Source organism: Callospermophilus lateralis, chromosome 11 (genome assembly GCF_048772815.1).
Source record: "Callospermophilus lateralis isolate mCalLat2 chromosome 11, mCalLat2.hap1, whole genome shotgun sequence".
NCBI classification, from domain to species: Eukaryota; Metazoa; Chordata; class Mammalia; order Rodentia; family Sciuridae; genus Callospermophilus; species Callospermophilus lateralis.
In genome coordinates, this window is record NC_135315.1 from 2,300,255 (window position 1) to 2,576,234 (window position 275,980).

The window sequence follows — 275,980 nt, forward strand, 5'->3', positions numbered from 1 at the left end:
ATATTAACTATGTTCATCATAAGTCCCTATGTGAGGTAAAAGACGATTTATAGAAAAGAGGGAATGTATCTTTATTCGCCTTAACTTTCCTAAGTGCATAACATGACTTTCCCTTAATCAAATAAAACTACATATGGTGCGTTTGTGCACTAAGCATGATGATCAGGCTTTCTAAGGGGAGGGGCTATGGCTTGGGTTCTAGTTGATATAATCAGTGTGGTGCCTAAAGTTCTCATGACCTTTCGGAGAACGATTGTTGTCCATTACCAGTTTGTCCTCAGTGGGCTGAGATAGTAGAGCAGCCTCCCATTTTGTCCCCGATATGCTGAGAGGTAGTAGATCATCCTTCCAGGCATGAGCTACCTGTTGCCTTCTAGCCATCTGAAACCTCACATGCTTCCTGTCAGGAACTTGAGCAGGAAAATGAAAAGTCCCAATTCCATAACAAAAGGTCTCAGGGTTTCCTTTCCCTCCAGCACGGCTTTGCCGGCACTTACCTCACCGTGACAGTGGGAGGGGGAGCGCCTTCCCCAGCCTTTCCCTTTGCCTGCCCCAATTTTAAATCATCCTGTAGGCTGTGACCCGAGCTCCTCCAACCAGAGGGAAGGGCGGCTGCGCTAGGTTAGAGGTGGAAGCAGGTGGACCACCTCCCAGGCGCTGAACACAGCCTCTTGGGGAGTAGGGGCTGGCCGTGCCCACCCATTCTGGAGAACTCCTGCATCCAGGTATTCCCGACATCCCCAGGATGGTCCCACTCCCCCTTCCCGTCCTCTCTGATAGACTCAGGCCTGTGACTCTGAGCACCAGGTCTGGAATCTCCCTGACCGATCCAGGAGCCCAGGCAGTTTCTCGCCTCCCTAGCGCGGTCCCCTACCCAGGGACACGGGGGTTGCTTGTTTGTGGTTCTGGGGATGGAACCCAGGTCTCCCACGTTAGGCAAGCTCCCGCGGGGGGGGGACCTGCCCCAGCAAGGATCCGGGGGTCCTGAAGGATGAGTGCGTTAGCGCAGGAGACGGACAACAGCCTGCAAAATGACCTGCGGCCCCCGCCCGGAGGAGCCTTTACTGTCATACCTTTTTGCAGGTGTTTTTTGAGGTGGTTAGTGGATAGTCTCAAAGCCCGAAGCTTCTTTGACTTACAGAATTTTCAAGAGTTACCATCTTTTCTGACATATATCGATCACCTAAGACATTGAGTACCTTGTTTAAAACACTTTCCTGTAACCTTGGCCAGTCACGATCAACCTTTTCCATTTGACCTCAGTCACTAGGTCAGACTACCCACTCGACTGTCTCCTGACCTATTATTCACTTTTAACTTTAAAGATACCTATGATCAAGCTTTCTTACTTCTAATCCAGACTCCCAGTAAACACACTTAAAATAGGGAAAGCCTACTACTCTGAAGTGCCTCTGAAATAGATCTGTGTTAACTTCACATTATTCTGTTTTCAGTCTCCAAGGTGATTCCCTTTCTTCATTTGGCCTATTTAACTGCTTTCTTCAAGAGTTTCATGATCCTTGGTCAAAGCACACCAAACCTCAGGACTTTTGAACTTTAACTAAAGGGCAGGATCTGCACCTCAACCATTTGCCATTAGTATTAATATGTGTTTTCCATTCTCATCATGAACTCCTGTGGGAGGCAAAGGAGGGTCTGTAGGTGGGGGAATGTATTCTTATTAGCCTCTCGTCCTCAACGGGGATACGGTGATCCTCCTTTAAGAAAGTAAACTACCCACGGTGGTCCGTGTCCTGTTGGCCCAGCACTTGTTTTTCTGTGACTAGGCTGTTGCACAGGTTGTGGCTTTAGAACGGGGGCTTAGTGTAAATCGTTAACCGTGGGATAAACATTTTTTGTTGCTTAGGCTTTTCTCAGGAACCTTGATTTGCAATCTTTTCCACGTGAATTTCTCGAGGAATAACACTACTGTTTGTATCCTGGGAGATATTGAAACACACCTCGGGGCATGTCTTAAATGTACCCTTAGTCTCATTCTGGGAATTTTCCCGCAATCTCAGGCAACACTTCCTTTAATTTCGATGGACATATGCCCTGTTATCCATAGCGTGAGTGGGTATCATACACAAAACCCTTAACATTCCCCGCGATATGGGTTCCCAGATGGCGGGGCCTGCTGCAGCATCCCCCAGGCAGTGACCCTGTCAGGCAGCGGGTGCAGGCCTTCACCACACTTCACTGCTGAGCCGCATCCTGGTCCTTCCTATTTCGACACAGCCCCACCAAGCTGCCCAGGTATCTTGAGCTTGTGACCCTCCCACCTCAGCCCCCAGAGTGGCTGGCATTACAGGTGTGGCCACTGTGCACAGGACGAGTTATATTCTTAGTGCGGGCTGCAACCCCTAACGGGACTGCATGGTCAGCCAGTGGGTCTCTGCCCTCCCTCACAGGGGTCTTATGATGGCAATTCATTCATTTCCTAAATTTGGACTGTACAGACATCAGAGAAAATCAAGTAGGGACTGCTGAGAACGCTCTCCCCCACAAAACCAATGAGAAAACTTGCAAAAAAAAAAAAAAAAAAAAAAAAAAAAAGCCCCAATTGGCTCTTTAAGAATTCTGGAAATTAACCAGAAGGTCACAGCGACCTGGGAGCATTTAATTAAGAAAAATGGTGGGTCCTTGTAAGGACAGTGACTTCTGCAGCATTTTGACTTGGCTAACCCCCCTACGCCCCCCCCCCCAATTCTGCAGGAGCCTTGAAAACAGCAGGGCTGGGACTCCTGGCTGGGTCCCGGGGAGGTCAGCCTGCTTTGTCAGGCTGCACTGCTTCCTCATCCCTGAAAAAGGAGGACAATTGAGCACCATGTCCTCTAAGTCCCCCTCTCTCTTCACAAGAACCTGGCCCCACCAAGGCACTAAGGAGAGCACATCTGGGCCAGATGGCCACCTGGACCCTGGTGTTCTCCCTGCATGCTGGGAATCAGGGCAATTAGTGTGTCTGGGAAAGCTGCTCTCTCGGGTGCGGGTCACACCGTGGGGCGAAGCCAGCTGAGCTGCTCGGCTTCTGTAACCCACTCTACCCCTCCCGGGGGGACTGGTGCTGCCCACAGCACCCTGGGGAGGGACATGTGCTGGGGAATGAGCTCTCTTCCCTGGAGAAGCCCAGGGCACCTCTCCAGCCACCTCCACGGGACCTTCTGCAGCCCTCCTCAGGAAACCTGTCTCACCTGGCTCCAGGTGTCTTCAGGGGCTCTGGGCCATCTGTCCCACCGCCCTGGCCAGCTGGGACTGCTGAGAATGAACCCTGATTTGGTTCATTCAAGACTCAAAAGCATTTCCCCTTCTGGGTCATTTGCTGAAAATGATGAGGTGGCACCCGTTTACCCTCAGGGCTGCCGGAGGGCAGAGAACAGGGTGAGGGCGGGGCTGCAGCTCCCCCAGAGCGCCTGGGCTGTGCACGTGCTAGGACTCTGGGTGCCTGGGGAGGCAGGGATCTGAGGTAGCTGTTTAATGGTGATAGGGCTCTATTTTGGGGTGATGAAAATGGCTTGGAGCTTGACCAGGGGACAGCTGGGCAAAATTATGAGCTGAAGTTCCCCGGATTGTTACTTGAAAGAGTTAATTTGTTTGGATGGGGGGGCTGTACCGGGGATTGAGCCCAGGGGCACTGACCACTGAGCCCCATGCCAGCCCTATTTTATTTAGAGACGGGGTCTCACTGAGTTGCTTAATGCCTTGCTTTTGCTGAGGCCCAAACTGATTACAGGTGTGCGCCACCTCATCCAGCTAAAAGGGTTGATTTTAGGCCATGCACAACGGTGAACCCTTGTGATCCCTGCTCCTAAGAAGGCTGGAAAGCTCAGGAGTACAGCCCTTGCCTGCCAGGCACAATGTCCTGGTTCAATCCCCAGCACCACAGAAAAGGGGAAGGCAATTTTATAAAATGTGATTTCACCTCAATCAAAATTCTACAGCTACTGAATCAGACAGTGGTGTGTGCTTGTGGACTCTGCTACTTGGGAGGCTGAGGCAGGAGGACAGTTTGAGCCTAGGAATTTGAGCCAGCTGGGACCATAACGAGAGACCATCCATTAAAAGAGAAGCCAGGCGGCCTAGTGCGGTGGCTCATGCCTATAATCTCAGCAGCTTGGGAGGCAGATGCAAGAGGATTGTGAGTTCAAAGCCAGCCTCAGCAACAGCAAGGCACTAAGCAACTTAGTGAGACTCTGTCTCTAAATTGCCGCAGTCTCTGGCTGGGCACAAATTACGAGCCACCACAGCTTGTAGATTCAAACAGCAATTCTTTATTCCCGAACTCACACCGGCCTTCTACAAACACGCTCTGGGGAAATCCACGTTCTCTGCCCAAAATCACCCTCCTGGGCTTCTGTCTCCCAAATATATTGTCTGACCCTAAGAACTCAAGAGGAACTCAGGCAGCAGGATACGCCCTATTCTAAAGGGGGAACACCCTAATCTCCTATTATGCTAAACCCGGGACACCCTAAACAGGGATCCGCCCTGGTCCTTGAGCAAGGTCACCTTTCAGGAGTCCTTCCACTAGACAGCATGGGAGTAGCTGGCAAGGAAATTGTCATACCTACTTGGCTGATGGCTCCCAGCACTAAATAAAATACAAAACAGGACTGGGAAGGTGGCTCAGGGGCTAAGTGCCCCTGAGTTCAATCCCTGGTACTCACCACGTCCCCACCGCAAAAAAATGAGAAGCCAGATGTGGTGGTGCACGCCTGTAATCCCAGTGGCTTGGGAGGCTGAGTGGGAGGATCTCAAGTTCAAAGCCAGCCTCGGCAATACAGCAAGATGCACCCCAGTACCAAAAATAATCATTATTATTTAAGAGATAGTCATACACACCTGCACTCGAGCACACACACAAGGTGTTGGGACACCCGCCCCTGCACGTGACCCTGACCCTCCCACTCCAGCAGCCAGACTCCACCCCAACCCCCTGCCCTCCCCACACTGGTCACCGACATTCAAGCAGGGCAGAGCCCTGGACGTTTGAGCCGTGTCCCAGGTGTGCTGCTGTGTCCACTGTCCCTGGGTGTCCACCTTGTGTGTTTGGGCTTCTCTGTCCCTTCTCATAGGGACACCACTTGTGTGAGGTTCAGGGACTATCCTGGCCCGCTACGACACACTCAGGATTAAACCAATTCATCTGCAAAAGACCCCATTTCCAAGTCAGGCCAGTTCACAGCCCCGTGGATTAGGAGCCCCCCTCCCCTGCGGACGGGCTGGATTCAGCCCAGGACAGGCAGCAGCCCTGAGCCTTGGTGGGAGTGCTCTGGAAGCCCCGGGGCCCTGCGCAGGTGCACAGGACTGGGATAGCTTCATCTCCAGGAGGGGCAGGCGCTCCGCCAGGATGACTGGCTGAGTCTATAAAGGGCACAGCCACAGAAAACACATTTTATAACAAGGATTTTTTTTCCCCAAAAAAAATCATGCTTCAGTCAGAAACGGGTGTTCTCCTCATTCCCATCAGCCCCGAGGTTCCACTCTGGTGGCCTTCACTTCTCCATTATTAAAAATATATTTTTTTGGTCCTGGGGCTGGTACCCTAGGGCACTGCTCCACTCGGCTACATCCCGGCTCGTTTATGTTTTCTTTGATTCAGGGTCTGGCTAAGCTGCCCAGGCTGGCCTGGAACTTGTGATCCTTTGGTGATCCTCCACCTCAGCCTCCAGGCACTGGAACGACAGTGCACCACTGAGCCCGGCCTGGACTTTGTTTTCAAGGAGGATGGAGTCAGGGTGACTCCGTGGACGTGGAGCCCAGGACGTGGAGGGTGCAGGTGCGAATCCCGGGGAACAGAGAGGAAGGAGGTCAGGTCTCCAGCTCGGCCACACAGCACACCCGCCTCAACCCTCAGCTCAACCCAAGTTACAGCCCTTGGGAGGATCCTCTAGGTGTGGAGGTTAAGGGTCAGAGTTCACACCACAGCGGATAAGCTGGGACCCCTGGCCTCAAGCACAGCCCTGGGCAGGCCCTCCCCCTCCACCCCAGAGGCTGACTTTCTTGCAGCCCAAGGTGTGAATGAAGATGTGCAGAAGAACCTGCTCGGAGCAGCACCTGGATCCTGGTTGGGAGCACCACTGTGCTGTCCCTGGCCTCAGCCATGATGTCCCCCCACTCTGGGGGTGGCTGGTCCAGACTGAGATGCTCTGGGCTTATAAAATTCACTCTGGGTCTGTCATCCAGTGACTCGGGAGGCTCAAGCAGGAGGATCCGAGGTCAAGGCCAGCCTCAGCACCTTAGCCAGACCCTGTCTCAAAATTTCAAAAAAAATCAATACAAAAGGCTGGGTGTGGTCAGTGGCTCAACACCCTGGATTCAATCCCCAGTATCGCCAAAAAAATCCCACCCTCAAAATAAAAGAAAAACAAACTAAGGATTTTAAGCAAAACATTTCAGTCCAAAATCCAGGTACAGCACTCCTCGCCCACCAGGTGCAAAACCCTGTTCCTTCTCTGTCACTTGGTCTGTCATTCTGGAGGGCTTTTGCCAAGCCACTCTTCCAAAAGGTCCATTCCCCAGGACAGGCAGGAGGGTTCTCCAGTTGTCCCAGAGAACACGGGAGTCCCACCTGGGGATTGAAAACATTTATTCTGACACCATTCATCACCACAGTACGTAATTCACAGCAAACGACATGAGAATGTGGGCCACAGAGCACCATGACGGGAGCACGGGAGCCGGGAGCCCGCCCCGGTGCTGACCGATGCGTGTGTTCTAGGGAGCAGGAAGTTCTGGGTGATCACCAGAGTGGACCTGGGGGGTTCCTGCATTTTTACAACAGGCATTTATGATTCACAAAACACCAAAGCTATCACTTCGATTTACAGAACAGGATCACTTCAAGCAGACTTGAAGTCCTTGCGCACCTTGGTGTCCGCGGGGCCACAGACGGGTGCCGCATCAAGATCTGCCGCCCAGACACGGCCTCCAGCTCCTCCGGGGAGCTCCTGCGGGAACCGGGGCAGGTGCTGGGACAGCACTCCTCGCCCACCAGGCGCAAACCCTGTTCCTTCGCTGTCACTTGGTCTGTCGCTCGGGAGGGCTCTTGCCAAGCCACTCTCCTACAAAGGTCTGTGCCCCGGGACAGGCAGGTTTCTCCAGGTGTCCCAAAGAACGCGGGAGTCCCACCTGGGGCCCACGGGCTGCCTCTTCCTCTGGGGTCACCTCAGCCCTTCTCATCCCCAACAGGCCAGCGTGACTATCAGACGGCATCCGGTATCCAATCACAGGGACAGGGACCTGCTGGGGTGACCTCCCACACCAGATGCCCCCTCCTGGGGCTGGTCACGCCTTCAGCAGGGCGACCTTGTGCTCGGGGACAGGGTCTCCACCGCTGTTGTAGGGCTGGGTCCCTGCGTCCTGCTGCAGGTGATTCTCTGCAAAAGACACAAGACATTCAGGCTCTCAAAGAGCAGAGCTGAGGTGGCTCAGTCGTGCAATGGCATTAAAGGTGCCCCAGGACTCGGCGCCAGGAGGGGTCCACCCAGGGAGCCGGCATCCCCAGCCCGAGGCTCTGAGCAGGCCACCCTCCTGCGTGGGCCATCTCCCTGCTGGGAGACACTGGCTTCCCGTAGCTGTGCCAGCCTCCCTCACCTGCTGGGCCTCAGCGTTTGAGCTGCTTCTAGTAACAGCCCAGAGGACTCTGGCAGGATGTGAGAACTCAGGAAGCCAGCCAGGCACAAAAACACTGGGGCTGGAACCTAGGGCGCTGAGCACGCTGGATAAAGCTCCACCCTGAGCCACGTCCCAGCCCTTTTTCACATTTACAGGATCTAAGTTGCTGCGGCTGGCCTTGACCCTGCAGTCCTCCTGTCCCAGCCTCCTGAGTTGCTGATTATAGGTGTGGGCCACCAGGCCAGCTAGGAAAGTGGTCCACTCTGTAGGTGAGGGCATGAGGACAGGAGGAAACTTTCCAGAATGACTGAAATCTCATTTTTTGATTGGTGGATGCACAGAGGGAAGTTTAAGCTATTTCTTTGTTTTCAAACATGCACACTTGCGCGCGCGCGCACACACACACACACACACACACATACACATCCCTTCAGAGGAGGAGGACCCAGGGTTCCACCTATGCCCCTCGGGCTCTCCCCTTTCCCAGTTTCTGGCTCCCTGGGTCCTGTCCTGCCTATCTTGATACCTACGGGTATGGACATGCTGGACTGCTCAGCCCCCTGGAGAGTGTCCCCTGCGCCCACCTGCCTCCTCCAGAGTGGAGAAGTACTGGAACCCCTTCAGGTCAGCAGCCAGCAGAGTCCGGAGCACTGGCACCTGTGGACAGACGCGCTCCAGTCCAGGCCACAGCGCTCCCGACCGACATGCAGGGTGGGCAGCCTGGCTGGACAAGCCTGAAGTGTTTTAGGGTTGGGGGAAGGCAGCCTGCCCAGGGGCTGCTGTCAGGGGAGGGGACTCTACACGAACGGTCTCCAGAGACCACCAGGAGGAGTGCTCTGCAAACGTGACGGCCAGGCGCAGCGATGGAGCCAGACGTCCCCAGCAGAGTACAGCCCGGCTGCAGAGGCAGACCAGGCAGCAGGGAGTGGCCCCTGAAGACAGGGGACGGTCAGGCAGAGGACGACCAGGTCAGAGGCGGGTCAGACCACGCCTACCTGCAGGCCCACGAACACCAGGGCGGCCCCCTGCCTGCGGAAGTCCTCCAGGAGGTCGCCGAGGCCCAGCACCACCGTGTAGTCGATGCTGCAGACGTGGGTGCACTCCAGGACCGCGCAGCGCCGTGGGGACCCTGGGGGCAGGCCACTCGGTCACGCCCAGCAAGGGCATCAGGGAGGCAGGTCCCACATGCCCGGGGCAGGCACTGTGCTTCTGGCTAAAGCGGAGAGCAGGTGGTCTGGGGCCTGGGGCCCATGGGGGAAAGTGGGAGCAGGCGAGCGTCCCCCCCGATGGCTGGGCTGGGTCTCAGGTCCTGACAGCCAGGACCAGGTAACAGAGGGTGGCAGGGGCTCCCAGTGACCTCGGCCCAGCCACGTACCTTCCAAGGCCTGGTTCAGTATCGCCTCCCGAAGGGCCTCGATGGCAGGGAAGTGCAGGCCGCTGGCCGGCTGCAGGACAAGAACTGGCCCCTCTGACACCTGGAAAGGGAGAGGGAAGAGAGTCCGAAAGGCAGGCTGGACACAGCCTCTGCCTGGCCTTGCGGGTCCCTAGCAGGAAGCCCCAGGGGAACACAGCAGCGGGAGGACAGCAGGGGGCACTGGCAGGAGGCCAGGACTGTGGAGGCCGCCTCAGCCCAGCGGTGACTGCAGCTGAGGGGGAGGACTCAAGACACCAGGACAGCTAGCCAAAGACGCCCACCTCGTGTGCCCACCCTGCCCCTGCCCGCACCTGGGTCTTGGGCCTGGCCACGGCGTGCAGGAGGATAAGCAAGGACACCAGGGTCCCGGCCAGGATGCCGTACTGGACCTCCCAGAAGCACAGCAGGAACGTGATGCTGAGCGGCAGCAGGTCCAGCCCTGGGAGAGGAGTCCACTGAGGGGTGCCCTCCCCCGGGCCCTCCCTACCCAAGCCCATGCAGCCAGCAGGGCGGCCCCTGGTCCTCAGGCTGCAGCCAGGGTGGTCACGGAACCAAAGCAGACCCAGGGCCTTCAGGGCAGCATCTAGCACCCGGGCCTCGGTCAGAGGAAGACAACCTCCCTGTGGCTGAGGTGCGGGCAGGACCTCGGAGGGAGGGGAGCAGGGGGCTCATCAAGGGGCCATCAAGGGACCCAGGAGAGGCAGGGTACAGGGACCACAAACCCCAGACTTGCAGATCTCCTTCCCGAGGAGGCATCCCGAGGGCAAAGTGCAGCCCCAGAGTCCCCCCGACACACGTGACTCGGACACGTTCCACCCCCTGAGCCTCGGTTTCCCTTAGGGAGCTCTTAAATTGCACGCAGGTGTGTCAGCGTGTGCCAAGGTACCCTAAGATGAAACGTGACGTGACGGGAAGCCCTGGGACACAAGAAAACCCAAACTCCTTTCAGTGGGTGACTCACTGGGGCCCCGGGAAGGACACACACAAACTGCCTAAGTTCTCACTTCTTAGGCAAGATAACAGAGTGGGCTGGTGGGGGTGAGTGGCCGAGGCGGCCCTGGGGTTCGAGACACAGAGCTGCGGTGCTCTCTGCTTTTGGACCAGCACGTGATGTTTCTTGTTATTTTTGCAGCGCTGGGGACTGCACCCAGGGCCTCCGCAGCTGGGCAGGTTCTCCTGCTGACCGCACCCCCGCCCCTTCCCTCTTGACAGAGGATCTTGCTGAATTTGCCCAGCTATTCTCCAGCTTGCCCTCCTCCTGCCTGAGCCTCCCGAGTGGCTGGGATGACAGGTGTGGCCACCGATGCTGGCCCACATACATACTCTTAACGCGCCAGAGTGTCCCGAAGATCTTGGTGTCAAACAGTGGGGCCACTGCCATGATGATGACGGCAGCCAGGGCGGCCTTGGGGATGTAGTAGAAGAGGGAGGTCAGGTAGTCCAGGGACAGCAGCACCAGCGCACCTGGAGGGGGCAGCACTCAGGGGCCAGGTCCAGCCCCCCGAGGGTGGGGAGCCAGTACTGACCGCCTGCACCACGGGCCCCAGGGGCCACTGTCACGTGATGCTGACCCAGCGGCCAGCCAAGCAGGGACCCCTTCAACTGTGGACTGCCACCCTCCTCCCCAACACAGGGGCTCACCAGTCACCAGGCCCCCTGCAGGGGTGCATACCCCCGACTGGGCGTTCACAGCTGTCCTGTAAGTCAACAGAGACCCATCAGTGAGGAAGGGACCTGGGCTGGGCAGGCGCCTTCCCCTACCCAGAACAGTGAGAAGTCGCGCTCTCCGGGGGCCTCTGCTTTGACTCCCACCCACCCAGGCTCTGCTGGGCAACGCCTCCCACACCTGACCACGACTCAAGGACAGCCTGCGGGGTCTGGGCGTGGCCCCAAGGCCAATTCCAGGGCAGAGCCTCAGTCCTCCACCTCCACTGTCGGGACGGGGCACCTGCACGTGCGGGAACTTCCAGTGATAAGCCCAGAGCGGGGAGCCCAGATGCCGCCTGAGGGGCAGGCATGAGCCCCACCCCACCACGCTGCAGACGTGCTCACAGCTGAGTGGGAAGTCATGAAGCCAGGCGGGCTGTGGCAGGAGAAAGGAGTCCCACACGGCAAAGTGCCCAGCTAGGGGAGAGGGGTCCTAGGGCTGGGTTCTCCCTCAAGGAGCAGAGAGGGAAGGACACGGTCACTCACCTCCCAAAGCTGCCAGTGACGGGGTAGGAGGAGACGAGGGAGCCCAGCACGTTGGTGAGGCCTGGGGAGAAAAGGAAGAGGGGAGATGGAGGACAAGAGCAAGGCCAGGGGACCTGGGAGTGACCGGGGCCTGCGCCTGACCTCCTGCCGTGAGGGCAAAACGCAAGCCACAGTCCCCCTCCAGTGGGCCCAGGCTGACCCCAGCCTTTCACAGGGAGAGGACCTAGGGAGGGAACCCAGGGCCGCATGCGGACCAGGTGAGCACCCTGCCCGGGAGCCAGCCCCTGCCCCAGGTCTAGCCTTATCCAGCCACTCTGGCCCCACTCCACTGCGATGGGACTCCATCACCTCTGGAAGGGCTGTGGCCACGGGAGGCAGTGCGTGGAGGACACAGCGGGCACCACCCTCAGAGCTCTACTAGGGTCCTCTCAACCCCTCTGCTGCTCTGCTGCTCTGGCCCACCAAAGTGAGGGACGTGCTGTCCCCGCCAGGTGGCACCAACTGACCACATGGGAGAGCCCAGGCCCACAGCCTCACTGGTGTCAGCCCAGGCCAACCCCAAGCCCCCACAAGAATCCCCCACACCCCGTTCACGACCACCACGGTCTCCCCCACTCTGCAAAGCCCACGATGGCAGGGGGCAGGTTGGAGGCCTGCCCTCAGGTGGCTCAGGCCTGCCTGCTCTGCACCAGGGCCTCCAGGTCACATGGCCCAGGGCATGTCCCGAGAGCGAGGGGCCCAGGTATCAGTGGCCGTGGCAGAGGCCGTGCCCTGACCGCAGCTTGCCCAGGACTGCCCTCACTCCTGGTGGTTTCCGGTCCAGAATGGAACTCTGCTGCCCCTGACGGGAGAGTCCCCCAGCTCGGGCCTCCTGTGGGACCAGGTCAGCCTCTCGCTGTGCACCAGATGGAAACTGCGGCCCATTTCGGATCAGGAGGCGTACATCCCCTCAGCAGCCTGGCCTCCCGTGGCCAGCGCTGTCTGGCCTGCAGCGGGGAATTCTGGTCCCGTGGAAGGTTCCGGGCCAGCAGTTCTTTGCTGCTGCTGCTGCTGCTGCAGGGGGCTGGACGTGCTGTTGGGAGTGATGGGTGTGGGCAGCTCCGAGGAGCCCGTGGGGAGGTCTAGTGCTGGGGGGGTCTGTGGGTTTCCTCTGCTCACGTGCAATTCCTGGGAAACTGAAAGTCCACCAGCCGCCGGGGCACTACCCCATCAGTGGAGCTTGGACAGCATCCCAACGTCCCCTTGAGACCCTCAGAAGAGCCCAGACCTGGCCAGGGAGCTGTGTGTTGCTGGCAGTCACCCCTGGCAAGGACCATGGGCTGCCCAGGCCGGACTGGCACATCTCCCAGGGTAAGGGATGGCAGCAGGCCGGGCCCACAACACATTAAAACAGCACAGATAAGCCGGGTGCAGTGGCACGCACTTGTGATCCCAGCAGCTTGGGAGGCTGAGGCAGGAGGATAGCGAGTTCAAAGCCAGCCTCAGCAACAGCAAGGCACTAAGCAACTGAGTGAGACCCTGTCTCTAAATACAACACAACATAGAGCTAGGGACGTGGTTCAGTGGTCGAGTGCCCCTGAGTTCAATCCCTGGTACCCTCCCCACCAGAAAACCCAGCACAGATTAACTAAATTTAAGATTCATGCCTACGGTCTCAAATGTACCCCTGGAGAAGTCAGTTCACACAAAAGAAGCACAGGAAAAGGGAGCTGTAACCTGGACTTGGAGCGCCGCCTCCCACTGACCCACCCCGCCTGCCTGTGGGGGGGGCACTCGGGAGCAGCTGTCTGGCCACACCCTTCCCCAGCCCTGGCCTGGGGTGCCCCTGAGTGGGCATTGCAGGAGCTCCTCAGGTGTGGTACACAGCAGGCACTGAAGGGGGGGAATCGAGCACGTGTCCACCCTATTCCCGGGGATTAGACAGAGCCCCTGGATACCTGAGAATGGACCCAAGTTAGTGTTTCAGAAGGCCCCCCTAGCTCATCACGCGCACCACCACCTCGAAGCACTCGGCAACATGAGATGACAGGCACTGGGCTGCGGGGCACTCACCGATGGCCAGTAGCTCCTGGTTGGCATCGATGCGGTAATTATTTTGAGAAGCTAAAGAAAACAAACACAAACACTGTCACCAGATACCAAAACTACAAGGAAAACTCTCATGAGGTGACCACAGGCACTGCACCTCCACGTACGACACCCAGCCTTGTAAACGTGTGTGTTTAAACCCACACGTAAGACTTGGCCTGCGCACGTGGAATAGAGAGATCCAACCCCACTGTGTTCCAAAGTCCAGAACTTTTCAAGGGCTCCAACAATATCCTAAAACTTTCGGACAGGGCATCGTGGCCTTCAGATTTTTGAATGAAGGATATTCAACCAGTGAAGCCTACGTAAACATTCGGAAATCTGAAAATCTCGGAAATCTGAAACGTGGCTGGTGCCAGGTGTTGTGCGTGTGGGCCCTGCACACAGTGTGCACACAGGTGCTGCGTGTGACACAACAGTGCCATCTTTTTTTTTTTTTTTTGTACTGGGGATTGAACTCAGGGGCACTCGACCACTGAGCCACACCCAGCCCTATTCTGTATTTTATTTAAAGACAGGGACTCGCTGAGTTGCTTAGCGCCTCACTTTTGCTGAGGCTGACTTTGAACTCAGGATCCTCCTGCCTCAGCCTCCTGAGCTGCTGGGATTACAGGTGTGCGCCACCGCATCCAGCAGAACAGCATAATCTTAACAGTCAACCAGGCTAGGAGGGACAAAAGGTATTTGTCTCCCCTTTCTTTTCTACAACAAACTCACATTGCTTCTGTAAGACCCGAATATATTAAGCTAAAACGTCTGATTTCAAGTCAGATGGCTAGAAAGAGTCTGGGAGAAGTCACAGGGCACCGATCTAAGGACAAACTGCTGGGAGAGGACCAGCGCGTCCACATTCCACACTCTGCAAGTGTGAGTCTCCCCACCCGCTCTGCTGTGGGGCAGGCAAAGGGGCAGAGGAGGCGGGCGGAGATCCAGGACGGCCCCTGAGCACGCTGAAATCAAGCTCCTGGGTTTTCCACGAAGCACAAAATATTATTATTATGTTCTGATTTTCCAACCATTTACGAACATAAAAATCATTTCGAGGTGAGTCACCAGAGGTGGGGGTGCAGGGACCACGGCCCGACTGCAGAGCACACGACCTTGCAGGTTAGGCAGGTGGTGCAGGGGCTTAGAAGAAAGGGGATGAGGCCCGAGTGACAGATGAGAAGGGGAAAACCCCAAACGCAGATCCAGGAAGGACGCTCTGTGCTGCAGCTCGTGACAGAAGAGAAACAGAACCCAGCAAAGAAGTCGGGAGCTGCGGGTGGAAAGCACTGCAATGTGGTGTGGTTCTGAACAGCCGCGGAGGTTTGGGAGACCCTTCTGAATGGACGAGTCTCTTCTGAATGGAGAGAGCACAGCGCTGGGGGAAGAACGGACCCCGGCACACCAGGCTGGGCAGGCAACAGCCCCGAAGGGTCAATCGCGCTGTGTGTGTGTGTGTGTGTGTGTGTGTGTATTTATTTATTTTTTTAGTGCAGTTGCTCATGCTGGGCCAGGCTCTGCCACTGAGCTGCTGACTGGGCTCCAACCTTCAGAATCAGCCTAGGCCCCCACACAGGGGCCATGACGGGAACAAGAGCACCATCCACATGAATGATTTGGAAGCCGCTGTGTGGCGGGACCAGCCAAGTACCCAACAGCCTCAACGTGCAGGAGGGAAGCGGAGGTGCTGGAGCAGACGCAGGTGCTGAGGCAGGGAGGGGACGGCCGGCTGTGGGAGCCAGCAGGAGGCAGAGTGCTGTCAATCCTGCAGGCTTCTCTGGGCCAGTAAACAGAGCTGTCCGCCACACGACAGGCTCTGCTTCTGACACGACCTCCCCTTCCCACCAAGGCTCCTTACGTCTACAGGGAGTGACCACAGTACCTGGGGGAGGCAGAGGGTGGCTAGCGCATACCTCTGCCCAACTCCGTGCCCAGGCTGCACACTCAGTGGTGTCCCCGGGGACAGCCAAGGTGGGAGCATTTACCCTGGAAGTTGGCACTGGCCGCACAGCAGCACCTTTCACGTCCACCCTGAGCAGGCTGCTGGCATGTGCACCAGCACCTGGACGGCTGCTCAGCAGCGCAGGTGAGTGTCCCTTACCCAAAACCCGGGGAACCAGGAGCGCATCAGGTCTTGGAACAGAGGCACAGACTTCCCGATGGGGCACCCCCCAGGCCTCGCCAGCTGAGCTGACTCACGGCGAGTCGGCACACGCCACGGTTCACACTTCTGAGCGTTTCAGATCTCGGATTTCTGTGTGCGTACGTGCGCGTGCACACACACACACACTTTAACACCTGACCACGGGTTACTTAGATAAAAATTCTAATTTTAAAAGTTAGAGCAGATAAAAGCAAGCAAGAAGGCGGCAGGCCAAGAAGGCGGCAGGCCAAGAAGGCGGCAGGCCTCGGGTGAGGCTTCGGGACCAGGGGAGCATCTTACCGAAGGCTTTGGCCACAGCGATACTCTCCAGGAGGCCCACCAGGGGCACCACGGCCAGCCCCGTGCCCATGTCCTGAGAGAGAGAAGGGGACAGTGAGCGCCCAGGAGTGCTCTCCCTGACTTCAGGAGGGAGGGGCGGGTCTGGCCAGGGAGGGACCTGCCACACAGGAGCAGTTCTCCCAGTGACGGGCACCCGTGCACCCACCGCAGGACCTGAGCCCACCCAGGAGAGGGGTGTCTCCTCCTGATGGAAGGAGCAGGCCATTGCGGGCGCCAGGCAAATGCAGCCCCACCAGTGTCCAGGGCGGGAGAGACACCAGGCTCCAGGCAGGAGGACCTGGCGGCCCAGGGGCTGCTCCAACCTGGGACTCTCCGTTCCCCAGAGCGAGACCCACCCCGCGGCCCACCCCACTCTGCTCACCTGCACCATCTCGGCGAAGGAGGTGGTCCCGTTGGCTGTGGTCAATGAGAAGGGAGGGGTCTGCACTGGGGGGAGTCCCTCGGCCGTCTCCCCAGTTAGAATGAAAGGCTGGTATCCGGTCACCTCAAAGGAGTACGCCACCAGGGCCGCAAAGGAGACCACCAGGGCGTTGCGAGCTGGGACGGGAGACGCGAGACCCGGTCACGGCTGGCACGGGGAAGTCCCTGGCCTCCACCCAGTCGCACCCTGTGGCTGCAGCGTGGGAAACTCGGCCCAGATACACACGGCCACGAGGAAGCAAGTCCACGTGGGAGCACACGGGACACTGGGACGGCGGAGCACACGGGGCAGTGGGACGGTGACAAAGAGAGTATCTTAAAATCAGTGGAGAGAAAGGTCACACACAGAACGGCAAAGCTAGGACAAGAGCATACCTGGGTCTAACAGTGCTGGCCAAGGACAGCAGGTGGCATCTGTACGGTGCTGCACACAGTCAATCTACACGATCCTTTCACTTTTTTATGCAGAGTTGGGTTTTGAACCCAGAGCTTTCGGCAAGTGTTCTACCACTGGGCCATACCCTCAGTCCTAAAAACCTAGACTTGTACATTCAGCTAAACAATCTTTGAAAAACAGAGACAAAATATTTTTTTTCCTCAGGCATACAAAAGCACAAAGAGCTGGGTACAGTGGAGCAGACCTGTAATCCCAGTGACTTAGAGGCTGAGACAGGAGGATCACAAGGTTGAGGCTAGCCTCAGCAACTTGGTGAGACCCTGTCTCAAAACAAAAAATAAAAAGGATTCAATCCCTGGTACCAAAAAGAAAAAAAAAAAAAGAAAAGAAAACCAGCAAAAACACAGTGACCTAAAATTATCAACTCAACTGACATTGACAGAACACTAGTAACACTTGAATACATATTTTCAATTGCACCAAGAACAATCACTAAGACAAGGTTCTGGGCCATACACGAATCTCAATAAATGTAAATAGATCTACTCATACCAAGTGTATTTTCTGATCACAACCAAATTAAATTAGAAATAAACAGCAAAACTCTAAGTGGAAAATCTCCAACCATTTGAAAACTAAATTCCCACAGTTCAAACGAGAAACCAAATAATCCATTTTTAATTAGTCAAAGGAGTAGTTAAAATGGAAATTAGAAAGTACTTAGAACTGAACAGAAATGAAAACGGAACATATCACAATTGTGGAATGCAGCTAAAGCAGTGCTGAGAGGGCGATTTATAGCAATCCAGCATCCACACCGGAAAAAAACAGATGTTGAATCAGAGACCTCAGCTTTGACCTTAGGAATGTGGGGGAAAAAGATTAACTCAAAGAAAGTAGAAAAAAAGGAAATAGTAAAGATCAGAACAGGAATCAAGGAGGTCTAAACAAGAGCAATAATCAATGAAACTGGTTCTGCGGAAAGATGGATAAAAAACAGCAGGCCCTAGACAAACGACAAACCAGTCAGCAACAAGGCGGAACGCGGGGAGGGGGCCAGTCCTCCTTCTGCCTCCCCCAGTATGGGTCCAAGGGTTGTTTAGTTCTTACCTCCCAGAGCCTCAATTTCCTCGTGGGAAAAATCCTCAAGAATCACAAGCAGAAATGTACACTTTTATTAGTTTAAAGCTACCAATTCTACATGCTCTGGGGAGAAAGCCGTCTGTAGAGTGTGATTTGTTTGTTTGTTTGTTTTTCGTACCAAGAATTCAGCCCAGGGGTGCTTAACCACTGAGCCACATCCACAGCCCTTTTTATTTTTTAATTTGAGACAGGGTCTCACTAAGTTGCTGAGGTTGGCTTTGAACTTGCCATCCTCCTGCCTCAGCCTCGGAGCCACAGAGATTATAGGGATGTGCCACCATGCCCCGCAGCATGATGTTCTGACATTTTGAAAAACCCTTCTACGTGGGGGGAGACGGCAGCCCCCAGGGCTCCACAATTCTTAATAACGAAGGGCAAAAGCCAGAGGCGTCTGTGACATGCAGACTTGGCCAGTGCCTGCAGCAGGCAACATCCTCCGCCTCAGTCATCCCCAGGCCAGCCGCTGGGCAACTGGGGACCACCCCAAGCCGAAGCTGGCTGAAACCTCTCAGGCTGGCTGCTCCACCGCTGGCCCCGCCCAGCCTCACCTTCATCCCAAAAGCCACCCTAAAGGCCTGCCCTCCCCCCTGCCTTCTTCCTCCTGGTGGGAAAGACTGTCTTTCCCACTTGGTTGAGTGGCCTGCTGCGCCCCCTGCTTCAGGACCTGGGACCCTGACCAGCCTCTCCTGCCTCCTCCCCTGGCCCCACCTGACCAAGCCTCTCACAAGAGAATACAAAACAAGTCCCTGAGAAGCTCAGGGCAGCACTCCCCACACGCGGTATGCCTGGGAGTCTCGGGGATCCCCAGCAGATGCAGAGGTTAATTCTGCCCCCTGGGGTGGGGCCTGAGGGTGCCAGGCTGCTGGTCGGGGCCACATCGATGCAGCATCCAGTGTCAGACAACAGCATTTCCACAAGGGCTACTGTCACAGAGTCAAAGACGACCAAACTGCAGCTCCGAGACTGGTGACAGTCCCCACAAGATCAAGCACAGGGCTACACTGGGATGGGAAGCCAGATGTTTCCACCCTTAACACAGAGGTCTTGCCCCCACCAAGCTCTTGCCTTTGCCCACAGCCTCAGGTCTGCGGACAGGACCTGGTAAGTGACCACAGCAAATGGGAAACAGCCTGAACAGCGGGAGGTGACCCAAGGGCAACCTCCCCCTCCCTCTCCCTCTCCCTCTCCCTCTCGGGGCCGTTGGATTTCTTGGTACCCCAAAGCAACCCCCAGCTCGGGCCATTCAGAGACAGAAACGCTGGGCGCCACTGACCAGTACTCGGCCACAGGACCTCTATGCCCATCCTGGCATCCAGAGCACAGAATGCACAGGGAGAGGGTTCCTCCTGCATAGAAATGGCCTTTCAGCAGCCAACGGCCGTCCCTCCACCCCCACCCCGTCACTCTGGCTTCCCCAGTAGGCCTTTCATTGACTGTGACTCGCCTGCACACTCCATGCCTGAAGCCCCTTTCACTCCTGGCCAGCGCAGCTGGAACAGCCACTAGCCTCGGTGGAATCCGGTCCCCCAGGGACCCTGCAGACCAGGTGTGAAATCCCACAGTGCTGGTGCTGCTGCTGCGTGACTGCTGCAGGTGGCTGTGTACCTGTCACTCAGGGATCCCTGGCCTCTGCCGGCTGGATGCCAGCAACAACCTCCCCAGTACTGCCAACCAGAGAGGTCCCCAGACATTTCTCAATGTCCCCTGGGGGCCAAATCGCCTCTGGCTGTAGCTCAGGACCACCCGGGGCTTTCTAACATCCAATGCTCACAGCAAGTCCAGACCCTACATTCTCCAGAGGGTGGGTGCAGGGCTCCCTGGGTGGCCCCAGCATGAGGCCCAGGGTGCACACAACCTCGGTGGAAGCCGTTCCTCACAGAAGGGCCCTACCTGTGGTGGCAGTCCACACCAGCCCATGGCTGAGCCGCACGCCAGGTGGCATCTCAGGATGCACGGGAGGCACGTGATCCCGCATCAGCTTCAGCACCAGCAGCAGCACCATGCAGACCAGCCCCAGGACGGCATCACCCACCCTGCAGACGGAGGACTGGTCACCACCCAACCCAGCAGCCCCTGGTCCCACTCTCTTCCTGGCTTTTGCTGGAAGGCTCTCTCTCAATTGCTCTTCCTGTGTTCTCCCAACCGCTCTGCGTCCCCCTTCTACTTCAGAACTCCATTCAGATCTCAGTGAGCACACAGCCCTGCACAGGATGGGGTCAAGGGTCTGTCTCGGTGATAGCAGGGCTACCAGCCTGGTGTTCAGTCACATGGCTCCCTGGACTGCAGCTGCTCAGTGAGCAGGGGGATTGGGACTGTGCAGTCGGAGGCCCCTTCCAGTCTGAGACCGACGTGCTGGGACTATCAGTCTTCACCTCCACTGCCCACCGGGGGCTGACCCCTCCTGGACAGGCGGGAAGCCAGTCAGCAGCAGAGGGGGGAGGAAGCCATCCAGATCTCCCCCACTCCCTCCACTGCTCCCCCGAATCATTTCCTCCTCTGATCCCCCGGCAGGAGAGTTGGAGAGGAATCCTGGTCTCCAGCTGGGACCTGCAAGTCTACCTCCGCGTGTCATACTGGCTCCCAGTTCGGGTTTGAGGACCTCTGAGAGCTGCAAGGCCAGAAGGCTGACAAGTGCCACCTGGGGTGAAGACAAGGGACTGGGAGGGGCTGGAAGGATGAGCTTTCTCAACTGGGGAAGAGATAAAAGCCAACAGGGTCGGGGAGGGCTGGGACACAGCTCAGCTGGCAGAGTGCTTGCCTTGCATGCACAGGGCCCTGGGTCCATCCCCAGCACCGCACACACAGAGAAGAGCCCACAGGGTACCTGGTCTCTCCGATATTCAGGAAGGTGTGATACACCTGCAGGAAAAACTGCCTGGGGATGTTCTGCAGTCCCAGCAGATTCTGCAAACAGAGATCCGGTCCAATCAGAGGCCCTGCCCAGGGCCCCTCCCACGCACCCCACTCCCCGCCCCCGGTTCCAAGCAGCCTGCGAAGGGACCCCAGGCCCCTTCCAGGAGCTCCGGGAGGACCCCCTGCCCGGCCCCATGGCAGGAGGTGATGGTTATTTCCGGGGAGGGGACCTCACAATGTTTGGGTCAGTGGCACCTTTCTAGGTCACCCCAAAGTGGTCTACTGTGGCACCGGCAGGCGTCCTGCGACAAGGCCCTCCCACCCCGCTGCCATTGGCCTGAGGCCCCATCCCTCAGCCACAGGCCCGCCCCACCCCGCGGCCATTGGCCCGAGGCCACGCCGGTCACTCCCAACACCAGCCCTGCCGGAAGGAAAAATCACGCCGCGCAGAGCACAGGATGGAGCTGCCGCGGGCCGGGGTCGCTGGGGGTCCGGCCAACGGCTTCCCCCCGACCTTCCCCCCGACCGCAGCCCTGGGGTCCTGGGGAGAAGGGGCTCCCCTCCCTGCTCTAGCTTGAGACTGTGGGGCCTGCTGGAGGGAAAGTCGAGGCTCAGACTGCCGGGGGGATCCTCCCTGACGACCCAAACCTACCCGCAAACACAGAGGTGGGAAAAAACGGCCCACACTGACCGATTCTGGGGGCGACTGTCCAGTGCAGGTCAGGTGGCTGCATGTCACCACCTAATCAAGGTTTTAGAAACTTCGTGGGGGCGGGGTAGGGTTGCTACTAGGAAGGCAGGGAGAAGATACCCTCCACTCCAGCCCACAGAAGCTTTCCCCAATTCCCAGCACCAAACCACACCAAGCAGTTACCGACAGTTAAAAGAGTTTCCCATATAAAGGCAGACCCTCCCCCCCACCTGTGCTAAGATAGCTGGATATATGTGCATGTGACATACATGCTAACTTGTTCCCTCCACCCTAAGGCCAGCATGGCAGCCTACCTCCTAAGGAGCGGTAGGAGACAGTTAAAGGCACCCCAAGTGTAACCCCGTGCTTAGCACAAACACGGCGGCCACCTTCGGTACACATTCTCCTCTCCCTGGCTGCTCCCTCGGCCTTTATCAGAGGAGAGAGGGCCAGGGCCAGGGCCAGGTGGAGCAGCCCCAATCCTGGGAGGTGGTTTTGTGGAGGTGCTAGTCACAAGGTGGGGGTGTGGCCCTCAGCCCTGAGTATACCCTTGGGGGCTGCAGGGCCCCACCTGCAGGACACAGTTCATGTCCACTCCACACAGACTCCATTGGGTGCTCACCTACTCTACACCACGAACAGTGCTGGGACCAAGGAAGGTAAGACCCAGTAAGGGGAGTAAGTTCCTTTCTGGATAACGGAGGGTCATGGGGTCCAGTGTCTCTTATAGACATTTAAACAAAAGTGTAAACCATGGTATTTAAAATAATAGAAACTGGGAAAAAACACAACAACCACGCTGTCCAACTAGGGTCAGGAAACGACCTGCTGGGGGAAGCCTGGCCCCAGACTTGTGACCCACCGAGGAACGGGTCAAACAGAACCAGCCTGTAAGGCCCACCAAGCACCCTGGCACGGGAGCTGACCACCACTCCACATCTCCCCAGGTGCGTCATGTACCAGTGGGTGGGCCCCACAGGGGTACTGTGTGCTTCTCGTCCACAGATAGGTCATCCCAAACAGCGAGACATTCACCTCCATCCACACACAGGTCACCCCAAACAGCGAGACGTGTACTAACTGTAAACAACAGGATGGGCTTTGGCCCTGCTCCTAGGTACCCTGTGCTGACCAGCAGTTGTCAGAGGGCAGAGTCCTGGTAGGCACCATGCCTACCTTGATCTGTCCAAAGCCAATAGTGACAGTAGCAGCGGAGGTGAATCCCTTAATGACAGGGCAGGAGATGAAGTCCAGCAGGAAACCTGGCAGCCAAGAGGGACACTGAGCTGGCCCCAGTTCCACCAGATTCCAGAGAATAGGGATGTTCTAGGCTGGGGCAATGATGGGGTGGGTCTGGGGAGCAGACACTACAGCTATGGACTGATGGATGGCACACCCCGTGTGGGGCGCACTAAGGGGACCCTGGGCCCTGGTACTCCTCCCAGAACACAGGAGGGCTGGGAGCTGAGGGCACCCCCTTCACACATCCACCTAAGGTTGGCTCTTGGAATGCAAAGGAGAAAATGCCAACCCAAGGGGCCTCGGTACCCTAGGAAAAGCAGAATTGGAGCCCCCCCCCACCCCCCAGCAAGGGGGCAGTCTCACCCAAACGCAGGAAGCCCATGGCCAGCTGGATACAGCCCGACAGGAAGGCCAGCAGCACAGCATACGCAGGCTCGTGGAAGGTATAGAAGGACACCAGGAGGGACATGATGGCCGTGGGGCCCAAAGTCACATCCCGGGATGTGCCCAGGAAGAAATACACAAAGCATCCCATGAAGGCAGAGTAGAGGCCGTACTGTAGGGGAGACAGCAGTGAGCACCCAGGAGGCCCAGGCCTTTAACACATGTACCTGTTGTCCAGGTGCAAGTGGACCTGTGGTGCCCGCTGTGTACTGGGCACCCAGGCAGGGTGTACCTCCTACCCTCTACCAGCCACACTGCAGACCTGAAGTAAAAATGGGGCGTTTTTTCTATCTGCACCACCTTGGGCTCAAGTTGTTGATGACCAGATGAAGTGGGGGCGGGAGGCTAGTGCTGCTGAGAGTTCAAGGGCTGCCTGTGTCTGGAGAAGTGTTCTTAAGGCCACCATGAGTCACCCCTCTGGCCCCAGCTGGACCCTGAACTGGCTGGGTGCCCAAGGCAGTCACATGTTACAGACCAGGGGTTGCTTGGGGGCCTAGGGTAGGGCAGGTGCTGGTGCCTGGACTCAGTTTTGCTCTGCTTCAGGGTAGGCCCCGAGGCCGGGAAAGGTGTCAGGCTGTGGAGAGGGGACATGGTTGGCAAGGGGGCCAGACACCTCACCTGGGGTGGGAGTCCAGCCACTTCTGCATAGGCCAGAGCTTGGGGGATGACTGTGAGCCCAACCGAGAGGCCAGCGATGAAGTCCATCTTCAGCCACTGCAGGGAGTAGTCAGGCAGCCACGCCAGGATAGGCAGCCTCCGCTGCATGGCCGCAGGGGAGCAGCAGCAGCTGTCTGGGGCCATGGTGGAGCGCGAGGACCTGGCCTGACCCAGAGCCTTCACTGAGAAGGGCATCCCTAGGGGGGCAGGCAACAGAAAGCAACAGTCAGGGACCCCGAGAGAGGGACCTTGGGAGATCCCAGCAACACCAGCAGGGGTCCAGGGGCATCAGGAGCAGGCACTGTCTTTCTTGAGGTGGGGGGGCGGTGGGGGAAGTCCCAGCCAGAGGGGTCAAGTTCCCCAGAGCCCGTAAGACAAAGCCAACCACAGAGGGGCCTGGACCAAAGGCGCAGGTCCACCCTGCACCCTCACCTCTAACTGTTCCTGAATCCTACTTGCCTAAATCTGGGGTGCCCCTCCCTGCCCATCAACGACTCTTACAGACAGCAACCTAACAAAAGGTTGACAAATGGCTTCTTCCTGGAAGCCTGAAGATGAATTTCTCATTTTTGTTTTCCCTCCCCAGGGAACTTAACCAGACTAGTGCAGACAGAAGCAGGGTCCTGGGCGGGCGCCTCCAGAGGCTGGCAGGATGCGTGGGTGGGGGCCTGTAGGCCCTGATGGGGGGGCTCTGAGATTTCCAAGTGCGCAGCGTGGTGAGCTCCACCCACTACTGCGGACTGCAGCGCAGATGGGGGGCGTCTCTGGCACTGAGGCCACTTCTTAGCCAGCCACCACCTGTAGCATTCGTGGCCCTAGAGAGGCCCCAGGGATTCTAGTTGGTTCTGGAGAATGACACAGGCTCCTCAATTAATTCAGGGTGCGCAGCATCCTCTAGGGTCCTGGCGCCCCCTACGCGCAGAGCTGGCCCCAGACCCCCACCCCGTCTGGACTGCGCCTCTCTAGGCAAAATCCACTCCTCCCCACCCACCACGATGCCACTAGTCCCGATCCTGGGATCCAAATCGCGGAGCCCGCGCTGGCTGACTGTCCGCAGCAAACGGACCCCGAGTACGGCTGAGGGCCCGAGGACCTGGGAGGGGACGCTGGGGGAAGGGTCCCGGTGGGAAGGGCGCTTCCTCGGATCCCCGGGTCGGCCGTCCCCGCTCCGTGACCTCGTCCCCGCTCCTGCCTCGGACCCACTCGCCGCCCAACAGTGGCGCGAACTCACCCACCGTGCGCCGCAACTCGGGGTCGCCCGGCGTCTCCGCAGCCAGGTCCGCAGGAATCGCTCGGGGTTGGGGTGGAGTGGGCGGAGCCGAGGCGGGACCTGTAGTGCACGTGATCGCGGGGCGGGGCGGAGCCGGAGCCCGTGACCCGGCAGAGCGCGCGGACCGCGGTCGCCATGCACAGCCCCGGGCCCGCCTGCTGCGCGCTGCTGCTGGTCTTGGGACTCTGCCGGGCGCGCCCCCGGAACGTGCTGCTGATCCTAGGTGAGTGCAGCCACCTGGGCACTACTATTCCCACGGCCACCTGTGGCTGCCCCACAAAGCGGCTACTTGCCCTCTCCACAGCAGTGCTCGGTGCTGACCCCAGCGTGCCCGGCTGTACAGAGTCACTGCCGTTCCCAGCCCATCGCTCCTCACTGCTGCCCACAAACTCTTTGTGGTTGTCTCAGTGGAGAATGGAATGGGGTCTGGACTTCTGTCCCTATTCCCGTCTGGCCTTGCAAATCCCCTAGCAGTATCCAGAGCAGCCAAGGCTGCCCTATATGGTGCCAGCAGAACCAGCTGGGCAACTGTGCAGGACTCAGGGGTCAACAGAGCCCAGAGGGCGACTGGAGACCTCTCAGGTGCCCCTCCTCACCGGGTGAGCTTAACCTTCCCCTTTCAGGCTCCAAAGCTGTGGCTCAGCTTTCCAGGCCCCCACAACCACACAGTCCCTCTCAGAAACCCCAAGTTCCTGCAGGCCCTGCTGCTCATGAGACTTCCTGTTTGGGTGACCAGGACTGGCATGTGACACCTCAAACCCTTTTGAGGTCTGGCTTCCTGCCAGGCCCACTCTCTGATTAACTCTGTGGTCTGGGGCAGGCCTTCAGCTAATTGTAAGGTAAACAGCTCTCTTGTCAGCCCCCCTCCCAGGGGCAGGGGAGAAGAGTCTGCCCAGGGATCCATCCTGTCCAGACTGGGATTAGTGCTGGAGCCTTCCAGAGCCCAGACAATGGGGCCCCCAGGGTTGGGCCTGCCTGAGGTTGGGCTACAGTAACAAGGGGCCCCAGACCAGCTGTCTTACAATCAGACAGTTATTTCTCATGATTCTAAGGCCCCTGTGCCAGCAGGGTCAGGTTCTGGGGAGGGCTCTCCTCCTGGCTTGCAGATGGCCACCTTCTTGCTGTTTTCTCACATGGCAGGGGAAGGCCTCAGTCCTTAGATTTGGCCCCACCCTTAGGACCTCATTTAACCCTTATTAAAGACCCTGTCAACAGCAGTCACATTGGGGAGTTTGTCAGTCAATTGCTGGGCCATAGCCAAGGGTAAGACTTCTGAGTGGGCTTGGACCAGGGCCGTATTTCCTCCTCGGCTGTGGCAGGATGCATACCCAACGGCAGGACCTCAGCAACCTGATCCACCCTCCCGGCTGCTTGGCTGCCATCACTCATGCCTAGTACGTCCAGCAGGATGGAGGATGGTGGCCCAGCTGGACCTTGGCCATTCACCTCTGTTCAAGGAGTGGGCAGCCTCTGAGGCAGGTGTAGAGGGGGTTGCCCTGGGGCTCCCAGAGCAGAGGGAAGAAGCTTGGTGTGGCTGTAGGAGCTGGGAGGCCTGTCCCCACTCCCCACTGCCCCTCTGTGTGGACATGGGCTCTGCACCTCACCTCTGGGCTTCAGTTGCTTCGTGGTCTCTAGGCTTTGGGGAAGGGGGCTGTGTATCAGTGAGAGGCGGGGATGGAAGCACAGAGGAAGATTCTCAGAGGTGCCCTGGGCCAGCTCTCCTGGCCACTGCCTTGTACAGCTATAGAGCTTGGGATGCCAACAAGCTTGGGTTGTGTCCAGCAACCCCCTGTGACGTGCCGGGTTGCACTGTGCTGGACTATCACGCACCCATGACGTCAAGATGTGGGGTTGTCCTGCCTCACATGTAGCACGTCGGCCCCTTCATAACATACCCACTGGGTGCCATGCTTGCTGGATACCAGCCCGCCTGGGTCTTATCCCTGCCTGCTAACACCCCCCCCTCTGGGCATCCTGCCTGCTAGGTATGCCACCTGGCTGTCATGCCTGCCTGGGTACACGTGTGTGGGGTGTCATGCCTGCCCAGTTTCACGTGTGAAGTGTCACGCCTGCCTGGGTGTCACATGCCCTTGATATTATGCCTTCTTTGTACCAACCACTCAGATGTCCTGCCCGCTGGGTGTCTTGTCCTCCCTGGCATCTGTGCCCCAAGCCTCCGCAGCAGGACCCATCTCCCCGCTCCCTCACACTGTCCCTCTGACCCAGCCCCATGTCCTGTCTCCTGCCTCCCCCAGCGGACGATGGAGGTTTTGAGAGTGGAGTGTACAACAACAGTGCCATCGCCACCCCTCACCTGGACGCCCTGGCCCGCCGCAGCCTCGTCTTCCGCAACGCCTTCACCTCCGTCAGCAGCTGCTCGCCCAGCCGTGCCAGCCTCCTCACAGGCCTGCCCCAGGTGAGGGCCGCTAGGGACCCAGGGCCCAGCCTCGGGACCCCCGCCTCCCTAGGGTGCTGCCACTTCCCTCCCATCCCCAAGGCAGGCACAGTGGCCAGTGTCAAGGGCAGACCGCGGCTCTGACTCCCCACCCACCAGCAGTGCAGGCTCCATGGCTCCTCCCTCTCTCTGCCTCAGTCTCCTCACCCGTAAAGTGGAGGCCCAGCAAGACCTGGCTCACAGGACCCGAGGGGTTGGCCGAACACGGCTCTGTGGGCAGAGTACACAGCACCCTGCACACTCAGCCCAGCTGCTGCCCTGCAGTGTGGGGCACCCCCCGTGGCAGGACCTGCGCCGTTAAGGCGCTTGCTCTTTTACTGTTTTAAGAAGGACGTGACTTTGACATCCTAACATTTATTTACTAGTTTGCAGTACTAGGAATGGCACCCAGGGCCTCACGCATGCTGGGCAAGTGTTCTGCCACTGGGCCGCACCCCAGCCTTCTTCCAGTTTTATTTTGAGGCAGGGTCTTGCTCAGCTGCCCAGGCTGGCCTTGAACTTGCAGTGCCCTGCCTCAGCCTCCTGCGTAGCTGGAAGGTCACGCAGGCCACGCGCCCGGCCGCGTGTCCCATGTATCCCGTGGCACTAGTGCGTGCCTTCACTTCGCTCAGCCCTATCTGTTCATCTTCAGAACTTGCTCCTTTTCCCAAACGGAGACCCTGTCCCTGTTGAACACTGACCCCCAGGGCTCCTCCCCAGCCCAGCACCCCCCTTCTGCTTTCTGTCTGAATTCAACAACTAGGGACTCCCGTGGGTGGGACCATACAGCATTTGTCCTTCTGTGACCAGCTTGTTTCACCTAGCATGTCCCTGAGGTTTGTCCCCATTATAGCATGGGTCAGAATTTTCCTCTTTTTTGGGCTGAATAACATTCCCTGGTACAAGTGGTCCCTTGGTGCCGGTCGGCTCTGTGGGTGCACGCGGTGGCTCCCACCTCTGGCTGTTTTGAGGAGAGCTGTGTGATCGTGGGCGTCTGGGCTCTTGTCCTGGGTGTGCGTCTTGTGATAGTCCCTTGCTGTAAGCAAGTGTGCGCGCTCCACGCCTACCCCGGGGAGGCCATGTTGAGCAGAAGGTGGTCATGGTCACCATGTGTCTCCTGAGGGGCCCCTGGCTTCTGGGCGGTGGGGTGGGGAGGCAGGGCTCTTCCTTTCTTCCTCACTGTCCCTCTTCCTAGACCAGCTGAAGCTGGTTTCTTTGACAGCATAAACCGCCTAGGTGATCAAGGCAATAGCAACAAGTGTTCCCTCATAATCTGCAAGGTGTGATCGTAGCGGAAAGGTGGAAGGTGCAGGGGCTCACAAAGAGGGAAGCGAAAGCCACCTGTCCCGGGCACCTCCAGGTTCTCTTCCTCTTGCCCTGGCCCTGCTGCCATGGAGGGGCCTGTTGGCAAGAAGCAGGACGGGGAGGAAGTCTCCCTGGGTGCTGGCCATCTGAGAGGGGCGTGGGTGAGCCGCGAGAGCAGGAGCTGGGGCCCAGCCTTACGGGGTCCTTCCCGCAGCACCAGAATGGCATGTACGGGCTGCACCAGGACGTGCACCACTTCAACTCCTTTGACAAGGTGCGGAGCCTGCCGCTGCTGCTCAGCCAGGCCGGCGTGCGCACAGGTGAGGCGCCATCCCCCTCTGTCCTGTAGAGAGAAGTCACAGCCTGGGAAGTCCACCCCTGAGCTACCCTTAGTTCTGCCCTGGGCCCTTGTCCCAAGGACCTGGGCTGTAGCCTCCTGGCTGGGCTGGGGCTGCACAAGAACCAACCAAGGGTCTGGGCTGCCTGCCTGCTGCTGTAGCACACTGGGCTAAGGGTGTGAGGGGGACAGAGAGGACCCTGGACCAGCCTCTGCCCACCCCCAGGCATCATCGGGAAGAAGCACGTGGGGCCGGAGACCGTGTACCCGTTTGACTTTGCGCACACAGAGGAGAACGACTCCGTGCTCCAGGTGGGGCGGAACATCACCAGGATTAAGCTGCTGGTCCGGAAGTTCCTGCAGACTCAGGATGACAGGTCCGGGGAGGCCCCCTGCATTGCTCTCCCTGGTTAACCCGGACATCCCAGAGTCTCCAGCGGGGATTCCTGGAGCCCCCAGCTGCTGGGGTGGTTTGGGAGAGAAGGTCCCGGACACTCAGGGCAGAGGAAGAAGGAACGTGGGGAAATCGAGGCAGTGAGGGTGATGGAGGAGAAGGCGAGGCCGAGAGGCATCCTGGCTAAATATTGTACAGGGCCCTCAGGGTGGTGGCCAGCTGGGTGGTGGCCCCAGCTGGCCGACCTTGACCTGGACACCGAGCCCCCCCCCCCACATTCAGGCCTTTCTTCCTGTACGTTGCCTTCCATGACCCCCACCGCTGTGGGCACTCGCAGCCCCAGTATGGAGCCTTCTGTGAGAAGTTTGGCAACGGGGACAGCGGCATGGGGCGCATCCCAGACTGGACACCCCAGGTCTACGACCCTCAGGATGTGCTGGTAGGAGGGGTCCCTGCCGAGACCACCTGAACCCAGGACCCTACCCTGCTCGCGCCCCTGGCCCCAGATGATGAGATACTAGCCCAGAGGAGGATACCTCTGCCTAAGTGGGGTTCAGACCCCCTCCATGGGGCCACAGGGCACCCTGGAGACGGGAGGTGACCCTCCAGAGCAAAGCTGTTCCACTGATCCATCCGCGGGAGGAAGATGGCGGCTGGCACCTGTGTCTCCTGCCCCAGTTCAGTGGTGGGTCCCCCAGTCTGAGCCTGACTTCCCACCCTCCTACCTCCCCAGGTGCCTTACTTTGTCCCCGACACCCCAGCAGCCCGAGCTGACCTGGCTGCTCAGTACACCACCATCGGCCGGATGGACCAAGGTGGGTTCTAGGAGTGCAGGCTTCGAACCCTGCCCTGGGTTGGGTGCCCCTCAGCTGGGTTAGGTGGCAGAGGAGGGTCCTACCCACAACAGAGTGTGAGCAAGGGTCGGTGTGGAGGCCCTGTGCCAGGCTGGGCAGGCGCAGGTGGCCCTGTCTCCAGGGGCACCTCAGCCTTCTCCGAGGTCACCTGCTACAGAATTCTCCCTGGCCAGGCCCTCAGGTGCCCCTAGGCTAAGTGAAGACTCCAAACACTCTCTCAGCAATGGGGTCCGAGTCAGGTTTGGGGTGGAGCTGCCTGGGTTGTGCTGAGGCGGGACCCGGGAGGAGTGCTGGTTTTCTGTGGCTGCGATGACCAAGTACCACAAACGGGGGTGCTTAAAGCAGCAGAATTCTGTGCTCTTCCTGGAGGCCAGAAGTCCAAGGTAAAGGTCTGACTGGCCGCACCCCCTCCAAAGGCTCAGGGGGTGTCCAGCCTGTCCAGCTTCTGGGGCGGGGAGCGCTTGGGGTCCCTCAGCTGTGGGAGCGCTGCTGAGCTTCAGCCTCCACCTCGTGTCCCTTTGCTGGGTCTTGTCTGTGACTCCTGTTCTTACAAGCACCCTTGTCATTGGGTTAGGGCCCACCTGGGGACTTCAGGATGGTCTTGTCCCAGAATCCTTAACTTACAACTGCAAAGTCCTTTTCCAAATAAGGTCATCTTCTCAGGTTGGGGGGGGACATATCTTTAGGGGGTACACCTTCAACCTGCTGTAGAAGGTGGGGGCTTTTATCGTGTCTCTGCTGGTGCCTTTAGGGGTCCCGGTGACGGTGGGTGAAGGGGAAGTCTGTCTTCAGGCTGTCCCTCTTGACTCACTGGATAGATATGAAATTCCAGAAAATACAGAAACCAGTGAGGGGCAGGAGCAGCCGCCTGGGCATGCTGGTGGTGACAAGGGATGACCAGGTCCCTGGAGGCCCCTGAGCAAGAGGCCTGGGTTGGCAGGAAGGATCACAGGGGGCTCTGGGGAGGTAGCATGCTGCAGCCCAGGGCTTAATCCCCAGGGTGTGGGTGGGGGGCACCAGGGGTGTTGTAAGTCCAGAAAGTGACAGAGCCCAGTGGCCAGGCAACGAGGTGCAGGGTGAGCCCAAGTCCCTCTTCACGCCTGCAGCTGAGCCTGTGCCCCTGCACCCCAACAGGGATCGGGCTTGTGCTTGAGGAGCTGCGTGGAGCCGGGGTCCTGAACAACACCCTGGTCATCTTCACATCCGACAATGGGATCCCCTTCCCCAGCGGCAGGACCAACCTGTACCGGCCCGGTACCGCTGAGCCCTTGCTGGTGTCCTCTCCGGAGCACCGGCAGCGCTGGGGCCAGGTCAGCGAGGCCTTCGTGAGCCTCCTAGGTATGGCTGTGTCTGCCTCGTGCAGGGGAGGGTTGGAAGTGGACCTCTGATGGGACTGCTACGGGCCAGGCCCGGCTCTGCAGTGTGACCCAGCCATGACCCAGGCAGGGAAGGGACAGCGGCCCGTTTACATGCATGAGTACCAGAATCACCTGGCACGCAAGTTAATGTCCAAATCACACCCCAGAGTGCCTGACAGGTTCCCAGGGGTGCCAGCACCGTGGGGCCTGGGGCCCCACTTTGAGAAGCACTTACCCCTGGTGCCCCAAGGCGGCCCTGGGTTGTCGAGTCCGGCAGAAGCACAGGTGCAGGAGACTGAGAGGCTGAGGAGAGCCTGGCCCCGGCAGGAACTGGCCGTGCTCTGCCCTCTGCTCACGGGAGCTGTGCCCCTGGGTTCCCTCCAGCTCAGGCCCATGTCTCCCTTAGCCCCAAACCCTGAGCCAGGGACACTGTGACGGCACGCTGCGTGAAGGGGCCCGCTGCCTGGGGTGTGCACTTCCTGGGGTTTTAGAAGGACTCCAGCTATCACCAGGCTGGGCCTCTGGTTATACTAGTAGAGGCCAAGGGATGACCGGACCCTGAGGGTGTCCTCCCAAAGCAGCACCCCTGCTGGTGGTTGCTTCAAGGCTTTAGACGCAGCTCTTGCCCAGGCTCTGTGCCCTCAGGGACCCTCCTGAAGCGCCCTCTCCTTTGCTTCTAGATCTCACCCCCACCATCTTGGACTGGTTCTCCCTCTCCTATCCCAGCTATACCATCTTTGGCTCCAAAACCATCCAGCTCACGGGCCGGTCCCTCCTGCCAGCACTGGAGGCAGAGCCCCTTTGGGCCACCGTCTTTGGCAGCCAGAGCCACCACGAGGTCACCATGTCCTACCCCATGCGCTCTGTGTCCCACCAGAACTTCCGCCTGGTGCACAACCTGGGCTTCAAGATGCCCTTCCCCGTGGACCAGGACCTCTACGTCTCGCCCACCTTTCAGGACCTCCTGAACCGCACTGTGGCCGGCCAGCCCACGGGCTGGTACAAGGACCTGCACCACTACTACTACCGGGACCGCTGGGAGCTCTACGATGAGCACCGCGACCCCCGCGAGACCCAGAACCTGGCTGCCGACCCACGCTTCGCCCAGGTCCTGGAGGCGCTGAAGACCCGCCTGGCCAAGTGGCAGTGGGAGACCCACGACCCCTGGGTGTGTGCCCCCGAGGGCGTGCTGGAGGAGAAGCTGTCTCCACAGTGCCGGCCACTCCACAACAAGCTGTGACGCCCCGGGGCGCACCCAGCCAGCACCGCCGCTCCTCTGGGACGTGGGGCGTCACACGGCCTCTCCTCTCCTGAAGGGGAGACCCCACATGCCCTATCTCCCCCCTTGTGGGGGATGCCGCCATAGCAGGGGACACTGTTGTCCTCGAGTCTGAGCCGTGCCCTGGCACAAGAACTGTCGGGGGTAGCCTGGGACAGGGTGGGACCCCCAGCCCATGCTTTCAGGGTGCGTTTGGGGATCCCAAGACAAAAGGGCAGGGACCTTGATCAGTGTTAGGCACCAGGGACATTTCTGACCCCTCCACTGGAGGCAGCCGGACATGGCCTCTGGCTTTGACCAGCCCTGGTTGGCTCCACTGCCTTCCTTTGCCCACAGCCCCAGCCCCCCCAGGAGGTTCTCACTGGTCCTCACTGGTGGCAGGTTTAGTCCTGGGACCTTGCTGGGCAGAGCTGGTCCTTCCTTGTGAGCTGCTGGGGATGAGGTCTGAAAGGGCACCTGCCACAGTCCGGCTGCAGCAGAATAACCGGGGGGCGACGGATGACTTGTGTACGTTGATGCAGCAGGAATGGAAGCCGTTTATTGTGGGACAACAGAGGTATTTATACATTTTGCACAGCTTATCTTAATTAGCATAAACTAGATACAGCAGTTAACCAATCAGGAATCTCCACACTTAATGGCTCGCTTTTGTTACTTCACAAACCACTCCCTCTGGCATTTTGCCAGGCGCCATCCAGACTTGTTTACAGACTTTAACAGGCACCCCCTGGCTTGGGTGGCTTCTTGTGTGACACCAGGGTCTGGCTCCATCCCTGCCTGCCTCTGCCTGCCCAGAAACTCAGCCTTGAAAAACTGGACAGTGGGTCCTCTCCCTCTAGGGGGGTCCCCTGCACTCCACTCCATATGGGCCTGGGGTGGGAGGAAACCACAGCCAGAGCCCTGTAAAAGCCTTTCATTTCATAAAACACATGGAATCCACTTTCTGAACTCATCTATGATAGTGGCAACCTGAATTCTAGGACAATGTCCGGTCCAGGGACACTTTTTGAAAATGACATTCAGTCTACAACAGCCCCAGGAAGTGAGTCAGGTCCAGGCAGGGGCCCTTGCCTAGTAGTCCAGGGCCGAGCATGGAGGCCACCAGGCACAGACCCCCTGAGAATACTGTTTAGGAACCTTATTCACAGGTGAGCATGCAGGTGTCTGTGACCCAGAGGGACTGACACAGCTCCCAGCCATCGGGAGCTGGAAAAGTCAGCCAGGGCCACGTTGCACGGGGTCTGTGCCTCTGCCCTGGGCAGGGGTGGCAGTAACCTTGGGGACACTGAGGCTCCCAGCTGGCTGCTCCAGGGGCTTTGGGAGGTTCCCTTTGACATCTTGACATGTGAAAGGAAGGGCAGTCGGTGATCAGATTGGGAGTTTATCCACTTGTCCCAAGAGGCTGGGGCCCCTGGCTCTGGAGAGCCCACGCACACACTACAGAAATGTTCCCAGGGCCTCTGGTTCAGCCCATGCCACGTCCTGGTGAAGGGCGGAGGGGTCACAGTGGGTATGGGTGACCACTCTGTGCCGCACACGTGGTGAGGGTGCAAAGTGAGACCCCAGCCAGAGGGGGAGCTGGGCCTGCATGCTGAGCTGTCCCAGCTGTGCCCCAGGCTCTGGCAAAGGACAGGATGGCAGTGACATGGGGTCCTCACAGCCCAGGGAGGGATGCCTCAGCGTCAGTAGGGGCTCTCCTCCGTCCACACCACCTTCTTCTGCTCATCTGCAATGGCCAGGCGGACACAGCCCAGCAGGACGTCCACGTCACTCCAGGCATCAGGGGCCAGGCTGCTGTACAGGCAGGGCACTTTGTCCAGGTCGGCCTCCTCCTGCCTGGCCGCCTCCAGGAGCTGCTCCTCTGAGGTGCCCAGCCGCTGCAGGCCTTTCCTGGGTGGCAGACACCGTGGGGCTTCAGGGCAGAGCAGGGTCACCTGGCTTCCCAGGACAGAGCCAGAGGCACAGCACCTGCCCAGACACCCCTGGATGCAGACGGTGGCCCACCTTGAGGGGACCTCATAAAGAAGCTAGGACTGAGCTGGACTGAGCCGGGCACAGTGGCACACGTCCGTTTTCCCAGTGCCTTGGGAGGCTGAGGCGGGAGGATCGCCAGTTCAAGGCCAGCCTCAGCGACTCGGAGGCCCTAAACAACTTAGATTCTGTCTCTAAATGAAATATTAAAAGATCTGGGGCTTTTAATATTTGTGTGGCTCAGCGGTGAAGGGCCCCTGAGTTCAATCCCTGGTACCCCCACCAAAAAAAGCTAGGACTAGGCCCCAAAGTGATTTCCACCAGTGGGGGCAGTCGAACTAGGCCAGGTGTCAGGTTCTCACCTGGAGAGGGCAGGTAGACCTTCGTCCTGAAGTTGGGGGGTATGGTGTTTCCAGGGCCAGAGCAGTGTGAGCTCTGGGAGTCCCTCAGAGGGCCCTGAAGCTGGACACCTGTGCGTTCTGAAGCTCGGTGCCCGTCCAACCCCACTGTCAGCCCCCAGTGGGCACCTACTTGAGTTTCTTTGCATTCTTCTCATTGATGGAGACATGGACGATGATGGGGAAGATGTCCATCTGATGCAGGCTACGGACGCTGTCCAGCCGGACATCAAGGAGGGCGTGAGTGTTCTTAGCGGGAGAGAGAAGGAGGAAATGAGTCAATGGGTCTCGGGCCTTGGAGGAGCTATGAGGTGCAGAGCCTCGTACTCATAGCTCCTCCCAGGGGATCATCTTCCTCGCTTGAGCCTCAAGCACCGGAGCATTGTTGGTGTCTCCATTGTATTCATGCATTTGCTAAATGTCTCCTGAGTCAAGAGAGCTGAGGATCAAGGAGTCAGCTTGCCAAGGCCCTATGGATCTGGGTCCCTCCTACAGAGCATCCAGCTGGGGTGTCCAGGGCCCCAGAAGTTGTCCCCAAATCCTCCCAGCCCAGGTGGGAGCTGCGGTCCCTGGAGCAGCCCCAGGCCCACCCCTACCTCTTCCATGAGGGACTCTACAGCTTGGCGTGTCACCCAGCAATGGCCATGAGATTCCTGTCCCTCCTGGATGATGTCCCCTCTCTGGCTCCAGGTGTCATATTCCTCCTGGCTCAAGTACTCTAGAGATGACATCGGGCAGGGCCGTCACACCTGGCTGCACAGGGATCCTCAGGGGACCCACGTGAATACCCATCCCCACGGGTCCCACTAGCCAGCCCGAGAAGCTCTAGGGTGGTCACTTCCCACCAGGAGGAGTCTGTGCTGGACACTCCCACCCTGAGAGACCTGGACACTGCAGGGGCACCACCAGGGTAGGGACGTGGATGGGAGAAGAGAAAGATGATGGGTGGATGGGATGGGCGAGCGGATGGATGTCCAACTTCTTACGGCTGGACGTTCCCTCAGCTCCTTAGATCACTGTTGTTCATCCAGGGGCACTTTACCCTCAGGGGACATTTTCAGCGGCTATAGCTAGAACAGGGCTCTGCTGTGACATCCAGTAGGATGAGGCTGGGGTGCTGCCCAACACCCTCTAACGTCCTCACAGTGGACATGACCTGGCCACGATAGTCCTGGTGTGCAGCTGAGACCCCGCTGGGAGCAAACCTGGAGCCCTCCGGGCCCTGCTCCTGAGTGGCTGTCCTTGTCTGCCAGGCCCCAGCTCAGAACTGCACCCCCCCCTCCTGACCACCCCACCACCTCGGCACCCCTGATCTGGGGCTGCCAGGTGCCCTTCCTTCCTGCTGAAGCTTTGCCAGCACCTCCACTGGCCCAGCGGCCCCGAAGACCCTCTCTGGGCTCTGCTCTAGCCACCTCCCATTCTGTTTTCGAGACGGGCATCAAAGGTCAAGCCCCCCAGGTCTTTTCACTGACTCTCCGGGCCTCACCCGTGCTGCGTGCAGTGGCTCAGGCCTTGTGCCTTTCCACATCTGCCCACTGCCTGGGGATTGGCGGCTCCCCCCTAGAGCTGCCCCTCCTGGCTGGCCTCTGGCCCCTCCCACACAATCCACCACTACCCTTTGGGCCACCTACTGGGGCTCTGCCCCTCCCACGGGCCTGCCCCATGTGTGCCCAGGCAGCTGGTTCTGAAGGAGTGGTGGGACTCGGCATCTCCAGCTGTCCCTTGGAGCCTGGCCACGGTCAGTGCTCATGAAGGAACCTCCTAGACCGCGCCTGCTTCCTTTCCTCTTGGAAAGCCAGAGGTGGCAGACTCCTGGGTGTAACCCAGCACCTGCCAACAGCCTCTCTGCTGCCCCGGGATTGGCGGCTCCCCTGTGAAACCGCCTTGAGTGGCTCGGGGACAGGTGGCCCTCCAGCTGTGCTGCCCCAGTGGGTAGAAGCCTGCTTGCCAACAGTGACTGTCGGGGTGGAACAGTGCCCCCCATTCATGTCCCCACAGAACCTCAGATGGAACCTTAACTTGGAAATAGGGTCTTCAGAGCAGGCCAGGTGAGGTCTTGCTGGATTGGGGGGTCCTAAATCTGGTAACTAGTGTCCTTACACTAGTTGCAGGCCATCTGGAGACCCAGGGACACAGTGAGGTGGGAGCCGTGCAGACACGGGCCAGGGAATGCCAGAGGTCCCCAGAGCTGGAGGACGGAAGGGAGGAGCTGACCTGGAGCCCTGAGAGGCCATGGCCCGCGGAGGAAACCTACACCGTGACCTCCACCTGCGGCCTCAGGAGCAGACAGAGCCTTTCTGGCAGGGCCAGGTGAGAGCGCACCTGCTGGGCACTTCCTAAACCCCTGGAGGAGGCAGAGCTTCCTGCTCAGGAGCTTCCCGACCACCCTGGGCAGCAGGAGCACGGGCCGGGGCCGGGCGGGCCTGTGGGGGTGCACCAGGCTGTACGGCGCCAGGGTAAAGCAGCTCTCGGCCCAGAAGCACGTGCTGGAGCAGTCTGTGGAGGAGAAGGCTGGTGAGCAGGGGCGCCAGGCCACGGCCGCCCCCTGGAGCCCCGCTGCTGCCCCAGCACCTACAATAACAGGGACTCAGTCCTGCACCACTGATCACACCTTCCACCCCACCCCCGGCCTCCCAGCATTTCCCTGACTCAGTAGTAAACAGCGGGGGCTCTCCAGGCTCAGCAACTGGGCTGATGACCCTGACATCCTGTTTGACCCCCAGAGGTCACAGAGGAAGCAGATTTTCTCCTTCCAGAGGAGGAGCTGGGAGAGCCCAGCCCCTTCCCCAGTCCTGCCCCCAGGGCTCCAGGTCCCCAGCCTGGCCCTTCCTGGGCCCTTCCCTCTACTCCTGAGATACTTGTGCTGCTCTTGGTCCTCAACAGCCACCTTGTACTGGGCCTGAAAGAAAACTTCAGGGGGAAAATAAACCAAAATGATTCTTCTTGTTCTAACTTGGCTTCTGATGGTCTTCAATGAGCAGTCTTACCTGCCTCGGGGTCTGTGCCAGTCTGGCCTCTACCATGACCTCGTGCACACACTGATGGCCAAGTGACCATCCCAGGGTCCACTGGCTTGCATGATGTTGGTGGTTTTCGAGTTTTGACTACTCCAGAAAGATGGCCATGGATAGGGTTGTGCCAGTGGCATCTGCACTATTTCCCTGGGGCAGGTCACGGAAGTCACGGAGGAGGGAGTGACAGTTTGGAGGACATTACAGATATGCAGCTTAGTGGCATCCAGAAGGGCATGGAGACATCAAATACAGTGTTTAAAAAACAGACCCTGGCCTGGGCAGGAGGCCTCAGGCTGAACAAGCTGGCCCCCCAGGCCAGCAGTGCAGCTCCCCGGGCCTCACCTTCTGCCCTGCTGGGGTCCTGGGCCTCACCAAAGGATGAGCACAGAGGGCCATCCTTGGCTCTGTCCATGCTGACGATGCGCACCAGCTTCTGAGCGCCCCCGGAAGACTGCCACGGGAGGGACGGGAAGGGAAGAGGGGTGAGGAGGAGCTGCTGACATCACCACACAGGGCCTGAGGCCCAGCCTCCCAACCCTGCCCCCAAGCAGATCCAGTGTGGTCTCTAACCATCAGGCTGTGCCCAGCGGACAGGGGCAGGAGGCAGGGGAGGGTCCCCAGGCAGTCAGCCTAAAGCAGAGGGAAGTGCAGCGTCCCCACACCTAAGCACTGCCGGCTCTGGGACAGAACCATCCTAGCTGCTGCTTGGTGACAGATGGGTACTCAGCAACCCGCCCCGTGCTGTGTGCAGAGGAAGGAAGGGAAACGGGAAGACAAGCAGGTAGACGGGGCCAGGCAGGTGAGGCACGGAACAGCTACGTGTGAGAGCAGGACCCACCGGGTTTGCACAGAGTGTTCCAGGGCCTGCGCGCAGGGAGAGGCATGCAGACCCCTGCAAAGGTCTGGAGGGCCCATGGGGACAGGCGCTGCCCAGGTCAGACCAGCTCACACCTGCCCACGGGACCCCGGGCCCACACCCACACCCTCACAGCCCACCCAGGGCCTCACTCTGCAGGCAACCGTCCGCTGTTGGGTCACGTCCTGGATAAGGGTGATGAGCTGCTGCTGAGCCCTGAAGGGACAAGGAGAGGCCCCTGCCCAGCTGCCAGGAGCACCAGGCAGGAGAGGTGTCCCTGCCCGCTGGGCTTCTAGCAGGAGTGCTCAACCCTGGCAACGTTCACAGTCCCCAGGGCTTAAAAAAGACTCCAGGGCCCAGCCCCCACCCCAGATGCTCACTCAGGTGTTCTGGGGGAGAACCCGTGTACTCTAACGAGTGGCCAGGCCAAGGACCTGCTTGGGAACCTTGCCACTGGCACCGCGGGCAGCCCCTGTCACTGAGAGCTCGAGTCAGACATGCCAACGGGCAGCCTCTGCCAGGGCCTGCTGGGGCACTCACAGTGGACGGCGAGAGGTGCTGGACTGGAACACCTCTGTGCACCTGAGCCGCCCAGGTCCCCACAGGTCACTCTAGGACGTGCTCACAGGGGAGGGTGAGCAGCTCTTTGCCCAGTTTTCCCAGGACTGAGGGGCGGCCCTGGATGTAGGGCTTTGGGTCTTGGGCAAACCAGGGGACATTTGGCAAGGTGTGGGGACATTTTTGACTCTCACAACTGGGGGTGAGGCGCCCCTAGTGTGAAGGCCCCACCAGGGTGACCAGCCCCAGTGTGATAGTGCCAGGGCTGGAGCTAGAGCTCTAGAAGGCCCGAGGTCCCTCCTTGTCCAGGGCAGAGCCCCTATCAGCAGGAGACCCCAGCAGTGATCTGGGCCACAGCCCCTTCTGTGGAGTGTCCATCCCTTCCCCCGACTCCTGAGGAGGGGCTCTGCAGCAGGAGCCGAGGACAAGATCCCACGGGCCTCTCCGAGATGAGTGGGGCTTGACGGCTCCTCACCGTGGGTAGTTGGGGATGGCCCCGTGCTCTGCGTCCCTCATGGTGTAGGGGTTCACACGGTGGGCGCACCAGCAGCCGTGGCCCTGGAACACGGTGTCTGTGACGTGCAGGACCTCATTGCAGTGCACCTGCAGCTCCCCCGGCCCCTTCGCCTGCATGGCCAGGTTGACCCGGATGTAGAAGGAATCTCCTGAGGTCACCACTTTGGCCTCCAGGTCCTGGACCAGCTTCTTATAACCTGATAAAAGGGGACATGAGGGACTGATAAGCTCACAAGGAAGGTTCTAGAATGTGAAAGTAGGACAGAAAGAAGGGCCCTCTCCCTGTATCTTGGAAGATAATTGGTAAAGTCAGCGGGTCGGGGGCTTCCAGCTTAGGGGCTGGGGACTCAGGGCACAGCTGACTGAGCAGCTCTGGGGAGTCTGGATGCCGAGCTGTGGCCCAGCTGCGGGCCGAGGATGGGGACGGGGCTGGGTGGCTCAGCAGGAGTGAGGGGCGGCACCCCTACCCTCAGTGTTGACCTTCACAGACAGGCAGCAGAAGCCGTCCACCCTCCGGAGGAGCCCCAAGGCCTGCTCCAGGGTTGTGTTCTCCAGGGTGGCCTTGAACGAGGGCTCTGTGGCCTCGTGATCCACCTGAGGGGCAGTGCCAGGGTCAGCATCTTGGACCAGGACTCTGTAGTCACAGTCTGAGTTCAGAGAAGTTGGGCAGGGGCTTGGGGCCTGCAGAGGGACGCTCTAGCCTCCTCAGCTGTCCAGGCACCTTGCCCAGACACGGCCACAGCATTGGAGCCTCGTGGCAGGCTGTGCAGCAGGACAGGGAGGTGGGCCTAGAAGTTGTGTGGACTGCACCAAGCACATTCCTGGGCCCTGGGGGCCATCCACCAACCCAGCCCCGGCCCCTCACCCCTAAAGACCACATATCTTTGTGATATGCAGTTTCCTCTCTTGAAAGTAGACTTCTGTTCTAGAACATTCCGGAGTGTTCCAGACCTGGTCTTGTCAGGCTTGAGACTCCTCACTAGGGGAGGGGCTGGCCCACTCTCTCGTGGGGGCTGTGGGTGTGGAGCAGCATCCTGGTGCTGACCTCTCAGTGGGAAGGCACCCCCCGCCTTCCCCACCTGTGAATACCCCCAACAGGGCCTCCACTTTGCTCTTGGGTTGAGTTTAGGAGAATGTGCATTTTTGCTATGAGATAAAAATTAAGCCATGTCTTAGGCCATTAGGACTGAGCTGGCCCAAAGGACACCAGGACTGTCTCCGGTACCACAGAGGGACTCTGCTACTTTACCACCCAGCTGGTGGCTGGGACTCCTGGGACTGCAGAGATGTCACGGGGCCTTCTGCCAGGGGTGGAGTGAGGGATGCCTAATGGCATCCTGCTAGGAGACAGGTGTCTGTCCAAGCTAAGGACAGCTTCACTGTGGGCGGCCTGTGGCAAGAGGCTCAAAAGACACTCCTGCCAGGGCACCGGCCCACCCTGCCTGGCCCTTCTCTGGGCCCTCACCAGCCCCTGTCTCCTCCTAGCCCACGGTGAGCCTTGGGCAAGGGGGAAGCCTGCTTTGCATGTTTCTTGGTATTTTTTTAATACTTGAAGTTTTATAATTCTGGTTTTGAGGTCACGTCACAGTCACCCTCCCTGCCCTATGTGCTCTATCAGTCCATTTATGTTCTCTTCTGGTTTGCACATTTTACAATAAAAAAAAATTAGAAAAATGCATTTTGGAAAAATGCAGTTTGCACGAGGATCACAAGCCTCAGCAACTTAGTGAGGTCTTGTCTCTAAATAAAATATAAAAGAGGGTTGGGATGTGGCTCAGTGGTTAAGCACCAGGGGTTCAATCCCAGTACCCCCCACCCCCACCAAAAAAAAAGTCCTTGGTCAGGGCTGGGTCACAGCTCAGAGGTGAAGGGCTTGCCAGAGCACAAGGCCCTGGGTTCAATGCCCAGCACTGAAGGGGGAAATTAAAGACCCCTGTTCAGAACCCCCCAGTAGCCTCCTGGCAAAGTCCCAGCTTCCGAGCTCCAGTTTCCCAGAGGCCAGGCTCGGAGAAGCTTGGCCTCCGTCCTCCCCAACCTCCCCTGGAGATGAGGGCTCACCTCACGCCAGCCTGGTGGGGTTGCGAATCCACCCTCATCGCACCCACCCAGCTGTGACTGCAAGGAGGCTGGCGGGCGCGGGGCCTCGCCCGCTCTCACCATCACGATCTGGGTGCCCGGGCGCAAGGCCATCCCATCTGCTGCTGAGCCTGGAGTGACCCGGTGAATGAAGATGCCCGTGAGGTTTCCGCCAATGACACTGATCTGCTCCAGCAGTGCACGTCCCTGGAAGGCCAGCACCGTCACCTGGCTCAGGATCTTGCGGGCTGGCCTCCGCCGCACAGGGGCGCTGCTGGAGTGGGCAGAAGTCGAGCTCAGGTGCTGCCCAGGACAGGGCAGGCAAGGCTGTTTCCGCATTGCACCCCCACGCCCCGCCCCGGTATTTGGAATTCTCCTCCTCCACCCTCAGTGAGCTTGGGAAAGGGTGAAGCCTGTCTCCTTGGAGAGGCTGTGCTCTCCCCGTGGTGAGAGGACGTGGTGGTCATGCTGTGCTCTCTCAACCCCCAGCTTTGGTTCCCCAGGCACAGCTCACCTTTCAGGGCTGTCCAGACTCCTGGAGGACAGCTGCGGGCTGCCCTCAGGCTGGGGGAGGTCTGGGAGGAAAGTGGGAGCTTAGCGGTCACAATTCAGGGTCCCCCGCTGCTGACCCCCCTGACCCTGTGCAGCCACAGCACCCCACCCCCACCCTGACCCCCACAGGTTCGGCACCCCCTCCTCGTCCCTCCCTTTGCTGACACTGGAAGGTCTTTTCCTCCTCCTCTTCCTCTGTGCTTAGCACCTGATCTCACCTTTCCTAAAACCAGAGGGAGCACTGACAGCAGCGTGTCTCGGGAGACCTGCATGAGTGGCCGACATCTCTGGACATGGGGATGTTTCTCCCAGAACCTGGATTTCTGATTTCACTTAGAAACCCAATCCAGCACGACTTTGGCTGGGCCTGCCTCTCCACGGGGGCATTTCTGCACGGCTGCATCTCGGGCTGGCCAGTGGCCAGCAGACCATGACAGGTCAAGGACTAGATGCTCCCCTGGCTCCCAGGCTCTAGCCTTGTCTTTGCAGCCCGTGAGCAGGAGGCAGGTGCCCTGGAGCTTTAAGCCTGTGCTTCTCACCCTGCAAATGGACGGCGAGAACCAGTGGAATCGTAACGGCTGTCTGCTATAGGAACCTGTGCTCAGCTCAAGGCAAACATCCATTTGTGATTGTGCTTAAAATCCCAATTAAATCAATATATGTACTCTGGATGTATTGGGGGTCAATGCCACTACAGTTTTTAAAACTGAGGCATCAGGCAGAATCCTGCCCAACAGAAGCAAAGAGGACCAAGCACTTCCAGGTCATGATCTGACAGCCAGCTGCTTGCCTTGGGTGGGCCGTCTAAGTTTGCCACTGGTACAAATAAAAACATGTTTGAGCCTGCAAGGTTAAGGTTTCTGGTCATTGGCACCCACAGACCCACAAGGCCACCTGTGCAGAACAGTGCGGGGCACTTGCGCCCCCTGGTGGCTACAGGGTGATTTGCAGATGGGAGCTAAGCACCTGCTGTGCCGGGAACCAGTATTCTCAAGAGGCTCAGGCACCTGGGAGGGAGAAGGGAGCAGTCCAATCACAGACCTGAGGAATAAGCCCCAGGAGAATCAGAGACCAACACCCAAGAGGGGGATGCTCCTAGCAGGTGGACCACAGCCTGTGGTGTGCCCTGCCAGGAGCAGCTGGGCACCTAAGCCTGTTAGTCGCCTCCTGACAGCCTGGGAGGCCCAGTCGTCCAGAGTAGAGCAGTGGGGGACACACACGCTAAGCTGGACATGGCTATGAATAACTCCCCCGGACTCTATGTGAGGCACAGAGACAGAGACCCCACTGAGCAGACAGCAGCTGGGCTTTGGCCTGAGTGGCCAGGTGGTCAGTCTGGACAAGGGGTGAACTGAGGTCAAGCTCACCCCTACCTGCCAGTCCTCAGGTGGTCTCATGTGTGGCCCTGCAGCTTGGCCAGCAGCCCGGGAGGGGTGGACACTGCAGAGGTCTGGGGGTGATCACACTCACCTGCCCTGTCCAGAATCTCGTAGTCCAGGTCTGCGTCGTCCCCCTTGGCCCCCGGAGGGGCTCCTAGGTCTGCCTCCAGGATTCCCGGGAAGCTTCTGTGAAGCACAAGGAGCTGTTCAGGTCATGTTGCCTGCTACCGCAGGGGCCTGGCGGCTCCAGTCCCTTCCCAAGCAGCTGTGAACATGCCCAGATGGTCCAGGGGCTAGCTCAGTGTCCCCCGTGAGCTGGACCTCATGGTTGCATCCCACTCTACCTTAAAGACTCGGGGTCTTCCCGGAAGTCCTCTGTCACCCGCTTATACAGGGACTGCTGGCTGGGAGGCACAGGGCTGCTGGAGCGGAAGCTGTCCATGGGTTCCCGGGTGGACGTGGTGCTCAGGTCCCACCAGAGCTGGGACTGGAGAGGGCGGTGGAGGGTGGCATCACCGAGGGGGGGCGTGGGAGGGAAGGGAGAGCACATCAAGGTCCCGGCCATGGAACCAGGATCTCTGCAGCTGTTTTGTGTTTAGTATTGCTGGGCTCTCAGGATCCTGCTGGGTGGGCATCCTGTTCCATCTGGTGCAGAAAGCAACCAAGGCCCGGAGAGGCGTAGTTACTGCTGGTGACGGAGGAGCTGGGCTCCTGGAGGGAGGCTGCTTTCAGAGCAGGGTCTGACGAGGACCCCAGGAGTACAGAGTTGCTCTGAATTTACTTTCTGAGAATTCCCTGAGCACCTACTGTGTGCCGAGCCCTGTGCTAGTGTCAACGTACCCCTGAGGACAGGTGTTCTTCCTGGGGTAGGGGATCCATGGGCAAATGCACACCAGGGAGTGGGGTGTGCCACAGCAGGGTGTGGGCAACATGGGTGGGGAAGCCCTGGCGCCTTCCTAGAGGAAGTGACAGAGGAGCCAGGTGGGCAGGCATGGGGCTGTGGCACATTGCAGCTAAGGCCCTGGAGAGGCCCAGAGGAAGCCACGAGTGGGTCCCTGGGACATCACAGGTGCAGGAGGGAGGGAGCCAGTTCGGAGCTGCTGAGGCCCCTTTGCTTCCCAGTCCCTACCACGGCGGCCAGGAGGAATGTGCTACACCTGGGGCAGTGAGGACACAGGGCGGAAGCCGCTCCTGCCCAGCCTGGGGTCTGGATGGCTCTGGCCGGGGAGTGCTGGTGGAATGCGGAGTTGCCCCTGCTCTGTGTGTCAGGGTTCTGGGGAGGACGCCTGGCTCTCCACAGCTGTCCAAGAGGTTGGCCAGCAGGTGGGCCTGAGCAGGCTGCCCTGTGGTCGCAGGACAGTGTGGGGAGGCTGTCCTGCAGGAAGGGGACACCAAGGCCGGCTGGGGCAGTGGCCCAGTGCGCTAGCCTGCCTCCGGTCCTCTCTCCCAGCTCACGGTAGCCCTTAGCAGGGGTGCCTCTGCCTCACCCTGAGCATGCTGGACCCACATGCCCTCTGTGGTGAGACCCCCTCTTGGCTTTGCCAGAGGATGTGAGCAGGTGCTGGGGACTCAAGGTTCCAGAGACTGGAGTGGGTCAGACCACCCGGGAGCCCTCTGTGCCCAACAGAGCTGCACCCCCGAGTTCACGTCCACTGGTGACCTGAGATGTGCTTTTGGGACTAGGATCTTTGTGTGAAATGGAGCCCGATGGAGTCAGAATGGACCAGAGGGGCCCTGACTCCCTCAGCCTGGGCCTCCCTGCCTGGGCCTCCCTGCCTGGAGTGTGCCCCGGGCCTGGCCCAGCCCCGGGTCTGCTGGAGAGGGTGGAACCTCCAGGAAGTGGGGCCTGAGGGAGGAAGTTAGGTTGTTGGGGGCGGCCCTCAGAGGGGGTGCTGGGACCCGCCCTCTCTCCCTCTCTGCTTCTGGGCCACCGTGAGGTAAAGGCTTTGCTTAACGCCCCCTGCTGCCTCACCACAGCTCACACAACAGAGCCAAGCAGCCACGGCCCAAACCTCTGGAACCGAGTCAAAAGGCTGTTGCGAAGGTTTAACTTCCATTAAGTGGATGACCTCAGTCATTTTGTATCCGCATTAGAAAGCTGACTAACACATGTTCTCAAAGGAGGAAACTTGGGCCCAGAGGCACCACAGGGCACATCGCAGGAAGATGAAGGCAGAACCGAAAGCTGACTAACACATGTTCTCAAAGGAGGAAACTTGGGCCCAGAGGCACCACAGGGCACATCGCAGGAAGATGAAGGCAGAACCTGGAGTGGTGTGGTCACCAGCTGAGGAGGCCAGGAGCCACCCGGAGCTTGGAGAGCTATCAGAGTGTGGCCCTGCTGACACCCTTTGATTCTAGATTTCTGGCCTCAAGAGCTGCCAGGGAATTGGTTCTCACTGAATGGACTCTCCCAGGGGTATTGACCTCTCCCCACCGGGACAAGGGGGTGGAGATGCCCATGGTCCAGATGGAGGGTGCCGGGACTGTGCATGGCAAAGGAGCTGGGCGGCAGGAGAGCTGCTTACCTCGGTGGAGCTGAGGAGGCTGCAGCTGCTGTCCACCCCTGGGCACACCGCATGCATCCGCACCAGCCGCTGCTTCCCCCGCGGGCAGGGCTCCCTGGCCTCCCTGGCCTCCCGGGCCTCCGCTTCCTGCTTGGGGCCAGAGGGGTCCTTAATTCAGGAAAGCTACCTGGGGTGCCCGGGGCTTTCCAGTGGGTCACTGCCCCGCAGTGTCTTTTCACAGGCTTCCAGGAAGAACAACCCTGTCCTCGGAGCAGGGGACCCCAGCACGCAGGAGCCAGCCACCAAGGAGACGGGCAGCACTGGAGAAGTGGCGTCTTAGAGAAGGCGTGGGTAAAGACGCGCCATATAGACACTTAACACAATTGTCTTCTACCTAGAAAACAGGGCGCCTGGGGGACAGCTCAGTGACAGAGCACGCCGCCTAGCGAGCCCGGGGCCCTGGGTTCTGTCCCCAACTCCACGAAAAACAAGAGCAGAGGAGAAAAAGACAGAAGAGAGCCCTGAAGGGACCGAGCTCCACACCCACAAGGAGCATGGTTTGCCTCTTGGTGGCTGTCCCTTTATGTGTCTGTGTGTCTAATGCCCTTGGGGTGAGGAGGAAGAGCCACTGCCCCCCCCACTCACCTCTGCTGAGTCCCCAGCCCCAGGGTGCCTGGGCAGCGCTGCCTGTGGTCCAGGACCAGAGGGCTCTGATCTCTGGGACCAGAGCTCCCTTTGCTACTCGCTCTTGGACACGAAAGTGTCATCTATGCATGGCTGCCCATGGAGCCGCTCTCCACCAGGCCCCGGACCTCTGCAAACCCTCCCCGTCTGTAACAGGCTGGTATTTTCAGAAAAGGGTGTGCCCATGTGCTTCGTCAAGACGTCAAAGCTCCACCTGCGTGTGGGAACCGGCAGGCAGGCAGAGGGACAGCTGGACAGCCTGCCTGCCAGGGCTGCTGTGGGCTCAGCTCCTCCTCTCCAGCCCCCTTCCTGCCGCCTCCTTGAAACAGCCCTGAGCCTGGTCCTGGCCACAGAGCACTCACCCCTGCTGTGGGCTCTGCCCGTAGCTTGCAGAGCTGGGTGCGCAGCTCACAGACCTCAGCGGTCAGCTCAAACACTCTCCTGCGGAGGGAGTCCTTCTCCGTCAGGCTCTGAGAAATCGCCAGCTGGGCTCTGTCCCTTGCAGAGTACGCCTGTGGGCCAGGCAGGACAGGACAGTCGGGAGGCTGGGCCATCAAGACAGGGGTCCTCAGCCAGAGAAAGCACCACTGCTGGTGGGCATTTCCCGGGGACTCTCCCAGCGAGGAGACTTGCACACCGTTCGCTTCACTCCGTGTATGCACATGTGGTTTTAATAAAAGCCACCGTCTGGGGTGGACTTTCTTAGTGTCTTGTGCCGGGAACGAAGGCAGGGTGTGTAGTGGAGGTGGAGGAGTTAAGGAACCTCTGTAGACCAAGGGAAGGGACCTTCAAGTCTGGAACCAGCCTCCATGGAGGACAGGCAGAGTGTCCCCCAACCAGCAGCCCTCAGCCTCCCCAGACACAAGTGTGAGGCAGCAGAGGTGGCACGGGCTCCCGAGCTGGACCAGCGAGGAGTGAAGGTGGCACGTGTGTCCTCCTGGCCCTGGCCCGGCTCCCGGGTACCTGGTCACGCTCCTTCTGCAGCTCGGCCACCTGGTCCTGCAGCGTGTTCATCTTCTCCCGGTACAGTTCACAGTCCATCTGTGTCTTCCGGAACTGGAGCAGGGTCTGCTCTTTCTCCTCCCAGTACTGGACAGAGGGGACAGGGCCCTAGAGGTCAGTGGCTCTGAGGGCCCGGGTGGGGGAGGGGCGGGGAGCAAGGGGGCAGGTGGTTCCAGAGGGAGGAGAGTGGACTCCTGCTGGTTTCTGCAGGGCGGGGCGTGACAGGAGCGGCCTGAGCTCAGGCTAGGCAAGCACGGCAGGTGGTGTTTAGCTTGATGTTGCGATTTCCCCCACCCTGTCTCATCCCCTCCCACGGCTCCTTTCTCCCTGTTCTCCCCTCCATTAAATCCCTGGCTGTCACTCTGGCCTCCCCAAACCCTAGAAATCACCCTGGACTTCAGTGACACTGCCTGGCCATAGTCTGGGCTTGACCTGGCTCTGACCAAGCATCGGATAGAATGTGCCAGCAAACTGGATAAGCAAACCCCACGGCCCAGCAAGGACCAGGAGCCCGTCTTCCCACGGATGCAGCCTGCAGACATGGCCTCGCCGGCCGGTCCCAGGGGGACTGCTGCTGCTCACCTGCTTCCGCTGCCTCTCTGCGGCCACCGCCCGCTCCCGCAGCGAGTGGATGCGGTCCACCAGCTCCTGCTTGCTCTCCAGGGCCTCGTCCAGGTTCTGCTCCAGAATGTCCTTCTCTGCCTGGTGGACAGAGAGGCCTGAGCTCCCCAGGGGCCCCCGGCTGGGGAAAAGGCCCCCCGGCGCAGGAGCCCTCAAGGCCAGGGTTGTGGGGGGGGTCACCCCACTACTGACCACCAGGCAGGAAGAAGCCGCGAAGGCCCCAGTCACATTTGGGAAAAGACATTTCAGTTCTAATGCTGCGTGGTCAAGGAGTCAGAGGGTCAAGGAAGCTGGGGACGTCTGAAGGACAACTTCTTTAAGTCCTTGACCTTCTCCTTCACACACTGAGCTTGAAGGAGGACGAGCCAAAGGGTGGGCTCAGCACCTTCCAGAAGGAGCCCAGAACCATGGCACATGCCAGGCTGCATGGTGGTGTGCCAGGTGGCCAGTGGTGTTTATAGAGGGCATTTCTCAATGCTTTTTTTAATACCAGGGATTGAACGTAGGGCACTCGACCACGGAGCCACATCCCCAGCCCTTTTTTGAATTTTATTTAGAGTCAGGGTCTCAGTGGGTTGTGTAGGATCTTGCTAAGTTGCTGAGGCTGGCTTTGAACCTGTGATCCTCCTGCCTGCCTCCTGAGCTGCCGTGATTTCAGGGGTGTGCCACTGAGCCTGGTTCCTTTCCCTGAGACTCAGAGTTAACCCCCTCTTTTGTGGGAAGAGGACGGAAGTGGAGAGAAGGTGGCGGAGGGCTGTGTGGCCGGGGCACAGCCCTTGTCCAGTGTGTGCCAGGCCTGGGTCCACCCCCAGCACGCACACACATGTGGACACCCCCAGCTAGTGCCCAGGGGAGCAGCTGACCCTGTGGAGGGAGCGGAGCCTACCAGGCTGAACGTCAGCGAGCGCAGTTTCTCATTCTCCTCCCTCAGGCGGGCCAGCTCCTCACTGCCCTCCTCCAGCTCATCGGCCATCTTCAGGGACCTCTCTCGAAATTCCCGCTCACAGGATGACACCATCTGCACCCGCTGCAGCTCCTGCTTCGCCAGGTACAGCTGTCCAGGGAGGAGGGCGAGGACACCAGGTGAGCAGCTTCCAGCCAGGACGGGGGCCTGGGGGCTTCTCCAGCTGTTCACACACAGGGGTCCCCGCCAGAAAGGCAGCCGGAGCTCGGAAAGTGAAGGGCCATCCCAGGGCATGGAGCAGGGCGCCCCCCAGCCAAGACCACTGGGAAGAAGGACCCAGTCTGCGCCAACAGCGAGTGCACGAGTTGGGGGAGGGGAGGCACCTCCCGTCAGGAGCCAAGGCCAGCAGTTGCCCAGGCCACCACCACGGCCAAGGCTGGGACAGGCTGGCAAGTATGGGACACTTGCTGGTCCCCAAGAGCCTTCCCAGAAGGCCTGTTAGTTGCAGGGGTGAGGAAGAAATGGTGATTCTGTCATGCAGGAAGCGGGCGGCACCTGACCAGATGGTCAACAGCAGCAGCCCCTGATGGGTGACCAGCAGCATGCCTCCAGGTGGTACCCAGTGGACCCAGCAAAGGTACAGAACCTCGGACCCTCTCTCGGAAACAGGAGACAGACCCCAACTCTGCCATGAAAGTATCAGTAATCTTCAAAATCATGCGTCCCCCCAGGCCCAGTGCGGCAGGACAAGCAGAGCACCGCCTGCCCCTGGCTGGAGAGAAGTGCCACAGGGGACTCCATGTGGGTGAGGGCGTCAGGCCACAGGGGATGAAAGACCACATCGGTGCAAATTAACAGAAAAGAATGTTTGGGAATAGAGGGCCACGGGTATGGGCTGGGGATGTAGCTCAGTGGTAGAGCGCTTGCCTCACATGCATGAGGCCCTGGGTTCGGTCCCCAGCACCACGTAAAAATAAACAAAGATATTTGGCCCATCTACAACTAAATATATATATACATATTATAACTCTGAAGCTGGGGTGTGTGTACAGAGGGCCCTTATGAACATAAGGGCATGAGGTGTTCTCTATACTATTTTAATTGTGGATTTTTTTAAGAATAAAGTTGGGGCTGGGGATGTGGCTCAAGCGGTAGTGCGCTCGTCTGGCATGTGTGCGGCCCGGGTTCGATCCTCAGCACCACATACAAACAAAGAAGTTGTGTCCGCTGAGAACTAAAGAATAAATATTAAAATTCTCTCTCTCTAAAAAAAAAAGAATAAAGTTGAAGTTATTTCTAAATAAAAAGTTAAAACTCAAAACTTAGAACAAACACCTGGGGGCTTGGTGTAGCTCCCTGGAAGAGCACATGCTTCACAAGCTTAGGTCCGAATTCTAGCACCAACACAAAATAAAGCAAAAATGAAGGCCAAGATCACAGGATGATCCTCAATATTGAAAGAGCACGTATGAATCAATAAGAGGACAGTCTCCCAAGAGAAAATGAGCTGAAGGCACTGCCCTAACCCAGAGCCAGCGGAGGACAAAGGCAGGTGACAGAGATGTCACCGCACTCCTAGGGCAGTGGTCAAGGTGGGTCTTCTAATCTGGAGCCCAGCATAGCCAGACCCGCCTCCAGATGCTGTGGTGGGCAGCTCACACCAGGCCATCCAGGCCACGGGAATTACAGGGCAGGGCAGGCTCATTGCCGTGCGGGCTCAGCACAGCACCTCAGGAGGCCCCTGGGAGAGCTGGGATCCACTTCCCAGAGGGCCTCAGTCCGGGGTCTGGGCAGGGAGTGTGCACAAGGAAGAGGTCTCCAGGCAGGCAGACTGACTGTAAAGGCCCCAGGGTGGGCTGCAGCAGAGTCAGGCTGGGCCCACCACCCGCAGCGGAGGCTGTCCCTGCTACCTCCTCCTGCAGGCTGCGGCCCCGCGAGGTGGCCAGCTCCTTCTCCTGCAGCGCGTTGCTGTAGTGTAGCGAGAGGCTCAGCATCTCGTCCTTCAGCTTCAGCACCTCGTGGAAGTGGGAGCTGAGCTCCCGCTTCATGCGGCTGTGGTCGGCCTCCAGTTGGCACAGGCCCTCGGCACGGGCCTCGGCCAGGCCCAGGCGCTCCTGCAGCCTCTGGCACTGCCGCAGCACAGCCTCCCTCTGGGCCTTCTCCTGGGCCAGCTCCTCCTGCAGGCTGCCGATGGCCCCGGCCAGACACTCGGTCAGCTTGGACGTCTCCATGAGGCCTGCGGGGTGGAGGGCAGGGGTGAGGCGCTGCCACCTCACCCGCCCCTCGTCTCCAGCCTCCAGTCTTTGCATCCCGACCCCCATGCAGGCCCCGGCCCTAACCTGTGTGTGGTAAAATCTTCCAGGCCTCCGTGCACTTGGTATTGTGGTTAAATAAACAGCAGGGTGCGTTAAATAAGAGCAGGCCCCACCTTTACCTAGACAGGTGTGCCAGGGTGCCACAGGTTCTGCTCCCTCTGGGACCCCGGAAGGTGCTGTCTCATTGGCCTCCAAGAGAGGCCGGTCTGTGCCTCTCCCCTCTGGGATGCAGGTTCTCCCAGGGCTCTTACAGTGCTGGGTGAGTGAAGATGGACCTCGTAGGGCCCAGGGTCCAGGGTCCTTTTCCTGCCCATCCAGTGCATGGAGTCGGTGCAGGGACACAGACCATGGCCTCCATTAAGAGGAAATTGGGGGAAGTCCTGTAACAGCAGTGTGGGGGGTGCCCACCATCCAGACACAGGCCCTGCTCTCACCGCTGAAGTTGCTGGCGTCCACGTCGGGCTGCAGCCCCGTGACCAGGGTGTAGACATCAGGGTTGTGGAACTTCAAGCTCTCCAGGAAGGCGATGGCGCCATTCTTTCCTCGGGTCTTCAGCAAGTCCAGCAGGTGCCCTTGGGGAGAGACCATCACTTAGCTACCAAGGCTCAGGGCGGGAGGACTGGCTTCCTGCAAGGGAGGGCTGAGCGGGAGTGTCCTTGACTGTGAGGACAGTGAGGGGCAGTGAGGAGGTCCTGGGAGAGGAGCCCTCTCTGCTGGAGGCTCATGGAGGAGGACCTTGTGATGACTTGACCCCGCTCGGCTTAACAAGGCAAAGCCCACTTTTATAAACTCGCTGCTGCCGCGACTCCAGAGCTCTGCCCAGGGTTAGGCATGCAGGGTGAGGTCACGCACAGACACATCTGGGGTTGTGCCCATAAATACCAAGGGGAGCCCCAGAGAGCCTTGGGGGCCCCCAAGCCCAGGCCCAAATCTCATATTTCTCAACTCAGTTAATAGCTTGGATTCATCTACAAACCAAGAGGCACACACACACCATAGTCTTAATAGCTACCGCTTATTGCCTGATTTTATGGCTAGGCTTGGCAAAGAGTGTCTCCTCAATGGTAACTCGTTAGTCCTCCTAACGATCTTCTATGGTAAAGCCATTAGCATGTCCAGTGGGACAAGTGAACACAGCCTGTCGGACCACTGGAGTGGGTTCCAAAGACATCTGTAGTGGGCTCCCCGATATGTCCACCGAGTTCCTTTGGGCACATGGTCTGCAAATGTAACTAAGTTAGAGATCTTGGGGTAAGACCATTCCACGAGAGCAGGTAAGCCCAAAATCCAGGGACAGGTTTCTCATAAGAGACCCAAGGAGACAAGACACAGAGGAAAGACCCCTGTGCAGGGGGAGGCAGAGCCTGGAGTGATGGGGCCACAAGCCAAGGGACACCTGGAGTCACAGAAGATGGAAGAGGCGGGCAGGGTCCTTCCCTGGAGCCTCCAGGGGGAGCGCGACCTGCGGCACTGATGTCGGACTTCTGGCCCATGAGCAGACACCTCATCCAGTGTGCGTCTGTGGTGCTGCTGGTGCTGGGGTCGGACCTAGGGACTCACTCACCTCAGGCACGTGCTCGGCCACTGAGCTACCCTCCACCCCGTTGCTGTTAGTGTCGTTGTTGTTGTTTTGTTTTGGTGCTGGGGATGGCTCTGAGCTACACCCCAAGTCCTTGGTACTGGGGATGGCTCTGAGCTACACCCCAAGTCTTTGGTACTGGGGATGGCTCTGAACTACACCCCAAGTCCTTTTCATGATTTATTTTGAGCCTGGATCTCACCAAGTTGTCCAGGCTGGCCTTGAACTCGGGATCCTCCTGCCTCAGCCTCCAGGGTCGCTGGGATTATGGGTGTGCACCACTGCACCCAGCCCCATTGCTGCTGCTTTAAATCATCATGTTCAGGGTCGGGTGGCCCTAGGGGACTACCAGTGTTCCCAAAGTCTGCAACTCCCGTCCCCCTGGTGTTGTGCAGCCTGTGCTCCCGGCCCTGCTGGAGGGCTTTACGGCTAGGGGCCAGGTGTGTGGCTCTGGCTGGGCAGGAAGAGCCCAGCCGGAGTCCAGGGGCTGGGGGTGCTGGGGCCCAGTTGGCGGCGCGCCCTCGGGGCTCACCCACTCTCATGGCGCTGTTGGTGAAGCGGGAGCTGTGCAGGACCTCCTCCTCGTCCAGCTGGCCCAGCACCTTGGCCTGGCGCAGGTAGGGGGTGAGGCGGCTGGGGCAGATGCTGCGCACGATCTTGTAGCGGTGGCTCTCCATCAGCTCCCACAGCGTCTCCTCGTCCAGGGACGTCAGCGTGGAGTCTGTGCGGCACAGCTCTGCCATGCCTGGCTGCTGCCACAACCTGGAAGGGGCACAGGAGGGCTGGAACCCAAGAACTGGCTTCAGGGATCCAGGAGGACGCTGCCCACATCGTGGGAGAGGACAGCTCAGAGAGGAGGGCAGGTTCCAGGCCAACCAAGGGAGACCCTGTCTCAAAATAAAAACTTAAAAGGGCCAGGGGTACAGCTGAGTGGTAGAGCACCCCTGGTTCAATCCTCACCACCAAAAAATAAAAAATAAAAAGGCCAAGTGACTACGGAGACAGAGAGGGCTCAAGCCAGGACTGCGCAAGGGCAGGAGGGCTCTTCCACTTTGACCTGAGGTTTTGACCTCCAGGACTGTCAGAGAATAAAAGTCTGTTGTTTCATGCAGCCCAGCGAGGGGCCCTGTTGTAGCAGCTCCAGATGCGAGGGCGGGGTACAGATTGCAGGAGAGCACCACAGAAACAGACTGAGAAAGCAGCCCCGAGGCCCTGGCCTTGTAGCTGGCAGGGGCACGGGCTTCAAAAGGCAAAGAAGCAGAGCAAGTGGCAGGAGAGACAGGTTCCTGGAGGGATCCCAGTCGGCTCCACCACTGGCCTCACAAGCCCCAGCTCTGTTTGCACAAAGTGCTTCCAACCAGTCCCTGCTCAAGCCCCTGAAGACTGGCTGTCCATGTGGCCCACAGACCTTCCTGTAAAACCTCAACCTATGGCCCAGAGGTCACCTGCACCCTTCCCCCCAAGGAACACGCCCTGGGCACCCTGGCTTTGTGGGTGAGCTGGGTTCACAGCTGTGTTCCTGCCGGGGTCTCTGCCTGCCCAGCTGCACTGGCTGAGGTCAGCCCATTAATCCACCTAAATAACATAAGGACGTTTCTAAACTGAGAATGGCTCAAGCATATAAAACAGGTCCTGCCTGTGATGTGACTAATGCCCACGAACCCACGGTGCAGATTCCACACCAACATTTGGCAATCAGACTTCTGCTTAAGGAAATGTAACAGGGACTTGGAATCTGCCTTTGCTAAAGACAGACTCCTCACGGGGGTCTGCAAAGGTAGGGAACTCGGCACCTCCGGCCCAGTTTGCCTCTGGCTCCTTTGCCCTGCCTTGCCTTGGATTCCAGGAACAACTTGCGTAATAGTATCAGACATATGGACTGGTACGTTCCACCTGTTCTTTTTTTTAAAAAAAAAAGGAGAGGTGAGAGAGAGAGACAGAATTTTTAATATTTATTTTTTAGTTTTTGGTGGACACAACATCTTTGTTTGTATGTGGTGCTGAGGATCGAGCCCGGGCCGCACGCATGCCAGGCGAGCGCGCTACCGCTTGAGCCACATCCCCAGCCCCGTTCCACCTGTTTTTGAGGTTTATCTTCTTGGCCTATGAGCGTGGCACTAGGGGTGTCCCCAGGGCCTCTCGCGTGCCAGGCTGCACCCAGTCTGGAGGCGTGTGGTGCTGACAACTGCAGCTCCATATGATGGAGGCCCATTTGACTCTGACTGCCTCTCTGGCTTGGTCTTTTCCCTTCTGAGTTCTCTTAAGCCACCCTCTTCTGCAGTCACTTTGGATTCAGGAACAAGTCTCACAGAATATCTTCTGACAAGAGGCAAAGCTATTTCCAGGCAACAGCAACTTTCTTTTTTGTGGGGGTAGGGGGGCCAGGAATTGACCCCATGGGTGACCTGCCTCTGAGCCACATCCCCACCTCTTTTATTTCTAGACGGGGTCTCACTAAGTTGCTGAGGCTGGCTTTGATCTTGTGATCCTCCTGCCTCTGCTTCCCGAGCAGCTGGGATGATAGTAAGTTTCTTATCACAACGAAGCCCTGCACGACTGATCCTGAAATAATGATCCAACAGTCCTGACCAAGGTCACCCCATCTGCCAGCTCTGCAACCCCCACCTGTGCAGACCCAACCCTGGCCTTCATGTCCTATAAAACCTCAACGTCCTTGAGCACCTTGGAGCCAGGGCCGAGGCCTCCTGGTGAGCCTGCCCTGACTTAAGCTCTTTCCCTGCCTCTGCCACCCTCATGTCTTGGATTGGCGTCTTGGAGTGGGTAGCCTGGTTCAGTCCACTGGGACCCCCAGAGCCGGGCCTCTGCCCTGGAACTCTGGAAATGTGTTCACTCTGTTCCTGTTGAAGCTGAGCCTGGATTTAATATGCCAGGGGACCACAGCTGGCTTAGCGCTGCTCCTGTGGCTGGACTGCGTCAGCTGTCCTCCAGCACAGTGCTGTGCTGACCATCCTGGTGCATCTCTGGGCCCAGCAGAGAGTATTTCTCAGGTCCATGATTCCCACTGTTTGCTTCTCTTGTTTGGAACAACAGGCTGGACCAGCTGAAGCCAAGTGCTCACTGAGAGGCATGCACCCTGAGCACACCTGGAAATCAGGCCACCAGCCCTTACAGACTGAAAATGGGCAAGGATGTTGGAGTCCTGCCTCTGTGAAGAGCCAGCAGTCCATCCCAGAAGCCTGGACTGCAGCGGGTACTCACCAAGGGGCTGGGGTCTGCTTCTGCACGCACTCCAGGTGGTGGGATGGGGTCTGTCCCTGCAGCCACGGTCCCCAAGCCCTGGGCCAGATGTGCTGCCGCTGGCTGCCGAGGGGATAGGGCTGGGCAGGAAGAGCCTGAAACCAAACAGTGCCAGATGACACTGTGACAGCTCTGTTGAACCACGTGACCTGCTCCAAAAGTCAAAGTTCAGGTACCAAAGACTAACACAGTGGGGAGAGAAAAAGAAAGTGCCAGGTGCCACCAAGTCACGGAACTCTCCCCCAGTGGGCACCAGCCCCGGGTCCATCCCCAGAGCCCCCCACTCACACACACAGGGTAAACTCTGCTCCAGGAACTCACAGGGGCATCCTGCCATGGCCTCCTCAGCCACTGGGTAGGCGGAAGCAGACTTCCAGACTGAGTCTGAGCTTTGAACTCTGGAACTAAGGAGGATGGAAGGCCACAGCCCTGACCAGTGTCAAAAGGCCTGCCTGGGGCCAGTTCCCACTAACACCTCCCTCAAGCCTTCCTGTGCAGAGGGGAGAAGTGCTGGAGGGGAGACCATGGGCCCGGGCCCAGGAAGAGGCCAAGGATGAGGCAGTGGGAAGGGGGGCAGAGTAGAAAAGAACAGGAAGGTGGCAGGAACAGAGATAAAAGGAAGTCAGGAGGTATAGCTGAACCTGAAAGCTGTGCTGTGGCTCCTCCACCTCAGTCCCCAAGCCAGTTGTCCCTCAGGCCGTCACGCCCAGGTTTATGGGAAATCTATAAATCTTCACTCCCAACCTCAGTTACTGTAAGTTCACTTATGTAAGAAAATGACCTTGTGCCATGTTAATTAGCCGACTTAATAAATCAGGTTAAGCAAGAGAGAGACACTATTTAAGAAAACCATAATCCAGGGTACCTTCTGATGTTGTTTGCTGGCCAGACCATGCAGGCACCATCACCCTGAGGATCCTCAACCAACCATCTGTGAGCACCAGACTCATGTCATTGTCACATGCCTTCCCATGCCCACCTCGCCAAGTTTCCTTTAAGAGAAGAGCCTGAGAACCCGGAGTGTCCCTTACTGGGTAGATGGCCCACATTCTCTCTCCAAGGTGTCTCTGCTTTCCCAACACATCTCTGCTGTGCCTCCAGCTGATGTGTCCTTAAATTCATTTCTGTGACATCTGTCAAGACCCCCCCACTCATTCTGGGTTGAGGTCCCCTCTCCACCAGGCCTCCCCCAGTCACAGGCCAAGCTGGAGAGCAGCTCAGTCCTGGCTTCCCCTGGGGAACAGCTGATGCACGTTTGTGAACCAGGCTGGGTGGTGTCCCCCAGTGGATGTGTGAAAGTCCCAACCACCAGTAGCTGTGAGCATGGCCTGGCTTGGGAATAGGTCTTTGCAGATGAAACCGAGTTGAGGTCAACCTTAATCCAAAGACCAGTGTCCTTCCAAGAAGAGGAGGAGAGACACAGACCCAGGAAGAGGTGACTGTGGAGCTCAGAGGTCGGAGGGGTGCTTGCCCACGCCAGGGGCCACCAGTGTCTTCTGCCACATGGAACCTGTGAGAGCCTTCTTGGGAAGCACGACCTGCCGGCCTCCAGGATTATGGCCAGTCAATTCCTGCAGTTGGAAGCCACCCAATGTGCACTGATTTGTTCCAGCAGCACAGGAAATGTAAGCAGTGCCAAGGGGATTTGGCGATGGGCCCAAGCCCTGCAGTGCCCCTTGCCTACTGCAAGGAGCCCCAGCAAGCTCCCGGGATCTCCACTGTCAGTCTGCACGACTGGATTTCCATCCTCCAAATCAAAATGGCCTGCTCCACATCAGGACCAGAGCCCAGTGAAGCGTGGGAATATGCTGCACTTGTCTACAAAAAACATTCAGGTTTTCTAGAGCGCCACAGCTGAGCAACAAGCCTGGTGCAGACTCTGGGCTCTGGGCAGGCCCCCCGGAGGCCGGCCCTGTTGTGATTGGTGGGTGGTCTCCAGGTGGTAGCTAGAGGGTGTGGGATGGTTTTCCTTAGTGTAATGAAAATGTCCTCAAAGGCCGCATTGGCACCGTCTGCGTGCGTTGGGAGCACTGGGCTGTGCACCCTGACCAGGGAAGCACAAGGTGTGTTAACTAGAGTCCATAAAATGTTTAAATAGATCCCGGGGCTGCTGGTGGCCCTGCCTACCCCCTGGCCAGGATACTGAAGGGGGCATCAGGTGGTCCCTGGGGTGACCTGGCCTGCCCTGCCTCCCCAGGGCCAGCCCTGGCCCCGTGTGCAGCAGGTGAGACACCCACCTCTTCTTGTGCTTCCCTTCCCTTTCCAGGCCTGGGCCCATCACAGCCACACCTGGCTGTCCAGCGTCCAGGCCAGCCGGTCCCCTCTCTTCCTGCTCCCGTCCTCAGGACCTGGTGCCGCCTGTCACCTCCCTCCACAGCCTTGCTTCCTCATTCCAGAATCCGGGAGCTCCCAGGAACGCCTCTTGGCTCCTGTGGAGCGGGGATTCCCCTGGCTGTGCACTTGTTAGGTGACAGTAGAGGCAGAGTGAGTGCAGCCACCTCCCTGGGTCAAGCTCAGGTTGGGTCCAGTGCTACACCAAAGATCAGTTGCAGAAACACTCTCCCCAGTTCCCAGCAAAACACACCAAAAATTGCTTCTAAAAAATATTTAAAAAGACAGAGAGAGGGAGAGAGAGAGAGAGAGAGAGAGAGAGAGAGAGAGAGAGAGAGAGAAACAGCCTCCTGCCCAATGCTTTGGTGAACAGCAGGAAGCAGTCAGCACAGTGCAGGTGGCACCAGGGAGGGGCAGGGCCAGGGCCAGAGCCTCCAGCGCCTGCCCACCTGCAGGGTGGCACACCTGGGCTTCTGGGGAGCTCAGAGCAAGCCCTCTTACCCGGGTACCTCCGACCTCTGCAGGGAGTCCTCAACAGAGGGCAGGGCTGGAACCTTGTCAGGTGACCTGCTAGGGTCCAGGGTCTGTGCTGGCCCCAGGAGGAAAGCCCATGCCCACAGCACAGCCAGGAGCTTCAGATCAACGACACTCTGAGCTCCACCCTGATGGCAAGGCAAGTCCTAGACCAAATACGAAGATCCTCCACCTCGACCAAGTGAAAGACAGTCCAGGGACAGGAACCCGACAGGGCGGGCGGGATGTGCCACTTGCTCTTTCATGGGGTTGGGACATGGAGATTCTATACACATCTCTAATTCACCAAAGTTTTCATCGTCTCTCATCTAAATCTTTGTGGGAATTCAGAAGAACTAATAATGCTCATAGGTGAAGCATTCATGCTGCTTATTCATTCTGTTAAATCACAGACACATACACACAGACACACACACACACACACACACACACACACACACACACACACACGACAGGTGGATTGGATGACTGGGACAGCGTCCTAGTGCAATTAGTAATCATGTCCCCCTTCGTCTCTGAAAGGCGACTTGGTTGGGTGGCAAGTTGCCACAGGAAGGGGACTCCCAGGTGTCAGAGGCCCAGCCACAGAGGGCTGCCAGTACAAGGGCTCCTTTCCTGATTTCCCCTTGGTCCCCGGAGGGTGGTCGCCCTTCAGTGTGCAGCACATGTGAGGGCAAGAGCAGACCACGGATGACAGGTGCCAGCCAGGGAGCGGTCTGGGAAAGCCACGGGGTGGGGGCAGACTTGGCTGGGCTGGGACTGCCATCGTTAGAGTGACCTGGTCTCACTCTCGGGGCAGGAGTTCCTGACTTTCTATGTCATAGGGAGGAGTGGAGCACCTTCCTAGAATCTTGACACTTCCTCCCAAATCGCTCATGCAATGTCCTTTTAAACAGGTGCCCAAGCCTCAGAAGCAGATGGGAACTGACCCTTTGAACCAGGGTCAATGGTCCTGCAATTAAGTTGGCCTCAGAGAACCAATGGCCCCCAAACCAGGGTTTGCAGAATATTTCTTTTTAGCAATTTGCCCTTTAGCCTGCGCCCCCACCTCTCACCACGTTGGTACCCGAGAGCCAGGCTCCAGCTGCAGGTAAAACGGGGGCAGCTGCAGACACCTGGGTTTCCCAGGAGGCCCTGAGGAGCAGGCATGCTGGGACATGAGCCCTGAGGGTACATGGGGCCTTGTGGGGACTTCCCTGGGCTGAGACGGTAGTCACAGCCAGCCCTGCAGAGTTCTTCTGACCTCACCTGTCCCCAGAGGGGAGCAGGACTCCTGCAGAAGGCCTGATGGCTCCTTGAGCCATCTCACCCCTCATCAAGGTGAGCCTAAGAAGTCAGGCAGAGCTTCTCCAGGACTCTCCAAATCCCAGCCCTGCCCAGGGTTCTGGCCCCCGAGCTGCACGGGGGTGAGGGTATATGTGGGTGTGGCCAAGCACTGGCCATTCTGATCCAGTCTGGGAGGAGTAGGGCAGCTTACCCTGGATCCCCAGATGGCCATTTAGAAAGTGGGAGTGAATTTGTCACTTGCCTTCAGTTTACATAGGGGTTAGCCTCAGCAGAAAATAAACTCAATCCAGCGTGCTAGGGGTCTCCCAGCTCCAGAGGGGTCTCCTCTCACTCTGGGCAGTTCCTGAGCAGCCTGTGTGCACCAGTCCCACGCATCTGAGCAACACGTCCTACAGCTGGACCCTCCCTGACACCATTTCTTTCAGACCCCATGAGTCACTCTCCTGTCTTGCCTGGGAAATCAGAAAGGAGAAAGCTTGCGTGTGACACACACACGCACACACACACACACACACACACACACTCCATTCGGGACTCCAGGACAGGGAGGGATTTGTTAGGAAGAGGTTACGGGAACTGATGGCTTACAAATGTGGTGGATAAGGCAGACGGTCACCAGGCACAGAGGGAGGGGCTCCCTTGCACCCCTCGGCTCAAATCCAGCGCCTCTGAGCCAGGGAGCATCTGGCCGAGCCTCACCTGCTCGCTGCCAGAAGCAGGCAGCCACCTTGCTCAGTGAACACCTGCCTCGGCAACCTCCCGCCCCTTCTTCCTTCCTGAGCAGCAGCAGGTAGGAGAGCCCAGGCGCAGGGTTCCCTCCTGTGGCGGCCCGTGCTGCTGTGAGGGGTACTTAGCAGCCAGAGTGTGCCACCACTGAACCCAGCTCAATGGGACAAGCCTCTTCTCCTCTCTTCCACAAACCAGGCACCACCCCCAGTCCTAAAGAGGAAGAAGCAGCCCCTCTTGCCCCCTGGGACAGCCTGGGGCCCTGTCCTGACCCAACAATGGCCATTCCTCTGGTATCCTGACCTGTTCTTGATGGACAGACTCCACGCACTTCCCAGCAGCACTGACCGGCCCAGTCTCAGGCTGGGCTAAGCAGCAGCTGATGAGCAGGTTTGGTGGCAGTTCGTCTGGGCTCTGCCCACAGAGGCAGGCCTTATATGGGGCCCTCCACTGAATGTCAGTACGTCCCACCTCCCACTGTGGGCGTCTGTTTGGCTGATATAAGAGTGTTATAGTTAAAGCTTTGTCCCAGGGTTTCATAAACTGACTTCCAGACCACTCACGTATAATCGAATCAAGCCTTTATTGAAGCACACCGGTGGCGGCTGACCAGAACATAAAGCTGTTCCCCTGAACAGCCCCGAACAATTGCAAGGGCACTCCTTATAAGCCTGAAAACCGCAAAAGTGATGTTCGGGGTGTCTAGCAATGCAAGCCAGCCAGGTTACAGAAGCGGGACAGTGCAGTCAAGCGGAGGGAAGCCTAACCAACCCCTTAGGCCAATCACCCCAGTTACAGAAACAGAGCCCCGTTACCCTAGTTACAGAAACAATACCCCATTAGGTACTTTTGTGTTCTTAAAGGTTTCTTTAGCAAAAGGAAAAGAACATCTTGCCCCAGTCATGACTCTTCTACTTGGCATGGTTGTTTTACAGGATGAAGTCATAAAACAAAATGGAGTCACATTGGCTCCTACTATCACAAGAGTGACCATCCACTGTCCCTGTGACAATTTCCAGGCATCTGGGCGACCCACAGGAGGCAGCTGCTGAGGGGTGATGGGGATTTCAGGGGGCGGGGGAATCCTCTCTGCTTTGTCCACATCCCAATTCATCGTCATAGATTAGGATGATTTCTGGGCCGTCTTGGTTCTTAGGGTCAATCCTGGGAAGTAGCTGAATAACTCCGATGAATTCTTCTAAAACCAGTACCTCCTAACTATGATTTAGGTTTACATGAAAGCCTCCGTGTCGAGGTGCATCTGGAACCTGGTCACTTCTCCCCACGTGCGTTGCAGGGCCCTGATCATGGCCCCTGGACCTCTGCAATGATCCTGTTCCAGTTCTCAACCCAGCAGGCACAGCCCACCCATTGAGCCTGCCTAGGCTCCTCCCTTGGCGTATGGGCCCTGAGATCTCAGCAGGACCCCCGAGGCCCTGGCACTTACCTGCATTCTCACTGTCCCAGACTAGGGGGCTCTCTGTGAGCCCTTCACTGCTCCAGGTACCCTCTGGCCCCAGGGCCTTTGTGCTTGCTGTTCCCTCTGCTTGGAACACTCTTTCCTCCACTTCCTGCAGGGCTCCACTCAAGGTCCACCTTCCCAGAGAGGCCTTTCCAGATCATTCAACCCTAAACTGCAGTCCTCTCAACCTGGCCCTCCCTTGGCCTTGTCCTGTTTCCTTTTTCTCTGTTGGGCTTGTTGCCCCTGATCAGTTGTGGATTCTGGCTACCTGCTGGTTTCTTTCTTTTTTTTTTTTAAATGAATGTTTTTGTCCTTTATTTATATGTGGTGCGTCAAACCCAGTGCGTCACACATGCCAGGCAAGTGCACTACCACTGAGCCACAGCCACAGCACCCCCCACCCGCCCCACCCTTGAGTCCTTTTTATTTTTTATTTAAAGAGAGAGAGAATTTTTATTTTTATTTATTTATTTAAAGAAGAGAGAGAGAAAGAGAGAGAGAGAGAGAGAGAGAGAGAGAATTTTTTAATATTTATTTTTTAGTTAACAGCGGACACAACATCTTTGTTTGTATGTGGTGCTGAGGATCGAACCCGGGCCGCATGCATGCCAGGCGAGCACGCTACCGCTTGAGCCACATCCCCAGCCCAGAATTTTTAATATCTATTTTTTTTTTAATAGTTTTTTCGTCGGACACAACCTCGTTGTTTGTATGTGGGGCTGGGCCGCACGCATGCCAGGCCATGTGGCTACCACTTGAGCCACATCCCCAGCCCACCTGCTGGTTTCTTATCTGCCTCCTGGGGCAGGCCTCTAACACCAGAGGAGGGGAGCTCCTGCATGTCTGGTTCTCGGCTCAGTCCCACCCCTAGGTCAATGCTGATCCACAAATATTGGCTTGGTTGTGTGCCCATTCCCACTGACCCTGACCCTGATGGGGATGGGAGGGATATCCACACCCCTCCAGCCTGAGCGGAGGACTTAAGGGTCTTTATCCTCACGGGTGGAGGCTGGTTCCCAAGGTTCCACAGCCAGTTGGCAGCTGAGCAGCATCTCCTGCTAAGCTCCCCCTCCCAGTAAGAAGCTTGGAGTCAGAGCCAGACCCCAGCTCTCCAACCAGGGCCTCGCTGAACATCTTCAGGGGCTGATAATGTTCCAGCCCATCTCACCTTGCCTGCTGCACAGAAAGTTCTGCACACAGAAATGCTATCATTCCAAGTAAAATGGGGAGCCAGCCAGCAGGGGGTACTGAAGGAGTCTCTGCCCTTGAGAACACAGAGAGCCACAAAAACAGGGTCGGGGGACCATGGGCCTTCTGAGGGGGATGCTCAGTCACCATGGTGTCCCTGGAAGACCCCCAGTTATTCAGTTATTCTGCATCCCACAGGGTTATAACTGGGCATGCTCCTGGAACAATTAAACAGTATTTCTGGGGACTGGGGTTATGGCTCAGTGGTAGAATACTTGCGTAAGGCGCTGGGTTCAATTCTCAGCACCACATATAAATAAATGAAAATAAAGGTGTATAGGGCTTTAAATTAAAGACATATTTTTAAAAAACAGTATTTCTGGGAACCTGGATGGGTTAGGGCGTGTCCTGGAGTGACCTAGGGCTTTCCACCCATGGCAGAGGTCAGCACAGGATGATCGCCAACGGCTGGGCCTGGTGAGTTCCTCTGGGCGACTCCATATTCATCCATAATGTTTCAGGGGCTGGAGGAAGGTTTCTGGCTTTGCTCAAAATCATGGTGTCTACACCTGGGGAAGGAGGTGCTCAGTGTGAAGGCCCTCCCTATAGGAGCAAAACAGACTCTTGAGAGAACCACAGACCAGGGGTTGAGAATGAGGCGGCCAGGGGCAGTGGCCCAGTAAAGGATCAGGTGCTGGGGACAGCCGTGCTTCTTCTCACTTGTAACCAGTGGCTGGAAGGCTCCCCGACTTCCCCAGGGGACTGGCTCTCATGCAGGCACCCAGTAGCCTGCACTCCACACCGCCCAGCTTGGCCCCAGGCAGGGCATGGCTAGGAGGGGCAGGAAGCAGCCCTTCCCACCTGGCAGGAAAGGCCGGTTGCTCCTGGGCTTCTCACAACCAGCCAAGTCACCTCCGTGGACGTTCCTTTCCTTCTTAAAAACTGTGGTGAAATCCAGACAACATGAAGTGAACTATTTGGTAGCACTTAGTACATTCAATTGTTGTGCAACCAACACCTCTATATCCAGCTCCACAACATTTCCTCACCCAAAGGGACCCCACGCCCGCCGCCCGCATTTCCTTGAGGCCACCAGTCTCGCCTGTCTGCACATTTCCTGTCAAAGGTGCTGTGTGACGCCTCACTTCTTTCCCCAGCACCGTGTTGGGAGGCCCACCCAGGTGGCCATGTGTCGGCACTGTACCCCGTTTGCGGCCCTGGGATGCTCCCTCACATGGCCCTGCTCTACTCAGCCTACTGATGGCGCTGGCGCTGGGTGGTGTGCCTGAGACCCGAGGCTGCTGCGAGCAGGCGCACAGCCCTTGTCAGGCCCGGTGGCTCTGCACCAGCTGCAGCACTGCAGCCCCACTGGCTTCGGGGTCTCATGACCGCGCCACCCGACTCTTCTCCCAGGAAACCTAGGAGCCCATCTTCATCCTCTGCAACCCGACAGCCCCAGCCAGCCAGCCAGCCAGCATCCCTGTCCATCTCCATTCAAAATATCTGAGGCCCTCCTGTCACCATTTCCACCACCACTGTCACCTCTCCTTCCAACTCCAGCCCCCACTCTGATCTCTCCCTGCATCAGGTCATCTTTCTAAACCATTTACCAGAACTCACACCCTCCCCACAGAAAGGCTTCCCTGGAGTGGCCTGATGGCCAGGGCACATTCAAACTCCACTCCCCAGTTGGCAAGGAACTTTTTGCTTGCATCCTGCTCACCTCTTACCCTCCTGACCCCATGCCTGCATGGCTCTCAGCCCTTCATCACTTGGGGGCTCTGCATGTACTGTCCCCTCCTAGGATACTTCCCCGCTCCCGTGTCACTGTGGATGCCTCCTCTTGGCTCAGATGACACATTCCTCAGTCACTGGGTAAATCAGCAACCCAGCACCTTCCACTGTGCTTTATTGTATCTGCATCCCAGTGACCATACAACCTACAATTGTTCTGTCTGTGGTTCATGGGTCTTGCCCTCTGGAACATAAGCTCTGTGAGGGCAGGTGCCAGGGCTAAGCCAGCACCTGGGACAGCTCCCTGTACATGATGCTGTTCTCCAGCCAGCCTTTGGGGCCCAGGCCAGCAGTGAGGTTAGTTCAGGCAGCACTTAGTAAGGTGCCCTGCCCTAGTTGAGTGGGTTTAGAAAAACCTGTGATGGGTGGGGACCTCTGGCAGGAAGTTGTCCCTTCAACCCTTCAGACTGACCTCTGTCCAGGTCATCAGCTCTAATGGTAATGACCCTATGAACCCAGCCAGCCAGGCAGCAGTACCCTGAACCTACTCTGCTCCTGAACAAGACCAGCCATTCTGATTCTAGGAGCCCCGTGGGTGCAGGAAGAGACTGGTGGGCTCCTGAGAAGTGCTGACACAGAGCAGTTTCACAACAGCCGTGTGAGCTCAAGATGCTCCTGTCCAGGCTGGACCATGCCTTGGATCCTTCCCTTTTGTCCTGGATGTTGACACAGGAAGCAAGTCGGCCACTATTTACTGAGCACCTATTGTGTGGTAGGGAATTGATGGGGAACTAAACAGAAGTGGCCCCTGCCCTCCTGGAGATTGGAAATGTCTCCTGCAAACATAAACCATGTGGGAAGTGGGCTGCTGGTGACAGGTGCTGAGTTGGGATGTCATGGGCTTGTCCACCTTAGTGACCAGGAGGTTTCTTTTGAGAAGCTCAGGGGCACCGGGGTGCACAGTCCAGAAATGACCAACAGCATAAAGCCACTGTGTAGGGAATTCAGAACTGTGCCCATTTCAACCCCTCACTGTAGGGTGCCGTGTGTGACTTACAAGAGTGAGCCCGTTTTTTTTTTTTTTTTTTCCATCAGTAAAACAGCAAGATGTCCACAGCCTGTACATTGTGCTTCTAATCTGGCAGCACAGGCAGCAAAAACTGCAAACGGATCACAAGTGAGCTGGGCTCAGTTCCTGCTCTGGTGGATGCTCACACATAGCACAAGGCTACATGCAACAGGGCACATGATCAAGGTACGTTCTCAAAACCCTGGCGAGGTGGTAGCTGATTAGTGGTGATGAAACAAAATGAGGGCTGGGCTGGAGCTCAGTGGTAGAGCGCTTGCCTAGCATGTGTGAGGTCCTAAGCTCGATTCTCAGGTTCATTGACAAAAACAAACAAAATGAGGGTATTAGAATTCTATGGATATTGTAATTTGCTGACCAGTGTGGTCCAACGGAAATATAATTAAACCTTTCCTAGAAGCCCCATTTAGAAAAGCAAAACAAACAGGTGAAATTAACTAACCAAGTGGCATTTTAATCCAATCCAGTGTATCTAAAGTTATTATTAGCATCACTTCAACACATTCGGTATGAACTTATTAATTAAAGATTTTCACATCATCTCACACCAAGCCACTGAAATCCACGTGTTTTCCAACACAGGCTGTGAAACGGCATGGAAGTCCATCCACTCCTTGTGGAGTAGACCTAAGAACTTGTCTTTACATCTTACTTGACGTCTAAGAGAATATTCAGTATGTTAATGTTATGTGTATAAATATTCAGCATGTTAATCAACACCCTCACTCGGCACGTCCACCGGTCAGTGCGGCCAAATTCCACCGCCAGAACAGAGCCTGGCTCTAAGCCTTGCTTGTTTACCGTGGACATATTCCAACTCATGATTTCTTGAAAAAGCGATGCTCTGGTTTTGACTGAATCAGCTTTCATAAAAGGCGCGCTCCCAAGAACCCTGGAGAGAAGCCGCGGAGGAGAGTGCTGCGCCGGCCCGCGGGGGCCTGGGCGGATCCCAGCCCCGGGTGGGCGGTAAGGTTCGGCCGCAAGCCGGCCACTGTGGAGTTCCCCAAGTTGGAAAGCATGGTTCCCCCGGAGCGAGTGTCCCCAGGTGGCGAGGCCGGCTCAAAGGCGTTTTGGAGAGCGCGGTGGACAGGCGCTTAAAGTCTGGGTGAGCTGGCAGGCGATGCCACCCGGTTCCTGCCCCCCAGGGCCGTGGCGTCCCGCCTGGGGTCGTCATCTCTGCGGCACGTCCAGCACACTCGGAACCTCGCAGAGGGGCGGTCACTCGGGGCGCTGGGGGCTCCCGGTGCCCTGCACATCGGGGCCCGCGGCAGCGGGGAACTAGGCCTCCCGAGCCGACGGCCTGGAATAGGGACTGCTCCCGCCTCCGGAGCAGCGGCGGGCGCGCGCCACCCTCCTGGACCTCCAGCAGACCCGCTCGCGGCCGACGCGTCCCGCAGAGGCACCCTCGCTCGCTCCGCCTCCAAAGCCCTGGGCCACCCAGACCCCAGTCGCTCGGCTGTAGCCCGGCTCACAGAAAGAGTGGACCCGCCCCTCAAAATCCCGCGGGAACTCAAAACCGCGCGAGAACGGGAGCACCTCCTCTCTCCTCGGCGTCTTTTCACACGGTGACGGGCGCTCGGTACGCTCGTACGCACGCACACCGCTCCGCGCTTGCGCGCGGTGGCGTCACTTCCTCTCGGCGGCTGCGCGGGGCCTGCTTCCGCTTCCCGCCGCGGCGCGCGCTCTGCTTTCGGCCAAGTTAGTACTATGGCGGCTACGGCCACGATGGCGACTTCGGGCTCGGCGCGGAAGCGTCTGCTCAAAGAGGAGGACATGACCAAAGTGGAGTTCGAGACCAGCGAGGAGGTGGACGTGACGCCCACGTTCGACACCATGGGCCTGCGGGAGGACCTGCTGCGCGGCATCTACGCCTACGGTCGGTGGGCGCGGGCCGGGGGCCGCGGGCGGGGACTTGCCAGACCTCAGTGCGCTGCGTGCCGCTTGGTGCGGAGCGCGGCGCTGGGCCCAGCAGGGCTGCAGAGCCTTCGGCGCTTCCAGCCTCCCCCGGGCACACGCCTGTGTGTGCCCGCGAGGGGCCCGGGGCGCCGGGGCTTGGCAGGTTGGTTCCCTCGTGGAGCCTGCGTCTCACTGGCCGGCGGGCCGTGTGGAGCCAGGTTCGCGACCGGCAGCAGTAGCCGGTGCTGTGGGAAACGTGGGGGGCGACTCAGGGGAGGTTGGGGTGGAGTAGGTAAGGGGGCTCCGGGGGGCGTTCACGTTGAGCTGAGAAGGAGGACCAGAGGGAGAGCCACCCGGCAGAGGAACCGCTGGGGCGAGGAAGGGCCTCGCAGCCCCAGCTGGTGCGGGGCAGGAACGGCGGGCCTCTGTTGTGGAAGCTCGGGCGCCAGTTTGCAGAGGTAGAGAGAGAACTTGAAGTTCGTTTCTAAGCGCTGCAAAAAGTTTAAATCGCTGCAAGAGTTTAAGCATCAGAGTGACATGGCCAGATTGGCAGTTTTGGAGATTGCCTGCTGTCGGTGAGTTCGGGGTGAGAGAGTTATGGAGATGAGTTGGGAGGCTTTTGCTCTGGTCTGGCCGGGCAGGAGATGATGCTGATGCTTCACTGGAGATGGAGTCCAATAGAGCTGGCAGGGTTGGTGATGGCCTGGGAAGGAGGATTGGAGCATGAGTCCTGGGTGTTTGGAATCAACTGATGGGTGATGCTGCAGACATCGCTTACTTGGCAACACTGAGAGGTCTTTCTTGGTCTGTTTGAGAGACTGGGAGCCTTCTGCTGGAATGACAGGGAGGCAGTTGTCTGTTTGACTTGGAATCCCAGGAAAGATGGCAATTGAAGATGTATAGATAGTAGTACTGGCATCCAAGATTCTCCCAGTGGTCTTTGTTCAGTGCTTGGACGACCACCCTTTATCTAGCAGTTTTTGTGGCACGACAGTTTGAACAGTGAAGAGAAGTTACTGAGGAATGGAAGGTGAAAGTAAGCCTTGCACCTGGGCCCTGCCTGCTTCTGCTTCTCAACACTCAAGGCCTCCTGCCCTGAAACACTGATATTAATTTCCCACCCATGTTTGCCTTGGTGAGGAACTTAAGTCATCTGTTAATCGGCTTTTGTGAGAGATGGGAAATTGTGCTACATTTTAAAAGACTACGAAAATAATACAGGTTTTGTACATAAAGTTTTATTTGCTTACTGGGAAAGTACTTTTAGTCCTTCATTATATGTAGTATAGAATAGTATAGTAATTGTTAGGCAGGAGGGGTGGCATAAATGACGCTGCATCAAGATAGGCAAAGAGTGCTGGACACCCCACAATTTGAACCACAGAGGTTAAATACCCTGTAGATGACATGAGCAGCCCATGACTTACTGCGAGCTACTAGGAAAGAGCCGGCCGTGACTACAACAGTCACACTTGATTTAGTTTCTTTTTTTTTTTTTTTTTTGAATTGAGAAAGTAATGTGCAATACTGTTTGCAGTGTAGTCAAGGAATAAAGAAATAATAGAGTAAAAAGGGAACTCTCCTCACCCCACTCTCCAGCAGTGATTACCAGGAACATTTTGGTACCTGTTCTTCCAGATCCTGCACACTACAAAAGATTTCATTTTTTTTCCTTTCTAAACAAAACTGGATGCTCCTTTCCCAGAAGTTCTCTTTACACATCATATCCCATTCTTTTTTTTGGTGTGGGGGGACTACTGGGGACTGAACTCAGGGGCACTTGACCATTGAGTCATATCCCCAGCCCTATTTGTATTGTATTAGAGACAGGGTCTCACCTGAGTTGCTTAGCGCCTTGCTGTTGCTGAGGCTGGCTTTGAATTTGCCATCCTCCTGCTTTAGCCTCCCAAGCAGCTAGGATTACAGGTGTGCACATCATGCCTGGCTCATATCCCACTCTTGTCATCATAAAAATAACGTCCAACCCAGGGTCTTGAGCACTTCCTGCGTTGAGCATTTGGTTCCCTTGGGGCGTGGGTTGGCAGGACTTGGCTGTTAAAAAGCAAACTATGGATGCCCTTGGGGTGCTTGCTGTGAATGGTTTTAATGTTGTGAGAGTTAATTTTTTCGGTTTGATTTGTAGGTTTTGAAAAACCATCAGCAATCCAACAGCGAGCTATCAAGCAGATAATTAAAGGGAGAGACGTCATTGCACAGTAAGTTGACCTCTGTGGAGAGGAGAGATTAGACCCAGTCAGTAACATGCAGTGCTGAGAGGTGCCTTGAGGTGTGTCTGTCCATGAACTCAGGGCCAGCTCTGTCCTTCATTTCAGCCCCAAGGTTTTACATTGTATGGCTTTTGTGTTCTTTACTAGAGAAAGCTTTTGTCTTTTAGCTACTTTTGCTTAGCTGTCAGTTTGCTTGTGGACTTATATGTAATATTCCTTCAATAGTTTTCATTTGTCTTGTTTCTGTTTTCCTCCCCCTACTCTGCCCAGCACCCAGCTTTTTTGGACGGGCTGTACCAGGGATTGAACCCCAGGGTACTCAACCACGGAGCCACACCTCCAGCCCAATTTTATTTTATTCGAGACAGGGTCTCACTGAGCTACCTAGCGCCTCACTGTTGCTGAGGCTGGCTTTACTCGTGATCCTCCTGAGCTGCTGGGATTATAGGCATGCGCCACTGCTCCTGGCCCCCACTTCTTTTTTGACCAATTGATTGTGCTCAGGGTGGAACCCAGGACCTTGTGCATGCTAGGCAGGTCCTCTATTGGTGAGCTACACTCCCAAGCACCCCCCACCATACTGGGGATTGAACCCAGGGCCACTGTACCCCTGCCCTTTTATTTGTTTTGAGACAGGGTCTCACCAAGTTGCTGAGATGGAACAAGTCTCCTGATTTAGTCAGCTGCTCCATGTCTGAGATCACAGGCATGCACCACTGTCTGTCCCTGGTTTGCCTTATTTTTAAAAACATTCAACTATGAAAAAAATTATTTTATATAACAAAACTCTTAGAAAATAATTGTATGTATGTAAAGGGGACTTCCCTCTTTTTTGCCACCTATAAAACACCTGTGTGAAGTTGTAGAGAATATTCTGTAGGTCTGTTGCCCTGTGCAAAGCCACATGGGCTGTCATCATCTGTGGAGATGTAAATGTTGTGATGCTGTGCTCTGAGTCTCACCCCCTTGCAGTTCAGATCTTGGGGTGAGAGGAGCATTTGCTTGGAAGAAGCCGTCTGAGTGCTCCAGAGCTGGGCCCTTGAAGCACTGCAGTGGTGGGTTGCCCTCCCTCTGATCACTCTCTGCTTCCTTGCATAGGTCCCAGTCTGGTACAGGCAAGACAGCCACCTTCAGTATTTCAGTCCTCCAGTGTTTAGACATACAGGTGAGTTGCCGCTCGCTCTACCAGTGCCCTTCCACCCTGGAAGAGCTGACTTTCCCTCCTGCTGTGTTTAAGGAGTGCAGTGCTTTAAGTTCTCTGCTTGTGCTGACTTAGGAGTTAAAGAGAATTTCAGTTGCTGTAAACATTTGAGCTACCAAAAACCTGTCATGAATTCCTTTTTATTTAAACTAGGAGGGTTTTTTTCTTTTTTAATAACTTTACCCAAACTAAAAAGTTTCTTCTCAGCAAAAGAAACAATATGTGAGGTAAATAGAGAGCCTACATCTTGGGAGCAAATCTTTACCCCTCACACATCAGATAGAGCACTAATCTCTAGGTTATATAAAGAACTCAAAAAGCTAAACACCAAAAAAACAAATAAACAAATCAATAAATGGGCCAAGGCCTGAAGAGACACTTCTCAGAAGATGATGTACAATCAATCAACAAATACATGAAAAAATGTTCATCATCATTAGCAATTAGAGAATGCAAATCAAAACCACTCTACGAGTTCATCTCACTCCAATCAGAATGGCAGCTATTATGCATACAAATAACAATAAGTGTTGGCGAGGATGGGGGGAAAAAGGCACACTCATACACTGCTGGTAAGATTGCAAATTGGTGCAGCCAATTTGGAAAGCAGTATGGAGATTTCTTGGAAAACTGGGAATGGAACCATCATTTGACCCAGCTATCTCTCTCCTCAATCTGTACACAAAGAACTTAAAAACAGCATACTACAGGGATACAGCCACATCAATGTTTATAGTAGCACAATTCACAATAGCTAAACTGTGGAACCAACCTAAATATGCCCTTCAATAGATAATGAATTTAAAAAAAAGTGCCATATATACACAATGGAATATTACTCAGCAGTAAAAGAGAATAAAATTATGGCGTTTGCAGGTAAATGGATGGAGTTAGAGAAGATAATGCTAAGTGAAGTTAGCCAATCCCAAAAAACCGAATGCCGAATGTTTTCTTTGATATAAAGAGACTGATTCATAGTGGGATAGGGAGTGCGAGCATGGGAGGAATAGACAAACTCTAGATAGGGCAGAGGGGTTGGAGGGGAAGGGAGGGGGCAGGGGGTTATTAATGATGGTGGAATGTGATGATCATTATCATCTAAAGTACATGTATGAAGACACAAATTGGTGTGAATATATTATGTATACAACCAGAGATATGAAAAATTGTGCTCTATATGTGCAATAAGAATTGTAATGCATTCTGCTGTCATATATAAATAAAAATAATTTTTTAGTTGTAGATGGGCACAATACCTTTATTTTATTTATTCATTTTTATGTGGTGCTGAGGATTGAACCCAGTGCCTCATATATGCAAGGCAAGTGCTCTGCTGCTGAGCAACAATCCCAGCCCTCGAAGTTTTTTTTTTTTTTTTTAACTAGAGGAAGTTCTTTTCTACACAAAGGAGTCTTCACTGATATGTCAAGTATTGCTTAATTTACAGTTTAAAAAAAATATATATATATATGTATATATATATATTTAGTTGTTGATAGGCTTTTATTTTATTTATTTATATGTGGTGCTAAGAATTGAACCCAGTGCTTCACACATATGCCAGGCAAGTGTGCTACTGCTCAGCTCCAGCCCCAGCTCCTATTATAATTTAAGTAATCTTAAGATTTGCTTATCTCCGTTAGCAGTCAGAAGTTAATGAGATATATTTAAATTGGCTCTGAGTGTGAATGTTTGCAATCTACCTTGCAAAAAAATGCTGAGGATTCTCTTTCTTCTGATTATTTACCAGGTTCGAGAAACCCAGGCTTTGATCTTGGCTCCAACAAGAGAGTTAGCTGTACAGATTCAAAAGGTGAGACAGTTAAAGTTTGTGGTATTGTGTTTGCAGATGTCGCTTTTAATTTTCTTATTTCTTTCTTTTCCCCTTTGGGGCTGGGGACTGAACCCAGGGCTTTGCATATTCTGGAAAATTGATTGCTAATGTTTTGTTGTAAATTGTTACATAATATATAGATTGTGGGTTTAAGTATTTTACTGTAGTCATGTGCTTTTAATAGGTTTGTTTCATATGGTTTAAGAATTGTAACTTTTTCAACAAACAATCTACTGTATTGAAATAGTTATTTTATACTTCTGTACTTTGGAAGGGTTTGTTAGGTTGTTAATTTTGGTGTCTTTGGGAAAATAGAATTATAAGTTACATGTTTTCTGATCTTTCTATAATTAATATATATTGCTTTTATGATGAGAAACTGGCAAAATTAGCTTTGTCTCAGCAGAGAAGAGTGGTTTTACGTGGTTGTATGGTATAAATGGTGGCGTAAGTGATAATCAGCAGTACTGTAAATGGAGATAGAAGCGATCTTCGTTTTTTTGGACAGTTCAGTTGCATCTGACATTGTAGCACCCTGGACGTGAACCTGCTTTTTGATTCAGGGCCTGCTCGCTCTGGGAGACTACATGAATGTCCAGTGCCATGCCTGTATTGGGGGCACCAACGTCGGGGAGGACATCCGGAAGCTGGACTATGGGCAGCATGTTGTCGCTGGCACTCCAGGGCGTGTCTTTGGTGAGCACTCTTGTCGGTGAAGGTGGTGCTGAGGTAGTGTTTGTGAGTGTGCTTAAAGCGTGCGGGATGGTTGTTTTGGTATGGTAAGCTGCTTGTGCATTCCTGTGTCTGGGCCATTCAGTCCTGTTGGAGTGTCTCTTTGCTTATAGCCTCAGGTATGATAATTTTCAAATCTAATTTTGTAGATATGATTCGTCGCAGAAGTTTAAGGACTCGGGCAATCAAGATGCTGGTTTTGGATGAGGCTGATGAGATGTTGAATAAAGGTACAAGTAACAACTAATTTTCCACAGAAAGCACTGTGAAAAGTTCAAGGCTGGCTTCAGCAACTTATTGAGACCATGTCTCAAAATAAAAAGGACTGGGGATATGGCTTAGTGGTAAAGTGCCTCTGGGTTCAATCTTTAGTATCCAAAAAAAAAAAAGCAAACATTATGGATACAAGTACTAGTTTTTTGTTTGTTTGCATTTTGTTTTGGAAAAATAGTAATGCTTTGGGGATAATGGTATACATAAAGTTCCTACTTTGATTTTTTTTGTATGGAGGGGTTTATAGGACAAATCATAGGGTTTGGGGGTGTAGCTAAGTGGAAGAATGGTTGCCTAGCACTTGTGAGGCACTGAGTTCGGTCCTTAGTACCAAATAAAAAAATAAAGGTATTATGTCCATCTACAACTAAAAATATTAAAAAAAAAAAAAAAAAAAAAAAAAAAGACTGATCATAGCCAGGCTGAGTGTTTTACCCCAGACTGATCTGGCACGCGAGTTGTGTTTGATGGGTTGGCACCAGCAGTGGTGGTGGTGCAGGATGGCTGTGGAGAGGCATGGTTGGTTGGACGGGCAGGTGTTGATGTGTGCCTGGGGATTCCTTCCAGAGCCACAGACTCTCCTGCTGGGAATTGTTCAGCTGTGGGCAGTTCTTCTGCATGCAGTCTCAGATAACCCTGCCTATTTTTTCCTCATCAGGTTTCAAAGAACAGATTTACGATGTGTACCGGTACCTGCCCCCAGCCACACAGGTGGTCCTAATCAGCGCCACTCTGCCTCATGAGATCCTGGAAATGACCAACAAGTTCATGACAGACCCCATCCGTATCCTGGTGAAGCGGTAGGCGAGTCTTCTTGATTGCCTTTTTGAAAATAGCTAGTGTAACACTCAGCTTTTGTAGTACCCTTTGACCCAGTAGTTCCAAATTTAAAAAAATGAGCTGTTGGTGCTTAGTTGTTAATAGTGGGTTTTGGGGAACCATAACATTCAGACAGATCTAAAATGTAAGCCTAAGTAGGAGAAGGGGTGACCTTCTAGGGGAGAAGGGAAAATGGTGTGGCTGGGCAGAAGGGGAAGGGCTGTAGGAACCAAGTTCTTAGGTGGTGGCCTTTGATCTCCCTGCAGCCTGGCTTGGCCCCCGAGTCCTGGTATGTAACAGGGTTTGTCTTTTTCCACCAGTGATGAACTGACCCTGGAAGGCATCAAACAGTTTTTCGTGGCAGTGGAAAGAGAAGAGTGGAAGTTTGACACCCTGTGTGACCTCTATGACACTCTGACCATCACTCAGGCGGTCATCTTCTGTAACACTAAGAGGAAGGTGCGCAGCCTGGCTCTGCTGAGGTCTTGTGGGAAGCTGCAGGTTGTGTCTGTTTGACTCAGGCTGAGCTTTGTTGTAAGGTGCAGGCAGAGTCTATTTTAGGCTTTGTGAATTCCAGGTCCCTGTGCAAAAACAGCAATAGACTGTGGGTACGAAAACAGCTTGGCTCTATTGCAGTCAAACTTTATTCACAAAAAGTTCTAATGGTACAGTGGTGTGTGCCTGTGGTCCCAGCTGCTGGAGTTCAGGAGTTTTAGGCCAGCTGGGCATCATATCAAGAACTCAGCTCAAAAGAGAAAAAGGGATAGTGATGCTGGTTCTACCCCTTAAGATTCAGATGGCATCAGTGTAGGTGCACCCAGGACTTGGGAAGTTGAGGCCCCCAGGTGTGCAGGGTAGGCAGAGCTGAGAGCATCAGAGGAAAGGAAGTGGGACTGCATTCAAAAAAAAAAGTGAATTTAAATTTCAGATGAGAACAGACATCTGAGAATCATTATGTGGAATAAATTGATTAAGACTGTTCTGCAGTTGATCCACACAGTATTTGCTGGGTAAATAACTACAGAATCTATTTTATTTGTCTGAGTGCCAACAGCACTTGTTTTGTGAGTGTTTATGTTGGTTCTGCAAAAAATGGAAGCAGAACCCTGAGTACACATTGCCGTTCTGGGTTATCTCATAGTAGCATCTCCTGATTTGATTTCTAGGTTGACTGGCTGACGGAGAAAATGAGAGAAGCCAATTTCACCGTGTCCTCGATGCACGGAGACATGCCTCAGAAGGAGCGGGAGTCCATCATGAAGGAATTCCGGTCTGGCGCCAGGTCTGTAGCATCTTCCTCTCATACTGGTGCTGGTGGTGCTGGGCAGGGTGGTGGGCTGTCCTCAGTGCTGCTGCTGAGCACTTTGTGGTTGTAACTTGAGCTTTGTTGCCCGCTAGACACTGGGAGGTGATAGTGTCAGAGCAGTTTACCTGGTAAGTGGAGCCACCTTGCTGCTATGTGAGTTAGGTTGAGGGGATAACTGGCGTTAACTAGTGGGTTAATTTAGAAATGTGTATTTTTGTTTACGAATAAATGGGGATTTTCATATTATCTTTTAGTAATTGATTTTTAGTTTGAATTCACAGTGGTCAGAGGACATACGTGTGTGGGTTGATTTCTTTGAAATTCATTCAGACTTGCTTTGTGGCCCAGCCTGGGTTATGTGGCTGTTCTCCGTGTCCTGGAGCAGGCGTAGCCCATTAGATTTCCGTTGCAGGTGGTTTCCAGCTGGCCTACACCCTCCCTGTTCAGTTCTTTTGTTGCGGTGGGTGAGGCCTTCCCCAGGAGGGCCTTGCTTTGTCCACCCTAGATGTGTACCCATCCAGAGCTGCTTTCTATATTCGCAGCGTCCTAATGTGTAGTAATAGTAGTGTCTCTGTCCTGGAGCTGACCTGCCGCCCGCCCACACCAGTACGGTGTGTGTCTGCACGCTGTCCTTCTGCATTGTGTCTTCCTGCATTGTTGTCATTATCCTTGGGTTTCAGAGGTGTTTCTTGGAAAGAGAGTGCAGTTGGGATTTGTTTTGATTTAGTGATTTATTTTATGTGGTGCTGAGGATCAAACCCACTGCCTCACACACGCTAGACGAATGCTCTACCACTGAGCCATAGCCCAGCCCTTCTAGTTCTTTTTTCTTAATTTTGACTTATTTGTTTATTTTGTGGTGCTGGGGATGGAACAAGGACCTCTTGCATGCTAGGTGAGTGCTGTATCACTGAGCTGTGACCCCGCCCTTTCAAAATTTTAAAAAATTCTGACACAGGATTTTGCTAAGTTGCTCCAACTGGCATTGAACATATGATCCTCCTTCCTCAGTCTTTCAGGTCACTCAGATTATAGGGAAACTTTCTTTTTCCCTCCTCCCTGAAGAATTTTATTTCCTTTTTAATATTTATTTTGTAATTTTAGGTGGATACAAAATCTTTTTATTTTAATGTGGTGCTGAGGATTGAATCCAGTACCTCACTCATGCTAGGCAAGCACTGTACACCGAACCCCAACCCCCAGAAGTTTACTTCTTTATATTATATTTAGTACTAACCCCAGAGATTATACTATGTCCCTGGGTTCTTGACATGTAATTATTTGATTCTTTTATTGTCTCCCCACTTAACATGAAGACCTTAAAACATTAGCTTCATTTACCCGCAAACCTAAGGTTATTGTCATATTTGTTAGCATACATACATGCTTATTTGCAGGGCTGGCGATCACTGAACGTTTTTGCTTTATGTAACAAAATTTATTTAGATTTAGACATGTTTGCTACTACATTTTTTTTTTCCCCTCTCTGAACTTCCACCTGAGATTTGTTTGTGTTTGGGTCTATGGATAAGAGTCTTGTGGTTTCTCTGAAAGGATTTCCTTTGGTGTCTTGAGACACTTGCTGAGAGAGAATTCTAGGTTGGCGGTTGGTTTCTTCTATGCAGAGTACTCTAAGTTGCCCAGGGTGACCTTGAGCTTTGATGCCTTTGCCTATGCCTGCTGAGTTGCCAGGCTGGCAGGCATTCCACAGGTGGGCCTCTTAGCCCATTGCTCCTCGTGTTTAGTTTCGGCAGTCCTTATGAAGTCTAGATGTGGCTTCTGTTCTGTGTTGACACTCGTAGGACTTGGAGGTACTCTGCTTTTCCCCTTTGGTCACTGCTTTAGCTCTTCTCCTGTCTGTGAGCTCTAGCTGGGCACGCCAGTGCTTCTGGCCCAGCACTGTGGAGACAGAAGTCCAGCTGTATGCGTGATTAGAGATTTCAGTAACCATATTAGTGTAGGTGAAAAGAAACAGGTGAAGTCAATTCTTGTATATTTTATTAACCCAGTATGTAGTATTGATTCAACATGTAATCATCAGTACTAAAAATATTACTGAGGGGTTTGTGTTTTTTGTTTTGCCTTTTTTTGTACCAAATTCCAAAATCTGGTGTGTATATTACACTTACAGAGCATGTTGGTTCACCAGTCGTGTTTCAGTTCCTCTGTGGGCTCCTGTGCTCTGGCCTCCGGTGGCCGGCACTGTTCTGTGATGTGTCAGACGCTGGGTGTTTTGAGGGTGGTGTGGGTTTTTCAGAAGAGAGTGTAGCCACTGAACTAAACCAGTGCAGTTCTGTTAATTTAGTTTTTCTAAGCAAAAGTAAACTTTTTAATCAGTTATTGGTATTGAGCTGAGTTCAAACAAATTTCTATACTAACAGGTACCCTTTTAAAAATCAGAGCACAAGACCTAAGTAGCTGGAGAGACCAGGTGCTCCTTCGAATGGGGCGCTCTGATGCAGTCCCTCACCCCTGGGAGCGAGGGCTCTGTGTGGGGTGATGCTGCTGCTCGGGGCTCACAGCTGCTAGTGGAGGCAGGCCCAGGCTCATGTCTTCATGGCCCTTTCTCTCTGCAGCCGAGTGCTCATTTCCACAGACGTCTGGGCCCGGGGGCTGGATGTCCCCCAGGTGTCCCTCATCATCAACTATGACCTGCCCAACAACAGAGAACTGTACATACACAGGTAGGCCAGCCTTCCCTGCCTCCTCCTGCTGCGGTCACTGAGACCTCTCGCTGTCTTTACTAAAGCAGCTGCTTTATTCCCGTAGAATTGGGAGATCGGGTCGATATGGCAGGAAGGGTGTGGCCATCAATTTTGTGAAGAATGACGACATCCGCATCCTCAGAGACATCGAGCAGTACTATTCCACTCAGATTGACGAAATGCCTATGAATGGTAAGGGGCACCTGCGTCCTGGTCTAGGCACTGGAGTCCTCTGGTTTTGTTTGTTTTGAGGTCTTTATAAGCCTTAGTGGAAATACAGATTTCCTCTGGTTTCAGTCGCCTTAATCTTGTCATTCTTCCTTTCCAGTTGCTGACCTGATCTGAAGACCCTGCCCCTATGCTGAAGATGAACTGGAGACTGTGGCCTGTTTTGTATGCCCATTTGAAAATGTGTGGGGGCAGTTTCTATTTAATAGGGTTGATGTGAACTTTCTTCTTATAGCAACCCCCAGGAAGAGCCCTGGGGACTTTGCCACTTTTTCTTATCCATGTGTAAATAATGCATTGCTCTAAGTCTTTTTCATTAAACATTTAAAAATTTCCCATAAATTCTTTTCTTATGACGCCATCAGCTTTTCTAGTAACTTGCAGGGTGGTTTTGGGCAGGCGCCTCTCTTACCTCACAGCATAGGCAGAACCCACTGTGAAATGTGCGAGTTGTAGGAGGCAGGCTAGCAAGAGCTGTAGAAAAATCAGGGACTTTGGGTTTGGCCGAGATTTGTTTGACAGGGTAGGTAATTACAGAGTGGACATGTTAAGGTGCCGTGTGCTTTTCTCCTCTGAAGACACGTGGTAAAAGTGGAGGAGTAAGCCACAGGACAGGGGAGCTGCTGGAGAGCTGCCCTTGACGGGGCTTGGTCTGGAACTCGTGACTCCCAGTGTCCTCAGTGTGCCCCCCAACCCTGGACTGCACACGGTACTGCTCCAGACCTGGGGGGAGGTTGTCCTGTATTGCCAATCACGAACCTTGTGAGTCAAAAGAACTCAGGCTGCAGTTGGAAGAAGAGACGGCAGGAGTTCTTAGGAATCTTGCTGGGTATGAAGAAGGGGCCAGAGCCAAGATCTGGGGCAGCCTCTGGAATCTGACGAGGACCCTGACCGACAGCAGGGGAACAGAGAGCTCCTAACTGCGTTGAATGGAATTCTGCTGACTGCTGGCAGGAGCGGGACGGGTACCCTGGAGCCTCTGGAGGAAAATGGCCTGCCTCATGTAGATTTCAGCCAGGTGGACACCTGACAAACTCCTGACCTACACGGCTGGTACAACAGTTGTCATTTTAAGTCACTGAAATGTGGTGATGTTATAGCAGCAACAGGATATATTTGTAACTCAATAAGACAAGCAGCCCATCCCAAAATAGGCCAAAACTGGAACAGTTACTTTGCCAAGAAGGTTTGTGGGTGACATGAGTAGTGGCTGAGAAGCAGTGGTCCTCAGAGAAGCATGGTTGAGAACTGACCTGTTCCCTGGAGCTGAAACCAGAACGACCCTTCCCAGAGGTGGCGTGGACAGGAGGCCGTGCTTCTCACAGTGCCGTTGATGGAGTGCAGAGTGGTTTGACGTGAGGAAGATGATGTGGCTGGGGCTCCAAATGTGATCTGGACCTCCCTGTCACCCTGGCGGTGTTTGCCCCAAAGCAGTGAAGTGTCTGTCCAAGACTGGTCCAGAACCACGAGTGAGTGCCACAGTAGGCAAAGGGCCTGTTGGAGTAGGCTGAAGCAAGGGGAGTTGAGGGTAACCTGAGGACGCCTCCATGAACTATCTGGAGAGAATAGTCAGGCCACGGGGGTTAATGTTCAGGTTGGCGCCAGTTGGTTGCTGGGCAGAACTCTTCACAGAAGGACTTCTGAAGGGCTGGCTGTGGAAGTACTTGCCTAGAGTGCGCAGGCCCCTGGTTCAGTCTCAGCACTGCAAAAATTTTAAAAAGCATGGCTGAGGCAGGAGGGTGGCCGGTTAGAGGCTACCTGAATACCTCAGCAAGACTGTCTAAAAAATAAATAGGACTGAGGCCCGGGCTGGGCACATGGCTCAGTGGTAGAGGGGTTCCCTGGCCGGCGCAAGACCCCCCGTTCAGTCCCCAGCACTGCAAAGGGAAAGGCTGAGGGTGTAGCTCAGTTGCTAGAGCGCTTGCACAGGGTGTGTGAGGTCTGCAAAAGTCCCCCACATTGTACAAGGCGCAGTGCTCTGGGACCACCACTTTTGGCAGTCGTGAGTTTTGAGAACCCCTCCTCCTGGCTCTGTCTTGCTGGGTTGGCAGAAATGACTGCATTCTGACTCCGAGGTTTGACAAGTACGCAGCCGCTGACTGTACCTGTGTGATGCGGGCCACGAGAAGGCAGGCTTCTGTCTAGTCGCTGTTTTACCCACATGTTTGGGCAGAGCCTGGCCCAGGGCAGGAGCCTGCATATGCCTGGGGAACCAGAATGCTGAGCCCTGGGTGCTGGGACTGCACGTCCTTTGCTCCGCATCCTGCCCTCCCCACAGCCCCTGTTGCTCACGTCACAGGTGACGGCTGGCTACCCAGGCCAAGCTGCGTTTCACTGCCCGTCCTGCATGTGGACCGCCCAACAGTCTGTGTTAGGTCTTTCTTGGCTTTCCCTCTCCACCCCTCACCTGCCATCATCCCAGAGGCCCCCGGGGCTTCTGCAAGCTTGTGGAAGGGGACCTTCCTACTGGCCCCACTCTGGGCCTCTGCATGATCAGGAAGAATAGGAACGAGGACCACAGGACCACACAGGCTCAGTGGCCACTGGGGGGCTTCACTGCAGGCAACATGAATTTTTTTGTTTGTTTGTTTGGTTTGGTTTTGATACCAGGGATTGTTCCTACAGGCACTCAACCACTGAGCCACATCCTCAGCCTTTTTAATTTTTTGTTTTTTGAGACAGGGTCCTACTAAGTTCCTGAGGCTGGCTTTGAACTTGTGATCCTCCTGCCTCAGCCTCTGAGTTTTTGGGGTTATAGGCATAGTGCACCTAGCTTTAGTGTTTTCTTTCACAGGAAGAATAGGTGTTCATTTCTCCGGTTTTTATTGGGGCACTACAGTTGTACATAATGGTGGATTTGTTACATGTTTGTACGGGCACATAGTAGGGTGTAACAGTGTAACTATTATTTGGCCAACACCACTCCCCGGCACTTCCCTCCTCCCTCCCCACCTCCCTCCCCTGTTCCCTCTCCTCTACTGATCTCCACTCCCACCTTTCTTTCCGTTTTCCTCTCTAGCTTCCACATATGATCCTTGGCCTTGTGAGTTTGGCTTATTTTGCTTAACATGATGGTCTCTTGTTCCCTCCATTTTCCTGCAAATGACAATTTTATTTTTCTTTATGGTTGAATTAAACTCCATTGTGTATCTATGCTGCATTTTCTTTATCCATTTATCCACTGATGGACACCTAGGCTGGGTCCATAACTTGGCTGTTGTGAATTGTGCTGCTGTAAACATGGGTACGTAGGTATTGCTGTAGTGGGACAGCTTAGTTCTTCAGGTAAGTACTGAGAAGTGGCATGGTGGGTCATATTGTGGTTCCACGTCTCCTCTGGAGGCTTGCTGGTTTCCAGAGTGGTGGTGCTGATTGACGATCTCACCACGGTGTGAAAGTGCTCCTTTTTCTCCACATGCTCCCCAGCACTCATTATTGTTTGTATTCTGGATGACAGTCATTCTAACTGTGGTGAGATGAAATCTCAGTGTAATTTTGATCTGCATTTCCCTAATTGCTAATGATCTTCAACATTGTTTTTATATATTTGTTGGCCATTTGTATTTCTTATAAAAAGTATCCGTTTAGTTTTTTTGCCCATTTATTAATTGGGTTTATGGTGCTTATTTCAGTGTTAAGGTTTTTGAGTTCTTTATATATTCTAGATACTAATCCTCTGGCAGAAGAGTAGTTAGCAGGGGCGGGGCTGTGGCTCAGAGGTGAGGTACCGGGTTTGATCCTTAGCACCACATAAAGATAAAATAAGGATATTGTGTCCACCTATAAATAAAAAATAAATATTTAAAAAAAAGAATAGGTAGCAAAGATTTTCTCCCATTCTTTAGGTTTTCTCTTCACATTTCTAATTGTTCCTTTGCTGTGCAGAAGCTTTTTAATTTGATGCCATCCCATTTATGAAGGTTTGGCATAATTTCCTGAATTTTAGGGGTCCTACTGTGCCTATATGCTGGAGGGTTGACCCTGTGTTTCCTTCTCAGAGTTGCATGGTTCTGATCTAATTCCTAGGTCTTCGTTGGCTTCTGTGCAGGGTGAGATAAGGGTCTGGTGTCGTTCTTCCAATATGGAAACCCACCTTTCCCAGCACCATTTGTAAAAAGGCTGCCTTTTCTCCAGTGTAGGTTTCTGGCACCTTTGTGAAGGACTAGATGGCTACGTCTGTGTGGGGCTCTCTTCTGTACCAGTAGTCTAGCCACATCAATTTCTGATGTCACCCTTAGGCTGCGGTTGCGGGACAACAACCTGACCCCTGGGAGCAGATGCTAGTGGAGATGTCTTCAGAGCTCAGAGGACCTGCTGGGCCCTTGCCGGATAGCACTGCCACACTTAGATGAAGCTCAGAGCTTCTCCATTCCTCCCTCCCTGGCAGGACAGAAAAGGAAGGTTTATGTTGATTTCCCACCAGTCGGTGTTAACAGGAGGTAACCACATGCCCAGTCTCAGAAGCAGCATGAGATTGCTGTGGCCTGTTAGGAAGTTACAAAGAACCTCCAGGCTGGGGTGTAGCTCCCGGTAGAGTGCTGGCCCAGCTCGAGCTAGGCCCTGGCTGCATCCCCAGCACCACACACCCGCAAATTGAGACAAAGCAGTAAGTCCAGCTTGGGGCCCTTCTGAGAGGCTGCATGCTTGCCCCTGGCCTCATGCACAACCGTGGCCAGGAACATCGAGCCGGACCCTTTCCTCTGGAGCACTGGGTCTTATTTGGAAGAAGCCCCTCCTGAGGTCCTCTTGTCCACAGCCCTGGCGCAGAAGGGACACCCCACCTATTTCCCCAGGCCCAGACATTCTCCATTGCCTAGGAGCTGGGGAATACTGGGAGGTGAGACCAGAGGGCCTTGAGACCGGGTTACTCTCTCCCTCCTAGAGGGCGCCACATTGCGTGTCCAGGCGTGGGGACCACTCCACTTCTGCAGCTCAGCCCACTCAAGCTTGGCAGGCTGCTGCTCCACCAGGTGTGGGTCAGAATCAGAGGTGAAACCGCCTTGGCCCCTGCCGAGCTGTGACTGTCGGCCAGCGTCCCATGCTACAGGCTGCATAGCGTGAACCAGTGTGTGAGTAGGCCCCGGCCTCTTGGCCTCTCTGAAGATAGAGCTGACTCCTCTCCCCACCCGACCTGTCCCTTTCCTCCCAGGGTCACCACAGGGTGCCAAACTCCTTGCCCAGTACCCAGCGAGAAGGGTCAGGTCCTGCAAGGAACAGTGCCCTTTAGGGCAGTGTGGTTGCACAGGTGAGGACACTGATGGCCTGTCCAGCCTGGTGGCAGCTGCCACACTCCATCTACCCTCCCTGGAAAATGCGAAGTGTTGGGGACAGGGTGCCTTGGGTCACTGAGCCCTGACCCAGGGACTGCTGCCTGGGGAGGGGCTGCCCCCCTCATTCTTCTCCTTCTGGGTTTGTGTTCTTCCTGGGCACTTGGGAGCAATGGGCACTCATGGAGGGCCTTCCTTTGTCCCTGTCCTCAGGAAACAGGCCAGTGACGCTCAGCAGGGCAGCTCCCATCAGCACCTCCTGCATCGTCGCCAAGCGCCTCCCTTCTGCCCCAGGACTGGGGCTGAATCCAGGGGTGCATTGCCACTGAGCCTCATCCCCAGCCCCCGGCTCTTTGGTTCTGTTAGTTTAACTGACAGCAGAGTCCACCTTGATGAGGTCAGACCTGCATGGAGTGCATCTGTTCTAACCGGGGCCCAGCCCTTCTTATGTCCCACTCTGAGACCAGGTCTCGCCATGTTGCCAGGAAGCAGGGGTGGAGCACCTGCAGCCAATGTGGTTCTGTTCCCTTGCTACAGGACCGCCTGGGTGCGCGAGGTGACTTGTCCGACAGATCCCTGTTGGCAAAGTGGCAGCTGGGCTTAGGCCCTGCAGGACACAGGCCTTCTCTGCTCCTGTGGACATGTCCCCAGGGCGGTGCAGCAGGTGCTGCCGGTCAGACAGGCTCCACGGCTTGCTGCACTTCTGACCCCAGATTCCCCGAGGCCACAGAGGTAAGGACGGGCCAGCAGGTCACATGACAAGATGTTCTGAGGGGTCTGCCAGCCGGTGATGGTGACTTGTGCTGGCCTGGGTGGCCTCAGTAAAATGGGCTTCCTTTTCTTAGGACTTGCCAAGGAAACCCTGGGCCCAAATGTTTCCTCTGTCACCTGGGGACAGATCTCTGGCCTCTGGCTAAGGTCTTGGGCCTCACTGCTGGGAAGCCCCTTCTGAGGTCCTCTTGTCCACAGCTCTGGGGCAGAAGGAATGCCCCACCTATTTCCCCAGGCCCAGACATTCTCCATTGCCTAGGAGCTGGGGAATACTGGGAGGTGAGGTGACATGGGGACATGAGATGATGTGGGGACATGAGGCAACATAGGGACCCAAGGGTGGTAATGGGAAATGAGGTGAGGGGTTGTACAGGTGATGGGGGATCAGGAAGGGTGCTGCCCTGAGAAGTGGGGTGGCACCAGGGACCTCTGAGTGTAGCTGCCTCCCTTCATGGCTCCTGGACACTCCTCCCACCCTAGGCCTCAGAAGGACACAGGAGCTGGTTCCAAATATCCCTTTTATTAAAGGTAATTGCACTTCAGAGCAAGCGTCCCAAGTCCTGGGCTCTGCAGCACCCGGGCTTGTCCCTTCTCAAGTCACAGCTGCAGGCACAGCAGGGTGGCCGACCTTGGTGCAGGCACACGTCCCATCCAGAGCACCCTTCCTGACCCTGACATCACGGACAGTCAGCTGAGGGCGGTGGATGCAGCTGCACATGGTGACAAGTGTCACGGTGTTCCTGACACGGTGGCCCTCAAGGGCACTGCAACCACAGGATCCGGGGGAAAAACCCAGATGTGCGGGGAGGTAGTGCACACCCTGAGCGCTGCCGCGGGTTCAGCACTGCCCACGTGGCCGGTGGGGGCCTCAGCAGTGCCTTGCAGGGCAACCACCTCCGTGGAGAAGCCAGGCCACTGTTAAGACCAACTGATGTGGAACTGCTCCGCCACGGCCAGCCACACAGGGACGGCCAGGGTCTGGAGAAGAGGAGGAAATGTGAGTGCCACACAGCTCCCCGCAGAGGGACCTGGGTGTCCAAGGGCGCGAGGGACGCGGCCGCCCCTCCCCACCAAGGTCTCAGCACCTCATTCCCCTGGAAACAGGTACTGTGCTCCCACTGCCCTCCAGGAGCAGACGGGAGCAGCAGAGGCCTGCTCCTCCCCTGAGGAGCTCCTCTTCACCTGAGCTCTGGCACCCTCTGCTCCCTCCCAACAGCACCTCCATGATGCAAGCTGGGTCACCGGGACCCTCACGGCCCTGCTCCCATCCCACAAGAGCCCCACTCCCAACTCGCCCTCTTGCCTTGGTGTCGGGGCTGTAGGTGAAGTTGGAGACAGGGACCCCATTGGAGAGGACCTGCTGGGGGGCTGGGTCCACCCCCAGGATGGCCACTGTCCTCAGCTGCAGGCTGGCCCCCTCCCTGGCCACGTGCACCAATTCATTCACAACAGTGTTCTGGCCAGTGCAGATGGGGACAGTGCAGAGGTATCAGCAGACAGAAGGGGGAACCGCCAGAGCAGAGACTCCATAGCACCTCCCCCCGACCAGGGCAAGGCCCCCTCGACAACCCTGCCCACTGCCCAGGACTCACGTTCCTGGCCAGGAAGGTGACCTGAGTGTAGGCCCCGCGCTCCAGCGTATCCAGGCTCTCCCCGTCATCCCAGAACAGCTCCCCATGGGCCTCGCCACCTGCAGTCAGGGCCACAGCCAGGGCCATGGGCTGCTTGCGGGACTCTGTGGTCGTGAGGGCAGGACCCTGGGAGGGGGTGGACACACGTCACAGCCCCAGTCTGGTGGCCTCCACCACAGGGGGACACTGAGTCTTGGCTATGAGGAAGTGGGAACAAGGGACAGACTGGGCTGGACACCCATGGTGACCAGCCTGTCTAAGGCCAGGCAGATGAACCCAAGTCTGTCCCCCATCAAGTGCCACCAGGGACTGAGACCTAACTGGGCCTCTGACAGAGTGCCTGAGGGACAGCAGGCCACGCTGTGCCCCTCACCAGTTCCCTGGTCACCATCCACCTGGGGTGACAGGCCCTTCTGACGGCCCCACCCCCACAGCATGGTGTTCATGCCTCCTCTCAGCTGCCTGGCCTGTACCTGCATGGGCACGATGTACCCAGCCCGCAGGTGGACGTTGATGGTGTCCAGTGGAGCTGGCAGTGTCACCCACTGCCCCTCACTGTGGATGGCAGGGCAGGGAGGTGCTGCAGGTAGAGGGGAGAGGCCGCCGAGGACCTCTATTGGCACCTGGAGGGAGGGGTTGTGTCAGAAGTGTCCCAGGATGCCAAGGTCCCCAGGCTGCCACCGGGAGCTGTTGTTCCTGTCTCCCAAGGGTCACATGTGGGGGCCTAGTACAGACAGCTGGCTATGACCTTGGGCAGACTTGGGGCTCTCTGTAGGGATCCAGATGCCTGGTGGGACAGAGCCTGAAAGGCCTGGACCCAGGGTCTGGGTTGAGGGACAGGTCAGGGGACCCCAGGTCAGCAGGGGCTTTGTGGTGGCTGAGGGACCCCAGCAGGTCATCCACAGAGGCCTGTTTCCTCCCTGGAGATGGGGTGACTGTGAGGAGCTGGGGGGCTTGAGTGGAGCACCCAGGTGAGGGCCCAACAGTAGCCAGGACTCCAGGAGCAGGTGCCTCTTTCCAGCACCCGTCACAGGGACAGGCGGGTTTCAGGGTGGCCGGGACTCACCAGCTGCAGGTCGTACCAGGTGCCCGAGGGGAAGTAGCCCGTCACTTGGTCCTTCCCAGGCTCGAGCACGGGCGTGACCAGAAGAGCCTCTCCCCACAGGAGCTGGCGGTCCACGCCCCAGGTGTGCCGGTCCTCAGGGAACCTTCAAAGAAGGACGGGCATGTGGGCCTGGTACAGGAGTGGGCAGAGACAGACCCTTCTATGGACAGGTGTCCACCCGTGGGGCTCAGAAGGTGGAGCCAGAACTCCCATCTCTGGGGAGGCCCACAGAGCCAAAGCACTCGGGATCCCTGGGGCAGGGCTGATTCCAGCCACAGGTGAAAATGACCACGCCCACCCACATTCAGGGGCCAGGCCCAGTGCAGGAGTCGCTCCCCTGAGGCATCGGGAGGGCCCCTGACTTGACTTTGCTCACTTATTTTCTGATTATCAAAGTAGTGACAACATCTGTCCAACTCAGACACTCGGAAAAGTACCAAACCGTACCAACAACCAGGAAAAGCCCTCCACAACCCCACGACCAAAGGCAGCGGTCGCTGACATCTGGCACGATCCCTGCCCATCCTCTGATGACTTCACTGAGATCGTCTTGATGTCACCTGGTCCATGCCCTTCTCCTACTCCTGACAGGGGGTCCAGGGCTGGGCAGGCACAGCACATGGAGGGAGACACCAGGTCAGATGACCTCTTCAGTACAGGTTTCTCTTTGTAAAGCCAAAGCATCATGTAGAATGGCAAACATCACCAGTCGCACAAACGTGTCCGCTGATCGCCCCGGGAAACGCGTTTGAAGATGATTGTCCCACCACGTCCTTGTCACCCTGGCTCTTTTCTTGGAGGCATGAGTTTCTCAAGCCAGTGTCTGTTTCAGAACCCAGCTCCTGGGGTGCCATGAATGGCGGTGGAGGAGTGAGGGCGTCCCTCAACCTCCTGCTCCGCACAACCAACAAGAACACAGCAAACATGGCCCGTCAGCATTCTCGGGACTCTGGAGAGGAGCCAGAAGCTCGCAGTGGCCTGGGCAGGGATCACACACTACTGGCCAGCCCTGGTAGGAGCAGGAACTCAGCCTGGCCAGCGTGGAAGGTGTGCCTGACACAGAGTCATGTGGCAGAGGCCAGGAGACCCGCTGTCCCTATCAGGGTAGCTGAGCGGACTTCCATGGCCACACACCACAGAGACCACAGATCATAGATCAACTCAGGGGAAGCATGACACAGCACAGTGACAGTGGCCAAGAGCAACTCAGCCTGGGGGAGGGACACGGAATCTGATTCCAGAGCTGAGTGTTGAAAATGTCCAGTGAGAAAGGAAAGTGTGGGCTGGGGATGTGGCTCAAGCGGTAGTACGCTCGCCTGGCATGCGTGCGGCCCGGGTTCGATCCTAAGCACCACATACAGGCAAAGATGTTGTGTCCGCCAAATACTAAAAAATAAATATTAAAAAAAAACTCTCTCTCTCTCCCTTCCTCTCATTCTCTTTCACTCTTTCTTTAAAAAAAAAAAAAAAGAGAAAGGAAAGTATACCAGACGTGCCAGGAAACAGGGAGGGTGGCCCAGGGAATGCAGGGGTCCCCAGGGAAGCCCAGCTTTGGACTTACAAACCCAAGTCAGCAATCTTGAACAGCTCTGAGAACAGGGAGTATAAGGGCGAGACTCGCCCTGCAGGGCATCCACAAAGACAGAGAGGTTAAGACTGGAGCACGCTGGGAGGGCCACAAGGGACTGGAGCAAGCCAAGGAGAGGGAAGTGAGCTTGGAGTTAGGTCTGTGGAGACTGCCTGCAGGGAACAGGGAGAAGACGGATGAAGGCCAACAGGAGCAGCGGCAGACAGTAGTGTGCGTCCAGGCATAGGGAGTCCCAGGAGCAGGAGAGAGGGCAGGAAACGTGCCTCAGGGAATAGACGAAAGCTTACCCAAGTTGATGAAAAGAATTCTGCAGTGTTGGGGATGAAACCAGGACCTCACCTCATGCCTGGCTAGTGTGCTACCGCTGAGCTCACCCCAGCCCCAAGGAGAAACATTGCACATGCAAGAAGCTCAACAACTCCACGCGGGATAAATGCAAAGACACCTACACCTGATGCACCCTGGCCGGCCTGTGGAAGCCAAAGACAGGAACCTGAGAGAAGCTCAAGAGAGGCAGTTTGGCCCGAAGGCCGCGTGACCTGCTGGAAGCTCTGGGGGAAAACAAGGGCCCTTGAGGGCTCTGACTGAGCAAGACCGCCCTTCCAGAGCAACAGTGGCCCGCATTCACCAGGGGCAACCTGCCGTGCAAGACAGGGGTCCTCTGATCCATTGGAGGATGCCAGTAACAAGCACACGTGAAGAAACAGAAACACGGGGTGTGGCACAGGCCACCGCAGAGGCACAGAAGCCAGTGGTACTGCCACGCTGTCTCCTGACTGCCTTAGAAGACAACTGCACCATGCTTCCTGATGTCTGCACCAGGCTGTCGGCAGGCGCACGACGTGGGGAGGCAGGCTCGGTGGGACAGGCACAGCAGGGCAGGGTGTAACCACATTTTACACCCTTGGATTGTATATGGCATAAGCTCCAAGACGTGAACTACAGTCCTCAGGGAAACCACCAAAAAATGGTAGTACAGGAAGTAAGTTACATCCCTGCTGAGAGCCACTGCCATGCGCGTCCCTGCTCTGTTAACCCAGCTCCTGTCTGGTGGCTTCCTTCTCTTTTTGATACTGGGAATTGAATCCAGGGGTCCTTAACCACCGAGCAACAGTTTTGAGACAGGGTCTTGCTAAGTTGGTGATGCTGGCCTCAACCTTATAAGCCTCCTGCCTCAGCTTCCCAGGTCACTGGGATCACAGGTGTGTACACTGTGCCTGGCCTGGTGCTGGGGATGGAACCCAAGGCCTGGCACAGGCTAGGCAAGTGTTCTGCCACTGAGCCCTGCCCAAGCCCTCTATTTGGTTAATACTAGTCTTGCCAGTAGAAAATGCATTATTATTATTATTTTTTTTTTTTGCAGGAGGGCCAACGGGGATTGAACTCGGCACTGGACCACTGAGCCACATCCATAACCCTATTTTGTGTCTTACTTAGAGACAGGGTCTCACTGAGTTGCTTAGTGCCTTGCTTTTGCTGAGGCTGGTGATCCTCCTGTCTCAGCCTCCTGAGCTGCTGGGATTATAGTCGTGCACCACCACGCCCAGCAGATTATGCATTCTTAATGCATCAGGAACAGGGACTGTCATGTTATTGACAGTGTCTCTCCTCTATTTGCCATTACAATTGATGTATAGAGCAGTTTTTAAGTTTTTGCTTATATTCAGAGATTTTTCCTGTTCCCATTCAGCAAAGTTTTCCTTTCTCTCTGAATTTGACCTCCTCCCCTTTCTTTGTGCTGATGCTTGGGAAGTGCTCCCTTGCCAGGGCCCTGGTTGCCATCATGGTGTTCCGTAAACTTTCCCACAGCGTCACCCCTGGCAGTCCCCTGTGGAGCCCACCTGGGCTGGTGCAGGTGGAGGGAGACACCCGACATCTGCAAAGAGTGACCAGCGACTCCCTTCCTTGGCTCCTGATGGAGAGTGCTGTTTTATAAGGTGACTCCTTGTATGCACTAAGTCCTGCCGGGGGCAGCTGGGTCTCTAGCTGTCCTCCCCAAGCCAGACCCAGATGGACCAGTGATGCCCATCTTGTTCCTTGCTGTGCCATCTGGCTGGCCTGGTTGGTACTACTGTTCTTCATCCTGGGTTTTCCATATCCTGAATGCCCTGGCACTGAACTGTGACCTTAGGGGACGGATGCTGGGGGCACCTCGATCCCACTCAGTTAGGGTCCTGGGAACCCAGCGTGTAGCGGGATGGGGTTGCCTTGGTGTCTGCAGGCTCCTGGTCAGCTCTCACCCAGGGGCACATATGGGCCGTTGCTCCCCAGCCTAGGACTCACTCCAGGAAGAGGGGCCGGGCCACGGTCTCACCCCTGACGTGGGCAGCGTGGAACAGCGTGTAGAGGTGGGGCAGCAGCGCATAGCGCAGGGCGAGCGCCTTCCTCATGGCCTGCTGGGCCATCTCGCTGAACCTGTAGGGCTCCTGCGGCTGTGTGGGGTGCAGAGAGCAAAGGGGTCCAGGGTCCACAGCGGGTCTGCCCTGGGGACCCCAGTGCTCCCTGGCCACCCGCATGGGGGACACAGCAGACGCAGGACCCTGCCCTCACCAGGCTGTGCAGGTCATTGTGGTTCCGCATGAAGGGGTAGAAGGCCCCGAGCTGGGTCCACCGCACACACAGCTCCTCTGAGGTGTTGCCCAGGAAGCCACAGATGTCTGCCCCGACCAGGGGCACCCCCAGCAGGTTGAACTGCAGGACTTCTGGGAAGACAGAGGCAGATGACCTCAGGTGGCTGGGGCGGGCAGGCAGGCCACGATGCCGGGCAGGCAGCAGTGCGGATCCTGCCACATCCCTCCCCGAATAAGGGTCTGGGGCCAGCAGCCTCGTGTCTGCCCTGTGGACTGCTTCCTGGGACCCGGGAAAGCAGAGCTAATCAGACCCCTGTACGGGCAGAACTGTGTCCCCAGAGAGATACATTTGAGTCCCCTCCTCCTGGACGGAGAGCGTGACCTCATTTGGAAGTCAGGCTGCCGAGGTCCTCGGGTAGGCCCTGACCCAGTGACTTATACCAGCGACCTCATAAGGGAGGTGTGCGTGGAGCAAGCACCGTGGAGGCAGCCCTGTGATGGACGGAGCCTGGAGCCAGCACTGGGAGCCTGTGATGGGAGGACCCCAGGGCTGTGGTGGCGTGCGGGTCTTCCCTGGGGACCTTGGTGCTCCCTGGCCATGTGGCCAGCACCTTGGCTCAGACTCGCCTCCAGCCTGGCAGAGGGCACAGCCCAGCCGCGTCAAACCCCAGCTGTGGTCCTGGCTTGGGGCAGTGCTGACACGGACAGCACCGTGGGCAGTCTATCCCTCTGCTCAGAGATAGACTGGCGCAGTCCTCCTGTCCAGCCTAGTGCCGCTTCCCTAGGCCCATTCTCCCCAAGGCCCCGGGAACCAGGACCCAGGGTCAGGAGCTGAGACAGCAGGACGGGGCCCAGCTGGGACCACAGGGGACTTCTCTGGGCCGCAATGGATCCTGAGAACTGCAGGACTTTGTTCAGCAGCACGCAGTTCATGAGAATCGAAATCAAGACCCAGAGGGGGCGAAAAGGCCTGTGTGCTGGACCCTGCAGGCCACTCCATGGTGGCCCCAGCTCTCGCACCTACCCCGGGTGGGATGTGGGTGACTGCACAGAGGCAGAAGCCCCCCACCACAGGGGCTCACTTCTCCCGAGAGCTTGGCCAGGCCACACCCCCGTGGCTTGTGGGTCTGCACAAGTGTCACACACAGAGGTGAGACTCTACTGGTCAGAGCATCTCAGAGGCCACAGGGCTCTGGTGACACTCTCTCAGTTGCCCATGTGGTGACCCGGCACTCCTCACTCCCAAACCCGTTCTCTGGGGCTCCCAAGCCAGTTCTGCGTCTAACACGCCTCAGCGGATCAAAGCTCCTGGGACAAGATTAAATTCCTTCTTGCCGGGCAGAGCTGGGCACCGAGCTGGGTGGGGCAGGTGGCACCCTGTGAGGAGGGATCCAGTTTCCTGCAGTTGGGACGCGTCATCATGAGGGGAACTGTGAGAGGTGAGCATTGGATGGCTTTGGGGCAGTAGTCAGGGTAAACTAGAGACAAGGACCCCCCACGAGCGAGGTGACACAAGGGGTCATCCTGCACAGCTCGTGGGTGAGCACAGGTGTGCAGGGGCCAGCAGGCCTCGTGCCCTGTGACCCAGTGGTGGGCCCCGAGCCACTGTAGCTCCATCTGGACTGTGCCGAGTCCAACACCCAGTGCTGGGGCAAGGCTCCCCGAGAGGGACCCCACTGACCTCTGATCACTCCTCCTGACGGGTGCGCTCACCTGGCACGGAGTAGGACAGCTGCTCCCAGCTGCTCCACACATCCCCTGTCCAGTGCCCAGCGTATCGGCCGTGGCCAGCGAAGGTTGAGCGGGAGATCACAAATGGTCGTGTCCCCCGAGTCTTCACCAGGGCCCTAAGTGGAGCAGGGGACACTTGAAAACCCCTTGCCACCTGCCAGAGTGGAGTAGCAGGTCACAGCAGCAGGTGGGCAGCATGGGGAAAAGGAACTGACCACAAGGAGACAGAGGAGGCTGCAGAGCAGGGACAGAGGTGACTGCCAACTTCTGCTGGGCTTGTCAGCAGTGGGCTGGCCCAGCTGACTCTGCCTAGGACTCATGGGGTCCCTGCCGGTGCAGCCGCCCATCTGGGCAATGGCAGGACACACCAGGCTTCTGGCGCCAGGCGGGGGTGGCGTGGCAGCTGGCAGAGTGCGCAGGCCCTGCTGGTCCCAGGGGGTTCAAGTGTCCTTTCCTCCCTGCACCCTTGGTCTGCTGTCAGCGTGAGCACGGACAGGCTGGGCAGGGCAGGGCAGGGAGGGCAGTGCAGGAAGCCCTCACCTATTGGAGGCGATGGCTTCGGTCAGGCCGTACAGGTTATGAAGGTTGTAGTGTGTGGAGAGGAACTGGTGGCTGGAGGCACAGATGGTGGCTGCCTGCAGGGTCCCACCTACCACCCCTGCAGAGAGTGGGGCTGGTTTCCATGGTCTTCCTCCCAGGGTGGGGGTCCACAGTGCCCTGTCCGGCACCCTGGTTCCTGCCTCCCCAGGCTCAGCCCTAGAGGTACTTCCTGAAGCTGCCCTCATGCCCCCAACAGGCCTGGGACCCTTCCCTGGTCATGGCTGTGGCCCAAAGACTTGGGGCACGTCCCTGTACCACCCCCGTTATTCCCAAAGGCTCTGCAGATCCCCAGCTTCATGTCCACCTTCTCGTGACCCATGGCAAGTGTCCCCTGTCCCCCCCCTGAAGTACTGGCTGCACATGACCATCTGCACCCTTGGACGTGTCACCACCTGGACCTCACTGCTGGGCCCCTGCCTGCCCTCTCCCTTCCCTCCCTCTCCTCTCCTGGCTGGCTGCTGCCCATGGCTTCTCAGCTTTGAGACTCCAACACTAGGGAAGGGAAGCCCTGATTGGAGCCATCAACCCCCAGGTGGCAGCCCGGGGGCGATGGGGCTCACCAGGCACATAGGGGGGGTTTTCCAGGTCGTTGCTGGGGCAGCCATGCTCAGAGCCCCTCACAAAGTTGGATGGCTCATTCATGTCCTGTAACAGAGGGCCAGTGGGCAGAGGGCGGGGCTGGGCCCCAGAGGCCAGGGATACCAGGGGCGGGGCCCACACTTACAATCCACATGCCATCAAAGGGCACCTGGGCATGGAACTCAGCCACCATGTCCTGCCACCAGTCAAGGGTCTCGGGGTTGGTGAAGTCGGGGAAGGCACTGGATCCGGGCCACACCTGGAAGAGAGGGCAGAGAGGCCCCACCCCAGCCAGTCTGCGCCAAGGCCCTGCTGCATCTCAGCCTCGCTCTTGGTCAGTGTCCAGTTCTGCAACCTGAGACCTTAGCCCAGGAGGTCAATGGGCGGGTCTGAGAGGGCTGGAGGGGCCTCAGCCCTGGGACCACCCATACACATCCAGGCAGGATATGAACGTACCACGGACAGTGTCCTTCTGACACCGTTCTAAGCCCTCACTCTAAGATGAAGGTCCCCAGGCCCGAGTCCAGGCTCACTCTTGTCCTGGGGAGTCCTGCCTAGCCCCTCCCTCAGGGGGCCCCCCTTCCTCCTGTCCCCTCAGGAGGACAAGAAGAACCCCACAGCCTCCCGGAGGGTCTGCAGGGCTGTGCCTGGGCGGCCAACTTCCCATGGAGCCCAAGAACCCCTGACGGAGGAACTTTGGGGGTACCTTTCAAGTGCCACGGCCGCACCAGCTGTGACCCACCCCTCGCACTCTGTCCCCGACAGACGTCTCTGGAATCCCAGTCTTTCCCAACAGCTGCCCCAGTCCCACTGGCCCGAGCACCCAGACCCCTACCTTTCCAATCAGCGGCTGTCCAGTCTCATTGGTGATGAACACCCCCCTCCGCAGACCCTCGTCAAAGGGTCTGTAGCTCCCAGCAGGGCCCGAGCTGCTGATGGCAGGGTCCTGGGGTGCAGGAACAGGTCAGGGTGGAAGGACGGGCCCAAACCTTCCACCAATCTCTGGGAAAACTGAGTGAACGCGGCAGGGTAAAGCCAGACACATGAGCGGCACACCCCAAGTGTGTCCATGTGCTGCCTGTGGACAGGGACGGGCCAGCTGGCTGCAGGGCCGTGTCTGGGAGGGCTCTTCCCCCAGGCTTGCCGGCATCCCTGAAGGGACCAGCTACTTTTGGGTTTTTTTTTGCAGTGCTGAGTCAAGCATGTGTTGCTAGACAGGCGAGCACTCTGCCACCCAGCTGCACGCCCCTTTATTTAAATTCTGAGAGGGTCTCGCTAACTTGCTGAGGCTGGCCTTGAACTTGTGATCCTCCTGTCTCAGCCTCTGCACCTCACCCATTTACTTCTTTCATAGTGATTAAAAAACAAAAGGAAAGGGCTGGGTTGTGGCTCAGTGGGGGAGCACTCGCCTGGCATCTGTGAGGCCCTGGGTTTTGATTCTTAGCACCACATACGAATAAATTGATAACGTAAGGTATCGTGTCTATCTACAACAACAAAAAAACCATACAAAAAGTACTCTCTGTGAGGTGGCGGCTAATGTCTGCTGCCTTTCGAAGGGTGGCAGTGATGGAGGGGTCAGGTCCACTCAGCTCTAAGCCCCTCGGCCACTGAATGTCCTCCACTGAAGGGGTCTCTGGTAAGGGCTGGGCATGAGAGCTGATCAGACCACCTCCTGAACTGCTCTGGGCCATCAGCCATGCCCTCCACCCCACGTAGACAGAGCTGGCCGGGGAAGGGGCTGGGCCAGGAGACAGCTGTCCTGTGTCCAACTCCCCGAGCCATCCCCTGACATGAGCTTACTGTACCCCTGCCTGTGGCTTTAAGGTGGCTGAAGTAACCCACACCTGAAGAATCCTGAATGAGACAGGTATTTCCAGGGACCCTTAAACTGGACATCAGGGACTAAGCTTCGGCCTTCTTAATGTTCCCTCAATATTAAAAAGACTCAGATAATGTCCTTGGTGACCATGGCGGGCACGAGAAACAGGCCACCAAGAGGAGGAGCCAGGGGCTGCTTTGCGGGAAGGACACTCACCACGATCATCACGTACCGCCGGCCACTCTGGTGGAGCTGACGCACGGTGGCCGGGAAGTCTGCGAAGCTGTCCCTGTTGAAGGTGAAGTCCCTCCGTGCGTCCATGTAGTCCAGGTCATTCCACTGCACGTCCTGTGGCCACGGCACAGGAGCCACACTGGGGTCCAGGAGCTGTGCCTGACCCTGGCTGCCCCTGACCCTGGGCGACCCTCTACTCACCAGGGGGAAGTGGGCCCTGGTCATGTTCTCCACTACCTGGCGGACAATGGCGGTGGACGAGTAGCCCCAGCGGCAGAGGTGGAAGCCCAGGCCCCAGTACGGAGGCATGAAGGGGTACCCTGCAGGCGACACCTGTGGTGAGCGGGTGGGCAGGACAGGCAGGGGCGGGGCTGAGGACGGGCACAGGCCTACCCACGACATCCAGGTACTGCTGCACCACGCTCTTGGGCTCCGGGCCCACGAAGACGTACACGTCCAGGATCCCTCCTGTCGACCTCCAGCTGAGGGCCGGGCTGGGCTGCAGGACCACGTCTGGGGGAAATGGCCCGGGCTCAGGGACAAATGCCTGACCCAGAGGCCAGCACCCACAGATAGGCCAGAGTGCAGCCGAGTGCACCTCTTCCCACAGGTGCCTGCAGCAACCCGGCAGGTGGGGGTCGAGGACCGGAGCAGCTAGTGGCCAGGCCCCAGGGTTTTCCCAGGACCCCTCAGGGGCACTGAGTGCAGAGCTGGGCAGGGCCTGCCGGCCTCATGTCTCGTGCTGGGCAGCTCGCGGCCCTGCGGCCTCCAGGGAAGGCAGGGGCCTGGGGCTGCCTGTGGAGGAAGCAGAGGGGACTCACCCATGGCATTGCTGTTCAGCAAAAACACCCCGTGAGCCAAGCCACTGTCCTCCAGCGTCAGGTAGAAAGGGTGTGACCCGTAGAGGTTGGCACCGGGCTGGACACACAGGAGGTGACACTCAGCCTCTCGAACACCAACTCCACGACCCACCCGGCCGCTCCTGCTTTACCGTGGGGGCCAGATCCCGGTTCCAGAGGGTGATCTTGGTCCAGTTGGTGCTGAGCATTAGGGGGCTGAGGTGCTCAGCGAGGCCCACGATGTACTGGGAGGGCAGGGAGGTGGACAGCTGCAGGAATTGGTCAGCGAAGAACAGGGGGGCCACGGTTGTGTTCAGCCTGCAGGGGGAGAGCAGGCTCCCTTGCACCTGGCCGACAGGGCCAACCTGGGCCCACCTGAGTGCAGGGCTGACGAGGGTGGGTGTGTCCTGGCCAGCTCTGCCATGGCTGACCTGGGGACAGACTGCCATGAGGGGCCCAGCAGCCCTCAGCACCCTGAAACCAGTGAGGAGATGCGGGGCACGTCCAGAGAGGCTGTGCCCACCCGCCCACCAGGCAGAGGACAGCAGGACGAGCAAGCCCGGGGCATGCCAGGGACACAGGCACAGAGGAGGGCCAATAGCAGGGATCTAGAGCCCCAGCTCCATCGCCTCCAGGGAGTCCCCTGCCTCTGTGCCACAGCGGGGCAGTAAGAGGCCAATGACCCAAGTGTCGGAGGTTTACGGTAATTAATCATTAGCGTCTGGACTGGACTGGAGTGGCACGCATTTGATGCATAATATAAAGCTGGTAATGGCCTGCCACCTGGAGGGGGTGCCACCCTAGACCAGGCCGAGGTCCCTCCTCAGGCACTGCTGGCGTTCGGGTGGGTCTCCTGGCACTGCAGGAAGCTGCTCGGCACCTCACTCATGAGATGCCAGGAGCACCCCACTGTGCCAACGTTAGTGCCTACGGATACCACAGGCTTCTCCTGGCAGGTGCAGTCCTAGGCCAGGTGACCCCCTCAGGAGGAGCCTCCTGAGCCAGTGGGGACACCACACCAGGATCCCAGAAGAGTGCCCCGCTGAGCCTCAGTGGGCATGGGTCTGGGTGTGCCCGGTATGGCCAGGAGGCCCGGATGGGAGGTGGGCCCTGGCCAAGACTGACAGAAGACCAGAGCTGAAGACTCACTGATAGGTCCAGCCCTGGCCACACCCCTTGCTGGGGCCTGAGGCCCAGGCCCCCACTCACAGCACCCGGCCGTCCAGCTTCCGGCGAACCACCAGCCCAAAGGGCTCCTCCGAGAAGTCCACGCTGTAGAGCGGGGACAGGGCCCGGCTGTGGACACGCGGGACCTGCAGGGGCACCTCATAGCGCTCGTTAGCAGGATCTCTGATCTAGGAGAGACCGTAGTCCTCAGGCCCCTCGTGGACAGAGAGGTACATCCCCAGTCCTTCCCACTGCCTGAACACACTCTTGCAGACTCCTATGGGATGGCCGAGGCCTCGCTTCCTGGGGGAGGCCCGGGGCCACCTCTGCCCCTGTCACCACCAGGCCTCACTGTTCTGCCTACACCTTGGCTTCCAGCTGGGGTGCACACAGTGCCACAATGCACTCCCTGGTCACCTGTCTACACACACACTCCGTCCTCTCTGCCCCTGCCCACCGTGAAGTGGAGGCGGCTCTCCGTCTCCATCAGCACGTCCAGTCGTAAGGTCAGGATGTCCCTGGGGAAGAAGGTGGGGGACGTGCGGGTCAGGGTGGCTGTGTAGCCCGTCTCCGAGGGGCTCAGGCTCTTCATCCTGTAGCTGGGGTAGCTGGGTGGGAAGAAACACCAGGGCTGCCCCATCAGGGGGCCCTCCGGGTCCCTGCTCGCTGGGACATAGCAGCAGCCGCGGGCCTCACACTCCTGCTGGGTCAGGGCCTTGTCCGGGGCACAGTCAAAGCGGCTGTTGGGGGGGATGTCACACTGTGTGGGCGCTGCTCTGGGCTGGCCAGGGTGCTCCAGGGTGTACCGCGGCCCTTGCCAGTTGGCTTGCTGCCGGTGAGCTTGGGGACTTTCCTCCACCGGGAAGTCATGGACCAGGACATGCCCCAGCAGGGCAGCCGCGGCCAAGATGAGGGCGCAGACCCCCATCACGGGGCGGGAGCAGGGCGGCCACCTCGCATTCATGGCTGACACCTGCCCGTCTGGGGCAGCGCGGACAGTTCCCGGAGGCCTGCTGAGAAAGGACTGGGCTCAGCGGGAGGCAGGAGGGGCGGCAGGTGGGTTTTTTCCCTGTGGTGCTGGTGATTAAACCCAGGGCCGAGCATGCCAGGCCGTGCTCCACCCTCCAGCGACACCTGCAGCCCCTCATTAACTGACTGTCCGGCAGGCCCGGGAGGTGCAGGAAGGCCGTCCCGTCCTGGCAAGGCAGCCAGGAGCAGGGGCAGGACGGAGGTGCTCCCCAGAGGCCTCGCGGGCGCTGCAGACTATGCAGACTGACGTGGGAGGAGGGAGACCAAAGGGAAAAGAGAAACGTCCCAAATAGGGGACTGTAGATCACCTCCCACTGAGTCTTCCACAACGTCACAACTGAAATGCACCAGTGGGAGAGGGACAGGCCCAGCGGGAGGGGTGACCCTCAGATGGCAAGAGGGACCCCCCTCCTGCAGGAAGGCTGGGCCCAGGCTGCTGAGTCTTGGCCAGCAAGCTGTGTCCTAGGGGCCCTGCCACCTCCCCTTGGTTCCTTTCCTGCTGACAAACAGTGAGAATTTGGGGTATTGCAGTCTCGGGCCACGCGCTAAGGATGGCCATGCCGCGAGAGAGAAAGGCCTCGCCCCACCACGCTGAGGGCCCCTCCAGGCCTCGCTGCAGCACACAGGGCAGACGCGCTCTGTGGCACGCGGACCCTGGAGCACCTGGGAACGGGATGCCAGTGAGGAGGTAAGGTTCAAGTGCCGGTGGCTGTTACCGTCCTGTTATCTTTTTGGTATGTCCCCAACAGTGGGTGAGGTGACTTGATTAGAAAACCCTTTAATCTGAGAGAAAGTGGGAGCGAGGAGGCCGGGAAGTTGCCCCACGGATGCAAGTCTGACTCCAAAGGAAGGAGAAAGGGGGGTGGGGCTGAGGTGTCTTGGCAGCAAGGCCACCAAGGGGGGCCTCCACCCACAATGGCTCATCAGAGGGGGCTGGGTCTCCCAGGAACGGGCCCCAGGGCAGAAACAGGCATGGATCCTCAGAGCGCAGCAACTGGGGCCCTCAGCCAGTGCAAGCCCAGGTCATGGGAGGTCTGTAGGTGCCCCATGGCCACCAAATAGACACACTGGGGAAAGCTGTGCACCAGCAGAGGCCAACATGGGTCCCGAGACTGCCTGACCCCCTGATCACAGAGCGGGGCTGGGAACCGTGTGACCATCAGCAACGCTTGGGGCCATGGGGCACCTGGTGAATTGGCTCTCTGGGGTGCAGCAAAGGTTTTACACTCAGTCTCTCTCACCAATGGGACTCTCCAGATATCGGCTGAGGGTCCTGGGACCCAGTCCAGTTCTGACACTACCTACCTGGAGTTGGCAGACCCACAACAAGAGCTCAGACCCACTCTGGATGCCCGCTGCAGGTTCCAGGCTGCCTTCAGAACTTCTGATTGGCTACACACGTGGGGTGACCCGAGACCCCTCAGGTCAGGTGATTCAACACAACGGTTCAGGGAACTCAGGAAGGCACTTTACTTAAATTTTCTGCTTTGTTACAGACATAACTCGGGGACTGGCAGATGGAAGAGATGTGTAGGGCAACCTGGAGGCTCTCTGAACCCCAGTTCAGGGGATTTTTATGGGGCTCCATTATGTAGGTGTGACTGAATAAATCAACGGCCACTGGCAACTGACTCCATCTCCAGCCTTCCTGGGAGGCGTGGCTGGGTGGGTCCTCCTGGTGACCAGCCGCCATCCTGAAGCAATCTAGGGGCCTTCAGCCACCTCGGGAGCAAACTTATCACGCTTACACTTAACAGGATTTAGGAGCTGTGTGCCAGGAAGCAGCCAGGAAGACCAAATAGTAACTTTGAAGGGTCCCAGCCCCACCTGGCCCTGCTAGACACATGTGCCAGCTGGTGACCATGACTCAGTCTAGGGAACTCCGACAGGACACCCCAGCAGAGCGGCGTCTGCGCGCGGCATCTGCACAGCGAGGCAGAGCGCAGTCTGCAACACGCCCACCGGGGGAAGCGAGGTCCTGGGAATGGGGACCGGCAGCCCTTGGCCCTGCACGGGAGAGTGCCCGGCTCATCTCTCGGTTCGACAATTCGGAGAGGAAATGGGGAAGAGCTAAAGGTCAGGCGCTCCAGCTGACCCGGTCGAGTTCTGCTTTCTGGTGGTGCCCGGGGCAGCTGCTCTCCGGAAGCGGCGCGGGTCGAAGCGCAGCTTTTGGACACCGGAGCAGAGCCTTCCCGGCTGGGCGCGGCGGGGACGAGCGAGAGGCAGGAAGTCTGGGGCCCCGGCCCACTGTCCCCCGCGATCCACCGAGGCCTCCCCCGCGACCGCCCCGCACTCTCGCCCGACTCTCCCCACCAAGAGGTCGCCGACAGCCGGGCGCCGCACCCGGCAGCCCGCCGCGGAGGCCAGCACTGCAGCCGGCTGCCGGGCCTCGGACGGCCGCCCCCGCTCACCTGCGCGCACCTCGGCCCGCTGCCGCTCACCGGCGCGCACGCACGCCCCCCGCGGCGCAGACCCCGGGCGGGCCGGGCGCGGGTCACGTGGCCCGCCGGCCGGTGGGGCGGGGCCGTGGCGGTCACGTGTAGAGGCTGCCCGCGCAGGCGCGCGAGGCCAGGGGCGCTGCGCCACCTAGTGGCGGCGCGGGTCCGGCGGGACAGGTGTCCCCAGGAGAGCGTCCTGCAAGTGGCTGCCTGTCCCTACGGGGTCCAGAGACAAGGCGCAGCGTGGGCACAGCCCAGGCCTTGGTCGCCTTCCTGCGGCTAGTAAGACTCGGTCAAAGCTTGCCAAGCCGCACTCTGCACTTCGGGACTGCATCCTGCAGACCCAGCCCCAGGGCGTCCTCGGAAAGACTGGGTGACAGGTTGAAATGAGCCTGCATCCGGAGGCTCCTTCAACTTCCCCCAATTTACGCTTATTCTCTAGAGGAATAGTCAGACATCGTGATAACCCATAAAACCTGTGGTTGTGAAAACATTATATATAATGCGAAGCATTTTGTCTTTTTTGCTAAAGTGAGAAAATGCTTACACTAAGATGAACAAATTTTAGGTGTGGAATACAAGGACTGAATGCACACTTCAGGAGGAAGAAAGGAGCGATGTCCAAATACCCACAGCCCTGCCTGCTTTATGGCGCTGTACTTCTGCAATGTTGTAGAGTCAACAGGCCTCACTCCCATATTCAGAAAGAATGTTTTTATTCTTCAGCTACAAAATTTGAAAGTGAAATTATTTCATCAAGCATTTTCCCTTTCAGATTTGGAGAAGCCACAGGTAATTGATGCATAGAATTCAAGGGCACAGGAGAAAGGATTAATGATGGAGAGAGGCTGACAGACGTGGGACAGGCAGACCTGCTGGTCACCTCCCTTGGAAGTCCTGAGAGCCTTGACTTGTCCCTACAGACGTTACATCCGACTTTAAAATACACTGGAGGTGGGGGCAGGAGAAGGGGCCAAGTTCTTTATGGGCTTGGTGGATTTCCAGATGTGCCCCGCCAGAAGCACTGAGTAGGAATGAAGTGGCCTGCATGGCCTGGCTGGCCAGTCCTGCTCCAAGGGTCCCCTCTGCCCTACCTGCCTCCGTCCCCATATCTGGGACAATATTCCAGGAAGCTCCTGCAGATGGGAGAGTTGCTAAAGCTGGACTTCCACTTGGATCAATCAGCTCAAGAAAGGAAGCAGAAGGCAGGCAGCCAGCAGGCTCAGGAGGCACCAAGGGAGCCCTGGATTGGACTTGGTTTAAGCTGCTGAGCGGCTGGGAACTAATTCCTGCGGGCCGGCCTCTCCATTTCATCACACAGTAACATTCTGGGGCACACATGTTTTTTAGGAACACAGAAAGACCCCTGAGGGTAAACAGAATTCTGGCCGTCTTCCTCAGGGGTGGGCCTTGGAAGGTGGAGTCCCGAGCTTTCTAGGTGGGCTCCAGCTTGCTGGCGATCTTCTGGGTAACCTTGCTGAGGGCCTCCTGGAACTGGGGGTACTCATCCTGCACATGGGTGAGGATGGTGCTGAGCAGGCCCAACCGGTCATTCAGCCGCTTGTGCTCCATCAGCAGGGATTTCTTCGAGCGGAACAGGAACACGTACCTCCCGTCAATCACAGCCTGCAGGTGCTTGAGGCGAGTCTGCAGGGCCACAATCTCCGAAAGGTTCTGGGTGGGAAAGAGACCCCACGTCAGGCCGTGCAAATCAGGAGGACACCTGCTCTACCGCAGTGCAGAGCCGAGGAAATGCCAAAGGGGAGCACCGTGCCCCAAAGAGCCCAGTCTCCAAGTTCAAGGTGAGGAGTCTATCCCTCCCAAGGGAGCCTTGATCACCCATCACAGGGAGACATCTTTGACACAGCCGAGTGTCAGGCCTGGTTCCAGACCTGTTCTGGTCTCCATGGCCCTGGCTGAGTCCTTGGAGTCCACGCCCCCTCCTCCCATCTCACACTCACACCACCGTCTGTCCAGTAGGAAAGCCCACTGGCGGAACTTCTGAATGGTATGCAGAATCCAGCAGCTTCCCTGGGTGGCTGCCCTAGTCCACGCACACTCCAGCAGCAGCGTCCTGCGTCCACCCTTGACCCTTCACCCAACACTCTCCAGCAACAGGGATATCCTGCCAAACACCAAGTCCCCTCACCCAGAGCCCTTCACTATCTCCTCCTCAAGTTGCCAAGAGAAAGGCCCAAAGCCAGGATCATGTGCCTCCAAGGCTACACACACCAGAGTGTCCCCTTTGCCTGGGTGACTCTGTCTCTCCTTGTCTCCTTCAAGTCTTAGCTCAGATGCCATCTTCTCCATGTGGCCTCCCAGAACACCCCACTCAAAATCTCAGTCCCCCATTCCCCGCTGATGCCCGACATTCTTCCTCTGCTGAACTTTCTCCAAAGAATTTATCACCGCCTAACACACCCTGTCTTTTTCTTTATTCTGTTTAGCCTCTGTTCTCTTGCTCCTGGCATGTGGTCTCTGGTGAAGGGTGGGCAGGCATTTTGTTTTTCTGCTCTGTCCTGCAGTCCTGGGACCCAGGATGGGCCCAGCCTATACTCAATAGCTATTGATATTTGCTAAGTGAAAGAAGTCAGAGAGTCACAAACATGTGAGCAGCTGGTGGTGCCCTCAGCCTGGGCCTACCTGGACCCGAGAGGCCTTCCCTGGGTGGCACCCCCTTCTCTTGCATGTGGCGCACCCCTCTGCCAGGGTGCCTGAGCCCCAGTGACCTCCTGGCTTTTACCTGTCGCTTGAGGGCCACCAGCTGGCGGAGGTCAGCCTCCAGCGTGTCGGAGTCCGCCTGCATCACGGACAGCTTTTCCTGCTTCTCAAGGAGGGAGCTGCTCGTGAGTTTCTGAGTCTCTTCCAGCTCTGAGATGGTCTTGGTGCACTCCTCGTTGGCCTGGGAGGTAAGCAGAACCTGCTGTGCGTGGCCCTCAGGTAGCGGACAGAGGAGTGCCAGGCTAGGGCCCGGAGCACGAGGAGGTCCTGGTGGGGACCCAGGAGGCACGGGAGGCAGGGAGGAGGGGGACATGGGACAGGAAGCTGCAGAAGGAATGGATGCCAGACAGGCTGAGTCCACAGACGAGGAGCAGGAAGGGCCTCTGCCCCGGCGGCCCGGAGACTTCCAGGGACTGCCCCACGGCACCTGAGTGTCGCTCCCTGCCCCTCCTGAGGAGGGGGCACAGAGAGGAGGCCACATGCCCCCCTCGTGAATAGAAGAGAGGGCTCTGAGGCCATGTTCTCAGGTGTCCCCAAAGCCACCCACTGTGCAGAGCCATGGCTGCTGTCCCATTTCACCCTTTGCCTGCAGGGAGGCAGCTCCTGCTCCTACCCCCAGGGCAGGTGTGGAGATGCAGGCTCCACAGTGCCCAAGCCCACAGCTGGTCAGCAGGGGCTGTGGGCCAACTGGGAAGTCTGAGCCCAGAGACCCAGCCTGGCAGTCACCAGGGAAGGGGGCGCTGGGGCAGCACTGGCTCCACCCCTCCGCAGGCAGGGCACACCACAGGCTCAGAGGATGTGGCTAGGGGGACAGGAGGGCAGTCCCCAGGAGAGCAGCACACAGACCCTGCTGAACACGGGCCAGCTGGGGGCCACCACGTCTTCACTCAGCAGGCTCCAGCGGGGGTCCTGTGTCCCCCTCGTAAAAAGATGGTGGCCAGATCCAGAGGTGGCAGTGATCCCTTTCATCAGAGCAGGACAGATTGGTGTGTCCGTTGCCAAGGCCGGCCTGCTGCCCCCTCGTCACGTCCCTGTCACAGCCTTAGCACGGCAGTCCCGACTGTAGCCCTGGACTGAGTTGCTGAGAGGGACTCCCTGACAGGTGGACGGTGGGAGCTGGGCCAGGGTCCGCAGGCCCTGGGACAGGTGGGCAGGCTCCTCAGGGGGCCAGCGGGTGGGGAGGACATAGGGGCACCTCCGGATCCTGGGGCCGCGGGTGGGAAAGCACGGGGGCGTCCAGGCCTTCCCCCGCTGCCCACCTTGTGCACATCCCTGATCTTCTTGCGCAGCTCCATCTGCCTGTGGCGGAAGTCCGTCCGGGTGACCGCCTTCTTGTCCATCTTGCTCTGCCCCTCGGCGTGGGTCACGATGGTCTCCCTGCGGGCCACGGCCAGCTCCATGTCGTGGATCATCTTCTCCTGCTGCTTCAGCAGCTGCCCGTGCTTGACCTGGGTACAGGACAGAGGGGCTGGGCGGGGCAGCGACCCGCAGCAGCCCGCACCCGCACAGCTGGTCCTGCGCCGTGGTCCTCCCACCCAGGACGGAAAGGGGCGTTCCTGAGCAGAGTCGGTGGCGGCTTGGTTGGCAGGGCCAGGCTGGTTTCTTGGCTGTGACAAGTGCACGGAGGTTTGGTGAGACGTGACTCTGAGGGAAGCTGGGTGCAGGGCCTGAGGCCGGGACGGGTGGAGCTGGGAGGATCGACCTCAGGCCACAAGGGACTCTTCTGGAGCCACAGAACCGTTGGGGTCTCGACTGTGGCTGTGGCCACACAGGTGTGTGCCTGGGTCAGAATCCAGAGTCATCTTTCGTCTTTCTTTTCTGCAGTCCTGAGGGTTGAACCGGGGGCTCTGACTGAGCCCCAGCCCCAGCCCTTTTTATTTTTACTCTGAGACAGGGTCTTGCTCAGTTGCTGAGGCTGGCCTGGAACTTCCATCTTCCTGCCTCAGCCTCCCAGTAGCTGGAATATGGGGGTCCACCATGGCACCGAGCTCAAACTGTATGTTAAGATAAGCATATTTTACTGTATGTAAAGATAGGCCTCGAAAAAGTGGACTTGGAAGAAACAAAGCCAGGTGCGGTGGCCACACCTGTGATCCCAGCGGCTCAGGAGGCTGAGGCAGGAGTTCAAACCCAGCCTTTGCAATTTAGTGAGGCCCTAAGCAACTCAGTGAGACCCTGTCGCTAAGTAAAATACAAAAAAGGGCTGCGATGTGGCTCAGTGGTTAATGTGGCTCAAAAGAAAGCTAGCTAGCTAACTGAACAAAAACCAGAACTTGGAGTTGGTAGGGACGTAACCACCATCATGTGATTTTGAATACTAATCTGGCAGGCTGTGTTAGGAATGTACTTCTGGGGATGGGGACTCAGCCCAGTTGTACAGCGCTTGGCCTTGCGGGAGGCCCAGGGTTCCATCCCTAGCAGCACTGAGTGAGTAAATGAAGACGTTGTTTAAAAAACAAATTTGCCTATCGGCAGCCCCCTCTTGGGAATCCAGTGCACAGGAAGATGGACCGGGTGTTACCCTAACACGGTGTGATGGTTAGTTTTTGTCACCGAGGGCTGCCCAGATAGCTGGTGCCCATGACCCCTGGGGAGTCTGTGAGGGCGTCCTGCAAGAGCCTGGCCTACCAGTCAGTGCGCAGAGAGGTCCACTCTCCCTGGAGGCGGGCGCTGTCTGATGGCTCGGCACTGGCAGGGCACCTGCTAGGTGGTGCAAGACCGTGGCTATGCTCTGTGGGATCTGCTTCTTGGGAGAACTCTCAGGGTTTGGGGAAACCCGACCCAGTGTGTGAGAACTGGCTGCTGAAGGCAGACGGTGCCCAAGACTCAAGAAGAGGCGGACAGACCCGGGACTGCACCGAGAGCGCGGTGGAGCCCCAGAGACAACAGTGTATCCTGGGAGGCAGCTAGACAGGGTCCCTGCACCCCAAGGCAGGAGGAAGGGGTTTACATGCTAAGCTGGACAGAGAGGGCCCGGGCTGTGGCCGGCCAGAATGTTCCTGGCCTTTCTCACACATTGCGAAAGCGCTGGACGTTAGTGAAGGAACAGCCCTGGCGCCCGAGGCTGGTACAGCGCCTGGCTGACTGTCCTCGGGAGAGTGGGCTGAGTGCCAGGGCTAGCTGGCAGTTACGCTGGGGATGGCTGTGCCACGTCAGGCTGGACCCCGGGACCAGTAGCCAGTGTGCTGGGGCAGAGGGACCACAGGAAGCCTCCTTCAGCTCACAGTGTTTCAGTTAATTGTGGGGCAGGCACCGTCCACTCTATAACTGCCTAAGAACGCTGGTGTCTGTATTTAAAATAGAGAAGTGGGGGGTTACGTGGGCACTGTTTTTGTTAAGGATGCGACTCCCAGAGGGCAGGACGTGTGGGGCAGGTCTGAACCCAGCAGGCCCCTTGCCCTGCGGGGCTCGCTCAGCCACCCTAATGGGCAGGGGCGGTGGGCAGGAGGGGTGCTCTCTGCTCCCTGGGATGGGGAGCTGCTCCCTGCAGCAAATGCATGGCTTCTGTGGTTTGGGACACAGTGAAGTATTTTTAAAGTGACCTTTCAGCAGTGCATGCATCTGAACTGAAGAGCGACTCCTCAGCCAGAGAGATCTGTGTTTTAAATGGCACTGTCAAAGTGGCATCACGTTATTTTTATCAACCCTTGGGATTTTCTTTTTGGTGGTACTAGAGATTGAATCCAGGGGTGCCCAACAACTGAACTCCATGCCCATAGCCCTTTCGATTTTTAAATTTTGAGACAGGGTCTCACTAAGTTGCTGAGGCTGGCCTCAACCTTTTTTTTTTTTTTTAAATATTTTTTTTATTGGTTGTTCAAAACATTACAAATGGCCTCAACCTTGTTATCCTTCAGCCTCAGCCTCCTGAGCCCTTGGGACTGCAGGTGGCCCACCCCAGGCTTACTGCTTGAAGGCTGGGAACCTGAAGCTCATTGATCCCGTGATTTAATTGCCAGCCTTTTAAGGTAGTGAAGTCTGGATTCTGTGAAGGATCGGATGGCTCTCTGAACCCTTTGTCTTGTGAGTTTCTTCTTATCCCACAGTGGGACATGTCTCATTAGTGGGTTGAGAAATCGTCTGTGAAATATCGGGCGAGTGCCTCGGTTGCTCCAGCAAGGATGAGGTTGTGTGAAGTCACGTGTCCATGCACTGCAGGCTCAAGGCCAGCCTGGGCAACTTAGTGAGACCCTGTCTTAAGTTTACAAAAGGGCTCAGTGGACAAGTGCTTCTGAGCACGGGCAAAGCCCACAGTTCCAGCCTCAGTACCAAGAAAAGAAAAAAAAAAAAAAAAAAAGGCTGTGTCACTGTGCGTGTCCTGTGTTGTTCTGTGATCTCTGCTGGGCAGGAAGGACACAGCGCCTCGGGGCGCGAGGTGAGGCAGGTGCGGACCTGTGCAAAGCCTGCGCTTGGTAGGTTGAGGTCTCTGTGTAGGCGGGAATCTCAGACATTGTCACGGCCAGGGTGGCCAGGCGGTCCCCCCAGGGGAGCCAGGGCCTCGGCCTGGTCTGTCCTGGTTCATGGAGGGATGCCTGCCGGGCCCCGCCAGGGCTGCTGCCCTGCACCCACCTTCATCCTGTGGATCTCGGCCTTCATGGTGCGAATCTCTGTCTGTCCCGTCTCGGAGTCCACCGAGGAGCGCATCTCTTTTGCCAGTTGGATTTTTTTCTCCCAAAGCATGACCTGGTGTCTTTCGAGGGAGGAGAGGCCGAGTTAGAGCTGGAGAAACCAGGGTCTTCCTCCAGGGCCTACGTCGTGTGGAGCTGGGAGGGCACAGACTGCAAGGCTCACAGCCTTTACTCTCTGGCCCCTCACAGGAAAGATCTGCCAAGCCTTGAGACAGGCCTCTGGCAGGTGGGGTGATGGGGAAACAGATGAGGAGGAGGAGGAGGAGAGAAGATTGGGAGGTAGGAAGAGAGTGTGAAGGTCTGACTGAGGATTGAGGAAGAAAGGCGACAGACGTCACCCTAAGAGGGAGTGAGATGCCCGCCCCCCTGAGGAGACCTGCAGGCTAAAGGCTGTAAAGTCTCCAAGGAGCCAGCCCCCAAGGTACTGGCCACGGATGGCTTTATGCGTAGATTATATGAAATCGCTGGAGAGATGATGGCTTTGCGATTCACCCCTCTGGATGAGGGATTTGAATCATGGTGCATACAGACTCGCGCAGCACTGTTCCCAAGGGAGTGGACAGAGCCGTGAAGATCCCTGGTGGCTTCAGAGGAGATCCTGTTCCCCTAGTCCTGGGACTGAGCCCAGGGTGCTCCACCACTGAGCTACACCCCAGCCCCCCCTTTTTAAATATTGTTTTCTAGGTGTAGTTGGACACAACACCTTTATTTTATTTATTTATTTTTATGTGTTGCTGAGGAGCGAACCCAGGGCCTCGCGCGTGCTGGGCGAGCTCTACTGCCGAGCCCCAGCCCAGCCCTTTTAATTTTTTCTTTTTTTAATTTTGAGACGGGGTCTCAGTAAGTTTCCCAGGCTGGGCTCCAACTTGAGATCCCCCCACCTCGGCCTCCAGAGTAGCCGGGACCACAGGTGCGCACCACAGGGAAACGTTTTTTGTAAAAACAAAACTGAACCAGAAAGAAATGCATCTGCGCAGTGGCTCTCCGGTAGAGAGTCGCTTCCCCCGACTCTGCTCACTGGGCTGTGGTCTGAAGTGCGCAGACCCGTAAAAATAATGGGCGTGTTTTGAAGTTTATACCAGACAGTCACTCGATTGACACCAAGGGTGGCGGGCCAGAGCCCGGCAGTGGGTGGGCGCCAGGTCGCTCCAGGCTCTGGGATGGTGGCGCTGGAGCAGAGCGGCGGGCGGGACTCACTCTGCCTCCACCAGGCTGTTGAGGACGGTGGCCTTGTCCTCCTGGAGCTGCTCCAGCTTCTCCTGCATCTCGATGGTCTCCCTCTCGGCGGCCTGCGGAGGGAGGGTCGGGACTCGGAGGCTGGGGCCAGGGGGGCAGTCCAGCCTCCTGACCCCCTGGAGAGGACCCCAAGGCAGCAGGGAGCTAGTCTGAGGTCCCGGGCCCAGGGGTGACCTTCAGCGAGCGCACGAACTCCGTCTCGGCCACCAGGTTGTCCTGCCGCAGCTCCTGGGAGCTGCTCCGGCTCTTGTTCACGAGCAGGTTGAGCTTCTTGAGGTCGTTGTCCAAGTCCCTCATGTGGCGCTCGATCTCCTTCTGCTCCCTCTTCTCTTGCTCAATCTTGTCTGCAGCAGAGAGCAGACAAGATTGTCCCACAGCGCAGGGACACCCAGGAAGGGAGTGAGGGTCTGCTGCTCTGGAGCTCCCTTGGTCCCCTGGTCCTTCCTGGAGTCCCACCTAGACCTGGCCCTCCCAGGCTGGGGACAGGACAGGTCTCTTTCTGGTGCTAAGGTTCCCAATCCTGGTCCTTTGAGGAGCTGGGGGAGCCCCGGCTGGGGAAGGCGGGTGCCAAGAAGGACGGGAGGGAGGCTGGAGGCGCTCCCTCCCTGAGAACCTGCAGGGTTCCTTGCACAGCGGGGACGTGGGGTGCTCAGGGATCTCCAGGAAGGGCAGGACTTTGTCCCCAGAACACAGACATTCTTGACATTAACATGGGAGAACAACACGTCCAGCTGTCCCTGGGGTCCTCTGCCCTCCCTCCACCCTTGACGGCCCAGGGCCTGGTCACCTGATGCTCCACCACCTGCCCCCGCCCAGTGGACCTCAGTCCATCAGCATGGTCTGCATCTCAGGCACCTGGCTTTCCCCTCTGTGTCCACCTGACAGCTCCCCAGGGCAGGGCAGGGCAGGGCAGGGCAGGGGAGGGAGGGGAGGGGAGGGCAGGGCAGGGGAGGACAGGGGAGGGCAGGGCAAGCCAAGGCAGGGCAGGGCAGGGCAGGAAGGCAGCAGAGCCTTTGAGAAGGGGCCAGGCAGACAGCCCCCACCACTGGGCAGCATTTCCAGTAGAGACTTCAAGGCAGGGCTGACCCACCCAGACCCCCAATCCAGGACCTGGGGGACTGAGAGTGTCCCAGCAGGTGGCTCGTGGGTGGGTGGTGGCCCCGGAGGCCCCCTCTCATCCTGGTCCTCTGGCAGACCACCGGGTCTTAGGTGTAGTGTGGTGGAGCCCCAAGGCCAGCTTTCTAAGCCAGCTGGAGGGGATGGGGTACCGCATGTCTGAGCAGGGGCCGTGTCCCCGGAGCTCCCCGGAGCTCCCGGCTTTGTCGGGTCCCACAGGCCCCTCTCTCCAGGAAGCTCTGAGGTCCGCGACCTCAGGCAGTTTTCTCAGCCCTGACCCTGTGTCCCCTGCCCTCCCCTCCCCCGGGGGCGCACGGGCGGGCGCCACAGGCCACTCACTCTCTGTGCGAAGCTTCTTCTGCTCCATGATGCGGATGTCCTTCCTGAGCATGTCCAGGGCCGCCACCTGCTCCTCCCGCTCCTGCGTGACCTTGACCAGCTCCTGCTGCAGGCGGAGCCAGGTCACCTGGGCCTGGTTGACACTGGCATTGTGCTCGTCCATCTGCTTGGTCAGCCTCTTGATTTCCAGCTCCAGGGGCCCTAATTCTTCCCCCTGAAAAGGACCCACGTCAGAATGTGGGGTGACTTCCGGGTCAAGGCCTCTCTCTGAGTGGGCTGCAGTCTTGGGTTTCTGCTCTGGGGGCTCGGGGCTCTCTGGGGGCCGGGGACCTCCACTTTGCTGGTTTTGAGGCCCCAGGTCTAAGCCCTAAGGAGCCCTCGTGGGTGTGGCTCTGGTATACAGGGGGCTTGAGCCGCCCAGGCTCAGGTTTGGCTCCTGGGGACCCACCGGGTGTGGGGGATGGAAGAGCCGAAGGGCAGGAGTTACCCGAGCTCGCCGGCCACCACCCAGGCACTCAGGGACTCGAACACACGGAAAGGTGCTGGGTTCCAGGACCCGGGCAGTGGGTACAGTCCAGCCTCACTCATTAGACCACTTCATTTTCAGCAGCAGTGGCCAGCAGGTCAGATCCAGCCCCCGCCTGGCTGGCCCTCAGGCCATTAACAAATTCAAAACTAGGCTGCCCTGTGCTAGGTGCTAGGCGAGAAGGCACAGCTTTCCTCCTGGGGGCCGGGTGGAGCTGAGTGGCTGGGGTGGTCAGTTGCACCCCGCCCTCCCTGCCTGGCCTCTCACCCCCAGCTCAGAGAGGGTCTGCTCCAGCTGCTTGTTGAGGAAGTTGATGAGGCCCTGCTTCCTCTCAATGAGCACCGTGCGCCGGGCGATCTCGTTCTCGCTGCTGGTGATGAGGTCGTTCACCCTCTTCACCTCCTTGTCCAGCTCGCCCAGCACCCTCTGATGCATGTCCAGCCTGCAGTTGGTGTGGGTGATGTCCAGGGTGGCCTGAGCAATGTCGCCATCGAGTTTGGAAAGATGTGTCACCTGAGTTGGTGAAAGGAACTCGGTGAGCATGATTCCCCCGGGTTCTGGAGGAGCGGCCCGTCCTGCGGCCTTCCCGCGGGAGCCCACGTGGCGAATTCTCACTAAGAGAAAGGTAAGGCTGCTGGGTTTTCTTGTTGAACAGCAGCGTACGTGGAGGGGGCGAGGTAAGACCCAGAGCAGCACAGGCAGGACGCTGCATCCCTGTAATTCCACCGAGGTCCACCGAGGTCCACCGCCATGCCCACCTGGGAGCTCTCCTCTCCTCCAATCTTATGAGGCCCCTCCTCCTCCCACAGAACAGAACCAGGACCACACTCCACTTATTGGGTTGTAACCCGCTCTGGCCTTTGGCAAATCACTTCTGATATTCTAGGTCATGTACTTAATTTTTTTTTTCGTTGTCGATGGACATAACACCTTTATTTTATTGATTTTTATGGGGTGCTGAGGATCAAACCCAGTGCCTTGCACATGCCAGGCGAGCGCTGTACCACTGAGTCCCAGCCCCAGCCCCTCCAGTCATGCACTTTTTAGCGGGTGTACGACACCCGTGGTTTTGTGACAGCGCATGAGGCCGCCGTGATCACCAGATGGCCATTCCCGACCACCAGTCCCGACTGGGGCACTGTGCTGCTGCTCTGGGCGGCTGGCAGACATCAGGGAGGAAGACAAGACCCCTGCCTCTTTGAGCTCTCGACCTATTATAATATTCCTAAATAACGCCGCAGAAAACACCAAACTTCTTTTGTATTCGATGGGACCAATGTCCTTCCATTTTACTGAAACCCCACTCAGGCCCGGGGCGCCGGCTTCTGGTGGCCAGCACAGGCCACAGGGCAGGCCAGGGCTGCACAGGCTCCCCGCTGCCCCAGGCTTCCCGGCCACCTGCCTCCTGCTGGGCTCTGTTGGGGAGGGAGACAGATTCAGGCTTCCCTTCCTGTGAAGGTCACTGAGAGGTCAGTGTGAACATCTGGAGGCAGCCAGGCTCAGCACCAACTGGTCCTGGGGACAGGCAGAGGCTTTTGGCTCAAGAACAGGGTCCTCCTCCTCTCAAGGCCCAGGGCTCCTGCCGACTCCAGGCCTCCTGGGGGCCGCCTCATCTCTCCTGTGTGACCCCTACTGGCTCCACGTCCCACACTCACATCTGACTGTAAAGCCCAGACCCCACCCGCCTGGCATCGAATGTCCAGCCTCTCTTGTCTAGCGGGAATGGCTCGGCCCACTGGCCCTCTCTGGACCAGCCCGATGCCCATTTCTTCTGACAAGGCCACCCTGAGACAGGGTCCATGCGGGGGGTCAATGCCTCCCAACGCCCACCCTCTTCCTGCTCTCCTGCTAGGGGCTCCGCTTCCTGGGTCCCTTTCAACCTCTGCCCCACAGGCTCCCTCTGTCACCAGCCAGGTCACCCGGAAAGCTCTGCCCGCCCGCTCAGTCTCAGGCGGCTCGTGCTCCTAAGGAAACCATTAACTGCCTCCACCCTCCTTGACCCCTGCTCACCCTCCCTCTGATCCTGACTCTGGACAGAATCCTGTCCGTCCACCCTCTGTTCACCTTCCCAGATACGCCCTGGCCTCTGCCCTGCCTTGCCTGCCCCCAGAGCTGGGCTTTAGAGCTTTCAAACAGTGTCCCCGTCATTGTTGGTCTGAGACTCTTTCCTGCCCTCTTCTGGACAGAGGTGGTAGCACATGCTTGGCCCTGGCAGCTACCCAGGAAGGAACAGGGCAGGGACCTGGGGACCTGGGGATCTGCCTGGCTGCCACACCAGGGCCAGGCAGTCTGCTTCACTCTCACCCACCATGCTCCTCACGGGCTCAGAGCACCCAGGGACCACCTGCTTTTCCTGCCTGGTGGTTGTGGCCCCTGCTCTGCTCCCAGGGAGCTGCCATGTCAGCTGGGCTGTCCAGAAGAGACCCATCCAGGCCCCTGTGGCCACCTGGTTCCAGCCCTGTGTTCCCCACTTCCTTGGTACCATCAACCAGAGCGAGCGGCCCTTCTCCTGGGGTGTCTGGGGTGGGTGGGTGGGGGCTGCTGGTAAGGTGGCTGCAGCAGCCTCTGGGCGTCCTCCACGGGAATTTCCCCAGGTCACACCATGGGCAGGGGCTCCCCAGGTCACACCGTAGGAAGAGCCAGAGAACAAAGAATTGAAATAAGGAATCTTTTCTCTAAGGACATGAGGGACCCCCCACAGCCACTGAGACCCCAGTGAGCTCACAGCTGGGCGTTCCCTGTGCGTGGGGCTCCACGGCACCCCAGTCCTTGGGTGGTGGTGGAAAGTGACACTCCCAGGCAGCGCTCATGCCCTGGGCCCAGGACCCTGGCTCTGGCCATTGCCTTCAGAAGGGTGGACAAGGACTTGTACGCAGAGCGCGGGGCTGTGGTGCCATTGAGCCTAGAAGCAGCCCAAAGCTTCCAACAAGAGCACTCCTGAAGGAAGCGCGGAATGTAAGGCAGGAATGAAGAGTCGCTGGTCCAAGGGTACTCAGCGGCATGGGATGGCGCTGTGCAAAACCGTCGCTGCCATGGAGGAAACCATGCAGCATCCATGCACTGTCCCCTGTGTCACCATCCAGCAAAACTTAGGCAATGTGGGTTCAAATGGGGCGAGAAGCAGGCATCGGATGAGAGGCCAAGTGTCTGGGGTGTGTTCACGCGTGTGTTTGCAGGAGTGTGAGTGTGTGCGTGTGTGTGCCTGTGCGTGGGCAGGTGTATGAACGGGGGCGAGTGTGTGTGTGTGAGCCTGCACTGGCGTGTGCGAGGATGAGCGTGTCTGTGCACAGAAACGTTTCCAGGAGGGAACGGCGAGGCTCTGAGAGGGGCCATCGAGGTGGGGATGAGAGGTCCCCTCTGCTTTGTCATGCTCTTCCGCCTCCCGTGCCCCTTTGTGGGCACCTCCTGTGCCACGTGTGGGCATCAGGAGACCCTTGCCTCCACACCCACGCTCAGGGAGGTGCTGCCCTACCATGTTGGTCTTCTTCTTCTGAAGCCTCAGCAGGAGCTGCTTGAAGTACTTGGTCATCTTGTTGGAGGTCATGTGCTCCTGCAGCTTGTCCATGATGGAGGCGTCCAGCCTGTGCCGCAGGTCCAGCTCCTGGTGGGTGGTCTGCTGGATACTCTGCAGCTCGCTTGTAACAGCTGCATGCTCCTGGAAAGGAAGAGCCATGGGTGGACAGTGCCTCAGGGTGGACCCGTGAGGGCTGGCTAGGGCCTCCGCCTGCAGCGGGGCGGTGGGGGGACACCACTGCACCTGATGGCCCTTGCTCAGGGCATCCTCTGTGTTCTGCAGGGTGAGCCTGTAGGTGTTGAACTCATTCTGCAGAACCTCGTGCTTAGCCAGGCACTGTGCGGTCAGCTTCTGCAGCAGGTTGGCCTCCGTCTCTGTCCGGTTCAGGATGCCGGCCAGCTTCTCATTCTTTTCTTCCTCCTTCATGATGGACTTCTTGTAGGCCTCCAGCTCGCTGTCGACGGACTTGGCTTGGTGCTGGCATTCTCTGCAGAAGGCCAGACAGCACAGTCAGTCACCTGCGGGACAGACATCGGGGACCAAGGCACAGCCACACCCGGCTCTGAAGACCTCACCAAGTGGACGACATGCAGAGAAATGCGTCAGGAAACAACTCTTCTGATCGAGGCCCATTTGACGGCTGTTTTCTAACGCACCCACAGAACCATGATCCCTGAAAGCCCACGCGTGAGGCTCGTGTCGTGACGACGGGAGAAGGGAAACAAGGGAGGGCCAGGCCTTTTGCTGGGCTCCACTGCCCGCCATCCTCCTCCCTCGCAACAGCCCTAGAGAGGAAGCACCCTTCCTGCCTGAGACACACGGGCGGTCAGCAGGGTACTGGCCCCCACACTGCAGCATGGACCATTTAAGAGACTTGCAGTTAGTGGTGCAGCTGGAGGAATGTGAGGCGGGTCCCTCTAAGTTCTGTGGCTCCCTCCCCTCAGCCTCCCACAGTGGAAACGCCTACGGTCAACATCGAGTTTTGAAGATTCTGGGCAACGGTGCAGAAATCAGACACAGTGAGTCTTGGTTGTTCTTTTACAAAATTAGTTTGGCAATTCTAACTCCTTTAGGTTTCCAAATACATGTTAGAATTAACTTATCAGGTCCAGGGGGAGGGGAACTGTCCACTGCGACTGTGATGGCCATCCTTCCTGCAAAGCCACAGTTATCAGCACAGGGTGGTCTGGAAGCACAGTCACAGACACCAGCGGAGCAGAACGGATTCCACAAACACAGCATCAAGGAGAGAAGCTGGCCAGGACCCCCCCAGACACGGCAAAACGCAATGGAGTGGACGGCACTCCTGACCTTCAGAGCCACACCAGGAGCCCGGGCAGAAAACGGAGAAGAAAGCCGCCACAGCCCCGGGGCAGGCAGCACCCCCATAAAAAAGCAAAAACCAGAAAAGGAAGAAATTGACAAAAAATTTAGACCTCCTTTTGGGTTTCTTCAAAGACACTGTTAAGAGAAGAAAAGATGAGCCACGGACGGGAGGGAAATATTTCAAAACACACATCTGAGAAAGAACTAGACTGCAGAACATAAAAAGAACCCTCAGGTGGACCATGCGATTTAAGAAGGAGCACAAGGCGGTGCTGCTGATGGCCACAGCGCACAGGACCCTGGTCCCAGTGTCCGCAGCGTCTCAGTTCCCTCAGGAGCAGCTGGACCCTCGCCCCCCCCTCTCCCCAGCGAAATGGCACAGCCACAAGTCGGGATCTGGTCGGCCCTGGGAAGCACAGACTGCTGGTCCTGCACCCAGGGCGTCCGGATGCATTAAGCCAAGCCGCCAGCAAGGGCAGCCCCTGTCCTTGCGGGGTGGAGGCACCTCTGCCTGGTCAGGACTGAGGGGAAGGAAGTCCCCAAGGCCAAGGCCAACCTTCTGCTTCCCTCTGGAGCAGTGTGACAGCTGAGTCCCACGGTTCAGGTTTCCCCTGCACATTCAGGACAGCGGGCAAGACCCCGAAAGCTGCCTGGAGAGACAGCAGAATAAGGCAGACGGGGAAGGCCAGGCGCTTAGAACAGAGCCAAACCTGCCGCTTGCGTCTGAGACACAGGGGGCCATCTTAAGGTGCTGGCCCCCAAGACCTGGGAGGTCTCTGGGAAGTCGGATGACCAGGCCAGAGTTAAAGCGGGTCTCCCTGTAGGGTGAAGAGGTGTGCAAGCCGCTGGAGAGACAGCGCATCTTGGCGGAACCTGCTGGAGGGATTCACTACCTGAAGCAATGCCCCGGGCAGCCGAGAGGAAAAGGCCACCCAGCCGGACAGATGGCCAGGTGCTGTGGGTGAGAGGCAGAAGCAGAAGGGGCCAGGGCCTCGGTGCTCCACCCCCAGGTCCCTGGCAGCACCTGTGTCACTGGCCCATGTTCTTGCCACAGATGGGAGCTGACCAGTCAAGGAGGGAGCCTCTGTTCAGACCTTCATGTTGATTTTTCATGATGCACGTGAGGAGGGGGCATTGTTGTGGCCGCGTCAGCCTCTGGTGAGCTGGATTCATGTAACTGACCAGAGGACAAAGGCTCCTGGTGAGACTGCAAAACTGCTTCCAGTCAGTGGCCTGCTGGGCCCCAGGAGGGGGGCCAGCCAGCAGTGTGGCCGCGGGCCTGCAGCCTGACCAGGAGTGCCTCCATTCTGTCTGTTTTCTAAATGTCCTGCAGGCCTGCACACCTGAGGGCTGACCGCTGGTGTTCAGGAAGTCCTGTTCAGCCGGCTCAGATTTCCCTCTCCAAACCTTCTGGGCGCAGAGAGCGCCCCTGCGGTCACGCTTACAGTTCTCACAGTGGCCCCTGCTCTTTGGAAAGGCCGACCGTGGTGTGGGGGCGGAGGCAGGGGCTGGGTGCACAACTGCAGGGCGCAGAGGCTTTTAGCTCCCTGGGTGCTGGCGAGTGTGCACTGTTTTGCTGAGACGTTCACTCGACACTGTGCACACCCATTTTTAAACACCAGATGCCTACTTTGTTCACCAGTCCCGCTGGCACAACCCTAAGGTGTGAAAATGTGTTGAACTGTCAGAGCACTTTGACACACTGCTGGGGGGATGTGACGGTCACACTCATCTCTGGTGACGCCTGCAGACCTATGTACCCTGCATGACAGAGCATTCCAGGCCTGGTGACGCACGGCAACCCCGTGGGAGGGACACACTGGGAGCCCTCAGGAGCCAGGGTGGACAGCACCACACCCCCCAGCAGAGCACAGGAGCGGCTCTGAACGGTGCTGGGGAAGCAGCTGCAGACAGTGCGCGGTACGGGGCGGGGCAGAAAAGGAAGGCCACCTGGGCTCACAGGGGAAGCTAGGACAGGAGACCCAGGCAACTGGAGCCTTGGTGTACGGGAGGACACTGGGGGCTGCCCTGGGAGGAGGCTCAAGTTGTACATGGTTCTGCAATGTTTTTAACCCGGGTTCTATGATATCCATTCAGAAGATCAAAAGTTTAAAAAGATGGGTGGGGTGTGGCCAGGCTACATCTCTAAGGACACGTAGGGACGGCCAGGGGGACAAGAATTTGCAGAGAGGACACGGTGAAGTCCTGGGGCACAGGAAGCTGGACAACAGGAGGTCACGGAGGTGTCGCATTCCCCAAGGACTCAGGCCACCAGGCTTGGGGAGCCACCAGTGCTGAGCCCTCAAAGAGACCCTCTGCTGCGGCTTACTCAAGGTCACCGGGCCACTAACACAGGTGGTCAGATGGCCTTGAGCACCAGCGTTGGGCAGGTGGCCTAGATTTGCAGACCAGTTAGCCCCTGCAGGGCAGGGAGAAGTCTGTCCAGCCACAACTGGCCTGGGCTCCTCTTCCTGTATATTTAAAGGGAAATGAGTCTTCAGACAGAATGTTCCAGAGGCCCCTCGGCTTTGTTTTGTTGATGGAGGAAGAGGAGGAGTGAGGGCTTTTAATCCAGCATGATTCATGTTGAATTGCCGTTTAAGAACGATCACATACACCTCAGCATTTTCACAATCCCAGCACCTGGTGTCTCCTGGCTGCCCGGACGGCACCAGGCTCGCTGCGGGCACAGGCGTTCGCTCCTCGACCCGAGGGCCCGCTCTGCACTGCCCCCGTGGGTGCCAGAGGTGGCAACGACAGGACAGCCGTGGCGAGAGCGTGCCGCGCGGGAGCCACTTGCCACCTCCAGAACCCAGCTTTCCGGGTCCCAGGTCCAGAGGCCCCGCCCCTGGGTGGCTTTGGGCATCCACGCAGCACCCATGTCTCCAACATCCCATCTCAGAGCAACCTCCTCCCGCCCTTCCATGGGAGTGGAACTGGGGATTCTGGGTGGACAGCATCCCCCAGGCGTAACGGCCGGGAGGGAGGGAGGGGGTTTCTGCCTCCGGAGGGGAGTCTGCCGATCAAGGGGAGGCTGTGTCCCGGGGTCCACCCCTTCTCTTCTCCTTTCCCTAATCCAGCCAGGAAGTCTGAGCCTTGCTGCCCCAGGGCCTTCGAGAGCGGGAACCTCGTGTCCCTGGAGATCCGGGGACCTGGACAGGTGGGACTGAGGGGGCCTGCTAGACCGCCCAATGCCCTCGCGTCCCCAGCCTGCCTGCCACCTGGCTGGGGCTCCCGGGACGGGTGGCCCCGGTGTGGCCATACCTGAGGGCCTCCGTGATGGTCCGGTGCGCCTCGTTGCGGTGCTTCATGCCCACCAGGCTGGTGGACCACTGCTGCAGGATGCGCTTCTTCTCCATGTTGATGGCGTCTATCTCCATGCAGGCCTGCCGCGGGAGGGGCCGCGGGCACCGGTGAGGGCCAGGGCTTCTCGGGAGCCGCCTCCCCCCCCCCCCGCCCCCCCGTCTGCCCTCTTTCTTGTCACGCAGCAGCAAGGGATAACAGGAAGCCCAGTGGGCTTCAAGGAAGCCTGGAATCCCTTCAAGCCTCTGGCAGGGGCTGAGGTGCTCGGGCTGGGAGTCCCCGAGGCTGCCGCCTGGTTGGCCCAAGTGTGTTCTTTCTAACGGGTGGAGCCTGTCTTCCCAGCGAGAGGTTTTCATTGTATCTATGGCTTTTCTAAAGTATCAGCGTGTTGTTTGAGTGTGTTTTAGTAGTTTCCTTGGAATGAAGTCCAAGTAGTGATATTTGGGGGAAGGGGAGTGATTTTGCTACAAATTAAGGGTTGTCCTCAATAAGGGTCCTGACAGCAGGGAGGGACCCTGTGTGGAGGCCCGGGCTGGAGGTCCAGGGTGGAGGCTGGGCTTCCCTCTGGCTCCTCGGCCCTTGCCAGTTCAGTGGGGACGGCCCGCCTTTTCCATCAGCTGCTCACTGGCTTCTCGGTTCACCAGAGGAGCATCCGTGGCACCTGCTGGCCCAGGAGGGAAAACCAGAGACCCTGGGAGGCCCCTCCTGGTGGAGCCACGCCAGGATTGGGGGCAAAGGTGCAAACAGGCCTCAAAAAAGCAGAAACCCTGCAGCGTCTCCCCAGCCCTGGATTCTGGTGATTCTCCAAGCCTCCTCACACCCTCTGTGGTGGGCAGTGGTCTGTCCCTCCCCAACTCCTGATGAGATCTGACCCCCACGCTGGATATCAAGAGGGGGGACTGGGCAGGACCTTGAAGGTGTGACTAGGCCTCTGCCCTCACAGGCGGAAGAAAGGCTGCAGTTCTGGGGAGATTCTGCCCATGAAAGCTCGCCCCAGGCCTCAGGCACCCTGTTCTCACCTTGGGATTCTGCTAGCAAGAAGGCGGTCCCCATATGCAGTCCCTTGACCTTGGACCACAGATGGTCCCCAGATGCAGGACCTTGATCCCAAATAAACCTCTTCTACAGAGCCCCCCGGGGTGAGGTGCTGTGCCCTCAGCGGTGGAAAAGAGGCTCAGACGGCCCGGCTGACTCGTGCGTGAGGTCTGTCTGCGTGTAGCTCGCGGGGTCCTTGCCTGCAGAGTCTCATCGCTGCTGTGGTCCCTCCCGTCCCGTCTGTTACGGTTCTGCTCTGGGTGATGCTTAGAGAGGCCCCTTGAGCCCCGGATTATATAGATATTTCCTTTCACCTCCTGGTCCATTCCCCCTGTTTATTGATTCCCCCTGAACTTGCTGAGGTGGCTGGTGTGAGGGAAGGGCTGGCTTTCCCTGGTGACCGCCCGTGAGTAGACTCCACTGGACACACATTTCCTGTCGGCTCCCTACCTCATTCCAGTGTGTTTTAGTACCTGGGGGTGGGGGGGCAGCACGAGGGTGACCCTGTCCCAGTTGGCCCAAGACTCTCTTGGGTTCAGGCCCACGTGCTGGGAATCCGCCCGTCCCAGGTATGGGTCAGCTGGCTGCCCCACCGGACCTTCCCTGGCCCGATTCCTGGCGGGCAAACTCCAGAAGCACTTTCTGAACTCAGAGGCTCAGCTTCCCCTGAGGTGTGAATGGAACCCACCCTGGGTTGACGGTGTTCCCAGGTGAACGGGACAGACGGCTTGGCGATGCCACACCCTCCTCCTGCCACCCTGGACCAGGCTGGCTGTCCCTCCTTCAAGTCCCCTCTGCTTGTGCTGGATGACTTCTGAGTCGCTCCTGCACTAGCGAATGCAGACAGCGGCTCAGGTGACCCCAGGCAGGTCACTTTGGTTCCTGGTGTTGACAGCCGCAGCTCGTACCCAGGAGCTCACCTCTGTGACCTCCTCCTCCCAGAGCTGAGAACTGTCACCAAGACTTCAGTCCTCTGCAGAGGAGGCTGGCAGCGGCTCAGGACTTGCCAGGGTCCCCCAGAACTGGAAGTGCCTCACTTCCTGGCAGAACTTCCACGCCCTGTCCTGGGGCCCCGGGTGCCTGCTGGACCCCACCATGGGCACGGCCAGGGGTTCCCAGAGGCTAAAGGAGATGGGCAGATGGGCAAGGCCCGGTGTTCTGACTCTCTGGACTCGCGGCCGGTTGCAGTCACTCGTCAATGGTGGCATCAATGGTGGCACAGCCCCGAAGACTCCACGGCCCAGGAGTGGGGGTGCCAGGGGCGTCCTTACCTCACTCACTGCTTTCCTTAAGATCTGGGTGTCCTCAGCTTGGGCAAGGTACTGCGCCTCGAACAGAGAGATGTCGTCTTCCAGCCGGCTGGTCCGCATGGTGAGCTGGTCCACGAACAGGTCCTGGGTTCAGGATGAGAAGGTGCTCAGAGAAGACCTGTCCACACCTGAGGACCAATCCACCAACCCGACCCAAGTCAGCGCCCAGGCTGCCTCGTCCTCTCCACTGGCAGGGCCCCGTGGGCAGCCGAGGGAAGGTTCAGAGATGACCGGCTGCGGGACCCTCAGCACACCTGCTTTCTCTTCTCCGCCTCCGCCCGCGTGCGCTCCACCTCGGCCTTCTTCACCACCTGCTTCATCACACAGATGTCGTCCCGCACGTCCTGGTCCACGTTCTGCATGTAGAAGAGATTCAGGGCCAACCTCTCCATCTCCAACTGCAGGGCTGCCACTGCGGAGACAGGAGCGGCCATCAGCTCTCCATCTCTTGTGCATTTAGACCTCCAAGGTAATGTTCAGATCAACTTTCAAGGCATAGAGCTCTTTATGGTGGAAATGAGACCCCCTCCAGGAGACGGCACTCGGAGGAGGCAGCGCTGTAATACTTAGCTGTGTAGACGAGGCAGGAGGGAGCGACAGAGCCCCTGCAGCTGCTCATATCTGCAGACGTACTCTTCAGGAGGACGGTGGCCTGGGGCTGGGGTGGTGGGTGGGCACTTCTCACCGTGGAGATCTTCAATTCTGAATAATCGCTGTTTCAGAGTGAGACACTGGCCAATCAGCTCGACCTCGCCAGAAACAGCCCAACATGGACCTTGGCTGGTGCCGCACTGAATTCATCATTAACTTAGAGAGCAGTGACATTGATACATTAGCACCTTCCCGTGGAGCCACCAGGTTGCTCCTTCAGTGAAGTCTGCTCCGCGTCACCCATCAGCATCGTTTTTCTCCTGACGGGCTCACCCCGTTCTTGTGGACTTGTTCCCCCGGGTCCTGTGGTCGCTCTAGCTCCTGGGGATGGCATCTTTTTAAATCACCCTCCCCAGCTGTGGGTTGCCTGTGTAGGAGACTGCACATCTGGCCTCCAGTCACTCCGTGGAATTCCTGCTCCTGTTAGCTTTTTACCGCCATCACGGTCAGTTACCGCGGATCTTTGACGCGATCATTTCCACCACCTGTCGCATCCCGTCTCCCGGGCCCCTTGCTCTGCTGGGGCCTCCTGGCAGGCACTCAGGGGGGCACTCGGGCCTGGGTGGGCTGGGTGTTTGTCAAGCGCCCATTTGGCGACCATGCACAAGGCCCCTCTCCTCCTTTGGTGTAATTCAGCGAGTTAACCGGGTAGGTTCCCAGTCACGCGTTCCGCCTCACGTCCAGAAGAGAGCCCTCCTTGGTGGCCAGGCGCTTCTTTTCTCAGGTGCTGCTGAACCTGACCTGTGTGCATGGGCGGCTCCAGGGTGTGCTGGTTCAGCGGTGGTCAGCAGCGCTGCAGGACAGGCCTGGAAAGTTCCTCAGATCTCTGCCCCTGGAGGGCTGGGGGAGCAATCAGCGCCTGCCCGGAGCAGCACCGTCAGGGACCGCAGCAGTGCTGGTCAGCCATGCGCAGACGCTTGGAAACAAGCAAGGCAGAAGCTCCCTGGCATAGCTCTTGGCCCCACGCTGTGGCTTGGTGTCATCTCCCTTTTGTTCTTCATCCAACAGGAAGGAATTCTGTCAAGTTTATTGGTCATTTTATTTATTTATTTATTTATTTTTAAGAGAGAGAGAGAGAATTTTAATATTTATTTTTCAGTTATCAGCGGACACAACATCTTTGTTTGTATGTGGAGCTAAGGATCGAACCCGGGCCGCATGCATGCCAGGCGAGCGTGCTTCCACTTGAGCCACATCCCCAGCCCCAAGTTTATTGGTCATTTTAAAAGTAACTAGTTCTAAGGACTGGATGCCCACCGGGGGTATCCAGTCCAGGGGGTATCCAGTCCTCAGAACTCTGAGCACCGCCACACTGGTCACTAGGCTGCCACGCTTGAAAACAGGGGAGAAGGAGAAGGAGAGGGAAGGGGAAACGGAGGAGAGGAGAAAAGAAACAAAAGCAGCCATGCCTCCTGTCTGCCCCCCAGACGAGTCAGGAGTCCAGTCTGGCTGAAGGGGTGCTCTACCTCTCCCTGGTCCCTCCAGGGCCAGCCTTGGCCTCGTGGGTCAAAGAGCCGCCAGGACCAGCTGCTGCGCCCTCCTCGGGCATGGAGTCGTCCTGTGGACATGTCTGAAGCCTCGTCTCCTCTTCCTTTGGAACCTGAAGATGTCAGCAGCCGCGTCCAGCCATGCTTATTCTTAATTCCGCTGTCCTGCTGCGGAGGTCTGCCATTCCCGACCTCGTGCCCGGTCTGAGCGTCACACTGGTCACTGCCTCTCCCCTCCTGAAGCTTCTTCTGTGAACCCCGACTTTCTCAGATCGCTCCCTGCTTATCTCCTTCTCAGTTCGAGGGTTCCTCAAATTGGCCTTCCGTTCACAAACTCAGTTCCAACAACATTCTCTTGCTTGGTACCTCTTTTGGGAGCTGGTTATATTTTTTAATTCCAGGTATCATCCTTTCTAACCCTGTGTTCTCGTTTACCATGCAATGTCCCCTGAAATCTTCGCACAGAATACCCACTGGTGTGTGCTCTGCTTCCAGATCTGCTCTGCGTCTGTGGGCTGCGCTGGCCGCAAGCCCCTGGATGGCTCCTGTTTTGATGGGAAGATTTAGTGGCTGAGGTAGGTGACAAAGGCATTCAGGAGGGGCCAAGCACCAGGTGCCACCTAAGGGCCAGTGCATTGGCAGCAGCCCTGTGGCCAGGGCTACAACTGTAACTGAATTTTTGGAGCTGAGAAGGATAAAAATGTGCTGACCGCAGCCATCCCCGCCAGGCTGAGTGGCTTCTGCTCCTGCCCTCATCACATGAGGCCCCCACAGGTGTCTGGCTGTTTCCAGAAGGGCCGCGGCAGAGAGGAGCTGGCCAGCTCCACGGTACCTGGCTCACGGCAGGGGTCAGGTGGGGACATGTGTCCCCCTTCAAGTTCCACTACAGTCCAGACGTGGCTTCTTGGCTTCAGCGCGGCTGTCGCCTTCTTTCTGTTTTGGGCCGATTTGGAGGTAACGAGGAGAGAGTTTTGATAAATGCTACGGTCTGAATGTGTCCTTCCAGAGTACATGCTGGAAATGTGACCCCCAAGGCACCAGGGGTGGTGGGGTGTTCAGGTCACCAGAACCCACTCCTGACGGATTCCTGCCACTCATGAAGGGCTGGGGGGTGCCAGGCCCACTCTCCTGCTCTCTCCCGTCTGCTCTGCTGCCGTGGGGATGCTGCACTCCACAGGTGCTGGCCCTCGATCCCGGAGCTCCCAGTCTCCAGAACCATGAGCCAAACAAACTCTGCCCACTGCTGATGGCCCCACGGCCTCTCCAGCAGAACCGCAGACCTGGACCTGGAAAGGTCTGGAAACCCCTCCTGAATTTCTCAGGGCTCAATGTCTTTCTTTCCAGAACAGGTGGATACATGTAAGGTGCTATTTTCTTCCACGTTTTTTTAGGCTATTTCCCTGTTACATTAGTGCAGCGTTGACAAAGAAAGCTGGGGACTTCACTCCCAGTGACCACAGAGGAGGCCACTGCTCACCGTCCCTGTGCCCTCTGTGCGGGACCGGGAGTGCTTCAGGCCTTGCCCCTGCTCCCCTGGCTCCCGGAGCCACCGCTACCTGGTTTTCCCTCCGGCTGCCCCATCCCTGGCTGCGGGGCTGCGGGGGGCCAGCCTTTGCGTCTTCAGCATGGCCTCCTCCGCGGAATGAAACCCTACATACCCTCTCTGCTCTGAGCTTCCTCGGGACCCCACCATCCCCATGTTTTTGAGTCTCCACCCCTGATTACCGAACTATCATCAGTTTTAGGTTTTGCCCGATTTTTGAAAAGAAATGTATGGGTCTTCCTTTAACAAACCAACCAACCAGGAACCCCTCCACGAGCCCATACCCGTTTTGCTTTGATGGCTGCCCCGCGGGTCATTTTAAAAAACAAGTCGTTGGAAGGACTGGATCCCCACCATGGGGAGGGGAGGGACGCACACGTGGCACAGGCGCCTTACGCTTTTTTTTTTTTTAATTGGTCAAAACCTTACAAAGCTCTTGACACATCATATTTCATACATTAGATTCAAGTGGGTTATGAACTCCCATTTTTACCCCAAATACAGATTGCAGAATCACATCGGCTACACTCCACATTTTTACATAATGCCCTGTTAGTAACTGTTGTATTCTGCTGCCCTTTCCTATCCTCTACTATCCCCCCTCCCCTCCCCTCCCCTCCCGTCTTCTCCCTCTACCCCATCTACTGTAATTCATTTCTCTCCTTGTTTTTTTTCCCCATTCCCCTCACAACCTCTTATATGTAATTTAGTATAACAATGAGGGTCTCCTTCCATTTCCATGCAATTTCCCTTTTCTCTCCCTTTCCCTCCCACCTCATGTCTCTGTTCAATGTTAATCTTTTCCTCCTGCTCTTCCTCCCTGCTCTGTTCTTAGTTGCTTTCATTATATCAAAGAAGACATTTGGCATTTGTTTTTTAGGGATTGCCTAGCTTCACTTAGCATAATCTGCTCTAGTGCCATCTATTTCCCTGCAAATTCCATGATTTTGTCATTTTTTAGTGCTGCGTAATACTCCATTGTGTATAAATGCCACTTTTTTTTTAATCCATTCATCTATTGAAGGGCATCTGGGTTGGTTCCACAGTCTAGCTATTGTGAATTCTGCTGCTATGAACATCGATGTGGCAGTATCCCTGTAGTACGCTCTTTTAAGGTCTTTAGGGAATAGTCCGAGAAGGGCAATAGCTGGGTCAAATGGTGGTTCCATTCCCAGCTTTCCCAGGAATCTCCATACTGCTTTCCAAATTGGCCGCACCAATTGGCAGTCCCACCAGCAATGTACAAGTGTACTCTTTTCCCCACATCCTCGCCAGCACTTGTTGTTTGACTTCATAATGGCTGCCAATCTTACTGGAGTGAGATGGTATCTTAGGGTGATTTTGATTTGCATTTCTCTGACTGCTAGAGATGGTGAGCATTTTTTCATGTACTTGTTGATTGATTGTATATCCTCCTCTGAGAAGTGTCTGTTCAGGTCCTTGGCCCATTTGTTGATTGGGTTATTTGTTATCTTATTGTTTAATTTTTTGAGTTCTTTGTATACTCTGGATATTAGGGCTCTATCTGAAGTGTAAGGGAGTAAAAATTTGTTCCCATGATGTAGGCTCCCTATTTACCTCTCTTATTGTTTCTCTTGCTGAGAAAAAACTTTTTAGTTTGAGTAAGTCCCATTTGTTGATTCTTGTTATTAACTCTTGTGCTATGGGTGTCCTATTAAGGAATTTGGAGCTCGACCCCACAATATGTAGATCGGAGCCAATTTTTTCTTCTATCAGACGCAGAGTCTCTGATTTGATATCAACCTCCTTGATCCATTTTGAGTTCACTTTTATGCATGGTGAGAGGAGGGGATTCAGTTTCATTTTGTTGCATATGGATTTCCAGTTTTCCCAGCACCATTTGTTGAAGATGCTATCCTTCCTCCATTGCATGCTTTTAGCCCCTTTATCGAATATAAGATAGTTGTAACTTTGTGGATTAGTCTCTGTGTCCTGTATTCTGTAGCATTGGTCTACCCGCCTGTTTTGGTACCAGTACCATGCTGTTTTTGTTACTATTGCTCTGTAATATAGTTTGAAATCTGGTATCGCTATACTGCCTGATTCACACTTCCTGCTTAGAGTTGCTTTTGCTATTCTGGGTCTTTTATTTTTCCATATGAATTTCATGATTGTTTTATCTATTTCTACAAGAAGTGCCATTGGGATTTTGATTGGCATTGCATTAAACCTATAGAGAACTTTTGGTAATATCGCCATTTTGATGATGTTAGTTCTGCCTATCCATGAACAGGGTATATTTTTCCATCTTCTAAGATCTTCTTCTATTTCTCTCTTTAGGGTTCTGTAGTTTTCATTGTATAAATCTTTCACCTCTTTTGTTAGGTTGATTCCCAAGTATTTTATTTTTTTTGAGGATATTGTGAATGGGGTGTTTTTCCTCATTTCCATTTCAGAAGTTTTGTCGCTGATATACAGGAATGCCTTTGATTTATGTGTGTTGATTTTATATCCTGCCACTTTGCTGAATTCATTTATTAGTTCTAGTAATTTTTTTGTAGACCCTTTTGGGTCTTCTAGGTATAGAATCTCTAATGAGCCTAGATGCAAAAATCCTCAATAAAATCATGGCGAATCGGATACAAAAACACATCAAAAAAATTGTGCACCATGATCAAGTAGGATTCATCCCTGGGATGCAAGGCTGGTTCAATATATGGAAATCAATAAATGTTATTCACCACATCAATAGACTTAAAGATAAGAACCATATGATCATCTCGATAGACGCAGAAAAAGCATTCGACAAAGTACAGCATCCCTTTATGTTCAAAACATTAGAAAAACTAGGGATAACAGGAACCTACCTTGACATGGTAAAAGCTATCTATGCTAAGCCTCAGGCCAGCATCATTCTGAATGGAGAAAAACTGAAGGCATTCCCTCTAAAACCTGGAACAAGACAGGGATGCCCTCTATCTCCACTTCTGTTCAATACAGTTGTCGAAACACTGGCCAGAGCAATTAGACGAAAGAAACTAAAGGCATTAAGATAGGAAAAGAAGAACTTAAATCATCGCCTTACACTTTTTGCGCTCCTGGTTGGCGGCCGCGTTGGTCTTGTCGTAGAGCGCGCGCACCTCGCGCAGCTCCTCCTCCTGCTGCCTCCTCTCACAGGCTGCGACCGAGTGGCGGTCATGGCTCTTCTCCAGCTGCATCTGCAGGCGGGCCAGGTGCTGCTGGACTCCATAGAGATTGACGCCCAGCTCCTGCCGCTGGGCATGGCTTTGCTTGGTGGCCACTTCCTGCGCCGCAGAGAGAAACAGGGTCACGGGAGGCCGGCGCCCAGCCTGGGAGGGGGAGAGGGGACCCATACGCACCAGCTCTTGGAGTTCCAGCCTCAACTTGTCTATCTGTCGGGTAAGGTAGCTCTTCAGGGCAGCCTGGAACCTGACCATCAGAGGCTGAGACAATGGAAAAGCGTGGCCAGTGACTGCAGGGCCTAGTCCAGGGACACCCACCTCCCTCCTGTGCATGCGCCCCACTTCCTGCCCCCGCGTCCTACTGGATGAGCACTGCAGAACCAACCGAATGGCAAAAGGGTGGTGAGCTGTGGTGGCCCTCCTAGTGTTCCCTGGGGGGGTGGTGGTATGACCAGTGGCCAGGGTGCCAGCCTCAGAGGTATGGGCAGAACTTCCCAGGGCACCCCGCTCCTTCCTCCGGCTGCCTGGAGCATCACAACTTTCTAAATGGGTCCCCAAAATCAAAATTCCCTTTTTTTCTGCCAGGGGCTGGGACAAGGAACTACAAGCTGGTTGGGGCACTCGGGGCAGTGACTCTTGGCTGGGTGGTTCTGCCCCCAGCACAGCCCTTCAGCACAGCCCGAGACATTTTTGGGTGTCACAGGAAGGGGGTGCTCCTGGCATGGGAAGGTGGAGGCCAGGGGCCTGTTCAGCACCTGCCATGTCCAGGGTGGCCACCCCCAAGTGGTCTGCCCCAAGTGTTAGGGTTGGGCTGGAAAGGTGCACTCATCTAAAACAAAAGCGCTCCTTGCCAAGTGGACCCAAAGTGCAGCGGACCGTTGGGGAGCAGCTGAGACCGACACAGCACAGGGGCCCGAGGCCTACGCCGATCTTCCCCGTGGAGAGTGGGAGCAGGCCCAGGAGCGTTTCTTACGTGCTCAGGGTCCAGAACCACCAGCTGGGATGCCTCTTCTTCAGCCTCTTCACTCTCGTCGGACTCGATTCTGTCCTCCAGGGCCTCTTCCTCCGAGGTCAGTTGTTGGATCCGGTCCAGGAAGGCCGTCAGGGGTTCCTCCCGAGGGCGGGCCTGGGGCTCCTCCTCTGTGGGAGGAGGCAGGATGTTGCTGGAAAGAGGTCTCATCATCGTATTCTGGGGGAGGCAGCCGCAAAGCTGCCCCACCGTGGGGCACGATGAAAAAGAGAAGGGAAAGCCACCCCACCAAGGCTCAGGGTTCAGAGGTGGTTCAGGGTCCCTGTTCCTAGAAGCCCCGGTGTCCCGAGTGACCAGAAGCGGGTGTTGCTGGTGACCTGAAGGTGAGCTCTCTTTAAATGAGGAACAGCTGGTAACATTGAAAAAGCAGGGAAGTGATGAAGGAGGCGCTGGGAGCAGCCTCTCTCTCCGGTGGGGGAGAGGCCTGCTCTGTTTTTCACGGGGCTAGACATGTGCTGTTCTCGGGTTGTGCACAGTGTGAGGGCTCGTGGGCAGGGGCTCCCTGGGCAGTAAGCACCTTGCCATCTGGCCCCATGCCCACACAGGGCTGCCACGGCCAGGTGGAAACGCGGGCCCTCCTGGCAGGCCTTTGCCAGGCAGCACAACGCCGGGGTCAGGGCTGCTGTGCCAGGGCCCCTCCCCAGGGACCAGGAGGCAGGGACTGGGGTGGGGCCTCTGGGGCTCTGCATGAAGACCCCATCCTGCCGCTGACTTGGATGAATCACTGACTGGCTCCTGGGGTGCGCGGGGCCAGAGTAAGGACTGACTAGAACAGAGGAATGCTGGTGCGGCTGCGTCTGCTGAGGAGGACTTTCTGCCGTCCCCAGGCGCTGCCCCACCTGGCTCCTGCGTGCTCTGGGGGAGCTCCTCTGCGCTGTTGTCCAGGCTCAGTCTGACGTGCTGTGGGGTCCCCGTGGGAAAGGCCTTCTGCAGGGCGGCTTTCTGGGCTTCCGTCTGTGGCAAGAACAGTCAAAACAGATCCGCGAGGGCTGGTGTGACTGGGGTGCGGTCTGAGTCTCCACCAGGGCTCCGTGAGCGTGTCCCTGGGTGTGGCTACTGTGATGGGCCCCGTGGTGGTGGCCTGAGGAGGGTCTCATGGGACCCTTTGAGCAGTTCTCGTGGATTGGCCCCTCCATTCCCTCTGCTTACGCCTGCACGCCTTCCCACCACAGCCATCCATGCCAAGGGTGGCCCTCCCACAGAGCCTGTGCTACGCTGTGTGGACTTTCTGAGCTAAATAAACCTCTTCTTATTCATAAGGGGCCTGGGTCAGGCATTTCATTATAGTGACGAAAAGCTGATTAATACAAGGACTCAGTCACAACAGGGAGGTTATTTGATTTTGGTTCCTTACGTTGTTCAAATGCAACGTAGTTGTTAAAGCAGTAGAAAATTGGACGTGAAGGTCATTTGGCTTTTGCAAATGGCCAAGATAGAAAATACCCAGCCCTTGCCTTAGGGATTCTGGGAAAGGTCTTTGTTGGTCCAGACCTACAGCTGAGTGCCTGCACAGGGTGTGTGGACACGGGCGGATTCTTCACTCTAAATGCCCATCTGCCTGTGGGGGGGACCCCTGTCCTGAGCATGCTGGAAGTCTCCACAGCCACCAAGGGCTTCTTTCTTCTTTCAAACCACTCATCTTTATAAGAATTTTATAATAAAATATCTTCCCTTGACATAGACACCTGGCTCTGCTTTGGCTTTTATTTTCTGTCTGTTTCCGTGGTGCTGGGGCTGTTTCGGCTTCTAAAGAGCAGTTGTCATCATGGACATCCTCACTGCTGCCGCTGAACGGTGAATACTGGCCGCGGCTCACAGTGACCCCCGTATCCGCTCCCCTCACCCTGCCCATGAGCCGCAGCGGGAACAGCCTGTGGCAGCTGAAGTACTCGCCCAAGTTCGTGCAGAGGCTGCAGTCCCGGCTGTCAGCCTGTGCCCTCCTGCCGCCCCTCTCCTGATGCCCCCTCCCACTTTCTTTTTCCTGCAGGGATAGGGAGGAGCCCGGGCCTCACTCAGCCAGGCGGGCACCGAGCCCCACCCCAGCCCTAGGAACTGTCCCAGCAGCACCCAGAGCCACGGTGACATTATGGAGGTGCAGTGGCCGGAGCCTATCTCCAGAGTCCAGAATGGGCTTCTCCTAACGAGAAGCCAGTGACGTCCACACACAGTTGGACCCCACAGGTCCACTCATCATCCTATTTTCTCCCAAGAGGGAGCCAGCAGGAGGGAGGGGAGTGGGGCTCTCTCGGGGTTTGTCTCTGACCTTCTGGTTGATTGTATTTGGAAACTGCATTCCCGTGAATTTTCCGGAAACTGGGCCCAAGGGTGCAGATAGGGTCTACAGTGCAAGGAGTGATGATGCGTAGATCACCCACAGAGGCCCGCGCTCACTGACGTCCAGCTCCTAAAGGTGGCTTCATCACGCATTTGTCACTTGTCATCATTAAGCTTAATTGAGGCTCATCAAATATTGAATGCTGCGATTCTCCAGGGTTACTGAATCTCAGGTTTCACGGGATGGGGGAAGGGGGGATGGCGGCTTCCCTCGGAACAAGAGCTGCGTCTGTAGGGAGGCTGGCCCGGCCCAGGCGAGGAGGCCTCCACCTGTACTATGGGGGACAGTGGCTCCTGCAGGGCTGCTGTCAGGACAGGTGACATCAGGGCACAGCACAGAGTCGAGTGCTGCGCTCCCCCCTGCCTCTCCCCCTCCAGAATAACCCAGCCCTAAGGCCAGGCAAGAGGCTGCGGGCTGGGGCTGAGGCCCCAGCTCAGGACCAACACAAGTGGTGAGGCCGGCTTCCTCCTAGGGCAGGTTTCAGAGCTGAAGGGTGATGGGGAGGCCAGGGGAGGCGCAAGGAGACGCAGTGGAGATGGGTCATACGGGGTGGGGGGGTGCCGAAGACACTGGTAAGTCCACTAAGGGGCCTGGGGGTGAGGCTCCCAATCAGTATAATCTACTAGATTAAAAACCTAAAAATGGAAAAAGGGGCGGGGGTGTAGCTAGTGGCAGAGGCCTTAGCAAGCGTGAGGCCCTGGGTTCTAAACCCAGTACTGCAGATAAATAAATAAATAGATAAATAAATAAACAAAAGGTAAGAAAGACAAACACCACACAATCTTCTCTATAGACACACAGAGAATGTGAGACAATCAAACACTCATGACAGACAAAGCAAAACACCCTAACACCCTACAAACTAGGGATAAAGGGACCTTCCTCCAACCTGTGTCATGTGACCAAAATACCGGACAAGAACAGCTCAGAGAGGGGCTGGGTCGTGGCTCAGTGGTAGAGCGCTCACCTAGCACGTGGGAGGTCCTGGGTTCGATCCTCAGCACCACATAAAAATAAAAATAAATAAAATAAAGGTATTGTGTCCAACTACAACTAAAAAAGAACAACTCAGAGGAGGCAAAGTTTGGGCTCATGGTTTCAGTCCATGGTCAGCCAACTCCATTGCCCTGAGCCCAAGATGAGGCAGAACATTATGGCAAAAGGGAATGGTGGTGGGAGAAATCTGTGAGCTCCTGGCCGTCAGGAAGCAAAGAGAGAGAGAGAGAGACAACAGACAGAGAGCATGTCTCCGTGACCCACCTTCTCCAGCTACACCACACCTGCCAACAGGACCACCTAGTCATTCCATTGAAACTAGGATAAACTGATTAGGTTACAACTCTTACAGTCCAATCATTGCGCCTCTGAATATCTCTGCATTCACAGAAGCATTTTGGAGACACCTCACATCCCAACTATAGCAACAACCTGATAAAAAGCATCTACAAAAAACCCAGTGAAAAACTGAAAGATTTCCACAGGCGATCAGGAACAAGACAAGGATGTCCACTCTCACCCCAATAATCAGCATTGTGCTCGAGGGTCTAGCCAATGCAATCAGGCAAGAAAAGGAAATAAAAGGTGTGCACATTGAGAAGGAAGACAGTAACTTCCTTCATTCTCAGAAGATGGGATCATCTCTGGGGGAAAAAAAGAAAAAAAAAAAAAAAGAAACAACTTATGGATTCTCCTAACAAGGGAGTTGAGCAACCTTGCAGAATGTAAGGATAGTAAAGAAAAATCAATTGTATTTCTGTAAACCAGCAACAAATAATTGTAATCCTTTTACAATAGAGTTAAAAAAATAAGAAACATTTAGGATCAACTCTGGCAAAAGGTGTGCAACACCTGTATACAGTACCCAAGAGAAATAAGTCCTAAATAAATGGTGGTAATCTGTTGTGATTTTTTTCTCATTCTAAATACACATTCATTTTCATATTGTAATAAAAAGTACCTTCCCATGAAATCTTTATTAAATGCAAAGGATTAAAGGGTGACTTCACAGTGGGGAAGCCTGGCACTTTTCATTCAAGTGGTTAAAATGAACATGGTCAGTTAGGGTGTTGGACCTGGCCTTGCCTGGTAGCTGCAGTGGAGAGCAGGGCTCCACCCCTGTGGTGACCCTGCCAGAGATGGGACCCAAACCTCCTCGTGGGAAAACCCAGGAAAATCCCAGTGGGGATACTGTACAAGGAAACTGTCCTTGGTCTTCATAAGGTCAAAGTCATCAATGGACAGAGAGAGAAGACGAAAGGGATGTGAGAGTCAAGGCAACGTGTGATTCCGAACAGGACCTCCCTGCTAGAAAAGTCAGGTGAAACGTGAATGAGGCTGAAACTTATTTGATCACGTAGCAACACAATTTCCAGATTATTATTATTACTATTTTTACTGCTGGGGAAGGAACTCAGGGCCTTGAGCATATTAGGCCAGCACTACTGTTGAGCTACATCCCCTACTCTCAATTTTCAGATTTCAATGGTTATTTGTGGGAAACACATAAAATCATTCAGAGATGATCGCCTACAGGTCAGCAACTTACTTTTGAATGCTTGAGGAAATAAAATGTGCCTTATATTATACATTATTTTTTATCCTGTAAATTGGCAATTGTCTAAAAAAAATTAGGATGTAACTATTTTCATTATTTTTTTTTTACCTAGAACTGCACTGTCCATTATGTGAGCCCCTAGCAATAGGTGGCCATTTAAATGTAAATTAACTGGAATTTATTGAAATAAAAAAATTGAGTTTCTCTTTCTCGCCAGCCAGATCTCAAATGCTCTTGAAATGAGCACATGAGGCCTGTGACTCCTGGCCACCATACTGGCTCATGTTGCTCTGGATATCCTGATGTGGAGGGTGGCTATGAAGGTCAACCACTGTGGGTGTGGGAGCACCGAAGTCCAGGATCTCTTGGAATAGGCTAGTAGATTCTGAAGCTTAATTTGCTTCAGAATCCTAACAGGGGTTGCAGTTTGGGTTATAGTGTGTCTTTAAGCTGTTTACATAGGGTGATGAGCCACATGGGCAGTAAGACATTTTCACAAAATAGAACCCAGGGCTACTCACCAAGCTGTCCTCTGTGGGTTCAGAAGCATCTGGGCCCGTTTGCCCAGATGGGCCTGCGACTTGCTGCAGACTGGGCTCTCTGGAGATGGCCCCTTTTGATTCGGATGGCTCAACGGCTTCTTGATAGGAATCTTCAACGCTTTCCTGCAGATGTTCAGGGCCACTTTCATCTTCTGGCTTTTCCTGAGGGTTGGCATCTGAATGAATGGACTGTGCAGAGCTGATTCGTCTTTCAACCATTGTGACTTCCACATTAGAAAAGGGTACGATTTCCCCAATGGACAGGTCTTCCTCCTCAGCGTTATCTTCAACAGCAACTTGTCCCTCCGGGGACTCTTCCTCATCCTCAGCGATGTCCTCCTCATCTGAGCCTTCCCCTCCCATTTCACCTCCGCCTTCCGTGGTGATCTGCTCTTCCCAGGCACCCGCCGCCGCCTCTTTGCTTATCTGGTCATTGTTCTCTAGCGGTGGTGATTCCTATTACGGGATGGCAGGGAAAAAGCAAGGATCAAAGTATGAAGGGTCTTGGGAGGGGCTGTGCTCAGTCGGGAAATGCCTTCACATGCCTCCCATCACTAAGATGGTCTCAAGCTAGGTCTACTCTCTCCGTCTGCCTCCATGCTCTCCACTTCATTACAGGAAATGAGTCTTGGAAAACTCAGGGCAACCCCAGAGCTGGATATCCTTGGCTGATTGCAGGCCCTTTAAAATGAAGTGGAAGGAAAACCAGTTTCCCTGTCACTGAACTGAGTGTGCCCCCGTGCCAGGTGAAAGGACCCTTACACAACTGAGGCCAGCAAGTTCCCCCCTTACCTCCTGGTACACACAAGCCCAGAACAACTCTTCCCAGAGGGAACTTTACCGCTTGGCCTTCGGTTTCCTGTGACTCCTCTCCTCCAGAGGCCGATCCGCCTTCCAGGTGAGACCTGGTTTTAGGGAGACAGTCCCCCAGTTGGCATGTATCCCCTCCTGAATTCTGTAGGTCAGCTTACTGCCTGGGCTCTCAGCCAGGACTTTGCCCATCATTAGATCACACTTGCTGGGTGTCCCAGGTGCCAAGAGCTCTGAGGATGGGTGGAAAACACAGTGACCTAAACATCAAAGGAGCTCGAGACAGCACTGCAGGAAGGTCACCTTGACTATACTGTGTCTGGGACAAAACTGGGGACAGTAAGTACAAAGCACAAAAAATCACACCAAAAAGGTCAGAAGCCCCAAAGACTCTTTGTCAGCTTCCCAATGGTTTACCTAGAGCAAGAACATTATGATTTACATTTAAACTATTATGTTTTTTAAAAATTAAAACCTAATTTTTTTTTTAAAGCAAATCAATATAGATACTTATGGACAAACAATGACAACCGCTGTGATTTCCCGTCCTTCCCAAGATAACCACTGGTAATAGGAGGCGATTTAGGACACAACTGTATTTGTTCAGATTTTTTCCTATGCATTTAGCCCGAAACCCCTGCCCCACCCCTTAGAGTGTGCTGCATGTATTGTTTTACTTTTAGTCTTCTCTTTCGGCTCAACCTGGACATTGTTCCATCAGTTCATAGAGACCTACCCTTTTTCAAAACAAGAAGCAATACGGAGGTGTCTACGCAAATAGTCCAGATTCTTTAAAATCGGGTTTGTCCTTTTACATAAAGCCTCGCAGAGTGGAGGGTTGGTAGCGTGCGTCTTTACCTAACCGCCCCTCTAGGTGAGCTCAGGGAAAGCGCTGGGCCCCAGGCAGAGGTGACATCTGGGGACCCCAGCCTGTGACTGGGAATCCGTCCTTGCAGGAGAGAGGCGAGGGACTGCTAAGGTTCCTGTCACAAGAAGTGTCCCCAGCATCCCATGGACGGGATCCCTGCTCCGCAACCCGGAGAGCCAAGCAGCGCAGTGGTTGCCATGGTTACTGCAGGGCGCGCTAGTCCGGGGGTCTTCAGGCGAGGAAAAAAAGCGCTTGGAGTAGGGGAAGAGGGAGGGTAGGGTAGGACAAAGGACTGGAGGTGAGAAGGGAGAGGGGCAGGGGCGGGCGGCCTACGCGGAGGGTCGGTAAAGCCCCGGGAGTGGGGAGAAGGGACAGAGTGGGAGGAAGGGAGCGAGAGAGCGAAGGGGGCGACGCGAGGCCACCCCGGCGTGAACTGCGGACGAGCGCGGCGGGCTGCTCCCTGGCCGGCTGCCCCCTTGGCCCCGCTTACCCTGCAGCCTCGTCGCCCGGCTCCGCCATCTCGTGTTGCTAGGCGACGCCGTCAACATCCGGCGGGGACCGCGCGGAGGGGCAGGGGCGGCGCGGGGGCGCGGGGGCGCGGGGGCCGAGACCCGCGCAGGGCGGCGCGGCCCTTGAGCTATCCGTGTGCACGTGGAGCACACCCTAAGTAGTACCTGAAAGCATGGATCTGGGTTTCCACCGCTGTGTCCGAGCTTTGCGCCGCCCGGGCTCAGTTTCCTTAGTGTAACGTGCGTCCAGCTGGGCCTCGCTGATGTGCGGGACCTAACGGCTAGGGGCCCCGAGGGTGGCAGCTGGGTCGGGGCGCCAGGGGTTGGGGACTCCGCCTTTCCATCTCTGGCTTTGGGGGCTCGGGCGCCCTCTTCCCAGAGGTCCTGGGAGGAACCCTTGGCGAAGCCGGGATGCCCAGCGCGTCCCGGGGGTGTCCTTCCTTCCTACCCCGAGTACGAAAGCTAGAAAGGCCGAAGGAGCTGGGGGAGGGCGAGCGACACGGGGAGCGTCCGAGGGACCTCGCCTCTCCGCGCGGCGGCGGCGCTCCCTTAGAGGGCAGCGTCCCCGGGACGAGAGCCGGCGGCGAGGCCTGGAAGTGCGCGGCCCGGCGAGGGCCAGATTCCGAGGCTGGGGGCGGCGGGAGGGCGGGGGACTGGGGGCGGAGACCCGGGGGCGGTCCGGGAGGGCCTGGGCGGAGGCCGGGGCGGGCCGGGGGCCGGGCCTCGCCACGCGTCCCCGCCCTGCCGCGCCTCACTGGCGGCGGCAGCGACGGCGGCGGTGGCGGCTCCCGGAGCCGGCGCGAATCCGGCCCCCGCGGCGCGACCCGGGTGAGTATCGCGGCCAGGCCGGAGCCGCGAGGGCGGGGGCAGCTGGGCCCGCCCGGGACGCGGCGGCGCCGCTCGGCGGAGCTGGGGTGGGGCGCGCGGGGGGTGCGGGCCTGCAGCCGGGAGGGGCCGGGGGCCGGCCGCAGCCGGAGGCACGCGGAGCGCGAGCGGGAGCGGGGTCCTGGCGGCAGGACCCGGGATCGCGCCAGACGCACCCCGGGGCCCCCCTCCCAGGCGATCGGGGCTCCCTGGCTGGCCGCGGGCCTAACTCCGGGCGACTCGGTCCCGGCGGTCTGGAGTCGTGGGCCCGGGAACTTGCGTTCTTTGTCTGGCTCGATCGACAGCGTGCGGATGGGAACTCGCGGGGTGCCGGGCTGGTGACACTGCCCAGGTGCCTCCACTCCAGGCCCGCGCTGTCTTAGCATTTCGGGCCTGTAGGTTGGGTGGACTGGGCTGTTCAAGATCCGCATGTCGGGGTACTCACTTCTTTTTGATCTGGGCTCTTCTGCCTATTCTTTCCTTAAACAAACAAACAAACAAGAAAAAAAAGAAAAAAAGAAAAATGAAAAAAAAATTAGGATTGTTAAAAATAACTTAAGGAACCTTGCCAGAAGGTGGTGAATCTTGAAATCCTGTCATTCCCACACTCGGAAGTTGGTGTCATATGTTGGCCACAGTCTGGTTCAGATTCGTTCAGAAATAGGAGTAGGAAGGACACAGTGGAAGTTAGTCCCTCATTCCTTGTAGAGTTTGTTTTACTGCCTGGGTTAAGGCCCTTGGCCAGGCTGGGCTGACTGGCCGGCTGTTACTAGATCCTAAGGATCTTCCTGCTTTGCATCCTGAAAGGACCCCATGCCTCTTCATCTGGAAGGAAAGGCACTGGTCGTCAGAGTGTGCTTCAGAGACCTGGAGGCTGGGGAATTGCATTCCAAAACTGCCACCAACTGATTAAAGAACTTAAAAAAAAAATCTGTGTTAGTTTTAGAAATTCCTCATTAGAAACATTAACATTAAAATTGATGTGAATATTAAACACTTTCAGGAACCATGAAAGCTTTTGCAGGTAAAGCCTTGTCAAGGGGTGCAGTACACTGAGTGTTAACTTCAGGGTTCTCCCTTGGCCGTCTGCACGGAGGGCCCGTGTTGCCTGAGTGCAGTTATTGTATTTTCTGTAGCCCATTATTTATTTTTGTTTAGCATGTTCCATGTTCATGGTGAGCAGAGTCTTGGAATACAGCTAAAGAAAGTTCTTTTTAGTGGAATTGTTTAATCTGCTAGCAATTATTGTGGTCGTGTGTGTGGCTCCTGATTATTATACATGAATTCACTGAACCCACAAAATAAACCCATGAGCCAGGCTGTGGTTTGTCACCATTTTATGTAGGAACACCGAGCCTTGGAGAAGTAACTTCTCCATGTTTGTGGAGTGACCCCCGTACCTCAGTGCAGGATGTTCCGGCTCCAGAAAACCCAGAGCCCCCCCTCCTGCAGCTGGCCTCCCTGTCCACAGGCGCACTTTGCCAAGTGATTCATAAAGATGCAGGGAAGCAAGGCACATGTCATGTCATTGCCAGCTGCTAGTCCCAGTTCACTTTAGTCCACGAAGAGCCTTCCAGGGTTTGGTGTTAAGGCATTGGAGAAGATAGGCGTGGAGTTTGCAACCTGCCTACAATTGCGTTGGTCCCTCTGCCCCCAGTTTTGGGTAGCCAAGTGCAATGGTTAAAAACATAGCCTCCAAAAATAGACTTCTGTGTTCAAATAACCCTGCCATCTGGCCCTGGCGTAATTCTCCTGTCTCAGTTTCCCATCTGTACAATGGTAATAATTCCACCTACTTCAGAGGCTTGCAAGGGTTATGGAGAGCACAGAGTGCCTGACATACAGTAGATGCCTGTTCCCATTTTAAATCATTATCAATGGCCGACCTTTGGATTTTTCACATTTAGTTAGACTGTAAAAACATTGTGGTTTTGTTTTTCTGACTTCTTGTCCGTGTGCTTCATCAAGTGGAAAGCTGATTTGGGGCAGATGTGAGATTCAGCATTTAACTCTGTTTTCAGTCTTGTCTTTGTGACTTGGCTGGGTCTGTGTCCCACAGCTCTTCTGGGCACCAGGTCGGACCAGGTTGCCGGGTAGCACAAATCTCCTATAGAATTTTAGGCTGTCCCTTCCTGGTACCTAGATTTATCCACAGGCCTGATTCTATTCTGGTAGGACTAGCTACTTATTTTCATATAATATCAAGGTGTGGGGGAGGAGAGCCCTTGAATGGGAAGGGTGTGTAGTGAGGGGGTTGGTATCATTGTTTGTATCAGGCCCTTGTAGTCGATGGGGCCAGCGCACAAGAAAGCAAACACACATTTGTACCCTTCTTCCCAGAACGCTGAGGGTCTCTCTCCCTCTTTTTGACTGCACTGGTGTTCTTCGTGCACCTGGTCTCACATGGTGAGATCTGCTCTGAGTGCATCCTTTTCTGTCTTGGGGACCTACATATTCGTCCTCTAAGGATGAGAGAAATTGGGCCACAGGGGGACAGAGCCCCATCTCGGCTCAAGTGACTTCCTCCAGACAGACAGTACAAGGAAAGGAACAGGAAGGACCCATATCCACCGTCCGGTCAGCGCAGCCTGTCCTTCTCTGCTGAGTCTTGGACTCTGACTGTAGACAGGTGTTTATAGTCAGTGCACATAAAAAATGACCTGTGTGGACTGCTAATAGAGATGTGGCCTTTCTGGATTGGCCGTTGGAGAAGGCTCCTCTGTGGGTGCCAGCTTGCATGCTTGGTTTATCGTGGGCTGGTGTACCCACGCCGAAGGACCCGGGTCAGTGGTCTGATGGGATGTCACCACTCCCTAGTGTTCTGGAAGTGAGGGGACCGGGCCACCTGACAGATGTTGTGGGCCACTCTCACCTGTTCTCTGTGCCAGCAGTGTTGGCTGGGTTTGTGGTGTTGTCTGTGTGGTCTCCCCATTTCGGTTTTGCTTTGTGGTGTGTCCGCTGGTGCCTGAGCAAAGACAGCGTGAGCCTTTAGGAGCCCGTGTCCTGGGTGCCGTGTGGATGTAGCCAACCCCGCCGGGTTCATTGATCTCCTGCCTGCATTTACACCCTTCTTACCTTTTGGTTGGGTCCTTCCTTGGCCCCAGCCCCTCCCTGGCCTGACGGCCTGGGCTCCTTGGGGGCAGGGGTGCTTGTGTTTGCAGTCAAGGGGCACCAAGGCAGATGGTCTGTCCTGGAGGCCCGGCTTTGGGGTTTTCCAGGGAGTGGCGGTACTTGGCGTGACAGTTGGACGGTTGGAGGAGCACAGCTTCCCCAGCCTCCTGTGGTTGGCTGTCATGCCACCTCGCCAAAGTCCTTTCCTCTGTGGCAAGTGGCTCCAGGAGCTGTACCTGCACCCCAGTTCCTTCCCTCTGAGGTCAGCTGCCACCTGCTCTCACTCCTCTCGGGGGCTTCCCACGCGAGCCCCGACGGTGGGCTGTGTGTGCACAACCAGGGCTCTCTGCACTAACCCCTACCTGCACAGATGCCACCGAGAACACAAGTTGTGTCTACTTCCAGGGGCTCACTGGAGTGATGGGACTGGAGGGGGCCCAGATTCCCAAACTGCGCTGCCCACGACCCGGGTGCCGGCGTGGCAGCCTGCAGCACTGATAGGGCCTTTTCCTTCAAGCTGTGTTCCCCGAAGAGGTGGTCCGTGGGGGACGGACAGCCCCGGGCGGGGGCGCTGAGGCCAGTCCCAGGTGTGTTGGGCAGTTTTCAGAGGAAAACGACCCTCATCTGTGTGCGTCTGGCTGTTGGATAAGGCAGCGAGCACCTCTTCCTGCTCTTTGTTACTTGGACTTGGAGGGCAAAGCAGATGAACTGGTTTTTGGGTACATGGCAGGTGACCTGAGCTCAGGGCATTTGGCTTTGGAGCGGTGTGACAGTGACAAGGCCAGGGGAGCATTCAGCTGTGGGCTTCATCTCACGACTCATTCCTGGAAGGGTCCTGTGGCTCCTGCTCCTGGCCTGGCCCCACCCCTGGTGCCCCAGGGAGCAGTGGCCACCCTGCGCAGAGGCGGCCAGCTCCATGCAGTGCCAGGACCGGATCTGTCCTGCCAACTGCCACATCCTGCAGCTGACCTGCTGGCCCAGAGGTGGGCGGGGCAGGTGGCGGGTTACGCCACGCTCCTACTGGACGCAGGCTGCCCTGATACTTGGTCTCCCTCACAGCTTCTGGAAGAGGCTTTGGCGCCTTTGCTGTTACCCACCTTCCTGTTCTCCCACCGGGACAGGACTCCCGGACTGTTGGCGGAGGGAGCTCACAGGGCAGCCCTGGCTGCGAGCACGCAGCCCTCTGACCCTTCAGGCTTCCCTGGAGAGGACACCAGGGCCACGGCCCTCATATTGCCTCAGGGGCAGCAGCCAGTGAGTGGGTGGGGGCCAGGTTTCCCCGCGAGTTAGAAAGCAGCCCTTCTTGAGGTCCTAGGTGTGCTGGGCAGAAGAATGGACTCCAGAGAGGTCTGTGTCCTGGTGCAGTAACCTGTGACTGTGAGGTTGTGGCAGATGAGGGTTAGGGTTGCAGATTAATTAAGGTTGCTGACCTTGAGGTGGGAGATGAGTCTGGTTTACCTGGGCAGAATCTCGGCATCTTTAAAAGTGGAGGAGGGAGGCCAGAGAGTCCCTGTCAGAGCGCTGAGATGGGAGAAAGACTCCAGCGGCCATTGCTGGCTTTAAAGGGGCTAAGACAAGGCAGCTTTGGTGGGGGAGTGAGCAGCTGGCCCCCTTGGGCCTCCAGGAGACCACAGCCCTGACAGAATCTTGATTTTGGCCCAGGGAGAGCCATCCCAGACTTTTGACCTCAGGACTGTAGAATAGTACATGTTTTAAGCTGACAGATTTGTGCCAGTTTGTTATAGCAGCTGTAGGAAGCTAATACACTCAGAATGGATTGTTTTCTGAGGGAAGCCAGAGGCAGCCTCTTGTGTTCTTTCTTCATCCGTGTTTTGCTCATTTCTGGTTTTCTGGTGAAGACGTGTGATGCGGCTCCCTTTCCTAGGGCATGCATCACCCACTCTTGGGCCATGCCTTTTGGATAAAAATTGTCTTAACTTCCCCCTATAAATACTGCTGGAGGAACCCTCCAGTACCACACAACCCACAGAAGTCTCAGTGGCCAGGTGGCTCCTATGGGACAAAGGGAACACAAGTGGGTACCAGCAGGCCTGCTGCTGTTCCTGGCAGTGCAAGGGGCAGCCTGCACCCTTCCAGCCCTGCTCTGAGTCTCTTCCCTCGCCGTCCTCCTCCATCCCTGTCCCCACTCCCACCTCCCTGGAACCTTTGCGGCTTCTTGCATCTCTCCCTGCAGGCTGCCCCTGCTCCAGCCACCTCTGCCCTCTTGAGGCCGACTTCCGCTTCCTTCCTCCCCAGTGACTTTCCCGTTGAGCGGCGTGGCGGGATCCGTGGTCTTTGGGGTGTTCTGAGTTTCAGAGTCGCAGGTTAATGGGAAGGAATGACTCTGGAGGGCGTTTTGTTTTCGGGCCTGAGTGTCTTTGTTGTGGGGAGTCAGGTTGTTCTTTGCTTTCTAGTTGCACAGTAGCCTGTTTGCAGAAATCTGCCCTACCTCGTGGTCACGTGGTCAGCGCAGCATTGAGCATGGGTAACACGCTCAGTCCGAAGCTGAAAGTAGCCTCACGTTTTTACCTTAGCTCCCTTTGAAGCCGTTGGTTGTCACTTTCTCCTGTGCACCCGAGCCAAGGCACAGTCTGGGTCTTGGCGTCACTCCATCTCTGTGTTCTTTGTGCCAGCTGCCAAGTTGGCATTGCCCTCCTGTGCACCAACCAAAACAGGGCTCTGGGAACCTCCCCGGGATGGCGTTCCAGCCGGAGCGCCACAGGAGGACTGGGGAGGTGTCTCGCAGGCTGGGCTTAGGGTGGACAGCCAGCAGTATGGACGGGGATGTGACCGGGCAGAGAAACCCGTGTCTCATTAGTGGTTCGGGTTCCTCCCTGCTGGCACCCCTGTCCCTGCTCGCTGTCCGCCTCACTGCTCAGGATTGTCACGGTGGTCACAAGGGGCTCTGGGGGACTCGGCTGCTCTTTGGAGCCAGCTGACAGGCCCCTACTGGAGATTGGAAAGCCCGGGTCTGTTCAGGCCGTCTGGCCCACGGTGGGCTGGGGGCTCTGCTGCTGGTGTTGCGGCCCTGTGTGAGAGTAAGTTGCAGTCGGCTGGCCGTGGGAGGGGCCCGGCGCTCCTCTTGACCCTCTGGTGCTGGGCCCTTTCTGAGCTGGCTTCATTGCCTACGACGAAGAGTCATCTTTGCTCCCTTTCATTCAAGGTCATGTGCAAGTGGAGTCGGGACATTTGGAGGCTGTCACATCACACTACTCTGGCCCTGGAGCCAGGCTCAGGGCCCAGGAGCGGTGTGTGTGAGCCCGGTCCTCTCGCCCACCTCCAGTGCCTGCCCAGTCCCTGACACCATGCTCAGCTCCACCGCGTCTGCCTCTGTGGATGTCAGGGTCCTCCTCTCAATGATTTTTTTTGTTGTTTAAAAAATTGTTAGACTTTGTTACCCTCCCCAGGAGATGGCGTGTGTGCGCTACTTACACACCTGTGCATTCAAATTGAAGACTTTGCTTTTGGAGGAGAGTCTTAGCCCACAGCAGAAGTGAGCAGAAGGCCCAGGGATCCCCTCGTAAGCCCAGCCCTGCGTGTGCACGGCCTCCCTGCTGCCCTCATCTCCTTGTCACCTGGAGGCCACAGTTGCATGAAGGAACTGTGGTGTAGGGCATTCTGTGGGCGTGGACCGGTGCATGACATGTGTCCCCCATTGTGGTACGAACCGTGGTTTCACTGTCCTGAAGACCTTTCCTGCTCTGCCTGTCCCTGTCCCTCCCTCCTCCCTCCCAGGAGCTGCTGATCCTCTCTGCGTCTTCCTGTTTCTCTCTTTTCCAGAGCCATTCTCAGGTTGAGTGTTCCTTACCTGAAGTGCCTGGGGTCGGAAGGCTTTGGGTTGTAGGGTTTCTGCTCTGATTTTGGAAGGTGGAAGGAGCCGGAGTCTGAGCGCCAATTCACTTGCAGCACAGCTGCTCCGTGGCCTGCGTGTCTGTGCGGTGTCTTCAGGGCCCTTAGGCTCTCCCTGTGACCTGGCGCGTGAGGCCAGGTGTAGCTTTCCCCTTGGGTCACGCTGGCACTGGACTTGGAGCATTCCAGGTGTGGGTGTGGGGGCAGTGGTGTCCCGCCTGTGGCTGGCCTAGTGCTCTGGGGCTTTCAGGTTGGCTCCTCCCTTGGCAGGTCCTCCGGGTCGCGGGCCTCGAAGCTCCACTTCCGAGTGCGCCTGGGCCCCTTCCCTGTCTAGTTCCTCTTACTGAGGCCCCGGGCTGTTCCAGGTGCTGGCAGGTACAGGGAGGCTGCTCGACGTGCAGATTTCTTTGTGGTGCACTTTTATTTTTTAAGTGTTTTTAGCTGTAGGTGGACGCAGTACCTTGATTTATTCATTTTTATGTGGCGCTGAGAGTTGAACCCAGTGCCTCACTGTGCTAGGCAAGCGCTGCGCCACTGAGCCCCAGCCCCAGCCCCTGGGGTGCACTTTCAAAGGGCAGTTTTAAGTTTGCAGAGGAAGGAGCAGAAATCAGGGAGACTTTGTGCACCTACTCACGTGCACTCAGCCACGGCCCCCTGGCCTTCCTTGGTGGGTTAAGTTATGTGACGTGAAATCCGCCGCCTGGAGTGGCTTCAGGCCGGCGTGTCAGTGTTGGGCTCTCCGTGGTGCTGGGCCGTCACCCTCACCTTGTGCTGCTCCTGGCCGTGGCCCTCTCTGGTGGCTGTGGGGTCTGCCCTTCCCTCCCGTGGCTCACACAAGTCCCAGGCCCCTGGCCAGCCCTCCCTCCATGATGGCGCCCTTGTTCCCGTGGGCCTGGGAGGCGCCAGGGCTGCCTCATGGCACTGCCCTCCCTGCCATCCAGGCTCCACGCCAGCGGCCCCTCCTCCCTGGGCTCCCCCCCCCCGCCCTGCCCCGTGACACCCAGGTGAATCTAGAGACCACTGCAGGGAGAGCTGCTGGGGCCTGCAGGCTCGTGCCCCAGGGCAGGCTGGGGGTGGAGGCCTGTGGGGGTGGGCTGGCTGGGCACCCCAGCCTCCCTGACCGCCTGTGTCCTCGTGCCCGTCTCTTGCAGCCTCCCCTTCTTCCTCACCCAGAGCTGTGCGGGGGACGGGGAGCGGGCAGTCCAGGCCTGGAGGGCCCCTCAGCAGGGGGCAGCCTGACGTGGGCTCCAGGTGGCCACTCAGCTGGAGCACGAGAGCCACGGTTCCCAAGAGGGGCTCCTGGTCGGGTCGGAGCCGGAGTCTCCAGAGAGCTGGGCGCTGCTCTCTGGCGCTGCGGCCCTCACTGTGAGGAAGGTACACATGACTCCGCTGCTGACCTGGCTCCTAGGGACAGGCGCTCTTGACAGACCCTGGTAATAAGACCAGCAGGATCTGCAGGGCCCCGGGAGGTGGGCACCACAGACTGGGGGTGGGGAGCTGGGGCCATGAGAGGGCTGTGCCCCCGGCAGGAAGGCCGCTCCTCATCCTGCAGAGCCTGTGCCCCAGAGGCAGTGCCCACTGGCCCTGAGACCCACAGGCACTGGCCCCTGTGCTGGGGAGGCTTCTGCCACCCTGGAGCCACCTGGCACCCCACTCTTTCACCCGGTGGGTCAACAGCAGTTGTCAGTAGAGAGCCGGAACCAGAGGGTGGCTGACGTGCCATTGTTTGTGCAGTTGGAGAACAGAGTGCACAGGATGCCGCGCCTGTGTGTGGTGTGTGGTGTGTGGACCATGCATGTGTGTGTGTGTGTGTGGTGTGTGTGTGTAGACCGTGCATGTGTGTGGTGTGTATATATGGACCGTGCATGTGTGTTGTGTGTGTGTGTGTGTGTGTAGTGTGGTGTGTGTGTGGACGGTGCATGTGTGTGGACCGTGCATGTGTGTTGTGTGTGTGTGTGTGTGGTGTGGTGTGTGTGTGTGGACCGTGCATGTGTGTGGTATGTGTGTATGAACCGTGCATGTGTGTGGTGTGTGTGTGTGGATCGTGCATGTGTGTGTGTGTGTGTGTGTGTGTGTGTGTGTGGTGTGGTGTGTGTGTGTGTGTGTGGACCGTGCATGTGTGTGGTATGTGTGTATGGACCGTGCATGTGTGTGGTGTGTGTGTGTGGACCATGCATGTGTGTTGTGTGTGTGTGTGTGTGGTGTGGTGTGTGTGTGTGGACCGTGCATGTGTGTGGTATGTGTGTATGAACCGTGCATGTATGTGGTGTGTGTGTGTGGACCGTGCATGTGTGTTGTGTGTGTGTGTGTGTGTGGTGTGGTGTGTGTGTGTGTGTGTGTGTGTGTGTGGACCGTGCATATGTGTGGTATGTGTGTATGGACCGTGCATGTGTGTGGTGTGTGTGTGTGGACCGTGCATGTGTGTGGTGTCTGTGTGTGGACCGTGCATGTGTGTGGTGTGCAAGCGTGTGCCGCATGCCGGGTGTTGGGCCTGTGTGCAGTGGGAGGCCCTCCCGGGGGCGGGGGTCTCTGCTCTCCCTGGTGTGGGCTGGGGCAGCCTCCCTCCTGAGCTCGCTGGCTCCGCGTGGCTGGCTGAGACTGGCCTGGTGGCCGCCGTTCTCCCGGCCCCTTTTCCTCCCTCTCTTCCGACAGCGTGGGGTGAACTCATTTGTACTCCCAGCTGAGACCCTGATGGACCTCCACATGTGGCCACCACTGCCGTGGAGTGGCAGTCCCCCACCCCAGCAAGGAGCCAGCCCAGTGCTTGGCCGACTGTCCCCGGGGCGCTCCTTGGCACAGGAGGTGTGACCGTGGGCTGGGGGGAGGGACGCTCACTGTGGAGCTAGGGAGGGTGGCCAAGGAGCAGGGAGGGTGTGTTTGGACACGCCTGAGCTGGACGTGTGGTGAGCAGGCCTGGGTGGAGACAGGAGCCCTGGTGCCAGGGCCCTGGGTAGACAGGCCTTGCGGCCCCGGTGGCAAGGAGCGTGTCATTGCGCAGCAGGAACACACCAGGGTCGACCCCAGGAGGTTGCCAGGTTGCCCCTGTCAGGGAGGGTGTTTGGACAGCGTGGCGGAGGCTCAGTCCTGGGCCCTTGGGAGGAAGCTGTGGCACAGGGGCCTGGAACTGCTGGGCGCTGGCTGGTGGGGTCTGCAGGCCCATCCACGGGGCGGAGCGCAGTGCGTGGTGTAGGCTACCTGCTCAGCAACGTGGAGGGGCTGCCATAGGATTGTCTGGAGGGGTCCTGGGGGTTTCTGCACGTGGGGTGGGGGTGGGGAGGAAGGTGGCTGGACCCCAGCGCTGTGCCCTGCCTGGGAACCCTGCTGTGGGGGCGGTTGCTCTCGTCGAAGTGTGACGGGTCAGAGCCATGGAGCACGGGTGCAGCGTGGCAGAGGCTGAGGGTGCAGACCAACAGGTGGGTAAACCGGCAGGTCTCTGGGCTCAGCCCAGGGCCCTCTTTTAAAGATGGCCATAAGGGTCTATATAACCGACACCCAGGCTCTGTTGAGCTGTCGCATTTACCTGTTTTCATCAGACAGATAACCCGCGTAGACAATAAAAACAATATAGACACTTTCTAGGCATTTTCAGGTAAGTGCATACTTTGAATTAGGAAGTTTGAAATATTAAAGGTAGTTCATTGAAAATGGAAACCATTAGAAAAGCAGATAAAATATAAACCAAGGTTTAATGGATCTTTGGCTTGGGAATGACCATATATTGTATAGAAGTGATAAAAGTAATCACTAAAGAAAAGTTACCGTTAATTTGCAGAAAAATTGAGAACTTTTGTTCTTCAAAGTGGATAATACAATTAAAAGGAAACCATCAAGTTAGGAAACACACATATGCAGCAATTATGCAGAGGATTATGATCTTTCCTATATAAAGAGTTCCTACACAGCAATAAAAATTCCAATATCCCAGGAGAAAAATTGGCAAAACACACCAGTAGACAGTTTACACTATGAATGCAAATGTCTAATAAATATGGGATAATATGCTCAAATAAACAGACAAACATATAACTGTTTTTCAGTTCTCAAATTGGCAAAGATTTAAATTCCTGGTAATCCTGATACCTGTTTGGAAATCTGTTGGTGACTATGTGTCAGGGCTCCAGTTTATCCTCCTGGGGAATTGGTCAGGAATTCCAGAAATTATCCTTTGGAAATAGTGAAGTTGCAGATGAAGATTTGCTGATGAAAATGTAGCTTTTTATTTAAATGGCAACTCTTTGGAATCCAAATGTCAATTGTGGTGGCTCAGGAGTAGAATGTTGGTGTGATGCACAAAGCTGTTAAGGGGCAGGATTAGCCTTTTGAGGTTTTTTTTTCTTTTTTTCCTTTTTGATACCGAGGATTGAACTCAGAGGCACTCAACCACTGAGCGACATCCCAGCCCTTTTTTGTATTTCATTTAGAGACAGGGTCTCACTGAGTTGCTCAGGGCCTTGCTAAGTTGCTGAGGCTGGCTTTGAACTCAGGATCCTCCTGCCTCAGCCTCCTGAGCCACTGGGATCACCGGTGTGTGCCATTGTGTCTGCCTTCTGAGCTTTAATGTTAATAATGAGACTTAGTCTCCTAGGGCTGCTGTAGCAAGGTAACACAGGCCTGTTCTCCTAGTCCCAGAAGCCAAGGTCAAGGCCTTGGCCACCTTCCCAGGGCTGTGAGGAACCCTGCTTTTCCAGGCCTCCCGTGACTTAGAGACGCTGTCCTCACAGTCCCGGGGGCCTTCTCCGCCTCCTCGTTCTCCCCGGTGGGTCTCAGAATGTCACTGTGCAAGGTTGCCATGCAGTGACCTAGTTTTAACCTGTCACCTCTGCAGTGCTCTCTCTGTAAGGTCACTTCTGAGGTCCTGGGGGCTAGCACTTCTAGAGTGAATTTTAGGAAACGCATTTTAGCCCATAACACCTGGAAACATGTATTTGTCAGAAAGCAAGGACTGAGGTGATTCAGAGCGGGGTTCTAATTTATTCTGCGTTATTTTTAGACAGGCCCAGGTCATAGCAGAAGATGCACCTGTGTTTCTGGCTCAGGTGATCTAAGGGACATGTGCTATTTGTACCTCTGAGTGTGTTTCCTGCTCTTTTTTCAGTGCTGGGGACCCCAGGCCTTGCCCGTGCGGGGCGAGCACTCTACCCCTGAGCTATGCCTCAAACCCCAAAAAGGTCTTTAGAGTTTAAAGTTCTCGGTTTCCTCTTGTTTGCCGGCAAGCAGGGGTGGGAAGCGGCTTTATTTAAGTGAAAGAGCACGTACGTTTAAAAATAGGTGAGAGTTGTCTTACAAGTGAACGTTCCTGGCTAATGCTCAACAGACCACCCTGGTTTGTCCATAAGTGCCGTTGCCGTTCGGAGCCATCTGGGAGGGTGTCCTTGCACCAGGTGTGTGTGGGGGGGGGCGGGGATGGAGGGCTCCCAGTGGGTTTCCGTGGGTTTCTGCACTGAGCAGCTGCAGGAGTGGGAGCCTGCGGCTTGCACTGAACCTGGTTTTGGAGACGCCTTCCAGCACCTTCTTCTGATTATCCTTGGCCGGGGGGCAGCTGTCCTCACTTGAGCACGGGTTTGATTTGGGGAAGCAGCTGAATGAGAGCAGTTTGCAGCCAGGCCTGTGAGTATGCCCCCGCAGGGCAGAGGACCCCAGGGGATGCAGAAAAGTCACTATTATCCAGCAGCTTGTGTTCTGTTTCTGCTGGGCGGGGCCGGCCTGAGAAAGGGGACCCTTTTGTCCTGTGGCTTGTCGACCTTGGAATTCTTTTTTCCTCCCCTTTTTATAGGTGTGCTGTGTGTTCCCACAGGACACTAGTGTTTCCCCTGTCCCTCTCGCCTCCCGAGTCTGCCTCCGTCTTCCTTTTCCTTTCCCTCCCTAACTTCCACGGATGAGAGAAGACCCAAGGCCTGACCTGAACTGGGCTTACGTGGGTGAACGTGATGTTCCCCAGCTCCCTCCATTCTCCTTCAGACGACGGAGGAATGTCCTTCTTCTTGATGGCCGACTGAGCTCACTGTGAGGGTGCGCGTTGCTGGACCCATTGATCCTCCGACGGCACCGAGGCGGGTTCCGGAGTCAGACCGCTGGGGATGGCGAGGCTGCGTCGTGGGTGTGTGGACTTTGTCCCCACGGTGAACACCCAGGAGTGGGACAGGGGACCTTGAGCTGGCTCTGGGCCAGCTGAACTTGTGACTCTGAGGACTCCTGAATTCTGAGGCCACTCTGGGCAGCAGAGGCCCTGTTAGACCGAGGAGTGTCCTCACACGGTTACTGGGAAGTAGGACGCAGTTTCTGATGTGAGTTTTTAAAAAGTTCCGTGAGTTGGTTGCCGTTGGTCAGTGTGTGATGACGTGTTTAGACACCGAGGACACGGGGGGGGGGGGGGTGAGGGAGGCCCCTAGCCCAGGAGTGGCCAGGGGGCTTCCCGGAGACCGGCTGGGAAGTGAGAGTCACCAGAACTCTGGGCCTGAGGGTTTGTAATGGTTCCTGTCACCGGCACACCCCAGATTTATTGTCTGGGGCCACTCTGCAAGGCGGAGTCGGTGGTCAGGCAGAGACACCTGGTCTGGCCGGCTGGAACGCTTTCCCTCGGCCCTTTGCAGAGCGAGTTTGCTGGCCCCTCTTCTGAGGGAGAACTTGGTTCTGCTGGCCACACTGGGGTAGGGAGAGGGCTGGGCCAGGGGAACCAGCAGATTGGAATCCTAGACGGAGTCCCGATCTGAGAGGAGATGTCTGTGGCTCAGGGCTGGGCGGTGAGGTCCTGGGCTGGGTCCTGACCCCCAGGACTGGTGACGTTCAAAGGTGACGCTGGTGTTGGGAACTCTGGCAACGGTGAAGCCAAAGTAGTGGACCTTTTTTTTTTTTTTAAATATTTTTATTTTTTAGTTCTTGGCGGACACAACATCTTTGTTTGTATGTGGTGCTGAGAATCGAACCCGGGCCGCACGCATGCCAGGCAAGCGCGCTACCGCTTGAGCCACATCCCCAGCCCCAGTAGTGGACCTTTTGGTGGGTGCAGGATGGGGCCGGCCGGAGATTGCTGGAAGAGTGTGTGAGGGGTCAGTGGCCAGGCGGGCGCCTGGAGACTGGAAATATGCGAACGGGACCCGGGGAGGCTGGAGGTCCCGGGAGGTGGCTCTGTCCACTGTGCCTGCCCAGCCTCCCACGGGGCCTCCTGCTGAGCCAGGGGAACCCTGCCCCCACCCTCGCCCCAGCGTGTATCCAGTTGCTGGAGGTGAAGACTTGGTTTAGGGAACTGCCTCAGGCAGCTCCAGAGTTTTGGAGAAATGTGGAAGATGCAGAGCTCCCATCCATCATAATGTCTGAACTTATTCTTATTATGCCGACTACACGTGAGAGTGCCGTTTCAGCTGTGCCCAAGCACCTTCTCTGAGCTCATTCACCTGGCGAGCCATCACGGCCGTCTCCAGAACTTCCCTGCCCTCCCCAAACTGAAGCTTCATGCCCGCCAAACACCCTGCCGCTTCCGCCCCTCGCAGCCCTCGGCCACCCTGCTGGGCTTTCTGCAGGTGACGTGGGGACCTCCTGTGAGTAGGATCCCAGCAGTCACCTCTGTCTGGCCTTTGGCCGTGTGCCACGTGTCAGTGATGACGGACCACCGTATGTGGGGGTCCGTGCGATCCTGTTGCCCGTAAGGTGGGGCTGGCCCGGCTGTGTGCACTCCACCATGTTCAGACAACGGCAGAATTGCCCGATGGCACACTTCCCAGAATGTGTCCCAGTGGCTAAGTGACACGTGGGCTCTTCCACTCAGCACCGCGTCCTCGAGTTCGTCTGTCCTGTGGCAAGTGCCAAGACTTCCTTCCTTTTCAAGGCTGGATGACGTTCCGTTGCGCCACATCTGCTCATCTGCTCCCAGTTGGTAGTCTTATCATATTGCATCAGGTCTTTTCTTTGAGAAAGGAGGTTGAAGCCCTCTGGGTCGTCCCCCCACCCCCACCCCCGTGCGCTCCCCTGAAGCTGGTTGCGCCTGCCACCTGAGCTGTCAGTGCTGGACACCCACAGCCCATGGCCGTCATGCAGCACGGCTGCTCCCTGTCCCCTCTGCGCAGAGGCGTGCCTGTGGTCCTCTGTGCTAGGCTTGGCGTGCACGCCTGGGCACCATCGTGGGAACCTCTGGTTGGCTCTCATAGCTGCTGTCGGACTTGGGCTGGTCCTGCAGCCGCAGCGTCCTGGCGGGCATCTCCTAGTGCCAGGCCACACGTCTGTTCTCGGCTCACATCACGTATGCCCAGCTTCTCAGCTGTTGGTCTCGCTACACTCCCCGAAAATCCCTTGGTGGGCTGAGGATATCCGAAGTGGAGACGCCCAAATTCCCGGGGCCCGAGGAACGTCCTGACGCAGCTACGTGGCCTGCTGGAGCATTCTGGTTTCCAGTGGCCGACTGTGAGCTGCGGCTGCCGTCGCCCAGGGTCACAAGAGTGTTGTCTGTGCCGGACGTCCCTTGCCTGGGAGAGACCCAAATCCAAAATTTGAAGAACCGTTTTTGCTGGAAGCCTCATCAGCTTTTCAACAGGATAAAGTCAGACTGTGGTGAGCCGGGCCCGTGCCTTATGCCCCCGGCTGCCAGAGCCACAGACAATCCCTGCCCAGCGCCCGGCCTCCCCGTGCTGTGGACAGGGCATGTTCTTTCTCTCTTGTGCTGGCCAAGGCCCACTGAATGGACTTCAGAGTCCCCTATGCATACGGCTGGACACGCTTTGGAAACCGTCAGGTCACTTCCTGGAGGTCTCAGCAGAGCCAGATCTGCAGCCCAGATGGCCGCCCGGGCTCGGTGCAGGCAAGAGCCCGTGCCAGCGCCTCCTGCCCACACCCACCCTGACTGGGGTGTCCCCTGGCTGCCCTTGCCTTCCGCCAGGCTGTTGGGTGCTGGGTTTTGTCTGAAATCTGTTTCCATGTGTATCGGCTCTCTGGTTTTCCCCTGTGACTCGCCCATTTTCTCGATTAGGATTTCTGCTCTTTCACGAGGACTTTGGAGTTCTTTATATTTTCCTTCCTTCCTTCCTAGGGGATTGAACTCAGGGGCGCTCCACCACTGAGCCTCATCCCAGCCCTGTTCTGTACTCTGTTTAGAGACGGGGTCTCCCTGAGTTGCCTAGCACCTCGCCTTCGCTGGGGCTGGCTTTGGACTTGGGATCCTGCTCGGCCTCCCGAGCGGCTGGGGTTATAGACGTGCACTGCGCCCGACCTGCTGTTCTTTGTATTTTCTAGACAGTGGTCTTCTTGTTTCTAATAAATGAATTGTATGAAAACTCTGTTCCTTCAATATTTGTGAGGCCCCGTGCAGGAGGATGCCAGGGAACACTTGAGGTGGGGGTGGGGGCTCTGGGAGGGTGGGCTGGGAAGGGGAGTCGGTGCTGACCCGGGAAGCAGGAATCCTCGGTCTTGGTGAGGTCACTGCTTGGGGTCAGAATTTCTTCAGCCCAGTGGCTCCCTGTGGGGGCAATTTGACTCCCCACTCCTGGGGACATTGGCAATGTCTGGAGGCGCTTTTGGTGGTTCTCCTGGGAAGGTCCAGGGATGCTGCTCGGCACCTGCAATGCCCAGGATGGCCCTCAGGACAAAGGATGACCCCTCTGAGGAGGAGACCCCAGCCTCCCTGTGCATCGTCTGGTGCCAGCAGACCCCCTCCCACGATCAGCCAGCATCATGGGAGCCTGTGGCGTGCGGCCGGATGCAGCCCCAGCCCAGGGACGCCCACTGTGTCCACAGCACCTCCTCTCTTCCTCCCCAGGCAGGTCTTGGCGAGCCCCACCTGGGCCACAGCTCGCGGAGGATGGAAACACGTGCCCAGCGATGTCTCTGGGCCGCCTCCTTCGCCGGGCCTCCTCCAAAGCCTCGGACCTCCTGACCCTCACCCCTGGTGGCAGTGGCGGGTCCCCCTCGGTCCTGGATGGAGAGATCATCTACTCCAAGAACAATGTCTGTGTGCACCCCCCCGAGGGCCTGCAGGGGCTGGGGGAGCACCACCCAGGTGAGCCGGTGGGGGAGCCGGGGCCAGGGGTGGAGACCCTGGGAGCCATGGGTGCTTGGGCTCTGCCTGGGCTCCCCCAAAAGGGAACTAGAGACCACTGGCTCTGGGTGGAGGCAAGGAGGGGACCTTTCCAGACCCTCTGTGTCGGAACTCCAGGTGACCTGCCAACATTCTTGGGCATTCTCATGGTCCCTGGGGTGGGAAACTCTTTCCTGTGGTGACAGGGACTTTGCCATCTTTTGCAGAGCCACAGAGAAAGAGACTGTTTGGTTTCTTGTTCTGCAGGGCGGGGCTAGGTTCTGAGCCAGGGCCCTGAAGGGCCGAGGGCCACAGCTCATGAGAAAGGACGAGAGCGTCCGTTGCCTTCCCCAGCATGGGCAGCCGCCCCCGGAAGGGCGTCTGGGGGCATTAGGTCCAGCTCTTGGGCAGGCCAGGCGAGTCCTGCAGCCTGCAGCCCCTGGGAAGGAACAGAGTATGTGCAGTGACAGTTTCTTCCCCAGGGGCCCCCCGGCATTTTCAGGGCCTGGGGTAAAGGTGCAGACGAGATCCCAGATGGGGGTCCGAGCACATCCGCCCTGGGTGGACACACAGTTGTTAAAGTGTTGCTAGTGAAGCGAGGGGTGCCCCTGCCTGGCCTTGTCCGTGGTGCCCGTGGCAGTGTGACTGGAACTGTGGCTTCTCCAGCCCACACCCCCTGCTCTTCCAACCCTGCTTCCCTGGGCACCGGCACCACTGTGTGGGCCAGGACTTCACGGTCTTGGGTTCCTAGAGGATGATCCAGAGGGTGTAGCACAGCCCCTGACCGGAGCCTGGCCCCCCGGGGAGGGTGGTCATGGGGACCGAGTTCCAGGTCTGTCCTTGCTCTGGGCCTGTTCAGAGCTGCAGCCCTGGGAGTGCCCCGTGGTACTCCTATCATGACGCTGCGGGGAGAGGCCAGGGCTGGGCAGAGGACTTCAAGCCCTCACTCCGTCCTGGAGCAGAGGTGTATGGTCAGAGGGTGCAGAAATACCCAGCCTCACCCTCATGTGACCCTGCGTGTACCTAGCTGAAGTCCCCAAGTGCCCCGCCTCTCCTGGATATGGGGGTGGCCAAGGAGACCGTGGCTGACAGCAGAGCCGCGTGCTTTGGGCGCCGCTCCTGCCGGGGCCTTTTCAGCACAGAGGCCAGAGGTCTGGGCCGGGTGCCCTGTGCCCAGGAACTGGGATACCCGGAGCAGCTGGGTGCTGCATTAGGAGCTGCCACCTGCCCCCCAACCAAGCCCCTGGACACTCAGCGTGGCCTTGGGGAAGCTGCTCTTCCCCTCCCTGGGGAACAGGTCCCTCTTCCAACTACTGCGTTTAAAAAAAGCGACAGTAGACCACCGTGGTGGGACGAGGCCGGGCAGCGGCCAGCTTGGGTTTATTCTTGTTGTGAAGTGGAAGTCGAGACTCCTGCCTTCATCCCTCCCCAGAGTGCCGTACAGCCAGAACATGGGACCCCCCGAGGCCACTGGGCTTCCCTGGCCTGCCTGGGCCTGCCCACAGGAGGAGGCCGAGGCCCGACAGGCCCAGGGCAATCAGATAACCACCTAGGAGTTAGGCGTGGGCTCGGACCTGAGTGGTACAGCTAGGGCCGCCTGCTGCCTAGGCCAGTCCCTTGATCTGCTGGACACGGGGATTCGGCTCACATCCCGTCCACTTCCAGAGCCCGACTGTCCGCAGCACCGAGTGTGCCCATGGGATGGCGCTCTCGGCCGGGTGCCGCCCGTGCAGCCCTAACCTGCCCGACCTGCGACTCCCCGCAGGGTATCTGTGCCTGTGCATGGAGAAGGATGAGCTGCTGGGGGCCACCCTCATCCTGGCGTGGGTCCCCAACTCTCGCATCCAGAGGCAGGACGAGGAGGCCCTGCGCTACATCACCCCGGAAAGCTCCCCTGTGCGCAAGGCACCCCGCCACCGACGCCGGCGCATCCCGAGCTCGGGGGCCCCCCATCAACCCTCCCCCACGGAGCCAAGGCCCTCACTGATGCCCAAAGATGAGGACATCCTGCTGGTGGCCCAGAGCATCCAGGAGGCAGTGCACATCAGCGCTTCACCTGAGGATGGGGAGAAGCTGGCCCTGGACGCAGGGGCAGACGGGCCACTCCCCACCTCGCAGGCTGCCCACAGGGACTCCGGAGTCTTGTCCATGGTTGGCTCACAGGATGGGGCTGAGGAGGGCAGGGAGCCACGGCCTGAGGCCGGCGAGGAGGAGGGCTCCTGGGAGCTGTCAGCGGATGGAGTGAGCAGGGACAGCTCCTTCGACTCCGACTCCGACGCCTTCTCTTCGCCCTTCTGCCTCTCGCCCATCAGCGCTGCCCTCGCAGAGGGCAGCAGCTCTGCGCTCATGGACAGCGAAGGCAGGTGAGTTTCCTGTCCATCCCAGGCCGAGTGGTATCTAAGTCCCCATGAGGCTGGCTGAGCTCTATCCCAGGCTGAGCAGTGCACAAGTCCCCACGGTGCTGGCTGAGCTCCGTCCCAGGCCGAGCAGTGCACAAGTCCCCACAATGCTGGCTGAGCTCCGTCCCAGGCTGAGTAATGCACAAGTCCCCACGGTGCTGGCTGAGCTCCATCCCAGGCCGAGCAGTGCACAAATCCCCAGGAGGCTGGCTGAGCTCTGTCCCAGGCCCAGCAGTGCACAAGTCCCCACGGTGCTGGCTGAGCTCCGTCCCAGGCGGAGCAGTGCACAAGTCCCCACCAGGCTGGCTGAGCTCTGTCCCAGGCCCAGCACTGCACAAATCCCCAGGAGGCTGGCTGAGCTCCGTCCCAGGCCGAGCAGTACCTAAGTCCCCACAGTATTGGTTGAGCTCCGTCCCAGGCCCAGCAGTGCACAAGTCCCCACGGTGCTGGCTGAACTCCATCCTAGGCCCAGCAGTGCACAAGTCCCCATGAGGCTGACTGAGCGCCGCAGCCTACCTGCCCATCTGCAGGCGCCTTTCCCCAAGGGGAGGGCACAGGCCTGGGGACCCGTCATCTTGCTGCCTGGCCATTTGTGAAGGATGTGCAGTGGGTCCTGCCAAGTCTGACTGGCCCCTGACCAAGCCAGTCCCCCAGGAGTCCTGGGCCTTTCTGTTCTTGTCACAGGAGGGGCAGGCGAGTGCTGGTTCTCTCTCAGTCCCCAGGCAAGTGTCCGAGAGGCCCTTGTGGCGTCATGTGGCTCACAGCGCTGGCCTGAGGCCAGTTTGGCTGCATTGCTTGGTCCCCAGCCAGGCTCTGCGCTCAGCTCTGCTGCTCTCCAGGCATGTGGCCTGGCCAGCTGGGACTCCTCGCCTCTGCCAGGCATGGAGGCCAGAAGGCAGCCCCAGGGGGCATGTGGAAGCTCCAGTCTCACTCCAGAGCCGCTGTGTACGGAGAGCTGGATGCCTGGGCTCAGGGGCAGGGGGACTTGCTGGCCCAGGCTGCACCTGCAGGATTGGGAAGGGCAGGAGCTGGACCTGCCTCTGCAGTGGGCTCCTAGGCCTTGAAGCCCAGGAGTCCTGATGGGGGAGGGTTGCCCAGCATCTGCAGGGCCTCAAGGTGGCCCACCCCAGGCTGCTCACCCAGTGTGGCCGCAGCAGCCAGAGCACCTGGAGGAGAGCCAGGGTGGGCAGGGCAGGTCCCACCCCCTCCTGTGCTCTGGATGTGGTCCTTGCGCTCATGGCACAGGGACATGATGGTGGTGAGAGCAGCTGGTGGTGAGAGCTGACGTCGGCCTGTCAGCACGTCATCCATCACTCGGCTCGCGCCCCCGCCAGGCGGGCTCTGGACATCAGGCTGAGCGTTGCCGGGCACTGGGCTCCGTGTGCTGTGGATCATAGCACACACCTAGTTGAAAGCACCTATTTTTATGCTTTCAACTATGCCCGGCCCAGTGAGGTCACCAGGCTCTGTGGGGTGTCCCAGTATTATCCCCGTTGGGTGGGAGGGGGAGGGAACCTCGAGGGTCAGCGGCTTGCTGGAGGGCTCTGGCCATTACATAAGCCACAGGTTTGAGCCCAGCTAGGTCTTCTCCAGGGATGGACCCATGGGAGCCAGGGAGAAAAGGGTTGAGGGACTTGGAACCTTTGCGGGCTCAGCAGGAAGTCAACTCAGGTGGACACCCTCCTGGTTTTATCCCCTCAACAGAGTCCACTGACGATGGCTGTCTCAGGTACTTGAGAGCCCAGATGAAAGGTGCCACTTGGCCATAAGAAGGACTGTGTCCCCCCTGAGGTCTGTTGAGTCCTGTGGTGTCCTGGGCTGGGGCCCAGCTGGGTCCACGGCCAGGCCAGTCAGAGCACCCCCTGGTGGTGCCACCCTGGCAGTGCAGCACAGTGTCTGGATTTCCTGCCCCCAGGGCTCAGGCGGAGTGAAAGGTTCCTCGCCTGCTTTATCCCTCACTGTGCCCCACAGGGGTGGCAGGCTGGTCCACGGTCTCAGGACTGTCTGTCTGTCTGCTGTCTGTCCAGCAGCCTCGCCTTGCTAGGAGTACACGTTTGGGAATTAGGAAGTTGTGTGCAGGGTGAGTCTGGCACCTGGGAAGCTTCCTTCTCTTCCCTCTCAGTCGACCTGTTGTAAGGTGATCACGGCCATGTCCATCTTAGGGGGTCTGTGAGAAAGCATCCCGGCTCCCCTTTCCATCCTCTGCAGCGTGTTCTCAGGGGTCACCCAGGGGCCTCCACACAGACCCACTGCCCAGGCATCTCCAGGTGCCTCCAGGGCAGTGATGCTCACTGGGGCTGCTTCTGTCCCCAGGGGACGTGTGACCACATCAGACGCTTTGTTACAGCCGAGGATGGGCGATGTTGGCACCCAGTGGGTGGAGGGGGGGTGCCCCAGGCTCACTCTGGGTACTTAGCTGCCTCCCTCCCAGCCATACCCAGCACCCCAGCCCTTGTCATGGGTCCCCTTTACCCAGGCTTCCACCTCCTCCCCTCTCCTGACCCCAACTTGTGCGTAAGAATCAGCTGGCTCCAAGAAGGCTTTTGCCTTTGGATTTTGGGGGAACCGCCATCCCTCCAAAGGGGCTGAGGAGAGCGCTCCTCGCCTTGCCCTTCTTGGGCCAGGAGGGGTGGGGTGGGAGTGCAGGTCGGGGGCTGCCACCCCCGAGGCTGCAGGGCCTGCTGGCAGCTGTGGGGAGGTCAGCAGTGGTTCACTAGGAACTTTGGACACGTCTGCTCTAAGCCTCGCTTTACCTGCTGTTGTACGATTTTGTGTGTTTGACACTCAGTTGCCTCCTAGGTCCGAAATGTGGCCCAGAACCCCTTCTTGCAAGGTTAGTCAGCATGAAGGTCAAGTGCCAGGCTGGGGTATGTGGTCAGCAAGCCTGGCCTAGGAACCGGAGCCTGGTGCTGGGGCGTGGTCACCTCCCCCCTCCCCTGCTCATCATGAAGGCCTCTGGGCTGCAGTCTCAGTGTGCTTGTCCTTGGGCTTCTCCACCTGAGCCCCTGGCAGGTGCGCTTTCCCTTCAGGCCTGTACCAGTGCAGTTTGGCTAAGGCTCACTAGACACCATGTGTTAGTCCATTTTCTTATGACAGCAAAATACCTGAGGCTGGATATTTATAAAGAGGTTCGTTCAGCCACCAGTTTTGGAAGCTGAAAGTCCCCATCAAATTGTCCTCTGGTGAGGGCCTCCTGGGCTGCAGCCCATCATGGCAGAGGGCCTTGTAGGGGGAGTGTGTGCAGGACAGCGAGGTCACGGAGCAAAACAGAAAGCCAGGGTGCGGAGAGGGGCCAGGCACGCTCTTTTACAATAACCCTCTTGAGAGAAATAGCCAGAGTCCCCAGAGCCCATTCCTTTGAGGCACACCCCCAATGACCTGACCACCTTCCATCAGGCCCCAGCTCTCAAAGGCCCCCCCACCTCAACACCACCCCACAGGGGACCAGGCTTCCAGCACAGGAGCTCCTGGGGGACACTCCAGCCTTATCCAAGCCACAGTATGGTTAAGCGCAGCTCTGGAGTCAAGCCCAGTCCCCACCCTGCCTCCCATCAGGGCTGGTGTGGAAGGAGCCTGCCTTGAGTCAGAAGTCCCACGTGGCCCAACCCAACCCTGTTCTGCGTGACAGGCTGCAAAACAATAAATAAAGAAGCAGATGAGGGTTCGGAGAAGGGCGGGCCCTGGAGTCGGCATTTCCCGGCCTTTCCCTGCCCCTCTGCAACTTGTGTCCAGTGTGCTGTCTTGGTCCCCGGGAAGCAAAGATGGTGCTCCTTGCCCCTTCTCCATCCCCTGCGGCTCCTGGCACATGATAGTACAGGAAGTCCTCCTTGAATGGCCCCTGGTACCCGACGACTAGAACAGACATCCCCCATTGGGCTGCACATGAGCGTCCTGGGGCAGCCTTTCCAAGTGCGGCTGCCCAGGCCACACCCAGACCAGTAAAGCCAGCCTCGCTGGGGGCGGGGTTACACCCCCATGGACTTTGAGCTCCCCAAGGGTTTCTGAGTGCACTGTGAGAGGCCCAAAGGGAGAGGCGGGTCCTGGTGTGTCCAGCAGAGAGGGTCAGGGCTGAGATCCAGCTGGCCGGATGCCCAGCAGGGGGCGTGACTCTGAGGCCTTGCAGTCAACACACAGCTGCTCCCTAGTCCGGGTTCCTCCAGACCTGGGAACGGAGCACCCCAGGAGGCCAGGGCAGGTAGGCTGGCACACGGGACCCCTCTAGTGGTAAAACTGAAGAACTACACATACAGGCTGAGTAGCTGGCGGGGGTGGGCCCAGAGGAACAGCTCTGGGGATCCCAGAGTCCCCCAAACATTTTATTATTTGGTAGGTAGTTCACAGAAGGTCTGAGTGTCTCCTGGGCTCTCCATATTTGTGGGCTACCTTGAGTACGGCTGGTGGGGGTCTGGTTCCCAGGAGGCAGGGCCTCCCACCCAGCCATGGTCCTCTTCCACCCCCCCCACCCCCCCAGTGACGCCTGGAAGTCCGTGACCTTGCCAGCATTCAAGGCGTGCCTGGGGAAGGGGCGCCTCCATTCCTCGCATGGACCCCTGCCTCCCTGAGATGCTGCGCTTTCACCAGCAGGACCAGATCTGGCTCTGTCCCCACCTTCCAAAGTGATCTGGGCTGATGGGAGGAGGACACTGAGAGGGACCCGATCCCGTCTCAAGACCCAGCTGGGTGAGGGTGTGATGGGGCAGGACCTGGCCTGGTCGGTCGGCCCCGTCCAAACTTCTCTCCTGGGACTCGTCTTAGAGAACAGCCCAAATTACAGAAAGGCACTCCTCACAGGAGGGAGAGAGGAAAGAACCGAGACGCCAACCGCAGAGGAGGAGGCAGACCGAGGCAGGAGTTTGGGCTGCCACACCCTCTGTGGCTGAGACCCAGAGGTCCTGGGCTGCCCAGTAGCACAGTGGCCACCACCAGCTTCACCCAGCTCACGAACCCTGGAATGTGAAACTACAGCTTGAGCGGCCTGATTTTAATTTTGCAAGATATTGATCAATGTGAACTCAAATGCCACCTGGGGCAGTGGCCACTAGGTTGGACATAGACAGTTCTTGTAGTGTAATTATGAGACTTTTTTCCTATTCTCAATTTTCAAACATTTCATTCTGTGATAATATCAATCTTAGCATGAAAACCTTTTTTCTTTTTTTCTCTTTCTGTGGTCCTGGGGTTGAACCTGGGTCCTCGCACGTGCTGGGCAAGTGCTCACTACTGAGCTACAGCCTCTGCCCACGGACACCAATTTTAAAAAATAGATGGCCCTGCACTCCTGGGGCTGGCTGAGCCTCCCTGCTGTCTGGCATGTCTGCTAATGAAGAAGCCCTGAGGCGATCCAGTCACCCAGGCCCGTCCAGGGAGACCCAGCGCTGATGACCTCCCCCGTCAGACCCCAGTGACCCTCAGTGTCTGTGTGCCCCGGAAACAGGGCTGTTTTCTCTCTTGTGGGACCCTCTTGTCAGTCTTGGAGGCTTTCTTGGCTGAGAAAGTGTCCACTAGTGAAGTGTGCACTCGGGGTTACAAGATGACTTTCTTTTCTTTTAAAAATTTATTTAGGGGCTGGGGATGTGGCTCAAGCGGTAGCGCGCTCGCCTGGCATGCATGTGGCCCGGGTTCGATCCTCAGCACCACATACAAACAAAGATGTTGTGCCCGCCAAGAACTAAAAAAATGAATATTAAAAAATTCTCTCTCTCTCTCTCTCTCTCTCTCTCTCTCTCTCTTTCTCTCTCTCTCTTTCTTTTAAAAAAAAATTTATTTATTTATTTATTTATTTATTTGGTTCCAGGGATTGAACCCAGAGGTGTGTCCCCAGCCCTTTTTATTTTCTTTTTATTTTGAGACAGGGTCTCACTAAGTTGCTGAGGCTGACTTTGGACCTGTCATCCTCCTGCCTCAGCCTCCCAAGCTGCTGGGATTACAGGCATGGCCACCACACCCGGCCTGGTCCTTTTTCTGTGGTTTCCCGATGCCGTGTTTCTGCTGGCTCACTCGGGGCCCAGGTGAGCCTGGCACAGCCACAGGTGGGCCCTGGGCCAGCCAGCAGGGGTTGGGGTCCTGCCAGGAGGCCCATCTGCCTGCCCGCTGAGCTGGGCCTTCCTGTGCACAAAAGATAAGATTTTTCACCTCCCCAGGATCAGTTGCTGCCCCTTTATTGGTGACCATGCCCCCTGCTGAGAATGTATTTCCTGAAAGAGTGAGTTCATTTTCTACTGATCAGCAACAAGATCGTCCACAAGTTTGTCTCAGTCTATTTCTGCTGCTATAATAAAACACCACAGAATGGGGAATCTGTAAATAATAGAAGTTTTCTTCCCACAAGGCTGAGGGCTGGCAAGTCCAAGGCTGGGTGTTTCGGCTCAGGGACTCCCAAGCGGCCTCCTGGTGCCCCAGCCTCACTCCTCCCGCTGCAGTGCCCGCTGCCCTGCAGGTGGAGAGCTCTGTGAGCCCCTGTGGATCCCACCTCCCTCGGCCTTTGAGAGGCGCTCTGTGCCTGCCCTGTCGCTGCTCACGGGGTCCCGCCGTGTGTCCGCACCACCCCGTCTGCGGCTGAGTTCTTCCCGTATCTGTGTTTGGCCAACTTACATTTAACACCCCTGCGAGTTGGGGGCTTCCTTGTTGGCCAGTGCCACTCTGGGTGCGAGCCCTGTGGGGACAGTGGGTGGGTGCTGGAGGTGCAGTGACCCTCCCAGCACAGAAGAGGCCTGCAGGAGTCTGCGGAGAAGAAGAGGGACAGCAAGGACAAGTGACTGGTGGCCCTCAACAGGGTGGCTTTGTCCTTGGGGAGGGGCAGGAGGTCCAGGTTTCTCTGAAGCCTGGCGGACTGCTGACCTCGCGATAAATGGTACGCAAGCGCTTTGGGGTGTCCCGGTCTCTGGAAGGCTCTGGAATCGGTGAGCCTGGAGGTCCAGGGCCCGTCACCTGCAGCGCGAGTGTCTGGGTGCTGTCACTCAGGCCTCACTCCAGGCAGAGCGGGTGGGTCGCTGCCAGATTCCAAGCCCCTCCAGTTTCCTGGACAGCCTGGTTCCGCCTCACTGCCCCCCAGCCGTCCCCCCTAGCTGTCCCCCGGCAGGCGTGCCCAGGGTGAGTCCACTTTCCCCTTGAGCTGCCTAGGGAGGGAATGCAGCAGACCCGGGCCCTCCAACCCTCCCCTGCCAACCCTGGAGGACAGAGGCCTGAGGAGAGGAGGAGCAGGTGGGGGCACAGCTGGCACGTGGGGAGGGCCACAGGCAGGCAGTGTCCAGGCAGGACCTGGGTGGGATGGAGGGTGTTTGGAGGCCACTCCAGCCACAGGAGGGGTGGGGAGGGAGTGCAGGTGGGGGGCTGCCACCCCCAGGGGAGAGGTGAGCAGGTCCCAAGAGCCCTTGGGTGTCGAGGGGCCAGGAACCAGTGAGAGAGGCAGCTGGGAGGGGTACCTCCTGCCCCCCCAAATGTCAGGACCACACCCCAGCTCCACGGGGCCAACCCAGGCACCTGGACGCCCATCACCCAGAGGAGCCGGCAATGTCCCCATCCGCTCCCAGGCCCCACCCACCCGCCTGCTCAGGGAGCCGCAGCGCTTCCCGCGCTGGCAGCAGGCGGCAGGCGACAGGCGGGGGCCGGGCAGCTCCGAGGATCTGTTGTTTGGGTTTGTTTGCGCTTCTGCGATCCGGAGCTGAGATTTATTTCTTTAAAACACGCCATCTCCCGACACCCTGCAATCTGCTCGGAGCCGCTGAAGATTAATCTTGTCTGGTGTTTGTGGCACTTGGCAGGCTCCTCGCCGCCCGCTCGCCCCCAGCCTGCCCCGGCCGCGCGGCTCCCCTGCCAGGAGGGCAGCTGGTCCCTGATCCCGAGGAAGCCTCCTCAGGAAGGGCCAGGGGTCCACACAGTGTCCCCCCACACAGAGAAAGCCACAGGAAGTGGAAGTAGTGTTGCCCTGGAGGCCTCACTGCCAGGCCAGGAGCCGGGCACTCACCCAGACCCACGCAGGCCTCCACCTGGCTGCCCCTCAGCTCCGGGGCTCCTTCTAAGGTGTGGGTCCTTGGCGGGAGGCGGGGGCTTGGAGGTGCTGTCAGAGAACCACGTGTGGCTTGGGCAGCTGAGCGGCTCCCCACAGTGGGTGGAGAGGCCGGGCCTGTGAGGTCTTCAATGTCCAGCTGTGAGCCCAAGCTCCTCCCAGACCTCTGGGTCTGGGCTTGGCAGGCGTCTGACCTCCGCACCTCGGCCTACTCAGTGACACTGGACCACCAGGTGGGTTGAGTCTGGCAATAGGTGAGGTACGGAGGGGGGAGTTGGCCTGGTGCTGGGGGGGGGTCAGCCTGGTATTGAGGGGTCGTCCTGGTGCTGGGGGGTCAGCCTGGTATTGAGGGGTCGTCCTGGTGTTGGAGGGCCCACCTGGTGCTGGGGGGTCATCCTGGTGCTGGAGGGTCCACCTGGTGCTGGAGGGTCCACCTGGTGCTGGGGACTCATCCTGGTGCTGGAGGGTCAGCCTGGCCAGCAGCACTCAGCGCCGTGGCTTTCAGGAGGCGCCTTTATCCACTTCACAGCCTGGCTCCAGATGCCCCGTGACAGAGTGCCCCAGACCCACAGTGGCTTCGAACGAGGGCAGCCTGTCCTCACAGTCTGGAGGCCAGAAGCCTGAATCAGGGAGGGCTGGCTGTGCACCCCGTGGGCCTGGGCAGGGTCCCTCCTGCTGCTTCTGGTTCCTGGCCTCATCATCCCAGCCTCAGTCTCTGACTCCACAGCCCCTCCCTGTGCCCTGGGTGCCTCTAGGGACACCAGCCACTGGATTGGGCCACCCTGTTCCAGCACAGCCTCATTCTAACCTGACAACGCCTGCAAAGACCCTTTTTCCAAATAAAGTTGGGAGTTTTGGGCAGCCATGGAAGGTGATTCACCCCTCACAAGCTGTGGCCACTGGCTTTCCTGTCTGAAGCGGGTGTCACCATCCCATTTAGGAGAAGATGGAGGCAGAGCTCAAGGCCTTTCCACAAGGTCTCTGCTCACTGAGTCCTGGCTGTGACATCCACTCTGAAGTAAAAGCAACAAGCTAAGTCTAGACCGTGCCCCCGGGAAGCCCCTCCTTTCCGTCGCCTGTCAGTTACCCCAGGGGCTCCGCCCCATTGGCCCCCAAGAGATCTTGAGTCCCCAGAGAGGTGGAGCCCGAGCAAAGCAGCCTGAGCCTGCCTTGGAGGTGACCGAGTGGCACGTGCCCATTTTGTTGGGGAAAGGCACAGGGAGAGTGGTTGTGCTCTTCCAACCCTCTCCTGCCGCGTTCCAGCTTGGCTCCACTTGTTCTTGGCCTTTCAGAGTTGGGAGTTGTAATCGTCTGTCCCAGGACTTGGTGGATGGGCCAGAGAGTGCTTTCTGCTTTGGGGACCAAATGGCCATTGCTGCCCCTTCTGAACCCTGCCCTGTATTCCAAATGCTGCCACCACAATGTGGGAACGGGTGTGGCTGTGCTCCATCTAACCTCATCGTGGGCACTGAGGTGTGGACTTTGTATAATGAGCATGAAATATTCTCCTCCTCCTCCTCCTCCTCCTTCTCCTCCTCTTCCTCCTCCTCCTCCTCCTCCCCCCTCCTCCTCCCCTTCCCCCTCCCCCTCCCCCTCCCCCATTAAAAAATGTCCAGTGCTGTTCTTTACACAGAAACCTGTGCACAAATGCCAACGGCAGCCTTATTCATAATGCCCCCGTCGGAAGCCATCAAGATGGGTGGTAGCAGACTGGTGCATCCGGACATGGGAATGTGGCCTATGGATGGGAAGAAGGGAGCCGTGGAGCCAGGGAGGAACCTTCCGGTCCCATTGCCAAGTGAAGGGAGCCAGTCCCAAAAGGCCATGCACATGGGGCATTCCGGAAGAGGCAGGGAAGAGATGGGAAGAGCACCCACTGCAGGAGTTCAGGGAGGGAGGGGCGAACAGGCGGCCACAGGACTGTCAGTCCCTGAATGGTCACCCAGAGCCTGCTGAGACCCGTAACTGGGCGAAGTCCTAATATAAATGTGGACCTTAGTTACGACCCACGGTGTATCAGCACTGTATCATGTATCAGTTATGAGCACCCAGGTGTCAGTATTGGTTCATCAATTACAGCAAATCTAGCAGGGGGCAGGGCGCTGGGGCTGGGGCTCAGTGGTAGAGCCCTTGCCTAGCAGGTGTGAAGCCCTGGGTTTGGTTCTCAGCACTGCATATAAATAAATTAATTAAGTAAAGAGGTCCATCAGCAATTAATATATATATATATATATATATATATATTTAAAAATTATTTTTTAAAATCTAGCACACAAATACAAGACGTTAATAAGAGGTGGACCTGGGTTACGTGGGATGGGGCTATGGGGAATCTGTATTCTGCTCAGTTTTTCTGGGAGCCTGAAACTGCCCTAAATAAGTAAAATCTATTAATTAAAAACAGCCTGTGAGTTCATGGGCTGCACAGACAGCAGCCTGGACTCAGCTCTTGCCACAGTTTGGTGACCTGGGGGTCAGACCAGCACTGTCCGATGGAAATGCAGTGGGAGCCGATCTGTGATCTGAAGTTTTCCATTAGCCATGATTCTTAAAAATGTTTATTTTGAGGTAACTGGTTTCACAGAAAGCTGAAAAATAAAGAAAGTATGGGGAGATCCCCGGCCCCTTGCCTCCCGTTCCCCCAGGGAAGCATCAGACGTGCTCCAAGCTGGTGCAGCCCTCAGGTCACAGGCACATGTAGCCTGGTGCCCCCCAGCATTGAAACGCAAGGCACAGGCTCCCTCAGGCCACTCCTGTGTGGTCGCCTCACTGCTGGTCTCCATCCCTGACCCCGATGACCAGGCGTCCTTTCCACCTCTGTGAGGCTTCCACAACGTGGAACACGCTGCCCGAGGCTGGGCTTGCACGCTCCCCTTGGCCCCCTCGGGTGTGCGACATACAGGAGACTTTGCTGCCTTTCCTTACCAAGCGGGCTCCCCTGTGCAGACGTCCTCTGGGAGGCCACTCACCCACTGATGGACGTCCATGCTTGTTTCTAGTCTGGGGCTGTGAGGAATAAGCTGCATTATCAACATTCACGTGCAGGTTGTTGTCTGAACTGAGGTTTTCATTTCTCTGGGGTAAATTCTCAGGAATGCAATTGCCAGTGACCAGGTGTGTATTTACTTTTAAAAGAAGTTGCTGAACCGTTTTCCACAGTGGCCATGCCCTATTATTGTCCCTCCGGCAGTTCGTGAGTGACCCAGTCAGTTTTCTGCGCCCTCACCAGAATTTGATGTTGTCACTTCCTTTTTTTTTTTTGAGATGGGGTCTCAGTGGCCCAGACGGGGCTCAACTCAGACTCGGTGACCCCCTGGCTCCCATTTGGGCTGTTCTGATGGGTGTGTGGTGACACCTTGTTGCGGTTTAAACCTGAGTTTCCCTGATGGCAGGTGACACTGAGCATCTGCATTCCCCTCCGGTGAAGCGTGCTCATATTCTAATGGGTTTTGCTTTCTTTTTGCGGTGGAATTTTAATATATTCTGGAACCCAGTCCTTTGTGAATATGTGGTTGCAGATATCCCTCCCCAGTCTACAGCAGCTTCCTATCCTCTCGGGAGCTTTCCCAGAGCACAACACTTGAGTTTGTGAAGTCCAAGTCATCCTGTTCTGTTGTTCTTTTATGAATCACGCTGTTGGCGTCAAGTCTGGTAACTTCTGGCCTGGCCCTAGGTCCTGAGGACGTTCTGGTATCTTCCTGGAAGTGCTTGGCTTTACAGTCAGGTCCGAGGCTCATTCCGAGTTGATTTGGGTATGAGGTGTGGGGTTCGAGGCGGCCTCGGCCTCCATGTTCTGGATATGGTCATTTTTATGCCTCTTGTCCAAGGTCAGCTGGGAATATTTGTGTGGGTCTTGTTCGCTACATTTTTTTTTTAAGAAGTAGATACAATTAATTGTAACAACTACCCAGAGTACCCAAAAGAGTATCATGTCAATATGCCATCCATGTAATATAACCAATATCCCGGGGAGTGTTGGACACTGTGCCATGTGTACTGGTGCCTGGAACGCATCTCCAGAGCCGGCTGGCTCCTTCAGGGCTGCTGCCGTGAGGGGCTGGGGCCGCCGTGGCCAGCGGGGTCTGCACAGGCAGGGTCCTGCCCAGCCCTGCTGTGGGCCAGCTCTCTCTGGATTCCCCTGGTCCTTTATCCTTGATGGCTGGGTGGCTTCTAGGAGTCTGGGGAGGGCCCACTGCCCCTGCTAGGGCCCCCTGCAGCCCTGATGCTCCCTAACCCTGAACTGGAGTCCAGAGGCAGGTTCTAAAGCGACGCCCTGTGGAGCCTCTGCCCCGCGGCTTCGTCTTGAGATACTCTTGTAGGCTGCCCACAGGGACTAAATCTGCCAGGACAGGAGGAAACCAGTGCCCCCGCTCTCCTGAGCCAAGGAGAGGGAGGTTCAGGTCCCTGGCCAGGAGCAGTGTCCCCAGGGCCTGAGCCCCTGTGGCAGGAGGGCTTCCAGGGCTGGGCTTGTCAGCCGGCGCCACTGCAGCTCACACATCTCCCCGCCTCGCTGGGGCTCCCTGACGCAACCCTGGCCGATTGGTGTCATGGTGTCACGGGGCTTGTGGGCTCTGCCCGGGGACTGAGCTGCTCTGAGCAGAGGGCCGCCCTTGGGAGCAGGAAGCCAGAGGCCCAGGGCCCCCAGGCCTTACGTCTGCAGCTCTGGCAGAGATCCCGCATGGCTGGGAGGCCCAGGGGCACTTCTGAGAGCTCTGAGTGTGAGGTCACAGGCTCCCAGAAGCAGTGACGTGGCAGCGTCCCCAGGGCACCCGGGAGCTGGCACCATGCCCTTGGGGATGTGCCTGGCTGTTGCAATGTAACGAACACCTGATGAAACGCCCTAAAGTCAGGGAGGGACCTTGTGTCTTGTGGCAGGATTGTCTGGCTCCTGGCTTGTGTCCTCCCAGCATAGTCAACAGAGAGGGCCTCCATCAGCCGCAGCCCAGGTCCCCATGCGCCAGGCTGCCCGACATCCCCTCTCCCTGCGCCTCCCTGTCTCTGGGGAGTGTGGAAGTGCAGTTCTCTTGACAGCCCACAGCAGCGGGGTGGCACTAACCCATACCCAGGCCACCACCCTTGAGCACTGTGGGCGTGGGAGTAGGCGCGGGAGTAGGCGCCTTAGCTCAGGCCCCGACCTCCCCTGGTTCTGCACCACATCCCAGCTCTGCCTGGCCCTGTGCCCGGCAGGGCATGCCCTCATGACCTCAGTTTCCCCAGTACATGATGGGGCCAGCCTCTGACCCTCCCCAGGAGACGCCCTGAGGGGCTTCTGAGCACAAGTCCCGAGGACAGCGTGGGCTTGGCACCTCACTGGGGCTTGTGACAGGCTCTTGTGATGACCTTGGCCCCCACGGTCCCCCATGAGCGGGTTGAGGGCAGTCCTGGGGGCTAAAGAGCAAATGCCACTTCCACCCATTTTGTTCAGTGGTCTTCAGAGTGGGCTGCAGGTCCTCCGGGGGAGGCTGTGCTGGGGGCTCTGGGGCCAGCAGGTTCCGTGGGGGGAGGAGCGGGGCGGGCAGGAGAGAGGGGATTGGAAGTGGAGACGTCCTGGAGGAGGAGAGGGCTGCCGCTGCTTTGTGAGTCCCCAGAGGCAGCGGCCGTGTCAAGGAGGGAGCAAGACGGAGACCCCACAGAAGGTGCATGGGAAGTGTGGCCCTCCAGGGCTGTGGGTGAGGTCAGGCAGGCAGAGCCTGGAGGCCCCGGGATCTGTCTCGCTTCTGTAAATATTTAAACACAGGAGGATTATTTTTGGTAGCTCCGTCTCTCTCCAGGGCTGGCGGGCTGCCGGGGTGGGTGTCGAGTGACAGCGTGCCGCCGCCCCTCTGTGCTGCATGCTCTCGTGGTTCCAGGGGCCTCTGTTTGAGTTGGGTCACAGTAGCCCCTTCTGGGAGGCGTGGAAAGGTGGCCCTTGGCATGCCTTCCAGGGTGATGCCCGTGTGAAATGTATGTCCTGCTTGTCCCCGAGCCTCCCTGTGGTAGTGGAAGGTGACAGTTTCCTGAGCTGCTGGACCACCAGCTGCCAAGAACAGCAGTGGCATGCAGGGTCAGAGCCAACGGGCACACCAGCGAGGTCACCGTGTTCACCAGCCTCCTGGGGAGAAAGGATCCATTGTGTGCTGTGGTGGGGGGCCGCAGACCCCAGCACGTCAGGCGGCGGCCACCACTAGGGACAGATGTGAACACAGATCACCGAGGTCCGGGGGCAGAGGGGCCACACGGAACTCTGTCTTGGCAGAGTGGTGGCCCTTTCTTCCTGCTCCAGATGGGTTGGGGCACCATGGCCCCACGTGCTCCCTACGTGGGGGAAGATGGCAGACGGCGTCCCCAGGAAACCCCGGGTGAAGGTGGCACTGCAGCCCAGGAGGGACCTGCGGTGCCCAGCAGATGGCAGGCTTCTCCCAGATCAGCAGGGGCTGTCCACTGCCGCTGCCTCCTCTGTCCCTTTCCTCCCCAACACCCCCAACCTGTCCTGCCCCTCCGTCCCCCTGCCCCCTCCCTGCTCGCTCTGAACGACGTGGGCCCTAGCTGGCAAGGGCCTGGAAGCTGTCACCAGGGCTGGGCTGGCTGTGGGCTGCCGGCCAGGACAGGCGTTCCCACCCGCCTAGCCCTCGCGGGGCCTGCTGGACTGCCTGGCTACTGGGCCATGCACCCCACACCCCAGTGCTCCAGCGCCTTTCACCTCCCCCGACCTTCCCTCGCTTCTCCGGGTGTCTGGTGGGTGGAGGATCCGCAGTGACCACACCCTCACCCTGTCTCCAGCCACGCAGCCTCCCAGAGACCAGACAGGTCCTAGGCAGACTTGGCTTCTGGCCCCAAAGTAGAGGCTGATGTTTCGCCTGGGTCGGGTGGGCAGCTGGACAGCCTGTGTGGACACACAGACCTGCAGGGGAGGCCGTCAGAGCTCGAAGGTGGCCTTGTCTGGAAATTACTCCATGAACCTCCTGCATAAAAAAAATAAATAAGTTATTGTTACAGAGATAATTCATGGTCCATATAGGAACGTTAGGAAAAAGGGACTCACGTTCACACACTGCAGTAGCAGGTTGTCCACAGGAGCCAAAGGCGAAGCCCCACGTGCCCCTCGGCAGGCTAGCGGACACAGCAAGGTGGAACGAACCCTGGGCTGGGGGTGTGGCTCAGTGGGCGAGCCTCGGGGAGCTCTGGGCCCTGGAGGCCAGGGGTGCGGGCGTGTGGCACGTTAGCCGGCATGGAAGGAAGGCAGTTCTGACACAAGCTCAACATGCAGAGCCCTGAGGACACTGTGTTACATGAAATGAGGTCACCAGGGGACAGACCCTGTACGGCCCTGCCCGCGAGGTCCCTGGAGTCTCGGACTGGGAGACAGACGCTGGCGTGGAGGCTGCCAGGGCCAGGAGGGGTGGGAGCCGTCACTGGGTGCAGAGTTCAGTTTTGCAAGATGGAAGGTCGCAGAAGTGGACGGTGGCAGCGGTTGCACCACAGTGTGGATGTCACTGTCCCTGCTGGCTCCAGGACGGTCAAGGCAGTAGGTTCCTGTCACGTGCACCTTTATTGGCCCCTGGCCACAGTAAAGCCGGAGGGGCTGGCCAGCGTGCAGGGCCACTTGGCGCTCATCTTCCCAGCTTCCTGAAACCCGCTTCTCCCCACTAAGTCCGTGGAGCTCTTGGAAGTGTCTCTGCCCCGGCAGTTGGTGGTGAACTCCCAGGGTTGGGAAATCATGCTGCTGGCCGTGGGCAGAACCAGCCGGGTAGAAGAGCTGAGCTGCTGGCCTTGCGGGCCTGGAGGGAAAAGCTGCCGCAGTCCATCCGAGTCGGTGGGCTCTGAAGCTGGTCCTTCCCAGAGACCCCACATGAAGGCTGGAGAGCCCGGGGTGAAGCTTCCAGAGCCTTCTCAGGGTCAGCTCAGGGGTGATACTTTCCCAGTGTTTTCATGAGCTTAGAAAAATAGACTCTCCCCACCGTCTCCTGGGAATTTGGAAACACGAGCCCGTTTCTGGGTGTGGACGCTGAACTGAGGGCCTGCGCTGGGGGAGACAACCCTGGGCCTGGGCCCGCTCCCGAGAGCTGACCTCCCAGCCTCCAGCCACCTCCAGAAGGCAGGACCCCTGGCTGATGCTTTGGGAGCCCAGAAGGGAGTGTCAGGGAGGGGCTGGGTTGGTGGGTGGCCCCAGGACCACAGTGGGCCTCCCTCCCCACCGCCTCCCCACTCATCCTCTGGTGAGCCTGGCCAGGTGTGTTCATGCCCCTCTCCTTGTGGCAGCAGGACTGGTTCACGTGTTGAGGCGAAGGTCTAGTGTCTTGGCCTCTGAGCCAGCTCCTACAAGGTCCCTAGAGTCATCAGACTCAGGGACAGATGTTTGCATGCAGCAAAGGGAGGGTGAGATCCCAGGGCACATGAACTGGGCTGCCGGAGAGGCCGAGGTCTGTAGATCTGGGCAATTATAGTGGCCTGTCCTGTAACTGGCCTTGCCAGATGGCCACATGGGGAGGCTGCTGGTGGGGCTGGCAGTCCCAGGGCCCATGCCCAACTGCACCCGAGGACATCCCTGCCTTCTGAAAGGACACCAGATACGTTTGCCCTGTTCAGCATGTTTCCAAAGTCCAGGGATCCTGGGCTGTTAATCCAGAGCTGTGGTCTTTGTGTTGGGAGGGCGCTGGGCCAGAGATCCCCCATGCCTTCCCTGGAGGGCCTGCAAAGTCTATGCCATGGCTGGCTTGTGGGGGCGGCTCAGAGTCCCTAGTGAAGACCTCAGGGTCCTTGCTCCTGGGAGCCTGAGACCGTGGCCAACAGGGCACACTGTTACCAAGGCTGTGAAGGAGCCGTCCTGTAGGTGGTGTACCTACCTGGTGGCTTACCTACCTGCAGGTGGGAGGAGCAGCCGTGTACTTCTGTATCCACAGCCCACATCCTCAGGTTCACCAAGAGCCCATCAGAAATATCCAGGAAAATAACCATCCTCATCGCTGAGCAGCACAGTGTAGCCGCCGTCCACACGGCGTTTGTGCTGTGTTGGGTGTCAGAGGAGTCGGGAGGGATCGAAAGTCTCGGGAGCACGTGTGTGGGTTCTGTGCAAATGTTCTGCCGTCCTGTTCAGGGACTTTGGACCTGAGGGCTTTGGAACCACGGGGTCCTGCAGCCCTTACCCCATGGATGCTGAGGGGCAACGGTGTCTAGAACAATCCTGATATCTGTGGACCCATGGCCCAGCAGCCTGGACACAGTATCCAAAGGCAGATATGCCGGACAGTGAGTAAAGCAAAGACAGCTCGATTTATAAAGACTTCATGGTGGGCAAAATGTCAGGTCTTTCTATCCAGGAAGTAACCCGTGTTCTTTTGGGGTCTGTCACTCAAACAGGGCACAGAGTGGCCACACTGTTGGGGACAGTAGGGCATGCCAACTGCAAAGCCTGGCCACCCCACTGAACCTGGGAGTGACGGGAGGGGGCTTTGGCACACTCACCAGCACAGAAACCCAACTCCCTGGGCAGAATTGGAGGGGCTCCAGCTTTGGGGATATAGCTCCAGTTCTTTTTATTTTTGGGGGTGGGTACCAGGGATTGAACTCGGGGTCACTTGAGCACTGAGCCACACCCCAGCCCTATTTTGTACTTTATTTAGATACAGGGACTCACTGAATTGCTTGGTGGCCTTGTTTTTGCTGAGGCTGCCTTGGAACTCATGATCCTCCTGCCTCAGCCCCCTGAGCTGCTGGGATTACAGGCGTGCACCACCGCTCCCAGCAAAGCTCCAGTTCTTCTTCTTCTTTTTTAATTAGTTGTTAATGGACCTTTACTTTATTTATCTGTATGTGTATGTGGTGCTGAACCCAGAGCCTCACGCACGCCAGGCAAGCGCACCACCACTCAGCCCCAGCCCCAGCCCAGCTCCAGTTCTTCAATGGGCAGAATTTGTTCCCGTGTGGGCTCACGAGACCCTCTGTGAAGGTCTCTGAACAAGGGTGAACTAAGCAGAGGGTCTCAGGTGACCATCAGGGTGCTGCTAGGCTGTCGGGAGCCTGTCTGCCACTGCGCCCCACGGTTCCCGCGGGGATGTTCACTGATCCACTCTGGAGTCACGAACAGTGGAGAGTACCCCTGCTCACCTCCACGTCCTTCCTTCCTTTCTGTTTTCTGGTACCAGGGATTGACCCCAGGGGTGCTTAACCACTGAGCCACATCCCAGTCCTTTTTAAAATATTTTATTTAGAGACAGGGTCTTGCTAGGTGGCCAAGGCTGGCTTTGAACTCGAATCCTTCTGCTGCAGCCTCCCGAGCCTGAATTACAGGTGTGCCCACGGTACCTGGCTCCATGTTCTTTTTCTGTCAATTTAAGAAACTCCTTTTGGAAAACGTTTTCACTGATTGAAAGGCTTTTCCTTGGCGAGGGCCTGAGGGTGCTGGGTCTGTAGGAAGGGCCTGGGTTCGACTGGCAGGTGTGGGCTGGGAATGTGCAAATCAGCATGAAAGAGACCACGTCCGAGGCCTCAGCGTCGAGGACTGGCTGGGGTACCTGTCACCTTCCTTAGCAGAACCAGACTCTAATTTTGCATGGCTTAACTTACAAGACAAGCAGGAGACTGCTACCTTTTGCTTCGGAGTTGACTACAGACTGATGGGCCAATACTTCTCGCATAGAGCCTTCTAGAAAGGCCTTTTTTCCCCTAAGGGTAATTTCCCCTTTTCATTGTGATTGATTTGTTTGGTTGTGATGTGTGTTGGCAGGACCATTAGGTACAGAGCAGAGGAACCGATTGACAGGGACACCAGGGGTGTGTGTGTGTGTGTGTGTGTGTGTGTGTGACCTTGGGCAGTCCCGGTTTGGACTGTTTTGTGATGGGGCATCTCTTAGGCTCCTGCCACCTTCCCCCAGGGGACATGCTTTGCAGTGTGACCTGTGGGCCTGGCCTTGACTTTGACCTTGGGCAGATGGGCTGCAACCCCTGCCAGGGCTCAGGAGAGCAATGTGGCTGGCTCCAGGGCAGCACGGTGCAGGGTGCTGGGTTCTGTCTCAGCCTTTGCTACATGCAAGACTCCGGGAAGTTCCTGCATAAGCAAACCTCAGTTTACACTAACCGTCCTTAAAGAAGTGCTTGTTTTCCACCCCTCACAGGCCCAAGGTGTTCTGAAGCAGTGACCTCCTGTGAGTGGGTTCAGGGTCACAGCAGGAGAGATGATCCTGCTTCCTGGGCCTGCTGGAGGCGATTCTGCCTTGGGCACTGCCCCAGGGCCATTCTGGATTTGACCCTCTAAGAGGTGCCCTGGCCCACCTAGGTTTAAGGTCCCTCTGTGGAAACAAACTATGCCCCGGGTGGATTTGCTCCCAGGCCTCTTGGGAAGGAAAACAGCAGACAGAGCAGCAGAGACCTGCGGGGAGAGAGGACAGCTGGCCTCAGGGTCCAGCTCTTCCCCTGGCCACACCTACCCCTGCCCCGCCCAGCCTTCAAGACCTGTGCTGGGCAGCGTCAGCCCTCCTGCTGACCATACAGCCCTCCTGCTGACCATACAGCCCTCCTGCTGACCATACAGCCCTCCTGCTGACCATACAGCCCTCCTGCTGACCATACAGGTGGGGTCATTGCACTGAGGCTGGCTGCGGCCTTCCAGGGAGGGGACATTCCAGCCCCCAGGCGGGTCTCCATCAGCCTCAGCATGTGAGCTTATTTGAAAGTGGGGTCTTTGCTAACGTAAGCATTGGTCCACTGTGCTGGCCTTGGCCTTCCATGAGAAGCCAGGAATGTGGGCACCTGCTGCCCCTTGCCACTCCCTCTTTGATGGCAGGAGTGGCCACCCGCCCCTCTGGTTCCAGCGTGAGGTGGCCTGTCTTCTCTGGTGAGGGTCCTGGGCTGGGGCGTGGTGCAGTTCCTCTGGCTGTGACCACCGCAGTGCCGCAGAGCCACTGGGTGGCGCCTCCTGAGCCTTGACCTGGAACTACGGTGTTCCAGTTTGTGGTGGCCTAAGACGGAGTCCAGCCCAGTCTGGGCTGCGGGCATTTGTGCCTGCTGGCTTGCCACCCAGACCTTGTGCCCAACTGTGGTAGAAATATAAAACCTGAGCCTGAGGGGTGAAGCCCAGTGTGGCCGGTGGCCCTGAGGGGCATGAACTGGCAGCCACCTTTGCTGCCTCCTCCTCCCACACACACAGGGACCTTGCGGTAATTGGAATCACGGTGATTTATGCCACTGTTAATCAAAGCCTCCTGTTTTCTGATTATCCCTCCGTGTGACGAATGGCAGATAGACACCAGAGTAATCAAAATAGAAACGGCCAGTCAGGACACGTCAAAGCAGAAATCAGCCATTCGGAAGAGCAGCGGACGCTGCCCCGTCTGCCCCTGGTGACGAGTTTCCTTGGGAAAAATTACTTTTCATAACCTATTTTGCTTTCTTATTTAAATTAAGCTTCGCCCAGCAAGTTTGGCAGGAGCGGAGGGCACCTAATTTGGTCCCCCTTGACCTCTGCAGCCTTGATTAGCAGTTGTTGTTGGGCTTGAAGTTGCTTCTGCAAGGTAGGAGCCGGCAGAACAGATGCCCTAGGACAGCTTGGCGGCCCCCAAGGACCCGGGTGGGGAGGGGGAGAGGGTGCAATTAGAGAGGTCTTCACATGGAAGTTAATTAGCTACTAAATAGCGTTTAGCACAGTTGACAACGGGAAATGCATGTTTGAAAAGCAAATGGAGATCAATGAGAAATGGCTTCCACGGGACCAGGGGAGCCAGGCCTGCCTGTCTCCTGCCCCTCGCCTTTGACCCAGGATCTCAGGGCAGGGGTGGGCAGTCCCTAGCAGGGTAAGGGAAGGCGTCCACTCGTGGCACAAAGGCAATTGACCTGTGTCTGCAGGAGCTGTCACCTCTTCAGAGTGAGGACCAGGCACACTGGGGCCAGGCTGGAGACGCTCCATGAGTGACCTGCCGGCGACGAGCTGTCCAACTTCTCAGAGGGACTCATTGAATACTGCTTCACTTCTGTGAGGGCAGGGTAGTGTCCCTCTCAAAGTCCACGTCTGCTCAGTCTCCGAGCTTATCTGAAGTAGGGTCTTTGCCCATGTGATCCAGGCCAGGAGCGAGACGGGCCATCCCAGGGTGAGTGCAGGGCGTGAGCTCAAAAGACAGAAGAACCCAGGGCAGACAACCCGAGGACCAAGGCAGACACCACGGCTGCTAGCTGAGAAAAGGAACAGACAAAGGCTGAGACCTGCCTCACGCCGCCACCCACACGCCACGGTTGGTACTTCAGTGTTTTTCCTTCAGCCGGTGTTTATTTTTATTTATTTTATTTTTTGTTTCTGATGCCTAAGTTATTTGACAGAGGTGTAGACAGGCTATGTATAAAACTTGGTTTCTTGGTTCAACATTTTAAAACATTCTGTTACATCTGATACTTGCAAAGGAAATAATGTAGCATGCAACAGCCAACATGGGGTGAAGAGGACCCGGGACCCCCGCTACACTGAACCGGAACCCTGGCTGCCCATCTCTGTGCCCATTCCTGTCCCCAGCTCTGGGAGGAACCAATTCCTGCTGTCGTCTGCTCCCCTGGTAACGGGTGTCCCACGGGTGTGCCCTTCCTAAGGCCTTGTTTAGTTTTGACTGATCTGGAAGGTTGGAAACGTCACAGGGCCTGCCTCCCCTGCGACTCAGCCTGCTGTGCCTGAGTCCTGTTTGGCTGTTTATTTCCGTGGCCATGGAATGTTCTAGGCCACACCGTTCCCCCGTTTGCCCACATCCCTGTTGAGGAACCTGCAGGTGTCTCTGGGGGGGCGTCTGTGAATGCTGCTGCGTGACACTTCTTGTGCATGTCCTTGGCGTAGGGGCCTTGCGTCCTTCTGAAGGGCTGCACCTGAAGCCCACGCCGCGCTCAGCTTCGGCCACGTGCTGTCACTCTGCAGGGGGTGGGCGGCTTATGCTCCCCCAGGAAGGTGTGGGTCCTGTTCTGTCTGAACTTGCCCCCTGCCACTCATCTGCCTGCACAGTGGTCTGCACGTGAGGACCGTACCCTTGCATGGATAGTCAGCTACTTCCTGGTTTCCTCTGGGCCCTGAGAGTCACAGCTGTGTTCCCTGCTTGTCCACAGAAGGTTCAGAAGCAGAAGTCAAGATGGGGCGCTCTCAGCCCCTGACCAGTTGTCAATGTTGCTGCTTTTGAGGTTTGAGCATTGGGTGAGACAAGCGCAGAGGTGCACCGAGATCTGGCACCCATGCACAGGCACAGACACCCGACAGGCACAGGCTTGTTGTGCATGAGCACAGCACAGAGCCTGGATGTGCAATTCTGTGCCTGCACAAAGGTTACGGACGATTGTGTGCACATGAGCATACTCGAATGTGTGACGTGTACCTGTGTGTGCACACAGGGTCGGTGTGTGTGCACATCATCTCATAAAGAAGTTCAACGCAACGATATTTGCTTTAAAAAAAATGGAGACACACCTCAGGTCTTTGTATCTAGGGAACATTTAAACACACGCTGTTGGGAACCTGAAGCAGTCCTAGAAGGGACGCAGTGAGCCAGAAGAACTGTGAGACAGCCCAGGAGTGCTACCCAAGACTGCCGTCTGTTCGCTTTAGCATGTGTGCACGTGTGTGTGCTCCACAGGGTCCCCCGCCACAGCCCACTGCTGCTGCCTAGGGCTGCCCTGGAGGGGCAGGAGGGTTCAGGTGGAGACTGGCCCTGGAAGGACTCACTAGTGTCTGCAGGCGTGACCCTGAGCTCGCTCCTGGAGAAGAGCGTGGGGACAGTGGAGGTGTGACGGTCCTTGGCTGGGGTGGCAGGGGGCAGGGCCCTTTGGGAAGGGCGTTGCTGCGGCAGGGACGGGTAACGATCACTCTCCTTTGCCTGTCCTCGTAGTCCTGTGCCTGGTCACTTGATGTCTTTAGGATTCTCTGTACCCAGGAGAGAGGGCATTAATTCTCACCTGGGGGCACCTGGACCTGGTGCCGTGGCAGAACTGCTTTAACCTGGTGTCTCCATCCCTCTACCCCAGGAGGCCTGAGGACAGGAGGCCTGAGGATGTGGCCTTCTGAGCCCAAGTGGGAGCCGTTCCAGGCCTGCCCCTCCCAGGGCTGGGCGGGCAGGGAGCGGCCAGGCCCTCAGGAGGGAGCCTTCCGGAGACCTCCAGCCTGGCCGTGGACACATTCTGTTGAGCAGGGTCCGTTCCTGGTTGGTCTTCGGTGCTCTGAGCCGCGCCAGGCAGGCCCCCCGGGACTGCGGGGAGAGCGGGGTGCAAGGAGAACAGAGAAATCAAGGCCCAAGCCAGGTTGCTTCTTTGTCCCTCCTGCAACACGGGGGCAGGGGGCTGCTGGCCCTGTCGAGCTGGGTGGAGGTGAACGTCAGCCTGATGAGCAGCCTGGCGCCATCCGAGGGTGCAAGGGGTTTCTATTATTATTTGCAGTTTGGGGTGGAGAGGAGCAGGGAGTGACCAACAGCTGCCTTAGGGCCACCATGGATCCAGTCTCATCACGACCCCAGCCCCACAGGAGCTCCAGGTCGGCTGTGGGTCACTGAAGTCAACTCCCTCACGGGTCCCCTTCCTGCCACCGGGGAATGACATCCCTGGGCAGGGTGCAGACTCCAGCAGGCCCAGGGTGTCATTCTGAGAGGCCTGGAGCCCGTCAGGCCCCAGTGTCTGTCACTGGGGCCCCTGGAGATGGTTTGGGTGAACCGGGACTGGCTAAAAGGCAGGTGAAGCTTCATGGGCTCAGAATCCAGAAGGTTCTTGGCTTCTAGTCCCCTTTTCTCCCCCTGCTGAGCTCCTCGCTGGTCCTTCCTCCCTGCGCTTCAGTGTTTAGGAAATGAATAGACCGGGCCAGAGGCTCTCCAAAGAGAGAGTCTGCAGGTTGTATGACCACATGCCCTTCTTCTGGGCAGCCTTGGCCACCTGACCTACAACAGAGCGTCCCAGACCCCCAGCGCCCGTTCCCCTGTGACCCTCTTCTTACTGCCTGGTCACGTTGGGAGGGTAAGTCCAGCCCAGCTGGAGGAACTCACTGGCCCTGAATGACGGTCACCAGGTCCTCGCCTTGGAGCACAGGGGGAAGGGGAGTCTGGGCTGAATGCCTGACAAAGGGTTCATGAAATTTAATCAGATGCCTAAGGGGAGACCTAAATTTAGTCAGATTGTTATTAGTATTCACTCCATTTTTAAATCGCCTAGGGGAACGTCACAGAAAAGTTGTAACCACTAGGTTGGGGGGTGATTATTGCATTTCTGTGGAGCTGTGGGAGCCACCAGGAGGCCACTCTCAGTGTCACAGCGTGGTGAGCGGCTTTCCTGGGTCGGTGGAAGCGTGGCTCATGGGCTGGCGGGGAGCCAGGTGCCCGCCACAAACCTCAAGTTTCTCTGTGTTGGGCCATAGCAGAATCGTCTGCGAATCGCCCAGGACCTCGGCCCATATGGGGCCCCATAAGCCCCCGAATGGACAACAGAACCCACGACCCGGATGCACATGGAGCCCACTGTGGCCCAGCCCTGGTCAGCAGAGGTGCTCTGGGGGTCTGCACCCTGCTACTGGGCTGTTCTCTGGCCTCTGCCTCTGCTGGCTCCCAGGTGCCGCCTTGCTTCCTGGGGCTGTGAGGAGGAGGCCAGGGCCCTTCCCTGCTTCCGAGGGATTCAGGGCCCAGCAGATGGCACGGCCACTTTCTCTCAGGGCCGATGCCTGTTCTGGACCGTTTGGGGGTACCACACATGGCTGGTGCCTCCTATGGGTAGCTCTTAATCACCTGGACTGTGGAGGGACCTGGAGCATCCCTCTCCCGAGACAGTATTTGGAGAGCCGTTGAGTCTGGGGGCTGCAGAGATGGTGCAGGAGCACCACACCTGGCTCGTCCCTGACACCCTCCCTCTTTCCTGCCCTCCTCAGCCTGGTCTGTCCTCGGCCCGTGGGTTGGTCCTGGTGTCACAGCTCCACTCTGGAGGGCCGTGGGATGGCGCCCCTGGGGAGCCTGGGTCAGCCCCAGCTGGGCCCTGCCTGCTCAGGACTGGCTCCAGTCAGAGCTTGGATCGCTCTTCAGGTTTTCTAGGCTGCACAGAACTTCCTGGTGGGACTTCGAGTGCCCGAGGAGCCCGTGAGCGCTGAGGCTCTTTGCTTCCCAGGTGAGACTCTGGAGTCCGGAAGCCGCCTGCCTCTGCCTTTCATGCTTCTTGAGTTTGGAGAGATGTGTTCTCCCGGCCTGGTGCCCGAGCTACGGGGGTGGTCTCCAGACCGCAGGGCTCTTAATTACCTTGCTTTATTTATTAGAAGTACCAGGTCCCTCAGCCTCGGAGTGGGTCCCTCAGCCTCGTGGATCCCTCAGCCTCAGGGCATATTTGAGTGCCTTAAGGGGAACAGCACAACAAATGGTGCCTGCTGCCCGTGAGGCCGTGTCCTGCTCCACGGCCACACTTGCCTGCCACGCGGGGACAAAGTAGCCCACGGAAGTAGTTGGATTTGTCGTGTGAAATTCTTCATTTTCCCCAAGAAATTGGTGAGGTGACTCTGATTGAATAGGAAACAGCCCCTGAAACACGGGCGCCTCTGTCCTTCCGCCTCTGGATTCTCGCTAGTCCCTCGGCCACCTTGATCCCATACCTGTGGCTGGCAAAGGGCAGCAAGCCGTCCAGCCCGGCTGTGTGTTCCCAGTCGTGGGGGTGCTGACCCTGGAGCTGGCCTGCACTCCCCGCAGGGTCCACACCTTTCATAACGGGCCCAGTGCGCCCCAGGGCATCAGGTTCACAGCTGGAACTGGGATGCTGCCCTGCCACTCCCTGCAGCTGGGCTCTGGCTGACCTGTCCCTGTTGGTCTCTTGTGGGCCCTGTGGCCTACGAGTCCCCTGCTGAAGAGCCGGGCTGCTGCAGGCCAGGGCCAACACCCTCACTCCCCTGCCTCAGGTTCCAGGGTGGAGAGTGGCACATTCCACCCCCACTGTCAGCCACCTGGAGCCTGGTTCCCAAGGGACTTGCCTGTGCCAAGGTCTCCAAACGCTGAAGTGTCCCACCTGGTGGCAGAAGGCTCTGGGTGACCTGCCCTTCTGGAAGCAGCATTGATGGTCCTCCCAGGCACGGCTGGCTGGCTCTGCAAGCAGACCCCAGAGCGAGGGCCTCAAGGCCTCCAGGGTCAGAGGAATGGGGCAGGGCACTGCCGAATGGGCGGGTGTGTGTGCCTGTGTGTGCGCACGGCACGTGCGTGTGAGCCCTGCTGGAGGTCCTGTGGTTCTGTTTGGAACGGAGAGCACACGTGTGTCGTGGGACCTGCCGAGCCTGTGGGGCCTCGAGGTCAGAGCCTGGCCACCCTCAGCCCCGCCCAGAGATGGACTCTTGTTGTGCCCGTCACCCTCCATGCCAGGCCCTTGTGGGGCAGGGTTGCAGTGAATGCAAGACAGCATCCTGGCTTGGGGGCAGGACATCAGTGGGTGGCAGAGGTGCTGGGAGAGGGCTCGGGTGGGCTGAGAAGCCTCTTCCCGATGGGGGCGAAGGCCTGCTCCATGCCAGTCCCCTCCCGTCCACCCACTGTCCAGCCATCGGGATGCACACAGTGGGCTCTGGGCACCGCCCTCCAGGATCGGGCAGGGCTCTGTGGGCGAAGGGCCGTGAAGCAGGGGACCCCAGACCCGGCTCCTATTCCTGCTGGCTCCCCAGGGTCTCCGGCGTCTGGGGGAGGACCTGCAGCCTCCACCCTGTGCTGCTTCCCGGGAGGATCCAACAGAAAGGCAGTCGGGGAGGCCTTGGGGACTCAACCCCCAGGGATGGCACCTGGGGGCCTGGGCTCGGATAGAGGGACGCAGGGCCAGGGTCCTTGGGGACCTCAGCTTGCCCTGGAATCCTGGGAGCTCTTCCTTCTGGGGTCCTCGGCCCTCAGGGCTCACCTCTGTCAGGGAGACCTTGGGTGCCCCCCAGGGCGACCAGCACTGCCCTCATTTTTTAGCCATCCCACCCGCCGTCTGGGCCCATCTCTCCTGGGTCGTGTCTCTTCTGAGCTCTTCCGTGTGTCCTTTGACTCCTCGTCCCGTGCCAGCACCAGAAGGCCTTGCGTGGGAACCTCCAGAGGCCCAGACGCCTGGAGACCAGGGAGGCCACGCAGCCCAAGGACCCCTGCAGCTGGGCCTGCCTGGCCGAGTCCCCATCTGCAGAGTGGGCGTGTGCCAGCTGCGGGGGCCTGGAGGACACGCACTGCAGGTGTCGGTCATTGTTCTGTCCTTGCTCTCGGCTTCGTCTGGAGTGGAGTCAGGTTCAGATCGCAGGCTGACTGTGTGGGGGCCAGTCGGCCTCTCAGGACAAAACAGAACTGGCAATCGACAGCCAGCCTCTGTGCCGGTCCCCCCTCACCTTGGCCTGCTCTGGTGCCTGGGAATGGGGTGCAGGCTGGCCCGGCCTCAGAACTGGGTGGCTGCTGCCCAAGCTGCTGCCTTGCTGAGCTGGAGGGAGCCATCTCCCGGCGGGACCCGGGGACACAGGAGTCCAGAGACGCAGATGTTGCTGGGAGTTCTATCTGTACCCAGGGCTCCAGGGACAGTCACAGGCTTCCAGTGACAGGTGGGGGGTGTTGGGGGCCCGACATCTTCCACACTTCCGGGTGGCCTGTTGTGGGTGGCCCATCCCCCACCCAGTCATCACCGGCACTTTGAACCCGGCGGCTGGGCCTCCAGAGAAGGTTCCAGTCGCCCTGGGTCTCATTCTTTAAGAGCCCGTTTTGTCTGACTGATCAAGGACTCTTCACAAGGGCTTAAGGAACACCTGGTTGGCTCAGAGCGGCCTGTTAAGTAGGCCACATGGGAGGTTCCCAGAAAGCCTTGCAGCCAGCTGGGCCTGGTGCGTGGACAGGCCCCGGCAGAAATTCCAGAAATCTCTGAGTTGGCCAGAGCTCGGCTGCACAATGGGGTGTTGCAGTCCAGGTAGGCCACGGGGCACTGGGCGTGCTGTGTCCTCTGCGGCCGGCTTCCGTGAGCTCAGCAAACCAGGAGACGGAACCCACTGGGCGAAACTCCCGAGCCCGGCTGGAGGGCTGAGGAGCCACTCGGACTGGGGGCTCCCCGGGGTCTCCGTGGCCTTGCATGTCAGCAGCAAGTTGCTTATTTCCCTGTGACACTCACGGCAGGCCGGGAACGGGGACAACGTGGAGGACAGACTCTTCTCCTTCAGGGGCAGTGGCCCAGGTGTGGTGCAGTGCTTCCCCACCCCAGGTGGACTTGCCCAGGGGACACCGTGTCACCGTCCTCCCTCCTCCCTCTCCACGTTTCTCCAGCTGTCCCACAAACTCTCCATTGTCCTTGGATTAGACCTGAGCACCCTGGCATGAGCAAGCTTCCAGCCGGCCCCACCTGCGGCCAGCGCGGCCTTCACGGGGGTCCCCAGGCTGGCCAGCGTCTGGCCAGGGAGGTGCTCCTGGTGAGAGGATGTGCGTGGGGTGGAGGAACCAGCTCTAAAGCCACGGCCCATTTAAATTGTTTAATAAAATATGCGTCACCCAGACTGACCGCCCCCTAGCCCCTTTCAAGCACATGGCCGGTGGCGTCGGTACATCCACATCGTTGTACAGATGTCACCAGGGCCCACCTCCAGCACGTTCTCTCCTCCCAAATCCAAACCATGTCCCACCAGGCACCAGCTCTCCAGCTCCCCTTCCCCACGTCCCTGGCCACCCCTTCCCTGCTCTGGGGACCCTCTGAGCTGGAACTGTTCTGTGCTGTCCCTTTGTGACTGGCTGGTCTCACCGCACAGTGTCCTCAAGCTCATCCATTTGCCTGCATCAGAATCACCTCCCTATTTTATTTTGTGCAGCCCAGGGGTGCTCAGCCACTGAGCCACTCCCCAGCCCTCTTTTATATTTTACTTAGAGACAGGGTCTCACTGAATGGCTCAGGGCCTTGCTAAATTGCTGAGGCTGGCCTTGACCTTGCTATCCTCCTGCCTCAGCCTCCTGAGCTGCGGGATTGCAGGCCTGCATGACTGCGCCTGGCCTTTCTTTCTTAATGTTTTCATTAGTGCATTTTAGCTCTATGCAATAGTGGGATTCACTTGACACGTTCAGCAGCATGGACCCCAGCGCTTCCCCTTACCTCCCCTCGCCCTCTCCCTGGTCTCCCTTACACTATGGACTCTTTTTAAATGGTGCCCTACAGATACAGTTCCTTCCTTTCTAAGGATATTTTGTTGTGTAGAGGAGCCACAGCTTGTGATCCCTTCTGTGGGTCAGGACCCTGCCCTGCGGGCTCCTCCTCCCCACGCCCCAGGCCAGCCCCTGAGGTGAAGCCTCCCCAGGCCACACCCCGTCGGCCCCCACTTGCTGCTTCTCCAGCTGCTTGGGGTCCAGTCTCTTGTGTTGGAACTGTCCTCCCTCTGTGCTTGGGAGAGCCCCCCTCCTGGAAGGGGCTGGCCCCCTCCACTCTTGCTTGAGTAGACTTAACTGCTGTGGAGAGGGGTGATTGATTCCCATTAATGAGTCCAGTTGTTCTTTTTAAATTGCCTGGACTGTTACAGTGGCCCCTGGTCCCACAGGGGATTGGTTCCAGGACCCCCAACGATACCAAATCCAGGGTTTTCAGGTCCCTTATACAATCAGCACAGCATTTGCACGAAAGCCACACACCTCTAGACAGTGCCTGATACGTGTGACTGCCTGTTGTTCAGGGCACTCTGAGCAGGAGAGTGAGTGTTCACACAGACACAGTTTTTTACTAGATACTTTCAGTCTGTGCTTGGTTGAACCCAAAGATGGCCACCACTTACACAGAGGCCTGAAATGGCGCGAGAGCCGTGCGGGAAGATGCCCGTCGCTGTGTGAGCACGTTAACGAGGTCTAGACGTGGGATCGCTGGGTCGATGAGCGTGAGAACCTCCCGGGGGTGCGTGGAACAGGCTGTCCAAGCTGAATCGGCACACGGCAGCGTTTGGGAAAATTTTAACCCCCAAAAGGAATTTATTTATTTACTACTTGCAAATTTCAAGGAAGTAAACCCACGCAGGGATTGCATTTAATGTTCAGTTATTGGCAACACGAGGTCATTTCCGTTCCTGCCGGAGGAGGGGAGACGGGCTCCTCGCGGAGACAGCAGAGGTCTCTGCTCCACGGCACCCTCTTCTGCAGCAGCACAGCCACGGGCGGTTGGGTTGCCCTCGTGTGCCATGCGTGGCAGTGAGCACCCTCATGAAGCCACGTGGCCGTGCCATGTCCAGTGCAGGATGTTTTCATCAGCCCAGCAAGGGCTCCACCATCACAGTTAGGCCCCCCTCTCAGCCCCTGGCACCGCGAGCGTTTTCTGTCTGTGGATCTGTCACTTCTAGGCATTTCTTACAAATGGAACGCACAGCATGAGCGCTCTTGTCTGGCTTCTCTCCCTTCTGATATGTGAGGCTCACGCACCTGCATGCGTACCTGCACTCCCTCCTTTGTCATGGCTGAGCAATATTCCATTGTTCATCTGTTCCTACCTGGAGGGGTATGTGTGTCACTTCCCTTTTGTGGCTACTGTGATTAATGTTGCTTGCACCTGTTTTTGTGTGGACGCATGTTTTCAGTTCACCTGGATTTACCTAGCAGTATGACTCTATTTTTAATTTTTGAGGAACTACCTGACTGCTTTCCAAACCGGATGCTCCGTCCCATGTTCGCGTCAGCACCGTGGGAGGGCCACTTTCTCCTTGTCCCCTTCCCCTCTGCCTTGTCCTGCTGTGGCTTTCACAGTGGGCTGCGTGGTCTCTCCTTGCCGTTGGGGGGCATGCCCCACGACTGGTGATAGGGGCATCTTTTCAGGTGCTTGTTGACCACCTGTGGGTCTTCCCCGGAGAACCGTCACCCATACCCTTTGCCCGTGTCCTCTTCGGGTCACCTGTTCTTTCTATTTAAATGTTCTTCTAGCTTCGAGGTCCTGGCCCCTCATCAGTGTCAGATCTGCAGGTATCCCCACCCCCAGGGTTGTCTTTTCATTTTCCTGAGAGTGTTCTAAAGCATAAAAGCCTTTAATTTTATAAAGTCAGGTTTATCTGTCCTTCTTCATTTGCCTGTGCTTTTGATGCCACGTGGAAGGGACATGTGGTCATGAGACGTGGTCTCGAGTTCATGAGATTCATGCCCTTTTTTCTTTTTCCTGTGTGTGTGTGTGTGTGTGTGTGAGAGAGAGAGAGAGAGAGAGAGAGAAAGAGAGAGAGAGAGAGAGAGAGATTGATTTTTGGGGGGTACTGGGGATGGGACCCAGGGGAGCTCTACCACTGAGCCACACACCCAGCCCTTTTTATTTTTTATTCTGAGATGGACCTTGCTGTGCTGCTCAGGCCGACTTTGGACTTGCAATCCTCCTGTCTCAGCCTCCCTAGCAGCAGGGATTGCAGGTGTGCACCACCATGCCAGTCTGCCTATGTTTTCTTTAGGAGTTTAGAGAAACAAAGTTTCTTTGCTCCGTTTTGAATCAGTTTTTGTCCATGGTGTGGGGTCGGGTCTGATTCGGTTCTTTTGTCTATGGATTTCCGGTTGTCCCATTTGTTGAAAAGAGGGTTCTTTCCCCGTTGTATTATTTGGGTACTCTAGGCAGGAACCGATGGGCCGTAAACGTGTACGTTTATTTCTGGACTCTCAGTTCCTCTCCGGATCCCTGCCTGACCTTGCGCCAACACCACACTGTCCCGAGCACCTGCGGAGGGTGACCAGGTGGTGTGTGTCCTCCAGCCTCCTCCTCCTTCCAAATGTGGGTCGGCTTCCCTGGGTCTGTTTCACTGCTGGGTGAGTTTTAGGATCCACCTGTCACCGTCTGCAGAGGCAGCGAGGGCTCTGGCAGGGACTGTGTTGCCCCTGGGTGGACTGGGTGGGGGGGTTCCTATCTCCCAGGGAACGGCCGTGGAGGTGGTGACCGCTCACCTGTGCGCTGTTTCTTTTTTTCTCTTCTAAATCATCCCATTAATCTTGTAATATAAAAAGAAGCACAGTGGGAGGGGGCGCACTCTGGACACCGGAGGCTCAGGCAGAAGGATCGCAAGTTGGAGACCTGTCTAGGCAACTTGGCAAGGCTTTGTCTCAAAATAAAAAGCAAGAAGGTCGTATAAACATGGCTGCATTTTTTAAAAAGAAGATAAACTGGGTGTGGTGGAAATTCCAGCAAGGGTTTAATCCCCAGTACTACCAAAAAAAAAGGAACAGAAATACTGACTCCACATCTGGTTTAAAGTAAAATGAGCATATAGGAGATTTGCTCATTATTTCTGATTATCAAAATGATTCATTATTCCTTTTGGAAAACTTGAAAAAAATGAAGAACAGTGTGAAAATAAACTATGACTGTGACATCCAGAGGTGACCATTTCCACAGTTTTAGAATCATTTTGTACTTCTGTGTTCATGTAGATATAAAACACCTACAAATACATTTTATGGAAAACCACATTGACATCATATTTTAGATAGTTTAACAGCTCATTTTCTGCCTAAAAAGTGAGCGTTTTCTTGGGTCATTAAGTACTCTTATGAAGTGTTTGGTAGTGGCGTGACTCTGGGCGTCGGCTGGCTATCTCAGGGCCCACGAACACATTCCCCACTGTTGGTAGTTCAGCAGTGATACGGGGGGTGGGGAATATTGGTGGGTGTTTTAAAACTTCATTGATGTTTAATTGTCAAGTGTATGGCCGAGCGGACGGCTGGGCCAGTGCTGACCTCTGTAACCGTGGACCCATCACCACCATCAAGCAGTGGACGTGTCCATCACCCTGGGTTTCTGTCCACACCTGTGTGGTCCGTCCCTCATCCCTGCCCCGCCCCAGGACGATCCAGCTGAAACTTGGCAGCAGTTCTTAGATATGACACCAAAGGTTTATGACACCAAAGGCGCGTTTAGAAAGCTGCTGTGTCCGACTCTGGGCGGAGGTCGAAGGCAGACAGCAGAAGGTGGGGGCTGGGCGCAGTGTGGGAATCTTTCTGTAGATGTAACAGTGTTTGCATTTTACAATGTGGAAGGAGTTCTGTGGACAGGTGAAGGGGTGCCACAGTGCCAGGTCAACCTTTCCTGGACTTGGACAGCTGGAGTTACACGGTTCCTGCTTCTCACGAGGAGGGGTTGGCTCGGTCCCGGGTAGCAGTTTGCAGCGTGTGGGGGTTGAGCACATCTGCTGGTCAGGTAGTCCCCCCCGATCACAGAGCCGTTTCCTCTCTACACCATTTCATTTCGGCCTTCGGTGCTGGTCAGTCCTGGGTGGTCCTTGCTCCTTGGCTCTTACAGATAAAGCTGCCGCGAACAGTTGAGGGCGAGCCTCTGCGTGTGGCCATTTCTCCTGGTGAACACCTGGGCGGGGAGGGGCTGGAGTTTGCAGTTGGCGTGTGCTTGATTTTGAAGCAAGTGGCAGACGTTTCCCACAGTGGTGTGCCCTGTGACCTCCCCCAGCAGCTGCGAGAGTCCCGGTCCCTCCGTCCTCTCCGACACCTGGCGTGACCGCCTTGGTGTTCTAGTTCTCTCAGTGCCAGGGGTGGAGCCCGCCCAGGGCCGGGAGTTCGCCAGCTGCCCAGCCCTGCCTGGGCCCTCCCACTGGGTGCAGGGTCCTGGCCCCTCCCTGAGCCCCAGCCGTGATGTCGTGCCCGGGCGTTGCTGTCTGCCTCCGTGCGCTGCTGAGGTCCGCACCGTGGTCCCGTGTGTCCCCGTTCCTGGCTGGGGAGTCTCTGTGTCCTGCACACCCACCGTCTCCTGACCCATTTACCAGCCGGGAGGCGTCCGCACTGTTTCTTGCCTTTGCGTTTGTGGACAGGCTGCTGTAGCAGTCACACGCGGGGTTCTGCGTGTTTTTCTCGCTGCGTGTTGGGTAAATGGCGGGAGGAGGTGCTGTGTCCTGTGGGCAGGGTGCTCGTGACACTGCACACTCTTTCCCAAAGTGGCCCTCCAGCATCCCTCCAGCAGCGCACAAGCCCCCCAGCGGCTCTGTACCCCCGTGGCCGGCCAGTTGTTCCCGTGACCTGGTCCTTCTGCTTTCCAGTGAGTGCCCGCGAGTGCCACAGGCTACTATGGGTTTGAGCCGAGCACCTTTTCATCTGCTTGCCCTCGGGGACGTCTTCCGCGCAGCGTCTTTTCAAACCTTCTGCTCATTTTAAAATTGTTTGTTCATTTCCTTGTGGCGGAGTTTTGAGCATTCCTGGTTTATTCCGGGCACAATCCTTTCCCAGACATATATTTTGCAAATGTATTTTCCCAGTGTGTGATCTGTCTTTTTACTTTCTAAAATGTCTCTAAAAGCAGTTTCTCATTTTAATCAACCTCTGCTTATCTTTCCTTCCCTTTTGTGTCCACGTTTGGTGTCACATCTGAGAAGCACTTAGCAGCGCACGCGGCGTGTCTGCATGGGAGGAGATCCTTGCACAGATTCTGGACAAACACGCGGAACGTTTGCTTCAGGCTCTGACCTAAGTTTTGTTGCCTTTGATAGAGTATTTTGAAGAGAAATTGTTCTTCCTCTAACTTATCATTTCTTTTATGGCCTGTGGGTTTTGTGTTCTGTGTAAGAAGCCTGGCTCAGTTGCAGGTCTTACATTTCTTTCTCTTATGGATTTTTCTAGAAGCTAGAAAGCTTTAGGTTTCATCTATGTCGGGTGCATTTTGAGTTCATTTTTGAGTGTGGCACAGGAGAGCACTGACACTGACTTTTTCACAGACGCCAGTTGACCCAGCGCCACTTGCCGAAAAGCTTCTCCTCACTCAGTCGCCTTCTCTCCCTGTCAACCGTCTGTGGATCGGACCCGTCTGTTCCCGGACTCTGCTCTGTTTCACTGGTTGTTTCACCATATCTATCTTTTCACCCCTGCTGGACTCTCTCGATTGTTATGGCTTCTTAAGTCTCAAAATCAGAGAAGCCGGGCTGGGGATGTGGCTCAAGCGGTAGCGCGCTCCCCTGGCATGCGTGCGGCCCGGGTTCCATCCTCAGCACCACATACCAACAAAGATGTTGTGTCCGTCGAAAACTAAAAAATAGATATTAAAAAAAAAATCAGAGAAGCCCTGCAACTTCATGCTTCATTTTTATAATTGATGTGACTCTGCTGGGTGTTCTGTGTTTCCTTGAAAATTTTGGAGTCAGTTTGCCGACTTCTACCAAAAAAATTCCTGCTGGAATTTGGGCAAGATTGCCATGTTTTTTTTAACTTGCCAATGGACTTTTGTTTTTATTTATTTACATGTGCTGCTGAGAATCGAACCCAGTGCCCCACACATGCCAGGCAAGCGCTCTACCCCTTACCACAACCCCAGCCCCAAGACTGCCATCTTCATGGTGGTGACTGCCCCATCCGTGGGCAGGGTGCACCTCTCCATTTATCAAGTCTTCTCCCGTTCCTCTCAGCCATCTGGGTTTTCAGTGTGGTGGTCTTTAGGGATCGAACCCAGAGGTGCTTTACCTTGAATCATATCCCCAGCCCTTTTTATTTTTTATTTTAAGAGAGGGTCTTGATAAGTTACCCAGGCTGGCCTCAAACTTTCAATCCTCCTGCCTCAGCCTCCCAGATTGCTGGGGTTACAGGTGTGCGATACTGGGCCTAGCTTTGAATATCTTTTGTTAAACTTGTTTCTAAATATTTTGTGTGTTTTTTTTCCCTTTTTTTCCTACTATAAATTTGAATGTTTTGTATTTATTTTATTTTTCTAGTTGTGTATTGGTAACTTAACAATTTTACAACTAATTTTTTCTATATTAAAAACATTCAACTGTAATTTTACCAGATTCATTCATTGATTCTAAAAGTTGTTTCATGATTCCCCTGGGAGATAGATATATATATTATATGGTGGACACAATGCCTTTATTTTGTTTATTTATTTCTGTGTGGTGCTGAGGATCCGACCCAGGGTCTCACGCATGCGAGGCGAGTGCTCCACACTGAGCCCCAGCCCAGCCCTCCCCTGGGATTCTTTAACGTAAACAGTCATATCTGAAAAGAGAGAGCTGACCTCCTCTTCCACCCCTGTGACTCTCCTTCCCTTTCCCGTCCTGCCCGCAGCACCAACCAGAGGCGGGGACAGCAGGCATGGTCAGCTCATCCCTGGTCGGGGAGCAATTCAGGCCTCCACCACCAAGGGTGGCGTTCGCAGCGGAGTCTGTGGGTGTCCTTGATTAAGTTGGGGAGGGTCTCTGTGACTCCTAGCTTTTATCATGATTGAGCATTGGGTATTGATCGAATGCTTTTTCTGTGTCGACTCATGTATTTTTTGTGGGCATCTTTCACTCTTTTCTTTGGATTTACTCCTAGAAATTAAGGGGTCAACACAATGAAATCCACTATTCTGTAAAATTAAAATGCCGTGATTTTTTTTTTTAAGGAAGTCAAGTGGTAAAATGCATGAATGGTCTGATTGCACAGTGGTGTGACTCCACCTCATGTACAGCCAGAGAAATGAAAAGTCGTGCTCCATTTGTGTAAAAAAATCAAATTAAAAAATAAAATGCATGAATGTTTTTAAGCCTTTTGCATCCGATTTCCAAATGGCCGTTCCGAGGACCAGGCCGGTTTGCCGTGGTGGAGGCGGATTCCCCCAGTCCTCGCTGCACAGTCCGTGGTCTCAGGGCAGTTGCTGACCTCAAAGCCTCCCCGGTGGTGTGGTGTCCTGTCCTGCTGCGATGGATCCCCCCTTGCCACAGACACGGGCACTTGACTGACCCTCTGTCTGCCCTCTAGGAAGCTCCTCTCCTCTCCTCTGCTGCTTCCTGATGACGGGCTCTTGTGTTCACGGCTCATCTTGGTCACACCCCGCATGCGTTCTGAGGTCCTGTGGCCTTCGGCTCTCCCCGTGGCTGTGTTCAGTGGACTGTCTTGTAGAGCAGTGTCAGGTTCACGGCAAAGTTGGCTGGACAGTGGAGACCCCCCCTTTGTGCCCCGGGCCCGCGCACGCTCAGTCTACCCGGCATAACGCCCCACCAGAGTGGCACTTTTGGTACAGTGAGTTGCGCTGGTCCGTCATCGTCACCCGGAGTCCAGGTTCATATTGGGGGTCATGCACCCGCGGGGGGTGGCACAGGCAGCCCACCCTATCGCCCTAAATCCCGTGTCACGCCCTGCATACCTTCCCCCAAGCCCTGCCACCCAGGTTGGACTTGGTGACAGGAATCCAGGCGTGTCCCCTGTGTTCTCGTGGCTCAACAGCTTATTTCATTGGGCGGTGACGCTGGTCTGGACACACTGTCCTTTATTTATATTTACATAAGTTCACATTTCAAAGGACATCTTGGATGCTTCTAGGTTTTGACACTTATGAGGGGCCACCAAAGGGTAGCATCATTCCCAGGCTCCGTGTCCCACCCTTCTCTCCATGACATCAAATGCTCCTCCAGGGCCCGCACGCCCCTCCCAGCACCCTGTGTCCTGCTCACCTGCAGGCCGGGCCAGGGTTCCCTTGAGCCAGATGGAGGACAGCCAGGCCAGTCCTGGCAGCCAGCCCTGCTGGTCCCCCAGGGAGAGCACAATTCCCAACCAGAAGAGAGCCCCAGAGGGGCCACCCCACCTCCCCGCAGCTGCCTCAGGCAGAAGTCTGCCTAAACCCTTCACAACTCCTGAGGGGGAGACTGTTTGCATCAATTAATTGACTGATTCATTAAGTCAAGACACTGTGCTTGGGACCTACAGGTGGGGGGCCAGGGGTTTTTCTTTCAGTCAACTCCAAGCCTCAGGATGGAAGGAAAACAAGAGCACACGTAGAGGTTTAGATATTTAAATCATAATTAACACCTGTCCCTGGCGCCTCTGACCTCGAGAGCCACCGCTATCGGTCTGGAGGCTTTTTCTATCGAGGTTTTTCTGGAAACAGACGCTTCCTGTATGTGTCAGTCACCTATTGCTGCATAACAAATGCCCCCAATCACCCTTGCTTTGCCCACAGCTCTTCAGGGTGGGCCAGCCTCAGACTGGCCATGTGCTGGGCTCCTAGGGGATGGCTCCAGGAGCTGCGGCTGTCGGGGCTCTGCTGGCAGGGGCCTGCCTGTCAGCGAGTGGGTTCTGCTCCTGGGCTCTCGCTGGCTGGGTGAGGGGGCCCTGCAGAAGCTGCCAGGCCTTTCCAAGCCTGGGCTCTGGGACCTACAGAGCAACCCTTCTGCCACGTTCTCTCTCAAGGAGCAGGACCTGACTGGATCCAGGGGTGACAGGTGCCACTCTTGGTAGCCAGCTGCAGACGCGAGCCTAGGTGCACGGCATGGTCCTCCTGTGAGCAAGAACCCCGGCCCTTCACCCGGGGAGGTACCCGGGGGCCTGCCCTCTGTGGTGGAGGTGCTGAGTCTGCACTTACTGCCCCATCTCCTCCCTCTGCCCTTCAGAGCAGCCTGGAAGGAATTGCTGAATGAACCATCCTTTTAATTTTAATGCATCACACATAATAATTTCATGAACAAGCCAAATTATATGCAGCACATATGAATATTCCTAAAACCAAATTGCTTCACATATGTAGAAAGATCATAAAAAAACTGAACATATTTCCATCCCAGGTTTTATTTCCTTTAAAGCCTTTTTTTTTTTTTTTTTCCCATGACTTCTGAGTTCCCAGACATTTTCTGTTTTCACTCAGGTCTGAGTATTAAATGATGTAGGTTCTGTGCCGAGCCTCTGCTGGGAGCTGGGGTGGCCGCCCCCAGCCCGTGCAGCCCATGGCGGGAGGGGTGGACAGGCTGCTCGTGGATGCTGAGCAAGGTGGCATCTGCCAACACAGGTCCCAGGTACCAGGGAATTAAGGCTTCTGTCAACTTTGCTCCAGTTGAGCCCCTGGCCCCCAGCTGTAGGTCCCAAGCACAGTGTCTTGACTTAATGAATCAGTCAATTAATTGATGCAAACAGTCTCCCCCTCAGGAGTTGTGAAGGGTTTAGGCAGACTTCTGCCTGAGGCAGCTGCAGGGAGGTGGGATGGCCCCTCTCTGGGGCTCTTTTTTGGTTGGGAATCCTGCTCTCCCTGGGGGACCAGCAGGGCTGGCCGCCAGGAGTCTGCCTCTGAGGACCTTGGCCTGGCGGGCAGGGCAGCAGGACAGTGTGCGGAGAGGGGCGTGCAGACCTGGGGGGGTCGGATGGTGTGTTTGGGTGGTGGTGAGAGGGTGGGGCCGAGGGACGCTGGCTGAGCACGAGTTCTGGCCACCAGCCGCCTTGTTCCCTAAGCAGCTTAGGAAGGCCGCATGCGGGGCCTGGTGGGGGGCCGGCTCTGTCCTCCCCGCCTTGTTCTGAGCACAATGACTTCACATGGTGACCCGTCAGGGTCCACTGGGGAGGACAGGCCAATGCCTCAGCCCTTGGGGCCTTGTGGCCTGTGCCCGCGGTGGTTCAGGCTGCTGCCCACCCGCCATCTGCGATGGGCTGTACCTGCGCCTGTGACCTCCGGGGCCAGGAGGAAGCCCCCACGCCCCGAGGTGGAGGACACTGCCTCACTGCTGGCCCACAGGAAGGGACAGCGCCTGGTGCTGTTCTGGAGGCAGCCAAGGGCCCAAAGGCCCGTCTCCGAGGGAGGCTGGAGAAGAGGGCGTGGACCAGGCGCCTCAGTCCCACTGTGTCCTGGGCTCCAGCAGGACAGCAGGCTGCCCTACCAGTGTGGGGCAGAGCCTGGGACCCCAGACCCACTCTCCCTTGGCTCAGGTCACATTTGAGCAGGCATTGGCTGGTGATGCTGAGGTCTCAGGAGGCAGGATGTGACCGTGGTATGGCTGAATTCACGTGAAAACCACTGGCCAGGGTACCTAGAACAGAGGAGCTGGGCTGCTGGGCCGCAGACTTAGCAGCTGTGAAATGGGCCCTGAGAACTGGGCCATGAAGCTGATCTCAGCCCCACCACTCGCTGGCTGTGCAGCTTTGGGCGAGTTGCTGTCCTCTCTGGGCCTTAGTTTCCTCTTCTGTACAATGGGGTGATAGCACTGCTCAGTTTCATAGGCTGATGGTGAGATCTGTAGGCAATACAAGCACATGAGAAGGGGTTAGCCCAGGCCCAGGCCATACAGGAGTTTAATAATGCTTGCTATATCAGTGGTGTTGATAACTGAAGTGATATCTTGCCAAGCCATACACTAAATCTGTGGTTATTCAGAAATATAGCCACTTGAAACCCATGTGGAAGCCCCACTCCGCCTAAAAACGTTGCCAAACAGCTACTCTTCTTAAGTGCGAGGACGAGGCCTGTGCTGAGCACTTTACAGTTGCTTATTCCACACAGAGCCTGGTAACTGTCCTCACTTTGCAAGTGTGGAAGCCAAGGCTCCGAGAAGCCTGGTAACGTGCATGATCCTAACTCCAGTCGTGGTGGCCTTGTCTGTCACTGTAACCACTGTTGAAGTGGAGCAGGGTCTGGCTGTGAAGACCTTTTCCCACCCTGATTAAAGCGCAGGTGTGTGTGACCAGAGCAGGACTCACTCCCTAGCTCTGACAGCTGTCTGCGGGGGGGGGGGGGGGGGGGGGGGGGGGGAGGGGGGGGCAGGCTGGGTTGTGTCTGTGTGGAGGCCCAGAGCACATGGTGGGCTCCCCACACCCTGCGCCCTGGCCCTCACGTGGCCTGCTCTGCCAGCTCCCCCTCCAGCTCAGACACCACCCTGCGCTTCCCGGACAGCAATGGCCTCCTTCAGACCTCGCGCTGGGACGAGGCTCAGCGGGGCTGTGCCCCCGAGCAGATCTGCGGCGTGTTCCGCGTGGACCTGGGCCACATGCGCTCCCTGCGGCTTTTCTTCAGGTGAGGACCCGTTGGACGCCTCCTGGGGGCTGGGCTGCCCCAGCCCTTCTGGCCCTGGCCAACTCTGCCCTTGGGGAGGGGGAGGATGGCTGTCACTCAGACTCTGGCCTGGAGAAGAGACCAAGCAGAGGTGCTGTGCAGAGTGGCCGCCGCTGTCCTCTCCACCTGGCTCTGCCTTAAGGGCAGCGTGGGGGGCGCAGCCTTCTTGACAGAGCTGCCCTTTCCTTCCGGTGGGCCCAAGGGTCCCTGGCCACCTGCCTGCGGCCCCTACGGCTGCCACGCAACACCAACGAGAGGCTGTGCAGAGAGCAGCAGGCTTGTCCCCGAGGGCCCCGCAACCAGAGCGTGCCCCAGCCTTTATCTGAGGGTGGCCAGGTGAGCTGGGACACTGACGGGTGTGGCCAGTGTCTGGGGGTTCCCCCAGAAGAAGCCTCTCAGTGTCCCCCACCAGGCTCCACAGGTGTCCACCCCCAGGCCCCTGGACAGACGGGACAATCTGGCCAGGCAGGACACCGTGGGAGCAGGCTGCCCAGGAGGGGCTGTTCTGCCTTCGGGGGGACCCAGGTTCCTGGGTTTGCTGGGTGTGGCTGCTGCCCTCCACCTGCCACAGGACTCCAGCGACTGCCTGATTATACTTGAAAATGAAAACCAGCGTTTGCATATTCATCGGGCTTTCTATCCCGCCCCATGTCCCTTCAGTGACGAGGCCTGCACCAGTGGCCAGCTGGTCGTGGCCAGCCGAGAGAGCCAGTACAAGGTGCTGCACTTCCACCACGGTGGCCTGGACAAGCTGTGCGAGGTGTTCCAGCAGTGGAAGTTCTGCACCGAGTCCCACCTCGAGGACCAGGTAGCTGGCCAGCCTGCCCCACAGGCCCCACACGCTAGGGGCCGCCACTGGACCCTCCCGGCCCTCCTGCGGGCCCAGTCCTTCCCCAGTGCACCCTGCTGCCGGCCCCTGGTTGGATCTGCGGCCGGCCCTCGGACTCCCAGGGTGTGGCCCCTGGTGGCCTGGGGCCGTCTGTGGTGGCTGGGTGGTGACAGCACGGCACTTGGGGCTTGAAGCAGTCAGTGCCCGGGCTTTTTGAAAGTCAGCGCTCTGCACTTGAGACATCCTGTTTTGACAGACGCCCTGCCATATTTTGCTCCATCTACATACAACTGTAATGAGAGCCCTTTAATTATCCGTTTAAGGTCCCGCATGTGCTTATTAGAAACGGGCTGACTCTAGAGCCGTCCTTCCCACAGAGCCTCCCGCTGGCTCCTGCCATGACGGCGCTTGGCGGTTTCCCCCGCACTGAGCAACCTTTGATTTCTGAATTAAATGTCAGCTGCAGTTTCGCCTGGATTCCCGGCTGCGCTGAGACGGTCCGACAGGCCGGCCCCGCGCGGAACAGCGCGGCCTTTGTATGTGGCCAATCACATGTGATTTATCGCGGCCTCCGCGGAGGGGAGCGAGGCGGCCGCGCATTCATTCCGCGCTGGGCGGCGGGGTCGCGCGGAGCCGGGGGCAGCACAGGGACCGGGTGTAGGGCGAAGGTATTTCCATTTTAATCGCGTCTAATTACACTCGCCATTTAGGGGCCTGTGTGCCGGGCAGCGCTCCCCCTCGCCCAGAACAGAGAGCCTTTTAAATCCTGGGAACCGCCTCGCCGGCCTCCAGAGCCGCGTCGAGACCCTGATCTTTGCCCAGTTTCCCTCCCGTCCAGCAGGTCGCCAGCGAGAGGACGTGCGTGCAGTTCTCCATCCGGCGGCCCAAGCTGCCGTCCTGCGAGGCGCACCCCGAGGAGAGCCTGTACCGCCGGCTGGACGTGCCCGCCTGGCTGCAGCACCTGAACGAGCTGGGCCAGGTGGAGGAGATGTACAAGCTGCGCCAGGTGAGGGCGGCGCCGGGGAGGGCGGCGCGGGAGGGCGGGCGGGCGGGCGGGCGGCGCCTCCGGGTCCGCCCCGAGCGAGGTTCGCGGCCAGTGCGCGGCGAAGCCATCAAAGCTGCGGCGCAGGAACAATCCGAGCGGCCGGGATCCGTGTCAGCCTGCACAGAGGCCGCGCGCTGAAAGGCGGCCTTTCCAAACCCGGGGATTAGGCCGCGACGTGAGAACCGCACGTCAATCGGAGCGCGCCCCGGGGGGGCATTGACATTGAAATGAGCGGGTTTGTGTCCTGTATGGGAACGCAGGGCCCGCGCTGTCCCCTGGTGAACATGTGCAAATTGCCGGGGAGCCACCAGAACACCCTTCCCTGGGGATTTGGGGTTCTTTGAGCTGCCCTCTTGCTCGCCCCCCCCCCCAACTTTGGCCGCTTCCTCCAGGCCATTTTCTTTGGCGGCATTGATGTGTCAATCCGCGGGGAGGTCTGGCCCTTCCTGCTGCGCTATTACAGCCACGAGTCCACGTCGGAGGAGCGGGAGGCGCTGCGGGTGCAGAAGAGGAAGGAATACCTGGAAATCCAGCAGAAGAGGTGACTGCCGCCCGCCCATGTCCTTTGGAGGCAGTTGAGGTGCCATTAGGCAGGCACAGTGTGCCTCCTTTCAAACATGGGTCTCCCAAGCTGAGGACCTGGTGGGAAGTGCAGACCTGAGCTCTCAGGTCAAGACGTCCCCGCTCTCCTTCAACAGTCTGAATGGGTGCTGGTGACCCCAGCTGCTGGCTGGTTGGAGCAGCGCCTGCAGGGAACAAAGCCAGAGCTTGGGCTCTGTTGCCCCTGGGACTGCTGTCAGCTCCCCTGTGGGGGCTAGAACCCACCAAGGGGAAAGCTTTGGACATGCCACCACCCATGACTGCCCAAAGCAACCCAGCCCTCCCTGCAGCAGGATGGAGGGGAGGCCTGTCTGGGGCACATGGGCTGCTGGACCCGGTCTACTACTCACCCCTGCCCCAGGCTCTCCATGACCCCTGAGGAGCGCGGAGCATTCTGGCGCAACGTGCAGTTCACTGTGGACAAAGACGTGGTTCGGACAGATCGGAGCAACGAGTTCTTCCGTGGGGAAGACAATCCCAATGTGGAGAGCATGAGGTACCTGGCTCCTGGGCAGGCCAAGGCCCCGTCCAGCCCTCCCTTATCGGCAAGTGGTGGCCCCCCTGTTCTCTGAGCCTCAGCTGATCTCTGAGAAGGGGACACGCCCAGAGGAGGCTTTCTGTAGGCTTCATGAAGTCAAGGTCCCAAGCAAAAGATTCATGGGCTGCTTCAGCAGGAAACCCACAGCCACAGCATCCCAAGGAAGCCCAGGATCCACCAGGGTGCCAGCAGGGCCTCCAGTCCTGGGCACCCCCAAACCTGCTCATGCCTGGCTCCCACCCACCCCCCACAGACAGGCTTTTCCCCATGTCCCCTCCATCTCCTGATGGGTGGTCCTCCTCTGATAAAGCTGCACAGAGCCAGAGGCTGGCATCTTGGACATTCTGCTGCAGCCTGGCAAATAATTGCACACAATTAACAGCCCGTAAAAACGTGTCTGCCAGCCCACCTTTGGTCACAGGCACTCAAGCATTAGGGAAATCAGACCCACACTCTTCCTCACCCCCTGCTCTGGGCTCTGGGCCTGGTGAGCAGCTCACTCAGGCCATCACCTCTTGCAAAGCGAGGACCGTTTTGTCGTGATCCAAGGCTCAGCCCTTGAGGTTGCCGCAGAGCTGCCAGGGCCTGCACCAGACACTGCCTCCCGAGGTCAAGGTGAAGGGGAGGCCTGCGCAGCAGGGTCTCCAGCCTGGGCAGCAGGAAACAGTAAGGGTGGGGGCAGCGTGGATCATGCCCAGCCCACCCTCTGCTGCCTCGCCAGGAGGATCCTGCTGAACTACGCTGTGTACAACCCGGCCATTGGCTACTCCCAGGGCATGTCGGACCTGGTGGCACCCCTCCTGGCCGAGGTCCAGGACGAGTCAGACACCTTCTGGTGCTTCGTGGGTTTGATGCAGAATACAATCTTCGTCAGCTCTCCTCGGGATGAGGACATGGAGAAACAGCTGGTGAGGCTCGGGGCTGTACGTGTGCGTGTGTGAGCCTGCACGGGGCACGCTGGAGAGCACACTGCTACCTCCTCTTGCTGCCGGGATCTCAGCAGTGACGTGTGGCTTTGCTGTTATGGGTTGGTGGGCAGCAGAAAGCCAGATGGTGCTGCTGCTAGGACATGGGAAACTTGGCCCTGGGCCTCCAAAGAGGGCCATGGCCTCCAGGAGAGATGCCGCTCCCAGGGCTGCAGGTCCAGGGCGGGCTGTGGGGAGTGTCCCCTTCCTGCATGTGACAACACAGCCTGGCGGGCAGGGCAAGGGAGGAAGGCCCTGTGCTGCATGGACAGGCTCCCGGCTGCTACCACATAGCCCTGGCTCCTGGGTGCGCTGGGGACAGGAGGGCTCCTTGTGCCACCCTGAGAACCAGCAGCAGTTCTCACCCCAAGGACAGCAGGCCTTTCCTGGGGCCCAGCTGGCACGTCCCCCAATCCCAAGGCCTCCTGAAAAGGACTGGCCTGGTATAGACCAGGAAGCGCTGAGTGGTGGGGAGTGGGGGAGCCAAGCTGGGTCAGACAGGGTCTGGCGGGTGGGTGTGCAGCCCAGGACAAGTTAGGGCTCCCAACTGCCATTCTCACTGCCCATCACCAGTGTGGACCAGGAACCTGCTGGCTGCCCTCTCGGGTTCAGTCCAGGAGAGAGCTCGGCCTGGAAGCCCACAGATTGAGCAGACAGTACTGGGCTCCAGGCTTGGGATGTGGGGACACAGAAAAGACCTGTGATAGGGAGGAAGGCAGGTGTCCCAGGTCCCCTGGGCTGGGTCATCTCCACCCACAGGGGTCTGGCCCTGAGTGTCCAGAGGCTCAGCTGGACAGTTGTGCTGAGTGGTCGGGTCTCACTGGACATGATGTGCTCCTGAAGCCCAGAGCTGAAGTGGGCCAAGGAGCACCTCCTACAGGTCAGCCGTGCAGGGGCCACTGAGGTGTGATGGAATTGAGGAGCGCAGCCAGGAGGGTGTGAGGCCTGGGCAGCTGGGGCGTCACGTACACATGGCCTTGACCCTGCTGTGGGCCACCGAGTGGAGAACCTGGACTCAGCTCCTACACTCCACAGCCCCAGCTGCCCTCTCCAGCAGAACAATGGGCCACTTGTGTGGGGAGGGCATGTGCGGGCCACCAAGATCCCCTCGAGAGTGCAGCTGACCTCTGCCAGGCCTGCTGGCTCTACACAGTCCTGCAGCCCTGTGATGTCAGGCCTCCGCGGAGCCTGGGAGGCAGTAGCCGGGTCTGACGCCACTCTCCCTGATGGCTCAGGGCAGCACAGGACCAGGGGACCCATTAGCTCCTGGAGATTGATTTTCCGGTGGCGTCAGTGAAGTCAGCCGAGTCCTGAGTCAGAGAAACAGCCTTGACCTGGTCCCGTGTCACGGGGTAATCTTAAGTGTGGCTGGGGCTAGGTGGTTCCCCCAGAGACAGCTCCCAGGCCACAGGGTGCCATGCCATGCCTTGTCTGGGGCCACGCCAGGGCCTCCGTCCAGGGCAGTCTGAAGTCTGGGAGAAGCTGGCGAAGACGGGCAGGAACACAATTCCAGTGCCAGAAAGAACTAAGTGTGTCCTGCAGAGACTGAGGTTGGGGAGGCTTAGGAGGGGCTTCGGGGCAGGGTGGGGCGGGCTCATGCTCCTGCCTCTCCCCCAGCTGTACCTGCGGGAGCTTCTGCGGCTGACCCACCCGCGCTTCTACCAGCACCTGGCCGCGCTGGGTGAGGACGGCCTGCAGATGCTCTTCTGCCACCGCTGGCTCCTGCTCTGCTTCAAGCGGGAGTTCCCCGAGGCCGAGGCCTTGCGCATCTGGGAGGCCTGCTGGGCCCACTACCAGGTGAGTGGCCACCCACGCCTGGCAGGGCGGGGACTCCCCCGCCTCGCTCCACACCCCACTGCTCCCTAGTCCTGGGGCTGGCTGCAGGCCCCTCCCAGGAACTGAAACCCACGCAGCCCAGGATGCTGGTGTGCCCGCATGCTGGGACAGCACTGTCCCACCCCGCCCCCTGGGACTGCTCAGCCACAGGTCCAGACCCAGGGAAAGGGGGGCTCTGCTTCCCCAGCAGCCCCCCGAGAGCCCTGATGGTGTGTCCCAGCCTCCACTTGCTGTCCCCATCACCAGTATCTTCTCCACCAACTGTCCTCTGAGCACAGGGTGGAGTCTGTCACATGGCTTTAGCGCCTGAGTTAGGGACAGATGGGTGATGCGAGAGGGTGGGAGAGTCTCTGCATTCACCAGCCTTTACAGAAGTACTAGGATGCATTCAGGAGGGACGGCCCTCTGCTGAGGCACAAGCTCTGATGTCCAGGGCAGCTAGCAGAGAGAAGTGGATACCACCTACCCCCAGACGTGGCAGTAGCAGTTCCCATCCTGAGTGGCATCACGGGTGGGGGGGTCACAGGGGAGTCTGAAGACACCTAGGTTGTGCCACCAACGGTCTATACCTTCCTCATGGCCCACCCCCGGTCTGTGCGCCTGGCCCACATGGGTGGAAGAGCGGACGCAGAGCTCAGGACGGAGCACCTGCACTAATAAAGGAAGCGCACCGTGGATGGCCTGCAAACCCCACCCTGCCCTTTACGTTGTGTTACAAGTGACCTCAGCATCACCCACTGAAGAGGGCAGATTCTTACCACTGTACTGTGTCCCAGGTCTGATGAGATCAGTGGCGATGACAGGGACCTGGCCTGTTTGCACACCCCAGCCGACTGCCAATTTGTTTAACCCCACAAAGCAAGTCCACAGTGCTTTCAGACTTGGGGTAAATGTAGCCACTTTTTGGAACAATCCCTGGTCAGCTGGGCAGGAGGGGTGGGAGGATGAAGGAGGCTAATTGGCCAGGAGTGAGCTCTGGCAGGGGTCACTGCCAGGCAATGCCTTTAATTCCTGAGTGACCCCCTGGGGGACAGTCTCACCCATTTCCCTGCAGTGTGCAGTGGGCTGGCCTGCCCCACACCTTGTCCCAAGAGCTGAGACCCTCTGTGCCACCGTCCAGCCCATGTGGACCAGGGTCCACCTTCCACTCCCCACATTCCTCCAGCAAAGCTGGGCGTCCACTTCCTGGGACTCTCACCCCAGCCAAAGTCAGAGTGGCTGCCAGAGGGCCAGCCCGAATCAAAACAAGGCCACTGCAGAGAGTTCTGAGGAAGGGGCCGGGCGGCCCGGGGCGGCGTCTCCCAGAGCAGGCCCGGGTGAGGTTTGCTGCTGTGGCCTCTGCCCACGCGCAGCACTCCAGCAGCCTGATTGGGGATGGTTCTGTGTGGAACTGTGACCAGCGTCAGGGGACTTGCATGCACTTTCTGCTGCTCCCTTCCTTCCTGTGTCTCAATGAGCCTCTGTGTCAAAGGTGGCATGCCTTGAGGTGCCCAGGCAGGAGCACACACAGATGGTCCCAGCCAGGACAGGTGCCTTAAAGGAGGGCAGTGGGGCCCTCTGTGGGCCTCCAAGAGGAGGGCTGGGACATCGAGATTGGGTCAGTGTTCCAAGAGGTCCCAGGGACGGCTGTCCTGGGATCTGCTGCTCAGACTGCAGTGGAGCGCAGTCTCTGGGGCACACCTCGGGACGCCCCGCAGCAGGGCAGACCAGCCCGTTGGTTGGCTTGCACCTGGGGAGGACCCTGACCCAGCCTGTGCACAGCCCCTCTCACGACGTTTGTGGGTAAGACGTCACATGAGCTCTGGGGTCCAGGCTTGGAAGAAGGGTTCCTTGCCCCATCACGACGTCACACAGAGAGCCACCAGAGACTAGCAGCTGTGACTGCCCGCATAAGCCACAAACAGGCCCCCAGCGCAGACGCCCTCCCCCCGGAGCCCCTCTGCCCCCTGCACGAGGCCTGTCCTTCAGGCAGGCCAGTCAGGGCCCGTCAGAGTTCTGCTGTCTCCCCCAGACGGACTACTTCCACCTTTTCATCTGCGTGGCCATCGTGGCCATCTACGGGGATGACGTCATCGAGCAGCAGCTGGCCACTGACCAGATGCTCCTGCACTTCGGAAACCTGGCCATGCACATGAACGGAGAGCTGGTGCTCAGGAAGGTGAGCCCTTCCCTCCCTGGCTCTTGAAGCCCCGCCCCTGTAGCAAGAGCCCCGCCCCTGCCTGCCCAGAGCCTGCCCTGCACTTGGAGTCCCACCCCACTGCCCATCTGCACCTGCAGCGCTGGGCCCTACCACCAAGGCCCAGGGGTGGGTACCTGCTGCAGCCCCTCCAGCTAGATCATGTGTCCCCGTGGCTGTCTCCATGCTCCTCAGGGACACCATCGTGGGGTCCCCACCTTGGGGAGTCTTACTTCCAGCCCAGAGCTAGGGAAACCGGAGGCTGGGCCTGGGGAGGGGCTGCTCCCACCCAAGGTCAACTGGAATAAAGGGGACTTCATTGAACTTCTGCCCTCCTTCCCCCTCCAGTCTCCTGCTGAAGTGCTGCTGGGCAGAGCTCCAGGGCATCCTGGTGGCCCAGGAGGTGGGGCCGAGCTGAGTCAGAGAGGGGTCCTGCCAAACATGGCAGGCAGGGCTGGGCAGCCTTGGCCTTGCTCTCCCTCATTGGGCAGCTTGGGAGCTCTGAAATCGGAGGGCTTCCTCATAGCTTGCAGCTGTGAGCTCTGCCAGAGAGTCTCCAGCAGCCGTGGCAGACCCAGACCACTGTGTGGTGCTAGGTGGGAGCCAGTGGGCAGAGCCCACAGGCATTGGCCCTGGCCACTGTCATTCTTCAGCTTCCCATGGGGATCCCAGGCCACCAGGCTGTCCCCTGACCCCATCCTCTCTCTCTGCAGGCCAGGAGCTTGCTGTACCAGTTCCGCCTCTTGCCACGGATCCCCTGCAGCCTGCATGAGCTATGCAAGCTCTGTGGGACAGGAATGTGGGACAGTGGGTACATGCCCGCTGTGGAGTGTGCCGGCCACCACCCAGGCTCCGAGGGCTGTCCCTACGGGGGCACGGTGGAGATGCCTTCACCCCCAGCTCCAAGAGAAGGCAAGAGGGGCCCGAAGACACCTCGGGAAGGCTTTGGCTTCCGCAGATAGGTGGGACTCCCTGCCCTGGACAGGTTGAGGGGACCTTGCAGGAGGTCCTGGGCGTGGGGGAGGGGCGGGGGGACGGATGGCAGAAGTGTAAGGAAGATGGCTGTGGGCGAAATGAAGAGCCCTTTTCCCCAATAACGACACAGCCAGCGCCTGGAAATGACAGCAGCAAGGCCTGCCACCCTCCCAGAGGACAGCTGGCTCCGGAAGCTGGGACCGGGCAGCTGCCTCACGCCGGCTGCCTGGGGGAATTCTGCACAGCCCAGAAATTCCTCGTTGCCTGGGAAAGGGGACAGCAGGGACAGGAGGAGGCCTCCACCCCAGTGCCAAGGGGTGCAGACAGCGGGGCCCATGCAGGCCCAGAGGCCTCTGCACACTGGACGCTTTCTCGTCAGGCTTCTCCAAGTGAGCTGGACACACTCCTCCCCCTTCCCAGCCACAGCGGCAAAGCTGGTGTGAGGACGTCTACCAGGAAGCCCTCCGATCTCAGAACAAGTGTCCGACCTGGGGCTCTCGCGCCAGCTGCCCAAGTGCTGTGCATCCTGGCCATGGGGAGGAAGGGCCCGACTGAGCCGGAGCCACAGCCTGGTGGACAAGGGTCGGACACCTGTCCCTAAGCTGGGGTCTTCACCTGAGGACTCCTGGCACTGTTCACAGTCAGTCTCACCAGGTCCAGCAGCCATCTGGGGGCTGAACGGGTTGGCAGGTGTGTGTGTATGTGTGTGAGCACGTGCGTGTGCCTGCAAGGTCCTCTGAAGAGGATCCCTTCCTCAGGGCGGTGGGAGTGTACTAACAGAGAGCCAAGACAAAGCACCTGAAATAGCAGAAGCCTCTTGACCCGCTGCAGGACCTATGGTCCCTGCTGTGAGTGTGGACCAAGAGCAGCCGCAGTCAAGGAGCATTCGGGCTCTCTGCGGGGTGGGTGGGGACAAGTTCTTCCCCGGTGCTCCATCCTCCGAGGGCTGGGTCTCGGCTGCCCCTCCTGGGACAGAACAGGGCGCATGGGCTGTGACCAGAAGCTCCCAGCCGTTGCAGGAGAGCCATGTCTTATGTGATGGGCACCAGGAGTTGGGTGCCCCTGTGAAGCGCAGACCCAGAGCTGCCTCCCGCCCGCAGCTCCTTGCTGAAGGGTGGGCACTGCTGGACAGTGCCAGTCTTAGAAAGACACCAGCCCCCTCCCTTCTCAGCTTTTTTTCTCCATAAGCCCAAGTCCTCTTCACTTACAAGTTCCCTGTCCCTCTGTTCCAAGAGCCTTTGGGGGAGAACATACTGGAGCCCCCAGTGTGCAGTGAGCTGTTAACCTCTGCAGCCCAGCCTCGGGGGTCCTGGGGGGTGGACTTCTCATCTGTTTTGCTCCGGGGAAAGTGGGTTGCCTGTCTGTGTTGGCTCCTGGCCCGCTAGGGAAATGGGTAGCGCTAACCAGGTCCATCCTTCCTAACCCTCCTCTGGAAACCAGACCCCACAAATAGTCCTGTCAGCTCTCGTTGCCACAGGACTGCTGTGTAGCAGATAACCCCCAAACTCATCAGCCTAAACTGCTGCGCCCAGGTACCGCGCTGCCCGCAGGTCGGCAGTCAGGCTGGGCGGTCAGGCTGGGCAGTCCTGGTCTGGCTTGCTTACCTCTGGGGCCATTGGTTCTGAAGCTCCAGCAGGGCACTCGAGGTGCAAGGGCAGGTCCCTTCCCTCCCTCCTGCAGGTCAGCCCTGGTGAAGGCCCCTGCAGGACTGGGTGAGTACCTGTCCAGGCCAGGGAGGACCACACGTCTGCCCCGTCCTGCGGCCAGACCTGGCCTTCTGGGGCGGGTAAATGGACCCTGTCTGCTAGTGTTCCCTCGGCACAACCTGTCCAGGAGCCTGGGGATTCAGAGGGGCCCAGGATGGGACTGTCATCACAGTCTACCTGCCACCACTAGAAAGTCTTGGTCCAAGTGACACTGTTCCAGGTCACCCCCTCCCTGGGGTGGGAGAGTGAGCCCCTGCCCTCACCCACGCCTGTGCTACTCCCGAGCCTCGTGCCCTGGGGCTGCTGTCTTGAGGGCAGGTGGAGCAGGGCCAGGTCTCCACTCGCTTTGGAAGGTCCCAGGTGGAAGGCCTTCCCCCTGAGTCCCCGGCTCCCCGAGACCTGACCCACCTGCACCAGTGGCATCCTCAGGGTGACCAAGTGCCACTCTGCTCCCCTGGGCCTCAGTGTCATCTGCTTCTGCAGACCAGCCAGGGTCCAGGAAGCCAGAGCGGGAGCCGGGTGCCCGGCCCCTCGGAGGGGAAGCCCTGGAGGGGAGGGAGAAGCCCCGCCCTCTGCACTCCCCTCATCTGGATGCAATTAGAGGAAACCAGCCCCAACCCTGCGGCAGCTGTTACCCCAGGATCATTCCCAGCCAGCAAAAGGCATTAGGGTGATAATTCAGTCATTAGACTCCTAGCTTCCCACCGCCACGACGTGCAAATAGGGGGTAATCAGCCCGGCATGGCCATCCTCCACGATGCCGCTTATTTAACCCATTTTTTAAAATGACACTTAATGCTATTGGTGGGCGGGCGTGTGTGCGCATGCCACTTACACGTCTGCTGACAGTGCTGCATGGCGCCGTCCTGGGTCTCTGGGGGGAGAGGGACCTTTGGTGTGCTTGTGCTCGCACTGTCCACCTGACCCCCAGGAAAGCTGACTTCCGACTCGCCCTCCCAGGGCAGAGGGACCTGGCGGGAGGTCGGGAGCTGGGTGCACCAAGGGAATGGCGGGTGGTGTAGGATGAGTATTTCTCTGCCACCTGGGCCTGAGCGGGTCCTCCCCCGGGTGCTGGGAAAGAGCGAGCGTATCCAGAAGGTTCCAACTCGGGTCCCAGCTTGGGCGACTCTCAGGTCATGTGCCCCTGCCCTCTTGCAGAAGAGGAGGGCCTGATGCAGAAGGACAGTCACGTGGCACACGTGGGCTTGGAGGCTATCAGCTCGGTCCCTCCACAGCTGGAGCGAGAGGCAGAGGGAGGTTTTTAACCCCGGGGGGTGGGGTGGGGGGACATCCTGGAGCTGCCCCTGAGCCTGTGCCAAGCCCTGCTGGGGTGAAGTCAGCCTGGGGCCGAGGCTGGCAGAGGGCACCCAGCTCAGGCCTTTGATAGTTGGCCCTGAGAACAGATGGGGGCAACAAGGAAATGAGGGGACTGTGGGCCAGGTGGGAGGGGATCTGTTCCTGTGAAGTCCCCCTGAGCTGTGGTCCGCCTCTGGCAGAAATACCTGTGGTGGCCCGCAGAGTTTTAGGTCTCGCTTGGGTTTTCTCCTGCAGAAGCCTCCCTGTCCAGCCTCCGGGTCCCCCTGCAAGAGGCTGGGGGAGGTGGGGACACCCTGGGCTCACCAGGCAGAGGGAAGGAAGTATCTTCTTTGTGTCTGCTCAGCAGGGGTGCAACCTGGGCCAGGTGCAGCCACGACTGGCTGCCCAGCTGGGCCATGAGGAGGGCACCCGGAGGCTGGCCTGAGCCTGGGCCCCCCATCCCAGGGGCCCCTGGGGACGGCCTGGATCTTGCTGGCTGCACAGGCCTTCCTGTGGGGCTGCTCCAGACCTAAAAGCTAATCCCCCAAGTCTCCCCAGGGCTGGGAGTAGCGCTGTGTGCATGCCCTTCCCTGGAGCAGGGGCCTGGCCTTGAACTGCCACCACCCCTCCCTGGCCAGGTGGCCTCTGCCCACCCAGCCTGTTTCTTCACCTGTTAGAACAAGGACACCTGCCCAGGCCACTCACCTGTGGGGACTTTTCCTGTAGAAGCTGCCATGAGCATGGTATGCCATGGCCCAGAGGCCTCACCAGCCACTCAGGGACGAGACCGCTGACCTAAGCCTTCAGCAGCCCCGGCCATGAGGGCTCATGCCCTGGACCAGAGCTCTGCCCTGGTTTGGAGTCGGCAGACCTGTGGCCCCTCCTGCGCCTCCGCCTTGCTGAGTGTCCTCTGCGGAGGGCCAGCCTTTCTGTGCCTCTAAAGGTCGCTCCTACAACTCTGCTCCTGCCAGGAAGAAAGTCTGCCGTGGGGCGTGGGCATTCCTGCCTGTAGCTCTTCAGGGAAGGCCGTGCCCCCGGCGCTCACCCGCTGGGCTGTGAAGTCCCCTGAGGACTCCGCCTCCCAGGTTGGAGCTTAGCCACCAGGAGAGGGGAGTCCCTGGGCCTCCCAGAACAGAGCAGGGGCAAACAGCCTGCTGCTGCCCGGTGTTTCAGATGCATCAGGATGAACATCCAGGTAGGAAGTGGGGTCCGAGTTCAACGAGAACAAGCCGCACGACCAGCTTTTCTCAGCGCTTTGGGGGCGGGGAGGACAGTCTTGTTGTTTAAGGGCAGTTTCATGAAATCCCACCACAACTGACCGATGGGCTTGTCTCGGCGAGTGATTTGTTCTGTTTTGCTTTTTAAATACAATCCCCCTCCACTCAGGCCAGGTCTGGTGACCATGACCCCTGCTAGGCACAGCCCCTTCCGCGCTTCTGAATTTCGTGGGTTCCACTGCGAAGGAAATGAAATCATGTTGACAGCGTCCATGGCCCAAGGCCCCAGGTCTCTCGGGGCCTGTAGTGAGAGACACGTGGTGAGGGGCAGAGGAGGCAGGAAGGACTGTGGACACCTGCCCTGCCTCTTGGCTCTTCAAGGTGGGGACGGGGAGGGGTGCTGGGGTCATCAGAGCTGGGGGCTGGCCAGCAGACCCTGCTCTGGGCAGGCTCACCCTGGGCCCTGGGTGCACAGCATTTGGCTTGCAGGGGACAGTGAGGAGGAAGGGCAGCCAGGCCTGGCAACACAGAGGTGGCTCTGTCTCAGGGAGCAGCTCCCTGCCAGGGCTCCACTGCAGGAAGCGCCTGAGTCCTGCAGTTAGGAGATTGTTAAGGAGCAAACGAGAAGGACGAGAAGGACGGGTGGGGATTAGAGGGAAATCAACATGACCCCTCGTCCTGCTGACCCCCACCCAGCCTGGGGAGCTGGGCACAGGGACCTGTGCACCGGGACAATGGGAGGCTGCGGAGCCTCCCCAGCTAGGGTTCCAGCCTCGCTCCCTCTGGGTGGCATGGCTTCCCAGTGCTGGGCTGGTCTCAGTCCTTTCTCCTGGGGCCTGGGGGCCGTGGGGAGGTCTCCTGGGGTTTAGGCCACTTGTCTGAGGGCTCTGGCCTTCTGTCTCCCTGGCCGTGGCCTAGACCTCCCCAGCCCCCTGAGGCTGGCAGGTGGACGCCCGGCAGTGTCCGCAGTGCCGTCACCTGCAGGAGGGCACCAGAGCGCGGTTCCACCCAGGAGAGGCATCTGCTGCAGTGTGTGTCCCTGGGGGAGTTAGGTTCCATGTGCCGCAGGTCGGGCACCTTGTCTTCAAGAAGGGTTGGTCCCTCCCCCACCAGTCAGCCCTGTAGAGGGTGAGGCCCATCCTGACCCCCGCCTGCGGTCACTGTCTGGACCTGCCCTGCCCAGAAGGGCCCTCACCCAGGCCTTGTTTTTCTGCTTCAGTTCTAACATAAATAACAACCGTGTGGTCACCAATGCTGGGCCCAGGGGACGAGCCACCCTGAGAGCCAGGCTTCAGGGTTGAGACCCTTGGGATTCCCCTGTGCCTGGGAGAGGATGGCTTTTGTGCACTCGGGGTTGACACTGCCACCAGCCGCAGAGGTCAGGGGACATTGCACCCCCGCCTGCCCTGGGGCTTCCTCCCCGTGGTCCACGCACAGCTGGTCCATGGTGGTGAGCCTCTGCATCCCAGCGGGGGGTGGATCCACTGTGGGGACTGCATGGCTCCTTGGGTGGAAGAGCACACACTTCTGCAGACCCTCTGAGCAAGGCCACGTGTGCCCCCAGGCCTTTGGCTGGGTGAACCCGGAACCCCCAGTCTGGTGGCCAAGGCTCAGGGGAGCAGGAAACGCCTCCACCTTACTTCCTCACACGCCAGGTGAGCCCCAGATGGCCAGTGCTGCCCTGCTATACTGGGGTCTCTCCCCCTTCCACCCAACATAATGATCCAAAGGTGGAGGGTCCATGTGAAGCCCACAGGGTCTCTGCCCCAGGACCCAGGTTGGAACCCGGAGGGGGCAGGCCTGGCTCTGCCCTGCTTTGGCCCTGGTGCCTGAGCATGCCCTCGCTGTGCTCTGCCTGCCAGGCAGGGGGCCTCGGCATCCTCCCCCCGGGGCAGGAAGACCCCAAGCCAGCCCCTCTCCAGTGGGGAGCCCTCCTCCCACCCCCATGTCCACTTCAGAGACGTGGACTGTCACACCCTCTGCTCCGGAAGACACCTGTCTGCCCACATGGAGGACTTTCAGACTCCGCATCCCCTGCTTCAGAAGGGATGGCCCTCCACGTCCACACCCCCACCCACCCTCCCCTGGTCCACATCCCGCCCACCCTCCCCTGGCCACACCCTCCCCTGGTCCACATCCCCCGCCCACCCTCCCCTGGCCACACCCTCCCCTGGTCCACACCCCCGCCCACCCTCCCATGCCTCTCAGGAGAACAGCCAGCCGCTGGTCCTGGGGCAAGAGCCTCAGCCTTCACGTAGGAAAGCAAGTCTGCCTCGAGGTCAGGAGCCTTGAGCTCAGCACTGAACAAGAGAGACACTTCACATTTGGTGTCATTACAGAGAATGACTAAATGCTTTTTAAGTCCATGTCTGGATGCTGAAATTAATACCGTGTCCCAGGCTGGGTTGAGCAGCTGCCTCGGGAAGTAGGGGCATGCCCAAAGCCCTCAACAGCCAGAGGCACGGCAGCACCACACAGCAGGAAGCCTTCACCAAGGTGCCGATAAAGCTCACTTATTCCTGGCTACGACAGACTTGATAGAAAAAGACACAGAGGGTCTTAGCAGCTCCAAGTCAATGGCAAGTGAGCACAGGGTCTAGCAGTTTTCAGGTCCAACAGTAGACGGACAAAGAGCCAGGGCCAGGAAGCCCTTCTGGGGTAGCGGTCAGAGCCCTGGTGGGGCTAACTGGGGACTGCAAGAGCATTCTGAGTGACTGAAGGAAGACCTTGATGGGGGAAGGGTGGAGTCTGGTTGAAAATAAAGGCTTTGGAAGCCGAGGTCTCCAGGCGCGCTTAAATCCAGCTCTTTCTGCTCTCCAGGGTGGAGGGGACCCGGGCAAAGGTGCTAGCCGTTGAGGGTGTTCCTGCCATGAGGCCCATCAGGAGGGCCACTCTGGCTGCTCATCCTGGGGTCCCGTCCACTCTGTCTTCTAGACCGTGGGTTCTGAGTGACCTGCCCCCACCTGTCGGCCAGAGCACAAGGACTGCGCCGATGCAGGGGGCGCTGGGACTGGGGAGTCCTGCTCCTGGGTCCACTCTGCTTTCTGCACTGCTGTGTTCCTTCTATAACAGGGGTCCCCGTCTACCCCGAGCCAGGGGCACTAGGATAGAAAGTCTCCCCTGGAGCTCCCGTCTTGGTGCAGGTGGGTGGCAGACGGGGTCCCCTGTGGTGGCAACCTGGGGCAGTGTCTGGGGCTCTGGCCGCCACCCCCTCTCTCCTGCCCACCTCCTGCCAGTGTTTAGACACAAGGTGCCTGACACAGACCACCAGACCCCAGGTGCCCCCCGGGGTCCTACCCACCCTCCAGCGCAGGGAGCCGCCCGTCCCCTCCCAGAGCAGAGTCCTCCCAGTCTTCTGACAGAAGCCCAGGCTCTGCCCAGCGACTGGTTTAGAGGCATTTCCCCTTCTTGCTCTCAGCAGGAGCGAGCTTTCGAGGCTCAGCCTCAGCCTGAGACCCGGGCAGGAAGGGGTGGTGGCTGCCCAGGCAGAGAGGGTGGGTACCTCCAGGGAGAAACGGCTTGCTTCACTCAGGAAGTGGACTGGGGTGGGCAGGCGGGTGGGGCGGGTGTCCCGTGGGTACCCACAGGGGGACAGTGTGCCAAGGCTGGGAAGGGACGCTGTCCTCACTGCTGGCCTGCAGCCCCCTCTTCTCCCACCTCTCTGGACCCTCTCCCCATGCAGCGGCCACAGGAGGCCACTTGCCCACCTCAGGCTGCTGCAGATTGGAGAATCAGCTGAAGGACCCCTGTGCTCTCCCTTCCCCTTAGCCCTCCAGCCAGAGTGTAGCCACCAGAGTCCCAAGGTCCCTGCAAGGTCAGAGGCCCCCAAATTCTAAAACTCAACCACTGGTTCACTTGGCCTGGCCCTCAGTCTCTATGCACCAGACCCTCGATCCCCCCATGTGCCTGACACTGACCCAGGACACCAAGGTCTGTAGGGTGGGCTGGGCTGCAGCTCCTCAGAATCTGCCCAACGGTGGCTCAGTTAGAGGGGGCATCCCACCTGAAAGTGTCCCAGAGGCAGTTCAACCCAACGGCTTCCCCAGGTGCCCCTTCCCAGGCTTGCCATGGACGGCCCCCTGAGGACCTGCCAGTGCCCAGCAGCACCGGGGGCCCCTCCCACCGTCCTCGCTAGAAAGTGAGTCCTAGACTTGGCTCGGGGCCTGCTTGGCAGAGGAGCTGGAGGGGAGGAAGCCCACTGCCTGCTGGAGGTCCCGAGCACGCAGCCAGGGCCCCCGCCATGGGGCTGGACGGGGCGGCCACCTGCTCCTGTTCTCAGTCCTGCAAAAGCCCGGGCTTCTCCTTCTCCTGAGAGGGAGGTGAGTCAGTCCCCAGCCCACCCGTGGCCTTGGGTCCCCAGGAGGGTGGGATCCACGTGCAGGGAGCCCCACCTGTGCCAGGCAGAGGGAGGTGTGTGGGTGCACACATCCTCAGACACACTCCTCAGGGCCGAGTCCGTCTCAGCAGGAGGTGAGCGGCTCCCAGCCTCCCTTCCTGCCGCCTTCTGTAGGTGGTGACCATCTTCCCATTCCACACCCAGAGGCTGCTCTCCACTGGCCTGAGGATCCTGCTCCCAGCCGCTCTCTCCCAGGTTCCCACCCAAGTGGGGGGCTCAGTGGGGCGCACAGGACAGGGGCTTGGAGCCCCATGGAGAGGGGCTGGGGCCACTGTCTCACCCATCAGGTGTGTTCCAGGAGAATATCATCAACAATGCCCAGCAGCTCTGCAGGGGAATCATGGGGAGCCTCTGGGCGCCCTGAAACCCCAGGCACCCTTTGCTGAGGAGTCTCCCCTTGGCTCTGCCCCCAGGCCAGCACCTCTGGCTCCAGCCCCTACCCCGGCACCGCCCCAGAGCCAAACACAGCGAAGGCACTTTGCCCCTGCCCGGTGCCCTGGCCTCCTGTGTGTCCTCCTGAACCTGAATGTGGACACTGTGTCCCTCCTCCTACAGAGACAGAAAAGGGACCCTCGGGCTTCAAGAGAGCACCAGGTACCAGGAGCCCCGGTGGTTCCTAGTGCTTGTCTTGGGCAAAGTCCCCTGAGACCGGGGCTGGGCCTGCACTGGCCCCACAGCCCAGTCATCTGTCTGTCTCTCTGGCCCGTCATCACAGGATGCACGGACTTGTAAGGGCTTATTTTTCCTTGAAATCGAAATTTATTTGGCTTTTGCCAGGTTGGCCGAGCTGGAGCAGGATGAGATGGGCACAGGTAGCCTTGGACAAGGACGAGCCCAACCTGGACCCTCCTGGGCTCCATGCTCTGCAGCTGGCCCTGGCTCCTGACCCAGGCTCGGGCCTCGGCCCTGGACCTTAGCAGATGGAGTCTGTCCCAGGAGCTCCGCTGGGGTGGGTGAGCAGGCCTCTGTCTGGTGGCCACTGCCCCACAGACCACCTACAGAAGGACCCCTGGAGAGGGTTGGGGCACTGCTGACCACCCACGCTGGAAGAGTCACTAAGTAGCTTGAGGGGGCAGGAGGACCTCGCAGTGACCAGGCCCACTCTAGCCAGCCATGGTCTTGCCCACGGGCTGCCCATTCTCCCCCACACCCACCCAGGGGTGAGGCAGGCTGTGTGGGCTGGACTTGCTGGGCAGCCCTGGGTATCAGCCTGTCCTCTCTGGGCCTCAGGTGCCACCTCTCTCCACAGGGCAGGTTGGTGGGCCCAACCCTGGGAGTTTCAGGGACACCAGGGGTGAGGAGAACTGAGCTCGGGGCTCTGTCCCCACCCTGTTCTGCCAAGTTAATTCAGCCAAAATATGGGGCACCTGGTGGCCCCTCTCAGGGAGAACTGAGCACCTGTTGAAGACCCCGTGCCCAGCGGGGGGAGAGGGGGAGAGCCTAGAGCACCCAGGGGAGGTTCCGCCAGGCGGGGAGGTCCACGGGTCTCTCCTCTGTGCCCCCACGTCCCATTTCACCCACAGCTGTCCTCCAGCTAACGCCATCCCCCACCTCCCAGGGCCCCCAACTCAGCAGGACTGTGCCCTGCGCCCCCACCCAGGGTGCCCCACCCACACGGCCTCCGCAGCCCTGCCTGGTCCACGTGAGATGGTGCAGAGTCCCCCATCTGCTCTGGGGGGAGGCCACCCCACACGGGCCACACAACCAAGGCCTGATGCCTGGAAGGCTCCCTGGGGCCCAGGAGGTGTGTCCACTGCAGAGAAGGGTCCACCATGGAGGAGGGGCTGCTCTGCACGGATGAGCAGAGTGGGCAACAAGGACGCAGGTTCTGCAGCCCTGGGCTCTGGGGCTCAGTGACGGGCAGTTGTCCCTTCCCAGAAGAGGAACCCCCCGCTCCAGCTCCACCAGATCAGACAGACCCTGTGCCCTGCTGTGCCCACTGCCACCCCGTCGGACCTCACCACATCTGCCCAGGTTGGGTCTGGCAAGACCCACTCCACCCAGGACCAGCCCAGGCAGAGCCAGGGCAGCCCTGTCGGCCAGCCTGGCCTGCGTCCCCACACCCAGCCTGGCACCCAGCCCGCAGCAACCTCCTGAGTGTTTGCTGGGTAATCAGTGAATAAATGAGGCTCCTCCTGGGTGCTCAGCAAACACTGTCTGAACAGGAGCGTGGCCACCAACGTGGCCACCGTCCGTGCACACAGGTCGTAAGAGGCCGAGTGCTGATGGGCCACGAGGTTAGAGCCCTGAGCGCAGGGGCTGCCCTGCAAGCCCCACGCTGGGCTGGGGAGAAGAGACTGCTGAGAGCCGAGCCAGATGCTCCTGCCCTCGGTGGCTCCTCTGCACATGATGGGTCCTTGAGGTTCAGTGGAGCATCTTTCTCACTCTGTGACTCTTCCAGAGTCACTTAGCCTCTCTGAGCCTCGTACTGTGCCCTGGTAAAATGTGGACAGTTCACACTGGATTCAGGAGTCAGGTGAAAAGTGTGAACTAAAAGTCATGGAGCGCATCCCCTGAGCCTGGCCACTTATAGCCCTCCTGTGGCGGCCATGTGAACAGGGGCTGCCTCTGCAGAGAGGGCCCTGCAGGGGACAGCTGGCTGGGGGTCCCAGGCCTATGGGACACGCTTTCCCTGACATAAGCAACCCCATCTCTGCTGCCCACACAAACCCTGGTCAGACACAGCCCTGTCTGGCCTGTTTCATTCTCAACCGAGGGACAAGGCCATCAGGGTCCAGAGGGGACGAGGTGGCTGGGAGCACCCAGGCCCCACGGAGGGAGGACTGGTCAGTGGAGAAGGGAGCTCCTTGGGAGGGTTTTGTGTCCCTGGCAGGGGGAGGCGGGGCCAGGGCCTCCATCCTGGACAGGGACTGGGGACACCTTGGGTAACAGGATCTGCTGGGGAAGGGCGCCAGCACCTCACCCGCAGGCTGGAGACCGGGGCTGGGCCAGCCGTCCTCCCTGCCCATGAGCAGCCCACCCCAGTGCCTCATGGGAGTCGAGAACCAAGGCCCCACCCTTGTGGCTATGGCATCGGATACCTTCAGCCCTGGGGACCCCAGCTGCCACCTATCCCTATCGAGACCCCACCTACTGGTCTGTTCAGGTCCCGTGAGGCCCTTGAGTCAAAGGGTGCTGGGGGCAGGGAGAGTGTGACTAAGGGGTACAGGCCATCAGCGACCTGGGGGAGCCTGACGGCAGGTTTCACATAAGTCACCCGCAGACCTGAAAACCTGGGCTCACTTTGCCAAGTGGCTCTTGTCTGCTGGCAGAGAGCCAGGGCCCAGGGACCGCTGGTTGCTGGAGGTGTGTGCAAGAGCCACGGGACCCTCTTGAGAGGCAACCCCAGGGTGGCCAGGGGCTCTAGGTCAGCTCGTGCCCGGCTCCTGAGGCCCTGGGGTTGCCCTCATGACCATTGCTGCCAGGACGAGCCCAGCACCCAGTTACTCCCCGTGATGACCACAGCGGGTGGGCGGCTGGCCCCCCTTTCCTGGGCTGGGAAACCGAGGCCCCAGGAAGGTGGTCTGGATTCAGGTGCGGTGAGCTGACAGCTCAAAGACAGGTGTTTCTGGAAAGACTGGCCAACTCGGGGCCTCCACCCAGAGAGAGGGCAGGAGATGGCACGGTCCCCTCTGACCTGCCCTGATCCAGGACGCCCAAGGCCAGCTGTTGGCCTGCCACACCCCAGACAACCCGAGAGAGAGCCGGTGTCAGACGGGGAGCCTGAGCTCAGCCTGCCCCTGCGGTCTGCCCCGCCTGTGCTGGGAGGACAAGGACACCTCCCGCCTGAGGGGCGGGGAAGACACTGGGCAGCCTGCCTGCCCCAGCAGGCCCTCAGTGAGAGGCGGCCACTCCACAGGGATCCTAGAGGGGCCCTCTGCACAGGGAGCCAGCTCAGTGGCCCCAGCCAGGAGGTGAACCCTGGGGTGGGGGTCCCTGAGCAGGGCCCCTTCCTGGAGGGCGGTGAAGATGGACAGAGGGGTCCACCCATCAGCTGAGGCCTTGGTCAATCCAGAGGCTCAGCCCTGACCCTGGGGCCGCTGCGGAGGGCCATTCCCCGAACACGGCCCTCAACTATCTCTGGGCCTTGAACTTTCTATTCTGTTTTGCAATCGGCTCAGGAGGCGCCTTTCTAAACTCCCTCCTTATCGCTGGGAAACTTCTCGCCCACAATAGCTGACTGTGCTGCTCTCCTGGGTGCTGGGTGCGGCCGAGTCCCGCCCACCCCCGGTTCTTGGGCAGCTCTGGCACTATAATGGGTCCTATTGTGGTCGGTCTGCGCAGGTCCGGTGCGGCCCTTGAGTTAAAGGGTGCTGGGGGCAGGGAGAGCGTGACTAAGGGGTACAGGCCATCAGCGACCTGGGGGAACCTGACGGCAGCCTAATGGCAGATTTCACATAAGTCACCCGCAGACCTGAAAACACGGACTCCCTTCGTCAAGCACCAGTGTTTATTTCTATTCAATTATAACAAAATAAAACCGAATGCTAACTTTCACCCCGCCCCCCCAGAGCTGATAGATTCACCTGAAGGTAAAGGGCCACCCATGGGACATGGGACACTAGGCTCCAGGTCCAGCAGGCCACCCCAGGGGCTACCTGCTGCCCTGTGAGTCAGGGGCCCAGAGCCAGGACTGGCCCAGCCCTTGTAACCTGGCTCTTCGAGTCTCCAGGTCTGTGAATAGGGCAGGTGAGTCCAGCTCCCTGGGAAGCCCTCTGTCGCCTTGGAACTGTCCCCACCAGCAGGAGCCCCCCCTGGGCTCCTGCACACCAGCCTGGCCCCAGGGACTCCACTGCAGTATTCTAGGTGCCACCTGCTCCCACGTCCCCCAGGCCCTGGGACTTCCCTCCTTGCCCAGGCTCCCGAGAAAGACCCAGGAAGGGTTCTTAGAATGTCCCACGGTTGCTGCAGTCGGAGGATTTGGCAGGGCCCATCGCCGGAACAGGGAACAGATCAAGTTCCGCAGCCTGGAAGCCAGGCTTGATGGCAGACGGGCAAGTGGGGCCAACTGCAGACGCTGTGACCTGCCACTCGGTGGGGAACCTCCAGCGGGCCTCCGGCCACCCGGCCCTTGCTGCTCCGGCCTGTGAGGCGGCACCCCCAGCTGTCTGGTCAGGGCTGAGCAGGAACCTGTTCAGCTGGCATTAACCCAGGACAGAGCCCACAAATGGCACTCGCTGTCTTTAGAGAAGCAGAAGTGCCTAAAGGAGCTGGTGTGGACCCCCCCCCACCTAGGTGTTCTCACCGCTCATCCCGCTCAGTCTGCCCAGCAGGATCCCGCACTAGGAGGGAAGGGGACTGTAGCACACGCCTGTAATCCCAGCCACTCAGGAGGCTGAGGCAGGAGGATGGCAAGTTTGAGGCCAGCCTGGGCAACTTAACAAGGTCCTCCTTCAAAATAAAAAGAGATGGGGGTACAGCTCAGTGTTAAGCCCCTCTGGGTTCAATCCCCAGTCCCCCTCCAAAGGAAAGGAAGAAGAAGGGACTGTTCACAGCTCCCCCAGGTCAGATCTCTAGAGGCGGAGGGGTATGCAGCCTCTGACTGGCTGAGGTCAGGGCCCGGAGGGCCGCAGGCTGGGGAGGTTCACCTATCCAGGCCTGACTTCTCTGAGCTCTCCTCACGCCTGGGGGAAAGAGGCTCCTTGGGGCCCATGACATCAGAAGAGAGCCCGGCCCTATGTCAGCTTCCTGGGTGGCAGGCCAGAGGGCCCTCTGGAAGTGTGCTCCTAATGGACACGGCCCTGGACAGCAAGGGCAGCAGCCATGGAGGAGACCACGAGGAGGGGCGGTGCCCGTTCACCTTGGGAGAGGGATGAGGTTGCCTTCCATGGGCTTGGCAGGCTATCGGGAGCCCACGGAGACGCCTCTGGGTTCACCTGAGAAGGAATGGGGGGCAGTGAGCTGCCCTGCTGTCAGCACACGAAGCCTGGGAGCCCAAGGAAAGGCCAGAGGTCTGGGGAGTGAGGGCCAAGGCTGGGGTGCACTCAGGAGCCAGGAGAAGCTGGAAATGCCAGTGTGTGCCCTGCCTGGCAGACAGAGCCCCCAGAGCCCCCGGGCAGGAGGAGGCAGGGCCTGGCCCAGACAGACCTGCAGAGGAAAGAACCGGAGGCGGTCGCCTGCAGCTCCGCCGGGCAAGGCCACCCTAGACACTGCAGGGAGCAGCATCCAAGAGGGTGGGGGAGCTTCCTGGAAGAGGCCACCCTTCCCCTGGGTGGGAGGAGGTCTCAGTCTCTCCCGCTGTCACAGTGGGGCCTCTGCAGGGACACCAGAGCTGGCAGGTCACCTGGCCTCTTGCCTACAGGTGGCAGAAGGACCTAAGCTATTGTTTGGCTTTTTTCTTCTTTGATCTCTCTCTCTCTCAGTAACACCGGCAGTGCTCACGCTGCACCCACGCTGCACCCATGACGCTCAGTGGCACTGGGCACGGTCACCATGTCTGGCTGCAGAAGGTTCCCACCATCCTGGAGGACCCTGGCTCTGTCCTGGCTCCCTGGCACCCTCTCCAGCACCTGCGGCCCCCAAGCTGAGTTCTCACCTGGGGGTTTGCCTGGACATTCCACACCCTCATCCCCCACCCCCAAGTCTCTCCCTCCCCGTCTCCCTCCCTCTCTCCCCCTCTCCCCCTCTCTCTCCCTCCCTCCCCCTCTCCCTCCCCCTCTCCCTCCCTCTCTCCCTCTCTCCCTCCCCCTCCCTCTCTCCTCTCCCTCCCTCCTCCTCTCCCTCCCTCCCTCCCTCCCTCCCTCCCTCCTCTCCTCTCCCTCTCTCTCCCTCCCTCCCTCTCTCCCTCCCTCTCTCCCTCCTCCTCTCCTCCTTCCCTCTCCTCCCTCCCTCCCTCCCTCTCTCCCTCCCTCTCCTCCCCTCTCTCCTCTTTCCTCTCCCTCCCTCCCCCTCTCCCTCCCCCCTCCCTCCCCCTCTCCTCTCCCTCTCCTCTCCCTCTCTCCTCTCCTCCCTCCCTCTCTCCCTCCCCCTCTCCCTCCCTCTCTCCCTCTCTCTCTCCCTCCCTCCCTCTCCCTCCCTCTCTCCCTCCCTCTCTCCCTCTCCCTCTCCCTCTCTCCTCTCCCTCCCTCCCCCTCTTCCTCCCCCTCTCCCTCCCTCTCTCCCTCTCTCTCTCCCTCCCTCCCTCTCTCCCTCTCTCCCTCCCTCTCTCCCTCCCTCCCTCTCTCCCTCCCTCCCCCCTCCCTCTCTCCCTCCCTCTCTCCCTCTCTCTCTCCCTCCCTCTCTCCCTCCCTCTCTCCCTCCCTCTCTCCCTCTCTCTCTCCCTCTCTCCTTCCCTCTTTCCCTCTCTCCTCTCTCCTCTCTCCCTCTCTCCTCTCTCCCTCTCTCCCTCCCTCTCTCCCTCTCTCCCTCTCGCCTTCCCTCTCTCTCTCTCTCTTAGTTGTAGGTAGACACCGTCTTTATTTATTCCTTTATTTTTATGTGGTGCTGAGGATGGAACCCAGGGCCTTGCCTGTGTGAGGCGAGTGCTCTGCCACTGAGCCCCAGCCCCAGCCCCCTACATCCTCTTTAAAGAGAGAAAAAGTGCAAAGAGCAGAGGTCAAGCCCCAGGCAGCCCTCCTGCCCCAGGCCAGCTCCCCTCAGTTTCCTTGCTCTCTGGACACAAGCTGCAGGTGCAGCTCCCAGCTGGCCCCACCCCTGTCACAAGCCTGCACCCGCCCCCCCTGCTTCTGTGTCCGGGCCTTGGCTCTCCCCTCTGGGCAATGGCTGTGCAGCACTGGAGGGGCGGGCATCTCGGTGGGCAGCAGGGATGGGAGATGCTCAGAAAGGCATATTCGGTCCCCCAGTGGGAGGGACCAGGGAGATTCCTGGCAGGGGTCAGACCTGGCCGATTGCCCAAGGCTATGGCATGGGCCCTGAAGAGGACAGGGCTAGATCTGAGCCAGGCAGGCTGGCCCAGCTCCTGCACGGTGTCCCTTTGCTGTGCAGCTTTGAACAAGTGGCTGGGTGCTTCCTGTCCTGCCTCCCGTTCCAGGCCATCCATCAGCTCAGCTGTTACTGTCCGGAGCCTGCGAGTGGCCATAAATGCGCCCAGCCCCCGCCTCAAGTTGCCAGGTTTTCTGTTGTAGGAACACCATGGGGCGTCTCACACACACCGCTAATGACAGGCATCATGGAGCAATAAAAGTGATGGGGCTGCTGGGAGGGGGCTGGCGGGAAGGGTGGGGGCCCGCGGTCCCCGGCTCCCCTGGTGGTGGCAGGAGCTCTCTGAGAATTGATTAGTCTTGGACATGCTGACCTTTTTGTTCTTGAAAAATTGCTTTTGAGCAGCTGAGGCAATAAAAGTAAATTGATTCAGAGAGAACGAGGATGAAATTTGCGTTAGGCAAGGAGCGGTGGATAAACTCCCCGTGATGTCGGCGCTGCGGCCCGCCTGGCCCCTGGGCTGCAGGAGGGCAACCCTGAGGAGTGCCGGCAGGCTGGGGGGCAGGCTGGGGGGCGAGCCGGGGCGCCAGCTGCGCCCAAGGTCTGCAGCACAGAAACGAAACTGATAGTGGAAGGGGAGGGGCGGAGATGAAGGGGAGAGGGAGTGTGGGAGGGGCAGGCAGAAGAGGAGCCCTGGGTGGGGAGAGGCAGGGAGATTGAGGCGAGACCCGGGAGCGCCAGGGGGAGGGAGGGGAAGCAGCTCAGCACGATGCCCATGAAACCTTGCGCTTGTCCCCATTTTACAGAATGAGGAAGTGAGGCCCAGGAAGGCTGAGGAACCTGCTCAAGGTCACCTTGCTGGGAAGTGGTAAAGCCCCGTCCCCGAGTGCTCTGGAGCCATCCAGGGGCTCCGTGGGTGGCCCTTTACCAGGTCACTGTCAGCATCAAGAAGCTATGGATGGGGGGTCTCGAGTCTGCAGATGCGCAGGGGAGAGAAGGGCATCTCGCGGCCAAGGCCTCGGTGCGGAAGGACTCTAGGACACCACTGCGAGGGTCCAACTGTGCGTGCCCCTCCTGGCACCTCAGTCTGTTTCCTGGGCAGGCCCTGGGAAGGGACAGCGCCCAGGAAGACCTCTAAGGATTGAAACTGTCCTCCACACGGAGATGACCTGGAACCCAAGCCAGCTCAGGCCACCAGAGAGCTATCCTCAGCCACCCAAATCCTCCTCATCCAACTCCCGACAGGCTGCTTCTCCACATCCACAGGTCACTCTCCTGGGCTTGGTACTTGTGCAGTTTACGGACCCGGAACTCAAGTGATGTGAGCAGACGCTAAATCAGGCCAGTCCCAAGGGGTTGACCAGCCAGGCGCGGTGACACTCGCTGCGATTCCAGCGGCTTGGGAGGCTGAGGCAGGAGGGTTGTGAGTTCAAACCCAGCCCCAGCAACTTAGTGAGGCCCTAAGCCATTCAGCAAGACCCTGTCTCTAATAAAATATTTAAAAAGGGCTGAGGATGTGGCTCAGTGGTTAAGGGCCCTGAGTTTACTCCCTGAAGCCCCCCACTGATAAAGGGATTGATGTCTCCTTAAAACACAGGGACCCGTCGGGCAGCCCACGCCAACGCTGACACCAACAGCTCCCAGGCAGAGTCTGGGGGATCAGCCCAGAGGCCGCAGTCACGCAGGTCCCAGCTGCCGTCTCAGGGACCCAGAGGGACAGGCCCAGTGTTGAAGTCACAGTAGACATCGTGGCTCCCACAGCCCACACAACCTGCCACTCAGGGGTGCTGCTGGCCACTGCACCTAGCCAGAGCCTGGGCGGCGCTCAGAGGGTCCTCCTGCAGCTGGGCACACCTCTCTCCCTGTCCAGGCAGGCCTTGCCACCCCTGCTTTCCAGAAGGGAAGGGACTTGCGAGGGTCCCAGTGCTTCTGGCCTCCTCCCAGGCCTGGCTGTTCTCCCACGGTGGCTGCAACTGGCCGCCCAGCCCTCCCCTGGCGGCTCCAGCAAGGGGTCGCATGAGCTGGCTCTGGAACTGGTGGTGCTACACTCTTGCCCTTTGCCACTTGCACCCCCACCAGGAGGGGCTGTGCAGAGCTGCACGGTGCCCCCTCAGGGCTCCCTGGGGCACAGCGGTCCTGGGCACAGGTTGCTCGGCGACAGTCTGGTTGCCAGTGGAGACGTCCCACTCACGCCCCCTCCCTCCAGGGCACAGGAACCAGGCTGACGGGGTGTTGCCCTGGGTGGGTGCTGGGAGCCTCCTACCCCACACCCGCCCACCCTGGGACCCTCACAGATCTGTTTGGCAGCAGGGCTTCAGAAGCACAGCCAGAGCCAGCCCGGCTCCTCCCTGCTTGGGCACTGTGCAGTCTGGGCACAGGAGAGAAGGCAAAGGAGGCCCGGCCTCCCAGCCCAGCTCCAACCCTGGCTGTTGTGCAAAGGCCCCAGGAGGCTGGAAAGGGGCGACTTCTGGGGGTGACAAGGGGTTCCTTACAGGGAAACTGAGGTGCAGAGCAGTCGGGAACGGATACAGTTTTCATAGCGGGGACGCGCAGAGCTGGGCCGCACCCATGCTGCTTGGGGCCTGGGCCCTGCTGCCCTCTGGGTTACCTAGCTCCCGGGGTGACAAGTGAGCAGCAGGGACTTCATCTCTGTAAAAGGAGGCGGCTCCTGGATCAGGGAGCAGTGCCTGCTCTGGGTGAGGCCTAGGCTGGGCACAGGGCCAAGAAGCCACTGCCCCCTCCAGGGAGAGGTCCCGGCACTGCCAGCACATGAAAAGGCCTGGCGGAGTGCCAGGGAAGGTGTGCAGAGGTCGGCGAGGGCTGCATGGGCAGCGTGCTCGGGACAGGCTGCAGGCGCAGCCCGACCTGTTCCTGGGCTCGGCTGCTCTACTGCTCGGGAGCCGAGACGGCATGGAGGGAGCGCAGGGGCCAGGCTCGTGGCCTTGCACCCAGCATGGTGGGCCCTTGAAACACGCACCCGGCCAGCAGTGGACAGAGACAAGGGAGGTCTGGGCAGGCTGGAGCTGAGGACGCCAGCCTGGCCAGGTGGGTCTGAACCCCTAGCCCTTCCCTGCTGCCCAGCCGGGGCTGCCAGAGTCGGCCACAGGAGGTCCCGCCCCAGCCTGGGGCCTCTACCAAGGCGCCCAGCAAGGACCCCGCATAGGATTCTGCAGGAGCCCAGGGGTCCGGTGCCCAGGTGCTGGGTGGAGGTTGAGCCCACCTCCTCTCAACCAGGTTCACTCACCAGTGTCCCATAGTCCTCTGTGGCAAAATGTGAATTCCCCCACAGGGTCCCGGAACTCAGAGAGGTCTCCTCACCATCAGATAGAAGGTGCTACTGCCATTTCAGGCAGGTGTGACTCCAGACTTCAAAAGGGACCCCCTTCTGGAACAGGCCAACCCCCCAGGGTCTGGACAATGTACCTCCCCTGTTCACCTCACCCTAGCACCCAAGGTCATGCCACAGAGAGCCCTCTGTGGGGAGACCCCTGGGAGAGTGTCACGCCTCCTGCAGGGGAGACACAGCTGCCAGAGGGTGTCGGCTTGCCCGCGTGCCCACGTTGCAGGTGTGTGATGCCCGCGGCCCACGGCGGGCCCTCCACACACAGCGCACACCTTGGCAATGACTAGGCAAGTGTCGTGCCCAAGTGTTGGTAACATTTTGAGGGAAAGGACTTCCTAGTGACCATGAGTGGACCTCAGTGGCCAGACTGGGCCTGTGGGTCCCCATGCACAGGGGACACTGGCGCAGGCCCCAAGTCCCACAGACACTTCCCTGTCCACACTGAGTGCTGGGCGAGCTGGCATTTTGAGACGCCCCTTGGTGGTTAGTGGTTGACCATGGCTGTGACTAGTTTGGGAATTTCCTTTGACATCAGGTCATGCGCGGTGGAAGCAAGGCCCCTTTACTCTGCAGCCTGTGCTGGTCTAGGGCCTGGGCTTGGGCTTGGTGGGTGGGACGGCAAACTCTCCCTTCAGGCTGAGTGACCCACTTTTGTGACCCACCCTGGGCAGCTCTTTCCAGTAATTATCTCCATCATCAGAATGACAGTCTCCCTCCAGGAGGGACAGCCCAGCAGCATTTGTGGAGACCTGGAAGAGCAGTGACAGATGTGTCCTGGGTCCCCGTGAGGGTGAAGAGAGCCCTGATCCAACACTTGTGGAGTCTCTGCCGAGGGCAGAGTAGGAGGGCCCTGTTCCCTGGCGAGGATCCAGTGACCATGTGGGCAGGGTCCTATGCACAAAAGCCAGGGGCGAGATGCCATCCCATCCCGCCCTTATAATCCCACCTTTAGGTCACCCGAGGCAGAGCCATGCCCCAAACCACCCGAGTGCCCAGCGGGGAAGCAGGGCCCACCCTCAGGCACTGACACCCAATCAACACAGGGCTTCACCAATACCGAGGTCCCCAAGACCTTTGTGTCATGCATTGACACGAACATCCGAGACAGGAAATCCATAGAGAATAGATGAGCGGCCTCCCGGGGCGGGGGAGGGAGGGCAGTGGGCGGTGATGGCTGGTGGGCAGGGTTTCTTGGGGGCCATGAAAGTGTCCCGGAGCTGGACTACGGTGACATGGCACGATGGGAATTTGCTAAAAGCCTCCCGATTTCATACTTTCAATGAGAGAATTTATGGTATACTAATTATACCTCAATAAGGGTGTTAAATATCTAAGTGTCATGGGAAATATTCCTGGGGTTATTAATTAGTAGGTACATCCTGATTTCATTGTTTAAAAATATGCGAATGGATTAAAAAGAGGAGGAGGAAATGCCAGGGAGCACCCGCGGTCTCGCCTGGATGACAGTGAGGGAGCCACTCACTCGCACAGGAAGCAGCCAGGAGCAGAATCTGTCCACACTGACGTCCTGGTGGAGCCCCTGGCCAGCGCTGCCCTGCCCAAGGTGGGCCCTGTGACTCACAGGCCGAGGCAGCAGGCGGCCAGGGGTCAGCTCCGCCCTGGGGAGGGAATGCTGCGGGGCCGGTGGGGTGGCCAGGCGGGGCCTGCTAGGTGGGTGTGGTGGGCAGGCTCCCCAGGCGAGAGCAGGAGACCAGCAGGAATTACCCCACTGGTCAGGTTTGGCACCCCTCCTTCATTCCCCAGGAGATAGGTCACTCTGGTGCCCTGGCCACGTTGCCCAGCCACACACTTGGCAGGACTGCCCAGGACCCTCCAGGACCACCAGGCCTGGGGCCGGCCCAGGTGAGAGTCTGTCAGGGTGCTGCTGTTAGGGCCTGGCCTGGCTCTTGCTCTGGGCCCCAGCAGTCTCCTGTCTGTCCTGACCTGCCCCCGCCCCCACCTCCAACTGCATCCAGAGAAAAAGCCAGAGCCCTCCCGGGGCAGCAGCCCTGCCCATCTGCCCCAGCCCCTGGTCTCCTCCTTCTCTGGCCCCGGCCACCCCTGTTCCCATCAGAGCCTTCCTCAGCCACCCAGCCCTGCCTTTGGCCCCTCTCTGCCTCCGCTGCCCTCACCTCTGCCCCTCAGACGCGCTCTGCCTGGCCCTCAGCCCCTCCAGCCTCCTCCAACGTCACTTGCCCCTGCGGCCTCTCCCCGACCACCCACCCAAGCAGGCCCATGCGCCCACACTCACATGCGCACACACATGCCTTGGGAAAGGAGCCGGCCCAGTAAACGAGCGCAGGATGGACAAGTGAGGGGAAGGGATCTCTGCTCGCACGTCCCTCCCACTGGCCGGAGGCAGACGTCGCCTTGGGAGGGAAAGGCCCCAGAACGGGGTCACGGCAGCCAGCGCGCCTGAGTCACTGGGTTATTCCTGGCCATGGAGGACATCCGAGGCAGGAGTGGGCCCAGCGAGAAAGGCCTGAGAGCCCAGAGGCCAGCTGACCACCCAGGGACTTGGTGAGGGCCCTGTCCTGCAGGGAGTACAGCCTGGAGGGAGCAGGGAAGGGGCTTCAGGGTAGGGGAGGGGGTTCCAGAAGGCAGGTGGGGCTGACCAGGGGTCAGGAACAGGCCCCCTAGACAGTGCATGCAGACCAGAGGCGGAGGCCAGCCTGGTCCTTGGAGGGAACTCCACCAAGGTCCGGCTCCAGTCTGGGACACCCTTGGTCAGAGACGTGAAGCCTGGTACCTGACGCTACCCCAGCGCCCACATGATGTGGCAGCAAGGCCCTCCCTGGGCCTCAACCGCACAGACGACGGGGTGTGACCACGAACCAGGAGCCAGAGCTGGCCCTCCCTCCATCACCCACGCTGCCCAGCCCGGACAGGGAGGGCCACTGAGGCGTTCTGCTGCCTCCAGACCCCAGGGGAGCCCCGGAGATCTCAAGTGGCCCTGGTGGTGGGCTGTGGCCCAGGAGTGTTAGACCAGGGAGCTCACGGAGGCCACGGGAAGAAGTGCGACACCAGAAACCGGGCTTTCCTTGTCTCTGCTCTCCCTAACTAGACGACTTCCACAAATCACCTCGCTTCTCTGAGCCTTGATCACCTCCCTGTTGGACGAGACGGACGTCCCGACATCCCAGGGTTGGGCACAATGAGGAGCAGACACAGAGCGGGCCCGGGTCCACGCTAACCCGAGGCTGTCATTGTCCTTCCCAGGCGAGTCCTGCTCCGGGCCAGCTCGCGGCCTCGCGCGCCTCGCCGTTTCCCCTGGGTCTGGGTCTGAACCGTTGTTGATTCTGCAAAATCCCCTTCCTCCCTCACCACGGAACTTGTCCACCTGCTCTGTGGCCACCTCTACCCCTGCCCCTGCCTGGACAGTCTCCAGAACCTTCTGCTCCTCACCAGTGTCATGTGCCTGGCACCTTCTGTGGTCACCAGGGGCCCAGAGCAGGGCTGGCATGGGTGGGGCCCCTCTGGTTCTACCCCTGGGCCTCTTATACTCTGGAGGCCAGGCCTGGCAGGAGGACCTGGGGGAGGGTGCTGGGGGAGGGTGCTGGGGGAGGCTGGGTCGGCCCTCCGAGGTCAGCCCATCTATTTTTATACCCCTTCCCAAAAGGGGTGGGGCTGGCCAGCCCTGTGGCCCGTCACTCAGCAGGGCTGTGACCCCAGAGACCCTGGTGTCTTTGGGAAATTAGACCCAGGCTGAGGATGCTCTGAGGCCAGCAGTCCCCGAGGGGCCCCAGCCAGCTCCCTCGGGCCTTCTTCAGGGGAGGACCCTTTGCCACCAGAATCCAGAAGCTGCGGGCCAGCTGGAAAGCAGGCACTGCCCTCCCGAGCTCCGCATCGTGAAGTGGCAGAGTGGCCTCTGTGGTGGCCCACACCGGTGGTCCTGCCCCTAGGAGGCCAGGCAGGAGGTGGGTTTGATGGGCAGCAGAGGGAGGCCCTGTCTCAAAGAAACAAACTGGAAAAAAACAGGATAGAGTGGCTTAGGCTGTTGCGAGGGTTGGGGGGCTGGGGTCCCTGGGAGGCCTCACCCACGTGAGGTTAGCATGGAGGGTAGGGCCTCTGGGCCCAGGCCAGGGCCTCTGGGAAGACGTGCTCCCAGAAAGAGGCCAACTATGGGGACCTGACCAGGGGCCCAGTGGGGCTCTCCCAGGGCAGGGTGGGCTCTCGGACCACCAGGGCTGGGTCCTGGGAGACAGAAGCTCCGAAGGAGCCAGGTCCAGAGGCTCCACCCTCAGGCCTTTTCTAAGAGCAAGGACAGGGCCCCTGAGCATGACCCCACTGGGAGTGAGATCCCTGTGTCCATGGGAGGCACGGGCAGCGTGGCTGGGCTGTTTCTGCTGCCACAGGTCCATGGAGAGTCGGATGCAGAGTCCCAACCTTCCCATAAGAACACGGATCTGCCGAGACACCAGGCCTCCTGCTGGGTCCTGGTCCAGGTCCTGCGCAGAGGCGTGGCCACCAGCAGGGTGGTGGATCAGGTGCACAAACCACAGGTGGCCCAGGGCAGTGGCCCCCCAGGTTTGATACCCCAGATCTGGCCACTTCTGCTGCTGCCCTTGGGGTCTCAGCTCCACAGAAGGGAGACCTCAGCGAGGACACAGCCCTCCCAGGACAGCAGGCCTCCTGGGACCCTGGAGGCTGGGGAATAAGAGCCCAGTGCTGGTCCCCCAACTCAGACACCCTGAGGAGTCACCCACCTGCAGAACCCACTGGTGGACAGAGTCCTCTGCCGGTCCTGCCTGCTCCTCCTCCCTCAGGGGTGAGCCCAGGCGCCGGGCTCCTGGCCCTGCACCTCCTTTGGTGTCTGTAGTGGGGACACCATCCCCAAAAAGCAGCAGGCCTCACCGCGTGGCCCAGCTCGCTCCGTCCTGAGAACTGACGCAGACACCGGCCTCCGTCTCTCCAGCAGCACCGTCAGCCCCCAGAATTCCTGAATAGCAGCCCCAAAGTTCACGCCCAGCAAACCTCAGAGAGGAGGAAACAGGGTCTTTGCAGGTGTGGCTCTCCAAGGGCCCTGAGACGGGGCCAGCTGGATCTCCAGGGTGGACCCTAAACTGGTGTCCTCGCAGGATGGGAGCGGACACAGGGACATGTGGGGAGGCAGAGATGGGGTGCACGTCTGGGAGTGAAGTCATGGGGTGCCAAGGCTTGCTCTTGCCTCCAGCCCCCAGGGGGCCCCAGGAAACCCACAGGAGGACCTGCACTTCAGGCCCCCAGGGCCCCGGGGTTGTGCCCTCCTGCATCCTGCTATGGTCACTCATTTATTTGTTTTGCAGTACTGGGGACTGAACCCCGGTGCTCTGCACCAAGCAACATCTGCAGTCAATTTGTTTTTATTGTGAGACAGGATCTCTCTAAGTTGCTGAGGCTGGCCTCAAGCTTGCAATCCTCCTGCCTCAGCCTCCCAAATCACGGGGCTTGTAGGTGGGGCCCACGTGCCTGGCCCATTCTGCAGTTTTAAGCTTCCTATTTAATGGGAACTGGTGCAATTTCAGAGCAAAAAAGACCAAAGGTAGAAAGGTGCTCTCTGTCCCGTTGCGGCCCGGCCTTCCCAGCTGTGCTGTCTGGTGCAGAGCTGCCCTTGATGTGTCAGGAGAGGCAGGGGCAGGGCGCTGTCAGGGCAGGAGGGGAAAGGTCTCGCCCTGCTGTGGGGTGGATTGTATCCTGAAGGGCTTGGGAGTCCAGCAGGAGAGAAAGGGGGTGGGTTTGGGTTCTAGGAAGAGCACCCCGTTACCAGGCGTTTGCTGGAGTGAAGTGTGGGAAGGGACCAGTCACTAATTGGGACTAGCTGTCCTTGGTTTTAGCACTGAGCTCCCCACCCTGAGGAGCCGCTGGGCTGCGGTGATGCCAGGGGAGGCCCTGAGGACCCAGACCTGTGGGCTCACAAACACCGACACCAGGGCAAGGGCCGGGCACAGCAAGGAAGGCCACAGCGTGGCCATTTAAAAGGCTCATTTTCTGAGACAAGTCAACTCCAGGGCCCAGGGTGGAGGCCCATTCGTTGGCTGCTCTCACTCTTCAAAACACAGGCACAGTCTGGAGGAGAGGCCACGGAGTCACCCCGGTGCTGCTGCCCTCCAGAGGCGCTGCTTGGCTGGCGCAGAGTGACAGGCCTCAGGCCCACGACAGGGACCCTGGCCCAGCAGGGCATTCTTCTCCATCCCGCGCAGCGTTCCAAGGCAGGACCTTGGCCTGCGCCCGTCTCCTCCAAGGCTCACTCGCTCTCCTGCCCTCCGTCATGACACATCCCGAAGGCCCACCTCCTGGACAGCGCCACGTGAGACCACTGGGTGGGCAGGAAGCGGCCAGCCTTGGGGAGCCTTGATGAGGCACAGGCCTGCCGGGGAGGGAGACCCCACAGGTCTCGGGGTCCAGATGGCCAAGGCACGCAGGGCGCTAGCCAGGGTCTGGCCCCTCTTCTGTGCCTGGGAGGACTCCTCTGTCTGGGGCGCAGGTTGTTCGGCACGGGATACATGAAAGGCCCCCGAGAGACCCAGAGTGGGAGGGGGCTCTGCAGCAGGGCGGCTCTGCCTCGCGGCCCTGGGACCCCGGATGCTGTGCAGGAAAAGAGAGCCAGGCTGGGCTGATGGCAAGCCCCACGGGAGTCACAGGCGGACCCCTGGGAAGGGCACGTTGTCTGCCCACGCTCGGGGCTGCCCTGGGCCTGGCTGGAGAGCTGACCAGCCAGTGGCAACCGAGGCAACGAGGACCGCCAGTCAGGAGCTGGGTCACCTCAGAGCCACAAGTCAGGTGTGCAGGCCCCTCCGCCCAGCTGCACAACCGGAGGCAGGGGCCAGCTCTCTTCAGCACTGCCCAGCAACCTGGGGACGGGAAGCCCAGTTCCCACTTCAGACCAAGGGACCCATTTATGCCAAAGGAGTGGGAGTGGACCCTGACCATGGGATCTGCTGGCTCTGGAAGACGCAGCTGAGATGACCCAAGAAGATGACATCATCCTGCAAAGCAGAGCACACTGGAACCAGCGCCATTCCAGGGCCGTGTCCCCAGTAGGTAGGACACACGGGGCCAGGGACAGGAGTAGACGGGGCACCCACGTCCACCCTCGCTCCATGGCCACACGTGGGAGAATGGGGGAGGAAGGCCATGTCACCTCCAGCCCCAGAGTAGCCACAGAGTCGGAGCTGGGGTGTCCACAGACCTGCCTCTCATCGGCCTCCTCAGGGACAGGCCAGAGTGGGTCGAATGGTGGCCCAAAGAGAGGTCCAAGGCCTGGCCCCAGAAGCCTGTGAACCTGGATTTTTGGGGAGATAAGGTCTTTGTAGATGTGACTAAAGTTAAAGATCTGAACTGAGATCACCCTGGATTACCCCAGTGGATCCTAAATCCAGTGACAAGTCTCATCAGAGACAGAAGAGACGGCGGCCACAGAAGGCCATGTGAAGGACCCTCCCCTGGACTCTGCCGACTCCCCCACGTCAGACCTCTGGCCCCAGAACTGGCAGGACCAGCCTCGGTGCAGTCGGCCACCATGTGTGGAATGTGTTGAGGCAGCCCAGGGCCAGCCCAGGGCCAGCTGCAGCGGAGGCCTCCTTCCCAGTGGGGCACATAACACATGTGGACGTCAGGGCTAGAGGGCTGACGGGGTGGGTGGCACTGGGTGCTGGGGTTGGCGGTGGGCAGCAGTGGACACTGTGTGCTGCTCAGAGCCCTCCAGGACCTGGGCACTTGGTCCCATAGCTGCCACCCAGCACTGCTCCCTGGGGGCAGCCCAGGCCTGGGGACTGGGCCTGCCTCCATTCAGGGCCCTCTTCAGAGTGTCCCAGCTCTAGAGCTCAACACAGGGCAGTCCAGCGGAGCCTCTGCCTTCACTCCCCGCAGCCCCAACAGAGGCTCTGAGAAGGCACCGCAATAAGAACCCACAGCCCTGATGCTGAGTCTCGGAGTCTGACCCCAGGAACTCATCTCTGAGGGCCACGGTCTTGCACACGCTAGGCAAGTGCTCTGCACTGCTCCCCCCAAGCTTCTTTATCTTAAGACAGAGTCCTGCTAAGTTGCCTGGGCTGGCCTCTTGCTTGCAATCCTCCTGTCTCAGCCTCCTGAGTGTCTGGGATCATAGGTGCACACCACCACACCCAGCAAAAATGGAGATTGAATGGTGGTAGGGCAACCCAGGATCCGTCCAGAATAAAGGTGAAGTTGAACCTGAACCTCATGCCTGACACGGGATAAATCCCAGGTAAAGCTGACAGGTGCTACGAGAGTGCAGAGGAAGTTTTTCATGATGTTTGTAAATTTTACTCCCAAACTGATGCCATAAAAAACAACTGGATTTGGTTACAGTTATCATTTTTAAATCTGCATCGCCAAACTAAGAAAATATTGGAAATTGAGAAACGATGTGCAATTCATTACAAAGGAGATTGGAAAAAAAAAAAAAAAAGATGACAAATCATTTTTTTTTTTTTTGGTGCTGGGGATCGAACCCAGGGCCTTGTACATACAAGGCAAGCACTCTACCCACTGAGCTATAGCCCCAGCCCACAAATCAATTTTTCAGAATTCAATGACTCGGTACGAAATGTGGTCAAGTGACAGTGTCAAGTGGCAGATAAAGAAATGCCTGTGCCCCTTGAACAAATTAAAATATACTCGACTCTCCCCCTTTTTAGTGAAGTAAATTCGAGTAACGATTCATCATTTGAAAGTGGAGGAGGCGCTGGTTCTTAGTCACCCCTCCCTGGTGTTGGAAGCCACCTCTCTCCAGTTCCAGAATGTTCCAACACCCAGAAGGAGACCCATGCCACTCATAGCCATCCTCCGGTCCCTCCCCAGACCTCAGCAACCCCCCTGTCTCCCTGCATTTACTTGTTCTGGATATGATTTGTGTGAGCAGAACCACGTGAGACGCAGCCTTGGGACGGGCTCTCTTCCACCCTGTGTCAGTCCCACCTGTGGTAGCCGGTGTCAGGCATTATTCCTTCTGACAGCGGGACCGCGGGACCGCGTTGCTAATCACACGCGGATGGCACGGGGTTCTCTCCACCTTTGGTGTGGCCGCGCGCCCTTGGACTCTGTTCTCAGTGCTCTGGGGGGTGCCTGGGGTGGGGACGCTGGGCCTTAGGTCATTCCACTTTCTGACCCCCTTTCCGCACGTGCCCCGTCCCCCTTCCTGCTGTGCTGTGAAGTGGCTTCTTCTGTTTGGTAGCAGGGATGGAACCCAGGGTGCTCCACCGCTGCCCTGCGCTCCCTCCCCAGCCCTTTCTCATTTTTATTTTGAGACAGGGTCTCGTGAACTTGCTGAGGCTAGTCTTAAACTTGCCGTCCTCTGCCTTGGCCTCCTGAGTCATGGGGATCACAGGCGTGTGCCCCCAGACCTGGCTCCATCTTGAAATTAATTTTTTTCAATTTATTTCCCGGTGGTAAGACAGACATGGTAAGTTACCATCTTGATCCTGTTTAAGGGCACAGTTGGTGATCTTACATACCGATGTGCGAAGGTCGCCGCCATCCATCTCCAGAGCTCTCTTCATCTTCCAAAACTGGAACCCCCAGGAACCAGCAGCTCCTCCTTCCTCCTCCCCAGCCCTGGCCGCCCATTCCACTTCCTGTCTGCTCGAGAGACTCCACAGATGAGGGAAAGCTCACACTTGTCCTTTGTACCTGCGGCCATGGCAGGTGTCGGGCTGAATCATATCCCGCTGTATGGATGGGCCGCATCTTGGCCGTCTACTCACCTGTCAATGGGCCTTGGGCTGCTCCCACCTTTTAGCTATTGTGAAAAGCCCTGCTAAGAACGTGGGCAGAGGGGGCTGGGGATATAGCTCAGTTGGTAGAGTGCTTGCCTTGCATGCACAAGGCCCTGGGTTCTATCCCCAGCACCGCCAAAAAAAAAAAAAAAAAAAAAAAAGAACGTGGGCAGAGAAACATCTCTTTGAGACCCTGCTTTCAGAGGTCTTTTGAGGATTTGTTTGTTCTGCGATAATAAAATGCCTGAGGCTGAGTGAATCAGAATGAACAGAAGTTTATTTCTTACAGTTCTGGAGACCAGGAAGTCCAAGACAGGTCGCTGGCACTGATGTCCGGCCAGAGCTGCTTCCTGCTTCCAGGATGGAGCCTCCTTGCTGCGTCCTCACGTGGCGGAGGGTGGGAGGGCCAGGGAACGCGACCTTCACCTGGACCCCTTTCTTGAGGGGGCTAATTTCACTCAGGAGGGCTGAAGCCTCACGGCTCTGTCACCCCCCGAAGCCCACACCTCTCAGTACTGCTGCACCCGGGACTAAGTCTCCACGCGGTCTTGGAGGGGTACACAGTGTGCGAGTGGGAGCAGGGGTCTGGGTCACACTGAGATCCCATTTGGCTCCTCTGAGCAGCGAACTCCACGGCGCGGTCCCTTGTGCCCCTTGGCCTGGCCTTGTTAGCATAATTTTCTGAGGCTGGTTCCTTCCTTCCATTTTAATTTAAATTCTATTTTACGATAAGTTACAACTCACTTGTACAAAACTCAGAAGATGCCGCGGGCCTGAAGCCTCCTTCCGTCCCTGAACAGGGCTGCCTGGGACCAGGGCAAGAGAAAGCCCAGGGCTCCGGTCTCTCCTGTCCTCACCAAGCAGCCCTGCTGTTTCCTGTTTTGTTCCTGCCCTAGCCACCGACTTCTGGCCTCCTGCGGCCTCTCCTTGGCCTTCTGATTGGGTTTCCCTGAGAGTTACCAATGGTTTTCCACCAAGGCCAGGGGGGCCTCCTGCAAGAGTGCCCTCTCAGGACCCTTGCTATACCCGTTTTGTTACCTGTGGTCTCTCCAGGGTGTCCCTGCCCACAACCCATTGACCAGCCTCATGAAGACCAACCTCAACATTGGACCAACAGACCTCAGAAATGTGCCCCCCACCCCGGGTCCCGAGCAAGCACAAAGACTGATGCCCCCGAGTATGCCGCCTCTGGGTGGGCATCGAAGGGGCTTTGGGGGGCTGGGGGAGGAGGGAGGGGACTTGGGGTTGGGTTGGGAGGGGTGGGTTTGTGTTACCAAGACCTGGGGACATGGAGTGGGAGCTACAAGCCCCGGACAATGCTGAGTTGACAGTGGCAGCAAGACGCAGAAATGGGACACGGTCCTGCCTACAGTGATGGCGATGAGGACCGTGACCGTGACAATGATGGTGGCAGCAATGACAATGCGGAGGGAGGAGGAGAGGGGGTTGCCAGCCTCTACTGAGTGCCCACAGCCCTGCCAGCTCCACATCGAGGCTGTGCATGTCCCTATCGTCCCTCTTACCCCATCTCCCTGCTCCACCCACAGCCCTGTGCAGCAAGATCGCCAGGTCAGCCTTGCAGAGGGTCCTCTGTCCTCTCTCACTGTCACCTCCCCTCCAGGACTCAAACTAAGGGCTGTGGGGTCACACTCCCCGACTTCCCGGAACCAAGCAGACACAGGATGGGAGAAGGAGGAGGCCCTCCCGTCAGCGGGTGGCTCCCCAGGCAGGAGGATCAGCCGCCCTGAGGTCCGCAGGCTCCATGGGGCAGCGCCGAGGCTACACAGGGGCTGCACAGGGCAATGGTCTCCGGGGATCCGCAGGCTGGTGCATGTGGCTTCTGCTGAGCACGAGATCTCTGCCCATGCCTGAAGGCCTTGCCCCGCACCCACCCAGTACCCTCCTCCTTGTGCTGCTGCGGGGGACCGAGGTCGGGGGACAGCACCAGCTTCATCATTGCACACACCTGGTCCCTACCTCAGCCGGCCTGGAAGGAACCCTCAAGGTGGCAGCTGCAGACACCTGCCTGCTGGGACTCCTGGGATCTTGCCTGCAGGGACAGGGCCTAAAAATAACCAGGGATGAGGGGACTATGGTACTCCCAGAAGCAGGGAGGCGGCGGGGCTAGTACTAGGAGATCTAGAGCAGGGTCAGTCCCACTGCTCAGCCCGGGTCCAAAGGCCCAGAACCAGGGAAGCCCACGGTGTAACTCCCTGTCCTGGCTGCAAGCCAGGAGCCTGGGACACGGGAGAGTCCCGGAGTCTAGAGCAGAGGAGGACCTGCAGTGCTGAGGCCCAAGGGCAGGTGGAGAGGGTGCCCCTGCTCTGGAAGAGAGTGAGAATCCACCCGCCACCACCTTTTGCTCTGTCTGGGCTCAGTGGACAGGACTGCGCCCACCCACACTGAAGGCAGGTCTCGCCCTCTCAGCCCAACCCACCTGTGCCAGTCTCCTCTGGAAACACTGCCCCAGCACCTGGAGCAACCAGTCATGCTCCTCAAATGCCAAACCACCCACAGCTCCTGATCAGCAGGAGGGGGACCCTGGTGCCTGCGGAAGCATGGAGGAAGCCGGGGAAGGAAGGACGCCTTACCAGCTTCCCAGGGATCTCTCAACCCAGCCCCAAATCAACCATCCCCACCTTTCAGCGCCTGTCAGCGCCAAGCTGGAAGAACCCAAGAACATGCTGGAGGAAGCCGGCAAAATTACAGGAAGACTGAGAACCAAGGAGACACCAGAGCCGTTGAGCATGTCCCGCTCAGCTGCGTGCGTGCAGGGTGTTATGTACAGCGTCCTTCAGAAGGGGCAGGAACAGAACTGGATCAGTACTCAATCATCATGGCAGAAGGCCAATAATGCCTCAGTGTAGATTAAGATAAAGGCGCAAGTGGTGACTGCCCCCAGTTCAAAGCCCTGAATTGTGTCTTTATGCCATTGACCCCTAAGTGCAAGCCCCTAACCAAAACAGTCTCCCGACTCCAGCTCACTGCACCCAGCTAGCAACAAAGGCAGGGCTGGAACAGGCTCTGACGCCCCCCACCCTGTCACCCGCCTCCATATCCATCCATCAACGGATCCGTATTGATCCAGAATCCAGAATCTGAACATGGATTCCTCCGGTGTCACCTGCTACAAAAATCAAGCAAGACATTCTAGGGAAAGAAAACTACAGACCCAAGCCCTCATGAACATAGGGTCTCAGTTTTAGCAAATCAAATTCAATGATATATTAAGAGGATAATTCAGCTTGACCAGATGGAGTCCATCTCAGGAACAAAGGTTGGCTTAACATTTGGAAAGCAATCAATGCAATTCCTAACAGAGGGGAAAAAAACAGGTGATTATCTCAAAATAGATGCAAAAAACTAAAAACAAAAGCATTTGGCAAAATGCATTCCTGGGGCTGGGGTTGTGGCTCCGTGGTAGAGCGTTTGCCTCACAGTTGTGAGGTACTGGGTTTGATCCTCAGCACTACATAAAAAAAATAATAAATAAAATAAATAAAGATATTGTGTCCATCTTTAAAAAAAATCCATTCCCAACTTAAAAAAATAAACAAAAAATTGCAAACCAAAGAAAACCTCCAGCAAACTAGGACAGGAGGGGGCCTCCTCACCTGACGTGCGGCTTCTGTGAAAGTCCTGCAGTGACGGCACAGTGAGCCGGGAAGGCGAGAGCCCTCAGGTAGGAGCAGGAGCTGCTGCGTCTGCCCTGGCCAGTCCTGCCGCGTCCCACGCTGGAGATTCTAGCCCGTGAAGCAAGGAACAGAAAGGCAGTCAGACTAGAGAGGGGACAGGGAAGCCGCCTTTAATTGTTCATGACCCAAAACACCCAGCTGGGGCTGAGTGCAGCTCAGGAGGGAGCGCAACAGGGGCGCACAGACCTCCGCCTGCAGGCTTCCTGGCGCTCCACCCTCAGCACCAAAAGCAAACAAAACAAAACCCAGAAACCCTTGCTAGAGCTAATAAACGAGGTTAGCAGGTTAATTGTGATTAAACTTAACAGTACAGAGGAAAAAAAATCCCTTCATAGATTGGAGTTACCCAAATTCAAAGCTTCATTAGTGGTTGCCCAGGGCTTCGGATGGGGTGAAAGGAAATGGGGTACAGCTGCTCTGGGGGGTTACTTTGCAGGTGATAAAGGAAGAAACATTGAGTCTCACGATGTGTACACATATCTGTGAATAGACTGAATCTTTGAGTGAGCGGCACACTTGAATGGTTGAACTGTGTGGCGTGTGAAGTATATGCAGCTCAACAAGCTGTTCTAACCTTCCAAAGAAAAAAAGAAAACTCTTGCTCCCTGAAAGAGCATTTAGAGAATGGAAAGGCACAAACTAGGAGATAATGTTTGTAAATCACATATCCAATAAAGGCTTTGTGTGAAGAGTATAAAGAAGTCTCAAAACTCAACAAGAGGGGGGCTGAGGTTTTAGCTCAGTTGGTAGAGTGTTTGTCTCCCATGTACAAGACCCTGGGTTCAATCCCCAGACCTACCAAAAAAAAAAAAAAAAAAAAAAAAACCTCAATAAGAGGGCTGGGGTTGTGGCTCAGCGGTAGAGGCTCACCTAGCACGTGCATGGTCCTGGGTTTGATCCTCAGCACCACATAAAAATAAATATTAAAATAAAGGTATTATGTACAACCAAAAAAGTAAATTAAAAAAAAAAAAACTCAACAAGAAAGCAAACAACCCCCCTATTTGCCCCCAAACAACTGGACATAAGATTCGAATGCACTTCACCAAAGATGCATCTGGCAAATGAGCCCATGGAAAGATTATAAATATCATCAGTCATTAGGAAAATGCAAATTAAAATCATAATCAGGTACCACTGCACATGTCAGAATGTCTGCGATACGTCTGAGGCTATCAAGAGCTTGATGAAGAGGGAGGGCCTGGACTTCCACACTGCTGGTGCTCTCTCCTATAACCCTCAGTGTCTTAAGTGAAAGCTCAAGTCCCAACACGGTTCCTCTAACAGCGTGCACAGCCGCGTGGTTTGGTATGGCCCCAAACCAAGCACAGCCGTCACCAGGCAGACAGGCCAGCAAACCGCAGCTTCCCACGAGTGGACGCCACTCTCCTCGTGTTACAAAGGGAAGCCCCCAATGTCAGTCAGCGGCAGGGATGAGTCGAGACCAGGACAGAGGCCGTGGTGAGCAATTCCAACTGAAGACGGCAGTGGTCACCTGGGGACACGCCTGGGTCGGGGGCAGGGAGGAGCTGAAGGGGAGGAGCCTCACAGGTGCACACGCGTGTCCACACTCATCACATCAGGCTTTTTAAAGTAATTACACAATAATGATAATATCAAGCTGACCTTCAAAGTTAACGACAAGAGAAACAAGTGACACGATAATCAAGGGAAAGTTCGTCCCCTCCCACTGGGCCTTCTCTCCGCTGAGTGAGCTCCACAGCCAGTTTGGGATTTGGCCACACATTTCGCACATCCATGCTGCAGAGCCTGGGGGAGGCGGTGAGATTATTATTACTCGATCATATTTTAAAGGGGGGCCATGCCAACCACTTCCATCTGTTCTTTTCCCCTCTTTACCAAATATCTGATGGGCGTGCCCTTCGTTGTGGATTGACACAGATCTAACTCATTCTTTCTCAATGTCGCCACGCCGTGAAAATTAATAAATCATTCCTCTAAAGGTACACATCTCGATTGCTTCCCATTTCTTTTAGTCTTGCTTTGGTTTTGCCCTCCATAAACAATGCTGAGTCAACATTCTTTCGTATCTATTTTTATGCATTTCAGTTTTTAGTTTCATAGAGGAGGTCCCTGAAAGTGGGACCACTGGGTTAGAGCTCATGGTATCATTTTCTTGGTAGAAATCACCAGCTGTCCTTCCCAGAGAGTGGTTGCAACCTGCAGTTGCACAGGTGGGGAGGCGCCTGAGCCCACATCTGGCTTCCTTGCAGCCTAAGACTGCTGTTGATCGCCAGCAACCTGAAGGCTCAGCGCAGGGCCACTCCCTGGTCCTAATTTGCATTTTCCCATCAATGCGGCTGAACACTGTTTCATGTTTCACCCCTAGGACCAGTGTGCTCATTGTTTCCCCCTTATACCATGTTGCTTTATTGGGGTTACATTGTACCCCTGGGGAGTTGCCAGGTTGAACCCCGAGCTTCCGCATGCTAGGCAGGCAAGCCTCTACCACTGAGCCACATCTCGGTTCCTACATAGGTTTTAGGTACAATCGACTCTGAATCTCCTTTTCTATGAATTACTTGTTTAGATTTTTTGCTTTTTTTTTTTTTTTTTTTTACATTGAGTTATTTATCTGTTTCTTGTGAAGTTTATTGTGATTTTTTTTTTTTTCTTTTTGTAGTGGAGCTGGGTGTTGAGCCCAGGGCCTCACAGGTGCTAAGCATGTGCTCTGCTGCTGAGCTACATCCCCAGCCCACACGAGCTTCCCCATTCAGAGGGAATTAAACATGATATCACAATGTCCACAAGCCTGCAGACACACGGACACAGGGACCACGCACACACACACACACACACACACACACACACACACACCCCACTCATGGGCAAGATGGGGAGAAGGGCATATTTTAGGTCACATTCCAGCAGGAAGACCCAAGGTGGGGGGTGAGGTGTGGAGCACAGGGTGGCAGGTGGGCTGTGAGTGACCAGGCAGCCAAGACTGACCTTGGAAAGGGCTGGAGGTCCCTGCTATGACACTGTCTCCAACTCCTGATGCCCATCCTGTGAGACCCTGCGGCCCTGACGCCTGGCCACCACTCCCCACTTCCACCCTCCCTGCCCCGTACAGTGGAGGCTGTTACGCCAGGGGACTGACGGGGGCAGGGCCAGTGCTCCTCCCGACAGCATCCGGAGCCTCCACACAGGTTTCCTCCCTACTGACGTCTCTTTGGAGCGCTTTAGATGAGCAGCTTTTGACGTGTTGAATGGGAAGTTGCTTTTTCCCTCCTGCTTATGAGACTCTGCTCTCAAGACTTGAATTGCAGAAGGCTCTGGGGTTGGTGAGTCTTGCCTCAGCCGGGCAGGTGGATGGTGCCAGCTCAAGGCTCCTGGCGAGGCTGAGCCAGGGAGAGGTCTGCGAGGGCACAGGGTGGGGGCATCAGGGTCAGGACTCCCTCTGTCACTTGGCTCCCCCGTGTTCTCAGGCCTCCCTGCCTCCGGTGCCCCTCACCTCTCATTCCTCGTCAGTATCCCGCTGTCAGACACCAGGAGGTCTTCTTGTCCCCTGCCCCAGGCAGTACCATGCACAGGTCCCTTCCTTCTGTCCATCACATGGAAGGAGGAGTCCCTCCCCACCAGCTCCGGGCATGGGCCAGGCACCGCAGTGAGTACTGGTGGCAGGGTTGTGGATGACCACCAAGTCCCAGCTGGCCTCAGGGTCCCCCCCGGCAGCCTCCCCACCTGCCCCCACCGGGTCCTTCCCTCAGGTTTCTACACTTAGGCCCACCTGGCTTGCAGTCCAGGGGAGAAGCGCAGCCTCCACTCCCCTGACTCGCAGAGCCCAGCCATAAACTCCGGAAATCCTGCAAAGACCAGAGGACTCTGAGGGGCAAGGGACAGTGGGCAGTTCAGGGGGGAATGAGGGTGTGGCAGAGTGTCTCACGACCTCTGCCAAGGCCCAGAATCTCCTGACCCCTAACAGAGCAAAAGAAAGCAAGACAGGTAGGCTTGTCCTGCCTCGGGCTGAGTGGGAGTCCCACCCACCACACCTGGCTAGCTGGCAGCCCGGCAAGGGGAGCGAGCTCTCCCAACCCACTGACAGTGAGTGGCCAGGAGGGGTCTCTCCTGGCCCCCCAGACTGAGCCTCCCCTCCCCCACTGAAAGCTGCCAGAGGTCAAGGGCAGCTAGAGATTCCTTGTCTTTTTGTCTCTGCAGACAGGAGACACCGTGCACCCACCCACAGGCACCATCTGGCCTGGCCAGGGACAGCTTCTGCAGACAGCACCAGATAAACCAGACACCAAACAAGCACCAAATCAGCTTGTCATGGGAAGTGCAGTGACGGTGGTGACAGGACCAACATGCAACCCTCGAAGGGAGACTGTCGTCTGAGACCAAAGAGGGAAGGGACCAGAGTCTCCCTGATGCAACAGATCCAGTGTCGCGATACAGTATGAAACTCACCTGTCCTCCCAGGAACCAGGAAAGCCACCCTTGAATGAGAAAGACAAGCACCAACCACGCCCACACTGGGGTGAATCAGATATGGGAATGAACTGGCCAGGACTTTAGAGCAGCGTCAGCATGCTTCAGCAGGCAACTACAGGTTGTCTAGAAACAAATGAGAAAAATGAACATCTCAGCTAATAAATAGTTATTTAAATTGGAGGGCATTTTTAGAACTGAAAGATCTGATATCAGAAATTAACAAACACAGTTTTAGAATGCAGATGACAGAAGTTGGAATTTGAGATCAGAGAGAGAATTTGCCCAATCTGAGCAGAGCCTCGGGGGCCATTGAAAGGGTCACAAAAGACCCAACACTCCTGTGGTCGGCGTCCAGGGTGAGAAGAGCCAGGCTGAGAGTATTGAAAGAAATACAGAAGCTGGTGCTGTGTGGCCTATCGTCCCTGCTCCTCCGGAGGCTGAGGCAGGAGGGTTGCTTAGCCCAGGAGTTCAAGGCCAGCCTGGGCAATGTAATAAAACTCCATCTGTTAAAAACAACAACCACAAAACCCCAACAATTACAAAACAAAAAATGAAAGTGAGAAAGGCCAAGGAACCTAAGTGGCAGTAAGGCTGGCCCAGTCCACTCCGGGTGCAGTCCAGACGGTAGCTTGTTACCATGGACGTCCTGATACCCAGTGCAACTGGGAAGAAAGCAATGAGAATAAAGACACTCAAGATCATTGTGAAGAAATAGACAGACAATAGTAAGGTAGATCCCAGGACTCTGAGAAAAGACAAACCCGGAAAACAAATAGAAAACAGATATTTAAATGGTGGACCTAAGTCCTAACATACTGACCATTTACGTTCAGTGTGGATCTTTCAAGCACACCAAATGACAAAGCAGAGATTGTCAAGAGTCTAAGGTTTTTTTTAATGACCCAATTATATACTGTGTACAAAAAACTCACTTCAAATTCCATGGTGACATTTCAGAAAAAAGGAACGTACAGATGGCAGGAAAACGCATAAAGAGGTACCCAACAGGAGCCCTTGGGAAATGCAATCCAGCCACACCCAGATGCCTCCAACACCCATCAAGAAGAAAAGGAGTGACGTTACTGAGTGCTGTCGAGGATGCAGAGCAACGGGGGCCCTTATACCGGCTCATGGGAATGTAAAATGGTTCAGCCCCTCTGGAAAACAATTCAGCAGTTTCTTATAGAGCTAAACATACCATTGCCACAGGTGTGCACTCTTGACATTTAACCCAGAGAAAAGGAAGCTGTTGTGCACACCAAAGCCAGTATACAGTGATGTGCAGTAGTGCACGCCTACAATCCCAGCAGGGATTGTAGGGGCCAAGGAAGGAGGATTACAACTTTGAGGCCAGCCTCAAAGTTAATGAGTTTCTGTCTCAAAATAAAAAATAAAAAGGGCTGAGGACGTAGCTCAGAGTAGCTCCAGGTCCCGACCCTGGTACCATCAAAACAAAACAGAAAGTAAGACAAAAATAGACCTCTGCACAAATGTCCACTGCAACTTTGTTTGCAATAAGATCAACAGCCAAATGACTGCCAGGGTCAAAGGTTTAAATAAACTGTGGTCCGTCCACAACACGGAACATGACTCCATAATAAAAAGAACCAACAATTGAGACCCACAACAACTTGACTGAATCTCCAGCGAATTTTGAGTGTGTGGGGGGGACAAATCCCAAAGAGTTCCATGGCATATGATTCCATTTATGTAATACTCTTGAAGTGATAAAACTGCAGAAATGGAGAACAGATTGTGGGAGGAGGCTGGAGGGGAGGCCAGAGGGCAGGGGCCATCCTCAGGGGTGGGCCGGTTAAGGTCTTGACTGTGGGGGATCCACACGGCCGCTCAGGTGACTGCACCGCATAAAGGAAACACATGTTGGACTGTAGTTTTACAAGTCATCTTTGGGGGATGCTCTTGGAGGGTACGCAGGCTTCGTCTTTGTTATTTCTCGTAATAGCATGCAAGTCTACAAGTATTTCACATTAAATTGACTTTTTAAATAAAAAAATGAATCAAATCAACCTCCTGAGTCCAGACCTTCAGTTCTGCCATTCATCTGTCTCTCTACCCGTGTCCCCAACCCCCACCTCCATCAAGACCAAAGGTCCCATCCAGCAGCTCAACTCCATCATCCCCCGTCCACCTTAGTGACCTGTAGTGTCGATAAATTCAAGTTACGTCTTAGCTGGATTCTCCCGAAAGCAAAGCCTGCGATAAGCTGGCTTTATTTGCAGGTGGCTTCTCTGGAAAAATGGATTCAGGGAGCAGGAGTGGGGAGGAGGGAGGAAAGAGGCGAGGGGCTGAGCCAGCACTGAGACGCTTCGGGAGTCGCCATCACTATGGCAACTGGTGCCCAGCCCCAGGGGCCTCACCGAGCACATAGCAGGGGACAAGATCTGTTCATCATGTGTCCCCACCACGCTGGGTGACTCTGTGGGCACTAACTCCCCTGAGTTGCACACACGCGCGCGCGCGCGCGTGTGTGTGTGTGTGTGTGTGTGTGTACGCGTGTGCGTGTGCGCACGCCCCTTGGGAGGACGTGAGAGAAGCTAGGCTGTCGATGCCAGGAGAGCGTTTGTGTCCATCTCTGGGCTTCTGAGATCATCAGCTTTGAGAGTCTCCTGTGGTGGTGTCCAAGCTGTGGGCAGTTGTCAGATGAGGCTTCCCCTAGGATCAAGGTCTACGCAGATGACTCCTCTCCCAAGAGGCCACAGGTTCCAGACCTGGCCAAGAGCCTGGGCTACTGGGCTCCTGGAGGGGTGGGCAGACTCGGGCACACTGTGGAGTCTCCAGAATCTACCCAGCTCAGCTGAAAGCCACTGAAGGAGCAAAGCTCCCATCTAGCTGGCCAGCAGGGTGTGCAGGCTCAGCATGGCCCAGGCAGCCCCCGGGGGGCCCCAGAGGACAAGACCCAGCAGAGGGAGGCGCCAAATCCTTGTCTTTTGAGCTGAACTGCCAAGAAGTGTCCACTGAGGTCAAGAGGGGTGCAGGCCCCACTGTGGCCCTGTGGAGGGTGCAGCCCCAAGGCTGAGGAGATCCTTGAGCCACAGAACCAGAGCCTGGTCTGCTTGGCAGGGAGGTATTCGCTGAGCAGACAGCAGGGCAGGTGTGTGGAGTGGACGCTACCTCGGGGCTGCCACAGTCCTGAGGGCCACATCTCCCCGCATGTGGCAGGGAGGAACAGGACATCGTGAAACTACGACCCGCAGAGACTGCAGGACTTGGGGGTGCCTCTGAAGGTTGTCGCCCTCCGTCAGGGCTCATGTGGGGTGGGCCTCCTTGTGTCCTGATACAAAGGAGGGGCAGCAACTCTGAAGTCTCTCTACTGCAGAGATCCTTGGGGCTTTCCCCAAACCAAAAACAGGTGTCAGCACAATCAGGAACCCGCGCAGACGCAGCCTGAAAGTCACTGGGGTGTTCCAGACTGCCCTGTCCATGTCCCCTGACTCACAGCTCCACTCTGACTGCACACAGGGGCAGTTTTGTTAAGAACCCGAGATCCTGCTGTGGTGCGTCTGGTGGGGCCCCACCTTGCCATGGCTTTTTTCCTCCCTGGTGCTGGGGATCGAGCGGGGGGGCCTCACATGCTGGACAGGTGCTGTCCTATGAGCCACACCCCCAGGAAGCACAGCACCCACCGTCTTAAGCCCCCCAGTTCTGCAGAGCCCAGGTGCAGGCCCCCCGCCTCGGGGCCACAGTGGAGGTGGATTCTGGAACACCTTCCGTGTGGCCACGTCTCCCTCCTGCATTCAGCCTAAGTGGGGCAGAGGGAGGCGCCAGTCTGCAAGGAGACGCCCACAGAGAGCCGTGAACCTGCCACCTCCTTCTGGCTGCAACCTCCGTCTTCTGCTTCGTGACAACGGCAGACTGCACGTTCTCACCACCTGGAGCCCACACCTGGTCCTGTTCCGTGGACTCAGCCAGCCCCAGCCCCTCCAGCTCAGTCGGCCTCCACCTCGCCCCACTGTTCACCCACAAAGAAAGAGCTGCCGGATGCCTCCTCAGCTCGAGGGCTGGTCCTGGCCCTGCCTCCACTCCGGCAGCGTGGCCCCGGTCTCCACCTAGCCGCCCTGCATCACCCCGGAACAGAGCGGCCAGCCCACTCTGGCTCTCAGCACTGGGCATGCTCAGCAGGGGGCAGACCTTGGTTTGGGGCCTTGGATTAAAAGCCCACAGTTCATCCAGCTCCCAGATGCAGGGCCCAAGCCCGTGTGCCCTGGCTGACCTCATTAGCAGCTGGACTCTTTCTGTGCCTGGCTTATTTAACTTGGCATAATGATCTCCAGTTGTTATCTCTGTTGTCACAAATGACAAAATTCCACTCCTTTTGATGGCTGAATAGTGTTCCGTTGTGTATGTATATCACATTTTCTTTATCCAGGCCATCATCTTGCAGATCTATTCCCGTCAGGGCTCTTGGACTGCTGGTTGAGGCCCTTCCCGTGCTGTTCCTCTAAGATGGAGACTCCCAGGGGCCACAGGAGCTGTGCCTGAGGGTGGGTGTCCGGGGGATCGGACACCCTCCACCTGCTGGTTATTGGGAAGGAGGAGGAGGCATGGCCCCCAAGGGGTCCTTTGAGAGGTCCCACCTAATCAGCCATCGCCCCAAGACTTTGACCCCAGGAAGGAGGCTTTCCACCCTCTCCCAGGGATGGTCTGTGCTGTGGGGTCCTGGGCCAGCACCCTGGGCCTTCCTGGCCCTTTCTGTACTGACTCAGTCAGGGGTCTGTAAGCACATCCCTGTCTGAGGTGGGGACCAGAGAGAAAGTGGGCAGCATGGCCTGGGGCAGCAGGAGCTGGGGAGCTGAGCAGGCAGTTCCTGAGTCCTCCACAGACCCCGCCATCCCCCAGCCGGCACTTAATCCTCCATCTCTGCTACTTAACCTCTCCCACCAGGGACAGGGCACTTGAACTCCTTTTAAATAAGCCCTTGAGGGCTCAGAAGGAATTGTTGCCAGCAATTCAAAACCCCAGGCCCCGGGGGCAGCCGGTCCAGCTGCTGAGGGTCCCAGGCTGTCACCAGAGGCCTCCCCAGGCTCAGAGGCCCAGGCCTGCCCTCCAGGGGAGAGAGCTCCTGGGAGGGAGGCACTGGCATCCCAACGCCTGGTCTGGCCTCCAGGACCCACTCGCTGGCTGCCTGGCTAAGCTTCCCCTCTAGTTCTCTTTGGCCCAAGCAAGGGGACCCCGGCCAAGCAGACCTGAATCCAACGCGCTCCTGGTCCGGGACTTCTGGACAATCCCTTAGCCCAGCTCTCCTTCCTTTTCTGCAGAATGGATTAAAGGCAGGAGGACAGGAGCCACCTGTCCCAGTCACTGCAGTTGGTAGGCACGTCCATCCCACCAAGAAACCCCACGCCGGGCAGGCCTCCAGGAGGACCCGGCAGCCTAGGCCCGGGGGTTCTGAGGCTGACCAGCCCCGGAGTTCTGGTCCTCAGACAAACGCTGCCCACGGTTACCTTTAAACGTCAGATGCACAGCAAACCGTTTTTTACCATAAGTATATCCCAAATTCGCGTGGGGCAGTGTGTCGTTAACCTGAAATTCAAATTTAAGTGGGGATCCTCTGTTTTTAGTTGCCAAATCTGGAAACCTTGACTGAACTATCAAGTCAGGTTGGAGGGTTAGGGGGGTGTGATGGTTTCAGTTTTGGTTTTTAAATCCACTGGTGGGAGAGGGCAGAAAAAAAATCATTAAGTGAAAAGCAGACTACAGTGTCTCCATTGTTTGTCCTCACAATTTAAGGCAGAGTGAGCCAGACGGAGGCATCAGAGGAGAGGGCCCGGCACCCAGGAAAGACGGGAAGGGACTGTCAGGGGCCGTCTCCCCTTCCTCCCTCCCTCCTCCCCCCCCCTTCCTTCTCCTCTTTTTCCTTTCATTTTCCAACATTTTTCACGAACGTCTTACTTTCTGATGAAAATATATTTTGCCTCAATCACGTATGTGGACTCCCGGGGTGACCAAACGGAAGAGAAGTCCTCATGCATCTCGGGGTCCTCCTGCCCTGGGGCCTCCTGAAATCCTGGGGAAGCCCGCGGAGGGCCGCCTGCTCCCTGACACCCTTCATTCCGGCCTCCAGGACAGAAGCGGGCCCAGGGTGCCGGCCTCAGGGGGCCATGCTGTGCTTCCAGACACAGCCCCGCCCCCTCCTGCCCGCGGTTCTGTTTCTGTGATTTTCAGTTTCCTCCCTCGCTGTCAGCTGTCGTCGCTGCCGCGTGCGCCTCTCCCAGCCATTCTCGCTTCTGTTTTCCTTCCAGGCCCCCGTGAACCAGCAACAGGCAGGGCCGTGGCGGTCAAGGTCGCTGTGAGGTTGGAGTGGGTCGACGCAAATGAGAGCCAAGTGAGCCGGTGCCCAGTGGTGCACAGACCTTCTGAAGTCCCTCCAGGCTTGCCAGTCCCCACTGGGCACAGGGCTCTCCTGGCCCCCCAGCTGTCCGCGGCTTGGGTAAATGTTGCAGTTTTCCAGAACCGTTTACCAGATCAGTGGACCTATGAAAAGACTCCAGGTCCCGGCTCAAAGTCTGCACCTCTGAACGCACAACCTCCACTCAGTGAAGGCACATGAGCGTGCCCCCGGGGAGCTGGGCACCCCGGGACTTGAGGGAAGGTCATGTGATTTGACCTCGTTAAAAGGCACACAGTCGGCTACCGCTGAAGAAGGCGAGCCACTCTGGCTACTTGCACAGGGCGTGAACTTAGGAGCTCACAAAACCATTGGAAGGACCAGAGAAACAGGTCTACCTTGGCCTCCAAATTGACCCCCAGGACACACCTGGCTGCCCACCAAGAAGCCATTCCTGCGTCACCTCAGGAGGGTGGGGACAGGGCACCACTGGCTCCAGGATAGCCAGTCAACCTGAAAATCAGCAGGTGGCCCCAACCGGCCTCATCTGCTACCTTCACACTGGCCCCAAAGTGGCCAGCCTTTGCCCTCCTTCTCAGCACCATTGGAAGTGGCCACCAGCCCTGGGATGCTGCCCAGAGCACCCGCCGCCAGGCTTGCTGAGAACAGGCTCAGGCCTGGCCTGCACCTCCCAAGAGTGCATCTGACAGGCGAACCCAAGGGCAAGCTTCCCAGGGCAGCCTTCCGCCCGGTCTCTGCAGGCCAGGGGACAACCGCTGCGAAGGGGCACAGGCTCAGGACTTGCAGGCAGGTCCTTTGAAGGCACAAGCAGGAGGTGCCAGGTGGGGACAGCCTGGGCCAGCTCTAGAATCCATTTGCTGAATCCAGCACTGTGGTCCTGGCCCCAGGACTGCAAGCTCAAGGCTTCAGTGAGATCATTAGAGTGCTTGGTAAAGCTGCAAAGTGGGGCGCCCAGAACTGTCCCCGACGGTCACCCAGCACAAGCCCCACTCCCTCCTCCACAACAGACATCCCATACTTTTCATCCTTGGCCTGACCAGGACCAGAGGGATGGAGGGGGCCAGCTCAGAAAGGAAACAGGCCACAGGGGGATGCCACCCCAGGCAAGGAATTGTGCTGGGGCCAATTTTCACCAGTTTGTTAGCCTGTATGCTTTCTGTGGGTTCTTTGAAATGGGCCAGGCGGGAATGTTTACACCCTGGGAAGCGGCAATGGACACAAATTGGGGCTTTTTGTTTACATTCCCCAGAGCCAATGATTAAGCACCAGCGGGCCATCAGTTGAGGCAAGGAAGACGGGTGAGGTTTCTGCAAGGCTGTGAGCTTGGTGGGCCTCATCCTGGCTGCAAGAGAAGACCCCTGGGTGCTCTGACTGAACCCCAAGGCCCTGACCTCAGCTCAGCCAAGCGACTGAGGAACTGTAGGCAGCGGCGGCTACACAGGGCCTGGGGTCAAGGGCTTGCAGACAGAAGGTCCTTTGACTGGGAGGCACTGCTGCTGCTGATGGACGAAGAGGCAAAGGCAAAGTCCTTGCATGAGCTGTGAAGTGTGGCCCCGAGGCTACTGGCCAGAAAGGGAAGCGGCAGGGCAGAGAAGGCATGTGGGGAGACGCAGGCAAGGGCAGGAAGCCCCACCTGGGTCACCTGCTTTTCTCAAGGAGGGAGCGGTTTCATTGGGGAAGGGCTGGGGGCGGGGCGGGGGGGCTGCTGCACTTGGGAGTGATGCTCCCTCGACCAAGTCCACTCGCGATGAGGACATGGGAGGCTCGAAGCCACAGTTCCTCTAACGGCACCTGTGACCTCTGGCAAAGTCACAAAGCTCCCCCTTCCAGCTCACCCAAACCATGGGGTAGGTCAGGGGAGGTGCTTCACACCTTTATAGTGTATAAAAAAAAAAAATGCATGTGATTAAAAGCTAAATTGTAAAAGGTGATGTTCTAAAACACCCAAGAGCAGAGGTGGAAAATACAAATCCCAGATCCTGCCTCCCGGGGTGCTGACAGCAGGGCCACTGGCCCCAGCACCTCTGTGTGCTCACGGGCACTGCTGAGCTCCCTGCTGTGCTCAGCTGAGACCCCTGGGTCAGCAGCCTGGGAATCCAAGGAGGTGGAGAGACGGGAGGGCAGCTGGGCCTCTTCCCACTCTCCTGCTCAACACCCAGCCCCCCGACACCCGCCAAGCCAAGCCCCAGTCCCAAGCCCCCGCCTGGTCTCCTGGTGGCTAGTTGCAGGTCCTTGCAGGGGCCATGTAAGACCGTGGAGCCTTGGGTCTGAGCATTGGCTTTGGCCAGCTCTCCTGCTGACCAGCCATTCTTCTCCCCCTACAGACCCCAGCACAGTCCTGGCCAGGGGTGCACCTTCTCACCCCGCTCCCTCACAGGCTCCAGAACACAGGGCTCCCTCCTCTCTGCTTCCTGTCCGTCCTGCCCCTTCCCAGGAGGGACTCTCCCTCCCCTGCTGCCCTTCCTGTCACCCCAAGGCCTGCCCCACCTCTCTCTCCTCTCGTGAGCACCTTGGCTGTGCCCTGCTGCCCCCAGCCCTCCTCCCCTCCCCTTCTGCTCTCCACAGTGCTGCCTCAGTGCCCGTGTCTGCCCCGTCCGCCTGCCACTCCCTGCCCGCCTTGGACCTCTCTCCCGGGTCTCCCGTGCTGTCTCCATGGACCCCACTCATGCCCCTCCTGGGTGTCCCTGAACTCCCATATCCACCTCTGCAGTGGCCGCTGGACTGACTTCCTGGTCTGCACGCGGCGCTGCCTTGGCTGTCCTTCTTTGGATACTCCCCCAAGGGCACCATTGTCCTTCTGTTCTCTGTCCTCGGCTTTTTGCAAAAACTGGCCCAATCTATAGCTTCAATGTGTTCCAGAAGTCTAACAGCAGCAAGGAACCACGGGAGGTGAGTCCCAAGGACTCCCCCTGAGACCCGAGACCTTGAGACCTGGACCCCCCCCCCCCCCCGGAGTCCTGAGAGCTGAGCGAAGGCTTCAGTTCAGAGGCTCCTAACCGCCCCGCCACTCAGCTTCCCTGCTTGCTTCTGCCCAGGTCACTTCACTCCCACCAGCTCCTGGCCAGTGTCATCCCACTGCGCCGCCGGCAGCCTCTGCTCCCAGTCCAGCGCTGGGCTCTGCTGCCTCCGCCCACCCTCACCCCGCCAGTGTGGAGGGCTTCAACCTGTGCTGCTGCAGGTACCTGCTCTCCTCTGCCTGCTCTTGTCTGCCCTGCCCTTGGCTGCTCAGGAACCTCCTGAAAATGCTGTCAAGAGCCAGCGTTGACTGCGTCACCCGCCAAGTGTGGGGTTACGGCTGGGCGCCTGGCGAGTGAAAATAAATCCTTTGGAATTCCCAACTCCATTATCCCTGAGAATGTGCGTGCACCCCGGGGTTCCACAGACCGAGCTGCATCTCAGCCAGGGCCTGTCGGGGCTTGGAGGTGCCCCAGCAGGAGCAGGGGTTAGCCGGGAGGTTCTCCTCCTGTTCAGGACGTGGAGCCCAGGGCAGGAGGCCATATGAGTGTCCCAGAGTTGCTATAACAAGTTTCCACGGACGGAGTGGCTTAACTGGAGCCGTGTGTTCCCCCACCCTCTGGGGCCCCGGAAGTGGAATTCCAGGTGTCAGCAGGACCAGGCCCCCTGCAGAGGCGAGTAGTGGCCTCCTTCCTGGCCTCTCTGGCTTCTGGCTCTGGCAGCAATGCGTGGCACCCCTTGGCGGCCCAGCATTCCCCCGTCTCTGCCTCGGCCGTCACACGGCTTCTGTGCATGTCCAAGTTTCCCTCTTCTTACGTGGACACCTGTCCCACTGAATTCAGGGCCCACCCTCATCCAGCACAACCTTGTCTTAATCTGATTACATCAGCAAAGATCCTATCTCCAAACAGGGTTGCAGTCTGAGATTCCAGACGGCCGGAATTTGGGAGTAGGGGCGCAATTCAACCTGGCATTTGGGCCACCTAGCAACAAGGCTGCCAGACTTGAAAGAGGTATGTGGAGGCCTAGAAATGTCCTGGAAAGCCAGAGGATGGGAGACCCCCGAGGACACGGACTTGCTGAATCAGAACTGGCTGGAGGAGGGAAGAGGAAGGGCACACAGAGGCCCGGATTGGGTCCCAGCACTTCACATCTCACTGAGCAGCTGATGGTGCTCTGGCTGCCCCAGGCAGGGCCACCAGCCCCGTGAGAGACACATGGGCAGACCAGTCCTCAAGGACACAGCGGGTAATTACCCTTCACTGCCACCTCAGTGCCGAGCCCCCACAGCACCTCACAGGCTGCCCCGGCTGCTGACCTCAGCGGCTTCCTGCGCCCTGAAGCGCTAGACACAGTCTCGCACTGGGGAGGGAGAGGCCTGGCCCCGCCCGGGAAACCCGAGCTCCAGCGCCTGCAGCCAGCCAGCCTCAGAGGCCTGCAGCTCTGCTGTCTCCCCAGGCAGGCTTCGCTGGAGCCTGTGAGCAGATGACACATTATTGATGTGACCTTCCAGGTCCAGGGACCCAACATGACAGCCCCACAGGGCCCGTGAAGGCCACCTCCCCCCCTTTCTCTGATCTCATTTTCCAAGTCCACCTGGGTGGGCCTCCTGGGGAGTCCAGCTGAGGCAGGAGTGCTGTGCTTGGGCAGCAGAAGCCCCCTCACCATGCCTGAGGCCACACTGGGCCGTAAGTGACCCCTGACCATGGGCACCTGGTCCCTGCTGCACCAGGCCCCTGAGCTTCGAGGGACATGACGTAAAGCCCCGCAGTCCAGGTTCCAGAGAACCTGCTCAACCCAGGACGTGGAAGTCTTCCCAGCTTGCCCCAGGCCTGTCTTGTCCAGCACAGAGGCCGCGAGACACAGCTGGCCGTGAGTGCTTGGAGCATGGTGAGTCCTGGGGGAGAAGTGTCATCGCCACAGAATCTGCACCGGATTTCTAAGATCTGAAGCAGCAACGAACAGGAGGAGAGCCTTGTTGATGTTTATCCTGACCACCTGCTGCAATGTGACACATGTGTCCCGAGCTGAATAAAACAGAGTGCTCACGTTCCTTTTGCTGGCTTCTCTTTGCTTCTTTAATGTAGTTACCAGAAATTTAAAGATGGCATTAGTCAGGACTGGACCCGTCCAGGTGCACCCTGTAGTTCCAGCCACTTGGTGCGGGGGCGTGGAGAGGAGGATCATTCGAGCCCAAGAGTTTGAGGCCAGCCTGTGCAGCTCAGGGAGGCCCCGTCTCCAAATAAATACGTATGTAAATACACCAGAGAGGTGGCTCGTGGGGTCCCTGTGGCACAGCACTGCCACCCAACCCAGAGTGGAGCTTGCTGTCAACCAGCTCTAAGCCCCACCTGTTGGAGAATTAACGAGGCATTCTGAGAAGTTCTGAGCACCAAGTCAGGGCTCAGAGGGTGGCCTCGGTCCTGGCCACTCCGCAAAGGCACCTGGCCCTGAGGGGAAGGCAGCCTTGTGGTCCAGTGTTGCTGTGTGCAGCACATTTTGTTCATTCTGACAAAAAGAATTGCCACATGGAACAGGCGCAGTGACACACACCTATAATCCCAGCGGCTCCGAGGCTGAGGCAGGAGGATCGTGAGTTCAAAGCCAGCCTCAGCAATGGCAAGGCACTAAGCAACTCAGCGAGACCCTGTCTCTAATAAAATACAAAATAGGACTGGGAGGTGGCTCAGGGGTTGAGTATCCCTGAGTGCAATCCCTGGTACCCAACCCTCAAAAACATTGCCACATGGGTGTCTGAGCACCAGCTAGGGATGTGAGCACATGCTGGAGAAATGGCAGGCGTGTCCCACCAGCCCAGGCTTTGGCCCAGCGGAGGAGACGAGGCACGGATGCTCAGAGACACGGGGTGGCTGCTGAGTGCTGTCCCCTGGTGTGAAGAGTCCACAGGAGACTTGCAGACGGGAGGCGGGTGCACCCCCGTGGCAGCTCCTTCCTGGGGCAGGCAGAGCTGGGGCTGGGGTGGCCAGCAGATGGACACAGCATCGCAAGCACACAGCTGTCGCGAGCACGGACTAGACAGGGAATGGCCTTTGTGATCCCTGTTCATTTGCTTAACAACGTGAAGCAAATGGGTCCACTCCGGCCCCAGTTTCCGCATTTGTAAATGGCTCCTCTTAGAGGAGCCAGCGTGGGAGCCCAGGCCCATCCGGGAAGCCGGGGTGCTTCCTAAAGTTCCTCCCCTCACTCCCTTCCCAGAAGGGAAGGGGCGCGTCCTGAGCAGGCCAGAGCCCAGGAGCAGGGCTGAGGGGAGGCTGCTCAGCTGGGAGAGGGGCAGGGGGTTGCTGGCGGGAGTCCCAAGCAGGGGTGGGTGCCAGAGGCCCGGTGCTCCACAGGAGCTGGGCCACAGAGAGAATGCCTGGGCAGTGGGTGTCGGCCGTGTGGCAGGGGACAGAGAAGCCAGTCCAGGAACCCGCCTAGCCCAGGCCCTGGGAGATGAGGGCCAGACCTGGGGTAGCATAGGGGGGGCCCGAGAAAAGCCCCCAGACTCCCCTTTCCAGACCTTTCCCGCGAGGTTAGAGGGAACTTGGGTCTTCAGTGGCGTCCCCGGCGCATCTGGCTAGTGATTCGCCGCGTCACCTGTCACATCCAGCACGAGTAGGGGCCTTGGGGGATGTGTGGTCGGTTTCAGGTGTCACCTTGGTGGGGCTCAAGGACTCCCAGAGAGCTAGCAAGACGTCATCCCGGGTGTGTCTGAGGAGCTGCTGAGGGGTGGGCTTGGCGTCTGTGGGGAAGCTCGTGCCCGCCGCCCGCCGAGGGACGAGTGGCTGAGAGCCAGGGGCTCAGGGAGGACAAAGGCGGAGAAGGGCAAGTTCTCTCTGCCTGAGCGGCCGGCATCGTCTTCTGCCCTGGGCGCTGGGTGCCCCCTCTCTGGCCTCTGGACTTGGGCTGAGCCACACTGGGCGCTCCCTGGTCCCCAGCTGTGGACAGCAGGTTGCAGGCCTCTTGTCTCCAAAACGGAGTGAGCCAGTGCCCTTAACACACCCTTCCGTGGTCCTGTCTCTGCACATCTGTAGACACATGGAAGGAGGACACGGCCGTCTCTAGGTCACAACCCACTCTTGGTGCCCGACCAGGCCTGAGACCTCTCCACCCAGGCAATGATCACGATCTGCACATGTCCCTGTCCCTGCACCAGGCCCGTGACAGGGGCTCAGGAGACATGTGGCCCTTCCCTTTCTGCTGACGGAAAAGCTGGCAGGACTTTCATGCAGGATCCAGCCCTGGTAGGGGACCCAGCCCCACAGCGTCAGGAAGAACTGCGGTTGTGACAGGGGCCAACAGGGACCACCGGGGCCAATCCTGGCTCCGCCCCAGACTTGGTGCCTAAGACAGCAGAGAGGGAGCCACGGTTCAGGAGGCCGGAAGACTTGATGAAGGTGTCGGCAGGACCACGCCCGCTCAGAGACTCCAGAGGAGCACCTGCCTTGCTTCTTTCGGCTTCTGGGGGCCCTGGTGCCCCTGGGCTTGGGGCTGTGCTACTGGACCTCTGCGGGCCTCCCACGTGGCTCCTCCTGCTGGTGGGAGGGGCGTTTCTGGGTGTGTCCTCTTCAGTGCTCCTATAGCCACATGTCACTGGACTCAGGGCCTGCCCAATCCAGGTTGATCCATGGATAGATCCTGACCTCAGTTACATCCAGAAGGGTCCTATTTCCAACAGGACCACATTCTGAGGTTCCAGCTACAAATATTTGGGAGGAGGCTACCATTCAACCCACTGTAGTATGCCCTTTGACCTCCCCCAAACCCACATCTATCCCAGTACCCCCAAAAGCCTCACCGCCTGCCCTGAGCAATGACGACCTCACGCAGTGCCCATGTGACCAGGATGGAAAGGTTGCCCAGCCCCCTCCTGATGGGCCCACACCAGGCAGTCCTGGGCCCTCGCGCCCCCTGCTCCGCCTTCTTGGCTGTACATCACGAGGCTGTGCTGTCTGCTTGAACCATTCCAAACTGCAGTGTGACTCCAGGACCCCTGAGGCCTGACCACAGGTGCGAAGGCCCAGCGTCCCGCCATGGGAAGGAGAAGGCCCCTGGAGATGCCGTCCCGCCGGACCTGAGAGCTTCAGAGCCTGTACCCGCAACCAGGCCGCCCGGGGACGAGCCCAGTTCTGCTGCCACTTGGCTCTGCAGCTTGACCTCTGCTTCGCGTCTGTGAACTGAGGGTGAGATGACCTGTCAGACGAGGCAAAGGCTCCAGGGTCACCGTCCCAAGGCAGCCCTGTCCCAGGTTCAGCTCCCAGTCCTCAAGCCAGCAAGTCACTCCCCAGGAGCTGGACAGCACCTCGTCCATCTTCTGTGGCCTCCTCAGCCCCTCCCCACTCTCCCCACTGGGGTTGAGGCTGCACAGAGCCCCACCCCCGCCCAGTCCCTCAGGCCAGGCCCTGTGTGTCCACGGCTGGTACCAGGCTGGACGTTAAAATATCCTCACACAGGAGACAAAGACCCCAAAGAGATGGCCAGGCAGGATTGAAGGGACATGCACAGGACGGCATCTCTTGAGCCCTGAGCCCCGAGGAGTCCAAGACCTCCAGGGCTCCAGGTTACGCCTTTGTCACTCTGGAGCCTTCTCCAAGTATTTCAGCGGGGATCTGGAATGCTCTCAGAGGCTCCTGTGGAGAGAGCTCGGTCCCCAGTGCAGTGCAGCTCAGAGGTGGCTTTGGAGGGTGGCTGGATAACAAGGGCTCTGACTCTCCAGTGGATGGACCCACACTGATGGTCCGTAATGGAAGGGGCTACTGGGGTGGTAGGAACTCCAGGCTGTGGGCCTCCTTGAAGGGAGCAGGTCACTGGGGACATGCCCAGGAGGGGATAGCTTGTCCCTGGTCTCCTCCTTATGTGCTCTGCTTCCTGGCCACCACCAGGTGAGCAGTTCTGCCCCTCCAAATCTTCTGCTTTATCAACAGCCCACAGCAACAGGGCCTGAAACCTCTGAAACCATGAGCTACAATAAATCTTTCCTCCTCGACGTTGATTTTCTCAGTTATTTTGTCACAGTGAGGACAAACTGACTAACACAGAAACACACACAACCACCATTTCCCCAGGGACACATCAAGAAAGCAGCAGAGTCAGACGCAGGCTATGTTGCCCCAACAGGCTCAGATCAGGGTGGCCTTGGCCCCAGCCTCCCCAGCTCCTCCATGGCCAACAGACACATATAATCCACTTCCTGGAGAGGAGTCTGACCGGGCCTGGCTGCCCTGGGTGCTTCCTTGTCTCAACAGCAAAACAAAAGCAAAATAATAACAATTGTTCACATGGGCTGCACACCCATGGACCAGGAGCCATGCTGAGGGCTTGGCCTGTCACCCCGTCCACTCCATGACTACCCATCAGCCTCGTTTTCAGAACAGGGAAACTGAGGCCCAGGGAGCCGGACCAGCTGCTTGAAGGTGCAGAGTGAGTGGGTGGCCCAGCAGGGGGCAGGCTCCTCCCACCTGGCTGCCAGGGTGGTCTTCATCCCTGTCTCTGCCACCAAACCCAGGCTCACAGAGGGGGTGGGGCTACCGGTACTTCTGGAAAGTGACCACGGAAGGAAAAGGGCCAGAGTCCCGTTGCTCTCTATGTCCGGCAAGTGCTGGTCCTCCAGGCTCTCCCCCAAAGCCTGGGAACTGCCCCATGGCCCCAGGATCGCCTCCACTTCCCTGACTGAAGTTTCTGTGGCTGTTCCTGCGATAGCACTCAGTCCCAACGCCCAGCAATGGTCGCTGTGGTGAGCAGCCTTCCTCCTTCTCTAACCCGCCCCCAGCCTGCGCTCCCAGCACACACTGCCCCGTCCTGCCTTCCTCTGGCCCTCAGCAGGCCTGGTCTGTGCCTGTCTCCACTCCCAGGGGCACCCACTCCTTGTCCTGAAGGTGACAGTTCACAGGGCCCTGCCGGCCACCCAACCTACAGCAAGTTCTGCGCCAACACACGGTCAGCATCAGGCCAGAAAATGGGTCATTCTTTTTCAAAAGGAAGAGGAGGGTCATGCTAGGGTTCAGAGGCCAGGGGAGTGGACACGGTCAGCTCTGACACACTAAGGTCTCCTCAGGGCAGGGAAGACTCGGAGAGAACAGCAACAATGACAGCCCCAAGGATCACAGGGCACGGTCCCTGGGGCCATCAGCCTTCCGCTGTGCCGGGAGGTCTGGCACCCTGGGACCTCAGGCAGTGCACATGAAGGAGCAGTGTCCCCAGAAGAGGACTGGAGAGCACCGTCCTGAGATGCTCAGTTCACCGTCCAGGACTGGTTGCCCATTTTGTCACGGCCTTACCCAACAGGCAGTGGCTCAGCCCACACCCGTGACACCTGGCTCTTGCCACCTGCATCCTGGGGGGCCCTCTCCTCCTGTCTCCTCACCTCCTTGGATACTGGCTACCTGTGAAGCTGAATTGGTCTCCCCAGCCCCATTTTATTAGACAGACTCCACTCATTAATGATAATCGAGACGACTCCTCTGCGCTGACCACTGAATTAGGCCCTAGTAAACGTTTAGTCCTCACCTCGGTTCTCTGGGGGGGGGGGATGCATGTGTTTCTACAGACTTATTTATTATAAATACAACGGATTTGGGACTGGGGGTGTAGGTCCTCGGCAGAGAGCTTGCCTAGCGTATTCCAGGCTGTGCGTTCAACCTCCGGCACCTCCCAAATTAAGTAAATAAATAAATAATATAGAAAAGACTTGAGGGCTGTCCTCATGAGGGACAAACCACAAGAAGGTACGCCACCCTCCACCCAGAATGCCCCGCTCCCCGTGAATAGGATGCTTCTGACACCCTTTGCCATGCTCTTGGGTCAGAAGCCAATCTCCTCTAGCAAGTGATCAATAAGCAGAATTCCAATGTGAATGTCCATTGATATTTTCTTTCAAGATAAGCAGCAAAATGAGATGAAACAATAAAGACCGATGTCAGACGTCACTTGTTTGCAATGCTGTGAGTGATTCTTCAACAAATCAGACAGAGGCTTCCATCACCGAGGGTCCTGCGCTCACCCACCTCTCTGGGCCCTTCCCGAGGAGCCTGCTGTGGAGGGGACGCCTTCCAGGCTCCTCTGTGTCTGGTCTCTGCGATCACTCCTCAAGTCTAGGAAACCAACACAAGGATTCACCAAGCCCTGATTTGTAGTGTTCACAGATTTCTGTGGTGTCAGAATCCCACGGTGGCTGGTTTCAAGCCACCAACATGGGGCCACCAGGGGCAGAACGAGGATAGCAAGCCCGCAGCCCCTTTCTGAAGATATATTCTCTGACTTGAAATTTATATTTAGACTTTAGGGCCACTCTGTTTTTCACATTCAGTGTGGTGTTCAATCAGTTACGTGAGATAATCAATTCTTGACCACCACTTTGTGTTGGAGGATTTCGCCCAACTGTGGGCTAATGCCGGTGTTCTCGCTGTGAGGTGTGCTGGGCTCAGTCAGCATGTCTAAAGGCTGGGGCTACGGGATCCGTCTCCAACCTAGGATGGATTTGTCAGGAGGGAACGCTGTCGAAGGTGGTGGTGGGGGGTGGCCTCTGTATCCTCGTCTGCCACACAGATGCACTGAACAACCTCAGGAGCAAGGTCGTAAGAAAATGTAAAATACAGGGAGGAGCAGAATGGCGGCACACACCTGGAATCCCAGCCACTGGGGAGGCTGAGGCAGGAGGGGTTGTGAGCCCAAGTCCAGCTGGAACAACTCAGCAAGGTCCTGTCTCAAAAGAAAAAGTAGAAAGAACTGGGGTTGCAGCTCAGTGGTGGAGCCCCTCTGAGAGAGAGAGAGAGAGAGAAAAGAAGAAGAAGAAGAAGAAGAAGAAGAAGAAGAAGAAGAGGAGGAGGAGGAGGAGGAGGAGGAGGAGGAGGAGGAGGAGGAGGAGGAGGAGGGAAGGAAGAGAGGAAGTAAGATTTGAGTACTTATTACTTTGTTCTTTTTCCTTTTTTTTTTTTTTTTTTTTCAGTCCTGGATCTTGAACCCAGGCTGCTCTACCACTGAGCTTCATCCCAGCCCTTTTTCTGTTTCTTTTGAGACAGGGTCTTACCCAAGCTGCCCAGGCTGGCCTTGCAGCTGCAAGCCTCCTGCCTCAGCCTCCCGAGATGCTGGGGTCACAGGTGAGGGCCACTGCACCAACACCTTTGTTCTTAATAGAACTTACTCCCTGGGAACTTTAAATTACTTGACGTCTACTCATGGCTGGGTTTAACAACTGGTTCACAGAATTTCTGAAAGTGCAGCCATTGGATGTCAAAAATAGCTAGGAGCCCTCCAGCCCAGTGCTGGCCACAGTTCTTCACCAGACCCCGTTGTCCCAGGTCTGTTTGACAAATGCTCCCAGGACATCCACTGTGACAGACACTGCTCAAGAGGCTGGGGCACTGGGAAGAGGGAACTCAGGCTGCCCTTGCAGCGCAGAGAGGGACTCGGAGCACCTGTCACCCAGGGCACACATCCTCTAGAAAGGGAGGTCCTGAGGGAGGAGGGGCGGGGAGATGCGAGGAGGAGGGGACAGGCCAGGCCACAGGCTCAGGTGATCAGGCCGAGCTCATGGAAGAGATGACAGTGGAGTACGAGTGTGAGTGAGGGAGAGAACCCTGCAGACACCTGGGGCAGAAGGCTCAGGCCGCAGCCTCCAGGCAGAGGCCGAGGCGGCAGCCTACCTGGCACATTGAGGATTGGCAAGTGGTACACAGGCAGGAGCAGAGCACTCAGGGGGAGGGGGGCCACATAGGACCCTTGGAGGACTCTGCAGGGTGCTGAGTGAAAATCCGTGTTTCCGTTTGTAGATGAGCAGACTGCGACCTGAAGTCACTCACACTGCAGGTGGGAAGGCCGAGGAAGCCTGGGTGGGTCTGGCCCCACCCACCGCACACTCCCGCCCCATCAAAGCAGAGGGTCTGCCAGCGGGCATCCGCCTGCCCCAGCTGCTCCCTGCCTCCCAGGTCTGGGGGTCAGTTAGGCTAGAATCCCTTGACTGAGGGGCTCATGCACCAGGGAGATCCCGAGACGGAGCTGTCAGGAGGGAGCAGAGGTCAGGCGGGACCTGGGGTCCTGGTGGTCAGGCACGCCGACTGCAGGCAGCTCCACGCTGTGCTCTCGGGGCTGAGCTGTCGCGGGCTGGGGCAGTGGAACCCCAAGGTGAGGTGGAGGAGGCGCCCCGTCTGTCCCAGCACAAGTCCAGGTCTCAGCAGGCTCCCGGGCCGACACGGCCATGCTCCAGAACCACCCTGCCTTGCCCCACGTCCTCGAAGCCCTGCTGTTGGTGGGACACTGCCCTCCTCCAGGGACTCCACAGGACTGGGCTGGTCTGCTGGGGGTGGGAGGACCAGAGGCCAAGAGACCCCAGGGAATCAGAGCCTAGAAGAGGAGTGGAGCCTCATCCAGGGAGAGCCAGCAGAGAGGAAGCACCACGTGCCCCCAAGGGGAAGAGACGGGTTCGTTTCATGGGTGGGGGCCACACAGGCCACAGGGCCCCCATCAGAATGGCCCACGATGTTTTCATGCTCTGCCATCTGGAAATTGTTCATTTTTAAATTTGCTCTGATTAGTTAAACAGGACAGTAGAATGTACTTTGGCATATTGTTCATTTAGGAATATAACTTCTCATTCTTCTGGTTGTGCATGATGTAGAATTACACTGGTCATAGAATCATGTAGGCATGCAGATAGGATAGTAATTCTGATTCTTTCTACTGTCTTTCCTATTCCCATTCCCCATCCCCTTCCCTTCATTCCCCTTTTTCTAATCCAATGTATTTCTTTTCTTCCGTAACCACCCCACTTGCTTATTATGAGGTTACCTTCCAAGTATCAGAGAAAACATTTGGCCTTTGATTTGGGGGGGGGGGTTGGCTTATTTCACTTAGTATGATATTCTCCAGTTCCATCCATTTACCATAAAATGCCATAATTTCATTCTTTTTATGGCTGAGTAATATTCCATTGTGTTTACATACCACTATGGAAAGCAGTATTGAGATTCCTCAGGAAACTGGGAATGGATACCTTTTGTGTCTCCACGCCTCCAGTCCCTGCAGCCTCACAATAAAGCTCTTGTTCACAGGGGCTGGGGTGGCAGGAGGTAGATACTCAACTTTAACCCTGGCCTTCTCCAGGGGGTGGGCAGGATCTGCGTTTAGGGAAAATCAGTGGTGCACCTTGCTACAAACAGGGCTTCTAAGAAGTGACGGGAAAGACGAGGGAGCCTTCACACACTGGCCTTGCTTTCCCTAAGACCAGAGCCACCGCAGAGCTGGGACGTGGGCTGTGGGACGCTCACAGGTGTCGCAGCGGAGCCCAGTATTCTTCGTAACCCCTCTTTATCCATTGGTCTGTTGAAGGGCACCTGCGCTGGTTCCATCGTTCTGCTATTATGAATTGAGCTGTTATGAACACTGCTGTGGCTGTGTCCCTGTAGTGTGCTGATTTTAAGTTTTTCGGGTATAAATCAAGGAGTGGGATAACTGGGTCAAGTGGTGGGTCCATTCCAAGTTTCCTGAGGAATCTCAATACTGCTTTCCATAGTGGTGCACCCATTTGCATTCCCACCAGCAACATATGAGTGTGCCTTTCCCCGACATGCTCACCAACATTTATTGTTGCTTATATTCTTCTTTTATTTTTTTTTTTAGTTTTCGGTGGACACAACAACTTTATTTTATTTTTATGTGGTGCTGAGGATCGAACCCAGTGCCCTGCACATGCCAGGCGAGTGTGCTACCACTTGAGCCACATCCCCAGCCCGTTGCTTGTATTCTTGATGATTGCCATTCTAACTGGAGTGACGAGAAATCTCAGTGTAGTTTTTGTTTGTTTGTTTGTTTGTTGTAGGTGGACAGAATGCCTTTATTTGCTTATTTGTATGTGGTACTGAGGATGGAACCCAGTGCCTCACACATGCTGGGCAAGGCTCTGCCACGGAGCCCGAGGCCCAACCCTCTCTGTGTGGTTTTGATGTGCATTTCTCTAATTGCTAGTGATATTGAACCTTTTTTCATATGTTTGTTGACATATCATATTTCCACTTCTGTGAAGTTTCTGTTCAGTACTTTTGCCCATTTATTGATTGGGCTATTTGTATTTGTGTGTGTGTGTGTGTGTGTGTGTGTGTGTGTGTGTGTATGTTAAGTTTTTTAAGTTCTTTATATATTCTGGAGATCAGTGCTCTGTCTGCAGTGTGTGTGGGGAAGATTTTCTCCCATTCTGTGGGCTTTCTCTTCACATTCTTGATTGTTTCTTTTGCTGTGAACAAGGTTTTTAGTTTGACTCCATCCCATTTATTGATTCTTGATTTTGTCTTGCACTTTAGGAGTCCTGTTAAGAAAGTCAGTTCCCACTTATACATTGCTGGTAGGACTGCAAATTGGTGCAACTACTCTGGAAAGCAGGTTGGAGATTCCTCAGAAAACTTGGAATGGAACCACCATTTGACCCAGCTATCCCACTCCTCAGTCTATACCCAAAGGACTTAAAAATCAGCATACTAAAATGACACAGCCACATCAATGTTTATCACAGCTCAACTCACAATACCTAAACTGTGGTAGCAACCTAGATGCCCTTCAATAGATGAATGGATAAAGAAATTGTGGTATATATATACACAATGTAATGTAATATTACTCAGCATTAAAAAAAAGAATAAAATCATGGCATCTGCAGGTAAGTGGATGGAGCTGGGGAATATCAGGATAAGCAAAAAAGCCAATTCCAAAAAACCAAAGGTCAAATGTTTTTCTGATTAGTGGATACTGATCCATAATTGGGGGGGTAGGCACATGGGAAAAATAGAGGAACTTTGGATTGGGCCAAGGGGAGGCTGAAGAGGGAAGGGGGCATGGGGCAGAAAGATGGTGGAATGAGATGAACATCATTACCCTAGGTACATGCAGGATTGGATTGCACAAATGGTGCGACTCTATTTCATGTGCAACTAGAGAATCGGAAGGTTGTGCTCCATTTGTGTATAATTAGTTAAAATGCATTCTGCTGCATGTATACTAAGTAGAATAAATAAAATTAATTAATTAAATAAATTTTTAAAATGAAAGTCAGTTCCTAAGCCGACATGATGTCGATTTGGACCTACTTTTGCTTCTCTTAGGCACAGGGTCTCTTTTTTAATGCCTAGGTCCTTGATCCACTTTGAGTTTTAAATTTCATTTTGCTACATATGGATTTGAAGTGGTTCATGATCTTTTAGCAAGGGGCTCTTCATTTTCATTTTGCCATACAAAGTGGACACGCTGCCCTGGACTTGCCTGGCACTGGCGAGGTTTAGGAAGATCCAGCAAGAAGGTCCCTCTCGGGCAGAGTCCTGCCACCTGGGGTGGGAATGGGGGAGGAAAGGCACCTTGGTGTCCAGCTCTGGCATCCTCGGGAGCGGGGGGCTCTGGTGGGCTCCCCCTCCCAGCAGTCTGGCGCTTGTTTCCCAATACTCTGACCCAGCTAGGACTCTGCCATCCTCCTGGCTGCTTGAGACAATTATGGCCGGTGGAACTGGACTGTTCAATACTCTATTGACAGGTTTGCCTGGCAACCTGCAGCCCGCTCCTCCTCAGTGCGGCAACCTCCGACATGGCGTCGGGCGGGCATAGAGGCACATCTCCAGACCCTCCCAGCCAGTGTGCTACCCAGAAAGGAGAAAGGGGGCAAGCAGGAGCAGAGGTGGGGGACCCTGCCTGCCTGGCCCACAGCCCCACTTCCGCTCCCTTTTGTGTCTCCACCCTCCCAGTCCCTGCAGCCTCACAATAAAGCTCTTGTTCACAGGGGCTGGGGTTGCAGGAGGTAGACTCTCGACTTTACCCCTGGCTTTCTCCACGGGGTGGGCCTCTGCAGGGTTGCAGGATCTGTGTTTAGGGCAAATTGCTGGTGCGCACTGCTACAAATCGGGCTTCTAATGAGTGACAGGAAAAACAGGGCACTCACGAAGACTGCTCAGAAGCAGCGTGCAGGGCTCGGTGGGCTGTGCCTTGCTTTCTCCAAGACCAGAGCCACCCCAGAGCTGGGACGTGTGCTGTGGGACACACACAGGCGCCGCAGCAGAACCCAGCGTTTCTTCTTATCCTTCCAGTGTGCAAGTCAGAGCAGCTGTGGCTTCCTGTGGGTCAGCTCGAGGAGCAAGTGGGCAACTACCAGGGCTGGTTCCTCCAGGTCAACCCCTGCAGCATCACATCTGTGCCCTCTGTCTGTCTGCCTACTATCTGTCCAGGCCTATTTGGGGGAAAAAAGGTAGAAGTCAGGCTTGATGCAAACAGGAATGTGTCTTTGCCAGAAGGAGATGGAAGAGTCTCGGCAGCAGAGCGTGGGAGAGGGATCCTCAGACATCTCAGTGTACATCACAGCTGTAGGTGTTTTCTGGAATTCCAAGAAAGGCTTCTCTCCCACATGGCCTCCTGTAGCAAGTCTTCTCTGGCTCTATAGGATATTTCTTGGCTTCTATGGTACTCGCTCTTGGGCTCCAGGCAGAAAAAAAATAAGATCCAGTAATCACAGGTAGGCACAAAAAGCAAAGACCCTTTCTTCTGTATGACTCGTCTCCCTTGAATTTCTGCCATTTCTCTTAAATCAAAGAAAACATCAGTATCCTGCAAGGGGGTGGGGTGGGGAACACGGGTCCGTCTCTGAACCTTCCAATCTGAATGAGTCAAAGAATACAAAATCGCCCCATTACAACCATTACTGTCAAATCACAGGGCAATCAACTCGATGACACAGGCCAGACAGACATCCGGGAGAGAGCCACAGTGCCAGAGCTGGTTCAGAGCCCCCCAGAATTGAACTCCTTTAAGAAAAGAAGAAAAAGAGGCAGGCCCTGCTCTTCCTGAGCTCTGGGCTGCCTTTTGTTTCCATAGCATCCAGCAGAAGGCAGCATCCTGACGCAGGGGGAAGAGGCCTGAGGATGTCTGGGTACCAGGCCACAGATGCCAAAGGACACTTTGGGCCAACAGCTGAGGCAGCTGAAGCCCTCACAGGGAAAGCTGGTGATCTCCGTCCATCAAGGCTCCCCCAGAAATGCCATTTTGAGACTTCCCTGATTCTGGCTTTCAGGGGTCCTGGACACATCAACCTCCACCTGCTTTCCTTCATTAAAAAAAAAAAAAAAGTATTAAAAATTACCTTTTACAACTGCATCAGTATAAAGACGAACACATTAATCTTGTAGATTAAACTATTCTCTTTGACAGAATTTTTTTTTTTATTTCAAGAGACATTATATCTACATACCATGGAAGATAACAGCCTTTACAGGAAGTTCTGATGGGTGCTCAACATGGGGTGCTCTTGAGGACGCCAGGAGCAGGGGAGCCAGGCGTGGAAGGACAGCCCTGTGGGGTTCCACTTAGTGAGATTCCAGAATGTTCAAACTCCGAGAGAAAAAGTGGACCAGCAGCTGCAGGGGCCAGAGGAGGAGGATGTGGAGTTAGTGTTTAATGGGGGAGGCGTTTCAATTTGGGAAAATGAAAGGTTCCAGAGGTAGGTGCTGCTGATCGCAGTGTGGACGTGTTTAATGCCACTGAACCGTAAGCACGTGAAGAAGGGTTAAAATGGGGGGATGTTAAAATGGTAAAATGTAGGTTCTATGTATTTTGCAACATTTTTTAAATAAAAACTTATTTTCAAAAAGGAAAAAAAAAAAAAAAAAAAGAAAAGAAATTAGAACAATTTCCCGGGTCCCTACCAGAGCCTCTGAGGCCTGGTGGAGAAGTGGCCCGGGCCAGTCAGGAGAGTGTCCCCATGGGCCGTTGCGCACCCTCACACTCAGCCATATGCACAAATAAGACACACCCAACCCCATATAAAACTTCATCCAGGGATTATAAATCATCTTGAAACTTATTCTGACTAGCTCCTGCACTTCTCAAAGTCGCTATCTCCACCAGAGTGGAGGTCTTGGGGTCCCCTTCCTCCTAACCAGGGTATCTCTGAGGGGTTTAGTCTACCACCAGTATGCAGCCCCTACAGGCAACCACGCGCCTCTTTGAAGAAGGGCATTTTATCAGTCAGCAAACCATATTTTAGGGTATGCAGGTTCTGGCCAGGCTTGGTTCTAGGCTCTGCCCAGGACACTTCTTCCTACAGAAAGGCTGGCTGGGTCTCTGGAGAAATGTGCACTGTTCTAACAATTGTTTCCTACTGCAGCAGAGCCAGGGGCTCGGTGACGCTGTAGACATGAGGTTTCCTTTAAACACCTCGAATAAAAAGAGATGTGTACTCCCTTCTGGCCGACTGCCCCCCTGGGAGGAAGGGCACTGAGCAAGGGGCCCAGTTAGGGAAACAATGGCCCTCGCTACTGAGGTGTGTTTAGTCCTAGGTGTGCAAGGGCTCTTCAGGTCCAAAGTCCCTCAGATGTGGCTGTAAAGGCAGCCGCCGGGCTAGGAGTGAGGGGCGGGGCAGGGTGCAGGAGGCAGGGCGCGCAGGGCTTCTCCGCCCAACCCCCGCCTCACAGACACCCCGACTCTGCCCGGCGTACGGACCTCCTGGCCACTGCGGGAGAGGTGCTGAGGGACGGCCCTGGCAGGAGGCCCCGAGCCACCAGCCAGCCCGTGGGGAGCCCGCCCCCTAGGGGAGGGCGTAGCGAGTGCAGGCTCTTCCGAGCCGCTACCAGGGCCCCGCCTGGGCACCCAGAGCTGGCAGGTGAGGAGCCCAGGGGATGCCTCGGGAGTTCTTAGAAATCATCCAAAGAAACGTCCTACCGGAAGAAGTTGGGGAGGGGGACTTCTTAGGCAAATCTGGGGTATCCTTCCGGAGATGGGGTCAAAGGGATACCCACACATTTCAGGTTTCAGGAGGGCTGGGCCAAGGGCCTGGGTGACCACGTAGGACTGGGTGACCACGTCCGACGACCTCGTCATCACGGGTGGGGGTGGGGCCGGGGCCGGGGCCCGGACAAAGAGGGACGAAGTTGTACTGTGGTCAGACCGAGCTCCGGAAGTGTCCAACACAGCCCGGCCCAACGCAGACAAAATGGAATTTTAGGGGGTGCTGCAGGCGTTACCACCCGTCCCCAGGACAGGCCAAGCTGAGGTCCGGCTGGGCCCTAGCGGCCGTCATCCCATGGCCATAGGTTCCCTGAGCAGCCTCTTCGTTTGGGCCCCAGGGCTGCAGGGATGCCCCCTCCCCCAGGTGTCCAACGGGGCTCGCTACGCCCCCACCCCTGGGGATCGATCGGCGGGCGGCGACGCGCGGTGGCGGCTCTGAGCCTCCGCCCCCTCCCCCACTCGAGCTACGCAGGACGCGGCCTCGGAGCAGAGTCCTCGCGGTTCCGGGCCGCGGCCAGACCGGGCTCCGGGCCAGCGGAGGAGGCGGAGACGCACCGGGCTCTTCCGATCGGGCCCGCCCCTCGGCCCCGGGTGGGGAGAGAGCACGAGCGTTAGCCCAGCCTCCCTGCCTGCGGCGCCCGGCGCCCCCTCTTCCCGCGCCCCCCATGTCAAATACCCCCTCGGGCGCGCGCTCAACCCCCGGCGAGCCGCGAGGCCGGGGCGAAGGAGGCGGGGGAGGCGGCGTGGCCGTGGCGCTTCAGCTGACGACCACTTCGGGGTCCGCCGAGCGATTTTCATCTCATTCCCGGGCTTGCTGCAGCAGCGAGCTCTTGTTTGGAAAAAGGAAGAAAGAAATCAGCCCTGTGTGTGGGCCCCGCTGGGTTTGGGCGCGCGACGGGGGCACCCGAGAGCAAAACGCAGGGTCGGGCGTGGAGGGGCGCGCCTCAGGGGCAGAGGAGACCCGCCGCGAGGCCTTGGGCAAACGAAACCCCAATAAAAACCACACGCTGCTCCCAGGCCGTTGTGAGCGCGCGGCGACCACGGCGGCGGTGGGCAGTGGCATCGGTTCCAAAGATCACATTTGAAATATGGTCTCGAGGGCGCAGATCTCCAGGCCGGCGGAGCCTCGCGACTGAGCGCCAGGCGGGGGTCCGGGGCTTCTCCCGGCCGACCTGGGGCGGCTGCCTGACGCTGGAAGAGGACGGGCCAGCCGACGTAGCAGTCGGCAGCGGCGAGTCCCGCTTCGGCGCCGGCGACCCCAGCGTGCCGCAATGCGGAGGCACGGCCGTGCAGGCGCCCATGTGGCCCCGAGGGGTGCCGGGCCCTGCCAGAGGGCCACAGCCTAAGGTCCTCAGGGCCCGTGTCCCCCCGCGCAGCCTCCGAGGCTAGTCCGCCTGGGTCCTGGGCTCCAGCCCCCACGCGGCCCTTGGGATGGGACCCGGGGGCGTCGGGTTCTTCGTAGCACAAATGAATGGCGACTCTTCGTGGGCGGTGTGACAAAGACCAGAAACACGGGAGGGGGGACTCAGCGGTTGGAGGGGCGCTCTTAGAAACAAAGCCGCCCTTCCTGGAGGGTGGAGGGGCAGAGTGTAGGGCTCCCGCACAGTCTTTGCCACCCCAGCACAGTGGGGCCAGCCGCCACTAAAATAAATAAATAAATAAATTCAGTATTATAAAAGCTAGCGCTTAGTCAAGGACAATCCCCTGCCAAGGGACGGGGAGAGAAATGAGCTCTTGCCAAAGCCGGGGCAGATTTGTAGCCTTTACTACTGAATTCCCCCTGGGCTATCTGAAATCCACCTGGGGGCAGCTGGTCCGGGAATCCACAGGCCGCCTCTTCCGAGCAGAGCCCAGACCTGG

At 57.5% G+C, this 275,980-nt stretch overlaps 7 protein-coding genes across 16 annotated transcripts; 3 read left to right on the forward strand and 4 right to left on the reverse strand.

Moving 5' to 3' along the window:
- Positions 1-6,569: 6,569 nt before the first annotated feature.
- Positions 6,570-24,939, reverse strand: Slc26a11 (solute carrier family 26 member 11). 4 transcript variants are annotated; one of them, XM_076870034.2, is made up of 17 exons: positions 24,876-24,939; positions 23,606-23,841; positions 22,907-23,099; positions 22,478-22,563; positions 20,582-20,661; positions 19,648-19,790; positions 16,159-16,334; positions 15,738-15,810; positions 13,274-13,324; positions 11,222-11,282; positions 10,701-10,725; positions 10,352-10,433; positions 9,340-9,467; positions 8,990-9,089; positions 8,610-8,743; positions 8,199-8,271; positions 6,570-7,376 (listed from the first exon to the last, which is right to left on the reverse strand). In XM_076870034.2, the coding sequence occupies exons 2-17, from the start codon at positions 23,837-23,839 to the stop codon at positions 7,285-7,287; spliced, it is 1,731 nt and encodes a 576-aa protein (XP_076726149.2). In that variant the 5' UTR covers positions 23,840-23,841; positions 24,876-24,939; the 3' UTR covers positions 6,570-7,284. The 4 variants fall into 4 exon arrangements, with proteins under 4 accessions (XP_076726149.2, XP_076726147.2, XP_076726148.2 ...); XM_076870032.2 differs by having other exon boundaries at positions 10,352-10,492; positions 10,670-10,725; XM_076870033.2 differs by having other exon boundaries at positions 10,352-10,492; positions 10,670-10,725; positions 24,880-24,932.
- An 89-nt stretch (positions 24,940-25,028) lies between these two features.
- Positions 25,029-33,904, forward strand: Sgsh (N-sulfoglucosamine sulfohydrolase). Its single transcript, XM_076869896.2, has 8 exons — positions 25,029-25,137; positions 27,170-27,330; positions 28,868-28,973; positions 29,217-29,367; positions 29,667-29,823; positions 30,118-30,199; positions 31,373-31,576; positions 32,277-33,904. Exons 1-8 carry the CDS (start codon positions 25,050-25,052, stop codon positions 32,834-32,836), a joined length of 1,509 nt encoding a protein of 502 aa, XP_076726011.2. The 5' UTR covers positions 25,029-25,049; the 3' UTR covers positions 32,837-33,904.
- A 6,239-nt stretch (positions 33,905-40,143) lies between these two features.
- Card14 (caspase recruitment domain family member 14) lies at positions 40,144-54,550 on the reverse strand. Its single transcript, XM_076870792.2, has 14 exons — positions 54,340-54,550; positions 52,663-52,800; positions 51,824-52,149; positions 49,896-50,063; positions 48,971-49,090; positions 48,350-48,475; positions 47,749-47,898; positions 46,724-46,840; positions 44,540-44,682; positions 44,287-44,381; positions 42,779-42,839; positions 42,346-42,538; positions 40,656-40,782; positions 40,144-40,385 (listed from the first exon to the last, which is right to left on the reverse strand). Exons 1-14 carry the CDS (start codon positions 54,548-54,550, stop codon positions 40,144-40,146), a joined length of 2,217 nt encoding a protein of 738 aa, XP_076726907.2.
- Positions 54,551-69,064: 14,514 nt separating this feature from the next.
- Positions 69,065-80,970, forward strand: Eif4a3 (eukaryotic translation initiation factor 4A3). Its single transcript, XM_076869979.1, has 12 exons — positions 69,065-69,290; positions 71,454-71,526; positions 72,637-72,703; positions 74,490-74,552; positions 75,137-75,269; positions 75,455-75,535; positions 76,237-76,378; positions 76,718-76,856; positions 77,564-77,679; positions 80,280-80,387; positions 80,473-80,600; positions 80,737-80,970. Exons 1-12 carry the CDS (start codon positions 69,122-69,124, stop codon positions 80,751-80,753), a joined length of 1,236 nt encoding a protein of 411 aa, XP_076726094.1. The 5' UTR covers positions 69,065-69,121; the 3' UTR covers positions 80,754-80,970.
- Positions 80,971-87,175: 6,205 nt separating this feature from the next.
- On the reverse strand, positions 87,176-104,075 carry Gaa (alpha glucosidase). 3 transcript variants are annotated; one of them, XM_076869429.2, is made up of 20 exons: positions 103,981-104,075; positions 100,998-101,550; positions 100,583-100,728; positions 99,526-99,691; positions 99,356-99,452; positions 98,928-99,047; positions 98,736-98,854; positions 98,517-98,648; positions 97,314-97,424; positions 96,624-96,737; positions 96,460-96,544; positions 95,840-95,957; positions 95,282-95,415; positions 93,549-93,700; positions 93,282-93,430; positions 89,372-89,513; positions 88,779-88,928; positions 88,267-88,431; positions 87,978-88,130; positions 87,176-87,652 (listed from the first exon to the last, which is right to left on the reverse strand). In XM_076869429.2, the coding sequence occupies exons 2-20, from the start codon at positions 101,502-101,504 to the stop codon at positions 87,593-87,595; spliced, it is 2,820 nt and encodes a 939-aa protein (XP_076725544.2). In that variant the 5' UTR covers positions 101,505-101,550; positions 103,981-104,075; the 3' UTR covers positions 87,176-87,592. The 3 variants fall into 3 exon arrangements, with proteins under 3 accessions (XP_076725544.2, XP_076725542.2, XP_076725545.2); XM_076869427.2 differs by having other exon boundaries at positions 100,998-101,553; XM_076869430.2 differs by having other exon boundaries at positions 103,991-104,014.
- Positions 104,076-105,334: 1,259 nt separating this feature from the next.
- Positions 105,335-140,773, reverse strand: Ccdc40 (coiled-coil domain 40 molecular ruler complex subunit). The gene is made up of 20 exons (XM_076870442.2): positions 140,720-140,773; positions 139,209-139,272; positions 138,347-138,823; positions 133,776-133,890; positions 132,880-133,046; positions 132,084-132,167; positions 131,789-132,008; positions 125,316-125,473; positions 125,023-125,145; positions 122,678-122,799; positions 118,331-118,574; positions 118,046-118,228; positions 114,841-115,086; positions 114,048-114,261; positions 112,767-112,936; positions 112,554-112,645; positions 111,298-111,418; positions 107,988-108,176; positions 106,751-106,909; positions 105,335-105,681 (listed from the first exon to the last, which is right to left on the reverse strand). The coding sequence occupies exons 3-20, from the start codon at positions 138,728-138,730 to the stop codon at positions 105,442-105,444; spliced, it is 3,231 nt and encodes a 1,076-aa protein (XP_076726557.2). The 5' UTR covers positions 138,731-138,823; positions 139,209-139,272; positions 140,720-140,773; the 3' UTR covers positions 105,335-105,441.
- A 535-nt stretch (positions 140,774-141,308) lies between these two features.
- Tbc1d16 (TBC1 domain family member 16) lies at positions 141,309-213,345 on the forward strand. 5 transcript variants are annotated; one of them, XM_076869717.2, is made up of 12 exons: positions 141,309-141,382; positions 158,125-158,360; positions 160,144-160,741; positions 201,210-201,371; positions 202,071-202,218; positions 203,078-203,245; positions 203,677-203,825; positions 204,246-204,380; positions 205,144-205,330; positions 207,005-207,184; positions 209,235-209,381; positions 210,113-213,345. In XM_076869717.2, the coding sequence occupies exons 2-12, from the start codon at positions 158,183-158,185 to the stop codon at positions 210,359-210,361; spliced, it is 2,301 nt and encodes a 766-aa protein (XP_076725832.2). In that variant the 5' UTR covers positions 141,309-141,382; positions 158,125-158,182; the 3' UTR covers positions 210,362-213,345. The 5 variants fall into 5 exon arrangements, with proteins under 5 accessions (XP_076725832.2, XP_076725830.2, XP_076725835.2 ...); XM_076869715.2 differs by having other exon boundaries at positions 141,316-141,382; positions 158,121-158,360; XM_076869720.2 differs by having other exon boundaries at positions 141,316-141,382; positions 158,121-158,360; positions 203,719-203,825.
- The last annotated feature ends 62,635 nt before the right edge of the window (positions 213,346-275,980 follow it).

Bases quoted from the DNA above. Each gene is read 5' to 3' on its own strand.
- Slc26a11 (XM_076870032.2), bottom strand. From the start codon at position 23,839: ATGCCCTTCTCAGTGAAGGCTCTGGGTCAGGCCAGGTCCTCGCGCTCC. The intron at 20,662-22,477 runs GTAGGCATGGTG...CTCTGTTTGCAG, and splicing joins TTGGCTTTGGACAGATCAAG to AATCTGCTGGGACTGCAGAA. The intron at 15,811-16,158 runs GTGAGCAGAGTG...TCTCTCTCTCAG, and splicing joins CCTTCGCCGAGATGGTGCAG to GACATGGGCACGGGGCTGGC.
- Sgsh (XM_076869896.2), top strand. From the start codon at position 25,050: ATGCACAGCCCCGGGCCCGCCTGCTGCGCGCTGCTGCTGGTCTTGGGA. The intron at 25,138-27,169 runs GTGAGTGCAGCC...TGCCTCCCCCAG, and splicing joins GAACGTGCTGCTGATCCTAG to CGGACGATGGAGGTTTTGAG. The intron at 29,368-29,666 runs GTCCGGGGAGGC...CCCCACATTCAG, and splicing joins CTGCAGACTCAGGATGACAG to GCCTTTCTTCCTGTACGTTG.
- Card14 (XM_076870792.2), bottom strand. From the start codon at position 54,550: ATGGCAGAGCTGTGCCGCACAGACTCCACGCTGACGTCCCTGGACGAG. The intron at 52,150-52,662 runs GTGAGAGCAGGG...TCCACCCCGCAG, and splicing joins GGACGCCAGCAACTTCAGCG to GCCTCATGGAGACGTCCAAG. The intron at 48,476-48,970 runs GTGAGCAGCAGC...CCCTCTGTCCAG, and splicing joins CAGAGAGGCAGCGGAAGCAG to TACTGGGAGGAGAAAGAGCA.
- Eif4a3 (XM_076869979.1), top strand. From the start codon at position 69,122: ATGGCGGCTACGGCCACGATGGCGACTTCGGGCTCGGCGCGGAAGCGT. The intron at 72,704-74,489 runs GTGAGTTGCCGC...ATTATTTACCAG, and splicing joins TCCAGTGTTTAGACATACAG to GTTCGAGAAACCCAGGCTTT. The intron at 74,553-75,136 runs GTGAGACAGTTA...TTTTTGATTCAG, and splicing joins TAGCTGTACAGATTCAAAAG to GGCCTGCTCGCTCTGGGAGA.
- Gaa (XM_076869429.2), bottom strand. From the start codon at position 101,504: ATGAATGCGAGGTGGCCGCCCTGCTCCCGCCCCGTGATGGGGGTCTGC. The intron at 98,855-98,927 runs GTAGGCCTGTGC...TGTCGCCTGCAG, and splicing joins GCAGTACCTGGATGTCGTGG to GGTACCCCTTCATGCCTCCG. The intron at 96,738-97,313 runs GTAGGGGTCTGG...CCTCTCTTCCAG, and splicing joins GACAGCCGCTGATTGGAAAG to GTGTGGCCCGGATCCAGTGC.
- Ccdc40 (XM_076870442.2), bottom strand. From the start codon at position 138,730: ATGGGAGGGGAAGGCTCAGATGAGGAGGACATCGCTGAGGATGAGGAA. The intron at 118,575-122,677 runs GTATGGCCACAC...GGCCTTCTGCAG, and splicing joins ACCATCACGGAGGCCCTCAG to AGAATGCCAGCACCAAGCCA. The intron at 111,419-112,553 runs GTGAGTCCCGCC...CTCCCTCGAAAG, and splicing joins AACAGCCTGGTGGAGGCAGA to ACACCAGGTCATGCTTTGGG.
- Tbc1d16 (XM_076869717.2), top strand. From the start codon at position 158,183: ATGTCTCTGGGCCGCCTCCTTCGCCGGGCCTCCTCCAAAGCCTCGGAC. The intron at 202,219-203,077 runs GTAGCTGGCCAG...CCTCCCGTCCAG, and splicing joins AGTCCCACCTCGAGGACCAG to CAGGTCGCCAGCGAGAGGAC. The intron at 203,826-204,245 runs GTGACTGCCGCC...CCCCTGCCCCAG, and splicing joins CTGGAAATCCAGCAGAAGAG to GCTCTCCATGACCCCTGAGG.